A 288,358-nucleotide genomic window follows, 5' to 3' on the forward strand; every position below is an offset into this window, starting at 1 on the left:
TCCCCCCATCAGAGAGCCAGAGATATCAAGCTCATTCACCAAAGCAGCAGGAACTCTGCTTTAAATATTTTAGTTCATAGTGAATGCGTTTTAAATTAACTACTCAAACACCACTGACTGAGATCAGATATTTAAGGATGAAGATGATGGGGTCGACCAACTGAAACAGAGTCATACACCCCCATCCCCATATAGCTGCTGGGGAGGTGGGGTTGCTCAAGCTCCTGTGATGTGGGATTTCTCTCTAAGAGATATTCCTGAGAAGACAGTAAAGGAGAGGTAGGGAAACTCCTATTGCTCGAAAATTTCTCTCCCAGCCGAGTTTTCAATAGCCTTCTCTTTTATGCTGGTTTCACAAAATCACAGAATGGTAGGGGTTGGAAGGGACCTCTGGAGATCATCTAGTCTAACCCCCCTGCTAGAGCAGGATCACCTAGAGCAGGTTGCACAGGATCACATCCAGGCAGGTTTTGAATATCTCCAGAGAAGGAGATTCTACAACCTCTCTGGGCAACCTGTTCCAGTGCTCAGTCACCCTCACAGTGAAGAAGTTTTTCCTCATATGCAGATGGACCTTCCTGTGTTCCAGTTTGTGCCCATTGCCCCTTATCCTGTCACTGGGCACCACTGAAAAGAGTCTGGCCCCTTCCTCTAGACATCCACCCTTTAGATGTTTACAAGCATTGAGAAGATCCCCTCTCAGTCTTCTCTTCTCCAGACAAACAGATCCAGCTCTCTCAGCCTTTCCTCATAAGAGAGATGCTCCAGTCCCCTAATCATCCTCGTAGCCCTCTGCTGGACTCTCTCCAGTAGTTCCTTGTCTGTCTTGAACTGGGGAGCCCAGAACTGGATACAATATTCCAGATGTGGCCTCACCAGGGCAGAGTAGAGGGGGAGGATAACCTCCCTCCACCTGCTGGCCACACTCTTCTGAATGCACCCCAGGATACCACTGGCCTTCTTGGTCACGAGGGCACACTGCTGGCTCATGGAGAGCTTGTTGTCCACCAGGATTCCCAGGTCCTTCTCTGCAGAGCTGCTTCCCAGCAGGTCAACTCCTAACCTGTACCGGTGCACTGGTTTCAGGCTATAGTTCACTTGATCACTTCACACTAATTGTACTACAACTATCCAGGAGGCAGGAAGCAACCTGCAGTGAACCTGGCCCAGGAATTTACTCAGCTCTCTGCAAATTGCTGGCAAAATGGCTTTGGGAGTACAGCAAGAAGAATAACAGATATACTTGCCCTTGTTCGTGTACCCATTCAGTGGCCCACACCAGCAAAGGGAGAGATGATTGCAGCTATATGACAGGATTAGTTTGCTCCAATTTTTTCTTGTGCACATATTTTTCAGTTGTTTATTCTCAACATGGTTTTGGAATGGGATGAGAGCAATGGAATGCTTTAGTGAAGTCACTGAGCTAAGGACTACATTAAAATGTTGGTATATCTAAAGATACAGCTAAAATTGGAAAAGGAAAGTTGAAGCATTTTAATATGTGATTTCCCCTTTTTTTTGACAGTCCACATAAATTTAGGGTTTGTACAATTTATACACATTTTTTATTTAATCAAATAATTCTATAACTTGAATGACCAGGAAGGGGCTTTTGTTTTGTCAGAAATTAAGGTGTAAAGGATTGAAGCTTGTTAATAAAGTATTGTTCTAATCCTTGAATCTTCATATTGTTAGGACACCCTTTCAACAATATAATATAGGACAGCAGGAGAAGACAAGTATAGCTGCACCCTCTAAACTGTGGGAACCATTTGTAAATTTACAAATTGACTTTATTCAAATGCCTAAATGTTGTAATTCTGAATGTGTTTTAGATACGTTCTCAAGATAGGTAGAAGTTTATCCTTGTAAACATGCAGATGCAAACACAGTCGTGAAAAAGCTGTTAAAGGAATTAATTCCTCAGTTTAGTATTCCCTTAACAGTAGATAGCAGTAGGGGGACCCATTTGACTGGACAAGTAATGCAGAAAATTTGTGCAGCCCTACAAATAGAATCTATTCCATCGTGCCTATCATCCCCAATCCAGTGGGGCTGTAGAAAGAAAAAAACTCCTATTTGGAAACCAAATCGGCAAAGATTTGTGCAGAGACTGACCTGAAATGTCCGGATGTGTTACCTCTCTCGTTGGTGTGTATAAGAAGTATTGTGAATAGAAAACATTGTCTGTCACCTCATGAGATTTAATGGGCAGACCCATGTGACTGCCTTACACAGCACCCTGAACTCCCAGTACAGGCAAACGTAAAATTGACAGATGATCCTCTTCTAAAATATTGTCAGGCATTAATGAAATGTGTAAAGACTTTCCACACAGAGCTGAAAAAAGCCTTACCTGAACCCACCACTGATGTCTGTCACTCCTTGAAACCAGGAGACTGAGTCTACACTAAGGTATACCAGTGAAAACAGGCACTTCAGCCATGCTGGAAGGGACCTTTACTGTTAATTACTAATACTGCAGTAAAGTGCAAGGGCCTGTTCAACTGGATCCACACTTCCCAGTGTAAAAGGGTCACACTACCTTCAGACACAATGCAGAGTGTATCAACTGTAATAGCAGAACTAAATGATCTGAACAAACTTCCTTTGACCAAAGGTCAACAAAAATACAATCTATGGCCTTGCAAATAGGCTATGATAACCCTATAGTTATTGCCTGAACTTTTATTGTTTTATTCACTTTGGCTTTGGAAATTGTAGCTTTGATTGCTCTGGGATTTTGCATTTGAGTTTATACTACTGATCATATACTAACTTATAAGAATTATTATACAATAAGACCTTAGGGAATGAATGATACTGGCCCATGGTCAATAATAGAGAACTATTGAGACTTAGAAGTCCCTCAAGGGATTATCATATCATTATTGTTTGCATTCTTTTTTTCGTATTAGTTATTTGTTGACGCCCTAATCCTCCTCCTATCTCTCAGCTTCTTATTGCTGAGCAGACATCATATGGTATGGAATATCCCTTTGGTCAGTTTGGGTCAGCTGTCCTGGCTGTGCCCCCTCCCAAGATCTTGCCCGCCCCCAGCCTACTGGTGAGGGGAGGAGAAATGTTGGAGAGACAGCCTTGATGTGTGCCAGCACTGCTCAGCAGTAGCCAAAACACTGGTGTGTTATCAACAGTTTGCTAGCTACCAATACACAGCACAGCACTATGAGGGCTGCTATGGGGAAAATTAGCTCCATCTCAGCCAGACCCAATACAATCTCCACCCCTTATTCCATACCATTTGCATCATGCTCAAGTCCCACATACTTTAATATATATATATATCTTCTAACCATCCCATTGTATTTAATTCTCATTAACTACTATCCCCAGTCCTTTAACAGATAGATGTTACTCTCCTGTTCCATGGGCTTCCTCTGCTCCTCCAGATGTTCATGAACCGGCTATGACTTGGGCCCCATCTATCAAGATGGGTGCTCAGGACAGGAGAAGCAGTATGTTCGATTGTTGGGCATCAGCACCGGCTTGGTTTGGGTCATTGTTGCACTTGTCTGGCTCCTTGCAAAGCTCACTCTTCGTCATTTCAGTTCATTCCTGCTACTTTACTTCCTGCAACATACAACTCACAGCACAGATTATTTTACCCCAAGGTTAAATCTCCTTGAAGCACACACTGGGTCTCCCCATCCTTCCGCATTACCCACCAAGTACACCCAGGTCCTTGAGCAAAGACAATCCCATGCATGGGTTTGCCTTTTCCCATGGGAGGAACAATCCACACCGCCTTCCCCAGCCACTTCCCCATGTGCACTACAGGGACCTTCTCTCCTCCCACAGTATGTAAAGATTTTGTCTGGGCAGGACCAGGATGGTTAGCAGATCCTCTGGTGTTAATCAGCTGAGCAGCTTCTGCTAAATTTGCACCCCAGTGCTTCCATGCCCCTTTGCCCAATGCCGTCAACATAGTCTTTAACAGTCCATTATATCTCTCAGTCTTTCCAGAGGCTTGTGGGTGATAGGGGATGTGATACACTCACTCAATGCTGTGTTTCTTTGCTCAGGAGTTTATGAGATTATTTCAGAAATGAGTCCCATTGTCTGATTCAATTCTTTCCAGGGTACCATGTCACCACAAAATTTGCCTTTCAAGGCCTAGGATGGTGTTTTGGGCAGTGGCATGGTTTACAGGAAATGTTTTTAGCCAACCAGTATTTGCTTCCACCATGGTGAGTATGTAGCGGTTGCCTTGGTGTGTTCGTGGCAGTGGCCCAATATAGTCAATTTGCCAGGCCTCGCCATATCAAAAACCCAGCCATTGCCCTCTATTCCAGGGAGATTTTACTCGTGTGGCTCGCTTGATTGCAGCATATGTTTCACATCGATGAGTGACCTGTGTGATGGCCTCCATGGTCAGGTCCACCCCTCCATCATGAGCCTATCTGTATGTTGCATCTCTCCCTAGATGTCCTGATGATTCATGGGCCCATAGAGCTACAGATAGCTCACCCTTACACTCCCAGTCCAGGTCCACCTGAGCTACTTCAATTTTGGCAGCCTTGTCTACCTGTTCATTGTTTTGATGTTCTTCAGTGGCGCGGCTTTTGGGTATGTGAACATCTACATGACATATCTTTAGAGATATGTTTTCTACCCAGGCAGCGATGACCTGCCACCATCCAGGAGTCAGTATAGATAGAGTACTGGCCACTTTTCTCATTCAGCAATCTCTAGGGCTAGTTGGATGGATTTCACTTCTGCAAACTGATTTGACTCACCTTCTCCTTCAGTGGCCTCAACGACTTGTCATGTGGGACTCCACACAGCAGCTTTCCACTTCCAATGGTTTCCTACAGCACGACAGGATCCATCAGTAAACAAAACATAACACTTCTCATCTTCTGGTAACTCATTATGTGGTGGTGCCTCTTGGGCATGAGACACCTCCTCAGGCAGTGCTCCAAAATCTCTGCCTTCTGGCCAGTCCATGATCTCTTCCAGGATTCCTGGGTGGTTGGGTTTCCCCAGTCAAGTTCATTGCGTGGTCAATGATACATGCTTAATCCATGTAGCACTGGTTGCATGATGTGTAGTGATGTTTCCTTTGAACATCTAGTGAAGCATGCCAAGAGGAGAGATGCCAAGCTGTGTGGTGCACGACACCAAGCTGTGTGGTGTGGTTGACACGCTGGAGGGAAGGGATGCCATCCAGAGGGACCTTGACAGGCTTGAGGAGTGGGCCCATATGAACCCTGTGAAGTTAAACAAGGCCAAGTACAAAGTCCTGCATGTGGGTCGGTGCAATCCCAAGCACAACTACAGGCTGGGCAGAGAATGGATTGAAAGCAGTCCTGAGGAGAAGGCCTTGGGGGTGTTGATTGATGAGAAGCTCAACATGAGCCAGCAATGTGTGCTTGCAGCCCAGAAAGCCAACTGTGTCCTGGGCTCCATCAAAAGAGGCGTGACCTGCAGGTCGAGGGAGGTGATTCTGCCCCTCTACTCTGCTCTGGTGAGACCCCACCTGGAGTACTGCATCCAGTAGGACCCCAGAGGTCCCCAGTACAAGAAAGACATGGAGCTGTTGGAGCGAGTCCTGAGGAGGGCCACGAAGATGATTGGAGGGCTGGAGCACCTCTCCTATGAGGACAGGCTGAGAGAGTTGGGATTGTTCAGCCTGGAGAAAAGAAGGCTCTGGGCAGACCTAATTGCGGTCTTCCAGTACCTGAAGGGGGCCTACAGGAAAGATGGGGAGGGACTGTTGATGAGGGAATGTAGTGACAGGACAAGGGGTAATGGGTTTAAGCTGAAGGAGGGTCCATTTAGATTAGATATAAGGAAGAAATTCTTTACTGTGAGAGTGGTGAGTCACTGGAACAGGTTGCCCAGAGAGGTTGTGGGGTTCCCCTCCCTGGAAGTGTTTAAGGCCAGGTTGGATAAGCCTTTGGGCAACGTGGTCTAGTGGAGGGTGTCTCTGGTCGTGGCAGGGGGGTTGGAACTAGATGATCTTTGAGGTCCCTTCCAACCCAAACTGTTCTATGATTCTATGATTCTATGCTTCTGTACCAACAAATTCTGAAGCAGCTGACCCAAGCTGACCAAAGAGATCATCCATACTGTACAACGTCATGTTCCATTTATAACTGGAGGTGGACTGAGAGGCATGGTAGCTGAGGGCCTAGCATGGCAGCTGGGGGCCTTGCGTAGCAGCTGGTGGTCTTGCGCAGCAGCCGAGGGTCTTGCAGCCTTGACTTCGGAGTGATGGCATTTGTCTTCCCAAGTAACTGTAACATGTGATGAAGCCCTGTTTTCCTGGAGATGGTTGAATACCTGCCTGCCGATGGGAAGTGGTGAATTAATTCCTTGTCTTGTTTTGCTTGCGCGTGTGGGCTTTGGGAGGCTCAGCAGCTGGGGGTCTTGCACATCAGCTGGGGGTCTTGCGTAGCATCTACTTCGGGTGAGAGATTGTGCTGTTCATCACTTGTTTTGTATATATTATTATTATTATTTTCCTTTTTGTGTTTGTCCTATTAAACTGTCTTTATCTTAACCCACGAGTTTTCTCACTTTCACTCTTCTGATTCTCTCCCCTTTCCTGCTGGGAGGAGTGAGCAAGTGGCTGCATGGTGCTTAGTTGCTGTCTGGGGCTAAACCACGACAAGTGGGCTCACCATCCCACTTCCTCATGTCCTCCCCTTGGTCACACAGGATGAACCTGAGTGTGCCACGTGGCATGCACCTAGGGCTCCCTTTCCCTCTGACCAGATGTTGCATAAAACAGTAACAGTCTGACACGTGGCTAAGGGAGGCCCTCTCATTGTGTCACAAGGTTCAGAAAGGACCCCCTTGCTTTCTAAACTTTTTCTCAGAGAGGAGCCTAGGTGTGGCTAGGTCCAGTCTTAGTCCCAGACTTGGTCAATGGTTCATGTCTAAAGGATTATGTGCGTAGCCACATATCAGAGTCAATGTTTGCCTGTCAAAGGCCCCTAAAGGACTTTCACTGAAACAGTTTCACAAAGTTGAAAAAGAATAGATAATTTATTGAGGTGACAGATATAAAAAGTTTGGAATTGCCATTGATAAATACACTTACTGCGATAGTGCTAATATATGATGATAGTGCTAGCAAAATGTTATCCTGGGTATCCTTCACCAAAAGGTGAAGTTGCAATGCTTACCAAGAAGGCGTCCCTATCTTGGGTGGAGGAGAAGGAGCACAGCTCTTTGACTGCCTCTTCAGGGTCTTCAATCTCTTCTCTCCCCCTGGGGGTAACTTCCTCAATATCCTTTATACCCTAACCTTAGCTGTTCCCCTCTGTGGGGTGATGTTTAACATGATTTGGGTGGAGAGTCAAGTACTATAGTCATATATATTTAGCATGTACTTCTTTTAGCTCATTATCATACTTAGGGGTGTCAACTTTAATATTCATTTCACGGATAATTAAGTAAAAGGTCTCACTCTGGGCACTGTGGCCTTCAAGATTCTGTGTAGAAATTGTTTATTTGTTTATTCTGCATTCTCTAGCCAAAACAGGGCCGTCTGCTGCCATAAGACTCCTTCCTTCAGCTGCTTCTCATGCTGACCTTGTGGATCTCCATCCACAATGTTTGCACAAGAGATAATCAGACACCAGCGGTTTTAACCTCTTATGTTCAATTCTCACACCAGAACAGGAGAGAACTGATTTCTTGCGGTGCCCCTGACGGCCAAGGTGCTGGCCTGTGGGGATGAGGAGATACAGAGATTTTATTCAAAGTTTTGGAGCCAAGAAGACACTCTCTCCACAGTTGGTGTGTCCATATCTGGGAAATACATTGCTGCCAAGCTGTTAGAATATGATGCTGGGGCACTTTGAATCACCTTCCTCCATATGGCCTGTGTGCACAGGACATCCTCTGGATCTTTGGAGACCTCATCTTTATCTAGATCACTGTCGAGGACTTCCAGCACTGCTAATTCTCTCAGGTACTGGATGCCTTCATCTGCAGTAGTCCACTTTCCTGGGGAGTTTGCAAAATCTTCCTTGAATGGATATCTTGCCCTCACACTTGAGAGGAGCTGTTGCTAGCACACTTGAGAGGAGCAAATTGCTAGCTCTTTTCCAATTCCTCTATCAATTCCCCAGTTCCTAGCAAGGGATCCCAACTGTTGGGCTTCCCTACCTTCCAGTTGCTGACTGTCGGCCCCGTTATCCCAGCATTGGAGCAGCCGGGCAGCAATCTGCTCACGTGGCTGGAGGCTGTAATCTTTCTGCATATCTCGAAGTTCTGATAAGGTCAGAGACTGGGTAGTTTCTGCTTCCTGTCTGATTTCTCTCACTCCTTCCTCCCACTTCTTCGCTGAAGGACCGGCTTCCTGATCAAACCTTTCCTCCTCTTCTTCCTCCTCCCTTATTAATCAATGATATGGACCCGGTGACCTCCTTGTCCACTGTTTCTTTTTCACTACTGGGGCAATTCCTGTAGTAGTTGTTGTTTGGGTCTTACTAATTAGCATCATAGACAAAACAGACTCGACTTGGGGAAATTAATTTAATTTATTGCCAGTTAATAAGAGTAGTATAGCGAGAAATAAGACCAAATCTAAAAACACCTTCCCCCCACACCTCCCTTCTTCCCAGGCTCAACTTCACTCCCAACTCTTCTATATCTCCTTCCCCTGAGCGGCGCAGTGGGATGGGGAATAGGGGTTGCAGTCAGGTCATAATGCTTCATTTCTGCCACTCCTTCCTCCTTGTGCTCTTCCCCTGCTCCAGCGTGGGGTCTCTCCCATGGGATACAGTCCTCCACAAACTTCTCCAACATGGGTCCTTCCCACAGGCTGCAGATCTTCAAGAACTGCTCCAGCATGGGTCCTTTCCACAGGGTACAGTTCTTCAGGAATGGACTGCTTCAACATGGGTCCCCCATGGGGTCACAGGTCCTGCCAGGTGCCTGCTCCAGCATGGGCTCTCCATAGACTGCAGCTTCCTTCAGGCACATCCACCTGCTCTGGTGTGGGGTCCTCCTTGGGCTGCAGGTGGATATCTGGTCCACCATGGTCTTCCATGGGCTGCAGGGGGACAACTTGCATCGCCATGGTCTTCACCACAGACTGCAGAGGAATCTCTGCTCTGGCGCCTGGAGCACCTCCTCCCTCTCCTTCTTCACTCACCTTGGTGTGTGCATGGTTGCTTCTCTCACATTTTCTCATTCTTCTTTTCCAGCTGCTGTGCAGTGGTTTTTTACTCTTTCTTAAACATGTTATCACAGCTACCAACATTACTGATTGGCTCAGCTTTGGCCAGCAGTGGGTCTTTCTTGGAGCCAGCTGGAACTGTCTTTCTTTGTTGCAAATAGGGGCAGCTTCTGGTGTCTTCTCACTGAAGCCACCCCTGCAGCCCACCTTGCTATCAAAACCTTGCCACATAAACCCAATACAGATATACACAGAAATATATATGCATATTTCATATTTATACATACTAAATATTGAGACTACAGATTAATCACCACTTGGGGCAAAATGAAGGATCAAAGCAAGTGTAATCATCTGAATTTTATTTAATAGAGAACTTGCTGCAGAGGACTGCACATTATTTTCACACAACAGTAATTCTTTAGATCATAGCCCAGTCATTTAAGACCTTTTAAATCCGTCAGATACCTTAATCTGGGGATTTAAAACATATATCTTACTTGGGCAGAAGAGCGCCTTATCAATTTGATGTGTTTTAAGTGCAGTCTGTTTATATGGAATGTAATAAATCCATTTTATCAAGAGTATTAGCTAGTACAGACCCCCTCATTGCAGTTAGACTGAGAGTATACTTTTGAGAAACCTAATTTACATCACTTACAGAGAAAAAAAACCCACCAATATCTGCATTTCAGTTACGCTTAGAGCAATAAGCAGCCATTTGGATAAATAGGAGCCATGTCATACATTATATCTGCCTGTTCTATACATTTTATATCTTTCAGCTGGAAAAATGGGCAAAGCTTCAAAGGAAGAACACACACCCATGAACACCAGCTTTGGGGAAGACAGACACTCCAGCCTCCCCCCAGCAGCTGGCACCAGGCACATGGGCTTGTGACAGTGTTGCACAGGCAAGGGCAGGACTCAGGATGGCCTAGCCCATCAAGAAGGAACTACCTTTGGGGTGCTCTCAAAGGGTAGAATTCCTGGGTATATCACGGCTCGAGTTGCTGCACTATGTAGGTTGACCAAAGTTCCGCCATGACAGGCTTCGGCCCGGCAGTTCACCCCCTCCCCCAATTCTGTTGAGCAAGCTGACACCACAGACTCACACAAACAGAGATAAGAAGTGAAAAACACAAGTCTGTACAAGCTCAGGGATGACAATGGGTGATAACAATGAACAGAATAGCTCAAAAAGGGAAGGACCTTGAATATTCATTTGTAATTGGAACATGAGTTGAGCAGGAGCTCATCACGAGTACTAGATTCACGTCTGGTTTGAAAGGGCTGAGTATGGGGCATAAGAAAGGAATAAAGAAAAAAGCTACATGCTCTCTGTGTGGACTTGGACTCACTGTCAGCTGGCCTGCAGACCGACAACCCACCCATTCATCAGGGGGAAACTAATACCAGAGGGGTGGCTCGTAGGATATGGGTGAGTGTGATAATTCATGCACCCGTGTTATTTGAAATAAGACCTTAAAGCATTGATCAATTGTAAATACCTATCTAGCTGCAGTAGAGAAGAACTAAATAAACTTTTTACTTTTTTTTTTTTACTTTTTCACTTGACATACATTTGTTCTGAGTGATTGCTTGGTTAGTCCTGGAACTGGAAAGAAATCCCAGCTGCTCCTCTGTTGGGTTATCACAGCTTGTGACCCATGGCCCCACTCCAGCTGCTGGCACCAAGACCCTCACTTGCTTCACTCACCCTCTAGCAAAAAAGGCCTGTGTCGTGGTTTTACCCCAGCTGGCAGCTGAGCACCATGCAGCTGCTCGCTCACTCCCCCCCATCGGGATGGGGGAGAGAATCAGAAGAGTGAAAGTGAGAAAACTCATGGGTTGAGATAAAGACAGTTTAATAGGTAAAGCAAAAGCCGCGTGCACAAGCAAAGCAAAGCAAGGAATTCATTCACCACTTCCCATGGGCAGGCAGGTGTTCAGCCATCTCCAGGAAAGCAGGGCTCTGTCATGCGTAACGGTTACTTGGGAAGACAAACGCCATTGCTCTGAACGCCGCCACTCCCCCCCCTCTTCCCCCAAGCTCCTTATAAACTGAGCATGACGTCATATAGTATGGAATATCCCTTTGGTCATTTTGGGTCACCTGTCCTGTCTGTGTCTCCTCCCAACTTCTTGTCCACCCCCAGCCATCCCGCTGGCAGGGCAGTGCAAGAAGCAGAAAAGGCCTTGGCCCCGTGTAAACACTGCTCAACAATAAGTCCATAGAACAAAAACATTTCTATATTATCAATGCTGTTTCCATCACAAATCCAAAACGTATCCCCACACTAGCTACTATGAAGAAAATCAATCCTCTCAGCTGAAACCAGGACAGCCTGTAACAAAGGCCTACTTATATGTGATAAGAAACTATTCATTGTTACTTTAGGAAGAAGGCTAACGATTCTTAGAATGAGCACCTGCTACACATCATGATAAAAAGGAGGAGCTACAAGACACTTCAAGGCCCTTATGTACATACTTTTCAGAAAGGGAGGACACTAATTGCCTCCAGGAGCATCCTTATCTTCCTGAGGCATATAGCAAACAATTACCAACACTGAAGTATTGAGAAACTAGGGGAAAGGTAACTTGGGCCAGGGTCCCCACGACCACTGACCCATAAGCCCCCTACCCAAATTATACCACCTACTCAAAAGATAGAGGCGGAGAAAGGAACTGAGCATGCGTTCTAGTTTGCATACTAGGCAAAGAAATATGAACCAATTATTGTAATGGGGAGTGTACCACTTTGTAATCTTTGTAACATTTGTGTATAAATATGACAAGAGAACCAGCCTTAGGTGTGCCTGATTAGAGGAACTATCCTCCTGACACCCAGCACTGCAATAAAAGGAAATGCCTGCTTCTTAATGCTAAATTGGTGTTAAGGAGTGTTCTTTTATTCACGAATTTCGGTGACAACCCTGGCCCCCCCAGGAGCTGCACCTGGGACACACACTGGTCTCGTTCCAGTGGCCGGAGTCAAGACTCTCACCTGCTCCAGTTGCCAGAGCCATCACCCCCAGTCTGAATTCAATTGCTGGCCCTGAATGCACTCGCACCAGTCCCCCCCTCCAGTAGCTGGCACCCCAGACACACACACACCTAAGACCCATGGCTCCTCAAATTACTGATGGAGACCCACATCTGCTCCAGTTGCTGGCCCTAAGACTCCCATTCACTCCAGCTGCTGACACCACAGGCCACGGGGTGCCTATACCCCCAGTCTGACTCCAGTTGCTGGCATGAAATCCACTCACACCCATCTCACCAGTAGCTGGCACTTAGTCCTTGCAGCATACATACACATGGGGTAGACAGAGAGATAGCTAAGAAATGACTTAATAAGAAAATAACTGTGGTGATCAGGCACAGGGCTCATCACACAGGTGCACTGACCAGCCATGTGGTCTGGCCCTCCTCTCTATTTCCCCCCTTTGTTCCTCCCCTACCCCCTTCCCCTAAAAATTCCTTAATAAGTTTTGCATAGTCCCACAGGACCTCCTTGAGTATCCCATCAATCAGTGATTGAAGACTTTTGGTCTTTGGCAGTCTCTGTTATCCCTTGTCTATCAAGTTTGTGTCTCTGTGTGATCTTTATCACTTCCCTCTTTACTTATTATCTGCATTGAAAATGTCCTTGTTTGGATAACCTTAATAAAACAGATGCTCTCATGTTCCACATAGTCTTACACTCCCCTCTCCCCCTCATTTTGCAAAGCAAACGTGATCTAATGGTGGATAAGCAGGATCTTACTAAGAGAAAGTTAATGTCCTTTTTCAGATGAGAAAAAAATATCTCCTTTTAAAGGCTACTCCTTCCACATGTCAGACTATATTACTTACTAGTAAGTGAATTTTTTTGGGTGCAGTATCCTCACAAAACCACATTATTGAAGTTGGAGATTACTGGAAGTTAGATTATAGCACAGATTCCCTCCAGCAACCTGTCAGAGACCCACTAAATCAGTTCCTACTTATGCATTCAGACTGTAGGACTACAGCAAAGGAGAGATATAAGGCAAGTGAGGTCAACCTGTGGAGGACTTCTTCAGAGGACTTCAGCCCTCTTAAGGAACTTTTTAATCAACAAAAATTGCCATTGCAAACTCTATAAAGAAAAAGTAACCATAGTATCATCTTTGCTAAGGCATGCGCTCCAGTATCAGTTAAATATCACTAGTGACTTCCTAAGGTCAGTTATGCAGAATATATGCATGCAATAAGATAAGTATCTCGGCTGAAATGTGTATACAGACACAAGCAGCACACCTTTTGCACTTGTCAACACAAGGGTGCCCAGGCCATCCTGGCACAGTGTGGAGAGTGCTCTGTACTATCCACCTTTAGGGGCCTCCCTGAGGAGCCTAGAGCCCTTTCATTTCCCGGCAGAACTGAAGTCCACCAGCGCTCAGAGACTGCCTGAGGACAGGATGTTGGTGCTCCGGGACACCAGGGCCCCCTCAAAGCAATGCGAGTACTCCCACAGTAGCAGGGCTTGCCCGGAACGGCAGACAAAACTACTCCGAAACCGGAAAAAAAAAAAAAAGAAAAAGAAACAGCGCATGCCCAGGGGAGTTTCCCAATAAACGGAGAAAAAGACAGATTCACCCTCCGAACGAACAAGCGGGCAATATCGCAGCCCGAGCCACCAACTCCCCTTTCCCTAAGTACCAAAAGGAGAGCGATAAGTAACCCTCTCTCTGTGGAGTACTGCAATAACTGAATTGCTAGTTTTAGCCCCGCCCTCGTTAGCGTGACGTAGTAGCAGTGACGGAGCCGGAACCAGCGGGCACATTTTAGTAGGTCGTAGTGACGTATCTGCACTGCACCCTGGCTTGAGACGGGGTGAAAAGGCGACGAGTACCATTTTGGCTACTGATCTAGCCTATAACAGTTACCTTGGTGGCTGCAGGATCACTGTGCTTCACTATGTTCAACGTGGAAAGCCTAGAACGGGCCGAGCTTGGGGAGAGCCTCCTTACATGGGTGAGTGCCAGGGCCCAGTAGGCTGCCTCGCCTGGAGCAAGGTAGTCTGACTGGAAGCATCCGTTGCGGTGTGCGTCTGTCCGCCCTCTCCGGTCTTCCTCTCCGCGGCTCTACGGGTGGCTCCGGGGTCTCTGTCCATCTCTGCAGTCCCTGTGTCCCAGGACACACCCTCGCTCTTGGATGGGTTTGAGTCCTTCTGGGGTCGGCGGAGCCCCTGTGGACCTGCTCCGCCTGACCAAAGCCCCGAGGCGGGATGGGGAGTCGTAACCTCTGTATACAGAAGTCTCCATAGCCTTAACTCTGCTTCTGCCGGGAAAAACAAAGGAGCTTGCTCCCCGCGCGCGCCTGCACAGAAGTAAGCAGGTCTCAGTGTGTTGGAGAGTCTGGTGTGTATTTCCTTCCTGTCGCGTGCCTGGACTTGGTGGGCAAGTTGCTTTGATTGTGTGTCCCCGTTCTCTCATGTCTTGTGCCTGTCCTGTTCGTGGCTGCAAAGTTCTTGTGCTGTTTCCTAACCGTTGCATGCGTTCAACCTGGGCTGCATGCATCAGTAGCTTCATGGTGTACTTTTACACACAGAACAGCCAGAACTTACTGGACGTTGAACCTGTGTTTGCAGCTACTCTGCATTTTGAGACATGGAACATACCTGTGTAACTGTAACATAATTGTGAAACTGCCATTTCATTAGCAGTTGACTTGCTGGTTTAGCTGTCTAGAATCATTGACTTCCCAAACACACATTAAATTGCCAAGTAAATATCTACTATATGAAATTGTGGAACATTTCTGTTTATTCTCATCAATAACTCATTTGGCTTTTAGAAACTTAGCCTATAAAAGGTGGGAGCTGGAGTAAGCTGTGAAGTTCATGAAAATTATTGGGGGCATGAAAATGATGATGTAGGTTTCTCTGTGAAAATCGAAGTGGATAAGGAAGGGACATCCAATACCTGTTAAAGGGGAGTGGGTAGCTTGGAATGTACACAGGACTGAATTTTATGGGAAGAGATGTTTATATTATGCCCTAGATGCACCAGGGTCTCTCTTTCCTTTGCATTCCTGCTAATTCTTGTGCCTTAACCAAGGTTGTTATTTGTCCTCCTTTTTGCTCTCTATGATTTTTTTCTCTCTCCTCCCCCACAGATGTTGGAGAAGACATGAGAGTACTGTTGAGCTTCATGAGGAAGCATACGTGTGTATGAACCCTGGGAAAGAAAAGCCAAGTGGGAGGCTTGTTTTAAGACTGATACAAGGAGGGAAGGTTTACAAGGGGGTGATAGAAAGAGACCTGTTGATGTGTGCTGCTAGCATCCATGTGTGCCTGCTTTAGTTGTTTTAGGTATGCTTTTTCCTTACCCCCTCCCCCCCCCCAGTCCCAAATTGCTTGGGGCAATCAGTTTGTTCAGTGGTAAACTTTATTGTTACTTTTGAACTATTTTACAAATCTGAACCATTAAAAAAAAATCACCTTAGGACAGGGAACAGGAAAGAACGGGAAAGTTTGAAATGTTAATTCTGCTCTATGATGTTATTCATCTGTAGGAATTATGTACTTGGACATGTGATCATTCTTAAGCAATAGTAAGTATTTACACTCCTTGATCATGAAATTGCATCTGTGCAGATGGATCCTTGTCCATCTCTGTAGGAGTGGTCCATAGAGATGGACCAAGCAGTATCCCTGAAGTCTACCATCCCATAGACCATTTATTTAAATATTTCAACTACTCTGTCCTTTATATTTTTTCTCAATTCTTTGCATGCTGACCTAGCTTCTTCTGTTTTTGGTTAGCAGAAATATTTGTAAATAATTCTTAAGTGGTGTTAGAATTAGTTAGCACAGTTGTGTTTCTTAGGCAAATGTGGGGTTTTTTTGCTATTTTAGCCATTTCATTATTTTTGTGTGTATGTGGGTTTGGGGAAAAAAAAAAAAAAGGTGATTCAGAATTAGCTTTTGTTTTGGCCCTACCTGGATCTAAAAAATGTTTTAGCTGAGCTGGTTTTACATTTGATCTGCTGGGATGCATCTCCCCTTAAATTGCAAGACATGAAACTTGCAAAAGAGACCTTGAGGATTTTTTAGTCTCAAGTGAAATGGGTAATATAAATAAATGAAGCTTTTCTTCATCTGGCTCTTCCCTCAAGTCCCATAATGATTCTTGGGAAACTGCTCATTTAGATGGCAAAAGAGCTGTTACAACTTGGAAAAGACTGGTCATCTGAGATCTGTTGTGCTAGAAAAAACATTTGTTCTTAAGAACTGGTTTAACCTTCTGGATTACTTGTAAAAGCAGTTCACATCCATAGTGAAGTACTTCAACTGGTTTGCCCATGTTTTGAGGAGATAGGGCTTTGCAAAGAGGTCTGAGAAACTATTCAAGCTAAACTGTGTTGCTGGCATTGATGTAGGCAACCTGAAATTGCTCTTCTCTGACAACCTGTGCTTTTGATGGATGAGAATATCTCTCAAGTCTCATATATTGCATGCCTGAGATTTACTATATTTGATATCTTTAAACCAGAGCAAGCCACTTCATCTATAAATGTTTTGCTTTTATTTTTTAATACTCTCCTCACGGTTTTGGGTTATGTTAAAGTTTATTATTTGGGTTCTGTTATAGTCTCAACCATTCTGTGATTCTATTAACATCTTCATTAACGATCTGGCTTATGAATCAGAGTGTACCCTCAGAAAGTTTGCTGATGACACAAAACTGGGAGGAGTGGCTGATATGCCAGAGGGTCGTGCTGCCATCCAGAGGGACCTGGACAGGCTGGAGAAATGGGCTGACAGAAACCTCATACAGTTCAACAAGGGGAAGGGCCAAGCCCTGCACCTGAGGAGGAACAACCCTAGGCACCAGTACATGCTGGGGGCCACCCAGCTGGAAAGCAGCTTGGCAGAAAAGGACCTGGGGGTCCTAGTGGACACCAAAATGAACATGAGCCAGCAATGTGCCCTTGTCGCAAAGAGGGCAAACGGTATCCTGGGCTGCATTAGACAAAGTATTGCCAGCAGGTAGAGGGAGGTGATCCTTCCCCTCTACTCAGCACTGGTGAGGCCACACCTGGAGTCCTGTGTCTAGTTCTGGGCTCCTTAGTACAAGAGAGACATGGAGCTACTGGAGAGAGTCCAATGAAGGTCCATGAAGATGATTAAGGGACTGGAGCATCTTTCCTATGAGGAAAGACTGAGATTTGCTGGGACTGTTTATTCTAGAGAAGAGAAGGCTCAAGGGGGATCTTATTGATGTATAGAAATACCTGAAGGGAGGGTGCAAAAAGGACAGAGCCAGGATTTTTTCAGTGGTGTCCAGTGACGAGACAAGAGGCAATGGGCACAAATGGAAACACTGGAGGTTCCATTTGAACATCAGGAAACACTTTTTTACTGTGGGGATGACTGAGCACTGGAAGGGGTTGCCCAGAGAGGTTGCAAAGTCTTCTCCTTGGAGATATTCAAAAGCCATCTGGACATGATCCTCGACAGCCGGCCCTAGGTGGCTCTGCTTGAGCAAGGGCATTGGACAAGATGACCTCCAGAGGTCCCTTCCAACCTCGACCATTCTGTGATTCTGTTATGGCATTGCTCAGTTTCGTTTATCTCTTGGATTTAGAGCATTGTTGTATATGTTCCTGAATAATTTTCTTTCAGGGTTTTAAACACCTGAGAGAGCTTTTGTTTCCTGCTGTTTCAGCAGATTGCTATGATGGTTCTTGAGGCAGCCAGGGTAGCAGCAAGTGGAGTGAAACTGAGCAAGGGACTGGAGCCCAACTACTAACAGATCAGAATTGATTGTTCTAAGCCTCAGCAGTGTTTGCAGCCCACTGTCATTGCAGAATTAGTATCCTACCAAACAAAATTTTCCAAAAAACTCTTCTGAGACTACTCTAGGCAATGCAGTATAGGTACCCAAACAGCACTGTAACCAAAGCAGTCTAGAATAGTGTGGCTGTGGAGTAAACCTGCTGTGTTTTTAAAATTCTTTCAGCATATCTAATAGAGGTACACAACATCTTTTCTGTTTAAAACTTATGACTGATCAAGGTACAGACACTGAGGTTCTTTGCTGTGGATGTTGCATCAGGAGTGTTTTGAACTCAATTATATCTTCTGGCCATGTCTGAATGTTGTCCCAAAACTGGGGGTTCGTTTACCCGGTGTGGAACACGCCAATATACACACAGAGCAGAGGTATTTTATTGCATATTTGCGCAGATATGGGTGTCTGTCCCAAGACAGCACACCCCAAAGCTCCAAATCAATGGTTATTTATACATACAACATTAACATATTCATCTTTCTAATACATATGCATTGTTATTCTATTAAATGATTGGTTTAGATTTCTTCATCTAGCATGCAAACTAGAACTCATGCTCGGTTCTTTACTCTGCCTTTATCTTTTGAGTAGGTGGTATAATTGGGGTAGGTGGTCCATGGGTTGGTGGTCACAATTCCCCCTGCTGGAATTACCTTTCCCCTAGTTTCCCGGTACTTTTGGCAAGTCCAAATGGTTCTTCATGGTTCACTGACTGATCTAGTAATATATCAGTTAAACTTCAGCTTTTAACAATCCCAACCTACTTATCAGACAAAGGTACATTATTTAGATATTTCTTGCCTGGCCTTAGACCAGCAGGGGTAGGGCTACACAATGGACTTTTGCAGCAGCATGACAATTTGATTCATGGCACATTTTACATTTGGTTTTACTGTAACATGAAGACCTTGGAGAGTTTTCATACATGCATGTGGCAGTTGCACTGTAATATGCCCATATCTGAAATAAGAATGACTGCAGGCTTTTCAGTGTGTTGTTTTTAGCATGTGTTGTTTTTTAGTATTTTTATCAAGCATAGAGCTAAGGTCTAATACTGGGGAAGATTGCTCAGTGCTTGCTATTTAACCAGCAGGATTCCTCAAAGAGGTCAATGCTGGCTGGTCTTCTGTAGCAGATTGCAATGGAGATGTCAGCAACTGCCCCTCTCCTGTCATGGTAACTGTTCTATGTTATTCTGTTGTATGTTGCCTCCATTGAGTTGTACCTTACCTACTTTCCTTTTCTTCTTGTCTTTAAGGCCAAATAAAAATTATTTCTGCAGGTAGAGGAATTTAGATGCTTATTTCCTATGAAGTGGGCATTTTGTAAATACTGTTGAAGGCCTCTCTTTTGGCTACTTCCATTTTGAAAGTATTTCTAGCTCTTTACGTGATATCAATCCTTACTATTCTATTTGACTTTCTTCCTTTTGGCTGAAAAACTTCCTCAGTGTGGTGTTTGTGTCTTCTATGCAGTACCCATTCCAAACTGGAAGGATCTGCCTGCATTCCTATTAGATCTAGAGGCCATCTGAGCAACTCCTGACAGAGACTTTGATCCTTCAAGAAGGGTACTTGTGATTTTTTTTTTTTTTGTAAGATCCCTTTGTGAAGTAAGTCAAAGTTGCTGGAATTCACTAGTTTAGCTGTCTTTTTCCTTTCCTCTTCAGTTCCTTACTTTTTATGCTATAGTACTTTTGGTCTTTGTGTGTGTCCTGTGTAGCCTATACTTTAAGTGCCTGTTTTAGTTTCTTGTGAATGACAGGATTGCAGGAGACTAGCTAAGCTTCTTTGTTCTAGTCATTGATCACCAACCACAAAGTTGTAGGCTTTAATTTTTTCTTGAGGGTGATATCATATCTGCACCAAGGAGCTCATGGGTATTATTTGTGCCATCTAAGTTTCTGACTAGTACTGTATATTCTTTGTGGAGGTCTCATTGACTGTTGGGAGCTAAGACTGTCTAGGAACTGAACTTAGATATCTAAGTTGGACAGCAAGTGTCTATTCACACTGTTTATGTTACTGGTATATTAGAAGTCTGTATTTTGCATATTTCAAAATTGCAGAGCATTTAATGGGGCATAGCCTTTCCTCTGTGTTAGGGTTACATAAGATAAAGCTTTGAGGGATTGTTTGCACAGGCAAGAAGGTATTCTTAGCTTTATTATGGGGAAAAGTGTGAGAGAGAAGGAGTGGCAGAGAGAAACTGTTATGTACTGTGCTGCTTGGGAGGAGAGGAGGAGTCTGGAGTGAAGAAGTAAAGCTGGGCATGAGAAAGGGGAGAGGAAAAGTGTTGCTTTAATTTTTGTCTTTGTTTCTCAAGACCTGAACCTATTTTAATTGGCAATAAATGAAATTAAATTAATTTTCCCCAATATGAGTCTGTTTTGCCTGTGACCATAACTGGTAAGCAATCTCCCTGTATTTATTTCAACCCATGAGGTTTCTCATCCTAGTTTCTACCCCTGTCCTGCTGAGGGGGAAAAGTGAGTGAGTGGCCAGATGGACATTTGGCCCTTAGCCAAGGTTAACCCACCACAATACCTTTGGGGGAAGAGTTCTTTATTCCATCTGTCAATAAAGATGGTGTTTTTCATCTAAGCTATACCTGCAAGAAGGTGGAGTTCTGGGCTTCAAATGACTTCTTTATTCTGCAGGGGAACAACTGTTATCTGTGTTCATCTATACTTTTTAACATAATGTTTGAAATGTATTTAAATCATAGAATCATAGTATGGTTTGGGTTGGAAGGGACTTCAAAGATCATCTAGTTCCAACCCCCCTGCCATGGGCAGGGACACTTTCCACTAGACCAGGTTGCCCAAAGCCTCATCCAACCTGGCCTTGAACACTTCCAGGGAGGGGGCCTCCACAACCTCTCTGGGCAACCTGTTCCAGTGCCTCACCACCCTCACAGTAAAGAATTTCTTCCTTATATCTAATCTAAATCTACCTTCTTTCAGCTTAAAGCCATTACCCCTTGTCCTGTCACTACACTCCCCAATAAACAGTCCCTCCCCATCTTTCCTGGAGGCCCCCTCCAGGTACTGGTAAGCCACAATTAGGTCTGCCCAGAGCCTTCTTTTCTCCAGGCTGAACAATCCCAACTCTCTCAGCCTGTCCTCATAGGAGAGGTGCTCCAGCCCTCTCATCATCTTCGTGGCCCTCCTCTGGACTCGCTCCAACAGCTCCATGTCTCTTCTGTACTGGGGCCCCCAGAGCTGGATGCGGTACTCCAGGTGGGGTCTCACTAGAGTGGAGTAGAGGGGCAGGATCACCTCCCTCGACCTGCAGGTCACGCCTCTTTTGATGGAGCCCAGGACATGGTTGGCTTTCTGGGCTGCAAGCGCACACTACTGGCTCATGTTGAGCTTTTCATCAATCAACACCCCCAAGTCCTTCTCCTCAGGGCTGCTCTGAACTACTAGTCTTCTAGGCTTTCTTCTCCAAACCCTATCCGAGAAGTTAAAGGACTTTGTTTTGCCTTATGCCGTTAAATAAAAACTATAAACCTTTGTATGTCAAACATTGTTTAAATAGGGGCTAAATGGGGTGTACTTTTCTGGTGCTGTTCAGTTTTCCAGTAATCTGGCAGTCTTCATCTGTGAAGACAATGAAGAACAATGGTGTTCTTAATGGGTTTAAATGCTATTCTGCCACATAAACCAATATCTGCTTTTAGATAATAATTGCATTATTTTTGATAGATTAAACTTTGTGGATTGTTGCAGGGAAGAACTTTTCAACTCACATGATTTAAATCAAATTAGTATCAAAGTGTTTTATTGATTTATTAACAATATATGATTAAACAACAATAATTGAAATATACATTCAGAATCCATGTCAATAATACAACAGATAAACCACAATACTAAACACCTACAGAATGTTAATAAATACCTACATATTTCTAAATATGCTTCTGTTGCTACTCCTAAACTAATCACACATGTACATGCACACACAGTTAACACTGCCCCCTCCCCCCCTCAAGGCGGTGTAGGATAACAAGCACACCTTCCCTTCTAGTAGTATGGGTTACCCTACTTGAATACCCCTCATGTGGAACATGAGCGTGCTGCAGCTTTAGGTGTGCCCATGCTGCTTCCTACAATCTGCTAATGCACATGCCAGTGAGAAAGCCCTCCAAGAGGTCACCTTTGCACCCTGAGAGATGGACCCCTACTTGGTGCATCCTGTATTGCCAGCTCAATAGCTGGATGCAGGCTACTCATGAGGGAGGAAGCTGCTTTGCTAGGCCTAGGTGGAGGTTGTGATGCCAGCAGGGCCATTTCTGGCAGTATCAAACCAGTTTCACTGTTTCTCTGTTGCCATTTCTTTTTTCCACATTTGCAAAATTTTACTGCTTCTTTTCTACTTCTTTTTTTAAGCTGACACAACCCCACTCTGCCCCCACTTCCTGCCAGGTCTCTTTTGTAATTCCCTAGTTACTGTTTCATCCAACTGATGGTCATCATTCTCTTCATTGTTATCAGTTTGGGGCAAACGCCCTCTCATACAGTTGTGGGTGTCCCATTCACACCCACTGTTACACTCACATCCCTATCTTATCAGTGGTTGTTATCCAGGCTTTGTTGCCAGGAAGAGGCCTTACAGACTGCCCCACAGTGGTATTATTTTAAGGGTTATGTTATCTAGATTTCCTCAAGAGCCTTTGTCCTGGTTTCTTCTGGAATAAAGTTAATTTTCTTTCTAGTAGCTGGTATGGTGCTGTGTTTTGGATTTAGTATGAGAATAATATTGATAACACACTGATGTTTTTAGCTGTTGCTAGGTAGTTGTAGTGTTTATACTAAGTCAAGGACTTTTCAGCTTCCCATGCCCTGCCAGGTGCACAAGAAGCTAGGACAGCACAGCCAGGACAGCTGACCCAGACTGGCCAAAGGGATATTCCCTACCATATAGCATCATGCTCCATATATAACTGGGGAAGCTAGCCAGGAGGTGGGATCACTGCTCGGAAACAGACTGGACATTGGGGTTTTTCTTCTGTGGGTGGTGAGCAATTGCATTTGTGCATCACTTGGTTTTTTAATATATATTTTTATCATTATTCTCTTCCTTTATTATCCTGTTAAACTGTCTTCATCTCAACCCATGAGTTTTTCCATTCTCCTCCCCATCCCCTCAGGTGGGGAAGGGTGAGCGAGCGGCTGAGTGGTGCTTAGTTACCAGCTGAGGTTAAACCACGACAGTCCTTTTTGATGTCCAACTTGGGACTCGAAGGGTTGAGATTGTCACCGAAACCCGGGAATAAACCTCGTAACACCAATGTAGTGTTAAAAGGCAGGCATTCTTTATTGCAGCGCTGGATGCACGGGGGATAGCTCCACCCAATGTGCATGCCAGGTGCACACAGGTTATATAGGATCAAAATATACATATTCATTGTTTTTCTCAGAAAAGGCAGTCCTATGATAATCATTTCTTGGAATCCATTTCCATATTCTCCTCCCCGTCACGCATGCTCAGTGATTTGAGTCGGTGGTCTTCAAGGGGTCTCTGGTGGTCGTCGGTGATTGTGCACCCGTGTCTGCTGAATGACCCTCTTCTTGCGGGCATGCGCAGTATCCTTGCTGTGGGTGCACCTGTCCATAATGACTTACTTCATAAGATTAATATCTCCGAACCTATTGTCCGGTTGGGTAGGGACTGTACATGGAACATAGCAGCCTTGTACATTGCCATGGTCAGTTAGCTTCATTACCTATTACCTTGGTTACAAACCAATTATTCCAAACTAATCATTCTATAGTTTCTGTCTCATGGTCTCTATCCCACAGTTTTTATCCCATGGTTACATTTTCCCCCCTTTGGAAGTTTTGAAATAATCATCTTTTCAATACTTCCACTCATTATATTTTCCTAGCCTACACAAAGATATGCACTGAATTAGACAACCGGTAATGATAATCATACTTATAAACAATAAACCAAATACAAATAACTGCTTCAACCAACTTAAATTAGGAAGCCATGAAGTCAACCAAGATAAGTCCAATCCTTGTCGTTCTGTAACTGAGGAAGCCAACTCTCTTAGCTGCCGAATTTTCTTTTCTATTAATAGCGAATTATCCGAAAGGTTAAAACAGCACATTCCCTTAAATTCTTCACACCCATGATTATGCCTCAATAATAGATAATCTATAGCAGCTCGATTTTCCAGAGTAGCCTCTCTTACTTGAATCATTTCAGTTCCCAAAGCCGTTAAAGCTTGTGAGGTATAATTTATATCTTTTACCAAGGCACAAGCAATCCTTTTTAACATATGATAATTCATGGCTACTCCTACTCCTGGAGTCAATACTGCAGCAGCCGCCATTTCACTGCTACTATATAGAGTGACTTGAGAATCACAATCTTCAGGCAACTGATGAACATCTCTCTCTGATCTATTTTTGTGTTCCAAATCTTCCTTGTTCAGTAATAAAGGAGCTAATCTACCTATTGAACAAGGGCCTCCTGTTGTATTAGCTGGTACATAGGTATAAGCAATTCTTCCACAAAGTAAAAACCACCCTAAAGGCAATTTAGTATGACTCCAGGCATAACTTATATCCTGTGTTTTATTACAGGTTAAAGGGGGCCGGAGTTGTGTTAAGTTTTTGCATTTTGAGGTACAATTCACAAAGGTGCCACAATATATAGCTGGGAGAGTACCTCATATTTTAACTTTTAGCATCCCTTTTTCTTTAATTTTAGTTGTTTTTCCCATATTGTATAGTTGAAAGTAAGTTAGGCTAATATCAAAGCCTTTAAACATAGTATAATTCTTCAATAACTCCAGAGGAGTCGGGACTCCTATTAGACAAGAACTATACATTTCTCCCACCGAATTTCCTGCATCTAAACAGAAGGAGGACATGTTGGTTACTTCTCTGGCTAACAGCTCCCAGATATTTCTGTTCTGATCCCATTTTGGTAGTAAAATTTGAGAATTACCATTTCAGCATCCCTCTGGGCCCCGGCTGATTAGGGTCCCACTCAGGGTTTGTGGATGGAAAATTCTGGTCCACTGTCCCTTGTATAATCCCATTAGCATGAGCTCCTTCTACTTGTTTTCTGGCTGTATTTAATACCATTTTCTTTTCAGTATCTTCCAACAAAGTATCCAATATTACTTGCAAATCCTCCCAATCGGGGTTTTGGGTTCTGATTATTGTTTCTACTACTTTGGCAACCCTTTTGGGATCATCCCGATAAGTGCCTGCAGTTTCTTTCCATGCTCTTAAATCAGTTATTGAGAAGGGAACTTTTCCCATTACCGGACCCACATTGCCAACTGCCTGTCGAAGAGGGGCCTGGAGGGGAGTTAATCCGTCTCCTCCCCCTCTTCCCCTTGTCCTCCCAGCAATCGGGCTGAATCCTTCCCTCTTAAAAAATAACATTAATTGCGAAATTGTGTTATAATGCAGTGTTCCATATTCTGGCCACTTTTCCCCACTCTCTAAATTATACAGTGGCCACCATGGCATTAGACATGTGGGAGTTGGTTTATTGTGACCTGGACAACACGCAGTTACCCACAGATCCTAATTCCCTCAGGTACTGGATAGCTCTCTCCATGGTGGTCCACTTGCCTGGATGACATACGACATCTTCACTGAAGGGATACCTTTCCCTTACGCTTGAAAGAAGTTGCCTCCTGAGGCTGGTGGCTTATGTCTTCTTCCCAATCACCTTGTCAATGCCCCATTCTCTAGACAGGGATCCCAGCTGCTTGGCCTCCCTGCCCTCCAGTTCCAGGCTACTGGCCCTGTTATCCCAGCATTGAATCAGCCATGTAATGATGTGCTCACCTGGATGGCAGCTGAAATCTTTCTGCATATCTCGCAGCTCACTCAGGGACAGGGATCGGGTGATTACCTCTGCTTCTGGCTCTTCTTCCTGTTCTCATGATGGTTCTGGTTCATCATCATCCTTCTCTAAGCAAAATGATTTCTTTGTGTGTTTCTTCTTGTGTATGGGGGCAACTGATATCCGTATGGGTTGGTCTTTTGGCTCAACCACAGTGTCCGTCACCAAGGTTTTGAGTAGCCACAGTACCTGCTGCGGGGGTTTGAGTAGCTGCAGTGCCTGTTGCAGGGGTTGGGATATCCACAGTGCAGGTCGGTCTCTTCTCCCTCTCTTCCCCCTGATGGCGCTGCCTACTATCAAGCAGTGTTTGGTAAATAGTGGCCAGGGCCCAGCACAGTGCGGTAAGTTGTGCCTCCTTGGAATAGCCATAGCATTTTCCTTTCAAATATTCTACCACTTTATCAGGGTCCTGTAGTTGTTCAGGAGTGAAGCTCCAAACCAAAATTATCTCTATCCTAGCCAAAACCAGGACACTTTGTTATCCTATTAAACTGTCTTTATCTCAACCCACAAGTTGGTTTTTTTTTCCCATTCTCCTCCCTATCCCCTTGAGTGGGGAGGGGTAAGCGAGTAGCTGCGTGGTACTTAGTTACCTGCTGGGCTTAAACCACAACAACCTTGTAGAGGTCTAACACTGGTCGTGTGTTTTTTTTAGAATGTGTTTATATTATTATATTATTTGATGTATATATTATATTATTTTTACACTGGGCAAGTACAGATAGAGGTTTTTAGAATTTTATGCTCCAAAGGGTAAACTAGTGGTTCACCTCTGTTCTCAATATTTTGTTTCTGGTTTTAAAAGACAGGGTTTTTTCTGTGGTGTTTCTGAAATTCATCACTGCTTTGTGATGTGTGTATATATGTTTCTTAAAAAAACGTGAATGTGCATGAAGAAAGTTGTAGTATATTTGCAATTGACAATATTGCCAGTGACCTTTTTTTTAAAGAGAATAAGAAAAGTAATTTGAACAAATTATTTCAATGTATGGTTAAGTAGATGAAAGCTCAGAAAGAATTGTTGAATTAGGGTCAGGCTATTAAAAAATTACCTATTGTATACTGTATTTTCATTTTATCATCACAATTGCGCTCTTGATTTTTTGCTATATAAATACCCTGAAGCCATGCTTACTACTCTTGATTTTTGTCTTTAACATGCCTGGAAATGCTTTCCAGGATTAGCATATCCATCACCTTCCCAGGTATGGAGGTACGGCTGACCAGCCCATAGTTTCCTGGGTTCTCCTTCCTGCCCTTCTGGAAGATAGGAGTGACATTTGCTTTCCTACAGTCCTCAGGCACCTCTCCCAGTCAGCATGATCAATCAAAGATTTTTGAGAGTGGCCTTGCAATATCTGCCAGCTCCCTCAGCACTCGTGGGTGCATCCCATCAGGCCCCAGGTCATCACATATGATCCTTGACATTCCCTTTCCATGCTTCTGAATTAGCAGTGCTTGCGTCTTGTATCTTAACCTCCATCTACAGACCAGGAACTCTTCTGTATACAGCCCTTAATGTCTGTTACTGTAATAACTGAGTGCTTCAAAATATTTGGAAAACTAGCAGCATAAAGACCTGCTACTACTCAAAGAATTATGCTCTTTTGCATCTCATATTATAGAGGAGTTAGGTTTGGAGTACATTTCTCTGGAACATGTAGGAGCTCTGAGTGATCAGTGTTGTGTTGTTTTGTTTTTTTCTTTTTTAGTTTTTTTGTTTTTAACTAGTTCTCTTATGTACATTACGTTGAGAAAGTGGGATTTTCAGAATGCTTAAACGGGAGAACACAAGTCTCATTGACTTCCAACTCTTTTCAGTGTGTTAAAAAATGCTTTCAGAAATTCCTTTGTTAGAAATATGCTATAGTTGATTGTAGTTGAGTTTGCAGTGTTTTTGGTTGCAAAAATAAAGGTATTAAGCAATGTCTCCAGTTTGTTTTACTGATTGCCATTCAATCTAAAACTTTCTACCTCTCTACTCATACAATAAATGTGTACTTTTTTTTTGTAAGTAGCAACAGCAAATAAAATAAGCACAAAAAGGTTTTCAAAAGTAAAAGAAGAAAATAACTTCTTTTTTTCCCCTTCCTCTTCAGATCCAGACATTTAACATTGAAACACCATGCCAGACTGTGGAAGACTTAACGAATGGAGTTGTGATGGCTCAGGTGCTCCAAAAGATGTAAGAACAAATTTGTTTCATGATTTTTGGTGTACAAGTTTATCACTTGTACATTTGTCTGAATTTGAGTATATTTTCTTATTTCAAATTTGGCCAGTATTCAGGAAGTACTCAACTAAACTATTTTTAGCCAGTGCTTTTAATCTGGAATATGAGTACTACTTTTTTTCTCCAGCTTTCAGATAGTTATCTTAACAGCAGTTAATATAAGCCTAAAAAAATAGTACTTGGACAAGGTTTTTATCTAGTGCTAATTTTATTGAAAAGTAAGTTGGCTTAAAACTGAGCTTATATGTTCACAAAACTTAAATTTAATCTTAGACATTTGAAGCCAGTGCAAGGTAAGTTATTAGCTTGGAGCAGTGTTTGAAGTTATAGTATACTGTATCACGTTAGAATTGCAGTAGATAGATAGAATATATGAAGATGTTAAAATTGTCTGTGTTACTGCTTACACTTTTGCTATCATTTTTATGAGCGTTAGAGGGGAGTGCAAATACTGAACAGGCATCAAAAATAACTCAGAAACTGGAGTTAGTCTTTCCAGGTCATGTCTTAGTTGTATTAGCAGGGCAGCATTGGGGAATCTGGATCAAACAATAAAACTTATGTGAGAAGGGGGCAAGGCAAATAGCAGGATCACAGCCCTGGGCTTTGGGAGAGCAGATTTTGACTTCTTCAGGGATCTGCTTGGAAGAATCCCATGGAATAAGACCCTGGAGAGAAGAGGGGTCTAGGAGAGCTTGTTGATTGTTTTTTTTTTCAAGAATCACCTCCTCCAAGCTCAAGAATGGTCCATCCCAAATAGCAGGAAATCAAGGAAAGGTAGCAGGAGGCCTGCATGGATGAACAAGGAACTCCTGACTAAATTCAAGCATAAGAAGTGGTAGCAGGGAAAGGAGACCCAGGAGGAATACAGAGTTACTGTTTGAGTGTTCAGGGATGGGGTTAGGAAAGCTAAAGCCCACCTGGAGTTGAATTTGTCAAGGGCCGTGAAGGGTTACAAGAAAGGATTCTACAAGTATATGAATAGCAAAAGAGAGTCTAGGGAAAACATGGGCCCACTGCTGAATGAGGCAGGGGACTTGATGACAAATGGCGTGGAAAAGGCCAAAGTACTCAATGCCACCTTCACCTCAGTCTGTCCTGGCAAGACCAGCCTTGAGGAATCACGGCTACTGAAATCAGAGGGAAAGTCTGGAGCAAAGAAGACTTGTCCTCAGTGGAGAACATTTAAACAAGGTGAACGCACACAAGTCCATGGGACCTGATGGGATGCACCCATGAGTGCTAATGGAGCTGGTCAATGTCATTGTGAGGCCACTCTCAATTGGTCTTTGAAAGGTCGTAGTGATTGGGAGAGGTTCCTGAGGACTGGAGAAAAGCAAATGGCACTCCTGCCTTCAAGAAGGGAGACCCAGGGAACTACAGGCCAATCAACCTCACCTTGATCCCTAGGTAGGTGCTGGAGCAGCTAATCCTGGAAATCATTTCCAGACACAGACAAGAAGGAGTGAAGAAGAGGGAGCCAGACTCTTCTCGGTGATGGTCACTGTCAGGAGAGGAGGCAATGGGCACAAACTGAAATACAGAAATTGGAATACAGGAAATTCCATTTAAAGATTAGAAAATACTTTTTTACTGTGAGGGTGATTTGAACATTGGAACTGGTTGCCTATAGAGCTTCCCTTGCTGTAGCTGCCCCTGCTTTGAGCATGATTTTGAAGGACCTCTTCCAACCTTAACTATTTGTGGTGGGTTGACCCTGGCTGGGGGCCAGGTGCCCACCAGAGCCGCTCTATCACTCCCCCTCCTTCACTAGACAGGGGAGAAAAGGTTTAACGAAAGGCTTGTGGGTCGAGATAAGGACAGGGAGAGATCACTCACTAATTATTGTCACGAGCAAAACAGACTGAACTTAGAGAGAAAATTCATCTAATTTATTACTAAGCAAAACAGAGTAGAGGAATGAGAAATAAAATCAAATCTTAAAACACCTCCCCCCACCCCTCCCATCTTCCTGGGCTCAACTTCACTCCCAGCTTCAACCTCTGCCCCCCCTCAGCGGCACAGGGGGAGAGGGAATGGGGGTTGCGGTCAGTTCATCACACATTGTCTCTGCTGCTTCTTCATTCTCAGGGGGAGGACTCCTCTCATCATTCCCCTGCTCCAGCATGGAGTCCCTCCCACGGGAGACAGTCCTTCACGAACTTCTCCAATGTGAGTCCTTCCCACGGGCTACAGTCCTTCACGAACTGCTCAGGCGTGGGTCTCTCCCACGGGGTGCAGACCTTCAGGAGCAGACTGCTCCAGTGTGGGTCCCCCACGAGAGTCACAAGTCCTGCCAGCAAACCTGCTCTGGCATGGGCTCCTCTCTCCACAGGTCCACAGGTCCTGCCAGGAGCTTGCTCCAGCGTGGGCTTCCCATGGGGTCACAGCCTCCTTCAGGTGCCTCCACCTGCTCTGGTGTGGGGTCCTCCATGGGCTGCAGGTGGAATCTCTACACCCCCTCATCCTTCCTCCATGGGCTGCAGGGGGACAGCCTGCTTCACCATGGTCTTCACCACGGGCTGCAGAGGGGGGGTCTCTGCTCTGGCACCTGGAGCACCTCCTCCCCCTCCTTCTGCACTGACCTTGGTGTCTGCAGAGTTTCTTACATCTTCTCACTCCTCTCTCTGGCTGCAAAAGCTCCCCCTAACTTGTTTTTCCCCTTCTTAAACGTGTTATCACAGAGGCGCTGATTGGCTTGGCCTTGGCCAGTGGCAGGTCCGTCTTGGAGTCGGCTGGCATTGGCTCTATCAGACACAGGGGAAGCTTCTAGCAGCTTCTCACAGAAGCCACCCCTGTAGCTGCCCCCCCACTACCAAAACCTTGCCACTCAAACCCAATACACTATTCTATGATTCTATAAGCTGAATAGCTTTGTTTTAATAATGTAATTTTAGTGGTTTACAAGGACATTACATTCTTAGATTAAAGGAAAGGGAAAATCACTATTATGCTGGATAATAATAAATTTTGATTAAAAAAGTTGAAGTTAATTAGGATTAAAATAGTATATACATTAGTTAAGCACGCCAGTATATAGTCTATGATGTTTCTGTATACTGTCTGAATTTGAAAATGAAATGTTTTGAAATGTTTATGTTCAAGTGTATTAGCTGTCTAACCTTGACACCTTGCACAGTGTTTTGGCTTCTGGGAGACTATAGATAAGCACAGTAGTTAATATATTGTAGTTAATAAGTAGTTAATATATATCCAGAACTACCTCTTTTCAGAGAGAGTTTTTTTTAACCTTTCATTAGAAGAGGTTTCAGGTAAGAGAGAAACATATCTGTTGTGGGAAACCCAAATAAGTCCAATAGCGTAGTAGTGGAAAAAACATGGAATTTTTAGTGGAAGTTATGAAGAAACAGTTATTTTACTGAAAGAACAAATACAGTCATCTGGAGATTTCTCACATAACTTCTGTGCAGAAAGTGAAACATCAATTATTTATAAAATTAATAAATGCTGTCCTCTGTATACTTTAAGGGAATCTTTGCAATTGCAAATAATGTCAGCAGTCCTGGCTGCTGTAGAATAAGTGAAACATCTTTAAGCATTTTGTGTTGACATAAAAGAAGAAAAAAGATAGAAATGGAAGTTATAATCCAACATTTAAAATAGCATATTCTTAAGTTTTCTCAAACGTGACTATCAGTGTTACAAGTCTAATAAGAAATTGGATGCTTGCTTTCTTCAAGACTGTAAAATTCTTCCTCTCTTACCTGCTAAAGTAGAAAAGAAGTTTATCATACAGATGGTAAGCAAGCTTAGTAAATTCTGCAAGAAGTCAAGATTTTTATCAAAATTGTCTGTAAATTCTTTGTTGGAGCACTTGGTAGAGAAAAACATGATTGTGGCATATTGAGTTTGGATGTTCGTCAGTCGTCAACTTGTGCGGTTTTCCTCATAGAGTGCAATTCCCATTTAGTTCATGACATGATAGCAATTGATAAGTGGCATTATTCTTTTGTTAGCTTTTTTAAACTGATTACTTCAAGGACTGGTCAGAATTGGAAAAAAAAATACTATGCCTTGATTGTATAACAAAATAAACCTTGAATAACAGACCTCAATAATCTTACTGATAGTATTTTTAAATTTTAACCTATATACTAGTCATTTTGGATGCTGTGCCACCCCCTCAAGTAAGCAAGGAAATCTACTCTGAGATACTGTTTCCAACTGTGATTTCAAGTGATCTCTTCAAAAGAAAAGTATGTACCATGTGAATATTGTGTTTCTGTAGCAGCACTTGAATTTTTTTTTCCCCTTACAATTGTCACAATGATACTGAATGTTAGCTGGACTTTGTCAGTGTATCCAGAGAAGTTTAAGTAAAGACCAGCTAAGCAATTGCAAGTCTTCTACTGTCTCATGCAATAATTTGAGCCTAACAAAATTACTCTTTGGCTAGCTTAACTCATAGATTCACAGATTCACAGAATGGTAGGGGTTGGAAGGGACCTCTGGAGATCATCTAGTCCAACCCCCCTGCTAGAGCAGGATCACCTAGAGCAGGTTGCACAGGATTGCGTCCAGGTGGGTTTTGAATATCTCCAGAGAAGGAGATTCTACAACCTCTCTGGGCAACCTGTTCCAGTGCTCAGTCACCCTCAAAGTGAAGAAGTTTTTCCTCATATGCAGATGGACCTTCCTGTGTTCCAGTTTGTGCCCATTGCCCCTTATCCTGTCACTGGGCACCACTGAAAAGAGCCTGGCCCCTTCCTCTAGACATCCACCCTTTAGATGTTTACAAGCATTGAGAAGATCCCCTCTCAGTCTTCTCTTCTCCAGGCTAAACAGATCCAGCTCTCTCAGCCTTTCCTCATAAGAGAGATGCTCCAGTCCCCTAATCATCCTTGTAGCCCTCCACTGGACTCTCTCCAGTAGTTCCTTGTCTGTCTTGAACTGGGGAGCTCAGAACTGGACACAATATTCCAGATGTGGCCTCCCCAGGGCAGAGTAGAGGGGGAGGATAACCTCCCTCCACCTGCTGGCCACACTCTTCTGAATGCACCCCAGGATACCACTGGCCTTCTTGGCCACAAGGGCACACTGCTGGCTCATGGAGAGCTTGTTGTCCACCAGGACTCCCAGGTCCTTCTCTGCAGTGCTGCTTCCCAGCAGGTCAACCCCTAACCTGTACTGGTGCCTGGGGTTATTCCTCCCTAGGTGTAGGACCCTGCACTTGCCCTTATTGAATTTCATATGGTTCCTTTCAGCCCAACTCTCTAGCCTGTCCAGATCTTGCTGAATGGCAGTACAGCCTTCTGGTATGTCGGTCACTCCTCCCAGTTTAGTATCATCAGCGAATTTGCTGAGAGTACACTCTATCCCCTCATCCAGGTCATTGATGAATATGTTGAATAGGACCGGACCAAGCACTGACCCTTGGGGCACACCACTAGATACAGGCCTCCAACTAGACTCTGTGCTGCTTATCACAACCCTCTGGGCTCTGCCATTCCGCCAGTTCTCAACCCACCTCACTGTCCACTCATCTAGCCCACACTTCCTAAGCTTGCTAAGGAGTATGTTATGAGAGACAGTGTCAAAAGCCTTGCTGAAGTCAAGGTAGGCAACATCCACTGCTCTCCCTTCATCCATCCATTCAGTCATGCCATCATAGAAGTCTGTCAGATTGGTCAGGCATGATTTCCCCTTGGTGAATCCATGTTGACCACCCCCAATAACCTTCTTCTCCCCCATGTGCTTATTGATAACCCCCAGAATAAGTTATTCCATCACCTTTCCAGGGATGGAGGTGAGGCTGACTGTCCTGTAGTTTCCTGGGTCCTCCTTCCTGCCCTTTTTGATGATCAGAGTGACACTGGCTTTCCTCCAGTCATCAAGCACCTCTCCTGTTCTCCATGACCTTTCAAAGATGATTGAAAGCGGCTTAGCAATAACATCTGCCAGCTCCCTGAGCACTTTTGGGTGCATCCCATCAGGGCCCATGGATGGCAAGTTTGCTTAAGTCTTCTCTAACCCTGTGATCCTCGACCAAGGGAAGGTCTTCCTTTCTCCAGACTTTCTCTCCTACCTCCAGGGTCTGGGTTTCCTGAGGGCCGACCTTAGCAGTAAAGGCTGAAGCAAAGAAGACATTCAATAACTCTGCCTTCTCTCTGTCTTCCATCACCAAGGCATCCACCTCATTCAGCAGCGGGCCCACACTTTCTCTTTTGCTGCTGATGTATTTGAAAAACCCCTTCTTGTTGTCCTTGACATCCCTTGCCAGATTTAATTCCAAGTGGGCCTTAGCCTTCCTTGTTGCATCCCTACATATTCTGACTTGATTCCTATATTCCTCCCAAGCGGCCATTCCGTTTTTCCACTTACTGTAAACTTCCTTCTTCCCTTTAAGTTTTTCCATCAGCTCCTTGCTCATCCATGCAGGTCTCCTGCCTCCTTTGCTGGATTTCCTACTCTTTAGGATGCACTGATCTTGAGCTCGGAGGAAGTGGTGCTTGAATACTGACCAGCTCTCTTGGGCCCCTCTACCTTCTAGAGCCCTAACCCATGGGATTCTCCCAAGCAGGTCTTTGCAGAGGCCAAAGTTAGCTCTCCTGAAGTCCAGGGTTGTAATCCTACTTACTGCCCTGCTCCTTCCATGCAGGATCCTGAATTCCACCATCCCATGGTCACTGCAGCCAAGACTGCCCCCAACCTTCAGATCATGTCAACTCTAATTCAGATTTACCACTTTGCATGCTTGTGTAATGAAGATATTGATTCTCATACATGGATTTAACAATAACCTGAACTGTATTTCTATTGAGAAAAGCTTTGGAACAAAGGAATTGCAGCAACGAGTTGATCTTAGAATTCTAAACCAGTGATAAGGTATGCATGATTTCTAAGGAAAAATATGATTGCCTCTCTTTTTGCAGTGGTAGTGGATACTTCCAGTGGATCCTTGATGTAGCTATCAAGGGTAGCAAACACAATGGACAGCTGTGTCTCTGAATGTGAAAGGTGGGCACATAGATGTGGTCACTATGTTTGATCTAAATAGTTGGTTTAAAAAACTGATAGGGAGCAAATAGAGAAAGCCATTATAGAGAATACAAGGAGAAAGCATTCATTGCTGTTAATAATTTAAAAAACAAATCTGAAACTAGTCAAGTTCTCCATTTTGCTACTTAAATTGAAACAGGTACTACAGAAAGGATACTTATTTAAGGATAGTATTTAAGTAAGCTGGGAGTGTTCAGACAAATAAAAGGAGTTAGAATAGAACAGAGGAGTCAGTCTTTTGTTCTGTATCAGCAGCACTGGTTCCCTCTCTGTCCCAAGAAGGAGCACTAAGTAGAAGTAAGTTGACACATATGTAGAAATGCATAACAGCAAGGCAGGTGGGTGCTAGAAGTTATTCAGAAAGTAATGAATTAAAGTTTAATAGTGAAGAATAAATTAGGCCTAAAAGCAATAGATTACTGTAAATAAGGGAATGGACCCTGGATCATAGACATGTAGTCTGTGACTTACAGGTGTCATCTTCAATGAAGAACTGAGAGTTTTTTCACCTCACTCTTCCAACCCTTCAGGAAGTGCATCTTAAAGACAAATTTAGAATGGACATTGGAGTCAAAATCCACTTAAAAATTGTTTCTTTTATTCCATTGAGAAAGGCAAACCACTACTTCTGTAAATGATGTTTCCTGAAGTTTCGGGGAGGGGGAGTGGTGTTGTCACTCAGTATAGCTGCCTCCAATTTAAGGTCCTCCACCAATGTGTCTTCATTGGGGCTGATAACATTAATTGCATTGGGGAGGGGAAGAGATTTCTGATGACTTTTCAGTGCATCAGGAATTTCATCATAATTGTACTGGGTCTAGCTGGGAGGGAGTTAAATTCTTCATAGCGGCCCATATGGTGCTGTGCTTTGGATTTGTGACTAAAACAGTATTGATAACACATCAATGTTTTGGATGTTGCTGCACAGTGTCAAGGCTTTCCCTTTTTCCCACCCTGCCCCAGTGGGTGGGCAAGAGATGTGGAGGGGATGCAGCTGGGACAGCTGACATGAATTGACCAAAGAGATATTCCATGCCATATAACGTTATGCTCAGCAATAAAAAATGGGGGTTTGGTCTTTCCAAAGTAGCTGTTGCTCAGAGACTAACTGGGCATTGGTCTGTTTGTGGGAGCTGTGGTCCTAAGAGTAATGGTCTTACAAGACGTTATAAAACAAAGCTTTATTGAGGCAGTAAGAAAGAGGAGCAACAATGTGCCCATATGGCAACTCACCCAATCACTGATAGCAAACATAGGATCATAAGCGATGCCATGGCTCTGGTGGACTGCCAGGGACACTTGCTGTCTGGGTCATCTGGCAGCAACAGCCAATCATGCAAATACCTTTTGAATGTGCATAAGAATCATGCTGCCCCTTGGCTCTACCAATGGCAATGTGATTTGAGGGAATCATAACTTACATGGAATGTGGGCAGCATCCTGCCTTACACTGCCAATATTGGTCAGGGTGGCAGGAGGTGGCAGGTGAATCCTTTTGCATTGTTACTTCTTTTCTTTTTTATTTCTTATTTTCTCTTTCCTTCTTCTATTAAACTGTCATTATCTTGACCCATGAGTTTTCTCATTTTTATTCTTCCTTTACTCTCCTTTGTCCTGCTGGGAGAGGGGAGAGTGAGCAAGTGGCTGTGTGGGTGCTTGGCTGGCTGGGGTCACCCTACTACAATAATAAATCCATTTTTATAAAAATCAGAAAAGCGGATTAATCTCTCCAGTGAGAATTCAAAAAAAGGGATGAGTTTAGTTATTAACAAACATGAATCAGGCAAAGCATTGGATAGAAGTCTGAGGATGTTGGGCTTGTTAATTTCTTGCACTGATCCAGTGATCTGGGCATATAACAAAGCTAGTATTACAAGAAAATTCATAGAATCATAGAATGGTTTGGGTTGGAAGGGACCTTAAAGATCATGTAGTTCCAACCCCCCTGCCATGGGCAGGGACACCTTCCACTAGACCACGTTGCTCAAAGCCCCATCCAACCTGGCCTTAAACACTTCCAGGGAGGGGGCCTCCACAACCTCTCTGGGCAGCCTGTTCCAGTGCCTCACCACCCTCACAGAGAAGAATTTCTTCCTTATATCTAATCTAAATCTACCCTCTTTCAGTTTAAAACCATTACCCCTTGTCCTGTCACTACACTCCCTGATCAACAATCCCTCTCCATCTTTCCTGTAGGCCCCCTTTAGGTACTGGAAGGCTGCAATAAGGTCTCCCTGAAGCCTGTTCTTCTCCAGGCTGAACAATCCCAACTCTCTCAGCCTGTCCTCATAGCAGAGGTGCTCCAGCCCTCTGATCAGCTTCGTGGCCCTTCTCTGGACTCGCTCCAACAGCTCCATGTCTCTTCTGTACTGGGGCCCCCAGAGCTGGATGCAGTACTCCAGGTGGGGTCTCACAAGAGCAGAGTAAAGGGGGAGAATCACCTTGCTCAACCTGCTTGTCACGTTTCTTTTGATGCAGCCCAGGACATGGTTGGCTTTCTGGGCTGCAAGCGCACACTGCCGGCTCATGTTGAGCTTCTCATCAATCAACACCCCCAAGTCCTTCTCCTCGGGGCTGCCCTCAATCCATTCTCCGCTCAGCTTGTAGTTCTGCTTGGGATTGCGCCAACCCACGTGCAGGACTTTGCACTTGGCCTTGTTGAACTTCATGCAGTTTGCACAGGCCCACCTCTCCAGCCTGTCAAGGTCCCTCTGGATGGCATCCCTTCCCTCCAGCGTGTCGACCACACCACACAGCTTGGTGTCGTCGGTAAACTTGCTGAGGGTGCACTCAATCCCACTGTCCATGTCACTGACAAAGATGTTGAACAGTGCCCTTGTTCCAGTACCGACCCCTGAGGAATGCCACTCGTCACCGTTCTCCACTTGGACATTGAGCCGTTGACCACAATTCTTTGAGTGCGACCATCCAGCCAATGCCTTATCCACCGAGTGGTCCATCCATCGAATCCATGTCTCTCCAATTTAGAGACAAGGATGTCGTGCAGGACAGTGTCAAATGCCTTGCACAAGTCCAGGTAGATGACATCAGTTGCCCTTCCCTTATCCACCAACACTGTAACCCCATCATAGAAGGCCACCAAGTTTGTCAGGCACAATTTGTCCTTGGTGAAGCCGTGTTGGCTGTCACCAGTCACCTCCTTGTTTTCCATGTGCCTGAGCATAGTCTCCAGGAGGATCTGCTCCATAATCTTGCCAGGCACGGAGGTGAGACTGACAGGTCTGTAGTTCCCTGGGTCTTCCTTTTTTCCCTTCTTAAAAATGGGGGTTATGTTTCCCCTCTTCCAGTCGGCGGGAACTTCGCCGGACTGCCAGGACTTCTCAAATATGATGGCGAGTGGCCTGGCCACTTCATCTGCCAGTTCCCTCAAGACCCGCGGATGCAACTCATCAGGTCCCATGGACTTGTGCACCTTCAGGTTCCTTAGATATTCTCGAACCTGATCTTCTCCTACAGTGGGCGGTTCTTCATTCTCCCAGTCCCTGCCTTCTGTGACGTGGGTAGTGTGGCTCAAGCACTTGCCAGTGAAGACTGAGGCAAAGAAGTCGTGGAGTACCTCAGCCTTCTCCATATCCTGGGTAACCAGGTTGCCCGTTTCATTCTGGAGGGGACCCACATTTTCCCTCGTCCTCCTTTTCTCACTAACATACCTATAGAAGCTTTTTGTGTTGTTCTTAACATCCCTGGCCAGATTTATTTCTATCAGGGCTTTGGCTTTCCTAACCTGCTCCCTGGCTGCTCGGACAGTTTCTCTGTATTCCTCCCAGGCTACCTGCCCTTGCTTCCACCCTCTGTAGGCTTCCTAGTTTTATTTGACTTTGTCCAGGAGCTCCTTGTTCACCCATGGGGGGCCTCTTGGTGTTTTTGCCTGACTTCCTCTTTGTTGGGATGCATCACTCCTGAGCTTGCAGGAGGTGATCCTTGAATATTAGCCAGCTGTCTTGGGCCTCTCTTTCCCTCCAGGGCTTTGTCCCATGGCATTCTACCAAGCAGATCCCTGAAGAGGCCAAAGTCTGCTCTCCTGAAGTCCAGGGTAGTCAGCTTGCTGCGTGCCCTCCTCACTGCCCTAAGGATCCTGAATTCCACCATTTCGTGGTCCCTGCAGCCAAGGCTGCCCTCGAGCTTCACATCCCCCACCAGCCCCTCCTTGTTGGTGAGAAGAAGGTCCAGCGTGGCACCTCTCCTCATTGGCTCCTCTATCACTTGGAGGAGGAAGTTATCATCAATGCATTCCAGGAACCTCCTGGATTGCTTGTGCCCTACTGTGTTGTCCCTCCAACAGATATCAGGTTCTTCCCGGTCAAGTGGCCAGTAGCAGACCCCCGCTATGATGTCCCCTGTCCCTGCCCTCCCTTTAATCCTGACCCATAGGCTCTTGGTCGGCTCCTCATCCATCCCCAGGAGGAGCTCCATGCACTCCAGCTGGTCATTGACATAGAGAGCCACTCCTCCCCCTCATCTCCCCTGCCTTTCCTTCCTAAAGAGCCTGTATCCTTGCGTTCCCAACACTGCAGTCATAGGAGCCATCTCACCACGTCTCTGTGATGCCAATCAGATCATAGCTCTGCAAGCATGCGCCTGTCTCCAACTCCTTGTTTTTTCCCCATGCTACATGCATTTGCATAGATGCATTTCAGTTGTGCCCCCGATGAAGCTGACTTACTGGCTGGAATTCCTTTGAGGTACTTTACTGGTGTTTCCCTGTTGATTCCTATTACTCGGGAGCCCCTGGCTCATCTCCTCTAGACTTCAAGCATGCTGCAGTGTATCATCTGGCATGTCTCTGAGCAACAGGGTGAGGGCCCTTGCTAGCACCCTGTCCCTCTAACCTTGGCGTGTCATCCCACAGCTCATCGTAGGGAAGCCTGATATTATCTGCCTCCTCCTTCAAGGCTAGTTTAAAGCTCTCAATGAACCCCACTAGCTCCTGGGCAAAGACCCTTTTTCCCCTTTGAGAAAGGTGAATCCCATCTGAATTCATCAAGCCTGGTGCCATGTAGGCCATCCCATTATTGAAAAACCCAAAATTGTGGCAGTGACACCAGACATGGAGCCATGTCTTGATAGACTGGGTCCGCCTCTTTTTCCCAGTGTTGCTGTCCGCAACTGGATGGAGAGAGGAATAAATAACCTGATGTGGCAGATGCACCTGCCCCAACAAAGCCCACAGGAAAACCTTCCTGCCGCAGTTTGAATTATGCACACATGGCAGTGGCCATTTCAGTTGACAGGAGACAAAGCTGAGGTCTTCGGCCAATAGGAGGTCTACGTGACCATATATGACCACAGGTCAGATTCGAATTGGGTATAAATGGAGTCCCACGAGAGCACCATTTTTAGTCGGTCTCCCTCAGAGCAGCGGGTCTGTGGTTGGAGGCTCTCCTTGTGAGTTGGGATGCCACCTATGGTTCCTCTTCTGTACAGATTGAGAGACCTCATCTTACATGGGTGAGTGATTATGCACATTTTGGGTCATCAACCATAAACCTTAGGAGCTCTTAAGTCAGCGGTGTAGTATTAATATCCCGACTGACATCCTGAACCTGTGGATTGTTAATGTCTGTTGGAGCCAGAGTGGTTTCAGTTAGAACAAAACTTAGGTTTTTTTTCCCCTTCCATCTTGTAAAATAAATCTCATTTTTTTAGTTTGTTAACTGGACTGGCCTAGTTTGTGAGGTTCCGTGACACCTGTGCACCAGATACCCTCAGCAACCATCCCAAGGCCCTGAAATCTCTTTTCATTGCTCTTGGACTACGCATTGAGGCTTCATTGCCACCCACACAGAGGAGCAGTAATGGGTAATAGTCTGAGGGCTGTACCAGGCTAGGAAGTTTCCTAGTCATGTCCTTAACCCAGGCCCCAGGGAGGCAGCAGATTTCCCTAAGAGGAGGGTCTGTCCAGCATATTGGACCCTCTGTTCCCCTCAGAAGGGAGTCGCCTACAACTATAACCTGCCTTTTCTTCCTTGTGGAGGTGGTCGTGATACGGGGCATACGCCTTTCTGACCTTGGCAACACCTCTGGTGTAGATGGACCATCATCCATGTCATCCATTGACTGGCCTACATCCAGAGCCTCATACCTGTTGTACAGAGGCACCTGGGAGGGCAAGGTGGGCAAGGAGGAGGTTCGCTTGCCACTCCGAACATGGACTTGCCTCCATTCACTCCTTTCTTTTAAGGTACTGTCGCGTGAAAGGGTACAGGTCTGATATGTGGCTGAGGGAGGCCCTCCCGTTGAGTCACGAGGTTCAGAAAGGACCCCCTTGCTTTCTAAACTCCTTCTCAGAGAGGAGCCTAGGTGCGGCTAGGTCCAGTCTTAGTCCCAGACTTGGTCAACAGTTTATGTCTAAAGGGTTATGTGTGTAGCCACTTATCAGAGTCAACGTTTGCCTGTCAGAGCCCCACTAAGGACTTTCACTGAGACAGTTTTGCAAAGTTGAAAAGAAAAATAGGTAATTTATTGAAGCGACAGATATAAAAGTTCGGAATTGCCGTTAATAAATGCACTAACTGCAACAATTTTGAGCTCAAGTTAATAGTTCAGCGCTTTTGTTAATGATAGTTTTCCCGGGGTAACATCCGACATAATCGGAGGTGCAAGTCTTACCAAAGAGGTGTCCCTGCTTGGGGAGGAGAGAGGTCCAGGCCCGTCGACCCGTCCGGATAGTTGGAGTTCTCGTCCTCAGAAAAGAGGATTCTAAATGCCAGATTTATACTTTTGGCGAGGTGGGACTAAGTCAGGTATTGTGTGTCGATTGGCCCTTAACAAGGCTTGTTGTGCAGTTGATCGGGGCTGGGGGGGGGAAGTGGCGGAGAACAAAGGCGTTCAGTACAGAGGAGCGGTGGTCTGTTTAGTTTTACCAAAGTAACGTCAAGCTGTGAAGGCTCCCCCTCACCCCAGGTGTCAGTTGATTAAGGAGCAGACCCGTCAGGCGCTGCATCTTGTTAAGATGAACAAATTGCTCATCTCCTGCCCCTGTTCAGGTCCAGTGCTTATCAGTGCAAGATAAGCAAGTTGCTCAATCCCTGCTCTCGCCCAAGCTGGACTCCCCCAGGGCCCCTTCTGCTGGCTCATAATGGCCCTGTATTCGGCACCAACAAGCCTGGATAAGTCCGGCACCCCACAGGTACTGCCTTCATCCTGGAAGGGAGAGGATACAGGGTCCCCTTGATCTTGTTTTTTTTCTGGTGGCTGTTTCTGTCTCAGGGAGGGCAGAGCATGGCTCTACCAGTCTCTCTCTTTCTCAGCCTACCTGATGCTCCTTAACCTTTCTACTTCCTCTCATAGCTCTGCCAGCAGGCTGAGCAGATCATCCACCTGGTAACACCTCACACATCCATTCTCACTACTGCTATCCATTCCCAGTGACAGGCTCTGGTACTCTCTGCAGCCTGAGACCTGGATGGCTTCATGTTTTCTTGGGATTTGTCAGTTGAGAAGTCTAAACTTCCTATTCTTTCCATTTCTTTACTTCCACCATCATGGAAAGGGTCTACTAGGTGCTCATTAAGACAGGTTACTGTAGAAACAAAGAGAAAACTAGGACAGTAGTTTATGGTGAGGGGCAGTTTCAGAGGGATTCTTAGTTCAGAGAAAGAACCATAAGATCTGTTGGCAATGAAAGAAGTGGAAGAAAATCATTTGCTCATCAGATGATAGAACAGTCATCCCTCGTGTTAACTGGCTAGGAAGGATCAGGAGCTCCTTTGATCTTGAAAATATGTGGGTTTTGCTATTTTTTTTTCTAGGATAAGATGTTATCCCAAGTGTATGAGGACCATCTGTGTGAAACCATGTAGCAGAACTTCTCTGTAATAAAGCTACTGTGGAAAAGGGTACTTAGAGGGAGCTATTGACACCTTCAGAAGCTTTTCACCAATGTAGAACATGATAAAATATGGTATAAACATGATGCAAGCAAGAGCATTTTTACCTATAGATATAGATGTCACTAAATAAAAATCCTGAGGGACACTTTTTTATTTTTATCTTAAAACTGTCATCTTTGAAATTTAGGTTAAAGTACTGATGAATTGGATTCACCAGTGCTAAGTTTGTTTATCTGAAAATATCAGCCTTCATTTTGGAGCTGAAACATTTTTTTATTCCTAATGATGTAGACTTCACTTGAACCTTCAAATGTGAAGGCTACCATTCCCTCTGATTAAAACAGGGAAGAAATGCAGTAGAAATAATATGCCTCTACACCATCAAAACTGTTGATTCTTCTAGGGAATGCAATACTTTAAAAGTAAAGAGTAAAGATTGGAGACAAAGCAAAATGCTTATGGATTGGATACCAGTGGGCTGTCTGGCTAAAAATGTGCAGCTTGTGATGTTTCTAGCAGAAGTACCATAGATTATTGCCTGGATAAGTTATCTTTTTCTTCATGATGTGGTGGTGGTTTTTTTTTTTTAGTTTGCTGTAATGTTATGGCCTTTAAGGATGATAAGATGAGGCTGCTAAGAAAGTCCTCTTGGTCATCTTTGCCAGTGAAGCACAAATAATTATATCTACTTGGTGTCTCTCTGGAGAATACAGCAGTAAATTTAATAGTGTTTGGCAGCAACATGTAATAGTTTAAGTCCAGAAATTAGGATTACATTTTGTGAAAGTGAAGTCTGGAGATTGACTACTACATTGACTCTCAAGAGCCTTACCCTTTCAAAAAATGCCATTCTGTTTTGGACTGTAGTGACTATTTTTCATCTGAAATATGAGTCTCTCCTTATGTTGGCATATTGCTTTAATACCACTTATTTTTAATGCCTTATCTCTCTTTAGTTCTGATCATAACATTGTCCTAAATCTGTGCTGTAGAATGGAAAATATGACTTCAGTGAGCATTAGGAAATGCTACCCTTTTAGATAATCTTGTCTTTGAATCGGGAGGCAAGAGGGAGGGAGCGTTAGTTGTCATGAATAAGTAGCTCATGGAAGACGAGCAAGAGAGGAAGGAGGTTTATAGAAATATTAGCATGCTATACAAGCAATAGGTGTTCTCTTTTTCCATGTCTATCTTGATTGTTTCATCAGAGTGCAGAAGATGGAAAATCCTTTAAAGAAAGGTAATGAATGAATAAATATTTGGAAAAACTATGACGTTTGACAGAAAGTATAACAGATAAGTATGTTCTCAGTAGTAAATACTTAATTCCAGTGCTGCTTTTAACATTTTTGAGTATATAAAGGCAGAATATTTTGTTCACTCTCAAGCTTTCCTATTTGAATGTTGCAGCCAGCATCTAGCAATGGTAATTCTTGATGTGTGGAAAAAAAACCCATTAATTTTACTAATGTTTTCAAGTGTTGCAAACATGGTATTTTCCCCTGAGAGTTTAAGCCCCAGCATTAGCCGATAATCTGTAACATTAAGAAAGGAACACTTTCAACTTGGGGACATGGAAGAAATTTGCAAGATGCTTTCCAAGTGTTGCGGTTTCCTCAAAAGTATTAACTACTCATAGCATGCAGATAAAACTGGGATATGAGCAGGGTGTAAATACTTGGATAAATGCATAATAGCAGGATTCTGAACTTTTGTATACTGACCATATCTATATAGGTAGACACTTAAATCTGCCTAAAATAGATGTTGAGTCACTAAGGTATCAGTGCTTAAAATTTGTGTTCTTAAAAAATGTTTTAACTTTTTATGTATTTTCAGAGATCCAAGTTACTTTGATGAAAACTGGTTAAACAGAATCAAAACAGAAGCAGGAGATAATTGGAGGCTAAAGGTATTTGGTTTGTTTTGCTTGCCTACAAATCAGTTTATCAGTTCTTAGTACAGTATTGTTTGTGCTTAAATAGTAATGTATTTTTAAACTATCACTTTGCTTTATAATAGAGTATATTGAATGTAAGATGATTTTAGTTGTTTGTTACATTATTACTATTATCTTGTATTTTAATGAAGAAAAAAAACCAAACAAAATTGAGTTTGTAAATAAGTTTCAATAACTTAAGATGAAAAATAAATCTTGAAATAAATTAGAATCATAGAATCATTTAGGTTGGAAAAGACCTTTAAGATCATCAAGTCCAACAGTTAACCTAGCACTGCCAAGTCCACCACTAAACCATGTCCCTAAGCACCACATCTACACATCTTTTAAATACCTCCAGGGATGGTGACTCAACCACTTCCCTGGGAAGCCTGTTCCAATGCTTGACAACTCTTTCGGTCAAGAAATTTTTCCTAATATCCAATCTAAACCTCCCCTTGATGCAACTTGAGACCATTTCCTCTTGTCCTTTCACTTGTTACTTGGGAGAAGAGACTGACACCCACCTCGCTACAACCTCCTTTCAGGTCTCCCCTGTGCCTCCTCTTCTCCAGGCTAAACAACCCCAGTTCCCTCAGATGCTCCTCATAAGACTTGTGCTCTAGACCCTTCACCAGCTTCTTTGCCCTTCTTTGGACATGCTCCAGCACCTCAATGTCTTTCTTGTTAGTGAGGGGCCCAAAACTGAACACAGTATTCAAGATGTGGTCTCACCAGTGCTGAGTACAGGGAGACAATCACTTCTCTAGTCCTGCTGGCTACACCAGTTGCATGGGGTTGTTGTGACCCAAGTGCAGGACCTGGCACTTAGCCTTGTTGAACCTCATACAGCTGGCCTCGGCCCATCGATCCAGCCTGTCCAGATCCCTCTGCAGTGCCTTTCTACCCTCAAGCAGATCAATACTCCTGCCCAACTTGGTGTCATCTGCAAACTTACTGAGGGTGCACTCGATCCCCTCATCCAGATCATTGATAAAGATATTAAGCAGAACTGGCCCCAATACTGAGCCCTGGGGAACATCACTTGTGACCAGCTGCCAACTGGATTTAACTCCCATCACCACAACTCTTTGGGCCCAGCCATCTAGCCAGTGTTTTACCCAGCAAAGCATACACCCAACCAAGCCATTGCACTGTATTTCCATCAGACGTCTGGTAAGTTGAAGTCCCCCTGTGGCGTATGATAGGCACGGACTCTGTAGGGTGCAAGTACAGAATCAACTTTATTACAGAATTTTCTGATTATATAGTATTTCTTGTTAAAAGGGGAGGCTCTTTTATTCCCCAATCATCACCCGATTCGTGTTCCCCACAAGATCTACTATTCTGTTTTTCTCTTGCACCTGGCAGGCGCCTGGCTGTCTCTTCTCAGCTCCTTATCTCCTGGATTCGGCCAGTCACATGTTATTTACGAGCTACTGAAGAATGCAAGGCCTGTTTTGTGCATATCTTTTCTTTGAATCGCTGTTTTTTGCTGCTTTAGCTCACAGGTCGAAATCGCACATTTCCCACGCCGTCTTTATTCGCTAAAGCGTTGTTCTCCACATCTCCCCCTTTTTTGTTTATGACAACCCCGTTGAGCAACAGTGTGTCCATAACACGTGCCTCTATCTTCTGCACTCGTCAGATAGCCAACCATAGAATCTGTAAAAAAACACCAAGAACAAGAAAAACAACGCAGTGCTTATGCCAATAAAACCCACATTCGAAGATTTAAACCACTAAACCAAGTTTTTGGATTTAGCCATGATAGGTCATTTTTTAATGTGTCGAATACACTTAGACTCGTTAGTTCCTGTAATTTTTTAATTTGGTCCCTCAATTGATCATGTAAAGACTGCATATTATGTTGAAGAGATAAATCAAATGCCCCCTGTAAATGTTGTTTCACAAAATTCCAATCATGCTGAGTGTCATTCCATAGAAGAGGCGTGACACACAAGGCCTTATATTTATGTTAGTCGAGATAAGACTTATTTTATAAATCGCTAAAAGTTATACAACTCCTAAAGTCTGGTGAAGACAGGGTAATACAAAAAGATCCATTACATGATAGAATAGTAGCATTGGAGGTTAGAGCAAAAGATAAGGATGGGTTGGGCAGACCATGATTTCTGCTTCAGACAAAAACGTTACATTAGCCTTAGTTGTGTTGTCCGTCATTAGTACTTGATATAATTGTCGCTTAAAAAAGGAAAGGCCCATCTGTCAAATATTTGAATGAGCCGGGAAAAAAAAATAAATCTGATGTGTTAAAACTATCATTAAAATACATCTGCAATTCTATAGGCCACCATATCTTAATTTTGAGGTTGATCAATCCCAGATGCAACATCATCTTGGTGTTTCTTATCATCCTGTTCATCTTCAGTATGCGTTTTCACTTGCGCTGGCTTTACATACCTTGCAGGGATCCAATAGGGACCTGAGGGAAGAGAAACACAAGCATATCCCCGTCCCCAGGTAAGCAAGGGGACTGGTCCTTCCCATTGACCAGATTCCAAATTTTTATAAAACACCTGAGGCTTCACGGTAGAGGATTCCTCAGTTCTAAAATGTCTACCTACTGCGGAACTATATTGCTTAGATCCAGATGGATTAAGAAAATTTAGAACATAAGTAGCTTTGTCTAATATTTCCTGTGGTGTTGTCCCTACTGGATTCCCCCTTTTTTGTTTATCAATAATAGATTTCAAAGAACGGTGGGCACGTTCTATTATTGCTTGACCAGTAGGGGAACGCGGAATTCCAGTAATATGTTCAACTCCCCAATCCTGTAAGAATAACAGAAAACGTCGAGAAACATAAGCTGGGCCATTGTCTGTTTTAACTTTCCGTGGGACCCCCATGGTCGCAAAACATCTTAAAAAATGCTTCACAACGTCTCTGGCACATTCTCTGGAATGGGCAGTGGCTACCAGAAAACCAGAGAAGGTGTCAATAGAAACATGAACGTACTTAAGGCATCCAAAAGAAGAAATATGTGTGACATCTGACTGCCACAAATCATTAGCATTTAAACCTCTGGGATTAGTCCCTGGTAAAACTGGCAAAGGGGACAGGCGCTGACAATCCGAGCATGCTCGAATTATATCTTGAGCTTGTGCGGTAGTTAAAGAGAAGTGCTTTCATAATGAGCGTGCGTTTTGGTGGAAAAATTCATGAGCTAATTTTGCCTGATCAAAACATCGAGGAAAAACCGCAGCCATTGTAAAATGGTCTGCTATTGTATTACCTTCGGCAAGGGGTCCCGGTAAGTTAGTGTGAGAACGAATATGGACAATGAAATAAGAATGCCGTCTGATTTTTAAAAGTTGGGCCAGCTTTAACAATAAATCAAACAACTGTTTGTTGTCTACCTCTCGTATAAAAGCGGATTCTAAGCGCTGAACAATACCTGTAACATATGCAGAATCTGCAAGGATATTAAGAGGTTCCTTCGAAAATAACTCAAAGGCACGGACCGCTGCAGCTAACTCTACAATCTGCATCGATCCAGATAAGTGAGAAACATCTGAGGCCCGCTCCTCGCAGTTTGCGTGACGCCATACAACTGCAGCCTTACCTGTTTTGCCAGAACCATCGATAAACACAGTACGAGCATTTTGTAGAGGAACAGAACTCAACAAAGACCGTGGTTGAAGAGGTAAACAGTGCAGAGAACCTAATAAATGATGGCGTGGCAAAGAATACAAAACAACATTAGTATAATCAGCCAGTGCAGCCTGAAAAGTCAAACTATTACACAATACAACATGAAATTCTTCTTTGGTTAATGGTAGATGAAGGAAGGTAGGATCTTGTCCTGTCAATTGTTGACATCTCAAACGACCCTGCGAAAGAAGTCTAGCAATCATTTCTAGGGCAGTGGTCAATGTTTTCGCAAAAGAACGTGGCAAAAATAACCATTCCAAAATGCGTAAAGCATGCTCTTCCTTCCACACCTTCTCGTCCCACTGACCTAGGAGAGCATACGGTTGAAAGGAATGATAAATGATAAACAATCGAACTGGCAATTGCAGAGAAATTCGATGAGCAAACGTAAAATTAATTTTATCTATCACTGTCTGCAGCGCCGACTGGGCTGCTTCTGTCAATTGTCTAGGAGAAGTTAGTTCAGGATTCCCCTTCAACAACGAAAACAAGGGCAACAGTTCGTGTGTTGTTATTCCCAACAGAGGTCGAAGCCAGTTAATTGTCCCCAACAACTTCTGTAAGTCATTTAGAGTACTCACTGTAGTAGCAAGTCGTATAGACTGTGGATATACATGCGAATCAAGAAGTTTCCAGCCAAGATACTTCCATGGAGGGAGTGATTGTACCTTTTCCGTCACAATTTGGAGACCGTATCGCCGAAGCTCAGCTACTAAACTGTCGAAAACTTAGGAAAGAGATGATTCGGTTTCCACAGCCAACAAAATATCGTCCATGTAATGATATAACATGATTGCATCATATGTTTTGCAAATACTTGACAAGGCCTCACTAACAACAATTTGACATATAGTCGGGCTATTTTTCATTCCTTGCGGTAAAACCACCCAATGAAACCGTTGCATGGGTCTATCATTATTAATCACAGGAACTGAAAAGGCAAAACGAACACGATCTTCAGGATGTAAATGAATGGTAAAAAAGCAATCTTTTAAATCAATAACCTTCAAATGCCAACTGTCTGGAATCATAGTGGGATTAGGAGTTCCTAGTTGCAAGGCCCCCTTAGGTGCCATCACTGCATTAATAGCTCGGAGGTCCTGCAACAATCTCCATTTGCCAGACTTTTTAGGAATAACAAATATAGGAGTATTCCAAGGGCTCGTGGAGGGAACAATATGGCCCAATTGTAGCTGCTCTTGCACCAATTATTGAGCCCTTTCTAGCCGCTCACCTTTCAAAGGCCACTGATCTAGCCATACTGGCTTATCTGTTAACCAAGTCAGTTTGAGTCACGGCTGAACGTCAGTGGCCCGTGTTAAAAATGTTTCGTTATTGTCATGTTCCATTGTTGCAAGAGATCACGACCCCATAAAGTACATGGCACAGTTAAAACATATGGTTTTAAAACCGCTTGTTTGTTGTCAGGACCTTCCACAATCAAGGAATGCATACTCTGCCAAGGTATCTGTGTCCCTCCAATTCCAGTAACAGCAGCAAATGCCTGTACTAATGGCCATTCCTGTGGCCAGTCTGATCGTTGGATAATAGAAACGTCCGCTCCGGTGTCCACTAGGCCAGTGAACACCCGACCGTTTATTCTACAAGTCAACATCGGTTGTCCCGTGGTAATCTTCTGTGTCCAAAAAATGCGAGGCAGACCTGTACTACCAAACCCAGAGGACTCCCTTTCGCCAACATGGGCAGAACTTTTAGTTTGAATTTGAGTGTTGGGCAGCAAAAGCAATTGTGCAATTCGCTCTCCAATAGGTATAGTACAAGGTGGCATAGGGGTCCAAACCATAATTCTTATTTCCCCAGTATAATCGGAATCTATGACCCCAGGCAAAACAAATAAACCTGCTCTGGAAGTGGAGGAACAACTGAGCAATAAGGCACATAAACCCTTAGGCAAAGGTCCATACACTCCTGTCGGCACTAGATGTACTGACTGATCTCGAATTACTGTGGATTGACTGGTGGCCAGGTCCAACCTGGCGCTGCCTTCTGTGGCTGGTCTGAGAGACTCGACTGTAGTGAGTTGCCAGTGTTCATCTCGCTTATTTGTGCCGGCCATGTCAAGGACTGTGCCGGTGGGGGCTGGGGCTGGGTCCTGTTGTGTAGTCTCGGGGCGCCGGACCTCGCGCCCCTCCTCCCGTTTCCCGAGGTATTCTCAGGGAGTGGATTGCCTTGTTTGTCAAACTTAGAACAACATCGATTACCCCAATGGTATCCCTTTTGACAACAAGGGCATAATTGAGCAAGTTGTCTTCCCTGCCCTCCTTGTCCTCGTCCTCCTCTTCTCGCTTTCGGACAATCTTTCTTCACATGCCCTTCCTGACCACAGGAGAAACATTTAGTAGCAGCTCATGCAACTGCCAACTGTTGAGCTAAGGCAGCAGCTAGCATATCTGCCTCATGTTGCTCAGAGCCCACGTTTTGGCATGCTCTAATAAGATCATTCAAAGTTTTTGCGTGATTACGAGTAGGATCAATGGCTCGCCTGCAGTCCGTGTTTGCATTCTCAATAGCGAGCTGAAACAATAACAATTCTGCTGCTTCAGAAGACTCTTATCTGTCCTTGTATAGCAGTTTGTAAACAATCCAAAAATTGTATGTACGGCTCCTGAGGTCCCTGACAAATGGAAGCAAAGGATGACTCTCGCTTGCCGAAATCCGGCACCCGTCGGAGTGCCCTCAAGGCTAACCCTGTGTCTTGGGTAAGAACATTCCGCGATAATCCAGCCTGTGCTATCCCGGTAGCATAATGTCCTTCTCCCATTAATTTGTCAAGACCAATAGCAGTTCCTGCTGTTAAATTGTTCATCACCTGAACTTGCACCAGCTCACGGTATTCCGAAAACCACACAGAGTACTGTGCTGCAGACAACACAAGACGTAGGATGGATTTCCAATCTAAGGGTGTCAGTACGTAAGATTCTCCTATAACCTGTAACAAGTTCATTGTGAACAATGCCTGCAAACCATACTCCTTTATCGATTTGCAGACCTCCTTTATTACATCATATGGTAAATGAGCGTATTCGGGGGGGTCTATTCAGTTGATACAACACAGGCATGGCTTGAAGAAGCGATATGTCCCCTCTTTTTAGTGCCTCTGTCCGGCACTCATCAAGTAGTCCACCCGATATTTTAGACTGAACAGTTCCTTGTAATGGGTAACTTGGGGGCGGGGGTGCACTGAGTGTGTGGGGGTGGTGGTGTGGGCGTCAGGGATAGCCGTGAGAGAGTCTTTTGTCTCTGTTGCAAAATCTCTTCTGCCGTGGGGGCAGAAGCAGCCATCGCTTTTACAGGAGTAAGCGGAGGATATAAATCCGACTCTCGTTCGGGGTCAATGGGACCTGGATCAAAAGGATCCCCAGGGTCTGCTCTGCCCTCCAACAGGGGAGGTTCAGTCACCACCTCAGCATAGTCTGACTCCAACTCAGGATCTATTAATTCAAACGAACGACATTCTTTTCTCGTATTTGTCTCAGCGGGTGGTGATACGGAGTCATTCACTTTCTGCAATACCTGTTCAGCAGGTAGCAGAGTCCTGAGAGCAGTATAAACCACACGCCAGGTAATCAATATACCATTGGGGAGCTCCAACTGCAAAAGCTGCTTAGCTTGCAGCTCCTCTCCAACCTTCTGCCATTGAGAGAGATCATATGAGCCTTTAACAGGGAACCACGGACAATAGTCCCGAATCCATACAAGCAACCTCACCGACTGCAGCAGAGTGACCTTAAAACCTTGCTCTCGTAAAATACGTTGTAAATTCTCTGTATGCAACTTCTGTTCTCGAGTCACTGACTGTTCCATAATGTAAAAACGACGGTCTAAAAAACTTCCCCGCGGCTGCTCACCTGTGTCGTCCAGCGACCAGTGATGAATATGAGCGCTCGATGCAGTGCAGTTTCCTCCGTCCAGCTACGCAGGGGTACACCACCGGTTATTATCCGCACTGCTTTTCCTTCTTCTGTTTTTCAAGTCCTTCTTCTATTTTTCAAGTCCCTGTTCAGGTGCCATTTGTGGTGTACGATAGGCATGGACTCTGTAGGGTGCAAGTACAGAATCAACTTTATTACAGAATTTTCTGATTATATAGTATTTCTTGTTAAAAGGGGAGGCTCTTTTATTCCCCAATCATCACCCGATTCGTGTTCCCCACAAGGTCTGCTATTCTGTTTTTCTCTTGCACCTGGCGGGCACCTGGCTGTCTCTTCTCAGCTCCTTATCTCCTGGATTCGGCCAGTCACATGTTATTTACGAGCTACTGAAGAATGCAAGGCCTGTTTTGTGCATATCTTTTCTTTGAACCGCTGCTTTTTGCTGCTTTAGCGCACAGGTGGAAATCGCACATTTCCCACGCCGTCTTTATTAGCTAAAGCGTTGTTCTCCACAGTCCCCCCACAAGAACAAGGGCTAGCGATTGTGAGACTTCTCCCAGCTGCTTATATTTCATATGCCTCTTCATCCTGGTTGGGTGGTCTATAACAGACTCCCACCACGATATCTGCCTTGTTGGCCTTCCCCTTGATTCTTACCCATAAACACTCAAACCTATCATCAGCACAGTTAAGCTCTAGACAATCAAAACACTCTCTAACATACAGAGCCACCCCGCCACCTCTCCTTCCTGAAGAGTTTATAGCCATCCATTGCTGCACTCCAGTTGTGCAAGTCTTCCTATCGTGTTTCCATGATGGCAACTATATCATAGTTTTCCTGCTGCACAATGTCTTCCAGCTCCTCCTGTTTGTTGCCCATGCTGTGTGCATTGGTGTAGATGCACTTCAGTTAGGCTACTGATCCCATCACCTTTTTGGGGGGGGGAAGCTCTAATTCCTATGTGACCATTCTCAGGTTCTTCCATGGTTTTTAACACATCAATAACCCTTGTGTCTTTGCTGCCACATGGATCTCCATCCCCTACCTCCACTGAGACGGCAGACTGAAGGACCTCGCTAGCACACTGTCCCTCACACATTGGCATGCCACCCCCAGGCTTATCTCTAGTGAGCCTGGTTTTATCCCTTCCCCCCTTCAAATCTAGTTTAAAGCCCTCTCCATGAGCCCTGCTAACTGCTGTGCAAGGATCCTTTTCCCCCTTTGAGACAGGTGTACCCCGTCTGTCACCAGGAAGCCTGGTGTCATGTAGACCAACCCATGATCAAAAACCCCAAAATCTTGCCGGTGGCATCAGGCTCAGAGTCAGGTATTGATTTGCTGGCTCTTTTGGTTTCTCCCTTCATCATTCTCTGCAACTAGAGGGATAGAGGAGAATACTACTCGTGCTCCTGATCCCTTAACCAGTTGTCCCAAGGCCCTAAAGTCTCTCTCGATTGCCCTCAGACTTCTTGTCGCAACTTCATTACCACCTACCTGAAAAAATCAGTAATGGATAGTAATCTGAGGGCCGTACCAGGGTTGGAAGCTTTCTCTTCACATCTTTAACCCAGGCCCCAGGGAGGCAGCAAACTTCCCTAAGAAGTGGGCCCGGTCTGCATATTGGGCCTTCTGTTGCCTTCAGAAGGGAGTCTCCTATGACAATGACCCATCTTTTTTTCTTTATGGAAGTAGCTTTGACACAGGGCATAGGCCAACTTAACCTCAGTGACACCTCCAAGGTAGATGAACCATCATCCTCATTAATATTTGGTTCCACATGTAGAGCCTCATACGTGTTATGCAAGGGCACCTGGGAAGGCAGGGAAGTCACAGGGCAGACATGCCCATTGCATCGGCCAGGAACTTGTTGCCATTGCCCCCTATCCCTTAAGTCAATGTGTTCAGCCAGGCAGAGAGAGAGGATAGGGAATCCTCCATATCATGCATCCTGCCTGCCTGCCTGCCTGTTGGGCCTGTTTCAGGGAAGGTAGGGTGCAATTCCAGTAGTCTATCTCTCGCTTGCACTTCTTAATACTCCTCAACCTACTCACCTCCTCCCAGAGCTCTGCCACTAAGTTGAGGAGTTCTTCCACCTGGGCACACCTCCCACAGGTGTGCTCACTGCTGCCATCAAGTACTGGCATAAGAGTAGGGCATACCCTGCAGCCTGACACCTGGGTAGCAGTGTGTTCCCACCGGAGCTCTGTCTGGGAAAGCTGCATCAGTTGTGGTGGGTGCAGAGCTTAGAGAGGCCATGGCTCTCTGCCAAGGGGATACCATTGCTCCCTGGTCGAGCCAGCAGAGCTACAGCGCCCTTCCTGCACTAATTGCCATACCACACCCTTGCTGACACTCCATACCCCGATCACTCGTGTTCCCTAAGGGCTTCTTTTATACGTGGCGGGGGGGGGGGGGGGGGGCGCGGCGCGGGCGGGCTTGGCCGCTGTTGCTTCTGGCCCCGCCCAGGTCTCGTTAGCCACTGTTAGCTCCTGACGGCTCCCCCGGTTTAGGAAACCCTTCTGTGCACCGCGCTAAAGTGCTTCCCCGCAGACCACGCCGACACTGGAGCTGCTCGCCTCAGCAACTGACTACTAGTTTCAGTTACGCCGCATTTAAATCTCCCGCCGTTGCTCCTGGCCCCGCCCAGGTCTCGTCAGCCGCTGTTGCGCGAGCTGCGGGCTCCTGACGGTTCTTTCAGCTCCTCCTGAGGTTCCTTCAGTTCTGGAAACCCCTCTGAGAGTGCTCGGTTGCAGATCGTGCCAGCACCAGAGCTGCTGACCAAACTGTATGTTTAAATTAACATTTGAGCAACTGAGCAGTGTGAATAAAGGGACTTACTCTTTTTATTGCAAAGTGTGAAAATAATTACTCTTTAAAAAATAGTTTGTGCTCTGAGAAATGACTGCATAAAAATAGCAAAAAAGTAATTTATTTGCATAAAAAAGCAAAATGTTTTTTGCTTTGACAGCTCTGTAAAATTATTGAGCTGTAGAAGAGAAAGTGGCGCTCTTCTGTTTTGTGTGTGTTAACACTTGTCCCGATCCATTGTCAGGGAGGTTTCGATACGATCCCGAGAGCGAGACTAAGGCACAAACGAGGTCAAATGCCGTATACCGGAAACGGTTTTTATTATGGAAAAAAGTAAAGGTAAACGATAAGAACGATAGGATAGAGCAGAAAAGAAAGGCAGAAAACCAAGCAAGACTCCGGGACAGAATCACAAGAATAGTCACCGCCACGGATTCACAGTGCCTCGGGGGCCCAAATCCCTCATTCTGCGGGAATGAACAAAAGCGCGCGCCCACCTATCTTAGCAGTTCCTTTTTATATCGGAGGCGGCTTTCATGATGACGGCACATACGACACGGCTCCGCGTTCCTGCACATGCGCACACGCGCACACGACTGTCATCTGACTCAGCGGTGCATGACCCTGCAGGGCGTTTTTCGCAAGTGGAAAGTCTCTATGACCCTGTAATCGTCCTTATCGCACTCAGTAGCCGGAGGGGTTTTCCGCTTGAGCAAGCGATCTTTGAGACAAATGTTCTTACAGTCCAGTCTTTCACAACACTGTGTTTGCTAGATCATTTCTGCCACCTAGTATTTTAGTACTTTTTCTTGATTCTTTCTTATGCAAACCTTCAAGGCAGTAGAAGTTTCACTGGTGCAATTAAGGAGCGTTTGGGCTTAAAACCTGAAAGAACAGTTAGCCATTTATATGTCAGTGTAGCTTTAGATAAAAAATAAATTCAAATGTACACTGAGCACATTCGATGGGAAAATCAGGATATATGTGACTTCCTAAAATGCCATTTCCAGCCTAGTTTCCTAGGGAAACAATACTGTCATGGTTTTTCTGCCAGTTCATGTGTCCCATAAATTCACCTTGTTCTGGTGTGCAAAAGCCTTTTCTGAACCTGTTTCAGCCATGTTTAGCAAAAGGCTTAAAATTCTGAGATGTTTTAGTTCTTACAGGCTTATGAACTGAATCAAAGAAAATTCACTCAATAGCCAATGTGACTATTAAGCAGGTATCCTTTATTGCAGCGCTGGGAGTCGCACCGGGATATTTCCACGAACGTGCGTCTCGAGGAGAAACAAATTGTTCGTGATTTATATTACAAAAGAGTTTACATATTCATTAGGTTTCTGATACATTTAATACATATTCATTATTATTCCGGGAACTCCTGAATATATGCTAATGTCCTGATACGCCTGCGCAGTTTCTTTCTCAGGTGGTCGTCAGGGGTCGTCCTCCTCAAATCTTCCTCTTTCTCCTCTTCTTCAGTGTACAGAGTTGGGTGACCTCTTCTTCATTATCCCCGTTTTGCAAGCTCAGCAACCTTGTTATCCATCCCGCCCAGATGGTCCCAGGCTTGTTGGCATGTTGGGCCTCCCTTTATCAGGTTGCCTCAAACTTTGTGTCTTTTCTAGTTCATACCCAAGGACTATTCCCTAATTTACGGCTTCTCTTATCCTGCTTCTGCATTCCAACTATTTTATTAATTGTTTTCTTTTGTACTGGAGCATGAGACAGGCGAAGCCTGAGTTTGTGGGGCCTGACTCAAGTATTGCCAAGTTATATTTTTTTTTTTTTTAAATTGTTATACGCTAATTAGATTCCCCTATTCAGAACATCAGCTGATTAATAGAGAAAATGCACAAACAAGTGCCTTATGACAAAAAGGTAGGGAAGACTGCTGTTGTACATGTTTTGGTTTGGCCAACAGACCTGTCAGCATTGTGTGCATTGCCTGGCCAGTCACATGTAACTCTGAACTTATCTATAGCATGTACTGTCTCTTCACTAATGGTGTCACCGAAATCCGGGAATAAACCTCGTAACACCAATGTAGTGTTAAAAGGCAGGCATTCTTTATTGCAGCGCTGGATGCACGGGGGATAGCTCCACCCAACGTGCATGCCAGGTGATCACCAACACACAGGTTATGTAGGATCAAAACATACATATTCATCGTTTTTCTCAGAAAAGGCAGTCCTATGATAATCATTTCTTAGAATCCATTTCCATATTCTCCTCCCCGTCACGCATGCTCAGTGATTTGAGTCGGTGGTCCTCAAGGGTCTCTGGTGGTCGTCAGTGGTCGCACACTCGTGTTCGCTGGGTGACCCTCTTCTTGCGGGCATGCGCAGTATCCTTGCTGTGGATGCACCTGTCCATAACGACTTACTTCATAAGATGAATATCTCCAAACCTATTGTTCAGTTTGGTAGGGACTGTACATGGAACATAGCCGCATTGTACCTTGCCATGGTCAGTTAGCTTCATTACGTATTACCTTGGTTACAAACTAATTATCTCAACCTGATTCTATAGTTTCTGTTTCACGGTCCCTATCCCGCGGTTACATTTCCCCCCTTTGGAAGTTTTGAAATAATCATCTTTTCAATACTTCCACTCATTATATTTTCCTAGCCTACACAAAGATATGCACTGAATTAGACAACAGGTAATGATAATTATACTTATAAACAATAAAGCGAATACAAATAACTGCTTCAACCAACTTAAATTAGGAAGCCATGAAGTCAACCAAGATAAGTCCAATCCTTCTCGTTCTGTAACCGAGGAAGCTAATTCTTTTAACTGCCGAATTTTCTTTTCTATTAATAGCGAATTATCCGAAAGATTAAAACAACACATTCCTTTAAATTCTTCACACCCATGATTATGCCTCAATAATAGATAATCTATAGCAGCTCGATTTTCCAGGGTAGCCTCTCTGACTTGAACCATCTCAGTTCCCAAAGCCGTTAAAGCTTGTGAGGTATAATTTATATCTTTTACCAAGGCACAAGCAATCCTTTTTAACATATGATAATTCATGGCTACTCCTACTCCTGGAGTCAATACTGCAGCAGCCGCCATTTCACTGCTACTATATAGAGTGACTTGAGAATCACAATCTTCAGGCAACTGATGAACATCTCTCTCTGATCTATTTTTGTGTTCCAAATCTTCCTTGTTCAGTAATAAAGGAGCTAATCTACCTATTGAACAAGGGCCTCCTGTTGTATTAGCTGGTACATAGGTATAAGCGATTCTTCCACAAAGTAAAAACCACCCTAAAGGCAATTTAGTATGACTCCAGGCATAACTTATATCCTGTGTTTTATTACAGGTTAAAGGGGGCCGGAGTTGTGTTGAGTTTTTGCATTTTGAGGTACAATTCACAAAGGTGCCACAATATATAGCTGGGAGAGTACCTCATATTTTAACTTTTAGCATCCCTTTTTCTTTAATTTTAGTTGTTTTTCCCATATTGTATAGTTGAAAGTAAGTTAGGCTAATATCAAAGCCTTTAAACATAGTATAATTCTTCAATAACTCCAGAGGAGTCGGGACTCCTATTAGACAAGAACTATACATTTCTCCCACCGAATTTCCTGCATCTAAACAGAAGGAGGACATGTTGGTTACTTCTCTGGCTAACAGCTCCCAGATATTTCTGTTCTGATCCCATTTTGGTAGTAAAATTTGAGAATTACCATTTCTTATCCAAAATGCTAAAATACCCAGAGCGATTAACCATCTCATTACTGATTAAGTTTGCTGTATCAATAGCACAGTTAATATTATTCACAACAAAGCCACAGAACTTATACAATCCCTTGATTAAATAATTCACTGAACGCGACTTAGTTTCAATTTCAAAGGTCCCTCTTGTTTGGATGTCCACTGATCTGATGGTGCCTTCTTCACTTGAGTGGAGTGAATCCACGGCTCCACTCCTTCTACCTTAATTGCGGTATAAGTTGTCAACAGTACCTGGAAAGGTCCTTTCCACTTCTCCTGGAGTGGTTCAGAATTCCATGTTCTTATGTACACAAAGTCACCCAGCTGGTATTGGTATACAGCCGTATCCAGGGCAAGCGGTCTAGTTAGCACAATATATCTTCTGAGCGCTTCGAGGGTCTTTCCTAAAGAAATCAAATACGTTTTCAAATCTGTTTCTCCTGTTACCCTCATATCCCCTGGGATTAGGGGAGTTTGGTAAGGTTTGCCATACAGTATTTCATATGGACTTACACCATCTTTAGACCTTGGTTGGATCCTTGTTCTTAAAAGAGCTAGCGGCAAGGCCTGTGGCCATTTCAAAGATACTTCTTGGCAAATTTTACTCATTTGTCTTTTCAAGGTCTGAATATTCTCTCAATTTTCCCGCTTGATTGCGGTCTCCAGGGAGTATGTAAATCCCAATTTATCCCTAAGATTTTACTTACTTGTTGGACTATTTCTGCTACAAAATGTGGTCCTCTATCAGAGGGCATGCCTAATGGTACCCCAAACCTTGGTATTATTTCTTTTAACAATATTTTAACCACTTCTCTTGCTTTGTTGGTGCGACAGGGAAAAAGCTTCTGGCCATCCAGAAAACATATCAATCAATACCAACAAGTATCTATACCCATTTTGTCTAAGTAACTCAGAGAAATCAACTTGCCAATAATCTCCTGGGGAATTACCCTGCTTTGTTACTCCTAAAGGTGCTTTCCTCTGGTTTAAAGGATTATTTTTAAGACAGATCGGGCACTTAGTTATTATTGATTTAATTATTCCTGTCATTCCTACACACATTACAGATGTTCTCAAACTTGTAACCATAGCATCCACACCCCAATGTGTCTGCTCATGTTTTTCTTTTGCAAGTTCTATCATAACTTGTGGGGTCACTATTACCTGATTTTCTGGTGTTACCCACCATCCTTCCGTATTCTGAGATGCTTTTAAGTGCTCTGCCAATTGTTCATCTAGTTTGCTGCATCTTGCTTTTAAATTTGGAATTTTCACCTGTTTTACTGGTACTAGTGCAAGGATACCTTGTTCTGCAGCCTCCTTTGCAGTTTTATCTGTCAATCGATTACCTATATTGACAGCCGTCTGACCAAACTGATGAGCCTTGCAATGCATTACGGCCACTTCCTTCGGTTTTTGTACATCTTGTAGGAGTTGAAGAACTTCCTCCTTATGTCTTATAGGTGATCCTTGGGCTGATAACAGTCCTCTTTCTTTCCAGATAGCTGCATGAGCGTGGATCACACCAAATGCATATTTGGAATCCATCCATATGTTTACCCTTTTCCCTTCTGCCATCCGTAAAGCCTGCTTTAACGCCACCAATTCTGTTTTCTGCGCTGATGTATTTGCAGGTAGTGTCCCTGACTCCAATATCTTGTCGGTGGTGACAACAGCATACCCGGCTATTCGCCTTCCTTCTTGCACGAAACTGCTTCCATTCATAAACAGTTCCAGATCAGGATCCTTCAAAGGTTCGTCCTTCAGGTCCGGTCTGCTGGAATAAACTTGTTCAATGGTTAGCAGGCAATCATGTTCCAATTTCTCAGTAGGATTTTCTGTTGACAGGAACATTGCCGGATTTACAATTCCTGTGGTTTTTAATTCCACATCATCTTGTTCCAATAGGACAACCTGGTATTTCAACATTCTGCTAGGGGATAGCCAGTGACCCTCCTTTTGTTCTAAGACAGTTATTACCATATGCGGTACATATACCACTATCTTTTGGCCCATAGTCAATTTTCGGGCTTCCTGAATCAGCAGCACCGTTGCTGCCACGGCACGCAAACATCCCGGCCATCCTTTACTCATGATGTCAAGTTGTTTGGAGAAGTACCCCACCGGTCGCTTCCAGGATCCCAGCCATTGCGCCAGCACTCCAAGGGCCAGATGTTGCCTTTTGTGCACAAACAGCTCAAAAGGTTTGGTTAGATCAGGCAGACCCAATGCAGGGGCCATCATTAATGCCTTTTTAAGTTCTTTAAATGATTTATGGCATTCAGGTGTCCAAATCAAGTATTGGTCTTTAGATTCCTTCAGGGCTTCATATAGGGGTTTCACATACAATCCATAATTTAGAATCCAGAGTCGACACCACCCAATCATTCCCAGAAAGGCTCTCAGTTCCTTTGGACTGTTAGGTTCGGGGATCTGACAAAAGGCTTCTTTTCTTTCATTTCCCAATTGTCTCTGTCCTTGAGATATCTCAAATCCCAAATAAATCACTGCTTCTTTCCCTATCTGGGCCTTGTTTCTGGAGACTCTGTATCCTCCCTGGCCCAGGAAATTCAATAAACTGATGGTCATTTCAAAACATGTTTCTTTGCTTTCTGCTGCTATCAGGATGTCATCTACATACTGTAATAATATACCTTCTCCTTGATTCTGTTTCTTCCACATTTCTAACTCTTTTGCCAATTGATTTCCAAATAGTGTGGGGCTATTCTTAAATCCTTGTGGAAGTACAGTCCACGTTAGTTGCATTTTTCGTCCTGTAGCAGGACTTTCCCATTCAAAAGCAAATATGCTTTGACTTTCTGTATCCAGAGGTATGCAGAAGAAGGCATCCTTTAGATCCAGTACAGTGAACCATTTATGTTCCTCCTTCAAAGAGGTCAGTAAAGTGTATGGATTGGCCACTACTGGGTGTATATCTTGAACGATCTGATTTACTCAGGTCCTGAACTAATTGATATTCCTTGCCTCCTGATTTCCTTACTGGCAATGTAGGGGTATTGTATTCTGATTCACATTCTACTAACAGCCCATATTCTAAAAATTTTGTGATTAATTCCTCTAATCCCTTTCGAGCCTCCCACTTAATAGGATACTGTTTTTGTCTTACCGGCTTGGCTCCAGGTTTTAAAGTCACTTTTACTGGTTCTGCCAGTTTGGATCGTCCCGGAACTTCACTTGCCCATACCAAAGGAGTAACTGCATTGTCCACTTCTTCTGGAATCTGTTCCTCCTTGGAGGAATCCTGTAACATAAATACTCTCGCCTCTATGGCTTTTGATTCTGGTATTAGTAATCTGATTTCTCCATCTTTAAAAATTATTTGTGCACCTAATTTGCTTAATAAATCTCATCCCAATAAAGGCAACGGACATTCAAGCATATACAAAAATTGATGTGTTACCCACTGTTTTCCCAGCTTAAATTTTAACAGTTTCAAGAAAGGCCGGTTCTCTTTTCGCCCCGTCGCACCAACACCCTCTGCTGATTTATGACTGAGTTTCGCTTTACATGTATTCAGTACCGAATATGTAACCCCCGTATCTACTAAAAACTTTATTTCTTCATTCCCTAGCCTTAATGTAACCAGGGGCTCAGCTAGGGTTGACTCCCCCGGTCCCCTTCATGATTCATCATCTAGAGTCATCAATTTAACAGCCTGGAGTGTTGGATCTAATCCCCCAGCTTTGGGGCAATCCTTTTTCCAATGCCCAGGCTCCTTACAAACCATACATTGATCACCTGCCAATCTAGAAATCACCCTTCTCCTTCCAAGTCCCCGATCACCAATATTTATTCCTCATCCCCTTCCCATGCCTCCTTTATTATTCTCAGTCAAGATTGCCAGAATTTTCCATCCCTTTGCATTTGTCTGACCTCTTTTTCTTTTTCTCTGTTGTTATACACAGTCCAGGCTATTTCAAGCATTTTACCTAAGTCTCTGGACTCAGCCCCTTCCAATTTCTAAAGCTTTTTTCTGATGTCTGGGGCTGATTGTTCCATAAATATAGAGGCCAATTGTATAGCTGCTTCTGTTTTTTCTGGGTCCAAATTAGTGTATTTTCTAGCAGTCACCTTCAGTCTTTCCATAAAGGCTGAAGGGGACTCATTTAATTCTTGTCTCACTTCATAAAGTTTAGACCAATTAATTGCTTTTAGCATTGCATGTCTAACACCAAACAAAATCCACTTCTGATATCTAGTCAGCATCCCTCTGGGCCCCGGCTGATTAGGGTCCCACTCAGGGTTTGTGGATGGAAAATTCTGGTCCACTGTCCCTTGTATAATCCCATTAGCATGAGCTCCTTCTACTTGTTTTCTGGCTGTATTTAATACCATTTTCTTTTCAGTATCTTCCAACAAAGTATCCAATATTACTTGCAAATCCTCCCAATCGGGGTTTTGGGTTCTGATTATTGTTTCTACTACTTTGGCAACCCTTTTGGGATCATCCCGATAAGTGCCTGCAGTTTCTTTCCATGCTCTTAAATCAGTTATTGAGAAGGGAACTTTTCCCATTACCGGACCCACATTGCCAACTGCCTGTCGAAGAGGGGCCTGGAGGGGAGTTAATCCATCTCCTCCCCCTCTTCCCCTTGTCCTCCCCGCAATCGGGCTGAATCCTTCCATCTCCCCTTCCTCAGGAGGGGCGGAAGCATTATTGGCCCCCAGATTTTGATCCCCTTGATCATTTCCTAGCCTTCTGCGAGGTGCAACCAATAATTCAACATCATCATCTTCAAATTCACATTTAAAACACCGTTTACCAATATCACAAGCTGAGCAGCCTTTTTTCAAATTTTTATCAGGTTCCTGCCCTTTTAATGCCATTACCACAGAACTAGGTGAAACCAATTCACATTGCCTTTGCCATTCCGGATGATTTTGCAGTGTGAAAAACAAATCTACATATGCCATTTCATTCCATTTACCTTCCGATTTACAAAATAGCATCAATTGCAAAATTGTGTTATACTGCAATGTCCCATTCTCCGGCCACTTTTCCCCACTCTCTAAAGTATACAGTGGCCACCAGTGATTACAATATTCAACCAATTGTTTCCGAGTCAAAGGATCATTTTTTCCCAGATCTTTCCAATGTTCCAAAACACATCCCAGTGGTGTTTTTCATGGGATTGGTTTCTTACTCGGAAAAGTACCCATCTCCCAGGGACTTAGTGGTTGTGATTGTGCACTATCATCACAAGCACTTAGTCAGAGGGACCCCAACCCGTGTTAGAGCTCCCTCAGGGATTTCCCCTGCCACTGGAAATCCCAGGGATTTCTCCTGCCACCAGAAATCCCAATCTTGGAGGCTTCCCCTCCCCGGTGGGCCCTGCTCCACAGGCTTTCGCCTAGCAGAGACTTTTACCTGAGACGTCTCCCTAGCCCAACTCTGCGCAGCTTTCACCGTGCCTTACGAGCAGGCCTCCCGTGCTCTTGGTGCGGGCCTGTCCCCGTGCAGGCCTGTCCCATCGCGGTGGTGAGAGCCACGGGGCTCCTTGAATAAGGCCTTCAACTCATGCAAATATTCAGATCAAATAAGAATGCCTTTACCTCTCCCAGGGGTCTTGCTCAGAGCTCTTCGGTCCGGGGATCGGAGGTTCTCCCCGAGAAGTCCCCGGTGCCGGCTGGAGGTCCTGCAATCCCACGGATCCGTCGAGGTTCAAAAGCAGTGTCCCATCTGCGTCGCCAAAAACTGTCACCGAAACCCGGGAATAAACCTCTTAACACCAATGTAGTGTTAAAAGGCAGGCATTCGTTATTGCAGCGCTGGATGCACGGGGGATAGCTCCACCCAACGTGCATCCAGCACTGCAATAAAGAATGCCTGCCGGGTTTCGGTGACAATGGGGATGCCAGCAGAAGTTAGGGAGACTGATGAGGCAGTATGAGTGGGCTGGGGGACAAGGGACATTCCTCCCAAAACCAGCTCTCTTGGTTCTGCTGCTCATAGAGCAGTTTATTTCAAGTAACTGATAGCTTGTTGAGGCATATTCTTGTTGCTAGACAGAGTCGCTCTCTGTATCCACCATCATATGGTGCAAGAGTCAACCACTTGTATGAACTGTCAGTATTACAAACCAAATAAAGGATCCAGCAATCCAGCCTAGAATGGAAAATGGGTGACAAGACAGAATGTGCAGGGGTGGTTGTCTCACTTCTCTGATACCTTCCCTTTGACCAGTAATCTCAGCACCTTTGACACAGCTATTTAGAAAAATACCCAATTGTTACCGGAAAGCGGCAAAATAATTCACTCTCTAAGACTTATTTTGAATTTTTAGAAAGCAGGCATTCTTTATTGCAGCGCTGGGTGCACGGGGGATAACTCCACCTAACATGCACGCCCAAAAGACAAAGCTAGCAAGTATTTATACTATGTTAATATACATATTCAGTATATTTCCAAGTAGTGCTTATCACATTCATGGATTTTCCAGGAACTCGTTAGCATGTTGGTTGGCACCTCTGGGTGGTCAATCAGTCTCCAGATTCAATCCTGGTATCACGTATACCTTATCCCTCAAGGCTGGTTTTGTGATCATCTTGTAACTTTCTTATCTTTGCACATCTGTTCTTCCAGGGCCGAGCTGTTTACAATGAGATTGTCCTAGGGCTTCTTATCTTACAACTAATTATTTTCTAAGTTACAATGGCTTCCCTTTTGTTTGGTCACATCTATTGAACAATGGCTCTAGTTGCTTGAATTGATCTTATAGGTATCACAATTGTAAACTTTGATTGAATGTTCTTGCCTATGGAGAATTATGGAAGAATACATGGATACATGACTCACTCCTCCCCCTTCCCCCACATTGTAAGTAAGTTATCTTTTTATTCAGTTAGTTAGTTACTTGTTTTACTTGCTGATAGCTGCAAGGACACTGTCTTATTAAAAGTATTGTTCAGTTACTATACTGTACTGGGTTTATATGGCAAGGTTTTGGTAGTGGGGGGGCTACAGGAGTGGCTTCTGTGAGAAGACACCAGAAGCTGTCCCCACGTCAGACAGAGACATTTCCAGACATCTCCAAGACGGACTCACCGCTGGCCAAAGCTGAACCAATCAGTGATGGTGGCAGCACCTCTGCGATAACATATTTAAGGAAGGGTAAAAAATGCTGCACAGGAGCAGCTGAGGGAGAGGAATGAGAATATGTGAGAGAATCAACCCTGCAGACACCACGGTCAATGAAGACGGAGGGGGAGGAGGTGCTTCAGGTGCCAGAGCAGAGATTTCCCCTGCATCCCATGGAGGACCATGCCAGAGCAGGTAGATGTGCCCTGAAGGAAAATGCAGCCTGTGGAGAACCCACGCAGGAGCAGGCTCCTGGCAGGACCTGTGGCCCACGGGAGACCCATGCTGGAGCAGTCCATTCCTGAAGAACTGCATCCTGTGGGAAGGACCCATGTTGGAGAAGTTCACGAAGGATTGTCTCCTATGGATGGGACCCCACAATGGAGCAGGGGAAGAGTGTGAGGAGGAAGGAGCGGCAGAGATGAAGTGTTATGACCTGACTGCAACCCCACTATTCCCATCCCCCTGTGCTGCTCAGGCAGAGGAGGAGGTAGAGAACTGGGGAGTGAAGTTGAGCTTGGGAAGAAGGGAGGGGTGGGGGGAAGGTGTGTTTAGATTCATTCTTATTTCTTTCTCATTATCCTACTCTGTTACAATTAATTGGCAATAAACTAAATTAATTTCCCCAAGCAAGTCTGTTTTGCCCGTGATGGTAATTGGTGAGTGATCTCCCTGTCCTTATCTTGATGCATGAGCTTTTCCATTGTATTTTCTCCCCCTGTCCTGTTGAGGATAGGGAGTGACAGAGCATCTTGGTGGGTACCTGGCAGCCAGATAGTTTCAAATAAATCTGTATATTCAGAGATCTGAGTAATGGAGAGGAGAGGAGAGGAGAGGAGAGGAGAGGAGAGGAGAGGAGAGGAGAGGAGAGGAGAGGAGAGGAGGGGAGAGGAGAGGAGAGGAGAGGAGGGGAGAGGAGAGGAGAGGAGAGGAGAGGAGAGGAGAGGAGAGGAGAGGAGAGGAGAAGAGAAGAGAAGAGAAGAGAAGAGAAGAGAAGAGAAGAGAAGAGAAGAGAAGAGAAGAGAAGAGAAGAGAAGAGAAGAGAAGAGAAGAGAAGAGAAGAGGAAAATTTTAGAACTCTAGGGACTGGCAGAGTAGAAAGCATCCAGCCAGTTAGTATACTGTATATTAAACCCGACCCATTCTATTTAAATATTGTCTTCTAATACAGATATAGTTTGCTTCCTGGAAGATAGAATTTCAGGGGCAAAACTTATGTAATCACTAAGCTTAGCAGTTCTTTTTTTTTTTCCCCCATTTGAGAATGAAAACCCTACTTTTAATTAGTGGCTTAAATATAATTTTATGTTGTGGCTAACAAAAAGAAATCTATGAACATGTAGAGTACTCTTTCCTGATTAAGAACTAAATACTTCCTATAATCACTTTTTAACTGTATGCAAACCAATATTTGACAGCATTTGACACTGTCCTGCATGACATCCTTGTCTCTAAATTGGAGAGACATGGATTCGATGGATGGATGACTCGGTGGATAAAGAATTGGCTGGATGGTCACACTGAAAGAGTTGTAGTCAACAACTCAATGTCCAAGTGGAGAGCAGTGACGAGTGGCGTTCCTCAGGGATCGGTATTGGGACCGGCACTGTTTAACATCTTTGTTGGTGACATGGACAGTGGGACTGTTTACAAGGACAAGTAGTGACAGGACAAGGCATAATGGCTTAGCTGAAAGAGGGTCGATTTAGATTAGATGTTAGATAGAAATTCCTTACTGTGAGGGTGGTGAGGCACTGGAACAGGTTGCCCAGAGAGGTTGTGGATGCCCCCTCCCTGGAAGTGTTCAAGGCCAGGTTGGATGGGGCTTTGAGCAACGTGGTCTAGTGGAGGGTGTCCCTGCCCGCAGCAGGGGTGTTGGAACTAGATGATCTTTAAGGTCCCTTCCAACCCAAACCATTCTATGATTCAGTGATGTGTTACTGACACATTTTGAAAACAAAAGAAAACAAAACTGCCTTCACTGAAACTAGGAAATAGCACCAAAATGTAATTTAATTGTCTTGCTAAAATTTCACAAGAATGAAATTCCTTAAACAAAAATAGTTCAGTGGTCAAGGGATGCTGATATGTTAGAACAGAAATTTTAAACATTTAATGACTTGTGATTGAGATTTGTGCCTATCTGTGCTTAATTTTATCATGCTATGTTAGAGAGCAGCAGAAGCGGGTGCTCTGCAAGGGCAGGTTAGCTTGGAACCAAGGGTGACAGCAAGACAGGCAGGAGCAGTGACTTCACCGACAAGGCACAGTCCCACAGCAAGGAGAGCAGGGCAGGTCTGGTGACAGCAGCCAGGTTCAGCCAATAGTCCAGTGATGGCCAGGCAAGTCCATAGTGACAAGGCAGGTCTGAGGTCAAGCCAGGAAGTCAAGTCAGAGCGTCAAGTCCTGATTTCTGAGGGACATGGCTGGCTACAGCATATCTACAGCATAGCTCAAGTCCAAGGGCTAGGCATCTGCTGCACCTGAGCAAAGTGAGGAGGCCTCTGATGAGTCTTCTCCCAGCTCTTTCTCACCTGACTCTTTCCCAGCAGTGTGATCCCAGGTTGCATAGTTGCACCATATCAGAGCTGGCCTTGAACACGGGCAGCCAATCCCCTAGGAAGGGAAGGGAGGAGAGGTTGCAGAGATTGTGTGCTGCAACAGCGTGGGTCGTCCATGGGCTGCAGTGAATATCTGCTCTGGCACCATGGAGCACCTCCTCCATTTCTGACATTCAGGTTCCCTCTGTTGCTTATCACTCTTTTTGTTCCCTCCTTCTCTCTCTACCTGGAGTTTTCTACCCTTTCTTAAATATGTTTTTACAAAGGTGCCACCATCTTCGTTGATCTGGGGTCTGTTACGGAGCCAGCTGTCTCCAGCACAGGGCAGCCTCTGTTGTCCTTTCACAGAGACCACCCCAGCAGCTTCCCCTGCTACCAAAACCTTGCCACATATACCCAATACAGACACCCTGTCTGGACCCCTCTCAGGACTGTCCCAGGAGAATGTCAGCCCTGTGCTCCAAGCACGGAATCCATCAAGATAAGTCAATGCTGGAGTACTTTTTGGACTGAGGGGAGGTTGCTGTCTAGGGGTATAGGACACGTTATGGGATTAAGGGGAAGATCATTTTGGGATTGCACAGGGCTTATTATGAGATGTTTAGAGGAGGAACCAAAGGCAGGAAAAGAGAGGAGTTTAAGTCATTTGGGGAGGAAAAAGTGTGGAGAAAAAAGAGGGGTAAGGGGATAAAAAGGGCCAGTCACATGTAAACGAGTACCTGGTCAGTAAACTTGTCTGGCCATGCCCTGTACCTGATCAGTGCAGTCTGTCCTATCTTCTTATTAAATTCACAGAATCATAGAATGCTTTGGGTTGGAAGGGACCTTAAAGATCATCTAGTTCCAACCCCCCTGCTATGGGCAGGGACACCCTCCACTAGACCACGTTGCCCAAAGCCTCATCCAACCTGGCCTTAAACACTTCCAGGGATGGGGCCTCCACAACCCCTCTGGGCAACCTGTTCCAGTGCCTCACCACTCTCACAGTAAAGAATTTCTTTCTAACATCTAATCTAAATCGACCCTCCTTCAGCTTAAACCCGTTACCCCTTGACCTGTCACTACACTCCCTCATCAACAGACCCTCTCCAGCTTTCCTGGAGGCCCCCTTCAGATACTGGAAAGCCGCAATTAGATCTCCCCGGAGCCTTCTTTTCTCCAGGCTGAACAATCCCAAGTCTCTCAGCCTGTCCTCATAGGAGAGGTGCTCCAGCCCTCTGATCAGCTTCGTGGCCCTCCTCTGGACTCGCTCCAACAGCTCCATGTCTCTCCTGTACTGGGGCCCCCAGAGCTGGATGCAGTACTCCAGGTGGGGTCTCACAAGAGCGGAGTAGAGGGGCAGGATCACCTCCCTTGACCTGCTGGTGACGCCTCTTTTGATGCAGCCCAGGACACAGTTGGCTTTCTGGGCTGCAAGCACGCATTGCCGGCTCATGTTGAGCTTCTCATCAATCAATACCCCCAAGTCCTTCTCCTCGGGGCTGCTTTCAATCCATTCCTTACCCAGCTGATATAGTCGTGCTTGGGATTGTCCTGACCCACGTGCAGGACCTTGCCCTTGGCCTTGTTGAACTTCATGCGGTTCGCACGGGCCCACCTCTCCAGCCTGTCAAGGTCCCTCTGGATGGCATCCCTTCCCTCCAGCGTGTCGACCACACCACACAGCTTGGTGTCATCGGCAAATTTGCTGAGGGTGCACTCGATCCTGCTGTCCATGTCACTGACAAAGATGTTGAACAGTGCCCTTGTCCCAGTACCGACCCCTGAGGAACGCCACTCGTCACCGTTCTCCACTTGGACATTGAGCCGTTGACCACAACTCTTTGAGTGTGACCATCCAGCCAATTCCTTATCCACCGAGTGGTCCATCCATCGAATCCATGTCTCTCCAATTTAGAGACAAGGATGTCATGTGGGACAGTGTCAAATGCCTTGCACAAGTCCAGGTAGATGACATCAGTGGCCCTTCCCTTATCCACCAATGCTGTAACCCCATCATAGAAGGCCACCAAGTTTGTCAGGCACAATTTGCCCTTAGTGAAGCCGTGTTGGCTGTCACCAGTCACCTCCTTGTTTTCCATGTGCCTGAGTATAGTCTCCAGGAGGGTCTGCTCCATAATCTTGCCAGGCACAGAGGTGAGACTGACAGGTCTGTAGTTCCCTGGGTCTTCCTTTTTACCCTTCTTAAAAATGGGGGTTATGTTTCCCCTCTTCCAGTCGGCGGGAACTTCGCCAGACTGCCAGGAGTTCTGAAATATGATGGAGAGTGGCTTAGCCACTTCATCCGCCAGTTCCCTCAAGACCTGCGGATGCATCTCATCAGGTCCCATGGACTTGTGCACCTTCAGGTTCCTTAGATATTCTCGAACCTGATCTTCTCCTACAGTGGGTGGTTCTGCATTCTCCCAGTCCCTGCCTTCTGTGACGTGGGCAGTGTGGCTCAAGCATTTGCCAGTGAACACTGAGGCAAAGAAGTCGTCGAGTACCTCAGCCTTCTCCATATCCTGGCTAACCAGGTCACCCGTTTCATTCCGGAGGGGACCCACATTTTCCCTCATCCTCCTTTTCTCACTGACATACCTATAGAAGCCTTTCTTGTTGTCCTTGACATCCCTGGCCAGACTAATCTCTATCAGGGCTTTGGCTTTCCTAAACTTTCTAACTCTCCCTAGGTCCCACTAATGGACCTCTATCCTGCTCAGCCAGAGGGCAACAGCACGAGGCCATTGGTGCTCTTTGCATTTGTGTGAGTGCTGAATGTGTCTGTGTGTGTATATATGTATATATACATATATATGTGGTGTATATGTGTGCTTTGTGTGTGCGTGCCTACAGGGAATACATCTTCAGCCTCATTAGTGATTGGACCTGGGGGCATGGAGCTGGGGCAGCCTCACATCTCTTGGGCTGTCAAATCTAGCCCAATATTCAGCTAACATCAAGAAGATAATTAGTAACTAACATAGTTATTTCTGTTTCTATGTCTTTAACTTCTGAGGCACTCTATGTCCCAACATAAGTATAATCTGGAAATGTATTCAGAGCTGTCTCATTTAAAAATATATTTTGGTTTCCAGTTAAACTCAGGTGCCCATACCTGCCCATGCCAAGCAAAGATACAGGCATGTTCTTAGGATTTTTTTTTCATGGAAGAGAGTTGTCTCTGTGGTCAGGGTGGGGTGGGCCCCAAAGCTAATAGGTTGGTGTCTTTCTTGGCTCCCTGTATTTTAAGTAGAGAGACAAAGATTCCTGAGAATACAGTTCAGAGCAGAAACCCTAATGTAGGCCATTGGAATTGTGGAGACAGATGACTTGGGACCAGTCAGTAGCCATTTGGGAGCTTATGGGTCAGGATTAGAGGGCAGAACAACATGGGTGATGTTGTAGTGGGTGTCTGCTACAGACTGCCTAATCAGGAAGAAGAAATAGGTGAGGCCTTCTTCAGACAACTGGAAGAAGCCTCATATTCACAAGCCCTGGTCCTCATGGGGGACTTGAAACACCCTGATATCTGCTGGAGGGACAACATAGCAGGGCACAAGAAATCCAGGAGATTTCTGGAGTGCATTGATGACAACTTCCTGACACAGGTGATTGAGGAGCCAACAAGGAAAAGTGCTCGGCTCGACTTCATACAAGCAATGTAGAATTGGTTGGGGTTGTAGAAGTTGGAGGTATCCTTGACTGCAGTGACCATGAGATGTTGGAGTGAACTCCTAAGAAAAAACAGTTACAGGCACATGAAGGACAAGAAGCTGATTGGGAATAGTCAGCATGGATTTATGAAGGAGAAATCATGCCTGACCAGCCTGATAGCCTTCTACAGTGAGGTGACTAGCTTGGTAGATGAGGGAAGAGTAGTAAGTGTTGTTTTCCTTGACTTTGGTAAAGCCTTTGACATTGTCTCTCTTAATATCCTCATGAGAAGTTGACAAGGTACAGGTTAGATAAATGGACAGTGAGGTGGACTAAGAATTGACTGAACAACCAGGCTCAGAGGGTTGTGATAAGTGGCACAAAGTGCAGTTGAAGGCAAGTCACTAGACATGTACCCCAGGGGTCGATACTGGGACTAATAGTGTTTAACCTCTTCATTAATGATCTGGATGATGGGCAGAGTGTACCCTCAGAAAGTTTGCTGATGACACAAAACTGGGAGGAGTGGCTGATATGCCAGAGGGTCATGCTGTCATCTAGAGGGACCTGGACAGACTGGAAAAATGGGCTGATGGGAACCTCATGCAGTTCAACAAAGGGAAGGGCCAAGCCCTGCACCTGAGGAGGAACAACCCCAGGCACCAGTACATGCTGGGGGCCACCCAGCTGGAAAGCAGCTTTGCAGAAAAGGACTTGGGGGTCCTAGTGGACACCAGGTTAAACATGAGCCAGCAATGTGCCCTTGCAGGAAAGGTGGCCAACAGCATCCTGGGCTTCATTAGGAGGAGTGTTGCCAGCAGGTCGAGGGAGGTGAACCTTCCTCTCAGAAGTGGTGAGGCTACATCTGGATTATTGCTTCTAGTTTGGGGCTCCCCAGTATGAGAAGGATATGGAGCTACTGGAGTGAGTCCAGCAAAGGGCCACAAAGATGATCAAGGGACTGGAGTAATCTCTCCTATGAGGAGAGACTGAGAGAGTTGCAACTGTTCAGCCTGGAGAAGAGAAGGTTTTGGGGGGGGAGGGGGAAACATGACTTATAAATTGTGTGTTTTTAGCTGGGATAGAGTTAATTTTCTTCATAGTAGCTAGTATGGGGCTATGTTTTGGATTTGTGCTGGAAACAGTGTTGATAATATAGAGATGTTTTTGTTATATAGAGATGTGTTTGTTATTGTTGAGCAGTGTTTACACGGGGCCAAGGCCTTTTCTGCTTCTCACACTGCCCTGCCAGCGAGTAGGCTGGGGGTGCACAGGAAGTTGGGAGGGGACACAGCCAGGACAGCTGACCCAAACTGACCAAAGGGATATTCCATAGCATATGATGTCATGGTCAGCATATAAGGGGCTGGGGGAAGAAGAAGGAGGGGGGAGGGTGTTTGGAGTGATGGCGTTTGTCTTCCCAAGTAACCGTTACACATGATGGAGCCTTTCCTGGAGATGGCTGAACACCTGCCTGCCGATGGGAAGTGGTGAATGAATTCCTTGTTTTGCTTTGCTTGCGCGCATGGCTTTTGCTTTACCTGTTAAGCTGTCTTTATCTCAACCCATGAGTATTTTCACTTTCACTCTTCCAATTCTCTCCCCCATCCTGCTGGGGGGAGTGCGCGAATGGCTGTGTGGTGTTTAGCTGCCAGCTGAGGCAAAGCCATGACATAAATGTATATAAATACCTGATTGGAGGGAGTGAAGAAGAGGGAGCCAGACTCTTCTTGTGATGCTCACTGACAGGACAGGAGGCAATGGGCACAAATTAAAACATAGGGATAGAGAGGGAGAGAAAGCAAGTGAAAACTCCCCCCAGCGACCAGCCAGGAAGAGAAGTGGCAGAGGTCCACATGATAACATCCTTTAGAGTGCAGTAGGTGGGTCACAGCTGCAATGTGGAGGAGGGGGGATGGGACAACAACCTCCAACCATTTCCCCTCAGTACAATTATATATATTTCATTGATGCCCATTCAAGTTTCCCATTGGTGGTCTTTGTTTGACACTATTGGCATTGATTGGAATATGCTTAATTAGGTACAAATTTTACACACAAATTGGGTACTAAGCCTTGTACACTTCTGTTACTGGGTAATATTTATCAGATATTAAAATGACTGTTATTTGCTTATTATCTATCATGTTTGTTCTAATGTGGAGTCAACAGTCTAGAAGCTACCAGGTGGATGTGGGGGAGGGAATGACAAACTAAAAAGAGCAGGAAACTAAAACTGAAAAGTAGTGCAGTGAGAAGATAGAGAAACATGGCCCATTGTTTTCTGTGGTACTTTCTGCGGTGCTTTCTGCAGCAGCCTGAGGCAAATTACAAACAACTGGAAGGTTTTTAATGAATCAAGTTTGAAACTGATATTCCAAATTCTTTGCAATGGTATGAAAATCAATTGATATAATTCTTAAATAACTTTGGTTATGACAGTGCATGATCACTGAGAGAGGTCATGGGGCCTGGACCATTTGGAAATCATCTAAGAAATTTTTTAAGTTCTTAGACCAAAACCAGTGTGTTTAATGGCAGGAGAGGGAGGTTAAACCTGGAGATAAACTAATGATTTGTGTACATCAAATTAAAAGAGATACAGGAACAGCTGTTGTCTGCAGATTGTCATGTAGCATCTCTATTTCTTACCTTAGGTTGCCAGAGTGTTTGGTATGTCTTTTTAGATATTTAGGTGAATGTTTCAGTATTGTCATGATTTAGCCCCAGCTGGCAACTAAGTACCACACTGTCACTCGCTCATTCCTCTCCTCCCTGGTGGGATGGGGAGGAGAATTGGAAGGAAAAGGTAAAACTCATGGGTTGGGATAAGGACAGTTTCATAGGACAGCAAAGGAAGAAAAAACAATATTAATAAAGGACGATACAAAGCGGGTGATAAACAATGCAGTTTGCTCACTGCCTGGAACCTGATGCCCAACCCATCCCCGAGCAGTGATCCATCCTCCCCAGTCAGTATTCCCCCTCATATACTGATCATGAGGTCATATGGTATGGAGTACCCCTTTGGATAGTTTGGATCAGCTATCCTGGCTGTGTCCCCTCCCAGCTTCTTGTGAAAATTAACCATATCCCAGACGAAAACCAGGACAAGTATAACTTTAGGTTCAATGATTAAGACAATGATGAACATTTCCCAGGGATGTTTTATATATGCTTGTCGTTGGTCAGGTTTTGACTCCTGCTTCTGTAAGGGGTGGGATTACTAGGAATGAAATGGTCAGACCATCACCATTTTTAAGTTCATGACTCTCCTTTATCTATTGGGATGAACAGTCTGTTCAATTCTTGAACTTTTCTTCAGAGAGTAACTGAGTTTAGCTTTCAGCAACTCTCATTTCGGCTATGCTGGAGTTCATAATTTGTCCTTGAATATCAGTATAGTGCTTCCTAATTTATTTTCTGCTGTGTGTTCTCATATCTGGTGGCTGGTCACAAGAGGTGTTCCCCAGGGCTCAGTACTGGGGCCAGTTCTGCTTAATATCTTTATCAATGATCTGGATGAGGGGATCGAATGCACCCTCAGTAAGGTTGCAGATGACACCAAGTTGGGCAGGAGCGTTGATCTGCTTGAGGGTAGGAAGGCTCTGCAGAGGCATCTGGACAGACTGGATCGATGAGCCAAGGCCAACTGTATGAGGTTCAAGAAGGCTAAGTGCCAGGTCCTGCACTTGGGTCACAACAACCCCATGCAACGCTACAGGCTTGGGGAAGAGTGGCTGGAAAGCTGCCTGGTGGAAAAGGACCTGGGGGTGCTGGTTGACAGCTGGCTGAACATGAGCCAGCAGTGTGCCCAGGTGGCCAAGAAGGCCAACAGCATCCTGGCTTCTGTCAGGAATAGTGTGGCCAGCAGGACTAGGGATGTGATTGTGGCCCTGTACTCAGCTCTGGTGAGGCTGCACCTCGAATGCTGTGTTCAGTTTTTGGGCCCCTCAGTACAAGAAGGACACTGAGGTGCTGGACCGTGTCCAGAGAAGGGCAACGAAGCTGGTGAAGGGTCTGGAGAACAAGTCTTATGAGGAGCGGCTGAGGGAACTGGGGTTGATTAGCCTGGAGAAGAGGAGGCTGAGGGGAGACCTTATCGCTCTCTACAACTACCTCAAAGGAGGTTGTAGTGAGGTGGGTGCTGGTCTCTTCTCCCAAGTAACTAGCAAAAGGACAAGAGGAAACAGCCTCAAGTTGCATCAGGGGAGGTTTAGCTTATATATTAGGAGAAATTTCTTCATTGAAAGAGTGGTCAGGCATTGGAACAGGCTGCCCAGAGAGGTGGTGGAGTCACCATCCCTGGAGGTGTTCAAAAAACATGTAGACGTGGCACTTCGGGACATGATCTAGTAGACATGGTGGTGTTGGGTTGATGGTTGGACTTGATGATCTTAGAGGTCCTTTCCAACATTATGGATTCTACAGTTCTATGATCTTTTTGGAAGATAGATAAAGAGGCTGTCCAATGTCAGAAGTTTATTGTGTATATGAATATTAATACCTCTTGTTTTAAAGAAAGTAAAAATTTGGGGGTTCCCTTTCATTTCCACTCCCTCCTCCCTCCGTTACAGTTTTGCATTTCATGTCACAACTTGTATGATGTTGTCAGTAGTACATATCTTGTGGAGTGTAATCACCTGTAGTGCAAAACTTTGTCATAGGACAGTATGCTATTTAGGTCTGAGATAAGATGAATTGAACTGGAGAAGATTCAGTGACGAGTGGCATTCCTCAGGGGTCGGTATTGGGAACAGCACTATTTAACATCTTTGTTGGTGACATGGACAGTGGGATCGAGTGCAGCCTCAGCAAGTTTGCTGATGACACCAAGCTGTATGGTGTGGATGACACACTGGAGGGAAGGGATGCCATCCAGAGGGACCTTGACAGGCTGGAGAGGTGGGCCCGTGCGAACTGGATGAAGTTCAACAAGGCCAAGGGCAAAGTCCTGCACGTGGGTCGCTGCAATCCCAAGCACAACTACAGGCTGGGTGGAGAATGGATTGAAAGCAGCCCTGAGGAGAAGGACTTGGGGGTATTGATTGATGAGAAGCTCAACATGAGCCGGCAGTGTGCGCTTGCATCCCAGAAAGCCAACCGTGTCCTGGGCTGCATCAAAAGAAGGGTGGCCAGCAGGTCGAGGGAGGTGATCCTGTCCCTCTACTCTGCTCTGGTGAGACCCCACCTGGAGTACTGCATCCAGCTCTGGGGCCCCAGCATAAGAAGGACATGGAGCTGTTGGAGTGAGTCCCGAGGAGGGCCACGAAGATGATCAGAGGGCTTGGAGCACCTCTCCTATGAGGACAGGCTGAGAGAGTTGGGGTTGTTCAGCCTGGAGAAAAGAAGGCTCCGGGGAGACCTAATTGCAGCCTTCCAGTACCTGAAGGGAGCCTACAGGAAAGATGGGGAGGGACTGTTTATGAGGGAGTGTAGTGATAGGACAAGGGGTAATGGGTTTAAGCTGAAAGAGGGTAGATTTAGATTAGATGTTAGAAAGAAATTCTTTACTGTGAGAGTGGTGAGGCACTGGAACAGGTTGCCCAGAGAGGTTGTGGAGGCCCCCTCCCTGGAAGTGTTTAAGGCCAGGTTGGATGAGACTTTGGGCAACGTGGTCTAGTGGAGGGTGTCCCTGCCCATGGCAGGGGGGTTGGAACTAGATGATCTTTAAGGTCCCTTCCAACCCAAAGCATTCTATGATTCTGTGATTACCCAGGAAAATTCAACTTTAACCACTCTCTCTTCAGGAAGTGTTTACAGAAGTTATTTAAACGTCCTGTCAAGTGAGATAACACATTGCTTCCATTGTTTAAATTCTTTGCTAAGTATTAACAGGCTGAGAATCTGTAGAAGTTATTTTCAACCAGAAGATTTCTTTATTCTAAATATAACCTATGAGATCCATACAGTATTTTCATAATTTTTAACACATGCTCTATTTGATACTTGTTCTAAATGAATTTTCAGCAGAAAGTGAACTGAAACCCTTTAGTACTAGAGAAATCTGGCATAAATAGAAGCATCCTGCTTATATGGAATTTAATTTTGGAATTGGTTTTGCAAGTGTTGCAGCAGTCATCTTTGCCAAGAAATGTAGAATTTTGTCTCGATTATTGTAAGGAAGACATTTAATTGTCAAGAAGTGATAGACTGGTAATGAAAAAAATGTAGGAAGCAGGAGAAATAATGAATGAGAACATTATAAATTTCTGTAGCTTAGAGAGGAAGGAGTATGACTGAGCAGTGAAATATGAGCTGATTAGGGAGTTTGGCTTGGATGTGTATGTTTCTAGAGTGTAAGAAGATTCACTAGGGTATTTCAAGAAAAACAGAAAGGTAATTTTATTTTTTTGTCATGGTTTAGCCCCAGCCAGCAGCTGAGCACCACATGGCTGTTCGCTCACCACTCCTCCCCCAGTGGGATGGGGAGGAGAACGGGAAGACAAAGGCAAAACCTAGTGGGTTGGGATAAGGACAGTTTACTGGGACAGCAAAGGGAGAGGGAAATGACAACAACAGTACTTAACAGAATATACAAAATGGGTGATAACACAAGGCAATTTAACAACCCGGGATACTCAGCCTCCCGAGCCAGCGACCTCATATGGTATGGAATATCCCTTTGACTAGTTTGGGTCACCTGTCCTGGCTGTGTTCCATCCTAACTCCTTGTGAAAATTTACTCTATCCTAGCCAAAAATCAGGACATTATCCACCCATTATTCTATACCATATATGTCATGCCCAGATCCTATACTTCCAATTAATCACCATGACCTTCCCTGTCTTTGAGATATATATATATGTATATATATACACACACACATACACAGATATTATTCCCTTAGTCTATGGGCCATCCCTCTAAAATGTCCATTGAGTTCATTTAGTCCATGGCTTTGGACTCTATCTGTCATAACAGTCTCTCAGAGCAGGAGAGATAGTATGTGATGTTAGATTGTTGCATGCTGCATCTGGAGCTCACAGCTGGTGTATCTGGCATGGTACATGTGCACAGTCTGCGGGTTGAAGATGTTGATTTCAAGGAAGTTGCTGGGCACCAGTTGCTGAAGCCAGTTCTAGTTCGATCATCACAGCATTCATTCTTCATTAATTTGGGTGATTCTTACTGTAATACCATTGATACAGCATATAGCAATTGTGGCAATGATAACGTACAATGTCAGGGTTTTTTTTTTTGTCTGAAGCAGAGCTAACCTAGACTGTCTTCCTCAACATATTCTTCATATGTACTATGGGGACTTTATCTTCCTTCTACAGTGCAAGAAAGTTTTCATTGGGCTTGGCCAGCTCGAGTGGTAGATCCCCTAGTGTTAACTAACCAGGTGGCCTTTGATAAATGTGTATCCCAATGTTTGAGGGTCCCAGCACCCACTGCTCTCAGGGTAGTCTTTAACAGTCCATTGTATTGCTCAATTATCTCAGAGGCTGGTGCATGGTAGGGGATGTGATACACCCACTCGATGCCATGCTCTTTGGCCCAGGTGTCTATGAGGTTGTTCTGAAAATGAGTCCCGTTGTCTGACTCAATTCTTTCTGGGGTGCCATGTCACAACAAGATTTGCTTTTCAAGACCCAGAATAGTGTTCTGGGCAGTGGCATGGGGCACAGGATATGTTTCCAGCCATCCAGTGGTTGCTTAGACCATCGTAAGTACATAGCGCTTGCCCTGGTGGGTTTGTGGGAGTGTGGTATAGTCAATCTGCCAGGCCTCCCCATATTTATATTTCAGCCATCGTCCTCCATACCAGACAGGCTTTACCCGCTTGGCTGCTTGATTGCGGCGCATGTTTCACATTGATGGATGACCTGTGAGAGAGCATCCATGGTGAAGTCCAACCCTCGATCATGAGCCCATCTATATGTTCCATCCCTTGATGGCCTGAGGTGTCATGGGCCCACCAAGCTATAAATAATTCACCCTTATGCTGCCAGTCCAAATCCACCTGAGCCACTTCAATCTTGGCAGCCTGCTCCACCTGCTGGTTGTTCTGATGTTCCTCAGTGGCCTGACTCTTGGGTATGTGGGCATCTACATGACGTACCTTTGCAACTAGCTTCTCTAGCCGGGCAGCAATATCTTGCCACAATGGGGCAGCCCAGATGGGTTTGCCTCTGCGCTGCCACTTGCTCTGCTTCCACTGCTGTAACCACCCCCACAGGGCATTGGCCACCATCCATGAAGCAGTATAGAGGTACAGTGCCGGCCACTTTTCTCTTTCAGCAATATCTAAAGCCAGCTGGATGGCTTTCACCTCTGCAAGCTGGCTCGATTCACCTTCTCCTTCAGCAGCTTCTGCAACTTGCCGTGTAGGACTCCATACAGCCGCCTTCCACCTCCGACACTTTCCCACGATGCGACGGGACCCATCAGTGAACAGGGTGTATGGTTTCTCATCCTCTGGTAGTTTATTATACAGTGGGGCTTCTTCAGCACATGTCACCTCCTCCTCTGGCGACATTCCAAAATCTTTCCCTTCTGGCCAGTCTGTGATCACTTCCAGAATTCCTGGACGATTGGGGCTTCCTATTCTAGCCCGCTGTGTGATCAGCGCAACCCACTTACTCCACGTAGCATCGGTTGCATGATGTGTAGAAGGAGCCCTCCCTTTGAACATCCAGCCCAGCACCGGCAGTCGGGGTGCCAGGAGGAGCTGTGCTTCAGTGCCAATCACCTCTGAAGCAGATCAAACCCCTTCGTAGGCTGCCAATATCTCCTTTTCCGTTGGAGTGTATCGGGCCTTGGATCCTCTGTATGCCCGACTCCAAAACCCCAGGGGTCGGCCTCGAGTCTCCCCTGGTGCTTTCTGCCAGAGACTCCATGTAGGGCCATTCCCCCTCCGGCTGCAGTGTAGAGCACATTCTTTACATCTGGTCCTGCCCAGACTGGCCCAAGGGCTACTGCATGAACATTTTCCTGTTTAATTTGTTCAAAGGCTTGTCATTGCTCAGGGCCCCATTTGAAATCGTTCTTCTTCCAGATTACATGATAGAGAGGGCTTACTATCAGACTGTAATTTGGAATGTACATTCGCCAGAAACCCACAACACCTGAGAAAGCCTGTGTTTCCTTTTTGTTGGTTGGTGGAGACATAGCTGTTATTTTGTTGATAATATCCATTGGGATCTGATGACGCCCGTCTTGCCATTTTATTCCTTAATAGTGGATCTCCTGTGCAGGCCCCTTGACCTTACTTTGTTTTATGGCAAAACAGGCTTTCAGAGGCATGTGAACTATTGTCCTGAGTTTGGCTAGGACAGAGTTAATTTTCACCAGAAGCTGGGATGGGACACAGCCAGGACAGGCGACCCAAACTAGCCAAAGGGGGTATCCCATACCATGTGAGGTCATGCTCAGCTTACAAGAGGGCTAGTCGGGGAGGGGGCGCGCAGCTCCAGGACGCGTGGCTTGTGGACGGTCCAGCTTCAGGATGGGTCTCAGCGTGTGCTCTGAGTTGTACAGTCTTTGACTGAGGAACTGCATTGTGCATCACCAGTTTTGTATATTGTTATAAGTACTGTTATTGTTATTTCCCTCTCCTTTTGCTTTCCCAGTAAACTGCCCTTATCCCAGCCCACAGGGTTTGCCTTTGTCTTCCCATTGTCCTCCTCATCCTACCGGGGGGCAGGGGTGAGCGAGCGGCCGGCCGTGTGGTGCTCAGCTGCCAGCTGGAGCTAAGCCACGACAACTATTTTCTTCCTTTTCTCACAAACTCCTTCTGCTGTGTTCCCCCATATGATGATGTCATCAATGTATTGCAGGTTCTCCAGAGTTTCACCCTTTTCCAGTGCAGTCTGGATCAGTCCATGGCAAATGGTGGGGCTGTGTTTCCACCTCTGCGGCACTTGATTCCAGGTGTACTGGACGCCCCTCCAAGTGAAAGCAAACTGTGGCCTGCACTCTGCCGCCAAATTGATCAAGAAAAATGCATTAGCTATATCAATTGTGGTGTACCACTTGGTTGCCTTTCACTCCAGTTTATATTGAAGTTCCAGTGAAAATTAACTCTATCCTAGCTGAAACCAGGACATTTGTAAATACAAAACCATCTGAAGATAAAGAAGTACTCTAGAGAAGACTTCTTTTAGAAAATCATAGTGTCTGATATAAAATCCATCCAAGTGTGGTGGTGGTCTTTTAATACTTAATTGTGTTCCATTGCTTCGTGTGGACTTGTGATAACATCTAGAAATTTGATCACAAGGGACCACTGTATAACTTACTTTATGGTAATTTAAACTGTTCATACAGAAATTCTCATGGGAACTTAAATAGATGTATATTGTGTCATTCTTGATGGTGGGGTGTGGGAGGGTTTTTTTTGTGTTTGTCTACTCTTCGACCATATAGTATTTGTGTAACTTACTGTCTATTTAGGTGTTCCCTGCATTTTTAATGTATCTCCTTCCTCTTCCTGTCACAGGTAAGCAACTTGAAGAAAATTTTAAAAGGGATACTGGCTTATAACCATGAGGTAAGAGCAGTCTTAAGTAATGTACATTCACTTTTCTTATTCTCTTCAATGTACGATATAGTCTGCTATTTATTAGGTCTGGACTTTTCAGTATTGGGCACTCAAAGAGTCTTGTAGCCTGTTCTCATGTGTTAGCCCTCTCAAAATTGATTGCCCACATTACCATACAATCATGTATGTTGGAAGGTACCTCCAGAGGTCATATAATCCAACCTTCTGCTCAAAGCAGGGCAAACAAGAGCTGGTTGCTCAGGATCTTGCCCAGTTGAGGTTTGAATACCTCCAAGGATGGAGATCCCACAGCTTCTCTGGGCTGGAGTTCCAGCATTTAACCACCCTCATGGGGAAAAAGGTTTTTCCTTATATCAAATCAGAATTTCCTCTGTTGCAGCTTGTGTCTGTTGCCTCTCGTCCTATCACTGTGCATCCTTGAGAAGAGGCTGGCTCCATCTTCTCTACACACTCCCATTAGGTAGTTTTAGAGAGCAATAAAAATCTCACCTGAGCCTTCTCTTCTCAAGGCTGAACAAAGCCAGATCTCTCAGCTTTTCCTTGTACATCACATACTTCAGCCCCCCATATCATCTTAGTGACCCCCACTGGACTCATTACAGTATGTCCGTGTCTCTCTGATTGCATGTTGTACCACTAGGTCAGGTCCTTTTCTCATGGATGAGAAATTAGTAGTTTTGGCTCTGGACATACTAAGTATCCTTAGACCTACAAAACTGTTAGACCAAGTCTTTTACAAACTGAGATTTATTATCCATTGATGCTAGATGTTTTTTATTGAAGTAAAACATTTAATTTCAGACTTTGCAATGGTATGATTTAGAAAATCAGACTTCCTTTATTCCATATGGAAAGCTTTTAGGCATTAGATTTTTTTAAATGAAAAAATAATAAAAAGAATTAATTCATCTAGTGCCATTGATCAGCTTTTTTAGGCCTACCTATGTTACCTTACCTTACCTGGAAGAAAAAATCTTGTTCTTGATAAGTTTGAAACTAACACTTTATTATTAGTTGAGATAGATAGCTTTCCAAAATGTCACTTGTGTCAAGTGATATGGATGGGTTTATATTTTGAAATATGCATATGAGCTGATGCAATTTTTTTAGTTTGTTTTAAAGATGGATTTGAAAACTATGCCAAATTAGAGTAAGCACTTCCTATTGCCTCTGAATCATCTTTGTATTTTGTAATTTATGTATATGTATATAGAGAGATGTACATATGTATGCAGATTCTAGGGCAGCAGATCGACGACTTCATTCTTCCTGATGTTAACCTGATTGGAGAGCACTCTGATGCTGCAGAGCTTGGGAGAATGCTTCAGCTTATTTTGGGATGTGCTGTGAACTGTGAACAGAAGCAAGGTATTAAATTTTTAAAGTATATTTTCCTTCCAGGGCAGTTAATGAAAATCTAACTTGCTTTTTAAATAACTGAGGGAAAATTATAGGTTGCTATGAGAGACAAATTTACTTTTTCTAAATCATAACACTATTTTACAGACAATAAGTGCTGTTATATTATAAGCTTTACTAAGTTTGCAGGCTGGAAATGTGGAATTTGTTTTCTTTCAACATGTATATTTTTAGTTTGGGTTCCCTCAGCTGAAAAGGGACTTCACAAATGAAGTCTTGTCCCCAACCTTTAACTATTCATGTGTGAGGTAGCTCTGTGAAGTGAAGAATCAACAAATGTGATTTACACATCCTTCACTGTGACCCTTAGGTTCAGGAATGTATCCCAATATCTTACTGCATGTCAGAGAGCCTTTGTTGTCACCAGATGCCATCTACTGCCAACCGAGACACTAGGGTTTCTGAGACTTCTGCACAGGGTTAGCACTGGAGTATGGGAGATTGTGCCCTTATGCACCAGTAGCTGGAGGCCAGGCAGGATATCCCAAGGACATCTGAAGTGTCACTAGGGGCCTATATTTAAGCTGCTGAATCCCACCCCAGCAGTTATTGGAAAACATTTCTATCTCCTCTGGCTTCTGTGGTGCCAGTTCTTTATCTGACCTACAAAAGTAAAATGGGGACCCATTCTGTTTCTCTCCATATATGGCAGAGGATTTGCTGGATGGTTAAAGCATTTCTTAAGGTATTCCAGGGCCCTTGTTGCATCCTTGGGTGTGTGATGTCTTATTGTTATCCAGTTCCTGTAAATTATGTTTAACTCAAGTCAGATTACAGTAAAAATGCAAACAGTTACAAATAACGTGGACACAGGAGTCTAGGCATGGCCTCACCAGTGCTGAATAAAGAGGAAGGATCACCTCCCTTGACCTGCTAGCAACACTCCTCCTAATGCAGCCCAGGATACCATTTACTCTTTTTGCTGCTGCCAGGTGCCCATCAAGCCACTCTATCACTCCCCTCCTCAGTGAGACGGGGGGGAGAAAATAAGATTAAAAACTCATGGGTAGTTTAATAAGAAAAGCAAAGGCTGTGCATGGAAGCAAAGGAAACAACAAAAAAATATTATTCTCTACTTCCCATCATCAGGCAATGTCCAGCCACTTCCTGGGAAGTAGGGCCTCAGTACATGCAGCGGTTGCTTTGGAAGATAAACGCCTTAATAACAAATGCCCCCTCCTCCTCCTCCTTTCCCTTAGCTTTTATTGCTGAACACAATGTCATAGCACAGCACTATGAGGGCTGCTATGGGGAAAGTTAACTCTATCCCAGTCAGACCCAATACAGGCACATTGCTGGCTCACGTTCAACTTGGTGTCCACCAGGACCCCCAGGTCCTTTTCTGCCAAGCTGCTTTCCAGCTGGGTGGCCCCCAGCATATATTGGTGCCTGGGGTTGTTCCTCCCCGGGTGCAGGTCTTTGCACTTCCCCTTGCTGAACTTCATGAGGTTCCTGTCAGCCCATTTCTGCAGCCTGTTGAAGTCCCTCTGGACAACAGCATGACACTCTAGCATATCAGCCACTCCTCCCAGTTTTGTTTCACCAGCAAATTTGCTGAGGGTACACTCTGCCCCATCATCTAGATCATTAATGAAGGTGTTGAACAGGACTGAAGCCAGTATTGACCCCTGGGGTACACTGCTAGTTGTTGGTGTCCAACTAGACTTTGTGCTGCTGATCACCACCCTCTGGGCCCAACCATTCAGTTAGTTTTCAGTCCACCTCACTGTCTGCTCATCCAGCCCATATAGCTTCTCTAAGAGGATCTTATGGGAGACAGTGTCAAAGGCCTTCCTGAAGTCAAGGCAGTCAATATCCACTGCTCTCCCTCATCCACCAGGCCAGTCATTTCATCTCAGAAGTTTATCAAGTTGGTCAAGCATGACTTTCCCTTGGTGAAGCCATGCTGACTAATCCTGGTGATTTTCTTGTCCTTCATGTGCCTGGAAATGGTTTTCAGGATTAGCTGCTGCATCGCCTTCACAGGGATGGAGGTGAGGCTGACCAGCCTGTAGTTCCCGGAGTCCTCCTTCTTGCCCTTCTTGAAGATAGGAGGGACGTTTGTTTTTCTCCAGTCCTCAGGCACTTCTCCCAGTTGTCATGTTTGGTCAATGATTTTCAACAGTGGTCTCATGATGACATCTGCCAGGTCACTCAGCTCTCATGGGTGCATCCCATCAGGGCCCATGGATTTATGTATGTCCAGTTTGCTTAAGTAGTCCCTGACCTGATCCTCTTCCACCAAGTTTACATCTTCCTTTCTCCAGATTTTCCCCCTGGTCTCTGGGAAATGGGATTCCTTAAGTCTGATCTTGCTGTTAAAGACTGAGGGAAAGAAGGCATTCAGTATCTCTGCCTTTGTCATGTTCTTTGTCACTAGATCCCCTCCCCCATTCAGCAGTGGGCCCACATTTTCCCTATTCTTACTTTTGTCACTTAAATTCTTTGAGAAGCCCTTCTTGTTGCCTTTGACATCCCTTGTCAGATTCAGTTCCATTTGGACTTTGACTTTCCTAACCTCATCCCTGGATGCTCAGATAAAGTATCTGTATTCCTCCCAAGGTACCTGTCTCTGCTTCCACCTTCTGTATACTTTGTTTTTGTGTTTGAGTTTTGTCAGGAGCTCCTTGTTCATCCATGCAGGCCTCCTGGATTTTTTGCCTGACTTCATATTCTTTGGGATGTAGGTCTCTTAAGCTTTTAAGAAGCGACCCTTCAGTATCAACCAACTTTCTTGGCCCCTGTTTTGTTCCAGATTCTGGGATAATGCCATGGGACTCTACTAAGCAGATCCCTGAAGAGGCCAAAGTCTGCTCTCCTGAAGTCCAGTCTTGTGATCTTGTTTTTTACCCTCCTCCCTGCCCTCAGTGTCCTGAACTCCACCATCTCATGGTCACTGCAGCTAAGGCTGCCTTTGACCTTCACATCACCCATGAGTCCCTCTTTGTTTTTGAGTATGAGTTATAGCAGACCACCTCTCCTCATTGTTTCCTCTATCATCACTGGAGTCCGGAACTTGTCATCCTTGCACTCCAGGAACCTCCTGGATTGCTTCTGCCCTGTTGTGTTGTCCCTCCAGCAGATATTGGGGTAAGTTGCAAGAGTCTTCATAAAAGATGTAGGTGGATAAGTGAAAGAAAAAGCTATGCTTACTGTATTTACGCTAAGGTTCTATCAAAAGCTATCTCTCCCTAATACACCTCATTTCTGTTTCCTTTCCGGCAAAATGGCAGCTCGGTTTTCAAGACTGTTGTTTTCCTCTTGTATTGGGTATCTTAGCTTTTAAGCTCATTTCCCCTTTCCAGGTTTCTCAGGGTTCTAAATTTCTTTAATGTCTCATCCTGAAACTACTTTTATTCTTCCCTTAAGCAGGAGAAAGTCTGGCCATCCTCTTATTTAGAATACAAGTGTTTTCCCTTCTGTAAGTACATAAATAACTATTAATTCAAGCCACCTCACTTTCACTTGACTGCTTAGTTAACATCTCTGAAGTTGTCAGAGTCAAATACTCTCTGACCAAGTTCTTTTAGATATTCCACATGAGGAGGGTTTAATGTTTAATATATAATTCACTTATTTGAAGATATTTGATGTTACATTGGATTTTGATTTAGCAGAGTGATACAGCAATATACTGAAATCACAATACAAGCATAATAAAGCAATTGCAACATACAGTCGAATCACAATACAAATATCCCATTACCGATCTCTCTATGCTCACCGTCACAACACTGGGTGTCCTTCACAGTTGCCTGGAAGGAATACATGTGTTGAAGTTAGCTTAAGCCCATTGCTCTCCTCAAAGTTAATTTTATTACTTGTCCAGTTTTTCTACTTTATATTGGACTGAGGCACATATACACACACCCCCCCATGCTAGTCTGGCTAGCTCAGGAAGCCATTACTCTCTACTAATTATCTCAGGGAAGGCTGTTTATACAACCTGATGACTCACTGGTACAGCCCTATATCAAAACCAAAGGCTACCCTCCAGTCCCCCTTGTGTTGAGATAAGTTCAGCTTTCTTTACAATAATTGGCGATCATTCCTTACATTCTTCCCTGAGCTCAGCATTCTTGCAGTGATAGATTGGACTCGATGATCTTAAAGACCTTTTCCAACCTTAATGATTCTATGATTCCTCTGATCCTTCTTCCACTGTGGGGTTGTGTTGGTCAGTCACAGAAGTGTAAATTTTTCATTCTTTATTTTAGTAGCTGCTTGGCATTTATTAGTGAGGAATGTATCTTTCCCTGAACTTTACATATTCTGTCAGTCTATTTATTAAAAACATATGAGATATAGACATCTAAACAGTCTAGTTATATGTAGTTTGATTTTTTACTCTTGTGCGTCTTCTAAATTACTTTGAGGTGGCTGATTCCCAACATCTTCCTCTTAGACAAATCAGAGCAATGATATGCATGGCATTTAAAAAAAAAAGAAAAGAAAGATCATGATAGCTGGCTGGGATGCATAGATGCATATGATATTGGACAAGTCACAAACTCAGACTCAGTCTAAACATCAGAATTTGACATTCTAACCACTCAATCCTCTTATAGCATGCTTCCAATACAGGTCATATCTATATATAGAAAAGGAAGAGAAAATGTGGAGAGGATTTACTGTATTCTTAGTTCTGTGCTTTCTCAAGACCTCATATAGAAATTCTGTGAAATGAGGGTGCTGTAGAAAGGCAGGGCAAGGAGTCAAAGTCATGGAAAAAGACAGTCCATCCTTGGATCCTGTTCTTCTATTGCCTAAATAATTCAGAAACAAAGGGAGAAAAGCAGTTAGAGAGTAGACAATGGAGGGAGGTAATGGGAAAGAAAAAAATGGCCATCATAGACAAAACCCAAACATGTTGCAGTGTTCCAGTGAGCCTTGATTTATATCTGATTATCTTTTTTTTCTATAATGTGTTCTTGAGTTTGCTGGCCTGAAACTTGAAAGGTAATTACAAATTTCAATCTCATCTGTAGCACCTGCTCAGCTTGTAGGAAAGATACGACTACTGATCTCATGCTGTGTGTGACTTTCTCAAGCTTAAATAGTAACACAACTAAATGCTCTTATTTTCAGAGTACATACAGACCATAATGATGATGGAAGAATCAGTTCAACATGTTGTCATGACAGCCATTCAGGAGGTATGTTAGAATGTCCATAGTGTGTAGAAATCAAGCCTTTCAATATTGCAAAAAAACATGCTTTTTTCCACTGTGATGAAAAAGGGGCACAGAGATTGCAATTTTAGAAGAAACATTTTCCTCTTTTGAGTTAGAAAAACAAATCAAGCAAGCCTTCTTCATGTCAAAGAACTTTGGTTGCATGCCCCACTTCTCTAGACATTTAAATCTTCTCAACTGTGGTGGGTTGACTTTGGCTAGCCTCCTGGTGCCCACCAAACCGCTCTGTCACTCCCCCTCCTCAATAGGACAGGGGGAGAAAATACAATGGAAAAGCTCATGGGTCAAGATAAGGACAGGGAGATCACTTGTGAATTACTGTCATGGGCAAAACAGACTCAACTTTATTGCCAATTAAAAACAGAATAGGATAAATAAGACCAATTCTAAAAATACCTTCCCCCCCCACCCCTCACTTCTTCCCAGGCTCAACTTCAGTCCTGACTTCTCTACCTCCTCCCCCCTGAGCAGCGCAATAGAGTCAATAGAGGGTTGCAGTCAGGTCATACTGCTTCATCTCTGCCGCTCTTCCTCACGCTCTTCCACCCACACAATACAGCCCTTCACGAACTTCTCCGACATGAGTCCTTCCCACAGGATGCAGTTCTTCAAAAGCTTCTCCAGCATGAGTCCATTCCACAGGGTGCAGTCCTTCAGGGATGGACTGCTCCAGCGTGGGCTCCTCTCCACAGACCACAGGTCCTGCCAGGAGCCATATGACTGATGCTTCTTGAACTCTGACAGGCTTGGTGCCATGACCACTTCCTTGTGGAGCCTGTTTCAGTGACCAACCACCCTCTTGGTGAAAAACCTTTTCCTAATGTCCAATCTGAACTTCCCCTGATGCAGCTTCATTCCATTTCCATGTGTCCTATTGCTAGTCACCAGAGAGAAGAGATTAGCACCTCCCACTCTGTTGCCCCTCTTGAGGAAGTTGTAGACTGTGATGAGGTCACCCTTCAGCCTTCTCCAAGCTGAACAACCAAGTGACCTCAGCCACTCCTCATAAGTTTTGCCCTCAAGATCTTTCACCATCTTGGTCACCCTCCTCTGGACACACTCTAATAGTTTGATGTCCTTCTTATATTTAGGTGCCTAAAACTGCACGTAGTACTTGAGGTGAGGCTGCATCAGTACAGTATAGAGTGGGAAAATCATCTCCCTCGACTGGCTAGCTATGCTGTGCTTGATGCACCCCAGGACATGGTTGGCCTGTTTTGGTTGCAAGGGCACACTGTTGACTCATGTTCAAATTGCCATCACCCCAGACCCCCAGATGTCTTTCCACAGGGCTTCTCTCCAGCCTGTCGTCCCCCAATTTGTATATATAACCAGGATTACCCCATCCCAGGTGCAGAATCTGGCACTTGCTCTTGTTAAATTTCATACAGTTGGTGATTGCCCAGCTCTCTAGTCTATCCAGGTCTCTCTGTAAGGCCTCTCTACCCTCGAGGGAGTCCACAGCTCCTCTTAAGCCCTAAAATTGAACCCTGGAGAACCCCACTGGTGACTGGCTACCAGCCTGATGTAACCCCATTTACTATAACTCTTTGAGCCCGACTTGTCAGCCAGTTTCCTGTACTTTCTGACAAGAAAGTGTGGCAAGCGTCCAGAAGAAAATAACAGTTTTTAAGTCTTTGTCAATATGCCTTTCCTTCCTAGGCTATGAATATGAGCAAGAAATGATGAATTCCATGTTGAACACTAGAACAATTTAACTATTTCTGTTACATCTCTAAAAGATGTCACTAAAGAGATGTCACTTGAGCCTGAGGGCTCTGCTACCTGTTATCTCTTTGACTCATGCTGCATTCTACCAGTCTTGGATCCTATTGGATGACTATGGAATCATTTCAAGGACTAAAACTGCAGATCAACAGTTATTAAAATCAGGATTTTTTAAAAAAAAATCCCCAAACTTCCTGCTAGATCAGCTTCTTTTTTCTATTTAAGTCAGCGCTATCAGGAACAGGCAAGTGCCAGATTTCCTGCCAAAGTTTTGGGATTTTTTACTATTTTACTTTTGGTTTGTGGTGTGTTTTTTTTTTCTAGGGAGCAAAAACATTTCTTTTTGAGTTATTTGCAATATATCTATAATATATATATATTTAAAATGTCTTATGGTACTGCTTTCAACCTTAACTTCACCTGAACTGGTGTCAGGGTTACTTGCCTATCCATTCCAAGGAGACAATATTTTGTAAATATTGTGTCTACAGCTGCCCTTGGTGTGTTATCAGGGGAGCTAATAAAACATGCTAGCAGTCAGAGCTTAGCATCTTTGAGCTATTGCTTGCTAGAACCTTCAAATCTTATGTCTTTGTCTCTTGTTTTGAGCCTGCCCTGACAATTTGTTTGCTGGGGGTAGGAGGTTCTTTGGTCTTAAAATATTTGTAATATGTAAGTTTATTTCTAGCCATTTATCTACTGTAATTGATCAGTGGGTGAGGTTCCTGAAAGAAAACTTTTTTCCCCAATAAGCATGCCAGTCAATCTGGGGCTTTCTTAGAAAGTAATGACTTGACAGTCATTTTTTCCTCACTAAAACCATTACAAACCATTCTTCTAGTCAGATAGATGAGTCAGATTACAAAGAATTGTAATGCTTGTTTCAAAAATACTCATTCTAGAGTATACATTTTTAATCTGCAAATTCCAGACAAATTGGGAGCAGTAAGCTTGGTTCTCTTTCATTTCTTTATAATTAGTTGATATAGATGTTTCAAAACCAAAAATAAGAATGTGGGCTCTCAAAATGGGAAAAGATGAAAACTGCCAGAGAATAATTTGAGACCTGTCTTGCCTGCCACATAATAGCTGCCACCAGTCTAATGCTGCTTCAATACAGTGCTCTGCAAAGGATAGTGTAGCATTCATGATAGATAATGAATGTGCCTTTTCAGAAGACACGATGACTATGTAAGGTAATATTTTTCATACTTTAGATATTATAAGTCCTGAATATATTTTTCTGTATTTTTTTAATATACCTCATATAAAAATGAAGTAAAAAATATTACTGTTGTCAGGAAAAAAAACTTTCTGAAAGGTTAAGATGAACCTAATTTTAAATTGAAACTTACCTTTAATATGCAAATAAATCTTATGTTTTTTCTAATCCAATGTAATCTAATTGCAGTTGATGAGTAAAGAGTCTCCAGTTTCTTTTGGAAATGATGCTTACATTGACCTTGAATGTCAGGTATCTAAGATGAGATGTTTCTTTTCCTTTAATCACAAGAAATCAGTGCCTAATCATTATGGTTCATTGTTAAGCAGTCTTTTTCTATTGTGGGAGAGTTTTGTGGAAAATTTGAATAATGTATACAAAATAAAATTTGACCTTTTTTTACAGTTATCTGTGTAGAAGTACATAAATTCTGGTAGATGGAATTAATTTTTATGTCAACTGTCCCTTGTAAACTTAAAAAAATGAAAGATTATGAACCTGTCTGTGAAAAGGAGAAGGCCCATCTAAAATTTATTATGCATAATAAAATATATACATATGCATTAACTATGTGCATATTTTATTAGACCAGTTTTCTTGTAGGTATTTCTTTATTTCCCTGACTACATTCATATAGAAACTTGGAAGATATGTCTTTTAATTATTATATTGTCCCTTAAAGAGATGTAACTGAATGTTTCCACACTGTTTATAAGATTCATTGTCTTTTTTCAGATGGGTAGGTTTCTCCATCACAATGTTGATTGTTTCCCCTGTTGTACAGTAAGAGTAGTTCCCAGTGACTAGACAGGTTTTACCTTAACTGTTTATTCCTTGTATTCTACCTCCCAATCTTTTGTGCATTTGAAAAACAGATTAAAGACTGAAATCATGTATTTGTTGCATCCATAAAGAAAAGTAGTATTGATGTTTGGTTTTTTTCCAGTGTACAGAGGCAATAGATTCTTCAGAGCTAAGCTGTTTGGTTTTGGGGGATTCTCAGTTTACAGAATAAATGTGATAACTTCAATGTTTTATTTCAAGGCCAAATATCACTTTCAGCTATATTTACCTTTGTTTGTTAGACAAATTAATGATTACAGTTGCTACTTTGTTTCATTGTAGAAGCAGAATTGCTTTTCTTTTTTCCCCAAACTTCAATATTACAGAAATATTAAAAAAGACTTTACAATCATATAATTCATAATTTTGCTATATCATTTATAGAGATATATGATTATGAAACTAAAAATGATTGTTGTTTATGATAGCTGAAGAAAACTACAGAAGAATTAAATGAAGCCCTAGCAACAAAAGAAGAAATTGCTGAGAGATGTAATGAGTTAGATATACAGGTAGGTCATCTTCAAATCAAGAAAAAAGGATCTTAATTCTTGAACAGCTGAAGAAAGGAATTATTGTGGAAATTTACCTTTATATTTAAAAAAAAATTCCTCAATTGCTGTATTTCTTACCCATGTTAGCAGAGCAAAAAGTGTGTGCCCACTTGTATTGATTCAATGATGTCAGCATTAAGGTGATTGGTACTGACAAAGCTTTTGTGCATTCAAGCAAGAAAGGATCTGCTCTGTTGTGGTTTAACCTAGCAGGCAGCTAGAACAACCGCACAGCTGTGAACTCACTCCCCCTTGCCCCAGTGGGATGGGGGAGAGACTCAAAAAGAAAAAAAGAAAACGTAAAACTTGTAAGTTGAGATAAAGACAGGTAGCCTGGGAGGAATACAGAGAAGTTGTCCGAGCAGTTAGGGATCAGGTTAGGAAAGCTAAAGCCCTGATAGAATTAAATCTGCCCAGGAACGTAAAGGGCATCCAGAAAAGATTCTATAGGTGATAAAAGGAAGACTAGGGAAAATGTGGGCTCCCTCTGGAATGAAATGGGAGACCCAGTTACCCAGGATATGGAGAAGGCTGAGGTATTCAATGATTTTTTTGCCTCAGTCTTCACCGGCAAGGGTTCTAGCCACACTGCCCAGGTCACAGAAGGCAAAGGCAAGGACTGGGAGAATGCAGAGCTGCCCACTGTAGAAGATCAGGTTCGAGAATATCTAAGGAACCTGAAGGTGCACAAGTCCATGGGACCTGATGAGATGCATCCGTGGGTCCTGAGGGAATCATAGAATCATAGAATGGTTTGGGTTGGAAGGGACCTTAAATATCATGTAGTTCCAACCCCCCTGCCACGGGCAGGGACACCATCCACTAGACCATGTTGCCCAAAGCCCCATCCAACCTGGCCTTAAACACTTCCAGGGAGGGGGCCTCCACAACCTCTCTGGGCAGCCTGTTCCAGTGCCTCACCACTCTCACAGTAAAGAATTTCTTTCTAACATCTAATCTAAATCGACTCTCTTTTAGTTTAAACCCATTACCCCTTGTCCTGTCACTACACTCCCCAATAAACAGTCCCTCCCCATCTTTCCTGTAGGCCCCCTTCAGGTACTGGAAGGCCACAATAAGGTCTCCCTGGAGCCTTCTTTTCTCCAGGCTGAACAATTCCAACTCAGCCTGTCCTCACAGGAGAGGTGCTCCATCCCTCTGATCATCTTCGTGGCCCTCCTCGGGACTCGCTCCAACAGCTCCATGTCTCTTGTACTGGGGCTCCCAGAGCTGGATGCAGAACTGGCAGATCCATCATATTCGAAAAGTTGTGACAGTCCAGTGAAGTTCCCACTGACTGGAAAAGGGGAAACATAACCCCCATTTTTAAGAAGGGAAAAAAGGAAAACCTGGGGAACTACAGGCTGTCAGGCTCACCTCTGTGCCTGGCAAGATCATGGAGCAGATCCTCCTGGAGACTATGCTCAGGCACATGGAAAACAAGGAGGTGATTGGTGACAGCCAACACGGCTTCACTAAGGGCAAATTGTGCCTGACAAATTTGGTGGCCTTCTATGACAGGGTTACAACATTGGTGGATAAGTGAAGAGTGACAGACATCATCTACCTGGACTTGTGCAAGGCATTTGACACTGTCCCACACGACATCCTTGTCTCTAAATCCGAGAGACATGGATTCGATGGATGGACCACTTGGTGGATAAGGAATTGGCTGCATGGTCGCACTCAAAGAGTTGCGGTCAACGGCTCAATGTCCAAGTGGAGAACAATGACGAGTGGCGTTCCTCAGGGGTCGGTACTGGGACCGGCACTGTTCAACATCTCTGTCGACGACATGGACAGTGGGATCGAGTGCACCCTCAGCAAGTTTGCCGATGACACCAAGCTGTGTGGTGTGGTGTGGTCGACATGCTGGAGGGAAGGGATGCCATTCAGAGGGACCTTGACAGGCTGGAGAGGTGGGCCTGTGCGAACTGGATGAAGTTCAACAAGGCCAAGGGCAAGGTCCTGCACATGGGTTGGCGCAATCCCAAGCACAGCTATAGGCTGGGCAGAGGACAGATTGAAAGCAGCCCTGAGGAGAAGGACTTGGGGGTATTGATTGATGAGAACCTCAACATGAGCTGGCAGTGTGCGCTTGCAGCCCAGAAAGCCAACCATGTCCTGGGCTGCATCAAAAGAGGTGTGACCAGCAGTTCGAGGGAGGTGATTCTGCCCCTCTGCTTTTGTGAGACCCCACCTGGAGTACTGCATCCAGCTCTGGGGGCCCCAGCATAAGAAGGACATGGAGCTGTTGGAGAGAGTCCAGAGGAGGGCCATGAAGATGATGAGAGGGCTGGAGCACCTCTCCTATGAGGACAGGCTGAGAGAGTTGGGGTTGTTCAGCCTGGAGAAGAGAAGGCTCCAGGGAGACCTTATTGCAGCCTTCCAGTACCTGAAGGGGGCCTAGAGGAAAGCTGGAGAGGGCAAGTAGTGATGTTTACAAGGACAAGAGGTAATGGTTTTAAACTGAAAGAGGGTAGATTTAGATTAGATATAAGGAAGAAATTCTTCACTGTAAGGGTGGTGAGGCACTGGAACAGGCTGCCCAGAGAGGTTGTGGAGGCCCCCTCCCTGGAAGTGTTCAAGGCCAGGTTGGATGGTGCTTTGGGCAACCTGATCTAGTGGAGGGTGTCCCTGCCCATGGCAGGGGGGGGTTGGAACTAGATGATCTTTGAGGTTCCTTCCAACCCAAACCATTCTATGATTCTAATTGGACAGAAAAGGAAGACAATAATAACAATAACAGTAACAATAACATTAAAACCAACAATAATAAAATAATAAAAGAATATACAATAATAATAAAAGAATATACAAAACAAGTGATGTACAGCACAGTTGCTCACCAATCCAAGGCGATACTCAGCTAGTTCTCAAGGTGAACTGCCTTCCAGCCCACCTCCCACTTATATACGGAGCATGACGTCATATGATATGGAATATCCCTTTGGCCAGTTTGGGACAGCTGTCCTGGCTGTGTCCCCTCTCAGCTTCTTGGACTCCCTCTGCCTTCTCGTTAGCAGGGTAGTATGAGAAGCTGAAAAGTCCTTGACTAATTGGCAATGACTAAAAATATCAGTGTGTTATTAACATTATTCTCATCCTAAATCCAAAACACAGCACTACACTAGCTGACAGAAAGAAAATTAACTCTATCTCAACCAAAATCAGGACAGCTGCATTGCTCAACTCATGAGTTACAGAAATCCTGGGAGGAGTTCTGCTGGTATAATGATTTCGGGGAAAAGTTACAACCAAATCAAAGTTACTCTAGACTAACACCTATGCATAAACTAAGTTTTATTGTAAACTTAGCATATCTGATCTGGAAGGCATCAACAGACTAAACCTGGAACCCAGAAGAGGCATTTCAATAAATTCTTATTTTGGCCTGTAATTTGGCTTTTAGCCAAGCAGTAATGACCGGAATTAATGAAGCTTTGTGCCTTATTGATTTGTGTTTGATGGTTGGTTGATTTTTTTGTGTCGGATGCAAGTTCTAATAAAACCTTTCCTGTCTCTTGGGATATTTATATTCTTTCTTTTCCCCTCCAACCCGCATTTTGATTGTATACTGTCTAATAATATGAGCTTATGCTTCAGATGTTCTTTGAGTCACAGCACTTCGGCTTCTCTGCCTCATTGCCTGTTTTCACAAAGCTGGCAGAAATTTAATCAACTCTGTTCCTGTTTCAAGTCCATTTGCAATTGGCTATTGGATTAAAATATTAATTGGAGAGGCATGGCCATGAGAGACTTGAATATTCTGTGTGATTGTATAAACATTGTTTTCTTTGGAAAACATGTTAAAAAAACTTACTATGGGGTGCTAGGGTGTGCGCGTGGGGTGGTAGTGCTTGAAAAGTAGGCAGACTTTAATACAGTGACATAATTTTCTTTGATAACTAAGATATTTTTCTTTATATATTTCTGAGAAATAAAGGTAAGAATGCTGTTTTCTTTATGGTAAATCCCATCCTTAATGCTGTAGTATATTAATTATATCACATATCAAATGAAAAAGTATTAAAGTTACAATGTGTTCCTGTGAAGTACAGTTTTGTGAACTTGATGTTTCCAGTTATGAGTTGTGTTAATGTTTTGCTTTGTGCACCAAAAAATTGCTCTTTACAGATGACAGCTCCATTATTCCATTCTGTTCTTTTATTACAACAGGTTACAGCACTTCAAGAGGAGAAGAGCATCTTACTTGCTGAGAACCAGATTCTGATGGAACGTTTGACTCAATCTGATTCTATAGAAGATCCCAACAGCCCTGCAGGTCGTAGGCACTTGCAGCTGCAGATGCAATTAGAGCACCTCCAAGAGGAAACATTCAGGTAAAAAAGCCACAAGTGGATAAACTGTAGTTGGCAGCCAGTATGACTTGTATGCTTTTGATTCTACTGGCATTTATGCTAAATTATAATCGGTGGCATAACAATCATAGTAGTGAGGTTTCTGTTATGATCTACCTGTTTATATACTTAGACTTTTAAAAATATGGATTTTTAAAAAAAAAACAAACTGAAATGCTGCATCCACTCCCCTTCCCCTCCCCTGGAAGTTATAGCAATTCCTAGCTGAAAGTTTGATATGGAGTACTACAGACAATATTTTTAATAGCAAAGTATTTCCTTTTATAAATTTGAAAATACATTATTTGCTATCTGAAAGATAAAAACAGTCCTTAATGTAAGGGTGTGTGGAAGGAATGTCTACTCCTTTAAGGTTATCTGGTCAAGACCTTTTCACTGCATAAAAGGGATAATAAGAGAAAGAGGAAGCCATAAACAAGGACATACAGGGAAACAAACCTAACCAAGAAATTATAAGGGAGGCAGTGACGAGAACCAAACCTGGTCAGTCACACCAAATGATAAGCTTATGTGAGTGTGTGAAAATGCTTATTCCGGAAAAGTTATCTCATCGAGGAACTCCTAAATTGGGATGATAAGAAAAGGAGAAGACAAAAACCCAAACATACAGATCTGACAAAATAAACATGGAGACGACAAGAATCAAAGCACACCAGTCATACTAATTGATGGGTTATCAAGAAACTACAGGTGCCACTTCCAGGAAGACCAACCAGGACTTTGAAATTGATAAGACTGTAAACCAGGGGAGATCCTGGACACTGGATTGGGAGGGGTGAAGGAATCAATAAAACTATACAAAAAAAAAGGAAGCCTACAGAGGGTGGAAGCAAGGGCGGGTAGCCTGGGAGGAATACAGAGAAACCATCTGATCAGTCAGGGATCAGGTTACGAAAGCCAAAGCCCTGATAGAATTAAATCTGGCCAGGGACATCAAGGGCAACAAGAAAAACTTCTATAGGTATGTCAGTGATAAAAGGAAGAAGAGACAAAATGTGGGCTCCCTCCAGAATGAAATAGGAGACCTGATTACCAGGATATAGAGAAGGCTGAGGTACTCAATGACTTGGATCAGTGCAATCCCAAGCACAACTACAGACTGGGCAGAGAATGGATTCAGAGCAGACCTAAGGAGAAGGACTTGGGGGTGCTGGTAAATGAAAAGCTCAACATGAGCCAGCAGTGTGCGCTTGCAGCCCAGAAAGCCAGCCATATCCTGGGCTGCATCAAAAGAAGCATGACCAGCAGGTTGAGGGAGGTGATCCTGTCCCTCTACTCCGCTCTCGTGAGACCCCACCTGGAGTACTGCATTGAACTCTGAGGTTCCCGGTACAAGAAAGACATGGACCTGTTGGAGTGAGTCCAGAGGAGGGTCACGAAGATGATTAGAGGGCTGGAACACCTCTCCTATGAAGAAAGGCTGAGAGAGTTGGGGTCGTTCAGCCTGGAGAAGAGAAGGCTCCAGGGAGACCTTATAGCAGCCTTCCAGTACCTGAAGGGGGCCTAGAGGAAAGATGGAGAGGGACTGTTTATCAGGGAGTGTAGTGACAGGACAAGGGGTAATGGTTTTAAACTGAAAGAGGGTATATTTAGATTAGATGTTAGAAAGAAATTCTTTACTGTGAGGGTGGTGAGGCACTGGAACAGGTTACCCAGAGAGGTTGTGGAGGCCCCCTCCCTGGAAGTGTTTAAGGCCAGGTTGGATGGGGCTTTGAGTAACCTGGTCTAGTGGAGGATGTCCCTGCCCAGGTCCCTTCCAACCCAAACCATTCTATGATTCTATGAATAAGGTAGGCATTCGAGAGCAAAACTCTGTTCTGTGTGGTGTTGTGCATTGGACTGTTGTCTCCTTTTCACTGCGCATCAGAAGGCTTTGTTTCTCGTGTTTCTAGAGAGGATGATGATCATGAAAAACAGAGACGAAGAAGACATTAAACGTCTCTGCTTTATCTTCATCCCTATTTGTGAGATGACCAACCTCATCAAGTAACAGACCAATATTTTCTTCAGTCCTCCTTTTGCTTTTAACATACGTAAAAAAGCCTTTTTTTGTTATCCACCACAGTACTGGCCAGCTTCAACTCCAATTGAGCTTTGGCTATACGAATTTTCTCCCTACAGTGGTGAACAGCATCTCTGTAGTCCTTTCTTCCAAAGTCCATACACTTTCTTTTTCCTCCTATGTTCCAGAAGGAGATCACTGCTCATCCAAGCCAGTCTTCTGCCCCACTTTAACTTCCAACACATTGGAATTGCCTGCTCCTGTGCTTTTAAACAATGGCTCTTAAAAATTGGCATTTATAGACCCCAATACCTTCAAAAGCAGACTCCCAGGGGGCCTTACTAACTAGTTCCTTGAGCAGCCTAAAGTCTGCTCTCCCAAAATCCAGGGTAGTAGCTCTGCTGACAGTTTTTCTCATATCACCAAAGATTTTAAACTCAACCATTTCATGATCACTGTGGCCAAGACAGCCACCAATCATCACATCACCCACGAGACCATCTCTACTTACAAACAACAGATCTAGAAGGGCACCTTTCCTAGTCAACTCTCTTAGTACCTGTATTAAAATGTTATCTATCTTCAATGTGCTTCAGGAATTTCCTGGACCTGTTCATGTCTGCTGTGTGATAGTCCCAGTTAACATCTGGGAAGTTGAAGTCACCCATAAGAACAAGGGCAACTGATCTAGAGTTTTCCCTTAATTCTTTATAGAATAATACATCGGTGTCATCAGCCTGGCTGGGTGATCTATAGTGGACTCCCACAACAACATCTGCTTTATTAGCTTTTTCCCCTAATCCTTACCCAGAGGCTCTCAGCCATGTCATCCTGTTTTACTTCAATTGTACAGGTTAGAAGCTGCCAAAGATGACTATCGCATACGTTGTGAAGAACTAGAAAAGGAAATTGCAGACCTGAGACAACAGACTGAAGAGCTTAGTACATTAGCAGAAGAGGCTCAGTCTTTGAAGGATGAAATAGATGTACTCAGGTAAACTATGTTCCATTAGCTTTAGGTTGTTTTTTCTTTCTTAGAATATATAAATAGTTTTAATCCACAGTAAAATTCATATAATTAAATTTAATCTTCATTAGCTTTTGGTGTAATAGTTTTAAGGATGGATATGTATTAAAACACTTCTTAAGCAAGTAAGTAAAAGCCACTCTGTGGCCATCAAAATGATGATTCTAACTTTTGTGTCAAGCAGTCTGACATCAGATTACCAAGTACCAAAAAGTTCAGTTCAGTGGAATTCATTCTAGTTTCACACTGTTGAGTATGCCCATGGGGATTCATTTGTTATTGTTAGCTTACAGGTTTTGGGTGTTTGAAATTTTTGTGAAAACTTTCCAATTAAAGGATATTTTCCTAATGTTGTTTGTTTTCAATCAAGCTGTGAATTAGGAGTTGATTACAATTTAAAGTAATGATGTAATATTGATAAAACTCTATTTGAATGTATTATAAACTGAGCTCTGTCTTGCATTTTTGTTAAAGAGGATTCAGACTCCAAAACTACTATGGTAAACCTGTATGACTACTTGGGAAACTGATATAATAGCTGTTAGCATAAATTTGCCATTTCCTTTTTCAGAACACATTTATACCTGATTATCTTAAAAAAAAATAAATAAAGGGCAGAAAATATTATTTTTACTCTGGTAAAGCAGTGGCTTCTGAGGATGAATTTAAAGTTGGAAGGAAATAGACTGGAATTGTAGGAGTGTTAACAATTTATTTTTTAATTAATATTGGAAGCAGATAAGGAAATTATAGGAAGAATTATGCCATTCAAAAGCACTTCTGATAACAGCACTTTGTGTCAACTAATGGGGGGAGCAGACAACTTGAAAACCAAGACATTTAGTAGCGTGTGAGGATATTTGTGTTCTTGTGCTCCCTTGATGTTTGGGAATGTTTTCTACATTGGTTTTTAGTCTTCCAAGTACAGATTTAATACAAATGTTCAATCTCTTGTCTTCCCAGGCATTCTTCTGATAAAGTGGCCAAGTTAGAAAGCCAGGTAGACTCATACAAAAAGAAACTAGAAGACCTGGGTGATTTGCGGCGGCAAGTGAAACTATTAGAAGAGAAGAATACGGTGTACATGCAAAACACTGTGACCCTGGAGGAAGAACTAAGGAAAGCCAATGCAGCACGTAGCCAGCTGGAGACATACAAGAGACAGGTGAGAACATCATCTACTGAAAGAGGGTAGATTTCCCCACTGCTGGAAATTATCAAGTGAAGAGTGGATGCTTTTTCTGAGAAAGCTCTGATTCTAGCCCCACTACTGAACTTGAATTAGGAATAACTTGATAAACCTGCTACTTTTTGAGAGATGAGATGGTTCATTGACAAAGTAACACAAACTTGACATATTGCCCCCTGAAATAAAGAAAACTGATAATGAGCCTGCAGCTGAATTTTCATGTTTGTGTATTAATAAACAATAACAAATGTCTAAGCACTAGAAAATTTACCTAATAGCATGAACTGATGCCTGACTTCTGAGTGAGGTTTGTAGAAAAAGAGATGACAAAAGGTTTCTTGACAGTTTATTCTTTTCCTTGGCTTCTCTGAAAGTAGGAGGATTATTGTCATGGTTTAACTCCAGCCAGTAAGCAAGCACCACACAGCCACTTGCTCACCCCTCCCCTGCCAAGGGGATGGGGAGGAGAATGGAAAAAAAAAAAACACGTCGGTTGAGATAAAGACAGTTTAATAAGATAACAAAGGAAAATAATAATAATGATAACACCACCACAAGTGATGCACAAATGCAATTGCTCACCACCCGTGGAATAAAAAAAACCCTGATGCCCAGTCTGTTTCTGAGCAGCGAATCTGCCTCCTGGCTAGCTTCCCCAATTATATACTGAGCATGACGTTATATGGTAGGGACTATCCCTTTGGCCAGTCTGGGTCAGCTGTCCTGGCTGTGCTGTCCCAGCTTCTTGTGCACCTGGCAGGGCGTGAGAAGCTGAAAAGTCCTTGACTTAGTGTAGACACAGCAACTACCTAGCAACAACTAAAAACATTATGTTATATCAACATTATTCTTATACTAAATCCAAAACACAGCACTATATCAGCTACTAGAAAGAAAATAAGCTCTATCTCAGCCAAAAGCAGGACAATTATTCTACTATTCCTAAACTCTTTGGTTCATAGTATTATACATATTTTCCTGTAAATCTCACTTGTATGTAAATTTTTAAAGATACTTTACCTCTTTTTGTTGTTTATTTTGTTTGTGCTAAGGTCTAGTATTTTAATTCTTTTGGTTATACTGAAACATATAACAATTGATGAAAGAGAATTTTAGACTGTCCTGTAGGTAAATATTTCACTTATTTGCCTCATGGAGCATGGTCATTACCTACTTTCTTTCATATGTTTTCTTTTAATGTTAATAATTGCAGACAAATTACTGCTTCTTGCTCTTACAGGCAGTGGAATTACAAAACAGATTATCTGAAGAATCCAAGAAAGCTAATAAACTAGATTATGAATGCAAACAGTTGAAAGAAAAAGTAGACAGCCTCCAAAAAGAAAAAGATGTAAGTTTCATTATATTATTTTTCTAGTAGTAGTGAAAGCAACCATTTTTCCTTTATTACACAGAGCTATGGTTATCAAAAAAAGCTTTTACATTGAGCTTTTTGAATTCATAAGTTTTATTTTCCACTTAAAATTTTCTAATGTTTGTGTAAAAATACATTTTTAAACTCAATGTTTATATTGCATGGGATAAAGTGACTGTATTAAAATATATGCAACAGATTTTCAAGAAGATTTGCTTGGTGGAAACCCTTTGACCTTGTATAAAGGACCTGCATTTCAAGTGATTGCAGATATGGTTTTCTGTTTTGTCACCTGGAGAGAAGTGTTCTTTTGGGATTGCTTGTTTTTAATGCATTCTTTTGAGTAAATAGGTGCCTGTAAAAACTATATCATAGCTAAAGTAGTCTCTCAGTGTTTCGGTTAGTGATTCTTAACCCATTATTCTTTCTCAATCCCATTATTCTTTCTGTTTCTTGATTATGACATCTTAATGTGGCATCAATGACATAGATACTGGGGTCGAGTGCACCCTCAGAAGATTTGCAGATGACATCAAACTGAGTGGTGCAGTCGATTCACTAGAGGGAAGGGATGCCATCCAGAGGGACCTTGACAGGCTTGAGTGGTAGGTCCACACGAACCTCATGAAGTTTAACAAGGCCAAGTACAAGTTCCTGCACCTGCATTGGAGCAAACCCAAATATCAATACAGACTGGGGGATGAATGGATTGGGAACAGCCCTGCAGAAAAGGACTTGGGGATACTGGTGGATGATAAATTGGACATGAACCAGCAATGTATGCTTGCAGCCCAGAAAGCCAACCGTCTCCTGGGCTGCATCAAAAGAAGCGTGGCCAGCAGGTCAAAGGAGGTGATTCTCCCCCTCTACTCTGCTCTTGTGAGACTCCACTTGGAGTACTGCATCCAGCTCTGGCGCCCCAGTACGAGACAGACATGAACCTGTTGGAGTGAGTCCAGAGGAGGGCCACAAAGATGATCAGAGGGCTGGAACACCTCTCCTATGAAGAAAGGCTGAGAGAGTTGGGGTTGCTTAGCCTGGAGAAGAGAAGGCTCTGGGGAGACCTTATTGTGGCTTTTGAATATATAAAGGGGGCTTCTAAGAAAGATGGAGAGAGACTTTTTACCAAAACCTATAGTGACAGGGCAAGGGGCAAGGGTTTTAGACTGAAAGAGGATAGATTTAGATGGGATATAAGGAAGAAATTTTTTTATGATGAGGATGGTGAGACACTGGAACAGGTTGCCCAGAGAAGTTGTGGCTATCCCAACATTGGAGGTCTTCAAGGTCAGGATGGAGTGGGCTTTGAGCAACCTGATTTACTGAAAGATGTCCCTGCCCATGGCAGGGAGGTTGGACTAGATGATCTTTAAAGGTCCCTTCCAATCCAAACTATTTCTATGAATAAAATTGCCCATCACAGATAACAAGTTAAGTTGTGATATCTTGTCAATTATATTTTAGAGTTAGCTATTGAACTCATTTTTGTCCTTGTGTCTGTTCTGTCAGAGTATGATAGTATGTGATTTATATCTTTAATAATAATCTTTCTTGGAATTTTCTATATATGTTGTGTTGGCTGATAGATACCCATGCAATTTGTTGAGTTAACTTTTTCTTCCACAAGCACTTCTACCACTGACTGCAGCCCTAGTGCTTTTTCTGTTCCTCAAAGTACTTCTTTTCTGTACCTGTAACTCTTCTCTTTCTGCTACCTGACATTTCAAGTTCTCAGCTGCCTGTTTCTCTTCTGATCTTTCAGGTTTAAAATATTCTTGCTTTCCAGTAATCAACTTCAAAGTATTTTCTGGCTGTCAGTATCAAACTCTGCAATATGTTCCCTGCAGAGTGTCTCTTTTTACTGCAATGGTAAAAATCAGTCCAAGCTTTATAATCTGAGGGTTTTGTGAAATAACTGTTCATACAACTAGCATACCCACTATATTCAGGTTGAACCAACAGTTAAACCAGAAATAATCATGCAAGGTTCAGACAACACAAGCCCCTGATGCACCTCACCAAAGCACTGTTTGCCAAAGCGATCACAAGTCCTGAATCCATTTGGGTTGACTTGTATCTGGTGTGAGCAGCTACCAGCCAAAACATCTCTGTACCTACACAGAGCTAAGGGCTGTCCTAGAACTCTTAGTGACATGGTGTGCTGGGTTTGCATGGCAAGGTTTTGGTAGCGGGGGGGCTACAGGGGTGGCTTCTGTGAGAAGCTGCTAGAAGCTTCCTGTCCTGGTTTAAGCTGAGAGGATTGATTTTTCTTCATAGTAGTTAGTGTGGGGATATGTTTTGGATTTGTGCTGGAGACAGCATTGATAATATAGAGATGTTTGTGTTCTATGGACTTATTGTTGAGCAGTGTTTACACGGGGCCAAGGCCTTTTCTGCTTCTTGCACTGCCCTGCCAGCGGGATGGCTGGGGGTGCACAAGAAGTTGGGAGGAGACACAGACAGGACAGGTGACCCAAACTGACCAAAGGGATATTCCATACCATATGACGTCATGCTCAGTTTATAAGGAGCTTGGGGGAAGAGAGAGGGGGGGCGGCGGCGTTCGGAGCAATGGCATTTGTCTTCCCAAGTAACCATTACGCGTGACGGAGCCCTGCTTTCCTGGAGATGGCTGAACACCTGCCTGCCCATGGGAAGTGGTGAATGAATTCCTTGCTTTGCTTTGCTTGTGCGCGCGGCTTTTGCTTTCCCTATTAAACTGTCTTTATCTCAACCCACGAGTTTTCTCACTTTAACTCTTCCAATTCTCTCCCCCATCCCGATGGGGAGGGAGTGAACGAGCGGCTGCGTGGTGCTCAGCTGCCAGCTGGGGTAAAACCACGACACTTCCCCTGTGTCTCATAGAGCCAATGCCAGCCAGCTCCAAGACGGACCTGCCGCTGGCAAAGGCTGAGCCAATCAGCGCCTCTGTGATAACATATTTAAGAAGGAGAAAAAAAAAAACCAGTTAGAGAGAGCTTTTGCAGCCAGAGAGAGGAGTGAGAAGATGTAAGAAACTCTGCAGACACCAAGGTCAGTGAAGAAGGAGGGGGAGGAGGAGCTCTAGGTGCCGGAGCAGAGATTCCCCTGCAGCCCATGGTGAAGACCATGGTGAAGCAGGCTGTCCCCCTGCAGCCCATGGAGGGAGGATGAGGGGGTGTAGAGATTCTACCTGCAGCCCGTGGAGGACCCCACACCAGAGCAGGTGGAGACACCTGAAGGAGGCTGTGACCCCATGGGAAGCCTGCGCTGGAGCAAGCTCCTGGCAGGACCTGTGGATCCGTGGAGAGGGGAGCCCACGCCAGAGCAGGTTTGCTGACAGGACTTGTGACCCCGTGGGGGACCCACGCTGGAGCAGTTTGCTCCTGAAGGTCTGCACCCCGTGGGAGAGACCCACACTGGAGCAGTTCGTGAAGGACTGTCTCCCCTGAGAGGGACTCCATGTTGGAGCAGGGGAATGATGAGAGGAATCCTCCCCCTGAGGATGAAGAAGCGGCAGAGACAATGTGTGATGATCTGACTGTAACCCCTATTCCCCATCCCCCTGTGCTGCTGAGAGGAGGCAGAGGTTGAAGCCGGGAGTGAAGTTGAGCCCGGGAAGATGGGAGGGGTGGGGGGAGGTATTTTAAGATTTGATTTTATTTCTCATTCCTCTACTCTGTTTTGCTTAGTAATAAATTAGATGAATTCCCTCTCTAAGTTCAGTCTGTTTTGCTCGTGACGATAATTAGTGAGGGATCTCTCCCTGTCCTTATCTCGACCCACAAGCTTTTTGTTATACCTTTTCTCCCCTGTCTAGTGAAGGAGGGGGAGTGATAGAGCGGCTCTGGTGGGCACCTGGCCCCCAGCCGGGGTCAACCCACCACACATGGGACACATCCTACTTCTAGAGCAGACTACTGCTTTGATTTTTACATAAATTGTAAACTCTTCTCTTATGTCAGAGTCTTGGGATCCTTTTGGGCTCCTAACCTGATGCTACCTGTAGCTTCTTTGCCTTTGCCTTACTGGCAAATGGGAGCATATAGGCCTGATACTACAAAAGAGTCAATGTATCTACACCCCAGGATGGTCCAGTAGTGTTCTTCAGTTGTCTTTGGACTGAGCCTGAAACAACTAGTTTCCTTCCATGTCTGAAATGCTCAGATGATGGCAAAGCCAGTGACAGATCAGGAGGAGCAAGTGGAACTGCTGTCTAACTTCCCACTGTTGGAAAAGCAACATTGTCAAGTTACTGTAGTTCATCCGTTGTGTTGACTTTGTATATCCCCCATCTACTTTACATTTCCCTCCTCTTGTCTACTGAATCTTGCTTTCCTTGGTAAGGGAAAAGTAGCCTATGGTATTTTAGCTCATTTGCTTTTCTCTTGGAGCCAACTATGTGTGAGGGGAAAAGACAGGTGAGTGGTCCCAATGGATGCTGTTTGCTATCTGGTACCTGAAGTTTGCATCACAAATATCTTGATTTGTGACAGGAATGGAACACAAAATCAACAAAATGGGACACCAGGGTCACCTCCAGCACTTGTATGTAAGCAAGGAAGTGCCTACAGTGGCACCATTATGGAGAAATCCCCCAAAACACTTTCTAGGACATCAACATACTGGGATGCCTCTCTGAAGTTTCTGTACACTAATGCATGCAGCATGAAGAGTTAGAGATCTGTGTGTAGTTGCATGGCTACAATCTTGTTGGGATCATGGAGACATGGTGGGATGGCTTCCATGACTGGAGTGTTGCAATGGAGGGGATACAGGCTCTTCAGGAAGGACAGGCTAGGAAGAGAGAGCAGCTGGAGTGCTTGGAGCTCTGCCTGGGGATGGATAAGGAGCCACCTGAGAGCTTACAGGTTAGGATTATAGAGAAGGTGGGTAAGGGTGACACTGTAGTGGGTGTCTGCTATAGGCCACCTGACCAGGAAGAACAAGTGGATGAGGCTTTCTACAGACTACTAGAAGTAGACCCACGTTTGCAGACCCTGGTCCTCATGGGGGATTTCAGCCACCCCAATATCTGCTGGAGAGACAACACAACAGGGCAGAAGCAATCCAGGCAGTTCCTGGAGAGCATCAACAACAACTTCCTAATCCAAGTGGTAGAGGAGCCAAGGAGGAGAGGTGCTCTGCTGGACCCCATACTCACTAACAAGGAGGGGCTTGTTGGAAATGTGAAGGTCAAAGGCAGCCTTGGCTGTAGTGACCATGAGATGGTGGAGTTCACGATCCTGAGGGCAGGGAGGAGGGTGAAAAGCAAGATCATAACCCTGGACTTCAGGAGAGCAGACTTTGGCCTCTTCAGGGATCTGCTTAGTAGAGTCCCATGGGATAAGGTCCTGGAGGGAAGAGAGGTCCAAGAAAGCTGGTTAATATTCAAGGATCACTTCCTCCAAACTCAATGAGTAGGAAATAAGGCAAAAATGCCAGGAGGCCTGCATGGATGAATAAGGAGCTCCTAGCCAAACCCAAACACAAAAAGGAAGTATATATAGGGTGGAAGCAAGGATGGGTAACCTGGGAGGAATAGACACATTGTCTGAGCATGCAGGGATGAGATTAGGAAAGCCAAAGTCCAAATGGAATTGAATGTAGCCAGGGATGTCAAAAGCAACAAGGGCTTCACTAAGTACATAGGTGAAAAATTAAAGACTAGAGAAAATGTGGGCCCACTGCTGAATGAGACAGGGGACCTGGTGACACAGGACATGAAAAAAGGCTGAGGTATTGAATGCCTTCTTCGCCTCAGTCTTTCCTGGCAAGACCAGCTTTCAGGAATCCCATTTCCCAGAGACCAGGGGGAAAATGTGGAGTGAGGAAGACATACCCTTGGTGGAAGAGGCTCAGGTCAGGGCATACTTAAACAAACCGGACATACATAAGTCCATGGGCACTGATGGAATGCACCCATGAGTGCTGAGGGAGCTGGCAGATGTCACTGTGAGGCCACTCTCAATAATCTTTGATTGATCATGGTGACTGGGAGAGGTGCCTGAGAACTAGAGGAAAACAAATGTCACTCTGTTGTGAGCTGCTAGTAGGCAGCTAAGCACCACACAGCTGCTCACTTACTTGCCCTGCAGTGGGATGGGGAAGAGAATCAGAAGAGTAAAAGTGAGAAAGCATGTGGGTTGAGATAAAGAAAGTTTAATAGGGAAAGCAAAAGCTGCCCACACAATCAAAACTAAATAAGGAATTCATTCACTCCTTCCCATCAGCAAGCAGATATTCAGCTGTTTCCAGGAAAACTGAACTTCATCATGCTTAACAGTTACTTGGGAAGGCAAACACCATAACTGACCATCTCCCCTTCCTCCTCCTTCCCCACAGTTTTTATTGCTGAGCATGATGTCATATGGTACAGAATATCCCTTTGGTCATTTGGGGTCAGTTGTCCTAGCTGTGTCCCCTCCCAAATTCTTGTGCACCCTGAGCCTACTCACTGGCAGGGCAGTGTGAGAAACAGAAAAGGTGTTGACCCTGTGTAAGCACTGTTCAGTAATAGCTAAAACATGAGGGATTTATCAAAGCTGTTTTGGTCATAAATCAAAACCACAGCACCATACAAGGTACTATGAAGACAATTATCTGTAGCCCAGCCAAAACTAGTACACACTCCTAATTCAAGAAGGGCAAGAAGGAGGACTCCGGGAACTACAGGCTGGTCAGCCTCACCTCCATCCCTGTGAAGGCGATGCAGCAGCTAATCCTGAAAACCATTTCCAGGCACATGAAGGACAAGAAAATCACCAGGATTAGTCAGCATGGCTTCACCAAGGGAAAGTCATGCTTGACCAACTTGATAAACTTCTGAGATGAAATGACTGGCCTGGTGGATGAGGGAGAGCAGTGGATATTGACTGCCTTGACTTCAGGAAGGCCTTTGACACTGTCTCCCATAAGATCCTCTTAGAGAAGCTGTATGGGCTGGATGAGCAGACAGTGAGGTGGACTGAAAACTAACTGAATGGTTGGGCCCAGAGGGTGGTGATCAGCAGCACAAAGTCTAGTTGGACACCAACAACTAGCAGTGTACCCCAGGGGTCAATACTGGGTTCAGTCCTGTTCAACACCTTCATTAATGATCTAGATGATGGGGCAGAGTGTACCCTCAGCAAATTTGCTGGTGAAACAAAACTGGGAGGAGTGGCTGATATGCTAGAGTGTCATGCTGTTGTCCAGAGGGACTTCAACAGGCTGCAGAAATGGGCTGACAGGAACCTCATGAAGTTCAGCAAGGGGAAGTGCAAAGACCTGCACCTGGGGAGGAACAACCCCAGGCACCAATATATGCTGGGGGCCACCCAGCTGGAAAGCAGCTTGGCAGAAAAGGACCTGGGGGTCCTGGTGGACACCAAGTTGAACGTGAGCCAGCAATGTGCCTGTATTGGGTCTGACTGGGATAGAGTTAACTTTCCCCATAGCAGCCCTCATAGTGCTGTGCTATGACATTGTGTTCAGCAATAAAAGCTAAGGGAAAGGAGGAGGAGGAGGGGGCATTTGTTATTAAGGCGTTTATCTTCCAAAGCAACCGCTGCATGTACTGAGGCCCTACTTCCCAGGAAGTGGCTGGACATTGCCTGATGATGGGAAGTAGAGAATAATATTTTTTTGTTGTTTCCTTTGCTTCCATGCACAGCCTTTGCTTTTCTTATTAAACTACCCATGAGTTTTTAATCTTATTTTCTCCCCCCCGTCTCACTGAGGAGGGGAGTGATAGAGTGGCTTGATGGGCACCTGGCAGCAGCAAAAAGAGTAAATGGTATCCTGGGCTGCATTAGGAGGAGTGTTGCTAGCAGGTCAAGGGAGGTGATCCTTCCTCTTTATTCAGCACTGGTGAGGCCACGCCTAGACTCCTGTGTCCACTTCTGGGGTCCTCAGTACATGAGAGATATGGAGCTACTGGAGAGTCCAGTGAAGGGCCACGAAGATGAATAAGGGACTAGTACATCTCTCCTATGAGGAAAGCCTGAGAGAGCCGGGACTCTTTATTCTAGAGAAGAGAAGGCTCGGGGGGGGAGTCCTGTGTCCAGTTCCAGGCTCCTCAGTACAAAAGATATGTAGCTACTGGACAGTGCAAAGATGATGGAGCCAGGCTCTTTTCAGTGGTGCCCAGTGACAAGACAAGAGGCAATGGGCACAAATGGAAACAAAGGAGGTTCTGTCTGAATATCAGGAACCACTTTTCCACTGTGAGGGTGACTGAGCACTGGAACAAGTTGCCCAGAGAGGTTGTGTAATCTCCATACTTGGAGATATTCAAAAGCCATCTGGATATGGTCCTGGGTAGCCGGCTCGAAGTGGCCCTGCTTGATCAGGGGCATTGGACTAGATGAACTCCAGAGGTGCCTTCCAAATTCAACCATTCTATGATTCTATGATTCTGTTATTTTGTAAGCTATTCTAATATCTTTAGCCCAACAAGTGTAATATGCAGCAGCAAACCTTCTTAAAGAATTGCTGTTTCAAGGAAGTATTTGGTCTTTATTCTATTCTGAAATAAGTTGAAATGCTTTGACATGAAATCATCTCTTTAGTTGCATATAAATCCTTTTTTTAAGTATTGACGCTCCGCCTTGTGGCAATCTGCTTAGTATTGAGGATGGATTTGTAATGCCAAGACTAATATTATTGTTGTTCCTATTATTCAGAGACTAAGAGCAGAAAGAGATTCTTTAAAAGAAACTATTGAAGAGCTCCGGTGTGTACAAGCACAGGAGGGTCAACTCGCCAATACAGGTAAGAGACAAAAAAGGACATTAAATATATATTTTCTAAAGTGCACAGAGGTCTTCCGGAGAATACTGGATATGTCTTTATTTAGCAGATAATAAACCTAAAATTCATCTAAACTCAAAACCCACTTCTGATATTACTTTGTTTTCAAATGCTTATGAACTCATGAAACTTTCAGATTGACTGAAATTTTTCATTTTAGTCTCTTCCCAAATATGGTGGGTTTAGAAAATGTTTCCCCCTACCCCAGGAATTTGATTTCTGAATAGTCATGCTTAACATCTCTCTTATCTCCAAAGAATATTATGTAACAATTTCCTGATGCCTACATGATTATTCATATGCTGCAATTTATTTCCATGTGTTACATTGCACAGCTTTTTAATTCTTATATAAACCAATCAGTACACCATCCACCATAAAATCACTTCTCCAGAATGGGTGACAATAGGAACAGTGATTGTTCTCCAAATTGTGTTGTGCTTGTCTTTCCTTCTTGCTAGAGGTCTGACATTTGTATTATTTCCCAATTACTCAAGAGCATTACTGTAAATCTATCAACTTGTAGAACAAAGTTTATTCCTGGTCTTTTAAAAGAAAGCTACTGTTCTTCCTGGTAAACTTTATATCTCTCTCTTTTCCTGACACAGCACTGATGCCCCTGGGAAGCCATGAACCTTCAGACAGTCTAGCAGTGGAAATTGTTACTCCTGAAATTAAGTAAGTTAGCTCATATTTTTATTCTGCCTAAGCCTTAGAATGTGCACATAAATGACCATTCCCATCTGGTTTTCAGAGTTTGAAAAATTCTATGATTCATGTTTGTTCTTCTCCTTCCCTTTGGATTTCCATAAAACAGCATCCTTTATGCTTATAGACAAGATTCACTTGACCTTTCTCAAGTTTATCTTCTTTCAAAAGGAGAAACAAAGAAACCCTTCATCCTCAAGTTGGGTTTCTCTTCCTGCAAAGAATTCATACAACTGCAACTTTTGTGTGCTTTAACAGACAAAAGTATTTGTAACAATGGGATATATTGGTTTTGTATGGGGAAAAAACATTAAAACTGTCAAAATGAATAGATTTTAAAATGCATTTGCATCATGGCATTAGAACAGCCATGCACTATTAGAAAGAAAGAGAAGGGACAGGACTGAAAATCACTATGGTTTAAGATAATGCAGTCTGTGTTTAGCCTTGCCAGAGTGCCTGGTATCACTGTAACTTGAAGTCATTAAGGGCCACGCACATCTCAGAAGTCTGCAAGCTCTTTAGGAGCTCATTTTTTCCTCTGCAAATGGTACAACTATTTCAACATTTGGAAAGCTGCATATAGGTTTAAGAAATTTTTTAGAGTAGTTAAAAGATATCTTGCTAGGTAAGTAGTAACAGAAACAAGTTGTTTCTCTTCCAGCTGCATTGCTGTGCATTGCTACAAGAGTAGTTCCTATCAGTTTTGTTCTCTAGCTGCAGAGAAAGAGAGTAATGTTTTGAGGCAGTATTACAAAAGTAGGGGTTATTGCATGAACATTCAAATGATTTGCATAGGAGACAACAGGATCCTAAATGCTGTAAATACCCAGGCACAGCCATGTAGAGTTCACTGCCTTTTTACCTTCAGCAGCTCCAGAAGCTGGGTTTCAGACTAACATACATCTATGCTGGCTGTCTGGAGGTGCTAAACTTGGCCTCCTTGTTTACTTCAGAAAGATGGGCAGTTGCAGTGGTTGAGCTGGGAAGACTGCTTCTTCCTTATCTACAGAGCTGGGCTGCTGCCACTGCTTCCAATGAAGTGTGAAGATTGCAGGAGGTCTCTGTTGCTGGTGGGAGGAGGCTCCCACCCATAGGAACAGCTACTGCTGCTGCTATCTTCTCCATGACAACAGAGTTTGAGTCTCTCCACCGTAAGCTAGCAAAAAGAGTATCTGGCCATTCAGATAAGATTTTCTGTTCAACCATCTTTTCCCATCCCATAGAGAAAAACTGCAGACTGGGTGAAAGTGTTTCTTTCATAAGGTGGATTCAGTCTATGGGCTGTTGGTTGGACTTTTTCTAAATAAACACGTTCAGTGATTGTTGTGGGTTGATCCCGGGCAGCAGCACCCACATAGCCGCTCACTCACTCTCCCCTGCCCTGCCCCAAAGGGACAGAGGAGAGTATAGGAAGAGCAAAAGCAAGAAAAATCATGGATCAAGATAAAGACAATTTAATAGGTGAAGTAAAGAGGGGGGAAAAAAAAACCCAGGTGGTGCAAAGGCAATCACTCACCACCTTCCACAAGCAGACTAATGCACAGCCAGTCTCTGAACAATGGCCACCTTGGAAGTCAAAAAAAAAAAACCAACCCACCCCCTTCTTCCTCTATCCCAGTTTTTATTGCTGATCATGATGTTATATGGTATGGAATATCCATTTGTCCAATTCAGGTCAACTGTCCCAGCTGTGTCCTCTCCAAACCTCTTGCCCACTCCCAGCTTACTTGCTGGGCTGGAACAGAGTGGGAAAAAAAGAAAACCTTGACTCTGTGCAAGCACTGTCCAGAAATAGCCAAAATATTAATGTGTTATCAACACTGTTTTAGCTGCAAATCCAAAACACAGCACCATATGGGCTTGTATGAAGAAAGTTAACTCCATCCTGACCAGACTCAATACAGTGACGTTCATGGGGACTGCGGGGGGGGGGAAGACCAAGAGGAGGGAAGTCACTTGCCCAGGTTCATGCAGTAGTTTATTGATAGCTAAGTTTACAACCTGTATCCTTTGATACCCTGATACCCAGCTCTGCTTACTACCCATTAGTGTGTCTGACCTTGTTCTCCGATCTAATCTGGGCCCTCAGGCAATGTTCCTCTTCTGTATTTTGTACAATTGCAGCTTCTTTAATCAAGTTTGAATTTGGAGATCAAGAGTCAATTGTAGTTTCATCTATTTCTAAAACTGGTAAAGATCTTTATGTTATCTTTACACATCCTGTGGTAAACTGTTTTATTCTTTATAGAGAATGGCAAGCTTCTTCTAGTAGCTTTTATTTGTTTAGGGAGAAACTCATTCGCCTTCAGCATGAGAACAAGATGTTAAAGCTGAACCAAGAAGATTTTGACAATGAAAAGATCACCTTGTTGCAGAGCTTGCTCGATGGAACAAATTTACGGAAGAATGAATTGGAGACAGAGAACAGGTAAGGAAGTATTGTTCTCTGTTCCAATGACTTTCCTAATGTTGTTTTTTTACCCCAGCCGGCAGCTGAGCACCATGCAGCCACTCGCTCACTCCCCCCCTCATTGGGATGGGGAAGAGAATCAGAAGAGTTAAAGTGAGAAAACTCGTGGGTTGAGATAAAGACAGTTTAATAGGTAAAGCAAAAGCCACATGCACAAGCAAAGCAAAGCAAGGAATTCATTCACCACTTCCCATCGGCAGGCAGGTGTTCAGCCATCTCCAGGAAAGCAGGGCTCCGTCACGCGTAACGGTTACTTGGGAAGACAAATGCCATCACTCCAAACGTTGCTGCCCCCCCTCTCTCTTCCCCCAAGCTCCTTATAAACTGAGCATGACGTCATATGGTATGGAATATCCCTTTGGTCAGTTTGGTTCACCTGTCCTGTCTGTGTCTCCTCCCAACTTCTTGTGCACCCCCAGCCATCCCGCTGGCAGGGCAGTGCAAGAAGCAGAAAAGGCCTTGGCTCTGTGTAAGCACTGCTCAACAATAGGTCCATAGAACAAAAACATCTCTATATTATCAACACTGTCTCCAGCACAAATCCAAAACGTATTCCTATACTAGCTACTATGAAAAAAATTAACCCTCTCAGCTGAAACCAGGACACCTAACAATGCTGTACACATCTGTCTTAGCAGACTGTTTTCAGGGCCAAGTTCCTTATGTAAAAAAAATGTGGTTAGCCCTATCAAAAAGTATCTCAATCAGCCTGTGAGTCTACTCAGTCATTCAATGCTGTTCCAGGATCTGGAGCCTGCAGTGTGGGCTGAAGAATTCTGTAATAGATTGCAATTGGAATGATGCAAAGGCTCACAAAAGGGACCATGTATTACTTCACCTTCTCCTTCTGTAAAGCAAGTGTAACAAAAAGAATCCCTTATCATCCCTACTACCCATTAATTCCCTGTACATTTTCCATCTTGCCTTCTGTTTCCTATTTTGTTCTTTAAAAGTATGTTCACAGGTGTTAGAGCTGCTGTCAAGATGATCTAGATTTTGTAAAACTGAGTATTTTATGAAAGTTTACAGTGATAAAACTTTTCCATGATTTTATGTACTGAATTTTCTCTTATTGTAATATGCAATATGTTTTAGCTGTCTTGTTTCATCCACAGAATACTGTGATCAGTGAGGATGAAGTCAGCAGAAAGAATCTTAGACTAGTCACAGCCAGTTCCAGTTGGGTCTGCAGCAGACCCACCGCAGGCCAAAGCTGAGCCAATCAGCAAAGTTGGTGGTACCTCTGCAAAAACATATTTAAGAAAGGGCAAAAACACTTGACATGCAGAGGAAAAGAGAAAAAAAAGAGTGAGAAACAGCAGTGTGAACCTCAAGGTCAGAGAAGGAGGAGGTGTTCCAGGCATCGGAGCAGAGATTCCCCTGCAGCCCATGGAGGACCTCATGCTGGAGCAGTTGGATATTTCCTGAAGGAATTGCAACCCATGGAGAACCCATGCTGGAGCAGATTTTTCCTGAAGGACTGCAGCCTGTGGAAGGACTCATGCTGGAGCAGGGAAAAAGTGTTAGGAGGAAGGAATGGCAGAGAGGAAGTTATGGACTGATTGCAACCCTGCATTCCCCATGTCTCCTGTGCCACAGGTCCTTCAGGGAATATCCACCTCCTCTGGCATGGGGTCCTCTATGGACTGCAGCATGGATATCTGCTCTGGCATTGTCCTCTCCATGGGCTGCAGGGAATACCTGGTCCACTGTGGTCTTTTCCACTAGCTGCAGGGGAATATCTGCTCTGACACCTGGAGCACCTCCTCTCCCTCCTTCTTCTCTGAACTTGGTGTCTGCAGGATTGTTTCTCACAGTTTTTTCCTCACTCCTCACTCCCAGACAATGTTTTGCCCTTTCTTAAATATGTTTTCTCAGAGATGCCACCAGCTTCTCTGATTGACTCAGCTTTGACCAGTGGTGTTGCAGAACCAGCTGGAACCAGCCGTGTCCAGCACAGGACAACCCTTGGATTCTTCTCACAGATGTCGCCCCTGCAGCCCCCCTCCCTCCACTACCAAAACCTTGTCACATAAACTCAATGCAATTTTGAATAAAGAAATAGTGTTGTATCTCTTGCATAGATGCCTTCATAATGCCGGACACTAAACATCTTGTTGTAATTCATTGCTTCTGAAAAGTAAAGTTTTATCTATTTCCTAGGCTGGTAAATCAGAGACTGCTAGAAGTACAGTCCCAGGTTGAAGAACTACAGAAGTCTTTGCAGGAGCAAGGTTCAAAAGCTGAAGATGTAAGTAGAAATGTATGTAAAATTTGTGTTCAAGTAATTGCTATTATCCTACCTTTCAGCTTTACATAATATCTTCTCCTTGTTACATCATTAAGAAATAATGCAGATGGAGATTTCTGGTAGCTTTCCATATGCGCTGTTATGGCCTTACATTTAAACTGTATTTAAAATAAAATGTTTTCTAGAATAAAAAAAAATTATAGAAAAGGAATTAAATATTTTTTCCCTTCAATGTGTCCATTCCAGTAGCAAACTCATCATTATTTAAAAATCTGTAATTAGAATAGAGACATTTATAGGAAATTAAGGATACATAGATTTTCCATTACTTAGTAAAATATCCCAAGGTATTTTTGTTTAACTATTCTTCATGGTAGTAAATACCTTTCTTGCCAGTGGAAACCCAGTAATTGCTGATATAAAGGTGTATATCTAATGCAAGATGTCATGCAAGCCAAAACCAAAAAAGTCAAATGAGCAGTCCTTTGACACAGTGCAATATTTTCTATTTCTGTATACCTAGATACATTTTAATATCTAGGTACATTTTAATATTTACAATAAAGACGTTGTCACAGGGTTAGTATGGGAACACAAATTCTAATCTTCCACTGAAAAATGTATTTGCCACCTCCCTTATTTGAGAGCAAAAGGTATAGAACTGTCCTGAAAACAGTGATTTCCTATTTAGAAAAATGCTCTTAAGAAATAACTTATAATTAATTTTAAAATGGGACTATACTATTGTCGTGGTTTTGCCCCAGCCAGCAGCTAAGCACCACACAGTCGCTTGCTCACTCCTCCCCCACCAAGGGAATGGGGAGGAGAATGGAAAAACAAAGTTGTGGATTGAGGTAAAGACAGTTTAATAGGATAACAAAGGAAGAGAATAACAACAACAACAGCAACAAGAATAGTAATAATAATAAAAGTGATGCACAAATGCAATTGATCACCATATGCAAAAGGAAAAGAAAACAATCCGACACCCAGTCTGTTTCTGAGCAGTGAATCTGCCTCCTGACTAGCTTCCCCAGTTATATACAGAGCATGATGTTATATGGTAGGGAATATCCCTTTGGCTAGTCTAGGTCAGCTGTCCTGGCTGTGCTCTCCCAGCTTCTTGTGCACCTGGCACAGCATGAGAAGCTGAAAAGCCCTTCACTTAATGTAGACACAGCAACTACCCAGCAACAACTAAAAGCATCAGTGTGTTATCAATATTATTCTCATATTAAATGCAAAACTCAGCACTATACTGGCTACTAGAAAGAAAAATTATCTCAGCTGAGACCAGGACAACTATTATGTCATTCCATGATATTCTTTGCTGTCTTGGTTACAGGTCAAAACCAAATTTTTCAGAGTGATTAGAATCTGGATATACTCCTTGCATGCTTTGTGGTAAACAGACTCAACAGAATCATTGATCTTTGGCATGCTTAACAGAAGCACTGTTTAATAGTGTCCAGTTGAGTGGAACCCTTATTACTATTACTATCATTGATGTAGGAAGTCTCAAAAAGCCCAACCCAATTGATATTGATTCTGTTATGTGTATATGAAAGGCTGAGAAATCTTAGGGCTTCCTCAGCAGTGCAACAGCCTAAGTAATTCAGTCATCTAAGTCTCCACCTTTCTCATGCTCTCATAAACATTCCTGCCTTATTAGCCCAGTGAGATCAAAGCACTGATATTTTGTATTGGCATGAATAATAACACAACTTTACTGACATGCTGTTAGTGTCTCTGAAAAAGGATCTTTGTTGCTCTCAGCTCCACTCTGGCAAGAAGAGTTGTGGGAACTGAAGGCAAATCATGTTCCCACTGAAAATCAAGAGGAAAATCTTTGTTTACTTCAGCGGAGTCAGGATTTCATCCTGTCTTGTCAAGGAATGCATTTAAATATGCTTGAAATTAAGGATTAGTGAACACAGACAGAGGAGTTTTTAGCAGTTCCATTTGACAAGTTTGATTGTAATATTACTAAATTTAACATTCTCCTGAAAACTTCTGATGATATTTCTTAAAACCCACCTAGCCTATTATATTTATGTACCAGAAAATGAAACTTCACTTTTATAGTTTAGGAACCCAGAGAAAGCATTTATTGATAAGACAGTTCTTTTTTTTTTTCCTCATGAGTTTTGTTATTTTCAGCAGTTGACATATAAAGTTTTGTTTTGTGATTTACTTTTTGAGCAATGTGTTTATGAAAGCTATTCTCAGATGTGGAGAGTATTGTAAATAATCTCAGTCTAATCAAGTATACCTTTATTTATTGTAACTTTAAATCTGGCCCTGTTGGAGGCTTTGGTTTAGACAGTGATTTAAGATTTGTCTACAGTGCACTTAAAGGACTGCCTACAGCCCATATAGGTATAAATTGAGCTGATTTGGGTTCTGCTAGTAGCAAAACCATGCCAGCACAGGTTTTCACGTGGAACTGTACAGCCTGCTGTGGGTACCAGGCAGAGCTGAAGCTCATGGTGCACCAACTGCATTCCTAGCTTCAGTATAAATTTGACCACACCATCAGTGATATATAGGCACTACCCTCAAGGGCCTATCTTGTTGGATTCTGAATATTTGTCTGAATGTACTCTTAAACGAGCAGAAAAGGAAATGTAGAATCATAAAATACTTTAAGTTGGAAGGTACCTTTAAGGGTCTGGATGTCTGGTCCATCTTGCCACTCAAAGTAGGGGTCAACCTGTTAAATTTGTTAGGGGAAATCAGGCTGAGCAGGATAAAGGTCCACTAGTGCAAATACATGTATATATGTATAATGTGGATGCCTTCAGCAGCAGGGCTCAGATACTCAGTCTGACCAGTAGCTGGCCCCTGGATCCCAGTCTCTCCAGTTGCTGGCACCCAGACATAAGAGCCCTTGATGCTGCAGGCCTACTCCAGTTGCTGGTGCAGTGGTCAGGGCTCCTCTGGTCCCCCAATAGCCAGTCTCGCCCTTAGAGATGCACACACATTCCTGGCTCCCAGGTCACTTCACATACACGTTGGCTAGTCCAGCTTGATGTTCGCTAGCAATCACACACTCACTTGTACAACCAGCATACTTGCTCCAGTTGCTGACACTATGGGCACACAGGTGCTCTGGCCCTTGGTCCCACTCCAGTGGCTAGCACTTGATTTCACTCACTCTCTAGTTGCTGGCACTGTCCTGGTTTCCTGCTAGGACAGAGTTAACTTTCACAACAAGCTGGGAGGGGACACAGCCAGGACAGGTGACCCAAACTAGCCAAAGGGGTATTCCATACGATATGATATCATGCTCAGCATATAAAGGAGACTAGCCAGGGAGGAGCGGTCTGAGTGTACCATGAGAAATTGCATTGTTTATCACCCATTTTGTATATTCTAAGTACTGTTGTTATTTTCCTCTTCCTTTGCTGTCCTAGGAAACTGTCCTTATCCCAACCCACAAGTTTTACCTTTTTCTTCTGATTATCCTCCCCATCCCACTGGGGGGGGGAGGGGTGAGCAAGCAGCCTGGTACTTAGCTGCTGGCTGGTGCTAAACCACAACAGGCACCCAGGCACATGAGCCCCTGTGACCTGTGGTCTGATTACAGTCAGATCCCCATACACACACATGCACACAGAATAGAGTTCCTCACCCAGGGAAACAGTTAGAAATGGAATTTAATAAGATAACACAAACTGCACTGATCAGGTACAGGGCATGGCCAGACAAGTGTACTGACCAGCCACTGTTTACATGTGACTGGCCCATTTTATCTCTGTACCCTCTATTTTCCCACACATGTTCCTCCCCAAATCACCTAAACCCCTTCCTTTTCCTGCCTTTGGTTCCTCCCCTAAACATCCCATAATATGTCCTGTGCAATCCCAAAATGTTTTTCCCCATAATGTGTCCCATATCCCTAGGCAGCAACTCCCCATCAGTCCGAAAGGTGCTCCAGCACTGACTCATCTGGATAGATTCCACACCTGGACCATGGGGCTGATGCTCTCCTTGGAGAGAGTTGGCCCTGGGAGAGGCCAACAGGGTGTCCCTTCCTCTGAGTGTGTAATTTGTTATTATATTTCTTAGAAAAACTGGAAAAGGAAAAAAGCAAACAGCCAAAACCCACAAGTCCATACTGTAAAGTTCTGTAGCTCTGTTTGAATTCAGTGGAGTCACTGAGTTATGATGCCTCCTTGGTCACTTGGGTTATTTTCATAGAATCACAGATGGTTTGGGTTGGAAGGGACCTTAAAGATAATCTAGTTCCAACACCCCTGCCATGGGCAGGGACACCCTTCACTGCACCAGGTTGTCCAAAGCCCCATTTTACCTGCTACCATCTTTATTCATAGTTTGGCCAATCTGAGTCAGCTGTCCTGGCTGTGCTCTCCCAGCTTCTTGTGCACCTGGCAGGGCATGAGAAGCTAAAAAGTCCTTGACTTAGTGTAGACACAACAACTACCTAGCAACAACTAAAAACATCAGTGTGTTATCAATATTATTCTAATACTAAATCCAAAACACAGCACTATACCAGCTACTAGGAAGAAAATTAGCTCTATCTCAGCTGAAACCAGGAGAGTATTCACCCTTTAATCCATATCATCTACATCATGTCCAGGTCCTATACTTCCCAACATGTTCCAATTAATCACCATCACTTTTCCTGTCTTTTGATATGTACACACAGATATCATTCCCTGAGTCTATGGGCCATCCCTCTAAAATGTCTGTTAAGTTCATTTGGTCCATGACTTCTGGGCTCCATCTGTCATAACAGTCTCTCAAGGCAGGGGAGATGGTGTGTGATGCTGAATTCTTGCATGCTGCATCTGGAGCTTGTAGCTGATGTATCTGACATGGTTCATGCTCATGGTTGAAGAAGTCTCTCGAGGAAGTTGCTGGGCAATCATGGCTGAAGCCAGTTCTGGTTTCATCACCTCTACCTGGGCACTTTGGCCCAGGTGTCTGTGAGGTTGCTTTGGAAATGAGTCCCATTGTCTGACTCAATTCTTTCTGGGGTGCCATGTCACCATAGGACTTGCTTTTCAAGGCCTAGGATAGTATTCTGGGTGGTGGCATGCGGCACAGAATATGTTTCCAGCCATCCAGTGGTTGCATCCACCATTGTAAGTACATAGTGTTTACCTTGGCAGGTTTGTGGGAGTGTGATGTAATCAATCTGCCAGGCCTCCCCATATTTATATTTCAGCCATCGTTGTTCACACCACAGAGGCTTTAACTGCTTGGCTTGTTTCATCGCAGCTCATCTTTCACATTCATGGATGACTTGTGCAATAGCATCCGTGGTTACGAGCCCATGTATATGTTTCATCCCTTCCTTGATGACCTGAGGTGTCATGGGCCCAATGAGCTATAAATAATTGGAACCTTGTAAATAATTGGCACCTTGGACCCTGGTGACCCACAGAAGTAGGGCTCCACTTCAGTCTTCGCCCTCCAGCTTCACAACCACAAATAGATATGAAGCCTTAACAGCTGTAGACACCCACGAGCAAGATGTGCAAGGAGAAATTGTACCAGCAGCACACAGTGGATACTGTAAAAAGAGACGAGGAGTGCTTGTAGTGGGTGACTCCCTGTTAAGGGGCACCAAGGTGCCCATCTGCTGACCTGACAGGGAGTCATGAGAGGTATGCTGCCTTCTGGGAGCCAAGATCCGAGGGGAATCTCCATCCTTTATTGGGTGCAGGGGGAACATTGCCACCAAGGATGAAGAAAAGGCTGAGGTACTTAATGCCGCCTTTGCCTGAGTCTTTAATAGTCAGACCAGCTGCCCCCAGGGCATTCAGCCCCCTGAGCTGGAAGACAGGGATGGAGGGCAGAATAAACCTCCCATGATCCAGGAGGAAGCAGTTAATGACCTGCTATGCCACCTGGACACTCACAAGTCTATGGGGCCGGATGGGATCCACCCGAGAGTACTGAGGGAGCTGGCAGAGGAGCTTGCCAAGCCACTCTCCATCATTTATCAGCAGTCCTGGTTAACAGGGGAGGTCCCAGATGACTGGAGGCTTGCCAGTGTGACGCCCATCTACAAGAAGGGCCAGAAGGAGGATCCGGGGAACTACAGGCCTGTCAGCCTGACCTCAGTGCCAGGGAAGGTTATGGAACAGTTCATCTTGGGTACGCTCACCATGCAGGTGCAGGACAACCAGGGGATCAGGCCCAGCCAGCACGGGTTCATGAAAGGCAGGTCCTGCCTGACCAACCTGATCTCCTTCTATGACAAGGTGACCCACCTAGTGGATGAGGGAAAGGCTGTGGATGTTATCTACCTGGACTTCAGTAAAGCCTTCAACATGGTCTCCCACAGCATTCTCCTAGAGAAACTGGCAGCTCATGGCTTAGACAGGTGCACTCTTCGCTGGGTAAAAAAACTGGCTGGAAGGCTGAGCCCAGAGAGTTGTGGTGAACAGAGTTAAATCCAGTTGGCGGCCGGTTACAAGCAGTGTTGCCCAGGGCTCAGTCTTGGGGCCAGTCTTGTTTAATATCTTTATCAATGATCTGGATGAGGGGATTGAATGTGCCCTCAGTAAGGTTGCAGACGACACCAAGTTGGGCAGGAGTGTCAATCTGCTTGAGGGTAGGAAGGCTCTGCAGAGGGATCTGGACAGACTGGATCGATGGGCCGAGGCCAACTGTATGAGGTTCAAGAAGGCTAAGTGCCAGGTCCTGCACTTGGGTCACAACAACCCCATGCAACGCTACAGGCTTGGGGAAGAGTGGCTGGAAAGCTGCCTGGCGGAAAAGGACCTGGGGGTGCTGGTTGACAGCCGGCTGAACATGAGCCAGCAGTGTGCCCAGGTGGCCAAGAAGGCCAACAGCATCCTGGCTTCTGTCAGGAATAGTGTGGCCAGCAGGACTAGGGATGTGATTGTGGCCCTGTACTCAGCTCTGGTGAGGCTGCACCTCGAATGCTGTATTCAGTTTTTGGGCCCCTCAGTACAAGAAGGACACTGAGGTGCTGGACCGTGTCCAGAGAAGGGCAACAAAGCTGGTCAAGGGACTGGAGCACAAGTCTTATGAGGAGCAGCTGAGGGAACTGGGGTTGTTTAGCCTGGAGAAGAGGAGGCTGAGGGGAGACCTTATCGCTCTCTACAACTAATTGAAAGGAGGTTGTAGTGAGGTGGGTGTTGGTCTCTTCTCCCAAGTAACTAGCAAAAGGACAAGAGGAAATGGCCTCAAATTGCTCTAGGGGAGGTTTAGGTTGGATATTAGGAAAAATTTCTTCATTGAAAGAGTGGTCAGGGATTGGAACAGGCTCCCCAGCAAGGTGGTGGAGTCACCATCCCTGGAGGTGTTCAAAAAGTGTGTAGACGTGGCACTTCGGGACACGATCTAGTAGACATGGTGGTGTTGGGTTGATGGTTGGACTTGATGATCCTAGAGGTCTTTTCCAACCTTAAAGATTCTATGATTCTATGTTGCCAAGAGGGTGCCACAACTTGTCAAGAGCACAGACTACTGTCCACTGCTCCTCTTTCATGCGGGCATGAATGACATTGCAAGCCAGAACCTGGGCAGAATCAAGGAAGACTATAAAGCCCTGGGGGTGCAAGTGAAAAACATTGGTGCCCAAGTTATCTTTTCCTCCATTCTACCAGTCGGAGGGAAGGGGGCAGCCAGAAATGGACATATAATGCATATCAACTCCTGGCTACGTAGCTGGTGCCATGACAAGGGTTTAGGCTTTTATGACAATGGGACATTCTTTGACTATAACCTGTTAGAGAGGGATGGGATCCATCTGTCTAGAAGAGGCAAGGGAATCTTTGACAGCAGGCTGGCCAACTGGATGAGGCGGGCTTTAAAGGATTCAGGAGGTGGGGGTCCAAAATGGCAAAGCCCAAGCCAATGCATACAACTGAGGCATAAGCCAGGCTAACCAGAGCAGTGACAAATGTTCCATAACTGTCTCCCAAGATGAGAACCAGAAAGCCAACCACCCCAAGGGTGTGTGTGGCTGTGGTGGACCCTCCTGTATCACTCCAGGGAAACCTCCATGCTCGATTACCTCTTGGAAATGCTTGTACACCAACGCATGCAGCATGGGGAATAAACAGGAAGAACTAGAGGTCTGTGTGCAGTCGCAGGGCCATGATCTCATTGCAATTACAGAGACATGGTGGGATAGCTCGCATGACTGGAATGCTGTCATGGATGGCTACATACTTTTTAGGAAAGACAGGCCAGCAAGGTGAGGTGGTGGAGTTGCTCTTTATGTGAGAGAGCAACTGGAATGTATTGAGCTCCATCTAGGGGTGGATGAAGAAAGAGTCAAGAGCTACTGGGTAAGGATTAAGGGGCAGGCTAATAGGGGTGACACTGTTGTGGGTGTTTACTACAGGCCACCTGATCAGCAAGAGGAAGTCGATGAGGCCTTCTACAGACAGCTGGAAGTAGCCTCACGATCACAGGCCCTGGTCCTCATGGGGGACTTCAACCACCCTGATATTTGCTGGAAAGTCAACACATCCAGGCATAAACAGTTTGGGAGGTTCCTGCAGAGCATTAATGATAATTTTTGACACAGGTGGTAGAGGATCCCACGAGGAGAGGGGTGCTGCTGGATCTTGTACTAACAAACAAAGAAGGACTGGTTGGGGATGTGAAGGTTGGGGGGCAGCCTTGGCTGCAGTGACCATGGGATGGTGGAGTTCAGGATCCTGCATGGAAGGAGCAGGACAGTAAGTGGGATTACAACCCTGGACTTCAGGAGAGCTAACTCTGGCCTCTGCAAAGACCTGCTTGGGAGAATCCCATGGGTTAGGGCTCTAGAAGGTAGAGGGGCCCAAGAGAGCTGGTCAATATTCAAGCACCACTTCCTCCGAGCTCAAGATCAGTGCATCCTAAAGAGTAGGAAATCCAGCAAAGGAGGCAGGAGACCTGCATGGATGAGCAAGGAGCTTCTGGGAAAACTCAAAGGGAAGAAGGAAGTTTACAGTAAGTGGAAAAATGGAATGGCCACTTGGGAGGAATATAGGAATCAAGTCAGAATATGTAGGGATGCAACGAGGAAGGCTAAGGCCCACTTGGAATTAAATCTGGCAAGGGATGTCAAGGACAACAAGCGGGGGGGGGTTTCAAATACATCAGCAATAAAAGGAAGACTGGGGAAAATGTGGGCCTGCTACTGAATGAGATGGGTGCCCTGGTGATGGAGCATACAGAGAAGGCAGAGTTACTGAATGCCACCTTTGCTTTGCTCTTTACTGCTAAGGCTGGCCCTCAGGAAACCCAGACCCTGGAGGTAGGAGAGAAAGTCCGGAGAAAGGAAGACCTTCCCTTGGTCAGGGAGAATTGGGTTAGAGAACATCTAGGCAATCTCGACATCCACAAATCCATGGGCCCTGATGGGATGCACCCACGAGTGCTCAGGGAGCTGGCAGATGTTATTGCTAAGCTGCTCTCCATCATCTTTGAAAGGACATGGAGAACAGGAGAGGTGCTTGAGGACTGGAGGAAAGCCAATGTCACTCTGGTCTTCAAAAAGGAGGACCCAGGAAACCACAGGCCAGTCAGCCTCACCTCCATCCCTGGAAAGGTGATGGAATAACTTATTCTGGGGGTCATCAATAAGCACGTGGAGGAGAAGTTGTTTATCGGGAGTGGTCAACACGGATTCACCAAGGGGAAATCATGCCTGACCAATCTCATAGCCTTCTATGATTGCAGGACCAGCTGTGTGGATGAAGGGAAAGCAGTGGATGTTGCCTACCTTGACTTCAGCAAGGCTTTTGACGCTGTCTCTCATAATGTCCTCATAGGCAAACTTAGGAAGTGTGGGTTGGATGAGTGGAGAGTGAGGTAGGTTAACTGGCGGAATGGCAAAGCCCAGAGGGTTGTGATAAGCAGCGCAGAGTCTAGTTGGAGGCCTGTATCTAGTGATGTGCCCCAAGGGTCAGTGCTTGGTCCGGTCCTATTCAACATATTCATCAATGACCTGGATGAGGGGACAGAGTGTACCCTCAGCAAGTTTGCTGACGATACTAAGCTGGGCAGAGTGGCCGACACACTGGAAGGCTGTGCTGCCATTCAGCGAAACCTGGACAGGCTAGAGAGCTGGGCAAAGAGGAACCATATGAAATTCAATAAGGGCAAGTGCAGGGTCCTGCACCTAGGGAGGAATAACCCCAGGCACCAGTACAGGTTAGGGGTTGACCTGCTGGGAAGCAGCACTGCAGAGAAGGACCTGGGAGTCCTGGTGGACAACAAGCTCTCCATGAGCCAGCAGTGCGCCCTTGTGGCCAAGAAGGCCAATGGTATCCTGGGGTATATTAAGAAGAGTGTGGCCAGCAGGTCAAGGGAGGTTATCCTCCCCCTCTACTCTGCCCTGGGGAGGCCACATCTGGAATATTGTGTCCAGTTCTGAGCTCCCCAGTTCAAGAAAGACAAGGAACTACTGGAGAGAGTCCAGTGGAGGGCTACAAGGATGATTAGGGGACTGGAGCATCTCTCTTATGAGGAAAGGCTGAGAGAGCTGGATCTGTTTAGCCTGGAGAAGAGAAGACTGAGAGGGGATCTTCTCAATGCTTGTAAACATCTAAAGGGTGGATGTCTAGAGGAAGGGGCCAGGCTCTTTTCAGTGGTGCCCAGTGACAGGACAAAGGGGCAATGGGCACAAGCTGGAACACAGGAAGGTCCATCTCAACAATGAGGAAAAACTTCTTCACTGTGAGGGTGACTGAGCACTGGAACAGGCTGCCCAGAGAGGTTGTGGAGTCTCCTTCTCTGGAGATATTCAAAACCTGCCTGGACGCAATCCTGTGCAACCTGCTCTAGGTGATCCTGCTCTAGCAGGGGGGTTGGACTAGATGATCTCCAGAGGTCCCTTCCAACCCCTATCAACCTGCGAATCTGTGAACAGGGCATACGGCTTCTTATTTTCTGGTAGTTTATTATACGGTGAGGCCTCTTCAGCATGCGTCACCTCCTCTTCTAGGGATACTCCAATATCTTTGCCTTCTGGCCAGTCCATGATCACTTCCAGAATTCCTGGACGATTGGGGCTTCCTATCCTTGTCTGCTGTGTCATCAGTGCAACCCACTTACTCCACGTAGCATCAGCTGCATGGTGTGTAGAGGGGACCCTCCCTTTAAAAATCTAGCCCAGCACCGGCAGTCGGGGTGCCAGGAGGAGCTGTGCTTCAGTACCAACCACCTCTGAAACAGATCGAACCCCTTCATAGGCTGTCAATGTCTCTTTTTCAGTTGGAGTGTAGTGGGCCTCGAATCTTCTATATCCCCCACTCCAAAACCCTAGGGGTTGACCTCGAATTTCCCCTGGTGTTTTCTGTCAGAGACTCCAGGTAGGTCCATTCTCCCCAGCTTCAGTGTAGAGCACATTCTTTACATCTGGTCCTGCCCAGACTGGCCCAAGGGCTACTACATGGACAATTTCCTGTTAAATTTGTTCAAAGGCTTGTTGTTGCTCAGGGCCCTGTTTGAAATCATTCTTCTTCTGGATCACCTGATAAAGAGGGCTTACAATGAGACTCTCATTTGGAATATGCATCCTCCAGAAACTCACAATGGCTAAGAAAGCTTGTGTTTCCTTTTTGCTAGTTGGTGGAGATATAGCTGTTATTTCATTGATCACATCCATTGGGATCTGACGATGCCCATCTTGCCATTTTATTCCTATAAAGTGGATCTCCTGTGCAGGTCCCTTGACCTTACTTTGTTTTATGGAAAACCCAGATTTCAGCAGCATTTGGACTATGTTCTTCCCTTTCTCAAAACCTTCTTCTGCTGAGTTGCCCCATACAATGATGTCATCAATGTATTCCAGGTGCTCTGGGGCTTCACCCCATTCCAGTGCAGTCTGGATCAGGCCATGGCAAATGGTGGGGCTGTGTTTCCACCCCTGGGGCAGTCAATTCCAGGTGTACTGGACGCCCCTCCAAGTGAAAGCAAACTGTGGCCTGCACTCTGCCGCCAAAGAGACTGAGAAAAATGCATTGGCTATATCACTTGTGGCATATGACTTGGCTGCCTTTGACTCCAGTTCATATTGAAGTTCTAGCATGTCTGGCACGGCAGCACTCAGTGGCGACATGAGGTCATTCAGGCCAGGATAGTCTGCTGTTAGTCTCAACTCTACATTAGACTTTCACACTGGCCATATGGGACTGTTAAAGGGTGAGCGGGTTCTGTTGATCACTCCTTGGTCCTCCAGTTGACGAATCAGTTTATGAATGGGAACCAGGGAGTCTCGGTTGGTGTGGTATTGCTGCCAGTGCACCGCTGTGGTAGCAATTGGCTCCTGTTGTTCTTTGACCCTCAGCAACCCCACAACAGAAGGGTCCAAGGAGAGACCAGGCAAGGGAGACAACTCTTCAATATTCTTCATCTCCAATGCAGCTATACCCAAAGCCCACCGGTACCCTTTTGGGTCCTTGAAGTACCCTCTCTGTAGGTAGTCTATGCCCAGGATGGATGGAGCCTCTGGGCCAGTCACAATGGGGTGCTTTTCCCAGTCATTCCCAGTTAGACTGACTTCAGCCTCCAATACAGTTAGCTGTTGGGATCCCCCTGTCACTCCAGAAACACAGATGGGTTCTGCCCCTTTATAGTTTGATGGCATTAGGGTACACTGTGCACCAGTGTCCACTAGAGCCTTATACTCCTGGGGGTCTGATGTGCCAGGCCATCAAATTCACACAGTCCTGTAAACCCAGTTGCCCCTTCCTTCCACCTGGCTGGAGGCAAGGCCCCTCTAATCCTGGTCATCATATTCATTACTGAGGAATGGATTCATGCGGTGCACATAAGGTCGAATTTCATCCTTGTTCCTCACTTCTTGTAAATGTGAATCAGAAGCTCCTTCCATAAGACCAGAAGTAAAATCAGTCCTCCTGCTCTGTCTGGGGAACTGCCCACTGGAGACTGGAGCAACGGTTTTCCTCGGAGAATGCTCTTTTGAAATTGTTTTTCCTTGCAATTCACGTACTCATGCCTCTAAGATCGAGACAGATTTTCCATCCCACTTCCTCATGTCCTCTCTGTGATCACGCAGGTAAAACCACAGAGTACCTCATGATGTGTACCCTCTATATCCTCTCTCTAGAATGGAATAACGCTTAGTCCTATTAGCTGAGATACTGGTCCATACAAACGGGGAATTGGACGTATCCTCTTTCTGTTGACAGACCTCCTGGGACAGTTTGTCAAGCAAGTTTTTGGATTTTTCAGACCGTCTTTCCATGGCTACGACACAGGCCCATAGGGAGGAATAAAGATTTCCTCCATATTGCTGGAGTTGGCCAGCCACTTCATTCATTGTTGGTGCGTCTTTGTCTTTCCAGGCCAGTACTGCCAATGATTTGGCATACACCAGTGGTGTGCTCTGTACAAACCTCCGCCACATGAGTCAGGTACAGTGGACTTAGAATCATAGAATCATAGAATGGTTTGGGTTGGAAGGGACCTTAAAGATCATCTAGTTCCAACCCCCCTCTGGCTCTGTGGGTAACTGCGCATTGTCTGGGTCATACTAAACCATCTCCCGCATGTCTAATTCCCTCAGGTAGTGGATACCTCTCTGCATGGCGGTCAACTTGCCTGGGTGACATACCAACATCTTCTTTGAAGGGATACCTTTCTCTCATGCCTGACAAGATTCGCCTCCACAGGCTGAGGGCTTGTGTCCCTTTTCCAATCGCCTTGTCAATGACCCCTTCCCTGGACAGGGATCCCAGCTGCTTGGCTTCCTTCCCTCTAATTCCAGGCTACTGGCCCTGTTATCCCAGCATCAGAGCAGCCAGGTGGCAAGTTGCTTGCCTAATCTATGACTGAAATCTTTTCACATATCTCGCAGCTCCCTCAGGGATAGGAATCGGGTGGTTTTCTCTTGTTCTGTCTCTTCCTCCTGTTCTTGTGAAGGCCTTGTTTCATCATCCTTTACTAAACAAGTTGACTTTCATGTTCATTTCTTCTTGTGTATAGGGGTGACTGATACCAGTATGGGTTCTTTGGTTCAGCTGCAGTGCTTCTCGCCAGGGTCTGAGTAGCTGCAGTGCCTGTTGCAGGGGTGGGAGTAGCCACAGTGCCTGTCATGGGGGTTGATCTCCAGATGGCATTCTTAAATAGTCATTTAACTCTAAACAAGACCTGAACCAGATTCAGGAGACCTAGCAATAGAAACATGCTGGTCTGAACATCCCAAGGATATTCAACATTCTCAAGAGCTATTGTAATTAGCCTGGAGAAGAAGGGGAAGGTGAAGATAGGTGTCCCCCCTCACATATGGGCTCTCCGAGGAGAAAAAGTAAAAAGTATAATTATTAATAGCTTCTGCCAGATGGCTCCCGAAGCACGGAGATGAAGCCATCGCTGTTGCTCCGCTGCCACCAAATACAGATTCAGCCGCCATTGAGTAGAAATACAAAACTGGTCTGACTATCAATGATTTTATCATTCCATAAGCCAGTAGTACACCGAACGGCAGAGCGATAACCTTAATTGAATGCCCAGAGGGGACAAACCACACAGAAACGCTCATAGCCAGCATATATGTATTGGGTCTGGCTGAGATGGAGTTAATTCTCCCCATAGCAGCCCTCATAGTGCTGTGCTGTGTATTGGTAGCTAGCAAGGTGTTGATAACACACCAGTGTTTTGACTACTACTGAGCAGTGCCAGCACACATCAAGACAACGTTTGTCTTCCGGAGTAACCAGTACGCGTACTGAAGCCCTGCTTCCCAGGAAGTGGCCGGACATCACGTGCTGATGGGAAGTAGAGAATAATCTTTTGCTTTTTGCTTTGCTTCCATGTGCAGCCATTTGCTACATTAAACTGCCTTTATCTTCACCCATGAGTCTGGGGTTGTTTTTTTCCCATCTTAATTTTCTCCCCTCCCTGCCTTGCTTAGGAGAGGAGTGATAGAGTGGCTTGGTGGACATCTGGTGTCCAGCCGAGGTTAAACCGCCACAATATATGGCAAGTAAGGTGTTACATAACTCTGAGAACAACTCTGTGAAAAAATAAAACATTGTGACCAGTGGACCAGTGATGATTAAACTAATATAATAAATGCTTATAACAAATTTGTTTTAACATGCTCTGGTCGGATCTGTTGTTATCTCAACCCTTTGTGCCCCACGTTGGGCTCTGAAAAAGGACTGTTGTGGTTTAACTCCAGCCGGCAGCTAAACGCCACGCAGCCTCTCACTCACCCCTTCCCTCCCCTGAAGGGGATGGGGAGGAGAATGGAAAAAAGAACCTCATGGGTTGAGATAAAGACAGTTTAATAGGATAACAAAGTAAAATAATAATAATAATAATAATAGTAGTAGTAATAGCAATAACAACAATAATACCAGTGATGCACAAATACAATTGCTCACTACACGCAAAAGGAAAAAAAAAATAAATCCAATGCCCAGTCTGTTTCTGAGCAGCGAATCTGCCTTTGGGTAGCTTCCCTAGTTATATAGGGAGCATTACTTTATCTGGTAGGGAATATCCCTTTGGCCAGAGTCAGCTGTCCTGGCTGTGCTCTCCCAGTTTCTTGCGCACCTGGCAGGGTGTGAGAAGCTGAAAAGCCCTTCACTTAGTGTAGACACTACAACTGCCTAGCAACAACTAAAAACATCAGTGTGTTATCAACATTATTCTCACACTAAATCCAAAACACAGCACTATACCAGCTACTAGAAAGAAAATCTCAGCCGAAACCAGGACACCCAGCCAAAACTAGTACAGCTACTAGTGGGACTTCAATGTTAAAATTACTTTCCATAGCAGTAACTGCTTTCCTTTGAAATTCTGGTTTGAGTATGACGTTTCCATGTGTGTGAAAGTGGAAAAGCATTCATATACTTGAATACAGTATGGATAATTTTTACTAGCTTTCCTAAACTCTCCAGAAAATGTGACAGGATGAAACTATTAATGAGAACAGAGAAGTAAGAAAAATGTGCATGTCTGGAAAAAATGCATAGCTTTAATCTTTTCTGTTCTTGAGTTACTAAATAGTTTCTTCTGTTGGTTGCTGGTTTTGCTTTATGATAATACGTCATCTCTGTTTCCTGGCATGGGTTTCTGCTCAAGGATATTGTGAATATGGCTTTCTGTTTACTTAATGCTACTTTTACTTTATAGACATTTATGGTTTTGATTTTAAAAGATGCTCACTGTATACAAAGTGAGTTTATGATTAAACTAAAATTTACACCACCACCCACCCTGCCAAGAGCTTATTCAAATGTGACTTAGCCAGAAATCAAAACGTCATAAGGTGTATTATATTTACATATTTGTAGGCAAAGATAGATGTGAAAACAGAGCAAACCAGAGAAATATAGGATAAAATTCCTGCTGTTCTCTGGTCAGTGGCACTCCATCTAATTTTTGTGGGGACAAAATTTTACCTTGAGTCTTTATGTGAATTTGCTTTGATGCATTGGACAGCTCTTCAAGCAAATTTTCCACTATCTAATTTTTAAATAAATTTGTTGAGTCTAATCTATAAAAGTACTGAATCACAAAGCAATGAAAACAACTGAAATAATACAATTTTTTTATTAATGGGTCTCTCCTATATTGATCCAATTCCAAGAAAATATTTGTGAAGTTATAAGGCATTCTGATTTTGGGAAAGTCCACAGCTATCAAGGAAAGGACAACTACTACACAAAACTGCTATACAATTATGACCTAATAATATGTGAAATTAAATGGCTGCGTTCTGGTTATAACTGTGAAATTATGTATTTTAATATAACTGAAATGATACTAAGCACCATAACGTATTAAAATAACGGACACATTTAACTTTCTATTTTAGTCGCTGCTTCTAGAAAAGAAACTTGAAGAGCATCTGTAAGTAATAACGCTTTTCATATTTTGCTTGCGATATGGAATGATCTGCTTTCCATATGCTTAGCAGGTTCTTAGCCATTAACAGCAGTGGGAAGGCAGTAGTGCATTTGGAAGATATGTAAAGAAGAGTGTAGTGGGTTGACCCTGGCTGGAGGCCAGCTGCCCACCAAAGCCACTCTATCCCTCCCCCTCCTCAACTGGACGGGGAGAGAAAATATAATGAAAGGCTCATGGGTCGAGATAAGGACAGGGAGAGATCATTCCCCAATTACCGTCACAGGCAAAACGGACTCAACGTAGAAAATTTCATCTAATTTATTACCAAACGAATCAGAGTAGAGTAATGAGAAATGAAATAAAACCAAATCTTAAAACACCTTCCCCCACCCCTCCCTTCTTCACAGGCTTAACTTTATTCCCAGTTTTCTCTACTTCCTCCCCCCAGTGGCACAGGGGGATGGGGAATAGGGGTTGCGGTCAGTTCATCACATGTTGTCTCTGCCACTCCTTCTTCCTCAGGGGGAGGACTCCTCACACTCTTCCCCTGCTCCAGCATGGGGTCCCTCTCACGGGAGACAGTCCTCCACGAACTTCTCCAACATGAGCCCTTCCCACAGGCTACAGTTCTTCACAAACTGCTCCAGTGTGGGTCCCCCACGGTTTTGCCAGCAAACCTGCTCCAGTATGGGCTCCTCTCTCCATGGGTCCACAGGTCCTGCCAGGAACTTGCTCCAGCATGGGCTTCCCATGGGGTCACAGCCTCCTTCAGGTGTCTCCACCTGCTCCAGCGTGGGGTCCTCCATGGGCTGCAGGTGGATATCTGCTCCACCATCAACCTTCATGGGCTGCAGGGGGACAGCTTGCCTCACCATGGTCTTCACCACAGGCTGCAGGGGAATCTCTGCTCCGGCACCTGGAGCACCTCCTCCCCCTCCTTCTTCACTGACCTTGGTGTCTGCAAAGTTGTTCCTCTCACATCTTCTCACTCCTCTCTCTGGCTGCAAAAACTGCTCCTGGGTTTGTTTTTTTCCCTTCTTAAATATGTTATCACAGAGGCACTACCACTGTCGCTGATTGGTTCGTCCTTCGCCAGTGGCGGGTCTGTCTTGGAGCCGGCTGGCATTGGCTCTATTGGATTTTGGGGAAGCTTCAAGCAGCTTCTCACAGAAGTCACCCCTTTAGCCCATCCGATACCAAAACCTTATCATGCAAACTCAATACAAAGAGAAATGCAAATAGCTCAGGAATGTGTAGAGAATCTGTTACTGAGACATTATTTTCATTTCTTATGGAAAGCCTTTGCTAAATTAGAAGGAGTTATGAAAGAGCCATCTTTTTCTGATGGTTTAAAAACTTTATTTAAAAATGTGTTAAGTTTAATTTAAGAGGAATAATTAAATTTGTTCTGAGGAAAACATTTTAATGTAAACAATACTTACATTTTTACATTTTAGTATACATTAAGGACTGAAAGAGAATATTTTAGTGAGTGTGATCTTTCTGTTCTACTATGTCTGCATTGCTCTTAATTTTACACTTTTTTAAAACAGCAAGTTTTACTTAAAGAATTGTTTGCTTGTTAACTGGCTTAGTAGAAATTATAGTCTCTCTATAACTTGGCTGGGGGTGGGGGGCTAAGCCATTCTTTCCAAATCTTATCACAGCTATTGATGTTATACACTTCAAACATGCTTTGTACAATTTATTGCAAATTCTAAAGTAAGTATATAATTCTGGGCTGAGAATGGAGCTGTCTGGTTTTATAACTCTGCATATATGGTAATGCTTTTTAGTATATTTTATAAACATTCCCATAGATATTGACCCACTTGTCATTTGTCCTCATGCCTCACAGCCAAGGCAACTATACTCCCAGAAATATACCATACTCTGAGGGTTTGGGGGTTTTTTTATCACTTAATGGTCATTCAAGAGGCTAAGAGTATTGGAAAAATAATATGTGTTTTTATGGATTGTAACAGTGAGAAGCTCCATGAAGCTAACAATGAGCTACAGAAGAAACGAGCTATTATTGAGGATTTGGAACCAAGATGTAATAACAGTTGTGAGTTTTCTGATATGCACTCCATTTCTTTCAACTGTAAAATGTTTTGCATGCAGGGAATGATCTTTAATTAATATTTCATTTAATATCTATAAAAGCTGTAAGAAAAACAAAACTTATGTTTCAAGTGGTAGTGATATGTGTGGTGTTAATTACTCTGAAAGCTATAATGACCAAAAACATGCTACTAATTCTTGAGATGTAGCAGATCACATTTTAGAGCCCACTGTGGCAAAGAATGATCATCTGCCTTTTAAACCCAGTTGTTCACAACTGTTGTATTCTGAAAATAGTATTATGTCTTCTAACAGCTTATGTTTAAAAGTCCTTGTTGCCATCTACATGTTATTTCAACTCCCAATATATGTTACATCAGTATGTTTTCAGATTACAGAGTGGAATTGTGCTATAACTTAAGAAAGTTTTTGGACACTGGTCAATGAGAATGTAGCTTTTGGGCCATTTTGGTCATATCGCAGCAAGACCTCAGCACCCAGTTGTAAATGACTGAAGGGTATATTACTGATGGCTACCAGCATTTGCCTTTTTTATACTGACTAGTCTTGGTAAATAATACATTGTCTCTTACTTTTGTCAAGTAGCGATGTCAGCTTCTCTTGGAAGCACCAAAGCAATTTTATTCATGAAATGGTCTGAGAAGATTGAAATACCATTTTGGTACTCATTAGAAGAATCATACAATCATAGAATCATTCAGGTTGGAAAAGACCTCTAAGATCATCAAGTCCTAACACTACCAAATCCAACCATTAAATCATGTCCCTAAGTGTCACATCTACACATCTTTTAAATACCTCCAGGGATGGTGACTCAACCACTTCCCTGGACAGCCTGTTCCAATGCTTGGCAACCTTTTTGGTGAAGAAATATTTCCTAATATCCAATCTAAACCTCCCCTAGAGCAATTTGAGGCTATTTCCTCTTGTCCTTTCACTAGTTACTTGGGAGAAGAGACCAGCACCCACCTGGCTACAGCCTCCTTTCAGGTAGTTGTAGAGAGTGATGTCTCCCCTCAGCCTCCTTTTCTCCAGACTAAACAACCCCAGTTCCCTCAGCCGCTCCTCATAAGACTTGTGCTCTAGACCCTTTACCAGCTTTGTTGCCCTTCTCTGGACACAGTCCAGCACCTCAATGTCCTTCTTGTACTGAGGGGCCCAAAAACTGAACACAGGTCTCACCAGAGCTGAGTACAGGAAGACAATCACATCCCTACTCCTGTTGGCCACACTATTCCTGATAGAAGCCAGGATGCTGTTGGCCTTCTTGGCCACCTGGGCACATTGCTGGCTCATATTCAGCCGGCTATTGACCAACACCCCCAGGTCATTTTCAGCTGGGCAGCTTTCCATCTACCTAATGATTATGTAGTCATTAGGTAAATTTTAGATCAAATAAATTTTTATTAGTTTCCTGCTAAAAACAGAACAATATTGCATGTTACAGAATTCCACATTTTAGAAAATGATAAGACAACTGGGGATGAAGTTCAGGAGCTGAGCAGTTGATGAGTATGTAATCCTTCCATACTTAACATGCTTCACTTGTGAGGGACAGGGCAGAAAGGGGCCTGGTTTTCTGAGTCCCTAACCTCTAAAATTTAGAACATATTCAGACTTCTCTGATTGGATTACTTGAACTGTAAAAGTTGTTTGTAAAAAACCTTGGGCTGAGCTTCTATCTTGATATGACAAAAACAGTTAAAGTAGTTCTACTTCTTTCTTTCTTTCCATGAATATGATAAATGATGTATAGGTTGTTTCTTTGGAATTTTTTTAACTGGATTGAATTATGGCCAAGACGTTTGTGCCAGAATTATACCTAATTTTGAAAAACAGATTCTATAGTCTTGATGACTATCTACAATTGGTTCTATAACAGATCGGTGGAAGAAATCTTACCCAGTCATCATCTTAGTGTTTTCCTTATGCTTAGAGAGAAAATTGTAAGACAAACAGTCCTTCATTCCTTATGTAAGCTTTTCTTAACTGAAATAAAGTCCTAGCTGTGGGTTTAATGTCTGTTTAAATGCATTTAAATAAATTTAATGTAATTATTTTATCCTCTAATCCTGACATAAAGCACTCAAAATTGAAGAATTACAAGAAGCTGTGAGGAAAAAAGATGAAGAAATGAAGCAAATGGAAGAACGATACAAAAAGTATTTGGAAAAGGCCAAAAGTGTAAGTATTTGGGTTTCAAGTTAACAGTCCTTCCCTAACAGGCTGTACCACATTTTCACTCTGTAGGAATAAAACTAAATTATCTGTACTTGTGACTACTATCTAACCAAAACCCTTTGTACTACTGTACACATATGTACCCCACTGATACAGATTTATATTGGAGTTACCCAGACAAAGCTCCTTAAGAGTCACAAGTGCCAGTGGATAACACAGAGATGGTGTTAACCCCTTCCTGATGTTATGATAACCTGTTTCTTGGTGGAAGTTCTTCCAGGCTCATCAGTGAGTGATGCAGTTTGGCTGAAGTCATGTCCATGCTTGGGCTCACATGTTTTTAAAAAATTTTTCAGCTATTTTCTAGGACAAGCTTAAAAACTTCAGCCTTTACTGCGATCATTCTTGAATATTTGTTAGCACTCAATGGGTGCCTCTGATGGGTGCTACATAAGAATGTAGCTTGTTGTTCCCTTCATCTTAGTGGCAGAAACGTCATCAAACATGCACTGCCATAGATTCTTCTTGGCTGTAGCAGAACTTTCTAAAATTTGCATTACTGGTACTCCACATCCCTGAATCACAGCCTCTTTCCAGACAGTAGTCCTTGAGTTCACAGTGAGGAGTGAGTTGAGGGGTAACAGATAGGTAATCTTTAGCTATAAAGAGAAAAAGGCTTCAAGGAAAGGTTTCACATACTCTGGCCCCATGGCAGTGCAGAATGGGAGTAGGAACTGCTTCCTTCTGTCCAAGATGCTGAACCTCCAAGGTCTTGCTTCCTCTTTTTGGTTGACAGTTCTGTTAGAGCACATCAGATGATGTGTGACACTTCATGACTGCTGTTTAGAGATAGTCTCCATCATCCTGGTTGACAATTTAGACCTCTGTCTTATTAGGGGGGGAGATGTATTTGTATTATATGTGAGCCTTTTAAAATTAAGCATATTTTTTTTGACATTTTAAAATGCCATTTTATTATATTGACATGTTTTAAGCCATTTCTATGTCTCTTAATTTGCCTTATGTGGTTATAATGCTTTGATGCCTTTTCCAACATTGAATTAAAAACAAACTGTGGTTTTCCTCTTACAGGTTATCCGCACCTTAGATCCTAAACAAAACCAGGGTACAGCTCCTGAGATTCAGGCACTGAAAAATCAGTTGCAGGAACGTGACAGAATGTTCCATTCATTAGCGGTAATAAACTCCATGTTTCCCAGTAGATCTTTTGTGTTTCCTCATTTTTGAGTATAGACTGTGCTTCTCTAATATTTACTGATCTCTGCATTTAAACAATTTTAAATATGTGGGGTTTGTTTTGTTTTAGAAAGAATATGAAAAAACAAAGAGTCAAAGAGAAATGGAGGAGAAGATTATTGTTAGTGCCTGGTATAATATGGTAAGAATCTTCAAACTTAAAAACGATAGAAAGGTTAAGCTTAGTTGTTTCTGTGGTGTTTATTTATAATATTTTTGTGTGTAAAGTATTTTCAAATATATATGCAGATGAAAGCATTCTCTTTTAGTTATCACTATATAACAGTTAATCCCTAGTGGAAAACAAACTTGTAAAAGGCTTGACAGAGTTCATGCTGAAAAACAGCAAAATAAGCCTCAGTTCAGAATATAGAATCAAGGTAGTTGTTCTTTCAAGTTTCAAAACCTGAAGCATCACTTTGTGGGAGGAAAAGAAGCCTCAGTTTTTTTTTTGTAATTTCAGACCTTTAGTTATACTGTCTGCTAATATTCAAATTAATTCTCCTCTTTGCCCCCTTTCCAATCTTCTTGTTTTTATTTCATTAGAATGTTGATGCAAGTAGTGTTGTGCACACCTGATACTCTTCGTGTGGCATTTACCAAGCTATACATATTTGATTCTTTCATTCTGTTTACTACATATGAAAAAGGATGAGTGCAAGGTCAAGTCTCACTTACACTATTCAAAGCATAAGGGAATTGTATATCAATCACACAGTGTTGGATCTTTTTGCAGGGAATTGTTCACCTTCAGTAAATGTGTTCAAGATTTGCCTTTGATAGGATGTGACTGCTTTGAAGCTGCTCTCCTGATAGGAGTCCCTGACCCCTCTGTAATATGCATCTGTTTCATCATAGAAGTTAAATCATTTCACTCTGTCTTCCCTTGGAAGAGTTTCCTTCTTGCTGTTTTATGTTCCTGCTATGTTCATGAGTAGGAGAGTAAAATGATGTTTAAACAGAGCATTTGAATCTTTTTGGTATTGAAGGCACATTCAGGTGACCTGGTGCCCTTGTCCAACTACATAATGTTGGTCCCACTGGTAAGCAGAAGACAAGGATGAGCTGAGAGATATAGCTCAGTAGCCTGACTCTCATGTGAATGAAGATGATTAGTGATAGCTTCACCTGCTTCTTCCTTTTAGTTAGTCTCTGATTTTATCCACAGCCCACCATAGCTTCTATCATCTCATACTGGTCAGGGTCTTCCAGTCAGTATGCAATGTTCTTCTTTTCCCTGTCATTCAACAGTGGGAATATTTCTTATGTTCAGAGGAAACCTCCTGTTTTTCCATTTGTGCCCATTTCCCCTTGTCCTGTCACTGGGCACCACTGAAAAGAGCCTGGCTCTCTCTTCTATGGACCCTCCCTTCAGGTATTTGTATACATTGATGAGATCCCCCCCTGAGCCTTCTCTTCTCCAGGCTAAACAATCCCAGCTCTCTCAGCCTCTCCTTGTATGAAAGATGCTCCAGTCACTTAATCATCTTTGTGGCCCCTTTCTGGACTGTCTCCAGCATGTTCATGTCTCTCTTGTACTGGGGAGCCCATAACTGGACACAGGACTCCAGGCGTGGCCTCACCAGTGTTGAGTAAAGGGAAAGGATCACCTCCCTTGACTTGCTGGCAACACTCTTCCTCATGCAACCCTAGATGCTGTTGGCATTCTTTAGCACAAGGATGCATTGCTGGCTCATGTTCAACTTGGTATCCACCAGCCCTATATATGCTCCCATCACTTTTATTAAGTTAGTATTTTCACAGAGGGTGAATATAATTGAGAAGTACTCTTCTAGGTCAACTTCCAGTGGGGGTGGGGGGTTGGCTTTCCAAAAGATTTGTCATAGCACCATGTGTTTATGTGTGGAAATACATGTTCAAGACCTGGCACATTGGGAGCGCTTTTCCTCAAGTATTACTGAAAACTTGCATGACGATAAAAAGTGAACTCATTGAAAAGGCTCAGGAAGAATGTCTTAACCCCATTCTTGAAAACATAATGCTTGAAATTCAAACCAGGTTAGCTCATATTTGTGAAGAAGAAATAATAATTTGTAAATGAGTTGTTCATCATTATTTATTGGTATTCACTGATAAGTTTCTCTTTATAGGGCATGACTCTGCATAAAAAAGCAGCAGAAGACAGACTGGCTAGTACAGGCTCAGGACAGTCCTTCCTGGCTAGACAAAGGCAAGCCACAAGCACAAGGAGATGTTACCCTGGTTATGTCCAGCCAGCAACAGCAAGGTAAAGAAGCCTTGCCTTTAGAAAGAAAATTGCTCTGTGATCCAGCCCACTTCTGTTGCACATGACATTTCTGGAAATTCAAACAGTATCCTATCTCTTTGTCCCTTCTAACTACTGTTATTTCTCAGTTAAAAAAGGGGTTTTATAATTGTTTCTCATTGTTCTAATGTATTTCGTTCATGTTTTTTTGAGTCTCTGTCACTTACTCCCCCTGCCTTTTTGATTGTGCAAAAGCTTTGAAAAAAATCTAGAAAAATGTTGTATAATAATGGAGTCTTTAAAATTTCTATGAAGCCTTATCTCATATGAAAAGCCTGACATGAAAAAAGTCATGAAAACTTTTTTTTTCATGACATATGAAAAGTCACAGTTGATAAATTTGTGCCTACATGTATTATTATCCTATAATGTTATTGTGAAATATATTTGAAGCCAAAAAACTTAATATTGCCAATGAGAGTAGCCTAGCCGCATCCTTTGCTATCTCATTTAGGATGTTTATGAGTTAAAAAAAGCAGAAAGCAAACAACATCCCCCAAACAAAACCCTAAAACAAATTTAAAAAAAAAAACACCTAACCCCCCCCACCCATCTTCTCCTAGATACAGAGGTTACTCCTATTCTTGATGCTTGGCATTTAGTAAGGAAGTGGAATTTTTACAGGCTTTCTTTTATTCTTCTCTAAAAATGGTTCCTATCTGCTTTTGTTTATCAGCTGCTGTTACGTTTGCTGACAGGTGAATGTTTTTCAAATGGTTTGTTCCACTCGTGTTGAAGTTTGTGTGCGTGTATGCACATATAAATAAATAAATATTAAAGAAAGTTTTAAAATATTCAAAATGCTTTAATATGCTACAGCATCATTCATTTAAAAGAAGGCATTTATTTTAAACCTTTGTAATTATGGACTAACAGTACATAATGGATCAATCCATGAGGTCCAAATGTGTAGTGTGGAGGTTAATGTAGTCAAATTGTTATCCCCTACTAAAAGATCTGTTTTTAACATATTAATTCAGAGGATGATTATATCCGTTGCCTGATATAATGGTACTGGTTTCTTGAGGCAAGTTTCATTGTTGGTAACTGTTGAAAATTGACTGTTGTTTATTGTACTAACTTTTAAACATGTAACTGTCTAATAATGTCTCATCCTTGTAGCACCTTTTTGTTGGTCAGTGGAATAGATGAGGGTGCCTATTATTAATTTAGACCCTGGTCCTACAAAGTTCTGAGTATCCCCTGAGTAATTCTTAACACCTCCTATCATTTATTTCAAGTAATTGATGGTGCTGGACACAAAGCACATCTGATCATCGGTTGTAATACATTTGCTCAGGGGAGAATTTTCATACACATGCATTTTGTGGCAATTTCATCTTAAAAAACTTTTTATCTATCTATCTAATCTGTTTTGCTCCTAAAATGCATAGTCTAGTTTATAAATTTATCTTTTTTACATTATTTTAATACTTTCTCCAGTGAAAGCTTTTACTTTTGATATATCCCTTCAGATAAAACACACAATAGCTTTTACTTTAACCATCCCAAGATATATTTTAATCTACACACACCATGGAAAAAGCAAAGGATAATTTAAAATCAGCATGCATGAAGTAAAGGATAGGTATAGAAGAGTGGCATTTATAGAAACTGTTTTAAAGCATCAACTGTTCATATCAAATGCAGGCTACAAATCTGTATTCAATATATGTTTGAAGAACTTTTACCCTTTTTCATTTGCATTTTTTTCCCAGCAATGCAAACAATGTCTTCTGAAGTCTTATCACTGATGTATATGTTTGTCTACCACAATTGTTCTTTGTGCAAAGGAGCAAATATAATAATTTTTCTGAATGAATTTAACATTCTTGATAACACAGCATTTATATATCATCCAAAGGAAAAAAAAAAACAAGAATATTTAAAATTATCTTTTTACTTTTGACTGGCTCTTCTTATCTGTTACCAAACTGCCAAAATCAATTTGTAAAAGAAAGGGATACCAAGACTTTAATAGGAGGCTTTATCTCCTTGATTTGTCTACTAATTCAGTTTACTATTGCCATTAATTTGACGTGTGTCTAAAAGAAACTCAGATACAGTCTCCACACTAGAATAAAACCACTTGTTCTTATTATTTTATCATTTGTGTTACCATTTTGATAAGGCTTCAATCACAAAGGCTCTTACAGGTTATACACTGAACAAACATTCATTAGAAACCTTCCTTATGGCTTTTACTTTGCTGTCTCTTGGGTCTCTGTTCTTTTGTCTTGTTTTGAGTTTTCCCCTCCTCCTTTTCCCACAAATTAGATACTATAGTGTTTTCCTGGGTTCTCTCTAAGAAAAAAAACATATTCAGCTTTGCGATACTGTATATGTAGGAGCAAAAAAGAATAATATTGAATCTATGTTTCACTGCTGCTCATAATAATTGTCAGGTAAGACCAAATAAGTATTTTGTTCTCTGAGAACTTCCAAATTTGTAGAAAATCTGTATTCCCCAGAATTTGTGTTACATTTAAACCTCTAACAGTATGCTAGGACCTTGTAGAAAATTCTTTAAATACATTCTGGTTAGTTCCAGGAGGTCATTTATTCTATGTTTTAATGGTAACCTATGGGATTTCATTCTTTGTTCTTAAGCATTCACTCTTAATATTTGTTGCACACATTAGTTACTGTGTGTGGACTTTCAGTGCAGGTGGTGAGCATCAGTGAACCTTCCCTGTAACATTTCTTTACTGGAAGGATTCAACTTCCTTACTTTTCTGTTAAGGAAGCTTGCTAGTTATGTTGCTTTGGAAATAATTTTGGTATTAGAAACAGAGTTCAGAGTGTGACTTCAAGGAGTAAGCAGCTGTATGGATGAACTACCAGTGAGTACTCTCTCTGTTTCATATCTTCAGTAATAAAAGAATATAAGCAAAAAAGCTGAAAAACAGATTTTCCCAAGACGATACTTATAAATTTTTGGGAGGGTTTCTTATGAGGCACCAAAGACTAATTACATCAAAACTGTAATGATTAGTTATTAAATCAACATTATGTGCTGTCCTGAGAAACTTAGAAAAAGAAGAGAGAAAAAAAAAAAAGAAAGAAAAAAAAAAGAAAAAAAAAAATCCCTGCAGGGAGATATTAGAGAGAAATGGTGAATAGTTCATAAGAGCACATACTGCCATTCCTAAGTACTGTTCCTGGGATCTGGCTGATCTTTCCCAGAGACTGGAATTAAATACCAATTAAGGCTAACAGTTAAACACACAAATGTGTTTACTGTCCAGCAGCTGGAGCTTGGTTTCTGATCTTCAAGAATGTATGCAGTCCAGTTTGTATATTTCCATGAGGAGTTGAGGTACTATTGTATATATAATTAGGCATCATAAAAAAAGAATATTAATGATCCCTGTTTTGCTGATAGCAACACTTACCACTTGTATCATGCCATATATTTTCCAAGTGCTCTATAAACAATAGTAATCTAATGTAAAGGTAATATGTATCCCACTTATAGTGCAAAGGAAAATATTAGAGCACACAGCTATAAATATTTTAAAATTAAATAAGTACATATCAGCTCTCAGGTACTTTTATCTCCTTGGAGTTAAGCAATTGGGAATCCTTTGCAATTCTGTTGTCAACTGGAGATGGTAATAATACATGTTCTGAAAGTATCTGAAGCTTTCTATTCAAGTAAGGAACACTAGCAATTTTATATTCATTAGAGTATGAAAGAATTTATGTTGACTTTTTCTGTTGCTGTTTTATGAACATCTTAGCTTGCATACAGCATTGTCAAGACAATTCAAGATGGTTTTGGCAATTTTAATGGTCCCTGTATTTTGATGTGTGCCAATAGCTTTTGCATTTTCTCAGTCCTCTTGTATATGATACTGTCCACTTAGCAACTTCCTGGAAGATTTTTGACGGGTTTAACTCGATGTTTTCTTTGTAGATATGGTAATTAGAAAATATTATCTTACCACTTGATTTTCCTTTAGTTAGTCATTCTGAAGACGAATATCCTGAATGTGTCTTTCAAAATTTTTCCTACAAAGCAAACAATATCTGGATTTCGCTCCTCTTATGGAGATTTTTTTTTCTCCAAAACTTAACTTTCCTCTCCTCTCCTCTCCTCTCCTCTCCTCTCCTCTCCTCTCCTCTCCTCTCCCTTCCCTTCCCTTCCCTTCCCTTCCCTTCCCCACAGATTGAGGGGGAAGGTTTTTTGCACTCAGTCAGATATTTAATGCAGACATCTAAGGTTTGTGCACATGTGTCTTAGGTAGCATGTGGACCCTGTATTTAGCAATAATTTTATATCGACAAACTTTGACACCTCCAAACCAAACTTAGGCAATTCTGCAAGCTTTTCCCTCACCTGTACTGTGTAATAAAGAATGGAAAGAGCTTCCTTCATCATGACATACTTATATAACCATGTATTTTTCTGCAAGTCATACTGCAGGGATGTCACCGGCAAAGTTTTGAGAAGAATTCTGACTGAAGTGTGATGTCAGGAAATCAAGCGCTTAAGAAGAAACTTTTTCAGAAACCATTCCTTAGAATGATTGTATTAGCTAAAGCTGGAAATGTGACACACGCATTTTTTTCTGTTAAAAAGAAAAGTTAAAACATAACATAAACAAAATGATCAGGTAAGCAAGGAATTTGAGTCAGGCAGATTTCACACAGCTCCCTTCTGGACTAGAAATGATAGTGCTTTCCAACTTCATGGCTTTTGTGAGAAGGCAGAAGTGAAATTTTGCTTGTTCTTATAAGGTGGAGGTAGGAGCCCTTCTTATAGCAAGGGACAAATCTCCCTTGCACTCAGAACATCTCCATGAGCTGCATTCATGTCACTTGGGGGGAGGCAGGGTGAAGAGAGAGATGTCAGATTATACACAGGATCCAGCAATATCTGGTTGCCACTCTCAAGGTATTTGAGAGCTTTCTAGCATATTTGATTGCGAGTCCAGAAAAACAGCAGGAGCTTGTGAGTGATCTCTGCATGCAGTAAGTAAAAATAAGAGATGATTTCCTCAGTTTGGAGGGAAAGGAGGCAGAAGATGAAAGAACCTGTTCCAGGAAGCTTGTTGCGTCTACTTTTTCACTGTAGTTTTAAAAAGAATCATGAGCTATTCTTACGGGTCTCTTTTTTTCCTTTTTTTTTTTTTTTTAATTAACTTCGAGTTGCAGTTGACTATTTGAGGTTTCACCCTATATGTCTAAGACTGAAGTTGTTTTATCAGTCATGTCAACCTCAGACTTCCTGCATCTGGTACAGTGCATTCATAGAATCATAGACTCATAGAATGGTTTGGGTTGGAAGGGACCACAAAGATCATCTAGTTCCAACACACCCCCGCCCCCCGCTGCAGGCAGGGACACCCTCCACTAGACCACGTTGCCCAAAGCCTCATCCAACCTGGCCTTAAACACTTCCAGGGAGGGCCTCCACAACCTCTCTGGGCAACCTGTTCCAGTACCTCACCACTCTCACAGTAAAGAATTTCTTTCTAACATCTAATCTAAATCGACCCTCCTTTAGCTTAAACCCATTACCCCTTGTCCTGTCACTACACACCCTGATAAACAGTCCCTCACCATCTTTCTTATAAGCCCCCTTCAGGTACTGGAAGGCCGCAATTAGATCTCCCCGGAGACTTCTCTTCTCCAGGCTGAACAATCCCAACTCTCTCAACCTGTCAGTTCCTGGAGATCTTGTCTTTGCTGTTAGCTTCACTGCAGAGTGTGGAGAATTTGTGGGCTTGTTTTGTTCTTTTTTCTTTTCTTTGTTTTTTTTTTTTTGTCCCCTTTACTTTCATGGGTTCACTGAAAAAAATGAGACACAAAGATCCTTTTAAAAATGTGTCAACTGATTAAATTAGTGAATGAATGAATGAATAAATACATATTGAGAAGATTGTTGACCCTGAGCAAGTTTGTAGATGACACAAACTCTGCCGGAGCAGAGATTCCCCTGCAGCCTGTGGTGAAGACCATGGTGAGGCAAGCTGTCCCCCTGCAGCCCATGAAGGTTGATGGTGGAGCAGATATCCACCTGCAGCCCATGGAGGACCCCACACTGGAGCAGGTGGAGACACCTGAAGGAGGCTGTGACCCCATGGGAAGCCCATGCTGGAGCAAGTTCCTGGCAGGACCTGTGGACCCATGGAGAGAGGAGCCCATACTGGAGCAGGTTTGCTGGCAAAACCGTGGGGGACCCACACTGGAGCAGTTTGTGAAGAACTGTAGCCTGTGGGAAGGGCTCATGTTGGAGAAGTTCGTGGAGGACTGTCTCCCGTGAGAGGGACCCCATGCTGGAGCAGGGGAAGAGTGTGAGGAGTCCTCCCCCTGAGGAAGAAGGAGTGGCAGAGACAACATGTGATGAACTGACCGCAACCCCTATTCCCCATCCCCCTGTGCCACTGGGGGGAGGAAGTAGAGAAAACTGGGAATAAAGTTAAGCCTGTGAAGAAGGGAGGGGTGGGGGAAGGTGTTTTAAGATTTGGTTTTATTTCATTTCTCATTACTCTACTCTGATTCGTTTGGTAATAAATTAGATGAAATTTTCTACGTTGAGTCCGTTTTGCCTGTGACGGTAATTGGGGAATGATCTCTCCCTGTCCTTATCTCGACCCATGAGCCTTTCATTATATTTTCTCTCCCCGTCCAGTTGAGGAGGGGGAGGGATAGAGTGGCTTTGGTGGGCAGCTGGCCTCCAGCCAGGGTCAACCCACTACACTCTTCTTTACATATCTTCCAAATGCACTACTGCCTTCCCACTGCTGTTAATGGCTAAGAACCTGCTAAGCATATGGAAAGCAGATCATTCCATATCGCAAGCAAAATATGAAAAGCGTTATTACTTACAGATGCTCTTCAAGTTTCTTTTCTAGAAGCAGCGACTAAAATAGAAAGTTAAATGTGTCCGTTATTTTAATACGTTATGGTGCTTAGTATCATTTCAGTTATATTAAAATACATAATTTCACAGTTATAACCAGAACGCAGCCATTTAATTTCACATATTATTAGGTCATAATTGTATAGCAGTTTTGTGTAGTAGTTGTCCTTTCCTTGATAGCTGTGGACTTTCCCAAAATCAGAATGCCTTATAACTTCACAAATATTTTCTTGGAATTGGATCAATATAGGAGAGACCCATTAATAAAAAAATTGTATTATTTCAGTTGTTTTCATTGCTTTGTGATTCAGTACTTTTATAGATTAGACTCAACAAATTTATTTAAAAATTAGATAGTGGAAAATTTGCTTGAAGAGCTGTCCAATGCATCAAAGCAAATTCACATAAAGACTCAAGGTAAAATTTTGTCCCCACAAAAATTAGATGGAGTGCCACTGACCAGAGAACAGCAGGAATTTTATCCTATATTTCTCTGGTTTGCTCTGTTTTCACATCTATCTTTGCCTACAAATATGTAAATATAATACACCTTATGACGTTTTGATTTCTGGCTAAGTCACATTTGAATAAGCTCTTGGCAGGGTGGGTGGTGGTGTAAATTTTAGTTTAATCATAAACTCACTTTGTATACAGTGAGCATCTTTTAAAATCAAAACCATAAATGTCTATAAAGTAAAAGTAGCATTAAGTAAACAGAAAGCCATATTCACAATATCCTTGAGCAGAAACCCATGCCAGGAAACAGAGATGACGTATTATCATAAAGCAAAACCAGCAACCAACAGAAGAAACTATTTAGTAACTCAAGAACAGAAAAGATTAAAGCTATGCATTTTTTCCAGACATGCACATTTTTCTTACTTCTCTGTTCTCATTAATAGTTTCATCCTGTCACATTTTCTGGAGAGTTTAGGAAAGCTAGTAAAAATTATCCATACTGTATTCAAGTATATGAATGCTTTTCCACTTTCACACACATGGAAACGTCATACTCAAACCAGAATTTCAAAGGAAAGCAGTTACTGCTATGGAAAGTAATTTTAACATTGAAGTCCCATTAGTAGCTGTACTAGTTTTGGCTGGGTGTCCTGGTTTCGGCTGAGATTTTCTTTCTAGTAGCTGGTATAGTGCTGTGTTTTGGATTTAGTGTGAGAATAATGTTGATAACACACTGATGTTTTTAGTTGTTGCTAGGCAGTTGTAGTGTCTACACTAAGTGAAGGGCTTTTCAGCTTCTCACACCCTGCCAGGTGCGCAAGAAACTGGGAGAGCACAGCCAGGACAGCTGACTCTGGCCAAAGGGATATTCCCTACCAGATAAAGTAATGCTCCCTATATAACTAGGGAAGCTACCCAAAGGCAGATTCGCTGCTCAGAAACAGACTGGGCATTGGATTTATTTTTTTTTTCCTTTTGCGTGTAGTGAGCAATTGTATTTGTGCATCACTGGTATTATTGTTGTTATTGCTATTACTACTACTATTATTATTATTATTATTATTTTACTTTGTTATCCTATTAAACTGTCTTTATCTCAACCCATGAGGTTCTTTTTTCCATTCTCCTCCCCATCCCCTTCAGGGGAGGGAAGGGGTGAGTGAGAGGCTGCGTGGCGTTTAGCTGCCGGCTGGAGTTAAACCACAACAGTCCTTTTTCAGAGCCCAACGTGGGGCACAAAGGGTTGAGATAACAACAGATCCGACCAGAGCATGTTAAAACAAATTTGTTATAAGCATTTATTATATTAGTTTAATCATCACTGGTCCACTGGTCACAATGTTTTATTTTTCACAGAGTTGTTCTCAGAGTTATGTAACACCTTACTTGCCATATATTGTGGCGGTTTAACCTCGGCTGGACACCAGATGTCCACCAAGCCACTCTATCACTCCTCTCCTAAGCAAGGCAGGGAGGGGAGAAAATTAAGATGGGAAAAAACAACCCCAGACTCATGGGTGAAGATAAAGGCAGTTTAATGTAGCAAATGGCTGCACATGGAAGCAAAGCAAAAAGCAAAAGATTATTCTCTACTTCCCATCAGCACGTGATGTCCGGCCACTTCCTGGGAAGCAGGGCTTCAGTACGCGTACTGGTTACTCCGGAAGACAAACGTTGTCTTGATGTGTGCTGGCACTGCTCAGTAGTAGTCAAAACACTGGTGTGTTATCAACACCTTGCTAGCTACCAATACACAGCACAGCACTATGAGGGCTGCTATGGGGAGAATTAACTCCATCTCAGCCAGACCCAATACATATATGCTGGCTATGAGCGTTTCTGTGTGGTTTGTCCCCTCTGGGCATTCAATTAAGGTTATCGCTCTGCCGTTCGGTGTACTACTGGCTTATGGAATGATAAAATCATTGATAGTCAGACCAGTTTTGTATTTCTACTCAATGGCGGCTGAATCTGTATTTGGTGGCAGCGGAGCAACAGCGATGGCTTCATCTCCGTGCTTCGGGAGCCATCTGGCAGAAGCTATTAATAATTATACTTTTTACTTTTTCTCCTCGGAGAGCCCATATGTGAGGGGGGACACCTATCTTCACCTTCCCCTTCTTCTCCAGGCTAATTACAATAGCTCTTGAGAATGTTGAATATCCTTGGGATGTTCAGACCAGCATGTTTCTATTGCTAGGTCTCCTGAATCTGGTTCAGGTCTTGTTTAGAGTTAAATGACTATTTAAGAATGCCATCTGGAGATCAACCCCCATGACAGGCACTGTGGCTACTCCCACCCCTGCAACAGGCACTGCAGCTACTCAGACCCTGGCGAGAAGCACTGCAGCTGAACCAAAGAACCCATACTGGTATCAGTCACCCCTATACACAAGAAGAAATGAACATGAAAGTCAACTTGTTTAGTAAAGGATGATGAAACAAGGCCTTCACAAGAACAGGAGGAAGAGACAGAACAAGAGAAAACCACCCGATTCCTATCCCTGAGGGAGCTGCGAGATATGTGAAAAGATTTCAGTCATAGATTAGGCAAGCAACTTGCCACCTGGCTGCTCTGATGCTGGGATAACAGGGCCAGTAGCCTGGAATTAGAGGGAAGGAAGCCAAGCAGCTGGGATCCCTGTCCAGGGAAGGGGTCATTGACAAGGCGATTGGAAAAGGGACACAAGCCCTCAGCCTGTGGAGGCGAATCTTGTCAGGCATGAGAGAAAGGTATCCCTTCAAAGAAGATGTTGGTATGTCACCCAGGCAAGTTGACCGCCATGCAGAGAGGTATCCACTACCTGAGGGAATTAGACATGCGGGAGATGGTTTAGTATGACCCAGACAATGCGCAGTTACCCACAGAGCCAGAGGGGGGTTGGAACTAGATGATCTTTAAGGTCCCTTCCAACCCAAACCATTCTATGATTCTATGATTCTAAGTCCACTGTACCTGACTCATGTGGCGGAGGTTTGTACAGAGCACACCACTGGTGTATGCCAAATCATTGGCAGTACTGGCCTGGAAAGACAAAGACGCACCAACAATGAATGAAGTGGCTGGCCAACTCCAGCAATATGGAGGAAATCTTTATTCCTCCCTATGGGCCTGTGTCGTAGCCATGGAAAGACGGTCTGAAAAATCCAAAAACTTGCTTGACAAACTGTCCCAGGAGGTCTGTCAACAGAAAGAGGATACGTCCAATTCCCCGTTTGTATGGACCAGTATCTCAGCTAATAGGACTAAGCGTTATTCCATTCTAGAGAGAGGATATAGAGGGTACACATCATGAGGTACTCTGTGGTTTTACCTGCGTGATCACAGAGAGGACATGAGGAAGTGGGATGGAAAATCTGTCTCGATCTTAGAGGCATGAGTACGTGAATTGCAAGGAAAAACAATTTCAAAAGAGCATTCTCCGAGGAAAACCGTTGCTCCAGTCTCCAGTGGGCAGTTCCCCAGACAGAGCAGGAGGACTGATTTTACTTCTGGTCTTATGGAAGGAGCTTCTGATTCACATTTACAAGAAGTGAGGAACAAGGATGAAATTCGACCTTATGTGCACCGCATGAATCCATTCCTCAGTAATGAATATGATGACCAGGATTAGAGGGGCCTTGCCTCCAGCCAGGTGGAAGGAAGGGGCAACTGGGTTTACAGGACTGTGTGAATTTGATGGCCTGGCACATCAGACCCCCAGGAGTATAAGGCTCTAGTGGACACTGGTGCACAGTGTACCCTAATGCCATCAAACTATAAAGGGGCAGAACCCATCTGTGTTTCTGGAGTGACAGGGGGATCCCAACAGCTAACTGTATTGGAGGCTGAAGTCAGTCTAACTGGGAATGACTGGGAAAAGCACCCCATTGTGACTGGCCCAGAGGCTCCATCCATCCTGGGCATAGACTACCTACAGAGAGGGTACTTCAAGGACCCAAAAGGGTACCGGTGGGCTTTGGGTATAGCTGCATTGGAGATGAAGAATATTGAAGAGTTGTCTCCCTTGCCTGGTCTCTCCTTGGACCCTTCTGTTGTGGGGTTGCTGAGGGTCAAAGAACAACAGGAGCCAATTGCTACCACAGCGGTGCACTGGCAGCAATACCACACCAACCGAGACTCCCTGGTTCCCATTCATAAACTGATTCGTCAACTGGAGGACCAAGGAGTGATCAACAGAACCCGCTCACCCTTTAACAGTCCCATATGGCCAGTGTGAAAGTCTAATGTAGAGTTGAGACTAACAGCAGACTATCCTGGCCTGAATGACCTCATGTCGCCACTGAGTGCTGCCGTGCCAGACATGCTAGAACTTCAATATGAACTGGAGTCAAAGGCAGCCAAGTCATATGCCACAAGTGATATAGCCAATGCATTTTTCTCAGTCTCTTTGGCGGCAGAGTGCAGGCCACAGTTTGCTTTCACTTGGAGGGGCGTCCAGTACACCTGGAATCGACTGCCCCAGGGGTGGAAACACAGCCCCACCATTTGCCATGGCCTGATCCAGACTGCACTGGAATGGGGTGAAGCCCCAGAGCACCTGGAATACATTGATGACATCATTGTATGGGGCAACTCAGCAGAAGAAGGTTTTGAGAAAGGGAAGAACATAGTCCAAATGCTGCTGAAATCTGGGTTTTCCATAAAACAAAGTAAGGTCAAGGGACCTGCACAGGAGATCCACTTTATAGGAATAAAATGGCAAGATGGGCATCGTCAGATCCCAATGGATGTGATCAATGAAATAACAGCTATATCTCCACCAACTAGCAAAAAGGAAACACAAGCTTTCTTAGCCATTGTGAGTTTCTGGAGGATGCATATTCCAAATGAGAGTCTCATTGTAAGCCCTCTCTGTCAGGTGACCCGGAAAAAGAATGATTTCAAACAGGGCCCTGAGCAACAACAAGCCTTTGAACAAATTTAACAGGAAATTGTCCATGTAGTAGCCCTTGGGACAGTCCAGACAGGACCAGTGTCCTGGTTTCAGCTGAGAGGGTTGATTTTCTTCATAGTAGCTAGTGTGGGGATATGTTTTGGATTTGTGCTGTTTCACTTTAACTTTTCCAATTCTCTCCTCCATCCCGCTGTGGGGGGAGTGAGTGAGCGGCTGCGTGGTGCTCAGCTGCCGGCTGGGGTAAAATCACGACAGTCCTTTTTGGCGCCCAAGGTGGGGCACGAAGGGTTTGAGATAACGACAGATTTGATTGGAATGTGCTAGGTTGAATTTATAGTTGTTATTAGCTACTTAGTATTAGCTGTTTAGCTATTAATTGTCAGGCTCCTGTGCTTGCCATGGGGCTTGCTTGCCTTACTGTATAGTAGAGTCTAGTGCTCGTTAGTGGCTGCTTTTTGCTTTTGCTGCTTGCTGTACTGCTGTACTGCTTATCATCTCACTGTGCTGTGCCTGGGAACATTCTGATAACAGCAATGGCGATGCGCCTGGGCTGGCAGATGGCCAGGGCATCGCTGCTGGTTTTGTGCTGCCGTCCTGGACAGGCTGGAACTCCTGTGTGCACTCGAGTCGAAGGGACTGTGACCTGTGGATGAGTCCATGTGGGAGCAGGACACCCCAAAGCGTCTGTGGCCGTGGTTGTGTCTGTGACGCAGCAGGTACATCTTGAAGTGTCTGTGGCCGTGGTTGTGTCTGTGCCGCAGCAGGTATACCTCTGGAAGGATTGTGAGCCAAGGATAAGTCCATGCTGCAGCAGGTACACCTTGAAGCATCAGTGGCTGTGCATGGGTCATGCTGGCACATTTCAAAGTGTGTGGCCATGGACGAGCCCATGACAGGGCAGGTTTATTTCTGAGAGGACTGAAGTGACTGTGACTGTGGGCAAGGCCACGCTGGAGCAAGTGTATCTCTGAAGGCATTGTGGCCCATGACGAAGGCCATGCTGGAATAGGTGCACCTCGAAGTGACTGTGGCTATGCCACAGCAGGTGTACCCCTGGAGAGACTGTGGCTCATGGATAAGGTTCCACTTGGAGCAGGTAGACCCCTAAGGGACTGCAGTCTGTGGATAAGTCCAAGCCGGAGCAGGAGCAAGGGGAGGTGTTCATTGCAATGGTAAACTTGATGGTCTGACTCGAAAGGACCAGGGGTGGAGATTGTAATGGAAATACCTTTAAATTGTTGTAACCCATGATTTGAGTTGCATGTTACAGGAATTACTGTAGCAGAAATCACCTGAACCAATGGAGAACAAGCCTTACAGGAAGCAGTGCAAGTGCAGCAGTGGACCTGACCTGAGCTGGTTTTGGTGCCCAGTAACTCCACATGTCAACCACCTCTCCTGTCCTGAGTGACCACCATGGTGGATGGAGCCCAAGGTTGTGGACCGAGTGAACCCAATGGACATTTTGTGGACATTTATGGACATTTTAAAAGGGTGGTCCACAGACTAAGGGAATGATATCAGCATATTATATCAAGGGATGAGAAGGGTGGTGGTGCTTAATGAGGATGTATTGAATTGTGTGGGACCTGAGCATAACGTAAATAGTATGGAATAAGGGGTGGATAATGTCCTGGTTTCAGCTGAGAGGATTGATTTTCTTCATAGTAGCTAGTGTGGGGATATGTTTTGGATTTGTGCTGGAGACAGCATTGATAATATAGAGATGTTTTTGTTCTATGGACCTACTGTTGAGCAGTGCTTACACCGAGCCAAGGCCTTTTCTGCTTCTTGCACTGCCCTGCCAGCGGGATGGCTGGGGGTGCACAAGAAGTTGTGAGGAGACACAGACAGGACAGGTGACCCAAACTGACCAAAGGGATATTCCATACCATATGACGTCATGCTCAGTTTATAAGGAGCTTGGGAGAAGGGGGGGGGCAACGACGTTCAGAGTGATGGCATTTGTCTTCCCAAGTAACCGTTATGCATGACAGAGCCCTGCTTCCCTGGAGATGGCTGAACACCTGCCTGCCGATGGGAAGTGGTGAATGAATTCCTTGCTTTGCTTTGCTTGTGCGTGTGGTTTTTTGCTTTCCCTATTAAACTGTCTTTATCTCAACCCACGAGTTTTCTCACTTTAATTTTTCCAATTCTCTCCTCCATCCTGCTGTGGGGGGGAGTGAGCGAGTGTCTGCGTGGTGCTCAGCTACTGGCTGGGGTAAAATCACGACAGCCAGATGTAAAGAATGTGCTCTACGTTGCAGCCAGGGAGAATGGCCTTACCTGGAGTCTCTGTCAGAAAGCACCAGGGGAGACTCGAGGTCGACCCCTGGGGTTTTGCAGTCAGGGATACAGAGGATCCAAGGCCCTCTACATTCCAACTGAAAAAGAGATATTGGCAGTGTATGAAGGGGTTCGATCTGCTTCAGAGGTGATTGGTACTGAAGCACAGCTCCTCCTGGCACCCTGACTGCCAGTGCTGGGTTGGATGTTCAAAGGGAGTGTCCCCTCTACACACCATGCAACTGATGCTATGTGGAATAAGTGGGTTGCACTGATCACACAGCAGGCTCAAATAGGAAACCCCAGTTACCCAGGAATACTGGATGTGATCATGGACTGGCCGGAAGGCAAAAGATTTCGGAATGTCACCAGAGGAGGAGGTGACACGTGCTGAAGAAGCCCCACCGTATAATAAACTACCAGAGGATGAGAAGCAATATGCCCTCTTCACTGATGGGTCCTGTCGCATTGTGGGAAAGCATTGGAGGTGTAAGGCCACTGTATGGAGTCCTACACGGCGAGTTGCAGAAGCTGCTGAAGGAGAAGGTGAATCGAGCCAGTTTGCAGAGGTGAAAGCCATCCAGCTGGCTTTAGATATTGCTGAGAGAGAAAAGTGGCCAACGCTGTACCTCTCTACTGACTCATGGATGGTGGCCAATGCCCTGTGGGGGTGGTTACAGCAGTGGAAGCGGAGCAACTGGCAGCGCAGAGGCAAACCCATCTGGGCTTACCCCATTTTGGCAAGATATTGCTGCCTGGCTAGAGAAGCTGGTTCTAAAAGTATACCACTGCGCTGTGATCTTTCCCACAGCAGGGCAAGAATCTCAAGCATGTTTGGTCGGGTGTCTCTAAGTCTATCACAGGCCGATGTTATCTAAACACATATGTTGTTCTTGTCAAACACACAAGACTAAATAACAATTAGTATGATATGTGTTTTTCTACAGCCCAGCTGCAAGCCACTTGATTGTGTTTATAATCCTCCTCACCAATCTTTGTAATTTCCCCACAGAAGGGCTTTTCTAAGTACAGAGGTGACTAACGAAGGCTAGGGGAAATGTGGTCCTGCTGCTGAATGAGGCAAGGGACCTGGTGACACAGGACATGGAAAAGGCTGAGGTACCGAATGTCGTCTTTTCCTCAGTCTTTCCGGGCAAGACCAGCCTTCAGGAATCCCAGGTCCCAGAGACCAGGGTGAAAATCTGGAGCAAGGAAGATGTACCTATGGTGGAAGAGGATCAGGTTAGGGAATACTTAAGCAACCTAGACACACATAAGTCTACGAGCCCTGATGGTATGCACCTATGAGTGGTGAGGGAGCTGGCAGATGTCATTGCAAGGTCACTCTTGATAATCTTTGCTTGATCATGATGATTGGGAGAGGTGCCTGAGGACTGGACGAAAGCAAATGTCCCTCCTATCTTCAAAAAGGTCAGGAAGGAGGATCCAGGGAACTACAGGCCAGTCAGCCTCACCTCCATTCCTGGGAAGGTGATGGAGCAACTATTCCTGGTAACCATTTCCAGGCACACGAAGGACCAGAAGGTGATTGGGAGTAGCCAGCATGGATTCACCAAGGGGAAGTCATGCCTGACCAAAAGCAATAAACTGTGATGAAATGACTGGCCTGGTGGTTGAGGGGAGAGCAGTGGATATTGTCTATCTAGACTTGAGCAAGGTTTTTGACACTGTCTCCCATAAGATCCTCATAGAGAAGCTGTTGAAGTACGAGATGGATGAGCAGACAGTGAGGTAGATTGAAAACTGGCTGAATGGCCAGGCCCAGACTGTAGCAATCACTGGCTTGAAGTCTAGATGGATACCAGCGACTAGCAGTGTACCCCAGGGGTCAATACTGGGTCCAGTCCTTTTCAGCCTCTTCATTAATGATCTGGCTGATGAATTGGAGTGTGCCCTCAGCAAGTTTGCAGATGACACAAAACTAGGAGGAGTGGCCAAAATGCTGCCATGCAGAGGGACCCGGACAGGCTGGAGAAATGGGCTGACAGGTACCTCATACAGTTCAACAAGGGGAAGTGCAAGGTCCTGCACCTGGGGAGGAACAACCCCAGGCACCAGTACATACTGGGAAAGCAGCTTTTCAGAAAAGGACCTGGGGGTCCTGGTGGACACAAAGTGGAACATGAGCCAGCAACATGCCCTTGCTGCAATGAGGGCAAGCAGTATTCTGAGCCACATTAGGAGTATTGCCAGCAGGTTGAGGGAGATGATCTTTTTGCCTCTGCTCAGCACTGGTGAGTCCACACCTGGAGTATCGTGTCCAGTTCCGGGCTCCTCAGTAGAAGAGAGACACGGACATACTGGAGAGAGTCCAGTGAAGGGCCACGAAGATGAATAAGGGACTAGTGCATCTCTCCTATGAGGAAAGGCTGAGAGAGCTGGGACTGTTTAGGCTAGAGAAGAGAAGCCTCAGGGGGATCTCATCAATGTATACAAATACCTGAAGGGAGGGTGCAAAGAGGACAGAGCCAGGATCTTTTTCAGTGGTGCCCAGTGACAAGACAAGAGGCAATGGGTACAAGCTACAACACAGGAGGTTCCATCTGAGAATCAGGAAACACTTTTTCACTGTGAGGGTGACCGAGAGTTGTGGTTTAGCCCCGGCTGGCAACTAAGCACCACACAGCTGCTCATTCCTCCCCGGCAGGACGGGGGAGAGAATTGGAAGAGTGAAAGTGAGAAAACTTGTGCATTGAGATAAAACCAGTTTAATAGGAAAAATACAAAAAGGAAAATAATAATAATAATATACAAAACAAGTGATGAACGGCACAGTTTCTTATCACCCAAAGTCGATGCTACACACGATCCCCAGCTGCCCAGCCTCCCAGCCCACATGTGCAAGTAAAAACAAGACAAGGAATTCATTCACCACTTCCCATAGACAGGCAGGTCTTCAGCCATCTCCAGGAAAACAGGGCTCCATCACACGTAACAGTTACTTGGGAAGACAAATGCCATCACTCTGAAGTTGATACAAGACCCCCGGCTGCCACACAAGACACCCAGCTGCCGTGCCAGGCCCCCAGCTGCTGCACCTCTCAGCCCACCCCAGTTATAAATGGAACATGATGTTGTATGGTACGGAATACTTCTTTGGTCAGTTTGGGACAGCTGTCCTGGCTGTGTCCCCTCCCAGCTTCTTGGGTACCCCCTGCCTTCTCATTAGCAAGGCAGTACGAGAAGCTGAAAAGTCCTTGACTACTTGGCAACAACTAAAAACATCAGTGTGTTATCAACATTATTCTCATCCTAAATCCAAAACACAGCAATATACCAGCTGTCAGAAAGAAAATTAACTCTATCCTTGCCGAAACCAGGACACTGAGCACTGGAACAGGTTGCCCAGTGGGGTTGTGGAGTATCCCTCCTTGGAGATATTCAAAAGCCATCTGGACATGATTCTGGGTAACCAGCTCTAGGAGGACCTGCTTGAGCAGGGGGGTTGGACCAGCTGACCTCCAGAGGACCCTTCCAAACTCAACCATTCAACAATTCCATGAACAGACAGGGGCCCCAAGACAGAAATGCAAGCACATGTAGACACTTGGCTTTTGAGGCAAGCTACAGTATCCTTAAATAATCTGTGAATAAGAGTCCACACCCTTAAATAACACACCCAAGATAGGTTATAAAAAGACACTCATTTCTTTCAAAGACAGAGGGAGATGTACAAGTTAGAGCTACTGCCAATGCTTACAGTTCCACTTCCAGCGTCACTGCATGTCAGATGAGCAATCATGCTGGTCCCTTCTGTATAGAATCACTATGAAAAGATTACCTTTGTGTGCTGAGCCCAGACTGCTGAGCATATCCCTTGCTTAGTTTGCAACCCATCACGTTTCCATCCAAGATCCAAATCCCATCCAGACCAAACATCATGTTTCTTCCCCTACTCATTTCCCAGACAGTATTTGCTAAGGGACAGAATGTCCTTTCCCTGCTACAGCAGTACTAACTTTATCCCTCTCAATAAACAGGAACAATGACCAATACTCTTAACTCCCACAAAACAGAAGTTTCCAGTAGGTGAAGCTGGCAAAGGCTAACAATAACATTATATAAGTGATATGGTTTAGCCCCAACTGGCAGCTGAGACCACACAGCTGCTCACTCACCCCTCCCCCGGCGGGATGGGGAGGAGAATGGAAAAACAAAGGCAAAGCCTCGAGGGTTGGGATAAGGGCAGTTTACTGGGACAGCAAGGGAGAGGGAAACAATCAACAACAGTACTGATAACAGATAGTAACAATGGGTGATAAGAGAAAGCAATTTACCGATCTGACCTGACACTCAGCCTATCCCGAGCCCGCCCCTGCCCGACTAGCCCCCTTTTATGGTGAGCATGATGTCACATGGTATGGAATAGCCCCCTGGCCAGCTTGGCTCACCTGTCCTGGCTCCTTGGGAAAATTAACTCTATCCTAGCCAGAACCAGGACAATAAGTGAGAGAACCAAGAAGCTCCTATGGGAAGATCAAAGCCTCATTTCCAAAAGAAACTACCCAGTGGAAGTAGTGACAGCCATAAAGGCTTTCTACTGAGAGGTTTAGTAGGTCTGACAGTCTCCAGAACCAGTTATAATACTAGTAAGATGTAGTTAATCACTTACCTCCTGGCCATCTCATTTGACTGATTACCTCCAAGTCTCCAGAGATGTTTAAGTTAAAATGCAGTTTAATTCTGTTCCATGTTCCATCCACCTCATGCCAATGTCTGCTTCTGGTACAGTACCAAATGGATGAAAAATCTGGTTAAATCAGTTTAGAAGAGCTGCAAATAGTCTGAATTGCACCATACATACTAAAGTACCCACAGGCACCTAAAGCAGGACTTATTCCCCAACAGCTTAAAAAAGTTCACATCTCTTCCCATTTCTACATATGAATATGCCCTTATCTCCCCCAAAGGGATCCTTTTTGCAGCACTTGTAAGCTCAATATCAGCATCACACTAAGGACAGCTACAGTGCTTTCAGTCAGCACAGAATGCAGGTAAAAGACAAAGCTGACCTAACAGTCTCACTGGTCTCCAGAGATAACATATGCACACAAAGGTTAACATCCTCATACAGGTAGAGTCTCATTTGCCATCTTGCAAGACTCAGTCTAAGGGCACATGAGCACTCTGTCCTCTCCTGCAAAATTCAACACAACTCCCTGTGCTGGTTTTGACTGGGATAGAGTTAATTTTCTTCATAGTACAGGGCTATGTTTTGGATTTCTGCTGAAAACAGTGTTGATAATATAGAGATGTTTTGTTATTGTTGAGCAGTGCTTATACAGAGTCAAGGCCTTTTCTGATTCTCATGCCACCCCACCAGTGAGTAGGCTGAGGGTGCACAAGAAGTTGGGAGGGGACACAGCTGGGACAGCTGACCCAAACTGACCAAAGGGATATTCCATACCATATGATGTGATGCTCAGTTTAAGGGGCTAGGGAAAGAGGAAGGGAGGGGACATTTGGAGTGATAGCATTCTGTCTTCCCAAGTAACCATTACACGTGATGGAGCCCTGCTTTCCTGGAGATGGCTGAACATCTACCTGCCGATGGGAAGTGGTGAACGAATTCCTTGTTTTGCTTTGCTTGTGCACAGCTTTTGCTTTAAACTGTCTTTATCTCAACCCACGAGTTTTCTCACTTTCACTCTTTCGATTCTCTTCCCTGTCCCACCGTGAGGGGAGTGAATGGCTGTGTGGTGCTCGGTTGTCGGCTAGGGTTAAACCATGACACTTCCATACTCCATAAGGCAACATACAGATTCTTGGCTAATTAAACAGGGGAAGCAGAAACAAGCCATGTCTGAGCTCCGAGGTGCAAATTCATAGAATCATCATAGAGTCATAGAATGGTCTGGGTTGGAAGAGGCCTCAAAGATCATCTAGTTCCAGCATCCTTGCCATGGGCAGGGACACCCTCCACTAGATCAGGTTGCCCAAAGCCTCATCCAACCTGGCCTTAAACACTTCCAGGGAGGGGGCCTCCACAACCTCTCTGGGCAACCTGTTCCAGTGCCTCACCACTCTCACAGTAAAGAATTTCTTCCTTATATCTAATCTAAATTGACCCTCCTTCAGCTTAAACCCATTACCCCTTGTCCTATCACTACATGCCCTTGTAAACAGTCCCTCTCCAGATTTATTGTAGGCCCCCTTCAGGTACTGGTGGGCTGCAATAAGGCCTCCCCGGAGCCTTCTCTTCTCCAGGCTGAACAATCCCAACTCTCTCAGCCTGTCCTCATAGGAGAGGTGCTCCAGCCCTCTGATCAACTTGGTGGCCCTCCTCTGGACTCGCTGCAACAGCTCCATGTCTCTCCTGTACTGGGGCCCCCAGAGCTGGACACAATACTCCAGGTGGGGTCTCATGAGAGCAGAGTAGAGAGGCAGAATCACCTCCCTCGACCTGCATGTCATGCCTCTTTTGATATAGCCCAGGATACGGTTGGCTTTCTGGGCTGCAAGCGTGCATTGCCAGCTCATGTTGACCTTTTCATCAACCAACACCTCCAAGTCCTTCTCCTCAGGGCTGCTCTCAATCCATTCTCCGTCCAGCCTGTATTTGTGCTTGGGTCATAGAAGAGCACATCAAATTCCAAGATGTGCTCTCTATTCATAGATGTAGCCTCTCTGCAAAGACTGTCACAGGCTGTGCCACATTTTTGGGAAAACAAACTTCTCTCACATAAATGCACAGTATTCAAAAGACTTTTTGTGAATGTCAGGTATGTTGAATGCTAGGGCCCTCTTTTCTGAAGCGGTGGTCTTAAGGTAGGAAATTATGTGATATCCCCTCCAAGCTCCCCTTGAAAAGTTCTCAAAGGCTATTTTCACTGTACCCCACAGCTTTATGAAAATAAACATGAGTATTTTGAAAGTAACAAAAATATAATTCTGGGAAACATTCTTTCAATGAATAACACTTCCCTGCAAATACTCATCAGCAGAGTGCTAGAACAACACTCTCGCAGTCGCTGTTTGGCATTATTTCTAAGCTAACAAAATCTACCACACTTGTGATTCTTAGAGGATTTAATGCAGTAACTAAATTTAATTTTAAATGTAAGCCAGCAGATACTCAGATTCTAATAATAAACATGGACAGTAAGAGTTCCCAGGCTTTCCAATTGCTTTATGTAAAAGCAGAATGGAGTTTGCAAACCCTGCAATGTAAACATCCTCAATAGACCAGCTATATATAATTAAAAAAAATAATCATTAAGATACTGTTTTTAAACAAGTCTTTTCTAGAAATTCATTGCACATACCTATGAAGCTATAAGATTACATGCTTAATCACTGCTACATGTACTGCACAGAATATGCACTTTTAAAAAAGTGTTTATGTAAATCACCCAGGGTTTCACCATGAAATGCCTTTGGATACAGTTGTGAAGGACAGTTTAATTCCAGAATTTCTTCTACAGCTATCTGGATAATACATCATCACCAAAGAATCAACTGAACAACAGCCCTTAAAACGCTTTATTGAACTGAGTCTTTTTGTAATGTGCAGAAGATGTGTCCGAAAAGACTGCAGTTTGATTTAATTTTTTTAACATCCTGAACAATCAATTAAAAATGAATCTTTATTGAGGGTAGCTCCTGAGATAATCAGAAGACTACCGTAAAAAGTTCCCTTAAAACATTTTCTGTTGCAGAGACTAAAAGAAAAACAACACTAATACAGTACTAAATGGAAACAATCAGAATTTGAGAATTGAGAAAATGAGAATGGAACTCATGTCAACCTATGGGGTAGCTTCTTTTGTTGCTGTTATCTTGGATTAACATACATATCACAGTTCTCTTCGGAACATCATCAGGTTTTTAAGTGTAATTTTCAGAAGTTGTGTGCATTTTTATCTTTATAAGGTAACTTTACATTCCAAATAACTAAAGCCTTGCTGTCCCTTGCTTTGGGACTATTATAATAATCCATACAAAAAACCCCTTATAAAATCAACATTATAGGCAAATAGGTAGCATGACTCAATTAAAAAGGCTTTATTTTTTATGTCAGAAATATAACCCAAAAACCCAATAAATAAAGGTTGATAGGAAGTTAGCATCAAGAATTCAATTGTAACATATGGAGATATCTGGGAAGTCAAATCCTTAAGCTCTCCTGATACTAAGGAGTCTCTGAAAACTATGAAGCAAATACGTAAATAACTCAAAATGATAAGGACTGTGAAGGCTTAGAACTAAGACAACATAATCCAGGTTAACTCCCCCCCGCCCCGACAGTGAATATATGAATCATTTACACCTAAATAAAGTATATTTAAAACAAAAAGGAAAACTTTAAAGAAAGGTGAACAAAATTTGGTTTTAGGGCACGCAGAAGCCCTTTGTGGTAGATTCTAGTAGTGGCCCTTGTTTTTTGTCTCCTACAGATGAATACAAAGTTCAATTCCACATGGATATGATGTCTAACAGGGCAACATAGTGGTCACGATATAGAAAAACATCACACTCTGGAAGCAAAAATATAGCCCACTGCAGAGTTTGCATTAATATGCAGGGAGAGCACATAAAAAGGTCATTGGTCATGTGTTACTCAAAGGCTACTTCACGGCCACAAACTGCTAGTGAGCATTAATCTTTTTTTTTTGTCACATTACATGTGAATAATGGGAAAGCTTTGGGGTTTTATAGTTTTAGTCCTTGTACTTACATTTTTTAAATTACAAGGTCACTAAAACTCATGCACGCTGCAAAAAAAATCATGCAGTAGTTAAGGTAAACCATCCAAGCAATTTTTATTCATTAATATTCATAAATACACACAGCAGCTTCATTAGAGATTTTTCATTTTTTCCTCTTCAGTTTGAATGTGGAGTATTAGGAGAGCTTTTTGCACGTCAAGCTACAGGATGCAGAGTGCTTTTCTCTGCACTGCAACCTATATTTACCTGCTAAAAGTAAAAATTGGTTAAGTGGAAATGATTATCGTATATATCTTTTCTCTCTTCCTTTGAATGTACACAATGTAACAAGAGTGACAGACCTGAAATTACAATCACCAAAACAAACCCAAGATAGTTGTTGTCCACTTTCATTGGCAAATACAGCACAGAGGACATTGTCTGCAAAGGGGGATGCCATCAAAGAGGAGGCTCATTTCCTTTATTATTCTCTTTTAAATTTAGGTTTTCTAAAGCAACATCTAGAGGCATAATATCTACACAGCCCATAGCACCAAAATCAGCAATCTCTCCCCGTTCATCCTCATCTGAGGAGGAACTTTCTTCCCGCATCAAAGTGGACAGTAGAAGCTCTTGAACAAACAAGCTGCGGTCTGCCTGTTCTCTTTCCTTTGACTGACGCTCTGCTTCTGACATCTTAGGATCATTCAACCTGCATAGCGTCACAGAAAGAGAGAAGACAGGCTTAGTAGTATCATCAACAAAATGGGCTTTCACTAATTGCCTAAACAGCTGGACTGATGCATGCTGAACAACATCTGAAAGCCATTCCTTTGAAAAACAACCTAGGTACTGCTGCACTTCTTTTGACATGTACAGATCTGACAACACCTGGCACTCCTGATGCAAGAATACAGACATTTAACAAACTTGTTCCTAGATGCTTCAAAAAACTTCATAGAATTGGATTCTAAGGCTGAAGGGGAAAAAAAAAACTATTTATGAAGTTTCTTTTCCTTCAGAGGGGTTTTGTTTTAAGGGGTGTTAAAATTCTCTAGTCATCCCTTAAGTGTTCATTTTCTCCCCAGGATAACTTCTAAATGCAAGCATGACACAAAATACATTACTACACACATAATGCCCAGAGATTCCCAAAGAACAGTATATCATTCACTTCACTTATGTGTGCATGCACCATCACCTAATAGAAGCAAGGAAATTGCTTGCAGTTCCATCCTAGCTCACAAGATCAGTGACTGACATTTGCAGATACTTTCATTAAAGTTATTATTTTCAAAAAGTTTTAGATTGAGATATTATCACAAGTTTTGATAAAAATCAGCATGACAGAAATAACTTGTCCCAACCCAGGTTTCTAGACACAGAAACTGTTTCTCAACATCTAATTGAAAAATACCCCCCCCCTTGAATCCAGAAAATCAATATTCTAAACCTCCTAAAAGAGCTGCAATGAGTGGGCAACTCTTCTATAGCAGAATGGACTAGATGATCGTAGGTCCCTTCCAACTCAACTATTCTATTATGTAGAACACTAGGATCTAACTATACTTTCTGAAACAGATATGTATATTGCTTATTAACAGCACATTCCTTATTTGCTTTTTTCATCCAAAATACTTTATATATAAACCTCTATTCAACCTTCAACCTTCATTAAACATTCATTTCCTATTAAATAAAACTACGTTTTTAAGTTCTCTCCCCTCACATTATCAGCATAAAAGTTTGAAACATTATTGTAAAGGCTCTTGTTTTATCAGAAGTAGTAGGGTAAACAAGCACAGTTTACCAAAGTAATATCCCTTATTTTTCTCTTCAAATTGAGAAACAGCAAGTAATATCTATTCATTGCCTAGGAACAAACACATAGCAGGGTTGAAAAGGAGATGTTACAAATGCAAACAAAAGCAAGTATCAGGGATCTGGTAGTAGTTTCACTGAACTCTATGTCCATAACAGGACCAAGGAAAACAGAAATGGCAGAAGAGTTAAACCCACAGAAGAAGTTACCTCATAAGAAGAAACTGGGAATTCTGTATAGTCTGCTGATTGTTTTCTGTGTTAGATGTATTGGTTGCTGCTATAGATTGTGAGAGAGTGGTGGGGATGCTGCTTGTGTTAGTGCGTCTAGTTGCATTGCGTGCAGTCTCCAGTTGTTGTCTTGCTGCCTGTGCATGCTGTCGCTCCAACTGCAGTTGCATCTGCAGCTGCTGTAACTGAGAAGCAGAAGGGCCAGAAGAATTGAGCTGCCCTGCAGAACGTCTCACGCCTGATAACTGAGATAAAAGCTCTGCCAGAAAAGAGAGAAGTTTCTACAGTGAAATCTGCTTAAATACATATCACACAACAGCATAAATATGTCCTGAATACCAGTATATCAATTCCTTTGTTTTCTAAAACCTTTCATCAATGAAATTAATGAACAAATCATATTGATTTGAAAAGCTTCATGGACTATCCATTACAAGCATCCCATGTCTCAAAGCCCATAGGGTAAGGAAGATTAAGAATCATCTAAAGAACTGTGCATAAATAGTTAAGTCAAAGCTTGAAGCTTTTTAAACCAATAAGAGTGAACCTATGGGGAATACCACATAAGCAAAATCCTGTGCAACAATTCTCCAAAATTTTATCTTCAAGTCATAATAGTTATTGACTAAGAAACCACTTCAATTATGACTTCAGTTGGTGGCTTTATATCCCCCCATACACCTTCAATGCATATTCCAGAGGGAAGTTGTGCTACAGAAAAGACAACTATTACAGAATCATTTCAGATATTTTTAGAAAATATTCCGTTCAGAAAGGTTTTTCAAATGTTGTATTATATGAAAAATATTTGATCACAGCAGGGCTTTTTTGTGAGACTTCTGACCTCTGCTGGAAAAAGAAAAATTCTAATGATGAAAAAAAAAAAAAGTCTAGCCTGGATTCCTTTCCTCCAAAGTTCAAGACTGTGACAAATTCTGTCCATGCTAAACACTTCCCAAAATAAATGTTAATAATAAGTTATTGCTCAGTGATTTACTACAGATTATATTCTACACAAAGCTGCAAGTACTACTTTGTTGTGTTTGATGCAAGGAGGGCAGTAGTAGTAGATTATTTTGTTCCCCTTTCCATTCAACCCTCAATAAAGCTACAAGTTGCTATTACAGGTCATAAAAATTTTCCATCTTACTTTCAAGATATAATTCTTTGAAACTAGGTTTTCTTAGGGGAATAAAGTACAATGCAGTAGCTCTTTACATCAGGAACACTTGGAATGCCAAGAGTAAATGCTCAAGTCACTTTTAATCAGCACAGCTAATCATATCAAGATTAACTACCAATAATATTTTATTTTACTAATTACTGATAAGCACCACAAGGAGAAAAATAAATAAATAAATAAAGTTTACAGGTCTGTTACAAGCACAAGTTCTAACTTCTGGTAGTATGTACTAATTATTACCCTAATACAAAGGAAGACTTATAACACTGCCAGGTAAGACAGATGTATTTATCCTCACTGCTTGTAAGATCACTTTGAGTACAGCTTAACAGAACCCTGGTAGCAGATGTGAATTTGAGACACAGGCTTGGCATGACACAGATACCCAGCCAGGCTGCACTACATTCTCTGAATGCAAAAAACATAGTACTTCCACCAAAGAAAAAAAACAAAACAAAAAACCCAAAACATTTTATTACACATGCTCCTAAATGGGAAGGCCTTGCAAGGTTGAAACAAACCAAGGCAGCCACTTCACATTTAACTCAGCTAAAGTAACACCCACTGTAACGGTAAGAGGAAGTCTTGCACTCCAGGACACACAAACATCCTCCCTTCTTGCACCAACTTTAGTGCTTTACAGAACCATGACCTAATTTAACTCACTAAGATGACAGAAAATTTTTCATCCTCTTTTGCTGGGATATTTTTAGTAGTAGAAGTACAGCCAGCAGGTCTTGGGAAGTGATTCTTCCCTTCTATTTGGCACTGGCAAGGCCACATCCAGAGTGCTGTGTCCAGTTTTAGGCTCCCCAGGACAAGAGACACATGAACATAATGGAGCAAGTCCAGTGGAGGGCCACCAAGATGATCAGGAGGCTGGAACACAGTACGTGAGGAAAGAGTGGGAGAACTGGGTTTGTTCAGCCTGGAAAAGAATACTTCGGAGGATATCTTATTGCTGTCTGAATCTACCTGATTGGAAGATACAGAAAAGACTAAGCTAGACTTTTCTCAGAGGCATACAGCAATAGGACAAGAGTCAGACAAAGGAACATGGGAAATTCCAATTACATCCAAAGGGTTTTATTTTTTGTATCCCCCCCACTCCCCCCTTTTAAAACATGAAGGTTTTTAAATACTAGAACAGGTTGCCCAGAGAGGTTGTATGATCTCTGTCCTTGGAGGCATTAAAAACTCAATTGAATGAGGCCTTGAGCAACCTGATCAACCTGATCTAAATAGATCTCCTTTGAGAAAGGGGGTGGAAATAGACAACCTGCAGAGGTCAATTCCAAACTAAATTTTTCTATTATTTTTCTGCCATTTCAATGAGTTACTGTCTCTCAAGGAATCACAGCCTAACAATAAGAAGCTCCAGTTTAAACATTCATGCCCTTCCAGGATCTGAAGCAAAGGCAGACAATAGTAGGAACTTAGAGAAGTGCAGCAAGTTCTGAATTTTCCCTGACACTTATCATCTTTCACTATATGAGTGATTGATGTCTCAAGGTTTTACATTAGGACAAATTATAGCTCTTTTAAAAATCAACTTCTTGGTCAATTTTTATTTTTACCTCTTCATAGAGAACTTATTCTTGAAAATCACAAAGTTGAAAAAATACTTACAGATTATATCTGTAAATCCTAAAAACATGCCTGCATGATTGTTGGAAGTTAAAAATGAGACATCTTCCCCTTGAAAATTCTCCTAAACCTGACCAAAATATGACACAGACATCAAAGAATGGTTTGGGTTGGAAGGGACCTTAAAGATCATCTAGTTCCAACCTCCCTGCCGTGGGCAGGGACATCTTCCACTAGACCAGGTTGCTCAAAGCCTTATCCAACCTGACTTTGAACACTTCCAATGATGGGGCATCCACAACTTCTCTGGGCAACCACCCTCATCGTAAAAAAATTCTTCCTTATGTCAAATCTAACCCACCCTCTTTCAGTTTGTAACCATTGCCCCTTGTCCTGTCACTACAGGCCCTGATAAAACGTCTTTCTCCATCTTTCTTATAAGCCCCCTTTATATATTCAAAGGCCACAATAAGGTCTCCCCAGAGCCTTCTCTTCTCCAGGCTGAACAACCCCAACTCCCTCAGCCTTTCTTCATAAGGAGAGGTGTTCCAGCCCTCTGATCATTTTTGTGGCCCTCCTCTAGACCCACTCTAACAGGTCTATGTATTTCTTGTACTAGTGACCCAAGAGCTGGATGCACGCTGGATGCAGGATCTTGCACTTGGCCTTGTTGAACTTCATGAGGTTCACATGGGTCCAGTCCTCAAGCCTGTCAAGGTCCCTCTGGATGGCATTCCTTCTCTCTAGCGAATCAACTGCCCCACTCATCTTCATGTCATCTGCAAACTTGCTGAGGGGTGCACTCAATCCCACTATGCCATTGATGAATATATTAAAGGGTCCCAGTATAGACCCTTGAGGGACACCACTCGTTGCTGGTTTCCACTTGGACACTGAGTTGTTGACTGTAACTCTTTGGACATGGCCATCCAGCCAATTCCTTATCCATCTAACAGTACTTCCGTCAAACCCATATCTCTCCAATTTAGAGGCAAGAATGTTGTGGGGGACTGTATCAAAGGCCTTACAGAAGTCCAGGTAGATGACATCCATAGCTCTTCCCTTGTCCACTGATGCAATCATTCCATTGTAGAAGGCCACTAGATTAGTCAGGCATGATTTGCCCTTGGTGAAGCCATGTTGGCTGTCTCTAATCACCTCCCTGTCTTCCATATGCCTTGACATAGCTTCCAGGAAGATCTGTTCCATGATCTTACCAGGCACAGAGGTGAGGATGACTGGTTGGGAGTTCCCAGGGTCTTCCTTTTTAAAAATGGGTGTGGTGTTTCCCTTTTTCCAGTCACCAGGGACGTAGTCTGACTGGCAACTACATCAGCCAATTCCCTCAGGACCCTGGGATGTGTCTTGTTGGGTCCCATGGCCAGTGTATGTTCAGGTTCCTCAGGTAGTCTCGAACCTGATCTTCTCCTACAAAGGGAGGGACTTCTTTCCCCCAGTCCATGCCTTGAGGTTCAGGGACTTGAAAGATGTGGGAAGAGAGATTACCATTGAAAACTGAGGCAAAAAATTTTTGAGCATCTCAGCCTTCTCCACATAGACTGCCACTAGTTTGCATGTCTTATTTATCAGTGGTGGATACATTTTCTTTAATCTTCCTGTTCTGGCCAACGTACCTGTAGAAGTCCTTCTTATTATTCTTTGCATCCTTTGCCAAATTCAGCTCTAACTGCACCTTAGCTTTCCTGGTCCCATGCCTACACATCCAGTCAGCGTCCCTATATTCTTCCCAGGATACATGTCCCTGGTTCCACTGCCTATGCATTTCCTTCTTACACTTCAGTTTGATGAGGAGGTCCTTACTCAGGCATGATGGTCTCCTGCCTTCCTTGACCCATTTCTTGCACATAGGAATTGAGAACACTTGCACTCTAAGAAAAATGTCCTTCAAGAGCTGCCAGCTCTCTTCTGCTCCTTTGTCCCAGAGGGCAGTTTTCCAAGGGGTCTCATCTACAAGTTCCTTAAACAACTGAATGTTTGCTCTCCTAAAATTCAGGGTCCTGACTCTAATCTTCACCTAGCCCATATCCCTCAAGACTGTGAATTCCACCAGGGCATGATCACTGCAGCCCAGGCTGCCACCAATCTTGACCTCTCTAATTAGTTCATCTGTGTTGGTAAACAACAGGTCTAGTAATGCTTCTCCTCTGGTCAGGCTGTCTATCATCCAGATTAAAAAATTATGCACATTTTCCAGTAGATGTCAGGGTGATTGAAGTCCCCCAGCAGGATCAGAGCCTGCAAGCATGATACTTCCTGTAGTTGAAGTAGGAATGTTTCATCAACAGGCTCCCCTTGATTGGGTGGCCTATAGTAAACACTAACCACGAGGTTTCCTTTGTTGGCTTGGCCCCTAATTTTTACTCATAAGCTCTTAACCTGTTCATCGCTGTTTTTCAAAGACAGCTCTGTGCAGTCAATCTTTTTTTTTTTTTTTTTAGATAGAGGACAACTTCCCTGCCACTCCTTCCTTCTGAACAGTTTACAGCCATCAATTGCAGTGCTCCAGTTGTGCGATTCATCTCACCATGTTTCAGCAATAGCGTTTACATCATACCTTTCTAGCTACACAGTGGCTTCCAGCTGCTCCTCTTTGTTACCCATGCTGCATGCATTGGTATAGAGGCACTCACTTCAGCTGGGCTATCAGCCTTGTCACCTTTTTAGAGGAACATGCCCTAATTCCTTTAAGGCTTTTCACAGGTGTTTCCCTGTTGGTTCCTAATACATCAGCAACCCCTGGCTCCTGTCTGGTGCTCAAAACTCCATCTCCTTCCCCCACACTAAATCTAGTTTAAAGCCCTCCTTGTAAGTCTGGCCAGCTTGTTGGTGAAGACCCTCTTGCCCCACTTGGTCAGGTGAATCTCATCAGCTCCCAACAGACCCAGCTTCTCAAAGGTAGATCCATGATCATAGAAGCCAAAACCTTGAGTATGGCACCAGCCACACATCCAGGCATTCAGGCATTCACTTGTTCAATTCATTTCCTCCTTCCTGAACCCCTTCCTCTGACTGGGAGGATAGAGAACACCATCAGTGCTCCAGATCCTTTTAACATTGCTCTGAGGGACACATAATCTCTTTTGATGGTTCTAAGTTGCCTTGTTGCAGTATCATTGGACCCTATGTGGAATAGTAGGAATGGATGATAATCTGTAGGGTTCACCAGGCTCAGTACCCTCTCAGTGATGTCACGAATGTGAGCTCCTGGTAGGCAGCAAACTTCTCTAGAGAAATTGTCTGGATGGCAAATGGGTGCTTTGGTGCCTCTCAGTAAGGAACCTCCATTTACTAATACTTTATGTGCTTTTCTGGTGGCACTGGTTCTAATGCAGGTGGATGGTTGGATCAACTTTGCATGGTCAGCTTTTCCTGGATCCTATCTGTTACTGATGTGCTCTTCGTTCTCCAACCCCAGAACATCGTATCTGTTACATAGGGGCACTTCAGGGGAAAGGGGAAGGTTCTTCCTTCTGCCCTGATCAAAGACAAGAGTCCAGTCTCCTTCCATCTCGTCAGTTACTTGTGTCAGTCAGCCTGAGGTTGAATTCAGTCTTACCTTCCCCTTGCACAACCTTAAGGCAGGGCTGTTGTTCAGCTCTATATAAAATGCTTATTAAAATACAGTTATTTAAGAATTTTAAAAGAGAGTTAAAAGACCTCCTAAAAATCAGCAAGCCTGTCATCCAAACTGTAATCTGAAAGTAAACTGAGCATATTTTAAATGTCTATCAGTAATATTCCAATTGAACCAATTTCATCTTGATGAACTCAAGTACAGCACTTGGTTTGTGCTAAAAAAATTAAGATTCATCTCTAACACCTCTATGCACACAGCAAATTAAAGCTAGATGCATTGAAGTAGGTAACAGTGGTTAGAAACAATTACATTTAAAAATACATACATATATATCATATGAGGAGAGGCTAAGAGACCTGGGACTCTTCAGCATGGAAAAGAGAAGGCTCAAGGGGAGGAATCTTATCAGTGTATATAAATACCTGATGGGAGGGAATGAAGGAAAGGGAGCCTGACTGTTCTCTGTACTGCCCACTGACAGGACAAGAGGCAATGGGCACAAATTAAAACAAATGAAATCCATCTGAACACAAGAAAACAGTTTTTACTGTGAGGGTGGTGAAACACTGTAAGAGGTTGCCCAGAGAGGTTGTGGAGTCCATCCATGGAGATATTCAAAACCTGACTGGACATGGTCCTGGGCAACCTCCTCTAGGTGGCCCTGCTTAAGGGAAGGGGGTGGAGTCTTGGACTAGATGATCTTGAAAGGTCCCTTCCAACCTCAACCATTCTTTGATACCACCTGTGGACAGGTCAGTCATGGGAATGAGCCTGGAAGTCTCTAAATTTAAAAGCACAAGCTAAAGGGGTAGTGTTTTTCATTTCAGAAGTTTCAGGTTCAATCCCTGTAGACAATCCAATTAAGGATACTTTTAATCAGTAAACACCCATCAATTATGACATTGAGAAGCATATATTTTTTCTTCAAAACACAGAAAAACAAGGCAACTGTTATCATCTTGGATGGATTTTGTTTCAAAGTCTATTTAAGGATTCTGAGCTAAATTCAGTGGTTACAGCTCTTACCAGCTATAGGATCCATGGTTTCTCTATTGCTTGGAGAATATGAACTCTGAGAAGATGAAAGCCCACCAGTGGAACTGCTAGTAAAGTGCATGTTTGATCTACGTGCACGGGGGCCTCCCAAACCCCGGCCTGGGTGAAACATTCTACGTACGTGCCGAACGCCACTAGATTCATCGTAACCAAGCAGTTAAGAAAAGTCTTTTGCTATAAAATATTAAACAGCAAGAACATTTACTAGGTGGAATAATCAGGCAATACGCTATTCCTCATTCATAAAACAATGATTCAACTTTATAAGCATAATGTAATCATAGCTATGGTGCCAGTCAAACCTAAAGATCTGAATCCAAGGCACAAAATTCATCTTTCCCAGGCTTTTTATCATGTCTAAAAAATGTCAGGATGGATTTCCTGCCTTCTGGATCAAAGTTTTCTACTAGGTAATTTAAACATTTTATACTTTTATCCAAGGAATTTAACCCATGCATCTTCAAGGAATTGCAGGTCAACAGAGGATTCAGCACTTCTGTTATACCCCTTTGCTTCATCTTCCCTCTCTCTCCACACAAATTCCATTTGCTCCAATTATGAAAACAAGCCCTTTCACTTTATTTCCCACATTTCTTAGGAGATGTCTATAAAAGCTATGACTTGAAATATAAGCTTTTTCATACATACTGAGAGACTATCAGCAAATCATTTAAAGTTGATCTTTCCCAGAACAGTGTTAACATATGAGGTCTCCCAAGACAGTCTAGCTAAAGCTTCCTTTTATCTTAAGAAGCACTAGTGCAATTAACTACTAAGCTAGGAAATAGTGTACTTGGACATCTTATTTTTCAAATTTCTAAATTAGTAGCTTTAGCTCACCTTATCTCCACTTTTCTTATTTTCAAAAATAGCATGTTTATCACTTGTATAAAATCTATTATTTGTATCAGACTGGTGCCCAATGTACTTATCACACAATGTACAATTATGGTGTAGAATTAATTTCCTCATGATATCACTGAGTTGAGAAATTTAAGACTGAAAAATTATTAGACTTCTTTTGGCAAGTAAGAATATCCAGTTACTATAATAAATATTTCAGGAAGAATTGACTCTTTCAAATCTATTATGCTATAGAGCATAAAACATTTCACTTGCAAGGTTTAGGAGGGGGGGAAAAAATCTCCCTTGGGACAGAATATAGTTGTCTAGCACAGACTGGTTTGTTCCTCCTTTGAATCTGTTGATATTGGATACTGGTAGTGATAGAACATTGTCACTAATATTTTACTGATTGACTACTGCTCTCATGCAGTCTGGGAAGCTTTCCATAGCTACATCTGATAGAAAAATGGCCCCATTCTGGGATATTTTAAAGTAAACTTGGGAAATAAGATAACTAGAACATCCATAATATAAATCCTTTGAAAAATTCCACTTTGGTCTCATTTAGAAAAAGATCTTAGTAGCTTGCTAACTGCACCTTTCAAAGTGTTTTTAAGATAAACAACATTATTTAAATACTAGTTAAGAGTATATTGATGTCTCACCTAACTATGCTGGAGTTAGAAAAGCATTTGGAATTCTTAAGAGTTGTCCAGAGTTTCCAAGGATAAAGGTGATATCTTGCAGTGGCTGCACAGGATTCTTCACAAGAAATATGTGCAGCAATTTAAAACAGCTTAAAACCCCCTTCTAACTACTACACAGAAGACAATATCCTTTCCTAAACTGCTAGCAACTGATCAGGGGGAAATCTCTCCCCCTTTTTCTTCCTTTTAGTCTTAGCTGTCAGAAGACATGAAATAGCACGCAACATGGAACAGTTAGTCCAGAAAAAATTTCACCTATCAAGTTTTGTGGACTTGGCAACACTGATTGCTAAAGCAACGCTGTACAGAAACTTCCACATGCATTTTCTATAATTATTTATAACATGGTCCAATTTATAAAGCTCCCTCCCATCAGTTTTGTGATGACTGACACTGTGGCCTTACTCAGTAACTGAAAAGATTATTCTGATTTCTCTAGCTCTTATGTAGCTAGTAATAAACATGCATTTCCCAATTAAAAGTTATCTAATGTCACTGATGTGGGAGGGGGAGAAAAAGTTCCAGGAGTGTGAATTCTAATCCAACACCTCATCTACTTCAACAGGAAGTTAATTTCACTGTGTGATTGGGACTGACAATTTAAATGCTAACAAATTTAAATGTAAATACAGATCACAACCAAAGTGAAACCATTTCCTCTAATGTTGCTAGCAGTAGATATAATGACCTTGAGTTGTTAGGCCTTTTTTTTTCTTTTAAGAAGCCCTGGACAAAAAAGGCACTATCAAATTACACTAGGAGTGGGGTTTTTTAAATGAGATACAGAAAGATAAATAATTTATAGAGATCACTTAACAAGAGTTTTTCATGATGGCTTGTACTGACGTGAAGTAAGGGTATCTTCTGAAATTATATTGTAGGCATTTGTACAACAAAAAACAAGCTACATCATTACTATTCCTAAGACCAAGTAACGCAAAAGAAAACTGTATTTAAAGTGCAAAGAAACTGACAGTTTGAGCTCTTCAGTCATCGAGAGCAGTTATATCACTACAATCTGCAGATAACTGAAAGACAGCCCTAATCCCTAGGAAGTCTCTGTCCTAATAGCTCTTCTAGTTATACGTTTTTAAAAAGTCAATAAATAACAGGCTGCAACTACCCTATTGAAATATGGTGATAAAACTAATCAAACACTTAAAATCACTCAATTTCAAAGTTCAAAGCATTCTCTAACACATTTGCTTTTAGTGAAATTTACTGATTTCAGTCTTGTAATTATCTATAATACACTATTCTATCTGGATTGCTGCTTTCCCATACACAAAATGGCATCAGAACTAATGACCAAGAAGGGTAAAAACTGCAGTGCAGATAGAAGCAGCTGGGTGTCAAAAACATCTTTAAAAAGTTTTGCTATCAGGAATAAAACAAAAACACACACCCACATTGTCAAGCTATACCTAAAGCTCATTCACAGTCTGATTAGATAGAAATATATATACATATAAAAAATTCAGACATACAGATCCCCTATAATTCCCCTATAATTAAACACCAATTCTAAAAAATAAGCAAAAGTGATGTAGCCACTTGGCTACAGAAGTCAAAACAAGTAGTTACAGCTATCATAAGGAATAGTCTATCCCTTTTCCCTCGACTTAAGAAAGGATATTAAATCTCTAGGAGCTCTGTGTTCCAGTGTAAGATGAGCTGCAAAGTCATCTGTGACATGATTAGGATCCCCTCCAGGTAATGCTGCACATATTGGACAAATCTGAAACAACAAAGTGAGAAAAAAAAACCAAACACAACCAACTTTACACAAATCACAAAACACATAATTCAGAGTTGATCACTTAACATGGATTCTTATATTTTAAATATCACATTCTTATCCTATATATAAACAGCCACAGGTTTAAAACACTAAATGTGTTCAAATGCAGCTGTTAATTTTAGTATCTTTTTAAGACCCACTTTTCCTTGTAATTATGCTTTTAATAATACCATGGAAACTGAAAAGTAAAATTTTCAAATCCTATCTGCAATGTTTCAGCTTTCAAACTTATCTTTATATGTCAATTCCAGCACAGACAGTAGGTCTGGTTACACAGGATTACTGCTTGTATGTACCTGCATATGAATACCCAAGCAAATTCTCATTCATGTCACCAGAGAAGTGTGGGAAGGAGAATGAAACCAGATGTGAATATTCATTAAAGTATCATCACTGAGACTACCCACTGAGGTAACATGCAAGTAGAGATTTAGCAGAGAATAGAAACTCCTTATTCCTACCAAGTATTTTGGGAGATGGCATTATACTTTTGTTTTTTCCTTAAGCCTAAACACACATTTAAAAAAAAGTCTAAGGATACTTACTGCCATAGCAACCTTCATTTATTATTTTTATTTTTCTTCCCAATGACTTTGCATCCACCTGAGAGAAGTGTGCCTTAAAAGTCCTTTGTAACAGTTTTGCAGGCCAGCCTTAAAGTTTGACAGATCACAGGTTTATAATAAGCCAGAAACGAGAAACTTCCACACAGTATGTTAGGTCTTAACTACTCTTTCAGGGAGATCAACCTGGACTTTGCAACTTATAAGACTGTAAACTAGGGGGGAGACCCAGGACACCAGACTGGGAGGGGTGAGGGAATCAATAGAACCATACAAACCAATGAAGAGACATGCAGGGAGAAGGGGCTGAGCCCTGAGCCTGACCACCATAGTCTGTCCTATTAAATCTTAACAATCTCTCTGCATAATCTCACTCTCTACCCTAAGCATATGTATGCTGCAAGGACTAAGTGCCAGCTGCTGGTGAGACCTGTGTATGTGTGAATGAAATTTGGTGCCAGCTACTGGAGTCAGACTGGGGTTGTAGGTGCCCCTGTGATGTCAGCTACTGGAACAAGTGAGGGTCCTAGCATCAGTAGTTGGAGGGGCCATAGCTCTTTAGACCTAGGGCAAGTACTACAAACTTTGTGCCTAGAGTGCTAGCTACTAGGAGAAGCTGTCATGAGTGGATTTAGTGCCAGCTACTCCAGTCAGACCAGGGGTGCAGGCACCCTGGCCTGTGGTGTCAGCTACTGGACTGAATGGGGTCTTAACATCAGCTACTGGAGCGAGTCGTGGTCTCTGCCTCCAGCCACTGGGGCGGGAATGGTGTGTGTCCCAGAAAACAGCTAATGAGGAGGGACCAGCACTGGTGGCTGGAGCAGGACCACCAGTCACAGCCCATGTGGTACCTGGTGCCAGTTGCTGGGGGAAGGGGTGGGTGGGTGGATGTCTGCATCTTCCCTAAACCTGGTGTGCATGTGTATTGGCTAGCAAACTTCAAGTTAGACTAGCTAATGAGTAGGGAGGAGCCTCAAGTCTAGGCAGGAGTATGAAGCAGGCAATGGTCTGTGCTGGTATGCCCAGGGGGACTTGAAAATGTGGAGTGTCTGTGGGATGACTGTGTGAGTACATGTGTGTTTGCTAACAAGCATCAAGCTGGACTAGGGGGCAAGTAGGAGACCTGTGAAACAGGTAAGAGTGCCTGGAATCCAGGCAGGGGTACTGGACAGACAAAGGGGGCCATGCCAGTACTCAAGGGATCAAAGTGAATATGTGTGTGCTTGTGAATCCAGAGAGTATCATGTGTGTACCTTCACTAGTGACCTTCTATCTCTATCAGCTGAAGAGGAAGAAGAGGACTTGGCTGCCCATACTTATGTTTTATGCAAGTCCTACATATAGGTGCTGCTGAAGGAAGCACTGTGTCTGTGGCCGTCTGTGTGACGGGCCATGTCAGCATCCTCTGTGTGTGTACAGGTCTCTGGAATATGTGCTCAGCTTGTGGATCAAGATAAAGGCAGTTTAATAAAACAAAAGCCATGCATGGAAGCAATGCAAAGCAAAAGATTTATTCTCTGCCATGTCCAGCCACATCCCGGGAAGTAGGGCTTCAGTACATATAGCAGTTACTCTGGAAAACAAATGTCATAACAACGAATGCCCCCCTCCGCTTTCTCTTAGCTTTTATTACTGAGCAAACATCATATGGTATGGAATATCCCTTTGGCCAGTTTAGGTCAGCTGTCCTGGCTATGTCCCCTCCCAAGATCTTGCCCACCTCCAGTCTACTGGTGAGGAGGGAATGTTGGAGAGACAGCCTTGATGCTGTGCAAGTAGCCAAAACACTGGTATGTTATCAACACCTTTCTAGCTACCAATACAAAGCACAGCACTATGAGGACTGCTATGGGGAAAATTAACTCCATCTCAGCCAGACTCAATACAATGGAACATCCCTTTGGTAAGTTGGGATCAGCTGTCCCAGCTGCATCCCCTCATAACTTCTTGTACCATATGACATCTGCTCAGCAATAAAAGCTTTGCTTCCGCACATGGCCTTTGCTTTTACTTTATTAAACTGCCTTTATCTTGACTCATGAGGTTTTTTTCCATCTTATTTTCTCCCCCACCCCGTCCTGCTGAGAAGGGGAGTGGCTTGGTAGACACCTGGCATCTAGCCAAGGTCAACCCACTACATCCATACCATATGCCATCATGTTCAGCAATAAAAACCACGGGGAATAAAGAAGGAGGGATGTTTAGAGTTATGGCGTTTGTCTTCCTAAGTAACCATTACATGTGATGGAGCCATGCTTTCCTGGAGATGGCTAAAGATATGCCTGCCAATGGGAAGGAGTGAATGAATTCATTATTTTGCTTTGCTTGCGTAGGCAGCTTTTGCTTTCCCTAATAAACTGTCTTTATCTCAACCCACAAGTTTTTGCACTTTTACACTTCTTATTCTCCCCCCCCCATCCCATTAGGGGCAGGGAGGAAGTGAGCAAGCAGCTGTGTGGTGCTTACCTGCCAGCCGGGGCTAAACCACAACCAGCATTTTTGGCACCAAACATGAGTGTCCTGGTTTCAGCTAGGATAGAGTTAATTTTCACCAGAAGCTGGAATAGGACACAGCCAGGACAGATGACTACCCAAAGGGGTATTCCATACCATATTGAAAGAGAGCTAGTCGTGGAGGGGCAGACTGTCTGAGAGTGGGCCGAGTGCCTGGTCGGTGAGAAAACTGCATTGTGTATCAATCACCCACTTTGTATATACTAAGTACTGTTTGTTGCTATTTTCCTCTTCCTTTGCTGTCCCAGGAAACTGTCCTTATCCCAACCCACAAGTTTTCCTTTTTCTTCTGATTCTCCTCACCATCCTACCAGGTGTGGGGGGGGTGGGGGTGGTGGTGTGAGCAAGCAGCTGCCGGCTAGGGCTAAACCAAAACAGTACTTTTTGGCACCCAACATGGGGCTCAAAGGGTTGAGATAATGACAAACCTGACCAGAGCATGTTAAAACAAAGTTGTTATTTGCATTTATTATATTAGGTAAATAGTCACTGGTCACAATGGTGTTTGGTTTGTTCACATGGCTGTGGTATATGAACCCTTACTTGCTGTATGTATTCCCTGCGGCGCTATTTATCACCTCTGGGAGAGGGATCAGTATTCTCATTTTGCTGTACTGTGTAATATCGACTTATGCTATGATAACATCAATGGTCATGAGGTTAAACTGCTATTTCATAGAATCACAGAATGGTTTGGGTTTGAAGGGACTTCAAAGATCATCTAGTTCCAACCCCCCCTACAATGGGCAGGGATACCCTCCACTAGACCACGTTGCCCAAACTCCCATCCAACCTGGCCTTAAACACTTCCAGGGAGGGGGCAGCCACAACATCTCTGGGCAACCTGTTCCAGTGCCTCACCACTCTCACAGTAAAGAATTTCTTTCTAACGTCGAATCTAAATCGACCCTCCTTCAGCTTAAGCCCATTACCCCTTGTCCTATCACTGCACTCCCTGATAAACAGTCCCTCTCCAGCTTTCCTGAAGGCCCCCTTCAGGTACTGGGAGGCCGCAATTAGGTCTCCCCGGAGCCTGCTATTCTCCAGGCTGAACAACCCCAACTCTCTCAGCCTGTCCAATTGTATCTGGTATTGCTGTAATGCCCATACCTTGGACGACATCTCTTGGAATTGATTAATAATCACACCCAATCTATGAGGAAGATGGGGGGATATTTTCTTCCACTCTTTAACCTCCCCTTTTTCCTTCAGGCTAGTCACAGCAGTTTTTGAGAATTCTGAATACCCTTGAAATATTCAAGACAACACGTTCCTATTGCTATGTCTCCTGAATGTATTTCAAGTCTTGTTTAGGGATACAAAAGATTGTTTTAAGAATACCACCCAGGGATCTTCCCCAAGGCTGGAGAGCCATGAGTTGCATGCCACATGGGAGAATATGGGCAGGTATCTAGAGAACTTCTCACTCCCAACGGTTTGGAACTTCACTCACAAACAACTACAGGACCCTGATGAAGTGCTAGAATATTTGAAAGGAAAATGCTGTGGATATTCCAAGGAGGCACAACTTACCACCCTGTGCTGGGCCCCGGCCAGCATCTACCAAACACTGCTCAAAAGTAGGCAGTGCCCTCAGGGGCAAGAGAGGGAAAACAGAGCACCAAGCACTGTGGCTACGCTACTCCAACGCCAGCAAGAGTCACCGCAGCCACTACAACCCCGGTGACAGGCACTGCAGCTGAACCAAAAAACCAACCTGTGCCGGTATCAGTCGCCCCTATACACAAGAAGAAATACACAAAAAAATCAGTGCACTTAGTAAGGGATGATGATGAACCAGGGTCATCACAAGAACAGGAGGAAGAGGCAGAAGCAGAGGTAATCACCCAATCCCTATCCCTGAGGGAGCTGCAAGATATGCAAAAAGATTTCAGCCATCATCCAGGCGAGCACATTATCACATGGCTGCTTCTATGCTGGGATAACAGGTCCAGTAGCCTGGAATTAGAGGGTAGGGAACCCAAGCAGCTGGGATCCCTGTCTAGGGTCTAGGGAACGGAGCATTGAAAAGGTGATTGAAAAAGGGACACGAGCCCTCAGTCTCTGGAAGCGACTTCTGTCAAGCATGAAGGAAACGTATCCCTTCAAGGAAGATGGTGTATGTTGTTCAGGAAAGTGGACCACCATAGAGAGATGTATCCAGTACCTGAGGGAATTAGCCATGCAGAAGATGATTTATTATGACCCAGACAACGCGCAGTTACCCACAGATACAGATGAAGTCCAATGCACACCACCCATGTGGCGGAAGCTTGAAGGGAGCACACCATCATCGTACGCCAGCTCATTAGCAGTAATGGACTGGGAAGATGAAGAGGGGCCAACAGTGGATAAATCGGCTAGCCGACTCCAGCAATACAAAGAAAATCTCTCTTCCTCCCTCGTCTCGGCTGTGGAGAAACTGGCCCAGCAGCTCAAAGAAGATAGGTCCTACTCCCTACCTGTACGGACCAGTATCTCAGCTGTTCTGAGTAAGAGAGAAGGTATAGAGAGTACACACTACTTCTCTCTACTCAAGAGAGAAGGTATAGAGAGTACACACTACAAGGCACCCTGTGGTTTTACCTGCGTGAACCGCGGAGAGGATGTGAGGAAGTGGGATGGAAAACCTACCTCGATCCTAGAGGCATGGGTACATGAGTTGCAAAGAAAAACAAACACAAAAGGGGATTCTTCCAAGAAAAATGCCACTCCAGTTTCCAGTGGGCAGCCCCCCAGATCGAGTGAAAGGCCTGACCATACTTATGATCCTCTTGAAGGGACTTCTAAGTCCTTTTTGCAAGAAATGAGTAGCAAATATGATGAGCAGGATTAGAGGGGCCCTGCCTCCAGCCAGGTGGAGGAGAGGGACAACCGGGTTTATTGGACTGTGTGGATTTGATGGCCTGACATATCAGACCCCCAGGAGTATAAGGCTCTAGTGGACACTGGTGCACCGTGTACCCTAATGCAATAAAGATATAAAGGGGCAGAACCCATCTGTGTTTCTGGAGTGACAGGGGGATCCCAACAACTAACTGTATTGGAGGCTGAAGTGAGTCTAACTGGGAATGAGTGACAAAAGCACCCCATTGTGACTGGCCCAGAGGCTCCATCCATCCTGGGCATAGACTACCTACAGAGAGGGTACTTCAAGGACCCAAAAGGGTACCAAGTGGGCTTTGGGTATAGCTGCTTTGGAGATGAAGAATATTGAAGAGTTGTCTCCTGTGTTGGTTTTGTGTGGCAAGGTTTTCGTAGCAGGGGGGGCTACAGGGGTGGCTTCTGTGAGAAGCTGCTAGAAGCTTCCCCTGTGTCTGATAGAGCCAATGCCAGCCGACTCCAAGACGGACCCGCCGCTGGCCAAGGCCAAGCCAATCAGCGCCTCTGTGATAACATATTTAAGAAGGAGAAAAACAGTTAGAGAGCGCTTTTGCAGCCAGAGAGAGGAGTGAGAAGATGTAAGAACATCTGCAGACACCAAGGTCAGTGCAGAAGGAGGGGGAGGAGGTGCTCCAGGTGCCGGAGCAAGATTCCCCTGCAGCCTGTGGTGAAGACCATGGTGAAGCAGGCTGTCCCCCTGCAGCCCATGGAGGGAGGATGAGGGGGTGTAGCGATTCCACCTGCAGCCCATGGAGGACCCCACGCCGGAGCAGGTGGAGACACCTGAAGGAGGCTGTGACCCCGTGGGAAGCCTGCGCTGGAGCAAGCTCCTGGCAGGACCTGTGGATCCGTGGAGAGGGGAGCCCACGCCAGAGCAGGTTTGCTGACAGGACTTGTGACCCCGTGGGGGACCCACGCTGGAGCAGTTTGCTCCTGAAGGTCTGCACCCCGTGGAGGAGACTCACGTTGGAGAAGGTCGTGAAGGACTGTCTCCTGTGAGAGGGACCCCACGCTGGAGCGGGGGAACGATGAGTACTCCCCCTGAGGATGAAGAAGCAGCAGAAACACCGTGTGATGAACTGACCGTAACCCCCACTCCCCGTCCCCCTGTGCCGCTGAGGGGGGCGGAGGTTGAAGCCGGGAGTGAAGTTGAGCCCGGGAAGATGGGAGGGGTGGGGGGAGGTGTTTTTAAGATTTGGTTTTATTTCTCATTCCTCTACTCTGTTTTGCTTAGTAATAAATAAGATGAATTCCCTCTCTAAGTTCGGTCTGTTTTGCTCGTGATGATAATTAGAGAATGATCTCTCCCTGTCCTTATTTCGACCCATAAGTTTTCTTTCATTGTACCTTTTCTCCCCTGTCTAATGAAAGAGGGGATTGATAGAGCGGCTCTGGTGGACACCTGGCCCTTAGCCAGGGTCAACCCACCACATCTCCCTTGCCCGGTCTCTCCTTGGACCCTTCTGTTGTGGGGTTGCTGAGGGTCAAAGAACAACAGGTGCCAATCACTACAACAACAGTGCAGCAGTGGCAATATCATACCATTCAAGACTTCCTGGTTCCCATCCATAAGCTGATTCATCGACTGAAGAGGCAAGGAGTGATCAACAGAACCCGCTCACCCTTTAACAGTCCCATATGGCCAGTGCAGAAGTCCAGTGGAGAGTGGAGGCTGACAGTAGACTATCATGGCCTGAATGAAGTCACACCGCCGATGAGTGCTGCCGTGCCAGACATGCTGGAACTTCAATATGAACTGGAGTCAAAGGCAGCCAAGTCATATGCCACAAGTGATATTGCGAATGTGTTTTTCTCAATCCCTTTGGCAGCAGAGTGCAGGCCACAGTTTCCTTTCACTTGGAGGGGCGTCCAGTACACCTGGAATCGACTGCCCCAGGGGTGGAAACACAGCCCCACCATCTGCCATGGCCTGATCCAGACTGCACTGGAAAAGGGTGAAGCCCCAGAGCACCTGCAATACATTGATGACATCATTGTATGGGGCAACTCAGCAGAAGAAGTTTCTGAGAAAGGGAAGAACATAGTTCAAATCCTGCTGAAAGCTGGCTTTGCCATAAAACAAAGTAAGGTCAAGGGGCCTGCACAGGAGATCCAGTTTTTAGAATAAAATGGCAAGATGGATGCTGTCAGATCCCAATGGATGTGATGAACAAAAGAGCAGCTATGTCTCCACTGACCAACAAAAAGGAAACACAGGCTTTCTTAGGCACTGTGGGTTTCTGGAGGATACATATTCCAAATGAGAGTCTCATTGTAAGCCCTCTTTTTCAAGTGACCCAGAAGAAGAATGATTTCAAATGGGGCCCTGAGCAACGACAAGCCTTTGAACAAATTCAACAGGAAATTGTCCATGTAGTAGCCCTTGGGCCAGTCCAGACATGACCAGATGTGAAAAATGTGCTCTACACCACAGTCGGGGTGAATGGTCCTTCCTGGAGTCTCTGGCAGAAAGCACCAGGGGAGACTCAAGGTTGACCCCCAGGGTTTTGGATTCGGGGATACAGAGGATCTGAGGCCTGCTACACTCCAGCTGGAGTAATGGGTTGCTCAAATAGAAAACCCCAATCACCCAGGAATTCTGGAGGTCATCATGGAGTGGGCAAAAGGGAAAGATTTCGGAATATCACCAGAAGAGGAGGTGACACATGTTGAAGAAGACCCACCATGTAATAAAGTAACAGAAGATGACAAGCTATATGCCCTGTTCACTGATGGGTCCTGTCGCATTGTGGGAAAGCATCGGAGGTGGAACGCTGCTGTATGGGGTCTTACAAGATGAGTCACAGAAGCTGCTGAAGGAGAAGGTGAATCAAGCCAGTTTGCAGAGGTGAAAGTCATCCAGTTGACTTTAAACGTTGCTAAACAAGGAAAGTGGCCAATGCTCTATCTCTACACTGACTCGTGGTGGTGAGAAATGCCCTGTTGGGGTGGTTACAGCAATAGAAGCAGAGCAACTAGCAACGCAGAGGCAAAGCCATCTAGGCTGCCCCATTGTGGCAAGATATTGCTGCCCGGCTAGAGAAGCTGGTTGTAAAGGTACATAATGTAGATGCCCACGTACCCAAGAATCGGGCCACTGAGACACATCAGAACAACCAGCAGGTGGATCAGGCTGCCAAGATTGCAGTGGCTCAGGTGGATCTGGACTGGCAACATAAAGGTGAATTATTTATAGCTCGGTGGCCCCATGACACCTCAGGCCATCAAGGAAGAGATGCGACATATAGATGGGCCCGTGATCGAGGGGTGGACTTGACCATGGACACCATCTCACAGGTTACCCATCAATGTGAAACATGCACTGCAATCAAGCAAGACAAGCAGCTAAAGCCTCTGTGATGTGGAGGACGATGGCTGAAATATAAATATGGGGAAGCATGGCAAATCGACTATACCACACTCCCACAAACCCACCAAGGCAAGTGCCTTGTGCTTACAACGGTGGAAGCAACCACTGCATGGCTGGAAACATACCCTGTGCCCCATGACACTGCCCGGAACACTATCCTGGGCCTTGAAAAGCAAGTCCTGTGGCAACATGGCACCCCAGAGAGAATTGAGTCAGACAACGGGACTCGTTTCCTTAACAACCTCATAGACACCTGGGCCAAAGAGCATGGTATTGAGTGGGTGTATCACATCCCCTACCATGCACCAGCCTCTGGGAAAATCGAACGATGCAATGGCCTGCTAAAGACTACCCTGAGAGCAATGGGTGGTGGGACCCTCAAACACTGGGACACACAGTTAGCAAAGGCCACCTGGTTAGTCAACACTAGGGGATCTGCCAATTGAGCTGGCCCTGCCCAATCAAAGCTTCCACGTACTGTAGAAGGAGATAAAGTTCCTGTAGTGCACATAAAGAATATGTTGAGGAAGACAGTCTGGGTTAGCCCTGTCTCAGGCAAAGACAAAACCATTCATGGGATTGCTTTCGCTCAAGGACCTAGGTGCACTTGGTGGGTGATGCGGAAGTATGGGGAAGTCCGATGTGTACCCCAAGGGGATTTGATTTTGGGTGATAATAGCCAATAAAGTAAATTGTATGATGTTAATTGCTAAATAACCCTGTCATTGTACGTTATCATTGCCACAATTGCTATATGCTGTATCAACAGTATTACAGTAAGAATCACCCAAATTAATGAAGGATGAACTTTGATGAAACCAAGCGAAGTGCAGAGGTGATGGATCTAGAAGTGACTTCAGCCCAGCAACTTCCTTGAAATTGACATCTTCAACCGAAGATTGCGAGCATGAGCACCCACCAGCCATGAGCTCTGGAGGCAGCATGCAACAATCCAACAGCACACACCATCTCTCCTGCCCTGAAAGACTGTTATGACAGATGGAGCCCAAAGTCATGGACCAAATGAACTCAACGGATATTTTAGAGGGATGGCTCATAGACTAAAGAAATGATATCTGTGTATGTATATATAGATATATATCTCAAAGACAGGGAAAGTGGTGGTGATTAATTGGGAAGTGTAGGATCTGGGCATGACATAGATGGTATGGAACAAGGGGTGGATAATATGGTGGTTTTGGCTAGGATAGAGTTAATTTTCACCAGAAGCTAGGATGGGACACAGCCAGGACAGGTGACCCAAACTAGCCAAAGAGGTATTCCATACCATATGACATCATGCTCACCATAAAAGGGGGCTAGTCAAGGAGGGGTGGTGCAGCTCCAGGACGGTGTGAGTGTGGGCTAAGTGTCCAGTTGGTCGTCAGGTGAGAAAACTTCATTGTGTATCACCCGCTTTGTATATTCTAAGTACTGTTGTTATTATTTTCCTCTTCCTTTGCTGTCCCAGGAAACTGTCCTTATCGCGACCCATGAGTTTTACCTTTTTCTTCCAATTCTCCTCCCCATCCCACCGGGGGTGGGTGGGCGTGATTGGGAGGGGTGAGCGAGCGGCCACGTAGTACTTAGCGGCTGGCTAGGACTAAACCACGACAGTGGGACTCAAAGGGTTGAGATAATGACAAATTTGACCAGAGCATATTAGAGGGAACATGTAATTATTATAGCTGTTTAATCATTGCTGACTACAGTATTATCTCTTCTTGATATTAGTTTATCTGATCTGTGCCATGCTCCCTTTTTTACTATAGATGTTAAAGACTCTTTTTGGGTTGATAAGACACCAGAAGCTGCCCCCAAGGCCGACAGAGCCAGTTCCAATCAGCTTCAAGAGAAACCTGCCCCCAGCCAAAGTTGAGCCAATCAGAGATGGTGGTAGTGCCTCTGCAATAACATATTTAAGAAAGGGGAAAAAAGCTGCACAGCAGCAGCTGTGAGAGAGGAGTGAGGAAATGTGACAAACAACCCTGCAGATACCAAGGTCAGTGAAGAAGGAAGGGGAGGAGGTACTCCAGGCAGCAGAGCAGAGATTCCCCTGCAGCCTGTGGAGAAGACCATAGTGACACAGGTTGTCCCCCTACAGCCCATGGAGGACCACATCAGAGCACATATCCACACTGCAGCCTGTGGAAGACCCTACGCCAGAGGAGGTGGATGTGCCCTCAAGGAAGCTACAGCCCATGGAGAGAGGCCCACACAGGAGCAGATTTTCTGGCAGGAACTGTGACCCCATGGGGGACCCATGCAGGAGCAGTCTATTCCTGAAGAACTGCAGCCTGTGGGAAGGACCCATGTTGGAGCAGTTCATGAAGGACTGTATCCTGTGGGAGGGACCCCACGTTGGAGCAGGGGAAGAGTGTGAGGAGGAAGGAGTGGCAGAAACAAAGTGTGTCCTGGTTTCAGCTGAGAGGATTGATTTTTCTTCATAGTAGCTAGTGTGGGGATATGTTTCGGATTTGTGCTGGAGACAGCATTGATAATATAGAGATGTTTTTGTTCTATGGACCTATTGTTGAGCAGTGTTTACACAGGGCCAAGGCCTTTTCTGCTCCTCGCACCGCCCTGCCAGCGGGACGGCTGGGGGTGCACAAGAAGTTGGGAGGAGACACAGACAGGACAGGTGACCCAAACTGACCAAAGGGGTATTCCATACTATATGACGTCATGCTCAGTTTATAAGGAGCTTGGGGGAAGAGGATGGGGGGGCGGCGGCATTCGGAGCAATGGCGTTTGTCTTCCCAAGTAACCGTTACGCGTGACAGAGCCCTGCTTTCCTGGAGATGGCTGAACACCTGCCTGCCCATGGGAAGTGGTGAATGAATTCCTTGCTTTGCTTTGCTTGTGCACGCGGCTTTTGCTTTACCTATTAAACTGTTTTTATCTCAACCCACGAGTTTTCTCACTTTAACTCTTCCAATTCTCTTTCCCATCCCGATGGGGGGGAGTGAACGAGCGGCTGCGTGATACTCAGCTGCCGGCTGGGGTAAAACCACGACAAAGTGTTATGAACTGATTGCAATCCCCATTCCCCGTCCCCCTGTGCTGCTCAGGGAGGGAAAAGAAAGTAGAAGAGTTGGAAGTGAAGTTGAGTCTTGGAAGAAGGGAGGGGTGGGGGGAAGGTGTTTTAAGATTTGTTCTTATTTCTCATTGTCCTACTCTGTTTAACTGGCAAGAAATTAAACTAATTTCCCCAAGTTGAGTCTGTTTTGCCTGTGACCGTAATTGGTGAGTAATGTCCCTGTCCTTATCTTGACCCATGAGCTTTTCACCATATTTTCTACCCATCCTGTTGCTGGGGAGGGAGGTGAGATAAAGCAGCTTGGCAGGTGCCTGGCAGCCAGCCAAGGTTGACCCACCTCACCTGGTCCTTTCAGTTCAGTCTAGTTGCTGTCTTACTAAATACAGAATGAATCTACCAAGTGTGACTGAGTAGCAGAAAACTGATGTCTTCATTCTGAAACTTGATTGAAGATGATATCTGATGGCATTTCTTACAATTTTCAGAGCCGCAATCCTAAAAAACTTCTATCTGAATGCTGTGATTTGTTTGCTAATCACTCCACTCTACTGAAATCCAATAGGAACAGTAACAGTCATCATAATGCCAGTCATGTCAATCTGCACTTGCCCTGTATTGCTGACCATTATCCTTTATTATTTAATAGAGAAATAATAATTACTGAGGTTTTGGTTCTAAAAATAAAGAAATATATGCTAATAGTTCATATGTCCTTAGGAAAGAGCAGGACACCTTTGAGTCTCAGAACAGGTTGACCAATTTTACCTCTTCTACTACTCCTTCACATAAGGCCCTTAGCAGGCTCTAAGGAGAGATTCTCCTTCCCCCACATAATTTCTCAAGAAGTGAAGAGAGCTTAGAGGTCAGAACAAACAAGTTCAAAATCACGAGTCATTTCTCCACAACTTATTAAAATCTTAATAATTTTCCTCAAGCACACACATTTTTATAGGAATCTACAGCAAAAATAACTAGACAACAGTTCCCTGAATGTCCTTATAAAAGGACATTCATACATTCCTCAGGCATAAATAGTATTCACACACAAACATGAATATATCCCCCACTGCCGGAAAGATACCCAAACTTCTTGGTCAAGAATTTAACCGAGGATTGCTAACACATGTAACTGTTGAATTAGTGAAGTGAGCTTTAAAAATAAATACAAAATATACCCCTGCACCATAAAGGGAAATCTAAAAACAGGGCTACCAACTTTTCTAAAAAGAAAGTAGCTTGAACACTAAGCAGTGCAAGCACGTAGTTTCTCAACACTGTAATGAAGACTGAGAACAAACCATTTCTAATAGTATCAAAATCCAAGTTATTTTTGATTTTATTGTTTACATAGCAAAGAAGTCACCTCACATTTTGGAAAAAATTTCACACCTTCTGGCACAAGCAACAATAACATCTAGATATAAAAACTTGAGGAGATCAGAACACTTACTAACTGTGTTGGTTTTGCGTGGCAAGGTTTTGGTAGCGGGGGGGGCTACAGGGGTGGCTTCTGTGAGAAGCTGCTAGAAGCTTCCCCTGTGTCTGATAGAGCCAATGCCAGCTGGCTCCAAGACAGACCCGCCGCTGGCCAAGGCCAAGCCAATCAGTGCCTCTGTGATAACATATTTAAGAAAGAGAAAAAAACAGTTAGAGAGCGCTTTTGCAGCCAGAGAGAGGAGTGAGAAGATGTAAGAACATCTGCAGACACCAAGGTCAGTGCAGAAGGAGGGGGAGGAGGTGCTCCAGGCGCCAGAGCAAGATTCCCCCTGCAGCCCGTGGTGAAGACCATGGTGAAGCAGGCTGTCCCCCTGCAGCCCATGGAGGAAGGATGAGGGGGTGTAGAGATTCCACCTGCAGCCTGTGGAGGACCCTATGCCAGAGCAGGTGGAGACACCTGAAGGAGGCTGTGGCCCCGTGGGAAGCCCACGCTGGAGCAAGCTCCTGGCAGGACCTGTGGATCCGTGGAGAGGGGAGCCCACGCCAGAGCAGGTTTGCTGACAGGACTTGTGACCCCGTGGGGGACCCACGCTGGAGCAGTTTGCTCCTGAAGGTCTGCACCCCGTGGAGGAGACTCACGTTGGAGAAGGCCGTGAAGGACTGTCTCCCGTGAGAGGGACCCCACGCTGGAGCGGGGGAACGATGAGAGGAGTCCTCCCCCTGAGGATGAAGAAGCAGCAGAAACACCGCGTGATGAACTGACCGTAACCCCCACTCCCCGTCCCCCTGTGCCGCTGGGGGGGGCGGAGGTTGAAGCCGGGAGTGAAGTTGAGCCCGGGAAGATGGGAGCGGTGGGGGGAGGTGTTTTAAGATTTGGTTTTATTTCTCATTCCTCTACTCTGTTTTGCTTAGTAATAAATAAGATGAATTCCCTCTCTAAGTTCGGTCTGTTTTGCTCGTGATGATAATTAGAGAATGACCTCTCCCTGTCCTTATCTCGACCCATAAGGCTGTTTTTAGTTATACCTTTTCTCCCCTGTCTAGAGAAGGAGGGGAGTGATAGAGCGGCTCTGGTGGGCACCTGGCCCCCAGCCAGGGTCGACCCACTACACTAACAAAAACAAAAACAGAAACAAAACAATTGTTCCAGTAGTCTAGTATATAGTGTCTATTATATTGGCTGCACCAATTACTAATGTTGAAATAATCAGAAAAATCAAGTTGTATGGGGTAAAGGAAAACAGCAAGGGCCACTTTATAAGAAGTCAATATATTTAAATGTTATTTATTTTTACAAGGGTTTAACCCTCTCTGTAACACCAGGATTTAGTGGCCTCAGATGCATAACCTTGACTCGGACTGCTGAGAGTGAGCTGTGAGAAAGTCTGTAGGGAGGTAAAGGTGATGTAGGTAGATGTAGGATCATTGAGTTGGTGACTGTTAGTAGCTCAAGGAGTCAAGAGGAAAAACACCAGCATGGTATGTATGTATGTATGTATGTATGGTACATACCTTCCTAGTCAGCATTTAAATGAACACATACTTCAAGAAAAAAAAACCAAAAAACTTATTTTCTGGAAGTTTTCATATACTTTCATTGCAATTGTAAAACAATGCTGAAGCAGCTTACCACCTCTGTTGATGTTTCTGCGTGTTCAGAAGCAACATGTTCTTGAAGAGATGTTTCCATATAACCCATCTTTCCACAATAAGGACAAGTAAAAGACTGCGGCTGCTCTACAGAGAAAGCTTCTCCACCATAATACAAATCTGGAAAAAGATGATGTTTTAGGAGGGGTTATTTTCAAGCAGCATAGCTCGTTATTTTATTTATATAGCCTCTTTATATATACATCTATGTGTATATAATCACTGTCAAATTCATTCATCATTTAATCAAAATAAAATTTTAATTCTATAATATTGGCATATGTACTTCGTGCAAAGTTGTTCAATGACTCAACTTCCAAAAGAATAGACAAACTACACAGTTTTCACTAGCAAACAACATAACTTTCTAATATTCAGGAAGAGCAAAGTCTGATGGTGCTGCTGAACCATCACTTTTCCCCCATCTTTGTTTTTACCATAGGTGAGCTTGTACTACAGATAAGTTCACTGCAGATGCACTGTGCTCTCACAGCCTTACTTGCAGCAAATCTACATTAAATATCATAATTTAAAATGCCTCAGTGACATCAGCACTCCATATGTTGATATTGGTGCCATAGCTGAACCAGTGTTTAATGATAAGGGGAAATTTTAGTGAAGCAAAAGGAGTGAGATGTTACATACCAGTTTCAATAATTCAGCACTTCTTGACTACTGAATTAGCAGCCTCCCTTAAGCTGCTAATTTAGCAATTAACGTGAGCCAAACCAATCATGAAAATTTAACAAACCATGCTAAATTCATACTAAATTGCATCACTCCAGGAAAAGTTTCCTTCACTGCTTATAGAGGAAGAGCACTAAGATGATGCTTAGGCTCAGAACACTCTCTAAAGGGGGCTTCTCTAAAGGGGACTTAAAGGCATACTAAATTAGATTTCAAGCCTAAGGGTATTTGGAAACTACAGTGTTTCCTAAAGGAAATGCCTTTAGGACATTTAGCAATCTCAATGGGGAAGAAAAAGAACAATTTTGTTTCATCAACCACAGAGCTAGCACATTCTTCTCTCTGGTTGCAAACCTCCTGGCACTCATTCAGAAATACACTAGCATTCCTCAGACAAAACCAGTATTTCAAGGAGCCGATTCAGAACTATATCATAGAATCATAGAATTGTTTTGGTTAGAAAAGACCTTTAAGATCATCAAGTCCAACCACTAAACCACATCCCTAAAGCACCACATCTATGCCTGTTTTAAATACCTCCAGGGATGGTGACTCAACCACTTCCCTGGGCAGCCTATTCCAAAGATTGACAACCCTTTCAGTGAAGAAATTTTTCCTAATATCCACTCTAAATGTAACACTTTGTCCTTATAGACGGAGGAGACATATTACTTTAAGGTGGTAATGTATTGGGTTTGCGTGGCAAGGTTTTGGTAGCGGAGGGGCTACAGGGGTCAACCCACCACAGGTACAAAGACGACAGAGCAATTTTAATAACACTTATTTTCATACAAATAAAACTTCATTTCAATTTAATATACATAAACTAAAAATGTTGACATCATACAAGTAATATGCTAATTTCACACTAATATTTGAACTAAAAAGTTGAAGAAACTGAATGTTGACAAGCTTTTTGCCCCCCCTCCTTTTTCTTTTTTTTTTTCTTTGAGGTGGTACTTTAATACTGATTAATAAGCTTCATTAATCAGAACAGTATTACCCTCAAAGCTAATGCATCTTGTTTTGCTTCACATTCTCTAGCTAAAAAGCTTCCCAAGCCCTCTGGGTAGATACCCTGCCAAAACCATAAAGAAACAATGCATACCTCTTTATATCTCCCCCCCTTGGTAAATACTCAGATAAAAACATATAACAATATATCTACATTTTTCATATACACTCTAACATTTTGTCAATTACCATTTTCTTTCCTGCTTTACAGAATGGAGTGATCTAATCCCAAGTAGAATATCTATTCATCTTATTTAGAACTCTCTAACAGAAACCTCCCTTTTCAATAAAAATGCAACACAAGAGGCACATTTGCTAGAGTAAAATGTAAGTTTGGCAGAGTCTGGAAAAAGTTGCCAATTGCTTCCATATAGCACATCAATATTTCAAACTTTTTGAAATATCTCAGAGTATAGCCATGTCCAGTAGCAAGAAACAGCAAGTTCTCCATTTTTCTTCACACAAATTCATCAGTTTCTCAGTGTTCAGTGTCCTGGTTTCAGCTGCGATAGAGTTAATTTTCTTTCTAGTAGCCAATATAGTGGCAATAAGCACTGCAGCTGAACCAGAGAAAAAACACGTACCGGTATCAGTCGGCCCTATACACAAGAAGAAATGGAAACAAAACTCAACTTAGTTAGCAAAGGATGATGAAACAGGGCCATCACAAGAACAGGAGGAAGAGACAGAACAAGAGAAAACCACCAGATCCCTATCCCTGAGGGAGCTGTGAGATATGTGAAAAGATTTAAGTTGTCTGTCCAGGCGAGCAATTTGTGAACTGGCAGCTCCAATGCTGGGATAATGGGGCCAGTAGCCTGGAATTAGAGGGAAGGAAGCCAAGCAGCTGGGATCCCTGTCCAGGGAAGGGGTCATCGACAAGGCGATTGGAAAAGGGACACAAGCCTGTGGAGGCGAATCTTGTCAGGCATGAGAGAAAGGTATCCCTTCAAAGAAGATGTTGGTATGTCACCCAGGCAAGTGGACCACCATGCAGAGAGGTATCCACTACCTGAGGGAATTAGACATGCGGGAGATGGTTTAGTATGACCCAGACAATGCGCAGTTACCCACAGAGCCAGATGAAGTCCACTGTACCTGACTCATGTGGCAGAGGTTTGTACAGAGCACACCACCGGCGTATGCCAAATCATTGGCAGTACTGGCCTGGAAAGACAAAGACGCACCAACAATGAATGAAGTGGCTGGCAAACTCCGGCAATATGGAGGAAATCTTTATTCCTCCCTATGGGCCTGTGTTGTAGCCTTGGAAAGACTGTGAAAAATCCAAAAACTTGCTTGACAAACTGTCCCAGGAGGTCTGTCAACAGAAAGAGGATACGTCCAATTCCCCGTTTGTATGGACCAGTATCTCAGTTATTAGGACTAAGCGTTATTCCATTCTAGAGAGAGGATATAGAAGGTACACACCATGAGGCACCCTGCGGTTTTACCTACGTGACCAAAGAGAGGACATGAGGAAGAGGGATGGAAAACCTACTTCAGTCTTAAGAGGCATGGGTATGCGAATTGCAAGGAAAAACAATTTCAAAAGGGGGTTCTTTGAGGAAAACCGTTGCTCCAGTCTCCAGTGGGCAGTTCCCCAGACAGAGCAGGAGGACTGATTTTAATTCTGGTCTTATGGAAGGAGCTTCTGATTCATATTTACAAGAAGTGAGGAACAAGGATGAAATTTGAAGCAACATGCACCACATCAATCCATTCCTTGGTAACATATATGATGAGCAGGATTAGAGGGGCCCTGCCTCCAGCCAGGTGGAGGAGAGGGACAACCGGGTTTATTGGACTGTGTGGATTTGATGGCCTGACATATCAGACCCCCAGGAGTATAAGGCTCTAGTGGACACTGGTGCACCGTGTACCCTAATGCAATAAAGATATAAAGGGGCAGAACCCATCTGTGTTTCTGGAGTGACAGGGGGATCCCAACAACTAACTGTATTGGAGGCTGAAGTGAGTCTAACTGGGAATGAGTGACAAAAGCACCCCATTGTGACTGGCCCAGAGGCTCCATCCATCCTGGGCATAGACTACCTACAGAGAGGGTACTTCAAGGACCCAAAAGGGTACCGGTGGGCTTTGGGTATAGCTGCTTTGGAGATGAAGAATATTGAAGAGTTGTCTCCTGTGTTGGTTTTGTGTGGCAAGGTTTTCGTAGCAGGGGGGGCTACAGGGGTGGCTTCTGTGAGAAGCTGCTAGAAGCTTCCCCTGTGTCTGATAGAGCCAATGCCAGCCGACTCCAAGACGGACCCGCCGCTGGCCAAGGCCAAGCCAATCAGCGCCTCTGTGATAACATATTTAAGAAGGAGAAAAACAGTTAGAGAGCGCTTTTGCAGCCAGAGAGAGGAGTGAGAAGATGTAAGAACATCTGCAGACACCAAGGTCAGTGCAGAAGGAGGGGGAGGAGGTGCTCCAGGTGCCGGAGCAAGATTCCCCTGCAGCCTGTGGTGAAGACCATGGTGAAGCAGGCTGTCCCCCTGCAGCCCATGGAGGGAGGATGAGGGGGTGTAGAGATTCCACCTGCAGCCCGTGGAGGACCCCACGCCGGAGCAGGTGGAGACACCTGAAGGAGGCTGTGACCCCGTGGGAAGCCTGCGCTGGAGCAAGCTCCTGGCAGGACCTGTGGATCCGTGGAGAGGGGAGCCCACGCCAGAGCAGGTTTGCTGACAGGACTTGTGACCCCGTGGGGGACCCACGCTGGAGCAGTTTGCTCCTGAAGGTCTGCACCCCGTGGAGGAGACTCACGTTGGAGAAGGTCGTGAAGGACTGTCTCCCGTGAGAGGGACCCCACACCAGAGCAGGGGAACGATGAGTACTCCCCCTGAGGATGAAGAAGCAGCAGAAACACCGTGTGATGAACTGACCGTAACCCCCACTCCCCGTCCCCCTGTGCCGCTGAGGGGGGCGGAGGTTGAAGCCGGGAGTGAAGTTGAGCCCGGGAAGATGGGAGGGGTGGGGGGAGGTGTTTTTAAGATTTGGTTTTATTTCTCATTCCTCTACTCTGTTTTGCTTAGTAATAAATAAGATGAATTCCCTCTCTAAGTTCGGTCTGTTTTGCTCGTGATGATAATTAGAGAATGATCTCTCCCTGTCCTTATTTCGACCCATAAGTTTTCTTTCATTGTACCTTTTCTCCCCTGTCTAATGAAAGAGGGGATTGATAGAGCGGCTCTGGTGGACACCTGGCCCTTAGCCAGGGTCAACCCACCACATCTCCCTTGCCCGGTCTCTCCTTGGACCCTTCTGTTGTGGGGTTGCTCTCTCCTTGGACCCTTCTGTTGTGGGGCTTTGGGCAACGTGGTCTAGTGGAGGGTGTCCCTGCCCATGGCAGGGGGGTTGGAACTAGATGATCTTTAAGGTCCCTTCCAACCCAAACCATTCTATGATTTTATGAGTAAGTTGTAGAAATGATGAAACCAGAACTGGCTTCAGTAACAAGAGCCCAGCAACTTCTTCGAGATTGACATCTTCGACCTGCAGATTGTGAGCATGGACTGCACCAAATACATCATCTACAGGCTCTGGATGCAGCATGCAAGAATTCAGCATCACACACCCTCTTGCCCTGAGAGCCTGTTAGTACAGTCATGGACTAAATGAACACAATAGACATGTTAGAGGTATGGCCCATAGGCTAAAAGAATGATATATGCGTGCATACATATCAAAAGACAGGAAAAGTGATGGTGATTAATTGGAATGCATTGGGAAGCAAAGGACCTGAGCATGACATAGATGGTGTAGAATAAGGGGTTGGATACTGTCCTGGTTCAACTGAGGTAAGAGTTACTTTTCTTCCTAGTAGCTGGTATAGTGCTGTGTTTTGCATTTAGTATGAAAATAATGTTGATAACACACTGCTGGTTTTAGTTGTTGGTAGGTAGTTGTAGCATCTACACTAAGTCAAGGACTTTTCAGCTTCTCAGACCCTGCCAGGTGCACAAGAAGCAAGAGCAGCATAGCCAGGACACCTGACCCAGACTAGCCAAAAGGATAATCCCTACTATATAACATCATGCTCCATATGTAACTAGGGAAGCTATCCAGGAGGTAGAGTTGCTGCTCAGAAACAGACTGTGCTTCAGATTGTTGTGATGTTTTGTTTTTTTTCCTTTCACATGCGGTGAGCAATTGCATTTGTGCATCACTTGTATTATTGTTATTACAGTATTCCTCCGTTAACCTATTAAACTGTCTTTATCTCAATCCAGGAGGTTGTTGTGGTTTTTTTTTTTTTCCTTTCTCCTGCCCATCCCCTTGCGGGGAGAGGGATGAGCAAATAGCTGCGTGGTGCTTAGTTACCAGCTGGGGTTAAACCACAACCCCCTCAAAAGCAAATTCCCAGGAAACTCTGCTAAATAGCTCCCTGAATAGCTTAAAGTTTACTCTTCTGAAATCCAGAGTAACAACACTGCTGTCCTTTTTTCTCATTACACTGAAAATTTTACACTCAGCCATTTCATGATCACTGTTGCCAAGTGACACCGTTTAGCCCCAGTCGGCAGCTGAGCACCACACAGCCGCTCTCACTCACCGGGCAGGATGGGGAGGAGAATGGGAAAGGCAAAGCCTCATGGGTTGGGGTAAGGACAGTTTACTGGGACAGCAAGGGAGAGGGAAACCACCCCAACAGTATTGATAACAGATATTCACAATGGGTGATAACAGAAAGCAATTTACCCATCCAACAACCAAACAAACGCTCAGCCCACACTCAGACTATCCAGGAGCCACCCCACACCCACCCCTCCCCAACTAGCCCCCTTTTATAGTGAGCATGACATCACATGGTATGGAATACCCCCCTGGCCAGCTTGGCTCACCTGTCCTGGCTCCTTGGGAAAATTAACTCTATCGTAGCCAGAACCAGGACACCAGGACAACCACCTACCATAACATTCCCCATAAGTACTCCCCTATTGACAAATAGCAAGTCCAGAAGGGCATCTTTCCTAGTTGACTTATCACAAGAAGTTCTCTCTTACAAACTTCAGGAATCTCCAAGACTTGCTTATCACAGCAGTATAGTATTCCCAGTTGATATGGGAGAAGGTGGAATCTCCCATAAGGGCTAGGGCTAGTGTACTGGGTTTGAGCAGCAAGGTTTTGGTTGGTAGCAGTGGCTTCTCTGAGAAGCTGCTAGAAGCTTCCCCTATGTCCAATAGAACCAATGCCAGTTGGCTCCAAGAGGGACCCACCCATGGACCAAGGCTGAGTGTCCTAGTTTCAGCTAGGATAGAGTTAATTTTCTTCATAGTAGCTAGTATGGGACTATGTTTTGGATTTCTGCTGAAAACAGTGTTGATAATATAGAGATGTTTTTGTTATTGGTGAGCAGTGCTTATACAGAGTCAAGGCCTTTTCTGCTTCTCATGCCACCCCACCAGTGAGTAGGCTGGGGGTACACAAGAAGTTGGGAGGGGACACAGCTGGGACAGCTGACCCAAACTGACCAAAGGGATATTCCATACCATATGACGTCATGCTCAGTTTATAAGGGGCTTGGGGAAGAGGAAAGAAGGGAGGGGACATTTGGAGTGATAGCATTCTGTCTTCCTAGGTAACCATTACACATGATGGAGCCTTGCTTTCCAAGAGCTAGCTGAGCACCTGCCTGGCAAGGGGAAGTAGTAAATTAATCCCATTTTGCTTTACTTATTAAACTGTCCTTATCTTAACCCAGAAGTTCTCACTTTTCTCATTCTCTCCCCTATCCCGCATGAGGCAAGGAGTGAACGAGCAGCTGCATGGTGCTTATTGGCCTGCTGGGGCAAAACCACAACACTGAGCCAATCAGCAACAGTGGTAGTGCCTCTGTGATAACATATATAAGGAGGGGAAAAAGCTGTTGTAAAAACAACAGTGGAAAAAGGAGATAGATATGAAAAAAACAACTCTGCAGACACCAATATCAGTAAAGGAGAGGGAGGAAGCGCTCCAGGCACTGGAGCTGATATTCCCCCATAGCCCGTGGTAAAGACCATGACGAAGCAGGCTGTCCCCCCTGCAGCCCATGGAGGTCAATGGTAGAGCAGATATCCATCTACAGATCGTGGAGGACCCCACATGGGAGCAGGTGGATGCACCTCAAGGAGGCTGTGACCCTGTGGGAAGCCCACATGAGAACAGTTTGTGAAGAACTGCAGCCCGTGGGAAGGACCCATACTGGAGAAGTTCGTGGAAGACTATCTCCCATGGGAGGGACCCCACACTGAAGCAGGGGAAGAGTGTGAGGAGTCCTCTCCCTGAGGAGGAAGGAACAGCAGAGACAGTGTGTGATCAACTGACTGCAACCCTCATTCCTCGTCCCCCCATGCCGCTGGGGGGAAGACATAGAGAAATCAAGAGTGAAGTTAAGCCTGGGAAGAAGGAAGGGGGGGGAGGGGAAGGTGTTTTAAGACTTGGTTTTATTTCTCATTGCTCTGATTTGATTAGTAATAAATTAAATTAATATTTTCCCCAAATTGAGTCTGTTTTGCCCAGGATGGTAAGTGGTGAATGCTCTCTCCCTGTCCTTATCTTGACACACGAGCCTTTTGTTATATTTTTCTCTCCCCTGTCCAGTTGAAGAGGGGAGTGATAGAGCAGCTTTGGTGGGCACCAGGCATCTAGCCAGGGTCAACCCACTACAACTACCCATCATTAAATTTCTCCTAATTACCTATAGAGTAACTCATCAGTGCTTACATCCTGGCTGGGCTATCAGTAGTAGACATCCACTACAACATCTCCTTTGTTTTCCATCCCCCTAATCCTTACCCAGAGACTCTCAACCACATCATCACTAACTGTAAGGGCTGTACAATCAAATCTCTTCCTTACACACAGTGCAACTCCTCTGCCTCACCTGCCCTGCCTATCCTTCCTGAACAGCCTACAGCCCTCCATCCCAGCACTCCAGTCATGGGACTCATTCCACCAAGTCTCATTAATACCAATGACATCATAGCTCTGGGAACTGACCAATACTTTCCAGTTCATCCTGCTTGTTTCTCATACTGTGTGTGTTGGTGTACAAGCATTTCAGATGTGCTCCTAAGCCCTCAAAACTCCCTGGAGCAGTATAAATGCTCCCATTAGCACTGCTGCTCTCAGGCAATGCCATACCAACCCTTGGCTTACCTTCAGCTCTCCTGTTGGTATCCCCTTCCCCCATCGATCCTAGTTTAAAGCCCTCTCAATCAGTCCCACCAGCTTAGGAGCAAAGAAGCTTTTCCCCCATCAGAACAGGTGGATCCCATCAGGCCCCAGCATACCTTGTGCCTCAAAGACTCACTCTTCCATGGTTATAAAACCCAAAGTTCTGGCAGAGGAACCAGTCCTGGAGCCAGCTATTGATGTCTTGGGCATGCTTGCTTCTTCCAAAGTCTCTCCCCATTACTGGGAGGATTGAGGAAAACACTACCTGTGCTCCCAAATCTTTTGGCATTCTTCCCAGAGCTCTGAAATCTCTTTTGATCCACCTCAGACTTTTTGTTGTGACATCATTAGTACCCACGTGAAAGAGCAGGAATAGATAGTAGTCTGAAGGTTGAACTAGGCTCTTCAGTCTTGTGGTGACATCCCTAATTCAGGCCCCAGGGAGGCAGCAAACTTCCCTGAAAAGAGGGTCTGGTCTGCAAATGGGTGCTTCCGTTCCTCACAGGAGGGAATCGCCAATGACCATAACTCATCCTTGTTTCTTCTTGGCACTGGTCTTAATGCAGTTGTGTTGGGTTTGCGTGGCAAGGTTTTGGTAGCGGGGGGCTACAGGGGTAGCTTCTGCGAGAAGCTCCTAGAAGCTTCCCCTGTGTTTGATAGAGCCAATGCCAGCTGGCTCCAAGACAGACCTGCCACTGGCCAAGGCCAAGCCAATCAGCACCTCTGTGATAACATATTTAAGAAGGAGAAAAAAAACAACTTAGAGCTTTTGCAGCTGGAGAGAGGAGTGAGAAGATGTAAGAACATCTGCAGACACCAAGGTCAGTGCAGAAGGAGGGGGAGGAGGTGCTCCAGGTGCCGGAGCAGAGATCCCCCTGCAGCCCATGGTGAAGACCATGGTGAGGCAGGCTGTCCCCCTGCAGCCCATGGAGGAAGGATGAGGGGGTGTAGAGATTCCACCTGCAGCCCATGGAGGACCCCACACCAGAGCAGGTGGAGACACCTGAAGGAGGCTGTGACCCTGTGGGAAGCCCACACTGGAGCAAGCTCCTGGCAGGACCTGTGGACCCGTGGAGAGAGGAGCCCACGCCAGAGCAGGTTTGCTGGCAGGACTTGTGACCCCATGGGGGACCCACGCTGGAGCAGTTTGCTCCTGAAGGTCTGCACCCCATGGAAGAGACCCACGCTGGAACAGTTTGTGAAGGACTGTAGCCCGTGGGAGAGAATCACCTTGGAGCAGTTCATGAAGGACTGTCTCCTGTGAGAGGGACTCCATGCTGGAGCAGGGGAATGATGAGAGGAATCCTCCCCCTGAAGATGAAGTGGCAGAGACAATGTGTGATCATCTGACCTTAACCCCCATTCCCCATCCCCCTGTGCTGCTGAGGGGGGGCGGAGGTTGAAGCCGGGAGTGAAGTTGAGCCCGGGAAGATGGGTGGGGGGAGGTGTTTTTAAGATTTGGTTTTATTTCTCATTCCTCTACTCTGTTTTGCTTAGTAATAAATTAGATTAATTCCCTCTGTAAATTCAGTCTGTTTTGCTCGTGATGACAATTAGTGAGGGATCTCTCCCTGTCCTTATCTCGACCCACAAGCTTTTTGTTATACTTTTTCTCCCCTGTCTAGTGAAGGAGGGGGAGTGATAGAGCAGCTCTGGTGGGCACCTGGCCTCCAGCCAGGGTCAACCCACCACAGTGGGTCTTGTTGGGAAGGGTTGGTCTCTGATCTTGGCAAGACTGCTTGCACAGGTTCCTCCTCTTTCTCATTATGTGCTTTGTCTACTGTACCCAGGGCCTCGTACCTGTTCTTTATGGGTATCTTATAAGGTAAGGAGGGGTTCCTCTTACAGCTCCATGCTGTAACCTGCTTCCACTCCACACTATCCCTCATAACACTGCCTTCCTCCTGGCACAAAACAGATCCTGGACCTGCCTCCATAGTGGCCACACTGAGTTGGCTTCTATGCATCATAGTTGACAGATTACAGCTCCATTGATCAATCTCCCATCAGACTCTTGACTACTCCTTAGTCTGCTCACCTCCTCCTGCAGCTCAGCCATCAAGAAGAGCTGTTCAATCTGGTCACATCTCCCACAGTCTTGCTTGCAATCACTTTTCACCTCTAGGAATATCCTTTCACATATCCCACAGCCAGAAATCTGGGTGGTCACATGCTCTGACAGGAGCTCTGTCTGTGTGGCTGCACTGGTTCTACCAGGTGCTAGAAGCTCAGGAGAAGCAGAGGACACTGCTTTTTGCTGGGTGGTCACCATGCTGTCACACACCATGCTCCTGCTACTGGGAATATATATGCTTGTCTGTTGCATTCAGCTGGGCTGTTTGTTTTCACCTGTTTAAGTCTCCCACTATATCAGGTGCAGGCTCCTCCCCTTACTGTCTCTTCCAATCAGCAGATCCAGGGTCAGTTGCTTGGGGAACACTCCCTGTTCAGACAAACCTCTACTTGTCCATATGTATCCCTTGTGGAGTTTTTAAAATTATGAGTAACACAGCCCTTAGAGGCTTTCAAAGAAGAGTATTGAGGTTTCCAAGAAACAAAATGTTTTCTAGATGCACAGAACATTCACAAGATCAGTTGGAAGGACTTTTTAAAAGTTAAATGACTTGCAATAAGTTTTCCTATTGTATTACATTCAAACTTTTAGCACTGAATGTTAATTTATGCCTCCACAGCAAGCATACAGTCCTCTTTTCCCTATGAATCATGTACACTTAATGTTTATGATAATGCTGCCATTTAACCCTATATGTAGTATACAAGAATAACTCACCAGGGGACAAATAAGTTTGAATCATATATCTCAAATAGCAACCAGAACATTGAATTAATATATATTGTTACACAAATATTCTTACCTCATGAACAAGGAAAGTGAAGCCCAAGGAGAAATATCTAGAAACTTAATGATATATGCATTTTCAAAAATATATTTGTATATTTAAATTTGTCTTTCCAAACTCTGGATTCTCAGAGCATAGATTTCAAAGTCATTAAAAGGCAGGGGCAAGCAGCTAGTTGAGAATTACACGTGAATGAGATCTGCTCAGAGAGTTCTGAGAAAGCAGCTGTATATTGGTATATTCAGTTTTTCTGAGCTTTAAATGCATATAGGAAGTAGCATAACATGTATATTCAATACTTTTTTAAAAATCAAAACAGTAAAAAGAGAGCTGAAAGACTTCAAAAACAATATAGTTTGAATCACTACAAACATTTTTTACTAAAACATTAGCATTGTGGGCTTGAAACGGGTATAAAAAGAAATAAGCATCCAATGTCAACAACATCTTAATGCAAAGATTTGCTATGGAATTATCTCCTGAATTACACCACTGGTGTCATAAATACAGTGTCATAGAAATGACTCAGGGAAGATAAACACAACAACTAAAAGGACTATTTCCTAATTCTTGCCACTAGTCTTCCACATTCAGTACAGCCTACTCACCCCTGCTGCATTAACATCCCTGATGTAAGTAGAAAACAACATTTTCCCCAAACTCTCATCACTATCTCTCTTCTTTACCATGGTACTTTCTGGTACAACATATTGGGGGAAGGGGTGGGTGGGTGCATGTAGTTTTGTTGCACCTTTTGAATTGGAAGTTAAATTAAGAGTAATCCTTTTAATCAGATATATATCTAATAGTCTGATAATTTGCTGTGTGCCAAAACACTTAAGAGTAAAGCAGATTTCATATGCTAGAATGAAAGAGAAAACAAGCTTTTTATCACAGACATAGGAACTTGCTATGATTTTCAACATGCTATTTGGGGAAAAAGTTCCTAAGTAGTGAAATGAAAATACAAGTTTAACTACTGCAAACAGCTCTAACATGAATTACATTATTACTTACCAAAATCTACTCTTGTTAGTATGCACTGCATTGGATGGTCAGTTGTATGCCTTGTTGTTGTTGCCCCACTTTCATAACAAGTTGCACACAAATCGTAATCGTAGCAAATTAAACACTTGTATCTGCGACCTCGGAAATTTCCTTTTAAACATGCATCACAGCTGACACCTGTAAACAAAGAAAATTGCTTGAAAACAACAATAATTTTACATTGTTTTAATGATACAGATTTGTTGCTATCGTCTCCAAAACAAAAGGAACTCAGCCAAGAAGTTTTTATGCAGCTGATGCACAATAAGACTGAATTTTAAGCATATTTATAAAGAGGCAATAATCATCCAAAGTGAAAGTCAAACTCAAAGTAAAATAAAACCAGTCAAGCACTCAAAACAGTATTTGGTTAGGCTATAAGTTCTTTTTAATCACTCCCCCCCCCCATTCAGAACCTCGGTTCAAAACACTCTTGAGGTTTAGTAGTACAACGGTTAATCTAGAAGTTTTGTGAAAACAAGCTAACAAAGAAAAAAGGTTTTTACAATTTTCTCTGTGTCATTTCAGCTCTCTGCTATTAATTTAGATAAAGGCAAAGGAAACATCATCTTTTCATCTGTCAAGGCTCACGAAAACTTCTTTCGCTTGCAGCAGTAAATTAAGGGCCTTCATAAAAGTAACTAGTGTGTACAACATACACAATATTTTGATTGAAGTTCTCTTTCAGGATCAATTTAAACAAGCTTTTCATACTTGAGTGCAAATGCAGAAAACATTATAGAAACAATGTTATTGGAAGAAAGCACTGACATTGACTCCAAGAGGATTAGCAGAGGAAAATCAACAAGGTATCAAAACTGCAAATATCCCAATGATCATTTCTTAACTATAAATTCTGTGATCAGATAAAATTAAATTAAAATTTTAGAAGTTTGCCCCTCTGCCCCTTAAAAAAAAATCCACACTGAAAGATAACAGAATGCCAAATTGAACTGAATGTAACCATATTAGTCTCGGGTTTTGAGGGAAAAAACCACACTCAGGAAGGGTTCAATTATAAGCAAGGAACAAAAAGAACAAACAAGTTGTGAAAAGAATTCAGATTCTTCACGAAGTTCTGATTTACATGGCACATTAGTGACTTTTAAAAAGCTTTTAAAATTAATTCCTATCCAATGGAAACTGTTCTCCTGCATCTTCTCCAGAATGACCTTATGGAAATGACCACAGAAGAGAAATAATCTGGTTTATTTTTAAAAAGTTTTTGATGCATTTTACTTTAGAGAATAGCAAGGAAACTTTTTCAGTTTTTCCACTGTCAATTATCAATACACAAATACACATGTAGACTAATAAACAGATCCAAATAATGACATTTATACCAATGTACCCTCTCCTCACAATCAGAATAACTAGAGCTACCAGGTCTACTTAAAAAAAACTTGTTGCCCATGAACAAGCATTAAGCTAAAAAGCCTAAAGATTTTTTTTTACTCATTATACCTTTTAATGATCAAACCTCACTCCTTCTCAGTAATATCAATCAATTTCCAAAGATAAGCATTTTGAATTTATGAATGAATCAAGAGATGCGTAACAGTCATGTGAACAAAAAAAAGAAAAAGTTGTTTTCCTTTAACACATTGGACTCACTATTCTGGTATGTCAAGTTAACCACATTTTTCACCTCTGTCCATGGCTGAAAATTTCAGAGAAGTTATCATACAAATTTTATATGCAACATGCTTAATACTAACATATTAAAAATATATGTAGTTCCATATTTATTCTCATCTTCCCAAATATATTCTTATACTATAAAAATTTGTTAATTTTCAATAAAAAACAAACACAAGAGGAAGTAAGTATTTATCAGATGAACATCTGATCTAACATCAAGAAAAAGGATGAGAATAGTGCTGAATAATATTAGTAAGATAATACCACTTCACACTGGGATTAATTTTTAAAACTACAAACAAAACTCAAGTGTGAAATCTAATAAAATAACCTGAACATCCAAAATGAAAAAATGAGTAGCCTTGAATAAGCAGAAATAATGACCTGTTTTCTCTCTGAACAATAAAATACTTTTCAATTTGACTTGCCCAAATGCTATGAACAATCAAGATAACATTAGGAGCAGGTAAAAATAACATTGGAAATTTCACATTTAGCTCACACTGGATATGCAAGACTTCAGGCTTATCAAAAGACCTCAGGAATAGCATTTAAAGGACATAAGTGTCAGATAAAATTTTTAAATAACTTGCTTCCTTTGTCAGTTTTATCCAAGACTGGCTTCAGTATTGCACAGGAGAAACAGAAATATTGAATTTCACTTAACTACTAGACAAAGGAGGAACAACACTTCAATGTAAATATAAAACAGTTAAACAGAACACATCCATTGTAAACAAAGCAGCACTCAAAGAGATTAAGCCACAATTACTTCCTACTCAGAACATATACCCAAGAAAGATAACAGATTTTAATTATAATAAGTAACAGCTGCAAAGTAGAGCACAATAACTCATCCCATCACAATCAAACTAAAAGACATGGTCTATGCTTGCTGAGACAAGCAGCTCTGGTGGCAGCACGATCTGCAGCAGAGCACTCTAGTGTGGTGTACAAGGGGATTTCCTGAACCAGGGAAACTCCAGGAGCAGCCAAGAGACTCACCAGAAGCCTACAGCTCGACAGCAGCTAACAAAACCTGGGCGGGGCCAGAAGAAACATCACCAAGCCCACCCACACATATAAAAGAAGCCCCTAGGGAATGAATGGTGGTGACCAGGGCAGTTTGCATGGAAGGGTGCTGTAACTGTGCTGGCCCAACCATGGTGCAATAGTATCTATCTGGCAGAAGGCCACAGCCTCTCTAAACTCTGCACCCATCATGACTGACGCAGCTTCCCAGACAGCTCCAGTGGGAACATGCTGCTACCCAGGTGTCAGGCTGCCAGGTTTGCATTACTCTTATGTCAGTATTGGATGGCAGTAGTGAGCACACCTGTGGAAGGTGCACCCAGGTAAAGGAACTGCTCTGCTTAGTGGCAGAGCTCTGGGAGGAGGTAAGTTAAGGAGTATCAAGGAATCCGAGAAGACTGACTACTGGAACACCACCACACCCTACCTTCCCTGGGACAGAGCAGAGCACAGTGACTTAAGGGATACGGAGCAATGGCAACAAGTTCCTGCCCAGCCCAGCAGGTGCATCTCCTCTGTGACTACCTCACATTCCCAGGTGCCCCTGCATGATAGGTACGAGGCTCTGCAAGTAGAACCAAACAATGGTGAGGATGATGGTTCATCTAGCTTGGAGGTCTCACCACGGTTAAGTCAGCCTATGCACTGTGTCAAAGTCACCTCCATAAAGGGGAAAAAAAAAAAAAAAGGTTATTATCATAGGACACTCTGAGGGAAACAGAAGGTTCAATTTCTTAGGGAAGTCTGCTGCCTGCCTGGGGCCCAGGTTAAAGATGTGACAAGGAGAGTTCCTACCCTAGTAGAGCCTTCAGATTATTACCCATTATTGCTTTTTCATGTAGGCAGCAATGAAGAAGTAGTCCAAGGGCAATCAAGAGACTTCAGAGCCTTGGGACAACTGGTTAAGGGATCAGGACCATAAGTAGTGTGCCCCCAAAAAAGGTAGCAGGATCAATAGCCCAACTGAAGTGCATCTACAGCAATGCATGCAGCATGGGCAAAAAACAGGAAGAGTTGGAAGCCATTGTGCAGTGGGAAAACCACGATATAGTTGCCATCATGGAAACATGGTGGTGTGACTTGCACAACTGGGCTGCTGCAATGGATGGCTACAAACTCTTCAGAAGGGATAGGCAAGGAAGGAGAGGCAGTGGGGTGGCCCTGTATGTTAGGGACCATTTTGACTGTCTAGAGCTTGACAATGGTGATGAAAGGGTTGAGTGTTTATGGGTAAGACTCAGGGGCAAGGCCAACAAGGCAGATATCCTGCTGGGAGTCTGTTATAGACCACCCAACCAGGATGAAGAGGCAGACAAAATATTCTATAAGCAGCTGGGAGAAGTCTCACAATCCCTAGCCCTTGTTCTCATGGGGGACTTCAATTTACCTGACATCTGCTGGAAATACAATACAGCAGAGAGGAAACAGTCTAGGAGGTTCCTGGAGTGTGTGGAAGATAACTTCCTGACACACCTGGTGAGTGAGCCCACTAGGGAAGGCACCCTGCTGGACCTGTTGCTTGCGAACAGAGAAGGACTCGTGGGTGATGTGACAATTGGAGGCCATCTTGGACATAGCGATCATGAAATGATAGTTTTCGATTCTCAGAGAAAGTAAGGAGGGGGGGTTAGCAGAACTGCTACCCTGGACTTCTGGAGAGCAGACTTCAGCCTGTTTAAGGGCCTGGTTGACAGACTCCCTTGGGAGGCAGTCCTGAAGGGCAAAGGAGTCCAGGAAGGCTGGGCATTCTTCAAGAAGGAAATCTTAAAGGCACAGGAGCAGGCTGTCTCTATATACCAAAAAACAAGCCGGCAGGGAAGAAGACTGGCCTGGCTGAACAGAGAGCTTTGGCTGGAACTCGGGGGGGGGGGGGGGAGAAATGTTTATGACCTTTGGAAGAAGAGGCAGGCAACTCAAGAGGACTGCAAGGATGTTGCGAGGTTACGGAGGGAAAAAATTAGAAGTGCCAAAGCCCAACTAGAACTTAATCTGGCTACTGCCATAAAAGACCATTAAAAAAAAGGTTTCTATAAATACATTAAGCAACAAAAGGAGGGCTAAGGAGAATCTCCATCCTTTATTGGATGCGAGGGAAAAATTAGCAACAAGAGATGAGGAAAAGGCTGAGGTACTTAATGCCTTCTTTGCCTCAGACTTTAGCAGTAAGACCAGTTGTCCCCTGGGTACCCAGCCCCCTGAGCTGGAAGACAGGGACGAGGAACAGAATGAAGCCCCCATAATCCAAAGGGAAATGGTTACCAACATGCTACATGACTTAAACACACACAAGTCTATAGGGCTGGATGGGATCCGCCCAAGGGTACTGAAGGAGCTGGCAGAAGTGCCCACCAAGCCACTTTCCATCATTTATCAGCAGTCCTGGCTAACCAAGGTCTCAGTTGACTGGAGGTTAAGCAAATGTAACGCCCATTCACAAGAAGGGCTGGAAGGAAGATCCAGGAAACTACAGGCCTGTCAGCCTGACCTTGGTGCCAGGGAATGTTATGGAGCAGCTCACCTTGAGTGTGCTCACGTGGCAGGTGCAGGACAACCAGGGGATCAGGCCCAGTAAGCATGGGTTCATAAATCATGAGTTTTAGAATTATAGAATGGCTTGGGTTGGAAAGGACTTCAAAGATCATCTAGTTCCAACCCCCCTGCTGCGGGCAGGGACACCCTCCACTAGACCACGTTGCCCAAAGTCTCATCCATCCTGGCCTTGAAGACTTCCAGGGAGGGGGCCTCCACAACCTCTCTGGGCAACCTGTTCCAGTGCCTCACCACTCTCACAGTAAAGAATTTCTTCCTTATATCTAATCTAAATTGACCCTCCTTCAGCTTAAACCCATTACCCCTTGTCCTGTCACTACATTCCCTCATAAACAGTCCCTCACCATCTTTCCTCTAGGCCCCCTTCAGGTACCAGGAGGCCGCAAATAGGTCTCCCCAGAGCCTTCTCTTCTCCAGGCTGAACAATCCCAACTCTCTCAGCCTGTCCTCATAGGAGAGGTGCCCCAGCCCTCTGATCATCTTCGTGGCCCTCCTCTGGACTCGCTCCAACAGCTCCATGTCTCTCCTGTACTGGGGCCCCCAGAGCTGGATGCAGTACTCCAGGTGGAGTCTCACCAGAGGAGAGGGGCAGAATCACCTCCCTCAAACTGCTGGTCACACTTCTTTTGATGCAGCCCAGGACACGGTTGGCTTTCTGGGCTGCAAGCGCACACTGCCGGCTCATGTTGAGCTTTTCATCAATCAACACCCCCAAGTCCTTCTCCTCAGGGCTGCCCTCAATCCATTCCCCACCCAGCCTGTAGTTGTGCTTGGGATTGCGCCGACCCACGTGCAGGACCTTGCACTTGGCCTTGTGGAACTTCATGCAGTTCGCACGGGCCCGCCTGTCAAGGTCCCTCTGGATGGCATCCCTTCCCTCCAGCGCATCAACCACACCACACAGCTTGGTGTCGTCGGCAACCTTGCTGAGGGTGCACTCAATCCCACTGTCCATGTCGCCGACAAAGATGTTGAACAGTGCCCTTGTCCCAGTACCGACCCCTGAGGAACACCACTCGTCACTGTTCTCCACTTGGACATTGAGCCGGTGACCGCAACTCTTTGAGTGTGACCGTCCAGCCAATTCCTTATCCACCGAGTGGTCCACCCATCAAATCCATGTCTCTCCGATTTAGAGACAAGGATGTCATGTGAGACAGTGTCAAATGCCTTGCACAACTCCAGGTAGATGATGTCAGTTGCCCTTCCCTTAGCCACCAATGCTGTAACCCCATCATAGAAGGCCACCAAATTTTTTAGACACTGTACATGGTCTTAAGACTTCTGTTAGTTTGGACATTGGTAAACAGCACATGAATTCTATGAACAGAGAATACTCGAACTGATGAGATTTCTAAATAGTAACAAGTGCAAGAAAATATTAATAGCAGCACCCTAACCCTGCACTCATTAAAATCAATGGTGAAGTTTCTCATTTAATAGCATAGGATCAAGGTCCTGAGGTTTTTGTAGTTGTGGAAAGTACAATAAAGATTCAGCTTGGGAGAATACAGGCTGAAAGGGGGGGGGGGGCAGGGAAATCACCTGAAAATTAGTTTTATAGTTAGAATAAGCATGAAAAGAAGGAACACAGAAAATCCTAAGGGTAGACAAAACAAAAATTAAAGAACTGATGTTTCTCTGTTGAGTTCTGCAAGGCTTAGGGGTTGTCTTCTTGAAGAAAAGCTTTGAAGGTTTAAGAACTTGCCTTAACACACAATAAAACACGCAGAGTGACAAAAAAGGAGAAAGCAAACAAGTGATATACCTGATTGTGCTTCAGAGACCCAAGTAGTACAGCTCAGTTGAGCAAACTGCCTTCACCTTAACTCTGTTATAAACTTAACCAAGCTTTTTCTTTCAGCCACTGATTACTTAACATATCTGGCAATAGTACAACTCATTATTCCTTGTAGAAATCTTACCTTTACACAAGGCTAGGTGGAAAATGGCTACTCTATTTAAAAGGTACACTCTGTTAGGAGGTGCTGAAACTAGTAGCTCATTAAAGGCAAGGCTACCACAGTGCCATACCCCCAGGTCCAAAGAGTGAGCACATATTTCCAATAGGCACACATGCACACAATACATATGCACAAAACCAGCCGCATAGATCAACACTGACAGAAAAATACAGCAGCACTCTCACAAACAGCACCAATGGCCTGTTCCCCTCTCTGGCTGATCAGCATGAAAGCCAGTTAATGGAAAATACATACATATGTACAATACGAATCCCACCAGTAGCTGGCTCCTAGATCCCTAATCTCCCCCATTCCTAGCAACTGGGCATGTGAACTCCCAAGGCCTGTAGATTCACTCCAGCTGCTGGCACTCAGACCTCATGCATGTGCACGTACACACACACACAGTGGATTCCTCCAGTAACTGGCCTTAGACACTCAGTCTATCCAGTAGCTGGCTCCTGGATCCCCTGGTCTTTCAGTTGCTTCACACAAAGACACACACACACAAACAGGTGTCTCTGGTAACTTGTCTGGACTTATAGCCTTTCCAGTAGCTGTGTCTCAGACCCTCTGGTCTCTCCAGTAACTGACCCAGACTTACGACCTCCCCAGTACTTGGAGAGTCTCTCATCCTACTTTCCAGCTAGCCCAGCTTGACATTTACTAGCTATTACACGCACCCACACAACTGGAAGGCACTCATGAACCACTATAATCCCACGGCCCCTTCTCTGGTTGTGGCATCTATACCTCCATACACACACATGCATACAAAATATAGAACCTCCTCACCTAGGAAAAATAATTAGGGAGTTTAATAAGACAGGACAGACTGTGTTGATCAGGCACAGGGCATGGCCAGATAAGCATACTGATCAGCAACCTGTTTGCATGTGACTGGGCCTTTTATCCCCTTATCCCTCTATTTTCCCATGCTTATTCCTCTCCAATCCACCTTGATACCTCCCTTCCCTTGCCTTTGGGCCTTCCTCTAAATACCCCATACTAAGTCTTGCACAATCCCAAAATGCTCTTCCCCTGCATCCTATGAGTCCTAGATCCCTGAAGGCAGAACACACACACCCTCCCCCAGAGTCTGCACAGCAATATAAGGAGAGCCTCTCTTGTTGACTCCTCTCAGCAGGTCTCACACCCAGACAACAGACTGACTTGCAAAAATAAGGGTTTCTTTGAACGCGAAATACAAGTGTACTGAAAAAAATATAGTAGAACATAAAAAACCCTACGCTGGATCATTTAAATATTATCTGTGTTGTGCAGGGCCTTGTCCAGTTGAATTTTGAAGGATCAAACTCCTCCAAGGATGAGGATATCGTAACCTCTCTGGGACTCTGTTTCAGCATTTAACCACCCTCATGGAGGGAAAAAGGTTTTTCCTTGTATCTAATCAGGATTCCCCATGTTCCAACTCATTGCCCATTTCCTCTTGTCCTATCCTTGCACACCTCTAAGGCACTGGCTCCATCTTCTCTACTCCCTCCCATTAGGGAGTTTTAGACAGCAATGAGATCTCCTTGAGCCTTCTCTTGAAGAGATCTGGGTTCGTTCAGCCTCTCTTCACATATCTCATGCTCCAATCCCCAACTATCTTGATGGCTCCTGCTAGATTCGCTCCAAGAATTTCTTCCTTATATCTAGTCTGAATCAACCCTCTCTCAGTTTAAAACCATTACCCCTTGCTACAGGCCTTGATAAAAAGTCTCTGTCTTTCTTATAAGCCCCCTTTAAGTATTAAAAAGCTGCAATAAGGTCTCCCCGGAGCCTTCTCTTCTCCAGGCTGAACAACCCCAACTCTCTCAGCCTTTCCTCATAGGAAAGGCATTCCATCCCTCTGATCTCCCAAAGGAAAAGAGTGCTGGGAAGCTTATCTAAAGTCTTTAGGAGTCAACTGATACCACCCAGATTCCAATTCATCTGCAATTGATTTAATGAATTTACAATTACAAGTCTATAAGATGAAAGATGGTCATGGTTTACAGCAGGAGTAAGAGTCTGGGGATGAGCTTTCTATCTGTACAGCAATCAAATCAACTTACATTTGTTGATATTTTCATCTTACATGGGCAATACATACAATAGCAGTGGATAGGGACAGAATTATGATGTATATAAGGTAGTTCACATGATCTTAAGAGTTTGGGGGTGCGTGTGGTGTTTTAAAAGTTTAAACTGCAGAGTTGCGTTCTCTATGGCTTACTTTGGCACAGTTTTGGTGCCCTTCTTAAAGGGCATCTTGAATTTTTCTTTCCGACACCTACCTTTCCATAGTCAAATTTAGAATGAAGTCTGCTGTAAATTAATCTGTTGTCTGGCTACATGAACTTTCTAATAATCATTAGAATTAGTCCAGCTGACAAAGGCTTATCTCTATTGAGACTCCCAACAATCTCAAGATCCACCCAAGCAAAAAGTTTTCTAAAATACAGCCAGCGTACACAGAATTATACAAATTATGCAATAAGTGTGTAGCAAATAAATTTGAACATTATTAATATTTTTTTCTCCCAAAGATTGAAATTACTGACAGGTACACAATGAACCCTTCTACTAATATCTCCTAATACATTTCAAACCTTGAGAAACTCCTATGGATCCACTGCTTCTGAGGCTGGGATACCTAATACCTGATGTTGATCCAGACAACATCACTAATAAAGCAGTTTAGAGCATGACTATCCAGTTGGATACCTTCAAGACACTTATGTCCAGACCCCAAATAATACTGAAAGCTTTCTAGCACACTTGCACATACCCATATATTTATTCGCAGAGGCTACCACGAATTTTCTGCCACACTACCATGAACCTGTAGAGCAACTCAGATGTTTTACAGAGGTAGAAGAGACAGGTTCAGTTTGCAAAGTGACTAGGTTTGTTGTTTAAAGTACCTTAAAGGTTTTATTCATGTTCAAAAAGGGCTCCAACCTTGAACCAAAGACTGCAAAAGGTACGAGTCAAGCAACTGCTTGTACTCACTTCTGAGATTCAGTTCTGAACTCTATGAATGGAGAGAACTTATGCAAGTGATAAAAAATTTGCAGGCACTTCTATGAGAGGGGAAAAAAACCCCAATGTTTTAATTTTGCAGAGACTTCCTCACTCACTTTTAGGCTCTAGACAGTTGTCGAGCTTATGCAAAATAAAGCTTCATGAAATAGCTCAAAACCAAAAAAAATTCATTTACACATACTGGAAATCAGTGAAACTACTAAGCATGTCACTATACTCTGCACTAAAAGAAATTAAAAATGGCCTTATTTCAGTGATACTTTATCACAGTGTTATCACAATTAACTTTGAAACAAACATGTGGTGGTGGGTTAACCTCAGCTGGCTACCAGAGAGCCACCCAGACACACTCACTCCTCCTCCTCAAGAGGACGGGGATGGGGGGTGGAATAGGATAGAAAAGCTCATGGGTAGAGATAGGGAGATCACTTACCAATTATTGTCACAGGCAAAACAGACTTGACTTAAGGAAAATTAATTTAATTTATTGCCAATTAAAAATAAAGTAGGATGGCAAGAAACAAACCCAAAAAAACAAAAACACCTTCCTTTCCCCTCCCTTCCCTCCCCCCCCCTTTCTTCCCAGGTTCAACTTCACTCCTTCATTCCCAACTCTTCTACTTCTTCCCCCCCAAACCAAGAGGCAGAAGAGGGATGTGGAACTGGGGGTTACAGTCAGTTCATAACAGTTTCTCTCTGCTGCTCCTTCTCCTCATGCTTTTCCCCTGATCCAGTACAGGTATTCTCCATGGACTACAGTCCTTCAGGAAAAGGCTACTCCAGCACAAGGTCCTCTCCACGGGCCACAGTTTCCACCACTAGCCTGCTCCATTGTGGTCCTCTCCACAGGCTGCAGGTCCCATCACTGGCCTGCTCCCACCCCTCTCCATAGGCTGCAGGGAAATATACCTGATATAGCAGCATCCAGAACACCACCTCCCCCTTCTTTTTTTCTGACCTTGCTGTCTGCAAGATTGTTTCTTACACTTCTACTCCCCTCCCCCCTCCCTTCCTTACACACACTGCTGCACAGCACATTTACCCTTTCTTAAATTTGTTTTCACAGAGGTGCCATCAGCTTCAATGACTGGCTCAGCTTTAGCCAGTAATGGGTTCTTTGCAGAGTCAAATAAAACAAGCTTTGTCCAGCACATGGGCAGCCCCATGTCTCTTCTCACCAAGGCCACCCCTGCAGCCCCCCACCACCAAAACCTTGCCATGTAAACCCAATACATGTGGATGACATTAAGGATGATATTTAGATACGAACATAGGAATTAGCATGAGTTCAGAGATTCAGCTGACTATTCCTGGAAAGTTGTAGGAACATCACAGAATATCAGACATTAGATTCTCTACACAACCTTTTAGTCTCAAATAGTTAAGAGACATAAAATACAAAGTTTGAGATAGAATCCAAAGTTTTAATCCTTCAAACCGGAAACCAGGTGGTATAACTTTTTCTGTGAAAAAGTATTGCACAGTCTAGTTATACACTGTGTGAAAAAGCACTTCTGTTAAACAGTTTTGAATCTTCAGCCTCTTAAACTGTATAACCTCTTGTTCTTATATTGTGGGGGGAAAAAAAAAACACCAAACAAAACAAAACCCAAAACACAGTTATAGGCACTCTTCATCTATATTACTTAAGCTATTCATTCTTTTTAGATTCTCTTGGTCAACCTTGAAGATATTTTTTTCAGTCTCTATTTCTGCAATAGTCCTTTGTCTCTCCCCATCCAGCCCAGCCTAGAGTCATATCAATTCTTAGATTTCTTTGAAGGGGATTCAAAAGGCATACAAGTTTCCAACACTGTTATACTAAAATCCAACAGTGGTGTTGGAATTAAACTGTTTGTTGGTCTTCTCCTTATGACTCATTTTCATAGCCTTTAACTACCACATCTGTCCACCTAGTTAAAGTTCCCTAGGCCAATGTCCTAGTTTTCAAGCCAGGACAGAGTTAATTTTCACAAGAAGCCAGGAAGGGACACAGCCAGGATAGCTGACCCAAACAAGCCAAAAGGATATTCGATACCATATGACCTCATGCTCAGTATATAAGGGGGCAAGTTGACCGGGAAGGAGAAATCGCTGCTCGGGGACAGGCTGGGCATCGGTTTCCAGGCAATGAACAAATTGCACTGTGTATCACCCACTTTATATATACTGTTATAAGTATTATCATCATCCTCTTCCTTTGCTGTCCTAATAGAGCATCCTTATCCCAACCCACAAGTTTTACCTTTTTCTTCTGATTCTCCTCCCCATCCCACCAAGGAGAGCAGTGAGCAAGTGGTCTCATGGTGTTTAGTTGCCAGCTAGGGCTAAACCAACAGTCCTTTTTGGCACCCAATGTGGGACACAAAGGGTTGAAATAACAGATGTGACCAGAGTGTGTTAAAACAAAGTTGTTATAAGTATTTATTGTATTATTTAAACAGTCACTGGTCACAATAGTGTTTTGTTTGTTCACATGGCTGTGGTATGTGAACCCTTACTTGCTGTACATACTCCTTGTGATACTGTATATCACCTCTGAGAGGTGGGTCAGGATTCTCATTTTGCTGTACCGTGTAATGTCATCTTATAAGAATATCAATGGTCATGAGGTTACTCTGGTATTTGTATGTCACATTACTGTCATGTTCATAAGTCAGATGACATCTCTCAGAATTGATTAATAATCACACCTAATCTATGAGGAAGACAGAGGGGGGTACTTTCTCCCACTCTTTCACCTCAGCTTTTGAGAATTTTGAATACCCTTGGAATATTCAAGGCAGCATGCTCTTATTACTATGGCTCCTGAATGTATTTCAAGTCTTGTTTAGGGATAAAACAATCTTTTGTAAGAACACCACCCAGGGATCTTCCCCAAGGCTGCAGAGCCATGGGTGGCATGGCATGTGGGAGAATACGGGCAGCTATCTAGAGAACTTCTCACTCCCAATGGTTTAGAACTTGACTCACAAACAACTACAGGACCCTGATGAAGTGATAGAATATTTGAAAGGAAAATGCTGTGGCTATTCCAAGGAGGTACAACCTACCACACTGTGCTGGGCCCTGGCCAGTACCTATCAAACACTGCTCAATATCAGGCAGTGCCCTCAGGGGCAAGAGAGGGAAAACAGAGCAACAGGCACTGTGGCTACCCCAACCCCCACAACAGGCACTGAGGCTGAACCAAAAGAAAAAAAAAAAATGTTTGGACCCAAAAGGGTACCAGTGGGCTTTTCAAATAGCTACCATGGAGATGCAGGAAATGAAACAGCTGTCTACCTTGCCCAGTCTCTCCATCAATCCTTCTGTTTTGGAGATCCTCAAAGAACAACAAGTGCCAATCACTACAACAACGTTGCAATGGTGGCAATATCACATCAACCGAGACTCCCTGGTTCCCATCCATAAGACAAGTGGAGAGTCAGGGAGTGATCAGCAGAACTCGCTCACCCTTTAACAGTCCCATATGGCCAGTGCAGAAGTCCAATGGAGAGTGGAGGCTGACAGTAGACTATCATGGCCTGAATGAAGTCACACCACCCATGAGTGCTGCCATGCCAGACATGCTGGAACTTCAATATGAACTGGAGTCAAAGGCAGCCAAGTCATATGCCACAAGTGATATAGCTAATGCATTTTTCTCGATCCCTTTGGCAGCAGTGTGCAGGCCACAGTTTGCCTTCACTTGGAGGGGCGTCCAGTACACCTGGAATCGACTGCCCCAGGGGTGGAAACACAGCCCCACCATTTGCCATGGCCTGATCCAGACTGCACTGGAAAAGGGTGAAGCCCCAGAGCACCTGCAATACATTGATGACATCATTGTATGGGGCAACTCAGCAGAAGAAGTTTCTGAGAAAGGGAAGAACATAGTTCAAATCCTGCTGAAAGCTGGCTTTGCCATAAAACGAAGTAAGGTCAAGGGGCCTGCACAGGAGATCCAGTTTTTAGAATAAAATGGCAAGATGGATGCTGTCAGATCCCAATGGATGTGATCAATGAAATAACAGCCATGTCCCCACCAACCAACAAAAAGGAAACACAAGCTTTCTTAGCCATTGTGAGTTTCTGGAGGATGCATATTCCAAATAAGAGTCTCATTGTAAGCCCTCTCTGTCAGGTGACCCGGAAAAAGAATGATTTCAAACAGGGCCCTGAGCAACAACAAACTTTTGAACAAATTCAACAGGAAATTGTCCATGTAGTAGCCCTTGGGCCAGGCCAGACAGGGCCAGATGTAAAGAATGTGCTCTATGTTGCAGCCAGGGAGAATGGCCTTACCTGGAGTCTCTGGCAGAAAGCACCAGGGTAGACTCGAGATCGACCCCTGGGGTTTTGGATTCAGGGATACAGAGGATCCGAGGCCCACTACACTCCAGCTGAAAAGGAGATATTGGCAGTGTATGAAGGGGTTCGATCTGCTTCAGAAGTGATTGGTACTGGAGCACAGCTCCTCCTGGCACCCCGACTGCCGGTGCTGGTCTGGATGTTCAAAGAGAGGGCCCCCTCTACACACCATGCAATCGATGCTACGTGGAGTAAGTGGGTTGCACTGGTCACACGACAGGCTCAAATAGGAAACCCCAATCGTCCAGGAATTCTGGAAGTGATCACAGACCGGCCAGAAGGGAAAGACTTTGGAATGTCACCAGAAAAAGGAGGTGACACGCACTGAAGAGGCCCCACTATATAAGGAACTACTAGAAAGAGAAAAGCAATATGCCCTGTTCACTGATGGGTCCTGTCGCATCGTGGGAAAGCATCGGAGGTGGAAGGCCGCTGTATGGAGTCCTACACAGTGAGTTGCAGAAGCTGCTGAAGGAGAAGGTGAATCAAGCCAGTTTGCAGAGGTGAAAGCCATCCAGCTGGCTTTAGATATTGCTGAGAGAGAAAAGTGGCCAACGCTGTACCTCTCTACTGACTCATGGATGGTGGCCAATGCCCTGTGGGGGTGGTTGCAGCTATGGAAGCAGAGCAACTGGCAGCGCAGAGGCAAAGCCATCTGGGCTGCCCCATTGTGGCAAGATATTGCTGCCCAGCTAGAGAACCTAACTAGAAAAGTACATCACATAGATGCCCACGTACCCAAGAGTCCGGCCACTGAGGAACATCAGAACAACCAGCAGGTGGATCAGGCTGCCAAGATTGAAGTGGCTCAGGTGGATTTGGACTGGCAACATAAGGGTGAATTATTTATAGCTAGGTGGGCCCATGACACCTCAGGCCATCAAGAAAGAGATGTGACATATAGATGGGCCCGTGATCGAGGGGTGGACTTGAGCATGGACGCCATCTCACAGGTCATCCATCAATGTGAAACATGCGCTGCAATCAAGCAAGCCAAGCAGGTAAAGCCTGTCTGGTATGGAGGACGATGGCTGAAATATAATTATGGGGAGGCCTGGCCGAGTGACTACATCACACCCCCACAAACCTGCCAAGGCAAGTGTTATGTTCTTACAGTGGTGGAAGCAACCACTGGATGGCTGGAAACATATCCCATGCCACCACCCAGAACACTATTCTGGGTCTTGAAAAGCAACTCCTGTGGCTACATGGCACCCCAGAGACGATTGAGTCAGACAATGGGACTCATTTTCAGAGCAACCTCATAGACACCTGGGCCAAAGAACATGGCATTGAATGGGTGTATCACATCCCCTTTCATGTACCAGACTCCAGGAAAATCAAACAATACAATGAACTGTTAAAGACTGCACTGAGAGCAATGGCGGTGGGACCTTCAAACATTAGGATACACATTTAGCAAAGGCCACCTGGTTAGTTAACACTAGGGGGTCTACCAATCGAGCTGGCCCTGCACAATCAAAATTTCCATGCCCAGTAGAAGGAGATACAGTTCCCATAGTGCGCATGAAGAATATGTTGGGGAAGACAGTCTTTGTTATTCCTGCTTCAGGCAAAGGCAAACCCATTCATGGGATGGCTTTTGCTCAATGACCTGGGTGCACTTGGTGGGCAAGACAGAAGAATGGGACAGTCCAATGCATACCTCAAGGGGATTGATTTTGGGTGAGAATAGCCAATAAATTAAATTGTATTATGTTAACTGCTAAATAACCCTGCCATTTTATGTCATCACTACTACATTTGCTATAGGCTGTATCAGTGGTATTACATTAACACACACCCAAATTAATGAAGAATGAACGTTGATGAAACCGAGCAGAGTGCAACGATGATGGAACTAAAATTTACTTCAGTAACCAGTGCCCAGCAACTTCTTTGAAATCGACATCATCAACCCACAGACTGTGGGCATGGGACACGCCAGATACACCAGCCACAAGCTCCAGATGCAGCACCCAACAATCTAACACCACACACCATCTCTCCTGCCCTGAAAGACTTATGACAGATGGAGCCCAAAGTCATGAACTAAATGAACTCAATGGACACCACAGAGGGATGGCCTATAGACTAAATGAATGATAGCTGCATGAGGTATCTAAGACAGGAAAAGTGGTGGTGCACCCTCAGCAAGTTTGCTGATGACACCAAACTGTGTGGTACCATTGACACGCTGGAGGGAAGGGATGCCATCCAGAGGGACCTTGACAGGCTGGAGAGGTGGGCCCATGTGAACCACATGAAGTTCAACAAGGCCAAGGGCAAGGTCCTGCACGTGGGTCGGCACAATCCCAAGCACAACTACAGGCTGGGTGGGGAATGGATTGAAAGCAGCCCCAAGGAGAAGGACTTGGGGGTGTGGATTGATGAGAAGCTCAACATGAGCCGGCAGTGTGCGCTTGCAGCCCAGGAAGCCAACCGTGTCCTGGGCTGCATCAAAAGAAGTGTGACCAGCAGGTCGAGGGAGGTGATCCTGCCCCTCTACTCCGCTTTTGTGAGACCCCCACCTGGAGTACTGCATCCAGCTCTGGGGGCCCCAGTACAGGAGAGACATGGAGCTGTTGGAGAGAGTCCAGAGGAGGGCCACGAAGCTGATCAGAGGGCTGGAGCACCTCTCCTATGAGGACAGGTTGAGAGAGTTGGGGTTGTTCAGCCTGGAGAAAAGGCGGCTCCAGGGAGATCTAATTGCGGCCTTCCAATATATTAAGGGGGAGAAGCGAGCGAGGTATTTAGTTGCCTGCTGGTACTCAACCACAACAGCCAAGAATGCATTTTGTTTGGAAGTTTCAGCCCAAATATCTCTAAGAGCTAAGATAGGAGAAAAGCCACTAATTTTCAGGTATCGAGTTGCAGCTGTGAGTGCCCAAAATTTTCAGTTGGGACTTCATGAAATAAGATAGACACAGATAGCAGCCACCTGTAAACTCTTGTCCAAGTGATTTGCCAGGCATTTCCCCAAGAACTCCATAGAAGAGGCAGGAATGAATCCAGCTTTCCACAACAAAATTCAACCATCAACATCACAAAAATACTTAGCCACATATTATCTTCTCTATTCTACCCTGCCTTGTAAAGGGTATATAGGGAAGGAGGCTGTTGTAGCTAGGGGAGGACCCTTGTGCCGTTTTTGAAGGTGAACAGTAAACAAGGAGATGAGGCATTACAGAAAGAAAGTAATTTCACAGTGCATGTACTCAAAGAAGGCTGAATTAGGTTTATCTGCACAAGCTAGTTCTGGCACATCCCAAATCAAGTGCTCAACTTGACAACCTTGCTGTTCTGAGCAGCTTCCTGAATGCAGTAACATTTTTCACATCTTGCCAACAAACACAGTAGCAGTAAAAACAGAAGCATGATTATCTTCAGTGATACCCCGCAACCTTTCCCAAGTTGATACCACTGAAGTAGACACTTTAAGGTACCTGAAGAGTTTATTTCTCCCTATTGCTTTTTTTTAAACACAAATTAGTTTCACTCATCTTGTGCTGCTCATGCATTGAGCTCATTTAGCTCTTTCTAAAGTTCCTTGGAAGACCTTCTAGTCACTCCTAGCTCAAATAACTGTCTTATTTGCAAGTGTTTTTATCCCACTGTTTCCCATCCTCCACTCTCTGGATAATTTTTAGAAGTTCTATACTAGTTCCATTTCTGAAGGTATTAAACAATCAGTGGTTGAATTCTACTCTCTCTTTTCCTGTCTCCCAACCAATTTCTGATCCACAATGCAAAGAAAATTGCCAAGAGACCCTGATGAAGAGTAAGCTTATAGCTCCATCAAATACTTATTTAGAGCTCTGAGACATTGGAATTTCGAGTTCTCCAGCATTTATCTTCTCCAGTATATTCTTCCCCATCACAAAACTGATTCTGGCAAGAACAGGCCATTTTGACCAAAAAAAACCCAAAACAACCCCACACAAAACCCACACACACCAGAGGTACAATTTATTAACATGATTGAAACTCACTTTTCTCCTATACCTTATCCTTGAAAAAAAAACCACAAAAAAACAAAAAACCCCACACACAAAAAACAAACCACCACACAAAAAACACTTCCATCAACTTACAGATTGAGAACTCTCAGCCAACCACAGACCCTACATCAAGGCAACTTATTCTAACCTTTTAACTAATATAAAATTAACACCTAAAACATGTGAAATGAAGAAAAACCATTAAGAAAACTCAAGACAAACCAAGTTCCTATAGAAATCTATCACAAAAGTATAGTTGTTGCTGCAGCTTTTATCTTTTCAGTTTTGATGAGGTTTTTCCTTTTTATATAAAAAAGATATTTATGTCAACAATGTAACGTTACCATCAGTTTAAGATAACTATTTTCATTTTTAAAAACATGCAACTTCAAAGAACATCGATATACCTGTTTGCAATTTTTAACAAAACCACACTTAATGTTATTTCCATACTTCAATTTCTGCTGATGAATAGAAAGACCAAGAAAAACATTATTCCCCACACTACAAACAAAACCTAACATCCACTAGAAAAACCTCAAACTGTCAATCAGAAACACATTTTAAATTGTTTTGATAGTTCTCCTTTATCAAAACATCGCAACACATCATACCACTTTTGTAGCTTTAACCAGTGCAATCTAATGAGTCCTCATCCTGCTACCATGCTTTAAATTGCATACAATTGCATACCATGGATATCTATCACAGCAGCAGTTTACAGAGTACTTTCTCCAACAAAGCCACAAACAAAAACTTTTTATTAACCCTTATTTTACTCAGTGTTGTTAGCATTTGCCTCATTATCTGCATCCTATGCAGATAATCCAAACAACCCCACTCACCCTCTAAAAAAATAAATAAAATTAAAAACCCACCACATACCACCAAAAAAAGCCCCCACCAAATACCAACCCACATCTTAATCAGAAAAGAACCAGGAGTATTTGGTACCTTTACTAGGAAAAAAAAAAAAAGAGTGTTAGTAGATTCAGGCAAGACTAGTCTTAGATAGACAAGCACACACACTAACAAAATGCTGTAGCTATACACTGAATAGCCACCATATTTACTCTAGCTCAGCATCAAGCTACCAACCCATCTAGAAGTCAGCATTATTACTCCCAAACATTGAAGTCTTCTAGCACATTGCTTTCAAAACATTAAGATTAAATAAAGATATCTCCATTTCTTTTGAAAAGATTATTCTCACAACTTGAGGAGAATCAAAATTATGTATGTAGACAGGTGCTAAATTTAGTTCCTAACAGACCAAAAAATTAGCCTGTCAAGATACAAGGCAGAACTTCTACAGAATATTTTATACTAGTGCAACTACCGGTAAGAAGAGGTAGCAAACCAAGCAAGCTTCATTACAAATATCACACACAACTTCTCTCCACGTAAATTCCCTTCTTTCATTTTTCTCTCCATTCTCACTTTTTTTTTAATTAATCCTTAACTATCCACTTCACTTACCAATAGGAAAAAAAAAAGATACACAGGAACAAGGACAAACACACAAAATAATTGTATGATGATCTCTCTACAAAAGCTGCTACATCAGCATGTTTCCTCTTTTAAAATACAGAACTAAAAAGAATACATTACTTCTCAAGCTGCCAAACCTACCAAAATACAAACTACACCCAAACAAGGCCATGAAGACTGCATAAACTGTCTCCCAATCCCAACACCACAACCAATTACATGCATGAGTACTACACCTGACATGCAACCCACCACCTCCACTATACCAAAGCAAACCACACCCCAATCCACTTCCCCTGGATGCAAGGCCACCCTCCTTGCATCGCCTCCCCTCAAGCACTACTTTCCCCATGCCTCATACCCCACAGTCCCTTCTCCCTACCCTAAGAAACCTGAGGGTACTTCCCTTCACAGGGAGCAAATCACCCCAAGCCTGCCTCCTCTTCCCCTCCTGCACCCTTTCTCCCTTCATATCATGCCATTCACAACTCTCAGGACACATCAGCAAACCATTCCCACCACACACCTCTCATCCCCCCTTACACCTTCTTCCTTTACCCCAAAACAGATTCCTCCAGGCCCATCCTTCAAACAGTTAAGTTAGAGAAGTGAAAATAAACAGCTCTCCTGTCTCCTCCTCTTCTCCCCCTAGTCAGTCCGGGACAAGGCTAAGCCCAAGTCACAGGCTAGTGAGGGATGACAAGAGACCAGACCCACTTCAAGCTGCAGCAGACCCTTCAACCTCTGCGAGCATGGGCCTAGCGTGCGTGCTTAGTGGCGGCAGAAAAGGGACTCGGGGCCTACCCGTAACGGACACGGCCGCCACCACCCCTCCCGCGACACTGCAAAGCGAGGCCTGGCCGCCGCCTTCCGCCTCCCACCATGGCCACTTTCCGCGACTGACTCCACAGGCCCCGCTCTCAGCGACGGCGGCGCCGCCATGTTGACCCACCTCACAAGGCGGCATGCGAGGCCTTAACACTGTACAGGGCTCAAGGACATCTCTTCGCCGCCGCCGCCGCCGCCCCGCCCCCCCCCCCCCCCCCCCCCGCGCGGCCTTGGGTCTCTCACCTTCATGTCGGGACATCCTAATATTGAGGCTGCAGCCCAGGCCTGTCCCTAGGCTACCGCTGGGCTACTCGAGCAGCGCTTTAGCCTAGGTCCCTCCCGCCTTACGCGCTGACCCCCAAGCACAAAGCGAACAAGCAACAAAAAGGGGAAAGAAATGGGGGGTGAAGCAAAGAGATATCTCTTCCAACGGCGCCGGCCGGTCGGTCGGTCGGTCGACCGGCCGGCCTGCTGCTGCTGCTGCTTCACTCTCTCTCTCTCTCCCTCCCTCTCTCGGGGGGGGGGCGGATCCACCAGCAGTGACTTCCCAGGCGCCGCGATACAGGGAATCTTAGGCCCCTCTTCCTCTTCCGCTGCTTTAATCTACACCCCTCTTCCTGAGTCCCCACTTCTGTTCCGTCTTCTATTGTTACTGTAAGAACACTGACTCCTTCTCGCACCCCTCAGCTTTTTCCTATCCTAGACTCAAAGTCTCCCCGTTTCTTTCCTTCTCCACCTGTTTTGTTTGTTTGGGTTTTTTTATTTTTTTTTTTTTCTTCATTCCTTCTCTGTCCAATAGCAGCTGCTACTGCACACAGGAAGGAAGAGGAAATACACAGCCAATGGAAAGGAGGATTGGCACCACCCAACGCAGGGAAAGCCGCGGAGTTGAGCGTAGCTTGTATGTACTGAATGGGGCTCTCTCTTTCTTCCTCCAAACTAGGAAAGACTCCTATCTCTAGGCATTCACCAGAGACACAGCCTCCTCCACCATTTCGGCCTCTGACAGTTAACTGGCTGTGTGCCGCGGGAGGCAGGGAGAAGAGTCCCTCCGCTCACCCCTCTTGTAGAACACGCCGCTGTAGCGGTGGGGCTGCGCCTTTACGGGTGCACGAAGATCTCCCCCCTAGCCCCCTAGTAAGGATGCTAGGGAGGAATAGCAGCAACCCGACAGCAGCCTTGAGGGGGACAAGTTCAGCGAGGTGATTCATGGTACCTTCCATTCCCTCTCCTTTCCAGTGTGGCTTGCAAAACCCTCTCTAATTCGAGGAGGTGTAGCGAGCAGCGATGAATCTGACACATACCCTGATGCTTCCTGCTCTGGCTGCCTGACTCCTGCAATGCTGAGGGTACTCGGGTGACTTCTTAATAAGCCGAGAAAGGTAAATGCCAGCCTGTCTGCAACAGGTGCCATATTGCACACACGTGGGTTTTACCTAGTCTTGATAATTCTCAGTGTTTCTGCTTAGGCTGTGAAGTGCTGAGAGGCGAAGAGAGGGCGACCTTGTGGCTGCAGTAACATACTGATTTGTCATAGATGAACTAAGCCATTGTAGTGGGATGTTCCCATACTTTTCTGTGATGCCTCCTACTAGTGTTCGGCTCCAAAGGATAGGGATGTGGGTTTCAGAATGGGGAGGAGGAGCTCCAAACCTTGCACAGCTCCTGACTGCTGCAGGAGCTTTCCCATAAGAGGTTTAAGATAGCAGCAGCATGCTTGATCACTGTCACAGACATGTCCCGAGAAGTGATGTCACCGAAATTCAGGAATAAAAGAAAACTCCTTAACACCAATTTAGCATTAAGAAGCAGGCATTTCCTTTTATTGCAGTGCTGGGTGTCAGGAGGATAGTTCCTCTAATCAGGCACACCTAAGGCTGGTTCTCTTGTCATATTTATACACAAATGTTACAAAGATTACAAAGTGGTACACTCCCCATTACAATAATTGGTTCATATTTCTTTGCCTAGTATGCAAACTAGAACGCATGCTCAGTTCCTTTCTCCGCCTCTATCTTTTGAGTAGGTGGTACAATTTGGGTAGGGGGCTTATGGGTTGGTGGTCGTGGGGACCCTGGCCCAAGTTACCTTTCCCCTAGTTTCTCAATACTTCAGTGTTGGTAATTGTTTGCTATATGCCTCAGGAAGATAAGGATGCTCCTGGAGGCAATTAGTGTCCTCCCTTTCTGAAAAGTATGTACATAAGGGCCTTGAAGTGTCTTGTAGCTCCTCCTTTTTCTCATGATGTGTGGCAGGTGCTCATTCTAAGAATCATTAGCCTTCTTCCTAAAGTAACAATGAATAGTTTCTTATCACATATAATACAAGTAGGCCTTCATCACAGGCCTATCTTTTTGGCTACAGTGAGAGCCACGTAGTTGGGAAGTGGGGAGGCAGAACCTTATAAAAAATGATGAAAAAGCAAAAAGTTTGTGACTTGCAGAATTTTATTGGCTTTCCCTGCAACTTTTTGTCTTTTGCGAAAAGACATTAGTCTAGAGAAGAAATTGTAAAGGTAAAACACCTATCATGGGATGGGAGAGGAAGATGGGAGGGGGGAAGAATGGATCGGAATCGGATGGGGGAGGGGCGGCAGGGGGAAGGAAGGAGGGGGTAGGGAGAGGAGGAGGAAAGGGGGAGGGGTAAGAGAGGGAGATGGAGAGAATGGGGAGGGGGACAGGAAGTGAGAGGGAGGTATGGGGAGGGGGGAAGAAGGGAGAATAGGGAGGAGAGTAGGGAAAGGGGAAGAGGCACAGGGCCGTGGGGTTGAAGGGAAGGGAAGGGGTAGAGGGGAAAGTAGGGAGAGGGGATTGTGGGGAAGGAGGGAGGAGGAAAGGAGAAGGGGGTTGGGGGTAAGGGGGAGGGAGTGTGGTGAGGTGGAAAGAGAGACGGGTGGGGGATAGGGATTCGGGAGTAGAGAGGGAGGAGAGTGTTTTGCATCAGGAGGTGCTGGTTCATGATGATCCCGGTAAGAAAGGCACTTAGATTCTGTAATGTTTCATTTAAAATGGTATTTATCAGTGCTAACACTAAAGGAGAGGATAGTATAGATAATGTTATGTCCCTTCGGATGCTGGGAACCCTGAGTTGCGCAGCACTGAACGGGCCTCTGATGAGGGTGCAGCACACCATGCAAACCCTGCCTGTAGAAAGGGTTACCCCATTTTGGTCATTTGAGCTCTTATAGGGTTTTCTTACAAGGAAACAACTCTGTTCATTTCTACTGTCAAACAGAAAGGATGTTTACATGAGAACTCACTGCTTTACTTTTAGATCAAGGCAAGGAAATGCAGGGGTTTTAATCACTGATACCAGGTGGGAGCTACCTGCAGGCTCCTCTGTTACAATGAGCTGGTTAGGTTTATCCTGTGGCCAAGGGATATGTGCATCACAATGCAGGCCTGGGCTTACTTAGGTTAATTGTTGTGTGGATCGCTAACTCCTCCATGTATAATTGTCTTCTAGTTAGGATCACTACATCACCATGCACAGGTTATTTTGAAGTTGGCATTTTGTTCTGGGATTCCATTTTAGTGGACAGTGTTGCCTGTGTCTTGTAGCACGAAGCCCAAAGGCTGCCCCAGTAATACTGCATGGCTGTCATGGTTTAACCCCAGCCAGTAACTAAGCACCACACAGCTGCTTGCTCACACCCCCAGTGGGATGAGGGAGAGAAACGGAAGGATAAAATTGAGAAAACTTGTGGGTTGAGATAAAAACAGTTTAATAATTGAAATAAAATAATAATAAAATTGTAATGAAAAGGAAAATAACAGAGAGAAATAAAACACAAGTGATGCAAATGAAAACAATTACTCACCACCAACTGACCGATGCCCAACCAGTCCCCGAGCAGCGCCCCCCCTGCCAACCTCACCCTTAGTTTTATTGCTGAGCATGACGTCATGTGGTATGGAATATCCCTTTGGTCAGTTGGGGTCAGCTGTCCCAGCTGCATCCCCTCCCAACTTCTTGTGCACCCTCAGCCTACTCGCTGGTGTGGTGGTATGAGGAGCAGAAAAGGCCTTGACTCTGTGTAAGCACTGCTCAACAATAACAAAACTTCTCTATTATCAACACTGTTTTCAGCAGAAATCCAAAATGTAGCCTCATACTAGCTACTGTGAAGAAAATTAACTCTCTCCCAGACAAAACCAGCACATTCTCCGCCCCTTATAGAATCATAGAATGGTTTTGGTTGGAAAGAACCTTTAAAGGTCATCTAGTCCAACCCCCCTGCAATGAGCAGGGACATCTTCAACTAGATCAGGTTGCTCAGAGCCCCATCCGACCTGACCTTGAATATTTCCAGGGATGGGGCATCTACCATATCTCTGGGTAACCTGTTCCAGTGTTTCACCACCCTCATCGTCAAGACACAGCACACGGCTTCAGGAATTTGTTTGAGTACCTGTCCAGTGCAGGAAGATAGGGGTCAGAAACCAGGCTTTTCTACTGAACTTCCATACTGTTTATGTCATGCTCAGGTCCCACACCATCCAATACATACTCATTAACCACCACTCCCCCCTTTCCTATCCTTTGATACATACACACATATCATTCCCTTAGTCTATGGACCACCCCTGTAAAATGTCCACAAAATTACCATTGAGTTCATTTAGTCCATGACTTTGGGTTTCATCTGTTATGATAGTCACACAGGAAAGGAGAGGTGGTGTGTTGCATGGAGTTAATGGGCACCAAAACCAGCTCAGGTGGGGTCACTGCTGCACTTGCACTGCTTCTTGTAAGGCTTGTCATCCATTGGTTCAGGTGGTTCCTGGTATAGCAATTCCTATAACATGCAACTCAAATCCTGGGTTACAACAATTTAAAGATATATCCATTACAATCTCCACTCCTGGTCTCTTTAGACTAGGCCTTAAGTTTTAACATTGTAATGAATTCCTCCTCTTGCCTCTAGCTTGGCTAGTGGCAAGAGGTTCCTCCTATAATACCTTTGATATATGGCAGTCACAGCAGTGGTGACATACGCCATCATGTAATACTGCCACCATACAACTCAAATCATGGATTATTTTCACCCATGTGGTGGTTTAACCTTGGCTGGACGCCAGGTGTCCACCAAGCCACTCTATCACTCCCGTCCTCAGCAGGACAGGGAGGGGAGAAAAATAAGATGGGAAAAAATCCCAACCCCAAACTCGTGGGTCAAGATAAAGGCAGTTTAATAAAGCAAAAGCAAAAGCAAAAGATTATTCTCTACTTCCCATCAGCAGGCGATGTCCAGCCACTTCCTGGGAAGCAGGGCTTCAGTACGTGCAGTGGTTGCTCTGGAAGACAAATGTTGTAAAAAAACCAAAACCAAACAACAACAAAAAACCCCTGAATGCTCCCTCTTGTTCCTCCTCCTATCTCTCAGCTTCTTATTGCTGAGCAGACGTCATATGGTATGGAATATCCCTTTGGTCACTTTGGGTCAGCTGTCCTGGCTGTGTCCCCTCCCAAGATCTTGCCCACCCCCAGCTTACTGGTGAGGGGGGAGAGATGTTGCAGAGACAACCTTGATGTGTGCCAGTACTGCTCAGTAGCAGCCAAAACACTGGTGTGTTATCAACACCTTGCTAGTTACCAATACACAGCACAGCACTATGAGGGCTGCTATGGGGAAAATTAACTCCATCTCAGCCAGACCCAATACAACCCAGGATTAAATCACCTTGAGGTACACATTGGATTCCCCCATACTTCTGCATTACCCACCAAGTGTACCCAGGTCCTTGAGCAAAAACAATAGCACAAATAGGTTTGCCCTTTCCTGAGAAAGGAATAACCCAGACTGTTTTTCTCAACCAGTTCCTTATATGTACTACAGGGACCTTATCTCCTTCCACAGTGCACAGGGGTTTTGATTGGGCAGGGCCAGGTCAACTGGCAGATCCTCTAGTGTTAACTAGCCAAGTGGCTTCTGCTAAATGTGTATCATCCCAGTGTTTGAGGGTCCCACCACCCATTGCTCTCAGTGTACTTTTAAACACTTCATTGTATTGTTCAGTTTTCCCAGAGGCTGGTGCATGATAGGGGATGTGATACACCCAGTCAATGTCATGCTCTTTGGCCCAGATGTTTATGAGGTTGTTTCAGAAATCATAGAATCATAGAATTGTTTTAGTCAGAAAAGACCTTTAAGATCCTCAAGTCCAATCATTAACCTAGCACTGCCAAGTCCAACCACTAAACCACATTCCTAAGCACCACATCTACATGTGTTTTAAATACCTCCAGGGATGGTGACTCAACCACTTCCCTGGGTAGTCTGTTCCAATGATTGACAACACTTTCGGTGAAGAAATTTTTCTAATATCCAATCGAAACCTCCCCTAGCACAAATTGAGGCCATTTCCTCTTGTTCTATTGCTTGTAACATGGAAGAAGAGACCAACACCCACCTTGCTACAACCTCCTTTCAGGTAGCTGTAGACAGCAATAAGGTCTCCCCTGGCTGCCAAGTGGATTTAACTCCATTCACCACAACTCTTTGGGGACAAATCATAGAATCATAGAATCATAGAATGGTTTGGGTTGGAAGGGACCTTAAAGATCATCCAGATCATCATGCCATCCAGAGGGACCTTGACAGGCTAGAGAGGTGGGCCCGTGCAAACCGCATGAAGTTCAACAAGGCCAAGTGCAAGGTCCTGCATGTGGGTCAGCGCAATCCCAAGCACAACTACAGGCTGGGTGGGGAATGGATTGAAAGCAGCCCTGAGGAGAAGGACTTGGGGGTGTTGATTGATGAAAAGCTCAACATGAGCCGGCAGTGTGCGCTTGCAGTCCAGAAAGCCAACCGTGTCCTGGGCTGCATCAAAAGAAGTGTGACCAGCAGGTCGAGGGAGGTGATCCTGCCCCTCTATTCTGCTCTGGTGAGACCCCCACCTGGAGTACTGCATCCAGCTCTGGGGGCCCCAGTACAGGAGAGACATGGAGCTGTTGGAGCGAGTCCAGAGGAGGGCCACGAAGCTGATCAGAGGGCTGGAGCACCTCTCCTATGAGGACAGGCTGAGAGACTTGGGATTGTTCAGCCTGGAGAAGAGAAGGCTCCGGGGAGACCTAATTGCGGCCTCCTGGTACCTGAAGGGGGCCTAGAGGAAAGATGGTGAGGGACTGTTTATGAGGGAATGTAGTGACAGGACAAGGGGTAATGGGTTTAAGCTGAAGGAGGGTCAATTTAGATTAGATGTTAGAAAGAAATTCTTTACTGTGAGAGTGGTGAAGCACTGGAACAGGTTGCCCAGAGAGATTGTGGCTGCCCCCTCCCTGGAAGTGTTTAAGACTAGGTTGGATGGGGCTTTGGGCAACGTGGTCTAGTGGAGGGTATCCCTGCCCATGGTAGGGGGGCTGGAACTAGATGATCTTTAAGGTCCCTTCAAACCCAAACCATTCTATGATTCTATGAAGTCTCTGGGACAAAACTCTGACAGACCTCTTGGAGTTAAGTCCTCTGGAAGAGTTCATACTTGGGAAAAGCACAGTCACTTGGCCACTTGCTTTAAGCAAAATAAGCATCTCCCAGGGACAGTGGACGGTACATAAATGTAGGATTTCAGGCAAGTGATTGGATCTCTTACTAGGCTTTGGCCTGATGTTCAGCTAACTGAACAAAATGTGGAAAACTACTGACTGTGACATGAGAAATTGCTGGACATAGATAACAGAGTGAGAAGCTGCCAAAAGTTAAAGGCAGCACTGTGAGGAATGGCTGGATTGCACAGATGGTTAAGGGGGAGCTATGGTAGAGATGGACAGACTTCACAGACATCTGACAGGGCATGTTGGGGGCCTTTTGGGGAGTCAAACCTTGCAAGGCCAGCAGTGCATGGGTAACTATAGCAGTAATAGCATATAAGGTTGAGAGTACCTAGAGACTGGTATCAGAAATACAAAATTTGGGTACAGATGTAGCAAAATGGATCAGTGGGGGAAAAGTAATTTGTGATGGGTTGTTTATTTGAGAAGAGACTAGGGTAGAGAAAAGGAGGTATAAGAGCTGCAAAGGGAGGATTGAGGCAATTTTGCAGCTGCTTAATGGGTAACATAGTCTGACCTGTTTGTCAGTCAAGCTGTTTAGCTAAGGAAAACAAGGATCCTACAGTGCCTTGTTGTATCATTTTTTTCCCTTTCCTGTCACTGAGTATGCACTGAACATCAGGAAACAATTGCAGCTAATTGGGAGACTATGTATGTGTGTGCATATGTACACAAAGAGAACACACTACCCAGTGGCCTGCAGCAATGTGCAAGATAAGTTAAAATTCCTCCCACACAATGTTTGGCTTCTAAAGCTTGGTTCCAAATTGGCCATTACCAGGGTAATGATTCAATCCATTTTTAACAGCCGTTGTACTCCCTATCAGTGGATGAGCATGCAACCTTGCAATGACACCCTTGTTACCTCTTCTGTAGCTATCATCAATACCAGGGTAATGATTCAATCCATTTTTAACAGCCGTTGTACTCCCTATCAGTGGATGAGCATGCAACCTTGCAATGACACCCTTGTTACCTCTTCTGTAGCTATCATCAGAAGAGCTGGTCTTAGGGCAGTTATTATACAGCGTTCCACTCTCTTGAATTTCCAAGGCATCATATCCAGTGGAGGGAAATCACTTGCAACTCCAAAGGGAAAAAATAAAATGGAAACCTCAGCAGCAGCTGCCATTAATGTTAAAAGTCCAACTTCAAACTAAAACTAGTGCTAAGTTACCTCCTGGACTTAAGGGCTTGGAGAATCAGGTCTAATTTTCAAGGTGAAGAGTGCACCCTCTGTTCATTTTGATGGCTATATCTCAGGCTTGGAGAACCCATGCTATGTTTAGAAAAAGAAGAGCTCAAAATATCCCCTGGTGGAGATATAAAGGACATTCAAGACACGTCTTGAGTGCATTCTGCTCTCTATTGCTCACTCTTATCTTTCCTCCTGTTATTGAATACTTGTCAATGGAAAATGTCTTTGAATATGATTATGAATATAAACATTAATGTTAATATTAATACCACATAAGGAAAGCCAGATCAGCTGTTCACCTTGACCATTCTCCAAAAGTGGCAGATACGTGTAGTAGAGTAAGAGCAAGGCAAACATGCATGCTACTTCCCCCTAATATTCTCCCAATCTCCATCTATTTTCAGCTCAGACATTTCCTGACCCATGTATGATTGCTATGGCTTTAGTAATCATCAGTAGATTTCTTTTCTATGGACTTGTCTGAGCTCCCCTTGAACCCATGAAAACATTTAGAATCCACAACTACTTCTGTCAGAGAGTTCCTCCAGTCCACTATCTATTGCATAACAAACCTTTTGTTTCTTTTCAACACAGCTCCACTAGCTTCATTTTTTGTATTGGAGAGATAATGAACAGTCCTTATTTACAAGCCACTCATGATTTTATCAAACTTTGCCATATCTACCTTCCATTGTCTTTTTTTTCAGATTGACAAATCCCTGCTAACTCAGTAATTCCTTGTGTTGGTTTTGCGTGGCAAGGTTTTGGTAGCGGGGGGGCTACAGGGGTGACTTCTGTGAGAAGCTGCTAGAAGCTTCCCCTGTGTCTGATAGAGCCAATGCCAGCCGGCTCCAAGACAGACCTGCCGCTGGCCAAGGCCAAGCCAATCAGCGCCTCTGTGATAACATATTTAAGAAAGAGAAAAAAACAGTTAGAGAGAGCTTTTGCAGCCAGAGAGAGGAGTGAGAAGATGTAAGAACATCTGCAGACACCAAGGTCAGTGCAGAAGGAGGGGGAGGAGGTGCTCCAGGCGCCGGAGCAAGATTCCCCTGCAGCCCGTGGTGAAGACCGTGGTGAAGACCATGGTGAAGCAGGCTGTCCCCCTGCAGCCCATGGAGGAAGGATGAGGGGGTGTAGAGATTCCACCTGCAGCCCGTGGAGGACCCCACGCCGGAGCAGGTGGAGACACCTGAAGGAGGCTGTGACCCCATGGGAAGCCTGCGCTGGAGCAAGCTCCTGGCAGGACCTGTGGATCCGTGGAGAGAGGAGCCCACGCCAGAGCAGGTTTGCTGGCAGGACTTGTGACCCCGTGGGGGGACCCACGCTGGAGCAGTTTGCTCCCGAAGGTCTGCACCCCGTGGAGGAGACTCACGTTGGAGAAGGTCGTGAAGGACTGTCTCCCGTGAGAGGGACCCCACGCTGGAGCGGGGGAACGATGAGTCCTCCCCCTGAGGATGAAGAAGCGGCAGAAAAACCGCGTGAGGAACTGACCGTAACCCCCACTCCCCGTCCCCCTGTGCCGCTGGGGGGGGCAGAGGTTGAAGCCGGGAGTGAAGTTGAGCCCGGGAAGATGGGAGGGGTGGGGGGAGGTGTTTTAAGATTTGGTTTTATTTCTCATTCCTCTACTCTGTTTTGCTTAGTAATAAATAAGATGAATTCCCTTTCTAATTTTAGTCTGTTTTGCTCGTGATGATAATTAGAGAATGATCTCTCCCTGTCCTTATCTCGACCCGTAAGTTTTTTTTCATTGTACCTTTTCTCCCCTGTCTAGAGAAGGAGGGGAGTGATAGAGTGGCTCTGGTGGGCACCTGGCCCTCAGCCAGGGTCAACCCACCACATTCCTATACAGAAGCAGTTCCACTGTATTTGGTTTACATGGCAAGGTTTTGATAGTGTTGGGGACTGTAGGAGTAGCTTCTGTGAGAAGAGATCAGGAGCTGCCCCCATGTGGTGTATGATAGGCATGGACAAAGGATAAATCTGATGTGTTAAAACTATCATTATAATACATCTGCAATTCTATAAGCCACCATATCTTAATTTTGAGGTTGATCAATCCCAGATGCAACATCATCTTGGTGTTTCTTATCATCCTGTTCATCTTCAGTATGCGTTTTCACTTGCGCTGGCTTTACATACCTTGCAGGGATCCAATAGGGACCTGAGGGAAGAGAAACACAAGCATATCCCCGTCCCCAGGTAAGCAAGGGGACCGGTCCTTCCCATTGACCAGATTCCAAATTTTTATAAAACACCTGAGGCTTCACGGTAGAGGATTCCTCAGTTCTAAAATGTCTACCTACTGCGGAACTATATTGCTTAGATCCAGATGGATTAAGAAAATTTAGAACATAAGTAGCTTTGTCTAATATTTCCTGTGGTGTTGTCCCTACTGGATTCCCCCTTTTTTGTTTATCAATAATAGATTTCAAAGAACGGTGGGCACGTTCTATTATTGCTTGACCAGTAGGGGAACGCGGAATTCCAGTAATATGTTCAACTCCCCAATCCTGTAAGAATAACAGAAAACGTCGAGAAACATAAGCTGGGCCATTGTCTGTTTTAACTTTCCGTGGGACCCCCATGGTCGCAAAACATCTTAAAAAATGCTTCACAACGTCTCTGGCACGTTCTCCGGAATGGGCAGTGGCTACCAGAAAACCAGAGAAGGTGTCAATAGAAACATGAACGTACTTAAGGCATCCAAAAGAAGAAATATGTGTGACATCTGACTGCCACAAATCATTAGCATTTAAACCTCTGGGATTAGTCCCTGGTAAAACTGGCAAAGGGGACAGGTGCTGACAATCCGAGCATGCTCGAATTATATCTTGAGCTTGTGCGGTAGTTAAAGAGAAGTGCTTTCATAATGAGCGTGCATTTTGGTGGAAAAATTCATGAGCTAATTTTGCCTGATCAAAACATCGAGGAAAAACCGCAGCCATTGTAAAATGGTCTGCTATTGTATTACCTTCGGCAAGGGGTCCCGGTAAGTTAGTGTGAGAACGAATATGGACAATGAAATAAGAATGCCGTCTGATTTTTAAAAGTTGGGCCAGCTTTAACAATAAATCAAACAACTGTTTGTTGTCTACCTCTCGTATAAAAGCGGATTCTAAGCGCTGAACAATACCTGTAACATATGCAGAATCTGCAAGGATATTAAGAGGTTCCTTCGAAAATAACTCAAAGGCACGGACCGCTGCAGCTAACTCTACAATCTGCATCGATCCAGATAAGTGAGAAACATCTGAGGCCCGCTCCTCGCAGTTTGCGTGACGCCATACAACTGCAGCCTTACCTGTTTTGCCAGAACCATCGATAAACACAGTACGAGCATTTTGTAGAGGAACAGAACTCAACAAAGACCGTGGTTGAAGAGGTAAACAGTGCAGAGAACCCAATAAACGATGGCGTGGCAAAGAATACAAAACAACATTAGTATAATCAGCCAGTGCAGCCTGAAAAGTCAAACTATTACACAATACAACATGAAATTCTTCTTTGGTTAATGGTAGATGAAGGAAGGTAGGATCTTGTCCTGTCAATTGTTGACATCTCAAACGACCCTGCGAAAGAAGTCTAGCAATCATTTCTAGGGCAGTGGTCAATGTTTTCGCAAAAGAACGTGGCAAAAATAACCATTCCAAAATGCGTAAAGCATGCTCTTCCTTCCGCACCTTCTCGTCCCACTGACCTAGGAGAGCATATGGTTGAAAGGAATGATAAACGATGAACAATCGAACTGGCAATTGCAGAGAAATTCGATGAGCAAACGTAAAATTAATTTTATCTATCACTGTCTGCAGCGCCGACTGGGCTGCTTCTGTCAATTGTCTAGGAGAAGTTAGTTCAGGATTCCCCTTCAACAACGAAAACAAGGGCAACAGTTCGTGTGTTGTTATTCCCAACAGAGGTCGAAGCCAGTTAATTGTCCCCAACAACTTCTGTAAGTCATTTAGAGTACTCACTGTAGTAGCAAGTCGTATAGACTGTGGATATACATGCGAATCAAGAAGTTTCCAGCCAAGATACTTCCATGGAGGGAGTGATTGTACCTTTTCCGTCACAATTTGGAGACCGTATCACCGAAGCTCAGCTACTAAACTGTCGAAAACTTAGGAAAGAGATGATTCGGTTTCCACAGCCAACAAAATATTGTCCATGTAATGATATAACATGATTGCATCATATGTTTTGCAAATATTTGACAAGGCCTCACTAACAACAATTTGACATATAGTCGGGCTATTTTTCATTCCTTGCGGTAAAACCACCCAATGAAACCGTTGCATGGGTCTATCATTATTAATCACAGGAACCGAAAAGGCAAAACGAACACGATCTTCAGGATGTAAATGAATGGTAAAAAAGCAATCTTTTAAATCAATAACCTTCAAATGCCAACTGTCTGGAATCATAGTGGGATTAGGAGTTCCTAGTTGCAAGGCCCCCTTAGGTGCCATCACTGCATTAATAGCTCGGAGGTCCTGCAACAATCTCCATTTGCCAGACTTTTTAGGAATAACAAATATAGGAGTATTCCAAGGGCTCGTGGAGGGAACAATATGGCCCAATTGTAGCTGCTCTTGCACCAATTATTGAGCCCTTTCTAGCCGCTCACCTTTCAAAGGCCACTGATCTAGCCATACTGGCTTATCTGTTAACCAAGTCAGTTTGAGTCACGGCTGAACGTCAGTGGCCCGTGTTAAAAATGTGTCGTTATTGTCATGTTCCATTGTTGCAAGAGATCACGACCCCATAAAGTACATGGCACAGTTAAAACATATGGTTTTAAAACTGCTTGTTTGTTGTCAGGACCTTCCACAATCAAGGAATGCATACTCTGCCAAGGTATCTGTGTCCCTCCAATTCCAGTAACAGCAGCAAATGCCTGTACTAATGGCCATTCCTGTGGCCAGTCTGATCGTTGGATAATAGAAACGTCCGCTCCAGTGTCCACTAGGCCAGTGAACACCCGACCGTTTATACTACAAGTCAACATCGGTTGTCCCGTGGTAATCTTCTGTGTCCAAAAAATGCGAGGCAGACCTGTACTACCAAACCCAGAGGACCCCCTTTCGCCAACATGGGCAGAACTTTTAGTTTGAATTTGAGTGTTGGGCAGCAAAAGCAATTGTGCAATTCGCTCTCCAATAGGTATAGTACAAGGTGGCATAGGGGTCCAAACCATAATTCTTATTTCCCCAGTATAATCGGAATCTATGACCCCAGGCAAAACAAATAAACCTGCTCTGGAAGTGGAGGAACAACTGAGCAATAAGGCACATAGACCCTTAGGCAAAGGTCCATACACTCCTGTCGGCACTAGATGTACTGACTGATCTCGAATTACTGTGGATTGACTGGTGGCCAGGTCCAACCCGGCGCTGCCTGCTGTGGCTGGTCTGAGAGACTCGACTGTAGTGAGTTGCCAGTGTTCATCTCGCTTATTTGTGCCAGCCATGTCAAGGACTGTGCCGGCGGGGGCTGGGGCTGGGTCCTGTTGTGTAGTCTCGGGGCGCCGGACCTCGCGCCCCTCCTCCCGTTTCCCGAGGTATTCTCAGGGAGTGGATTGCCTTGTTTGTCAAACTTAGAACAACATCGATTACCCCAATGGTATCCCTTTTGACAATGAGGGCATAATTGAGCAAGTTGTCTTCCCTGCCCTCCTTGTCCTCATCCTCCTCTTCTCGCTTTCGGACAATCTTTCTTCACATGCCCTTCCTGACCACAGGAGAAACATTTAGTAGCAGCTCATGCAACTGCCAACTGTTGAGCTAAGGCAGCAGCTAGCATATCTGCCTCATGTTGCTCAGAGCCCACGTTTTGGCATGCTCTAATAAGATCATTCAAAGTTTTTGCGTGATTACGAGTAGGATCAATGGCTCGCCTGCAGTCCGTGTTTGCATTCTCAATAGCGAGCTGAAACAATAACAATTCTGCTGCTTCAGAAGACTCTTATCTGTCCTTGTATAGCAGTTTGTAAACAATCCAAAAATTGTATGTACGGCTCCTGAGGTCCCTGATGAATGGAAGCAAATGACGACTCTCGCTTGCCGAAATCCGGCACCCGTCGGAGTGCCCTCAAGGCTAACCCTGTGTCTTGGGTAAGAACATTCCGCGATAATCCAGCCTGTGCTATCCCGGTAGCATAATGCCCTTCTCCCATTAATTCGTCAAGACCAATAGCAGTTCCTGCTGTTAAATTGTTCATCACCTGAACTTGCACCAGCTCACGGTATTCCGAAAACCACACAGAGTACTGTGCTGCAGACAACACAAGACGTAGGATGGATTTCCAATCTAAGGGTGTCAGTACGTAAGATTCTCCTATAACCTGTAACAAGTTCATTGTGAACAATGCCTGCAAACCATACTCCTTTATCGATTTGCAGACCTCCTTTATTACATCATATGGTAAATGAGCGTATTCGGGGGGGTCTATTCGGTTAATACAACACAGGCATGGCTTGAAGAAGCGATATGTCCCCTCTTTTTAGTGCCTCTGTCCGGCACTCATCAAGTAGTCCACCCGATATTTTAGACTGAACAGTTCCTTGTAATGGGTAACTCGGGGGGGGGGGGGGGGGGGGTGCAGAAGGGGGCGGGCACACGCCGAGTGGGGGGTGTGGGAGGGTGGGCGTCAGGGATAGCCGTGAGAGAGTCTTTTGTCTCTGTTGTTGCAAAATCTCTTCTGCCGTGGGGGCAGAAGCAGCCATTGCTTTTACAGGAGTAAGCGGAGGATATAAATCCGACTCTCGTTCGGGGTCAATGGGACCTGGATCAAAAGGATCCCCAGGGTCTGCTCTGCCCTCCGACAGGGGAGGTTCAGTTACCACCTCAGCATAGTCTGACTCCAACTCAGGATCTATTAATTCAAACGAACAAGATTCTTTTCTCGTATTTGTCTCAGCGGGTGGTGATACGGAGTCATTCACTTTCTGCAATACCTGTTCAGCAGGTAGCAGAGTCCTGAGAGCAGTATAAACCACACGCCAAGTAATCAATATACCATTGGGGAGCTCCAACTGCAAAAGCTGCTTAGCTTGCAGCTCCTCTCCAACCTTCTGCCATTGAGAGAGATCATATGAGCCTTTAACAGGGAACCACAGACAATAGTCCCGAATCCATACAAGCAACCTCACCAATTGCAGCGGAGTGACCTTAAAGCCTAGTTCTCATAAAATACGTTGTAAATTCTCTGTATGCAACTTCTGTTCTCGAGTCGCTGACTGTCCCATAATAAAAAAACCACAGTCTAAAAAACTTCCCCACGGCTGCTCACCTGTGTCATCCAGCGACCAGTGATGAATGTGAGTGCTTGATGCAGTTTCCTCTGTCCAGCTACGCAGGGGTACACCACCGGTAATTTTCCGCACTGCTTTTCCTTCTTCTCTTTTCCAAGTCCTTCTTCTATTTTTCAAGTCCTGATTCGGGCACCATTTGTGGTGTATGATAGGCACAGACTCCGTAGGGTGCAAGTACAGAATCAACTTTATTACAGAATTTTCTGATTATATAGTATTTCTTGTTAAAAGGGGAGGCTCTTTTATTCCCCAATCATCACCCGATTCGTGTTCCCCACAAGGTCTGCTATTCTGTTTTTCTCTTGCACCTTGCGGGCGCCTGGCTGTCTCTTCTCAGCTCCTTATCTCCTGGATTCGGCCAGTCACATGTTATTTACGAGCTACTGAAGAATGCAAGGCCTGTTTTGTGCATATCTTTTCTTTGAACCGCTGCTTTTTGCTGCTTTAGCGCACAGGTGGAAATCGCACGTTTCCCACGCCGTCTTTATTCGCTAAAGTGTTGTTCTCCACACCCCCATGCTGGTCAGAGCCAAAATGGACCCACTGCTGGCCAAAACTGAGCCCATCAGTAGTGCTGGTGGTGTCTCTGTGATAACATATTTAAGAAAGGGTAAAAAAAATGCTGCACAGCAGCTGTGAAAGAGAGGAGTGAGAATATGTGAGAGAAACAACCCTGCAGACACCAAGGTCAGTGAAGAAGGAGGAGGAGGAGGTGATCCAGAGCAAATATTCCCCTGCAGCCCCTGAAGAAGACTACGGTGAAAGCAGGTATTCCCTGCAGCCCATGGAGGGCCACATCAGAGCCGATATCCACACTGTGGCCCTTGGAGGACCCTACGCTGGAGCAGGTGGATATGCCCATGTAGCCTGTGGAAAGCCCATGCTGGAGCTGGCTCCTGGCAGGAACTGTGACCCATAGGGGACACACACTGAAGCAATCTGTTCCTGATAGACTATACCCTGTGTAAAGTACCCATGCTGGAGCAGTTTCTGAAGGACTGTATCCCATGGGAGGGACCCCACACTGGAGCAGGGGAAGAGTGTGAGGAGGAAGGAGTGGCAGAGACAAAATGTTATGAACTGACCACAAACCCCATTCCCCATCCCCCTGTGCTGCTTGGGGCAGGGGAGGAGATAGAAGAGTTGGGAGTGAAGTTGAGCCTGGGAAGAAGGGAGGGGTGGGGGGAAGGTGTTTTAAGTTTTGTTTTTATTTCTCACTATCCTACTCTGGTTTTTAATTGTCGATAAATTAATTTTCCCAGTTTGAGTCTGTTTTGCCCATGATGGTAACTGGTGAGCGATTTTCCTGTCCTTATCTCGACCCATGAGCTTATTTTCCCCCCTCGTCTTGCTGAGGAGGGAGAGTGATAGAGTGGCTTGGTGGGCACCTGGCAGCCAGCCAAGGTTAAACCACCATATCCAGATATTTGTTCATCCTTGCTGAGCTCTGAATCTTTCCCAGTTCTATATGTATTCTGAGAGGACCAGAACTACTCAAAGTGCATGAGATTTGCACAAAACATGGATTTGTTTGATTTGTTTCTATTCTTTCCTAAAAAATTCCTAACATATGATTTGATTTTTTGACTGCTACTGAGCACTGGGATATTTTCATAAAACAATCTCTTATAGCCCCAATACCTTTCTGCTGAGCAATAATGTTTGGTGCAAAGTTGATCATCCAAATTTAAACAATTAGAAATGTCATATCTAGGAAAAAGAGTCAGAGACCTCCATTAAGGCAAGTTAGACAACTCAGGGAAGAGTGGCACACAAAGAAGGTAACCTCCAGAACAAATTTGGAAGTAAACAAAAAAGGCCTTTACAACCATATTTAGAACAAGAAAGGTGATAGCTAGTGGCCTGACACAGTCTGCTGGGCAGTTGGGCCAATACAACACAGAAGCAATTTATTCCAGCACCTCTTTTACTGAAAATTAACACCAAAACCTTAAATAAATCAACAATTGCACATTTCTCTGTATTTGGCATAATAAATTCTTTAGCTTATCAGTAGCTTCTAGCATCCATGGTGTGTTATTTGATCAATTTTCCTTATGGATGCATTCTTTCTCTTCTGAACAATAAATTAGTGTTCTTTTTTAAAGGAAAAAAGGGGAAAAAAGAGGACACTGCATTTTTTTAAAAGCAAAATAAAAAAAGCACAAATATGTTAAACATATGTTAAAATGCTATAAGAGCTCTGTGTGTTAGATGTACAAATAAGTGTACAAATAAGTGATAGAGGACATTATGTTATTTATAGTGTTATACAAAAACTGAGACCCTCATTTGACACATAACTCATAAAGACAGTAAATGATGCAGAAAACATCCAAATATGTACAACATGCATTTACAATAGAATAGACAATTAAAAACAATGATATGTGGCAATTTTCTTTGACTGCTTTTCTCTGCAGCATTTCATGGGTGCTTTTTGTTTCTTACTGGAAGCAAGTCCTGGTTGATGTAATGTAGCCACACTGCAGGACCAAGAAGAGGCCTTTCTTATGTTCACCAGGCTGAGATGTGTTCATTGAGGGCACAAAAGTTTGGTATCCTGGATGTACAAGTAACTGCTTGGAATGTGTGTGAAGATACAGTAGCTGGAGAGAAGCAAGGAGATGTAGCTTTGAAGGACTGGAAAGAAAAGGAGCTTTCCTGTTTACCTGATAACCTTAGTGACTTCTCTCAAACCTGGGAGTGTTGAGGTGGCTCAAATAGGGAAGGGAATAACTGGGTCAAGAGAAGGGACAAGGTTTTTGTCTGGTGTAAATGGGCTTTCCAGTTGTGCTGATTTGCACCAGTTGAATAAGCAGGCTACACGAGGTTGTACACAACATCTTTCAACTATATGCCCCTGAAAGGAACCTTTTAGTACAGAGAATATCCACATATATATGCACATACACACAAAAAACAGCCTAAGTTAAATAACATGAAACTAGGAAAATCAGAACAACTTCACAGCCATTGCAGTACTTTACTCCTCTTCAAAGCATGTTTCTGCTTGCCAGGCTTCATCCAAAAGTTAGCAAGGATTACACAGTGGTGGCCTAAGGGTAACGGGACAGCCTAGATTAGAGGTCTGGGTAATGGAGCAAACAGAGGACCTGGCCTTTCCCTCATGTATTTGCTGACTGTGCTCTATACTACTACAGGAGCTACCATCTAGCCAAGCAAGGGCTAGCTACAGCCTGGAAGCAGAACCTGGGTCCAAGTAGATTTACTAACTTTGGAGTGTGAATTTGACTGAATCAGAGGCCTATCATTCTCACAGCGTACTAAAAATAAGTCCAGAGGTGAGGGGCCAATTTCTGTTCCTAGTTCTGTGAGTGTCAAGCCAAGGTCTTGTGCTGTAAGGTTGGGATTACCCCAAAGACCTAACGGCTCAGGCAGCCAAATCCTGAATTGACTTGCCTTAGTCTTAGGTCCCTTTAAAGGATGCAGCCTAATGCTTTCAAGCTCATACTCTATAATGCATTACCTCATCTGTATCTGAAGGATGTGGAGGAGGGACTGGACACTGCTTTGACTTTACTCCAATGCAAGTTCCCTCTCCCCTCTGGTTAATGTCATAGGTCATTACAGTCACCTCAATGTCTCAATGTGAGCTGGCCCAGTGGGTATTCTATACTGGAGGAGGTTCCAGAGGCCTTGGGTTATAATGCTTATTCTGCCACTAAGATGTGTGATTTTGGGGAAATCTTTTCTTCCCCTGCCATCCTTTTTCTGTCTTGTCTCTTATACAAGCTCTTTGGGACACCAAATACCATACTAAAAGGATGGGTTTTCAAGCACCTCTGGTAACTCAACAACATAAGTCCACTGGAAACTTGTGGTCTGTGATTTGTTAGGCATCAGAAAAGTCCACCTGGCCGCCTTTACTACAGGCTTGCAGGGTTTCTCAGGGGGTAGCTATACTGCTGCATGGGACTGAATATAAATAGGCCTGACTAAAGGAAGGAAAATGAACACATGGAATCCAGAATTTGTACATAGCTCTTGTTTTTTATAGAGGGAATACAAAGACATGATGTGTTCAAGTACTTATCAACTAAGGGAAAAAGAGTTTGTGTATGACAAACACCGAAGTTCATGGGCTTTTCAAATGCACAATGCTGTTTAGTGTGATGGAGCCCAATACTGAACTCTTTAACTGGCCATCATTTGGCTACTCTGGCTTCCATCACCAACATCTTAGCTTGCAACTTTTGTACCATTTTCTTTCCATCCTAATGTTTTTTGTTCATTTTCTGATGGATCAGGAGGTCAAATAGACTTCTCTGCACTCTAACTAGCACTATGTGGTTGGTCTTTACAGTGAGAAACTCACTGATTTTCATCATCCTACTAAATAGCTTCATTTACTAGTCTGCTCTTAGGTCTCAAATAAGTATGCAAAACCCTTAAGCATGTGCTTAACTTTACACATACCTCAGATGTGTCAGTGGGAGTCTAGCACTAAGATAAGTTAGAGTCTTTTCTTAAGTGAGAATCTAAAGAGAAGTTTTGCTGAGATGAAAATAAGCATATACTTAAATAATGTACTGAGTTGGGACCCTAGTTCCCCTGGTTTACATCTGACATAACTTCCTTATTTCCCTCAATCTAACTGGGACCAGAATGTGGCACAAAGGGTGAGTTGAGTGTAGTTTGGCTGAAATTTTTGTTCTCTTGGTTTTTTGCAGAGTACTGAGTTCAAAGCCTCAGCTATCCTGAACCCATTTTCTAAGGGATAATTAGAATAATCAATATCTGTAAAATAATGAAATGACAGTGCCTAGTGAGTACAAGCTGACCTCTGATTAATAATATATTTCATTTAAAATCACAACATTTCTTTCTTTATATAAGTAACATTATTCAATGCATGTTTTATGTTATCCTGCTGTAATTAATAATAGTAGCATACTGTTGGATCTACTATTATCCTAGTGCCCAATGAAGCAAACCTTTCGGAAGGCAAACAGATAAAATTCATTTCCTATATTCAAAACAAATAAAACTTATTGTAGAAGAAAACAGAGGAGCTTTTTGTTGGTTTTTCAATTTGAGGGGGTTTTGTGTGTTTTTGTGTGGACATTTCTGAGGTGGGTGGAGTGGCAAGGACATTACAGGGCTTTTTGATTTGGGGAGTCTACTACAAGCAAACAGGAACTTCTCAAATTCTTGCAAATTATCTATTCAGGCATCATAATGCAGTGCACAAAAAGCCAGGGCAATGGAAGATTAGAGGGTTTTTTCAAAATTTTACAGGACAAAAATCTTTGTAACTATACAAAACTTGCTCTCAATGAAACATAACATAAAGGCGCCACTGATATCTTTCTCCATTTTTAAATATTGCAAAAAATGCTATGTATTGCACTTAACACAACTGTTTATACATATTTTAATTTATAAAAGTTTTATTTCCTTTCCTGTTTTCTGTTAGTGGAATTGCTAAAATAAAATAAACTGTTTAATTTAAAGGTGGAATACTTCATTATAGAAAATAAAGTTTTACATGTGACTATGTATTTTGTTTACGCTTTATACAGTGATAGGGTCTTGGCTAGCTATTACACTGGACAACCTTGTTTGCAATTCTTCCGGTGTGAAGTGAATTGCTACTCTCAACCAGTTGATATGAAGTGGCTAGTTCTTGATTGGTTGCCATGGGGTACTGTATACTCAGGAAAGGTATATCTTTGCCTATTCTTTCATCTTCTATTTCACTCTCAGAGCTACTGCTTTCAGAGCTTGAGTCAGAGTCTATTTCCACTCTGTTGGAAATATGGCTGTTGTCCCAAAAGTGGGATCATTTACCTGGTGTGCAGTACACCAATATACACACAGAGCAGAGCAATTTTATTTATTTCATGTCTACACAGAGATGGGTGCTAGGTGGTAATTCCACAAAGCTAGCATGCTACACACAGAAACTACTGCATATTTATCTTGTTACAGGATTAGGAAAACCTGCCTAAATTCATGCTAATTGGTTATTAATTACCACATCATCTGCTATTGGTCAAGCATCTTTAAATTAGCATGCATGCTCCTTGGGGGGGGGGGGGGGTAATTTGCATAGTCCTTTAACTGGGTGGGTGGTTGCAAACTTCCCCCAGCCACCTTTACCTTTCCCTTAGCTGCTGCCGATTCTTGTTGACTTCAGGCCTCTCTGGCCATCACCCAGCTCTGGGTGCCTTCTGGGGCAGGATGTTTCCTTTTTATCAGTCTTTCAGCTCTTCTTCAAAGATATTGTTGTCAGTAAAGCAAGGTAGTGCATTTAACCCTAAATTAAACAGTGTCTAAGCACTAACCCAAACACATTTATGTCCCTGTAAAGTGGAAAATTGTACTTTATAGATATCATGGACATTGGACTTTGTTCTTTTTACCCTCTGGCTGTTGGTGAGTTTCATTGGAGACTCCTGTGCTGGCTCATACTCTTGCATTGCCCCATATTCCTCATCCTCAAATATTCTCAGAGGACTAGTTGGCAGACTGTTGTTCTCATAGGCAGAACTGTGGCAGAAGGAGTTGAACTGCTGAAGATGGTGGTCATACTTCTCCCATAGTTGCAGTGGGATCACCAGAAACAGCAGTCTCTCCTCTTTCATGAAGGGACTCATGGCCACAGAGGGACAGACGTGGTTAAACTGGGCACATTTCGGAAGACAACGACTTTGGAGAAGTCAGAATGTGAAAATGTACAGGTGACATGATCAGGTGTGATCATAGCTGAGACATACCTGAAGAAGGACACACATACAAAATTTTCAAGCATGTAGGCAGGGACACATAAAAACTGATGATCCTGTTGGCTATGAGGGAAAAAGGCAGAAGTTTCTCTTAATATCCCCAATATCCTCACACTAGACTATAAATACAAGGTAAACATTCTTTCTGCTATTGGTCCTATGATATATGAGCCTATGTGGTGGGTTGACCTGAGCCACCCACACAGCCACTTGCTTATTCCCCCTGCCCAGAAGGACGGAGGAGAGAATAGGAAAAGCAAAAGTGAGAAAACTCATGGGTTGAGATAAAGACAGCTTAATAAGTGAAGGAAATTGGGAAAAACAAAAACCTAAGCAATGCAAAGGCAATCATTCACCACCTCCCACAAGCAGATCAATGCCTAGCCAGTCTCTGAGCAATGGATATCCTGGAAGGCCCCCATCCCTTCTTCCACTACACCATTTTTACTGCTGAATATGACATTATATGGCATGGAATATCTCTTTGGTCAGTTTGGGTCAGCTGTCCTGGTTGTGTCGCCTCCCAATTTCTTGCCTACCCCCAGTCTACTTGCTGGAGAGGGACAGAATGAGAAAAGGAGAAAGACTTGACGCCGTGCAAGCATGGTTCAGCAACAGTCAAAACATTTGGGTCACAAATCCAAAACACAGCACCATACGGACTGCTATGAAGAAAGTTAACTGCATCCCAGCTAGACCCAGTACAGCCTATAAAGCCACTAACTTCTCAGACCCTTGGGAAAAAGGTCTGAGAACAAGAGGAATACAGTAGAACTACAAGGTCTTCTTTGTATCAGAAGAACCAGAGAGATAACCATAAATTCTTTGCTGACTCCAGGAATGGGGTTCAGAAACCTGAGGATGGACAGAAGCAAAATTAAGGTGCAAGTATTTTCTCAAAAGGAGAATGGCTGGTGCACTTCACACAGTATTTGCACAGGACTTGGAGCTTAAGCAAATGAGGATCGTAAAAAAAAAAAAATGAACTGAGGTCAGTTCTCTAAGGCTTCACTCATTTCTATCAAACCAGGTTTATTGGGTTTGCGTGGCAAGGCAAGGGGGGGTTACAGGAGTGGCTTCTGTGAGAAGCTGCTAGAAACTTCCCCTGTGTTTGATAGACCCAATGCCAGCCAGCTCCAAGATGGACCCACCGCTGGCCAAGGCCGAGCCAATCAGTGACAGTGGTAGGCCTCTGTGATAACATATATAAGAAGGAAAAAAATCTAAAAGGAGCAGCAGTTTTTGCAGTCAGAGAGAGGAGTGAGAAGATGTTAGAAACAACTCTGCAGACACCAAGGTCAGTGAAGAAGGAGGGGGAGGAGTTGCTCCAGGCACCAGAGCAGAGATTCCCCTGCAGCCCATGGAGGATGATGGTGGAGCAGATATCCACCTGCAGCCCATGGAGGACCCCACAGCAGAACAGATGGATGCACCTGAAGGAGGCTGTGACCCCATGGGAAGCCTGCACTGGAGCAAGCTCCTGGCAGGAGAGAGGAGCCCACACGGGAGCAGGTTTTCTGGCAGGTCTTGTGACCCCGTGGGGGACCCACACTGGAGCAGTCTGTTTGTGAAGGTCTGCACCCCATGGAAGAGATCCACGCTGGAGCAGTTTGTGAAGGACTGTAGCCAGTGGGAAGGACTCATGTAGGAGAAGTTCATGGAGGACTGTCTCCTGTGAGAGGGACCCCACGCTGGAGCAGGGGAAGAGTGCGAGGAGTCCTCTCCCTGAGGAGGAAGGAGAGGCAGAGACTGGCCACTTCTCTTGTTTGGCAATGTCTAAAGCTGTTTGGACAGCTTTCACCTCTGCCAACTGGCTTGATTCAACTTGTCCTCAGCAGCTTCTGTGACTCATCGTGTAGGACTCAGTACAGCAGCCTACCACCTTTGATGCTTTCCCACAATGCGACAGGACCCATCAGTGAACAGGGCATATGGCTTCTCATTTTCTGGTAGTTCATTATACAGTGGGGCTTCTTTAGCATGCGTCACCTCCTCTTCTGGCAATATTCCAAAATCTTTGCCTTCTGGCCAGTCCGTGATCACTTCCAAGATTCCTGGGAGATTGGGGTTTCCTATTCGAGCCTGCTGTGTGATCAGTGCAACCTACTTACTCTACGTAGCATCAGTTGCCTGATGTGTGGAGGGGAACCCTCACTTTGAACATCCAGCCCAGCACCTACAGTCGGGGTGCCAGGAGGAGCTGTGCTTCTGTGCCAATCACTTCAGAATAAGCTCAAAGCCCTTCATATGCTGCCAATATCTCTTTTTCAGTTGTATAGTGGGCCTCGGATCCTCTGTACCCTCGACTCCAAAACCCCAGAGGTGGACCTCGAGTCTCCCCTGGTGCTTTCTGCCAGAGACTCCAGGTAGGACCATTCTCCCCGACTGTGGTGTAGAGCACCTTTCTTTCATCTGGTCCTGCCCGGACTGGCCCAAGGGCTACTGCATGGACAATTTCCTGTTTAATTTGTTCAAAGGCTTGTCGTTGCCCAGGGCCCCATTTGAAATCATTCTTCTTCTGGGTCACTTGATAAAGAGGGCTTCCAATGAGACTGTCATTTGGAATATGCATCCTCCAGAAATCCACAACACCTAAGAAAGCTTGTGTTTCCTTTTCACTAGTTGGTGGAGACATAGCTGCTATTTTGTTCATCACATCCATTGGGATGTGATTGGCCCTGGGTACAGTAGACAAAGCACATAATGAGAAAGAGGAGGAACCTGTGCAAGCAGTCTTGCCAAGATCAGAGACCAACCCTTCCCAACAAGACCCACTGTGGTGGGTTGACCCTGGCTAGAGGCCAGGTGCCCACCAGAGCCACTCTATCACTCCCCCTCCTTCACTAGACAGGGGAGAAAAGGTATAACGACAGGCTTGTGGGTCGAGATAAGGACAGGGACTAATTATCGTCACAGGCAAACCAGACTGAACTTAGAGAGGAAATTCATCTAATTTATTATCAAGCAAAACAGAGTAGAGCAATGAGAAATAAAATAAAAACTTAAAACACCTCCCCCCCACCCCTCCCATCTTCCCGGGCTTAACTTTGCTCCCAGTTTCAACCTACTCCCCCCTCAGCAGCACAGGGGGATGAGGAATGGGGGTTACGGTCAGTTGATCACACATTGTCTCTGCCACTCCTTCCTCCTCAGGGGGAGGACTCCTCACACTCTTCCCCTGCTCCAACATGGGGTCTCTCCCATGGGAGACAGTCCTTCATGAACTTCTCCAAGATGAGTCCTTCCCACGGGCTACAGTCCTTCACAAACTGCTCCAGCATGGGTCTCTCCCACAAGGTGCAGACCTTCAGGAGCAGACTGCTCCAGTGTGGGTCCCCCCACGGGGTCACAAGTCCTGCCAGCAAATCTGCTCCAGCATGGGCTCCTCTCTCTCCACAGGTCCACAAGTCCTGCCAGGAGCTTGCTCCAGTGCAGGATTCCCACAGGGTCACGGCCTTCTTCAGGTGCCTCCACCTGCTCTGGTGTGGGGTCCTCCACGGGCTGCAGGTGGAATCTCTACACCCCCTCATCCTTCCTCCATGGGCTGCAGGGGGACAACCTGCTTCACCATGGTCTTCACCATGGGCTTCAGGGGGATCTCTGCTCCGGTGCCTGGAGCACCTCCTCCCCCTCCTTCTGCACTGACCTTGGTGTCTGTAACGTTTCTCACATCTTCTGACTCCTCTCTCTGGCTGCAAAAGCTCTCTTTAAATTGTTTTTTCCCTTCTTAAATATGTTATCACAGAGGTGCTGATTGGCTTGGCCTTGGCCAGTGGCAGGTCTGTCTTGGAGCCGGCTGGCATTGCCTCTATCAGACACAGGGGAAGCTTCTAGCAGCTTCTCCCAGAAGCCACCCCTGTAGCTCCCCCCGCTACCAAAACCTTGCCACGCAAACCCAGTACATTTGATTGTATCCATTGGGATCTGACAGCATCCATCTTGCCATTTTATTCTAAAAACTGGATCTCCTGTGCAGGCCCCTTCACCTTACTTTGTTTTATGGCAAAGCCAGCTTTCAGCAGGATTTGAACTATGTTCTTCCCTTTCTCAGAAACTTCTTCTGCTGAGTTGCCCCATACAATGATGTCATCAATGTATTGCAGGTGCTCTGGGGCTTCACCCTTTTCCAGTGCAGTCTGGATCAGGCCATGGCAAATGGTGGGGCTGTGTTTCCACCCCTGGGGCAGTCGATTACAGGTGTACTGAACACCCCTCCAAGTGAAAGGAAACTGTGGCCTGCACTCTGCTGCCAAAGGGATTGAGAAAAACACATTCGCAATATCAGTTGTGGCATATGACTTGGCTGCCTTTGACTCCAGTTCATATTGAAGTTCCAGCATGTCTGGCATGGCAGCACTCATCGGCGGCGTGACTTCATTCAGGCCATGATAGTCTACTGTCAGCCTCCACTCTCCATTGGACTTCTGCACTGGCCATATGGGACTGTTAAAGGGTGAGCAGGTTCTGTTGATCACTCCTTGCCTCTTCAGTCGATGAATCAGCTTATGGATGGGAACCAGGAAGTCTTGAATGGTATGATATTGCCACTGCTGCACTGTTGTTGTAGTGATTGGCACCTGTTGTTCTTTGACCCTCAGCAACCCCACAACAGAAGGGTCCAAGGAGAGACCGGGCAAGGGAGACAACTCTTCAATATTCTTCATCTCCAAGGCAGCTATACCCAAAGCCCACCGGTACCCTTTTGGGTCCTTGAAGTACCCTCTCTGTAGGTAGTCTATGCCCAGGATGGATGGAGCCTCTGGGCCAGTCACAATGGGGTGCTTTTGTCACTCATTCCCAGTTAGACTCACTTCAGCCTCCAATACAGTTAGCTGTTGGGATCCCCCTGTCACTCCAGAAACACAGATGGGTTCTGCCCCTTTATATCTTTATTGCATTAGGGTACACGGTGCACCAGTGTCCACTAGAGCCTTATACTCCTGGGGGTCTGATATGTCAGGCCATCAAATCCACACAGTCCAATAAACCCGGTTGTCCCTCTCCTCCACCTGGCTGGAGGCAGGGCCCCTCTAATCCTGCTCATCATATTTGCTACTCACTTCTTGCAAAAAGGACTTAGAAGTCCCTTCAAGAGGATCATAAGTATGGTCAGGCCTTTCACTCGATCTGGGGGGCTGCCCACTGGAAACTGGAGTGGCATTTTTCTTGGAAGAATCCCCTTTTGTGTTTGTTTTTCTTTGCAACTCATGTACCCATGCCTCTAGGATCGAGGTAGGTTTTCCATCCCACTTCCTCACATCCTCTCCGTGGTTCACGCAGGTAAAACCACAGGGTGCCTTGTAGTGTGTACTCTCTATACCTTCTCTCTTGAGTAGAGAGAAGTAGTGTGTACTCTCTATACCTTCTCTCTTACTCAGAACAGCTGAGATACTGGTCCGTACAGGTAGGGAGTAGGACCTATCTTCTTTGAGCTGCTGGGCCAGTTTCTCCACAGCCGAGACGAGGGAGGAAGAGAGATTTTCTTTGTATTGCTGGAGTCGGCTAGCCGATTTATCCACTGTTGGCCCCTCTTCATCTTCCCAGTCCATTACTGCTAATGAGCTGGCGTACGATGATGGTGTGCTCCCTTCAAGCTTCCGCCACATGGGTGGTGTGCATTGGACTTCATCTGTATCTGTGGGTAACTGCGCGTTGTCTGGGTCATAATAAATCATCTTCTGCATGGCTAATTCCCTCAGGTACTGGATACATCTCTCTATGGTGGTCCACTTTCCTGAACAACATACACCATCTTCCTTGAAGGGATACGTTTCCTTCATGCTTGACAGAAGTCACTTCCAGAGACTGAGGGCTCGTGTCCCTTTTTCAATCACCTTTTCAATGCTCCGTTCCCTAGACCCTAGACAGGGATCCCAGCTGCTTGGGTTCCCTACCCTCTAATTCCAGGCTACTGGACCTGTTATCCCAGCATAGAAGCAGCCATGTGATAATGTGCTCGCCTGGATGATGGCTGAAATCTTTTTGCATATCTTGCAGCTCCCTCAGGGATAGGGATTGGGTGATTACCTCTGCTTCTGCCTCTTCCTCCTGTTCTTGTGATGACCCTGGTTCATCATCATCCCTTACTAAGTGCACTGATTTTTTTGTGTATTTCTTCTTGTGTATAGGGGCGACTGATACCGGCACAGGTTGGTTTTTTGGTTCAGCTGCAGTGCCTGTCACCGGGGTTGTAGTGGCTGCAGTGCCTGTCACCGGGGTTGTAGTGGCTGCGGTGACTCTTGCTGGCGTTGGAGTAGCCACAGTCCCTGTCACAGGGGTTGGAGTAACCACTAGTGCTTGTTTCAGGGTTTGGAATAGCTGCATTGCCTGTTGTTTTGTTGTCAGATACAGAGACCTTCTCTTCCCCTTGAGGGTACTGAATAGTGTTGAACAGAGCTCAGTAGGCATGGGCCGCGCCCCAGCACACTGCAGTGATTTCTGTTTCCCCGGAATTGCCAGGGTGACAGCATACTTTTTCCAAATATTCTACTAGCTTTTCAGGATTCTGCACTTGTTCAGGGGTGAAGTTCCAAAGCACTGGAGGTGCCCACTGTCCTAGGCATTTTCCCATGCTATCCCACACACTCTGCCACTTAGTCATGACTATCCAGCTTTGGGGCAGATCTCTGGGCAATATATTTAAATAGTTGTTTAACCCTGAACAAGACCTGAAACACATTCAGGAGGCATAGCAATAGAAGCATTCTGGTCTGAACATCCCAAGGATATTAAAAATTCTCAAGATCTGTTGTAAGAGCTGTTGCAACTAGCCTGAAGGAGAAAGGGAAGGTGAAGATGTTCCCCTCTGTGTCCCCCATAGATTGCTCCTCTGCAGAAAAAAAGTAGAGAAAGTGATTCCTAATACTTCCCAGGAGATAGCACCTGAGGTACAGAAGCGACAGCAATGCTTAATACACAGACCTAAATATTCTCATGGCCAATAATGTTATCATAAGTGAGTAGAACACTGTGCAGCAAAAGGAACATTCTCATCCAGCTCCCAGAAAAGATAAACAGCACCATAGAAAATACATAATACCAGTAAGGACTTGCATGACTACATGACACAACCATGTGAACAAATAATACAACGCTGTGACCAGCAACTATTAAACTAATGTAATGAATGCTTACAACAAATTTGTTTTAACACGCTCTGGTCAGATCTATCGTTATCTCAACCCTTTGAACCCCACATTGGGTGCCAAAAGGACTGTCGTGGTTTAACCCACCTGGCAGCTAAAACAACCACATAGCCATTTGCTCATTCCTCCCCCACAAGTGGGATGACGGAGAGAATTGAAAAGGAAAAAGTAAACCTCATGGGTTGAGATAAAGACAGTTTAATATGACAGAAATGGAAGATAATAATAGTAATAATGATAAAAGAATATACAAAACAAGTGATGCATGGCACAATTGCTCACCACCCGAAGCCAATGCTCAGCTAGTACCCAAGCCACCCCACCTCCTGGACAACCCCCAGTTATATACGAAGCATGACATCATATGGTACAGAATATCCCTTTGGTCACTTTGGGTCAGCTGTCCTGGCTGTGTTCCCTCCCAGCTGCTTGGGTGCCTCCCATCTTCTCATTGGCAGGCCAGTATGAGAAGCTGAAAAGTCCTTGACTGCTTGGCAACAACTAAAAACATCAGTGTGTTATCAACTTTATTCTCATTTGTAATCCAAAACATAGCACTATACCAGCTGCTAGGAAGAAAATTAACTCTATCCCCACCAAAACCAGGACAAGTTGATACATTTCAAGACACACTTTAGGTGTCGATGAAACGGTCTTTTCTGAGAATACATTATTGGAAAATTCCTGGCTAGCTTTGTTTGTAACTATTGTTGATTTAATAAGAGCCTGGGATCTTCTGACTTGAAATTTGTGTTCCTTGCTTTTATTTACTAAATTCCAAGGATGATTTTCAAAGTACATAGTGGATTTAGGAGCTGTAATACCACAGAAAGTAGGTGGTGGTTGCATCTTTATATTTGCTAGAAGTCCTTTGTAACCTCCCTCCTATGGATCAATATATTGCTTTCTCCTCATCTTTTGTTTCTGACAAAATCCATAAGTAAACTTGCTTGTTGCAAGTAACTGACAGTGTTGTCCCAAAAGTGGGATCATTTACCTGGTGTGCAGTACACCAATATACACACAGAGCAGAGCAATTTTATTTATTTCATGCCTACACAGAGATGGGTGCTAGGTGGTAATTCCACAAAGCTAGCACACACCACACAGAAACTACTGCATATTTATCTTGTTACAGGATTAGAAAAACCTGCCTAAATTCATGCTAATTGGTTATTAATTACCACATCATCTGCTATTGGTCAAGCATCTTTAAATTAGCTGGCATACTCATTGAGGGGGTATGTGTGGGTAATTTGCATAGTCCTTTAACTGGGTGGGTGGTTGGTTGCAAACTTCCCCCAGCCACCTTTACCTTTCCCTTAGCTGCTGCCGATTCTTGTTGACTTCAGGCCTCTCTGGCCATCACCCAGCTCTGGGTGCCTTCTGGGGCAGGATGTTTCCTTTTTATCAATCTTTCAGCTCTCCTTCAAGGATACTCTTTAGCAAAGGATGGGTTTTATCAGTCTTTCGGCTCTTCTTCAAAGATATAGTCGTCAGCAAAGCAAGGTAGTGCATTTAACCCTAAATTAAACAGTGTCTAAGCACTAACCCAAACACACTTCTGTCCCTGTAAAGTGGAAAACTCTACTTTATAGATATCAAGGGGACAACCTGCTTCAGCATGGGCTGCAGGGGAATCTCTGCTCTGGCGCCTGGAGCACCTCCTCTTCCTTCGCTGACCTTGGTGTCTGCAAAGTTGTTTCTCACTCTTCTCTCTGACTGCAAAAACTGCTGCTCCTTTTTGTTTTTTTTCCTTCTTATATATGTTATCACAGAGGCACTGTCACTGATTGGCTTGGCCTTAGGCCAGCGGTGGGCATTTCTTGGAGCCGGCTGTTGTTGGCTCTGTTGGACCTGGGGGAAGTTTCTAGCAACTTCTCACAGAAGCCACCCCTGTAGCTCCCCCCACTACCAAAACCTTGCCACATAAACCCAAAACAGAAGAACTTGTGGGTGATGTGACAATTGGAGGCCATCTTGGGCATAGTGATCATGAAATGATAGAGTTTTTGATTCTCAGAGAAGTAAGGAGGGGGGGTTAGCAGAACTGCTACCTTGGACTTCTGGAGGGCAGACTTTGGCCTGTTCAGGAGCCTGGTTGACAGAGTCCCTTGGGAGGCAGTCCTGAAGGGCAAAGGAGTCCAGGAAGGCTGGACATTCTTCAAGAAGGAAATCTTAAAGGCGCAGGAGCAGGCCATACCCATGTGCCACAAGATGAGTTGGTGGGGAAGAAGACTGGCCTGGCTGAACAACGAGCTTTGGCTGGAACTCAGGAGAAAAAAAGAGAGTTTATGACCTTTGGAAGAAGGACCAGGCAACTCAGGAAGACTACAATGATATTTTTAGGCTATGCAGGGAGAAAATTAGAAGGGCCAAAGCCCAACTAGAACTTAATCTGGCTACTGCTGTAAAAGACAATAAAAAATGTTTGTAGAAATACATTAGCAACAAAAGAAGGGCTAAGGAGACTCTCCATCATTTATTGGATGCAGGGGGAAACATAGTGATGAAGAAAAGGCTGAGGTACTTAATGCCTTCTTTGCCTCAGACTTTAGCAGTAAGACCAGTTGTCCCCTGGGTGCCCAGCCCCCTGAGCTGGAAGACAGGGACAGGGAGCAGAATGAAGCCCCCATAATCCAAGGGGAAATGGTTAGTGACCTGCTACACCACTTAGATACACACAAGTCTATGGAGCTGTATGGGAACCACCCAAGAGTATTGAGGGAGCTGGAGGAAGTGCTCACCAAGCCATCATTTATCAGCAATCCTGTCTAACCAGGGAGGTCCCAGTTGACTGGAGGTTAGCCAATGTGACGCCCATCCACAAGAAGGGCCGGAAGGAGGATCCGTGGAACTACAGGCCTGTCAGCCTGACCTTGGTGCTGGGGAAGGTTATGGAGCAGATCATCTTGGGTGTCATCACTCGACATGTACAGGATAACCAGGTGATCAGGCTCAGTCAGCATGGATTCGTGAAAGGCAGGTCCTGCTTGACTCACCTGATCTCCTCCTATGACAAGGTGACCGGCTTAGTGGATGAGGGAAAGGCTGTGGATGTTGTCTACCTGGACTTTAGTAAAGCCTTTGACAATGTTTCCCACAGCATTCTCCTAGAGAAACTGGCTGCTCATGGCTTGGACAGGTGCACTCTTTGCTGGGTAAAAAACTGGCTGGATGACCAGACCCAACGAGTTGTGGTGAATGGAGTTAAATCCAGTTGGTGGTCATTCACAAGTGGTGTTCCCCAGGGCTCAGTACTGGGGCCAGTTCTGCTTAATATCTTTATCAATGATCTGGATGAGGGGATCGAGTGCACCCTCAGTAAGTTTGTGGATGACACCAAGTTGGGCGGGAGTGTTGATCTGCTTGAGGGTAGGAAGGGTCTGCAGAGGCATCTGGACAGGCTGGATCGATGGGCCAAGGCCAACTGTATGAGGTTCAAGAAGGCTAAGTGCCAGGTCCTGCACTTGGGTCACAACAACCCCATGCAATGCTATAGGCTTGGGGAAGAGTGGCTGGAAAGCTGCCTGGCGGAAAAGGACCTGGGGGTGCTGGTTGACAGCTGGCTGAACATGAGCCAGCAGTGTGCCCAGGTGGCCAAGAAGGCCAACAGCATCCTGGCTTGTATCAGGAATAGTGTGGCCAGCAGGAGTAGGGATGTGATCATGCCCCTGTACTCGGCTCTGGTGATGCCACACCTTGAATACTGTGTTCAGTTTTTGGGCCCCTCAGTACAAGAAGGATATTGAGGTGCTGGAGCATATCCAAAGTAGGGCAATGAAGCTGGTGAAGGGTCTAGAGCACAGGTCTTATGAGGAGGGGCTGAGGGAGCTGGGGTTGTTTAGCCTGGAGAAGAGGAGGCTAAGGGGAGACCTTATTGCTCTCTACAACTACCTGAGAGGAGGTTGTAGTGAGGTGGGTGTTGGTCTCCTAAGTAACAAGTGAAAGGACAAGAGGAAATGGTCTCAAGTTGCATCAAGGGGAGGTTTAGATTGGATATTATGAAAAATTTCTTCACTGAAAGCATTGTCAAGTACTGAAATGGCCTGCCCAGGGAAATGATTGAGTCACCATCTCTGGAGGTATTTATAACACGCATAGATGTGGTGCTTAGGGACATGGTTTGGTGGTGGACTTGGCAGTGCTAGGTTAACTGTTGGACTTGATGATCTTAAAGGTCTTTTCCAACCAAAACACTTCTATGATTCTATGAAAAACTGCTTGAGTGCAGTTAAAAAGTGAAGTATGATTAGAACTCATTGGGAATGTTTACACAAAACAATTTCACCAAAAAGTGCCAGATTTGTTGAAACTAAGGTATCTTATGGGAAGTCTTTTAGGTTCACTGACTGCCTTGGTGAATCAAAAGTGTTCTCATTGTATTCTAATTGGATGCACAATAGACTGCTTGGGACATAGTTGATTTTCAGGGAAGCCCTATAAAATGGCTTGCCTCAACTCTATGTTGTCTTTACAATGACTTGATGCAATCAGCTTACAGGCTCCCATGTCATTTGAGATACACTGGTGTCTAGGGTCTAGTTTCCTGGTGGGGAATCTGGAATCCTTACTTAGAGCAACAATATGGCCCCTGGGACTGCTGGAACAGACTCTCCAAGACTCCTGGGCAGAGTCTTCATGTACTGTGCTCAAGAACTTTTAGACACTCAAGAATTCTGGGTGGCTAGTCTAAAGCATTAGATAGCCAGGTAGTCTGGGAACATCATGCTCCCCAGCTGGAAACAAGTGGAACAGTGGGGTTGTGTAGAAGACTTAGCACCTAACATAGGGAATGACCCATTCTTATCAACTTCACTCAGCAACAGAGAGTTCCAGGGAGACAGATTTCATTTCAGAAATATCAAGCTGTAGTGTTTCTTGAATTATTTTTTTAATTTTATTTTTAATTTCATTATCTAAATTTGTTCTCTAGGTCACAAGAAATTTTAAAAGTTTAGCTTTAGTCTGATTATTTGGATTAAAAACAAACTAAAAACCTCAGAACTGTTACAAACCAGAAATCCTATGTTCTGTCTAGTTCTACTTGAGGGCCCAGGATCCCCTTTCTCACATGTGGCTTAGGTACTTTGAATCCAAAGTCCTATTTAATTTCCATGGCATTCAGGTTCGCAAACCCCTTTTGAATAATGAATGTACAGTCCCTATGTCTCTTGTGAAAATGTTACCCTATGACTAATTCAAATTTGAAAAGACATTAAATGTCCTTTCTTAATGAGATGCCCCTATTATATGTTTTCCCCTTTAATTTCTCAGCCAAACACATTTCAGGAATACAAGGAAGAGCCTATCATCATTTTAACAGAATTTTCCTTCTGCCCCACTTGAGATTATTGCTCGTCAAGGATGGCAGAGCTGAAATGGAGCATAATTTAAATTGGCATATCATAATGAAATACTTGCCTTCAGGAATGCAGGGACCTTTCCCACATTCAATCTATACATGAGAGTACGTATAGATGTGTATGCCCACAAAATGTTTTAAATGTCCAGTACAGATATAATTACTAACTAGTGAAGTGAGCAAGTCAGTTTTAGTTCTCTGGAATGGAGTCCTTGGCACATCCAGGACAGGTTGAAAGGACAAAGAGTTTACCTGTGATTATGTTCTAGAGAAGTGTTCTTCAAATCTCTTTTAAAACCAAGATCCCTCCAGTCTTTCTGAATACAAAGACCATCCTGAACAGTGATGCCACAATGTCATGGATAACTACAAAGAAATTAGGCTAAACTTTTAAAGTTACTTCATGACTCTTATCTTCCTCAATTTGCTTTGCTTCCTTGTTTGCAAGTATGGGAATATGTGAAAGTTTAAATATAAATATACAGAAAAGTATGTATGTGAAATAGATGTATTTTTGCAACTCTTTTGTGGACCACTTTCTTATGTCTTATGGACCACCAGCAGACCATAAGCTCCAAGATCAAAACCACTGTAGCAGAAAGCCAACTGGTACATTTCTAGCCTGAATTCTATGGATGTAGCATGAACACCGGAAGGCTGCGCTGCCACTCAGCGAGACCTGGACAGACTAAAGAACTGGGCAAAGAGGAACCATATGAAATTCAATAAGGGCAAGTGCAGGGTCCTGCACCTAGGGAGGAATAACCTCATGCACCAGTACAGGTTAGGGGTTGACCTGCTGGGAAGCAGCACTGCAGAGAAGGACCTGGGAGTCCTGGTGGACAACAAGCTCTCCATGAGCCAGCAGTGTGCCCTTGTGGCCAAGAAGGCCAATGGTATCCTGGGGTGTATTAAGAAGAGTGTGGCCAGCAGGTCGAGGGAGGTTATCCTCCCCCTCTACTCTGCCCTGGTGAGGCCACACCTGGAGTACTGTGTCCAGTTCTGGGCTCCCCAGTTCAAGACAGACAGGGAACTACTGGAGAGAGTCCAGTGGAGGGCTGCAAAGATGATTAGGGGACTGGAGCATCTCTCTTATGAGGAAAGGCTGAGAGAGCTGGGTCTGTTTAGCCTGGAGAAGAGCAGACTGAGAGGGGATCTTATCAATGCTTATAAATATCTGAAGGGTGGATGTCTAGAGGAAGGGGCCAGACTCTTCTCAATGGTGCCCAGTGACAGGACAAGGGGCAACAGGCACAAACTGGAACACAGGAAGTTCCAGCTGAATATGTGGAAAAACTTCTTCACTGTGAGGGTGACTGAGCACTGGAACAGGTTGCCCAGAGGGGTTGTGGAGTCTCCTTCTCTGGAGATATTCAAAACCTGCCTGGACGCAATCCTGTGCAACATGCTTTAGGTGATCCTGCCCTAGTGGGGGGGGGGTTGGACTAGATGATCTCCAGAGGTCCCTTTCAACCCCTACCAGTCTCTGAATCTGTGAATCTATGAGAGGGTCCAGAGGAGAGCCACCAGGATGATCAAAGGACTGGGAAGCCTGCCATATGAGGAAAGGCTGAGAGAATTAGATTTGTTCAGCCTTGAGAAAAGAAGGCTTAGGGGACACCTCATCACCATGTTCCAGTACTTATAGGATGGCTACAAAGAAGATGGAGACTCCCTTTTTACAAGGAGTCACATGGAAAAGACAAGGGCTAATGGGTGTAAGTTACTCCTGGTGAGATTCCGATCGATTGGACACAAGAGGAAAATTTTCACAATGAGAACAATCAGCCATTGGAAAAATCTCCCCAGGGAAGTGGTGGATTCCCCAACACTGAACACTTATAAGATTTGGCTCGACGGTGTGCTGGGCCATCTTGTCTAGATCGTGCTTTTGTCTAGATGGAGCTTTTGCCAAGAAAGGTTGGACCAGATGATCCTTGAGGTCCCTTCCAACCTGATATTCTATGATTCTATGATTCTATTTCTTAGAGCTAATGGTATAAGAAGAGAATAGCATAGCTAATCTAAGATGGTGGAAGCCCTGAGTGGTGTGGCATCGAACAAACCTCCCATCCATGAGCAGCACACTGGGCAGACCCCATCTATAGAAGAGATTCTTCCCTTTCAGTCATTCAAGCTATTACAAGGAAACAACTCTATTCATCATTTCTACTGTCAAACAGAAATGATTTTCTCATGAGAACTGCTTTCTGCAGTTAGATAAAGGCAAGGCCATGCAGTTGGTATAGTCACAGGTAGCAAGTGGGAGCTTCCTGCAGGATCCTGTGTTACAGTGAGCTGTCTGATTTTATCCTCTGTGTGCCATGGGGTTTGCTTGCCTTACTGTATATTAGAGTCTAGTGCTTGTTAGTGGCTGCTTCTTGCTTTTGCTCCTTGCTGTATTGCTTATCATCTTATTCTGCTGTGCCTGGGAACATTTTGATAACAACAATGGCCATATGCCTGGGCTGTCACATGTCCAGGGCACTACTGCTGTTCTTGTGCTGCTGTATTGGACAGGCTAGAACTCCAGTGTGAATCTGAGTTGAAGGGACTGTGACCTGTGGATAAGGCCACATGGGAGGACATACACCCTGAAGCATCTGTGGCCATGGCCAACTCCACACCGAAGCAGGTACTCCCCTGAAGGGACTGTGGCTCATGGATAAGTCCATGACAGAGCAGATACTCCCCAAAAGGATGAGGGCCCATGGATAAGGCCATGCCACAACAGGTACATGCCTAAGGGACTGTGGCCTGTAGATAAGCCCACACCAGGTGCAAGGGATGGAGTTCATTGCAATGTTAAACCCTATGGTCTGGTCCAAAGGGACAAGGGGTAGAGATTGTAATGGATATACCTTTAATTTCTGGTAACACATGATTTGAGCTGCATGTTATAGGAAATACTATAGTAGGAACCACCTGAATGAATGGAGGATGAACCTCACAAGAAGCAGTGCAAGAGCAGCAGTGACCCGACCTGAGCTGGCTTTGGCACCCAATGACTCCGGGCAACAAAGCACATTTCCTTTCCTGAGTGACCACCATAATAGATGGAGCCCAAAGTCATGGACTAAATAAACTCAGTGGACGTTTTATGGACATTTCACAGGAGTGGCCCACAGACTAAGAAAATGATATCTGTGTATATATCAAAGGATGGGGACGGGGGTGGTAGTTAATGAGGAAGTATTGGATAGCATGGGACCTGAGCATGAAATGAATGAATTCCTTATTTTGCTTTGCTTGTGCATGCAGCTTTTGCTTTCCCTAATAAACTGTCTTTATCTCAATCCATGAGTTTTCACACTTTTATCCTTCTGATTCTCTCCCTCATCCCACTGGAGGGGGAATGAGTGAGCAGTTTTGTGGTACTTAGTTGCCTACTGGGGTTAACCCACAACACAGACCAACTGATAATCCAGAGCAACAGTTGCTACTCCTCCCGTGCCTTCATCGAGTTGCTTCTCAGTTACAGCCATGCTGTGACATGCTGCCCACACACTCTTCCACTGGGCTGTTCTACAAAGACACAGCCAGGTTGCATGAAACAGTCATGCTGAATGGCATTGGTAATCAGGTGTTTAGGCAACACTCAACTCTGACAGCCCAGAACAGGAGGACTGAACTGTAGAGACCCTTCCACAGTGATCTGTTCTTTCAAGACAAGCTTTTGTTGAACAACGTGGATGTAAAAATTAACCTGATGTGCAGGTTTTGTTTGATGAGCTCCCTAGCAGCAGGAGCCTGCAAGCTGACTACCTATGCCTCAGAGAAGAAGGTGTGGGTGGCATCTGGGTTGAGTTTGGGACATGCTGAGGCATTACTTATGGAAAATTTGTTCCTGGGACAACTGCCCAAGGTTGTTGTTATTGGGTTCATAGATAATGAAGCTTTTAGTGGCAATTATGCTAAGAACCCTTTCAATTTTAAACATTATTATATCCATTTTGTGGCCATCTATGTGGATGGTGAACAAATCCTGGCAAAACCACTGTAGCTTGTTCGGGTTATTGGCAGCCATATGAAAGACCATTCCCTGCTGGTTGACGGGGAGGAGTTCACCATGCCTATACCCTGTTCACCTTCAACCTGTCTCCAGACCAAGAATGTGCTGACCACTATTCCCTGATTAAAACAGGGAACCCGAGAGCAGAAGTACACCTTGCAGGGATCTTGACAACCACCATTAATATGATTGTGTATGGCATATTTGACAACATGACAGAAATAAATGGGAAGAGACCTGCACTCTTTGACCACATGTGAGGATGGACACCAAACAGCTTTCCTGGTTTCTTGCAGCAGATTCCTGATGCCAGAGAAACATTTGTAGGCATGTACCTGAGCTACTAGCTCCCTAAGGCCCATGTTTCTCCAAGACCAGCGAGTATGGTTGTGAATATGTATCTACAAAACCAACCTGGAGATCACTGGCTAGCAATTTTCTTGGCAAATCAGAACCCCCACACAGGTTTTTTGACTCATAAGGTTATCCCCCAAACTGTGTTTTCTTTCCTGAAAGCATTGTGTCCTTTTTAAAATTCAACATGATGGATATCACTTTCCTGAGGAAGCAACTGCACCATCCCCTCTCTATGGCCTGTGGATACTACCGCATCTTTTTCTTACGTCATCATACCAAGGGGACTACCTTTTGAACAGCTTCTAAAATTATATTCTACTAACTACAAAATGACCAGATGATGATACGCTTTGTAAAATATGAATATGGAGCTTTCCCTATGGCCAAATGTATTATGTATATCTGGTAAAGTTTTGGCTGCAGGGGTGACCTCTGTGGGAAGAGGTCAGGGCTGCCCTGTGCTTGACACAGCTGGCTGCAGCTGGCTTGGCAATGGACCCACTGCAGGCCAAACCTGAGCCAATCGGCAAAGTTTGTGGCACCTCTGTGAAAACATCTTTAAGAATGGGCAGAAAATATGGGACAGGAAGATTTGCATCCATCCTGATGTCTTCCCCAGATAGTAGCGACACCCTTAGCTACTCCAACTAGTTTGCAGGTACATCGGGTTTTTTCACATTCCATCACTGCTTTACCAAAAGAGTTGTGATGAGCAGAAGAGCAAAATTTAGAAGAGGCCAAATAAACCCACCAGCTTGATTCACCAGCAGCTTCTTTCTTTTGATGGACATGCTTTTGCTACTCAGACTTTTAATGAGTTTGTGCCCCCTTTTTCAGCATACATATCTGGTGGGATATTAATGGAATGTTCCTCTTTAAGGTATTTGAGGCAATTTCATAATGGCCTTTATGAGATCATCTGAAGCAGTGAAGACTATTGCTTTTCTCTGCTGGGGGAGGACTGGATCAGCAGCTCCAGGAGGGACAGGTTGTGAGAAACCGGACTGAAAGAACTTTTGTCTCAAAGATCGCTTTGCTCAAGCGGAAAACCCCTTCAACTACTGAGTGCATAAGGGCAATTGCCGGGTCGTAAGGACGATTGCCGGGTCGTCGAGACTTTCAATCTTCGAAAAACGCCTTGCAAGATCACCGCCACGGCGTCAGATAACAGTCGTGTGAAGAATGGGGCTGGAACTGTGTGTACGCATGTGCAGGAATGTGGAAGCCGTGTTGTACGTGCCATCGTGAAGACCACCACGAGTATAAAAGGGGACCGCCAAGATGAGGATGGCGCGCCTTCGCCCACCGCCACAGAGCAAGAGATTTGGACTCTCCCGAGATGGACCTCCGAGACACTGTGGACCCGCCTCTTCGTCCGCCGTCGCAGAACGAGAGATTTGGACCCCTTTCCCCCCCACCGAAGCACCGTGGACTCGTGGCGGTGACTATTCTTGCGACTCTATCCCGGAGTCTTGCTTGGTTTTCTGCCTTTCTTTTCTGCCCTGTCCTATCGCTCTTATCGGTTACCATTACCTTTTCTTTTTTTTTTTTTTTTTATTTTACTCTTTTCATAATAAAACTGTTTCTGGTGTACGGCATTTGACCTCGTTTGTGTCTTAATCTCGCTCTTGGGATCGTATTGAAACCTCCCCGATATTGGATTGGGACATTTAAATTGGCGTCACGGACAGGATCCCTCGAAGCGAGAGTGCCGCATTTTACCCTGTTTTGCATAACGCGTGTACCTCTCAGGAACGTAAGGGGGGCGGGCTTGTTTTGTTTGAAACTTACGTGCTGCCTTCCTGAGAGGACCGCTTCCCTGCTTTGAGTAATAGCCTCTCTGGAACGTAAGGGGGGCGGGCTTGTGTGCTGTTGAAGACTTGTGTGCTGAATTCGTGAGACCTGTCAGGAACGTAAGGGGAGCGGGCTTGTTGTTTTGTTTGAAACTTGCGTGCTGCCTTCCTGAGACGACCGCTTCCCCGCTTTAAACAAAATGAGTGGTGATAGAACCGTTCCTTCGGGAAGGGAAGTTTTGTTTGATTTTCTGGAGAAACACAGAGCGCGACCCTCTGTGCCCGGGGTGGACTGGGCTCAGGGAAATTGGCATCATTTGCAGAGCGTGGTTGACCGAATGGGCGCCTTGCACAAAGATGCGAGACTAAGAGCAGGAAAAGGAAAAGCGATTATTTGTGCCATTCTTGGTGCTAGTTTGGCTGCCGCGGTAGAGGCTAGAGATCGTTGCTGTACTGTGGAGTCCCTAACTATCGAATCCCTTCAAAGCCTTACCCGGTCCCTTCAGGGGCAAGTGGCAGAATTAAAAGAACAACTTAAGGCAGAAAAGGATCAAGTGAAATATTTGCAAACTGCCCTTAAGGAGCAGCTCCTTGCGGATACTACCTGCGAGGAAATTCCCCCAAGATCTGAAATTGGCTACCCCTTTAAAGACCTGCAGGCAGCAAAAGAGAAAGTAGAGAAATTAGAACCACTTTCGCTGTGACCCTTGGTCAAGACCGAGTACATTTATGATGATGAGCAGGACCAGTCCCCCCAAGTTACAACCAAGGAAGTCCCTTATACTGCTGTCGAGTTGATGAAACTAAAGAAGGAATTTGGCCGAACCCCTAAGGAATCAGAAACGGAGTATGTGTGGAGAGTGTCACTGTCTGGGGGGGACCAGATTCTGTTAAGTGAAAGAGAGGCGGAAGGGTATTGGGGACCAGGAGTGTTTTTAACTACTGGGAACCACCATGCCCCCTGGTCTCTGACCCAGCGGGCAGCCTATTGGGCAGGTGGCTTGAACCCCCTGGAGAGGGGGGACCCTCTGGCAATTACGGGGACTGTGGATCAATTAGTAGAGAGTGTGCAGAAGGCAGCTTGTCTGCAGATGATGTATGACCGAAAGTTGGAACCTAGACAAGAGTCCCCAATGATGATGCCAGTAGATCCCGAACGGATGACCCCCCTTATAAGGGGACTCCCCGATTCCTTGAAACCAATTGGTATACAATTACAGGGAAAAATACATGCAATGCCCCAAGGCGACAGAGTTGCGGCTGCTTTAGAAGGACTTACACAGCACCGCTGACCCTTGGACAGGAAAATGTGGACCTGGGGGGAGGTGGCCCAAGAACTGATCAATTATGGGCGCAAGTATGGCCCTGTTAACCTTCCAACTGCCAAAACAGACCCCAGGGGCTTGAGGCGAGCGGAAGTAAAAATAGTTCCACGCCCCGAGAATGATAGGAGAGTACCTCTCTCCAAACCACCGGGAGGGAGAGACGTCCCGAACAAACGCAATAGACTGTGGGCGGAGGGACAACAGAAAGGGATCCCGCGTGACTTAATGGACAGACTGCCAACAGACAAATTAGAAAAGTTGGTAACAGGATGGCCCACTAAATCAGCAAATGGAGAAGTGTATTTTGAGGATACTGCTCCCAGTGCACTCTCCTTGATTGATTTATCAGAAATAAATGCCTCCCAAAACCCAGCGGGAAACTAGATCCTTCGCCCTTCAGTGGTGAGCGGAGGGGCGAAGGTTGGATACATATCAGACAGCTCACTGAGAATGACCGGGGTGATTTGCTAATTACTGGCCTTGTACGACCAAAACAAGTTCTGGTCACGTTTTTGATAGATACTGGTGCTCAAGTTTCAGCTATTAAAACAAAAGATGCTGCTAATTGTGGAGTTACATCCTCCAAGCAAACACTGTTTGTGGCAGATGCATTTGGCAATGTTCAACTACAGGCATTGGCAATGGTCAGCCTGCGTCTGCCGGGAGAAGATAGTGCCACTACAGTGGCTATGGTAGTGGGAGAGCTTCCATTCAACCTCTTGGGACTTGATGTTCTGAAAGGGAAGACCTGGATTGATAATAAAGGGAGACAATGGTCATTTGGCTCCCCCACTGTAGATATTCAGCTGCTACAAGCTGCGCCACTACTTCCCCCTTCGAAGCTTACAAATGTTAAGTCTTATCCGATACCTTTGGGGGCCAGAGAGGGAATAACACGTGTATTAGAAGACTTAAAAGGACAAGGTATTGTGATTCCGACCCACTCTCCTTTTAACTCTCCAGTGTGGCCAGTACGAAAACCTAATGGCACATGGAGATTAACGGTAGATTATCGCAGGCTCAATGCAAATACTGGTCCGTTGACAGCAGTGGTACCGAACATTGCTGAGCTTATAGCTACAATCCAGGAATGAGCCCAACCAGTCATGGCGACAGTGGATGTTAAAGACATGTTTTTTATGGTTCCCCTGCAGCCTGAGGACCAAGATCTCTTTGCTTTTACGTGGGAAGACCAACAATTCACTTTCACCCGACTCCCACAGGAATATAAGCATTCTCCCATTCTAGCCCACCATGCATTAGTGCAGGAGCTAGAGGTAGTCCAAGCAGAGAAGGAAGTCGGTGTTTACCAATATATCGATGACATTCTTGTGGGAGGGGATGAAATAGAGAAAGTTCGGATAACTCAGGATAATATAATTTCCCACTTAGAAAGTTTGGGGTTGAAAATTCCACCAGAAAAGATACAAACACCCTCGAGTGAAGTAAAGTTTTTAGGAATCTGGTGGAAAGGAGGAATGACATGCATTCCATCGGACACCCTTTCCTCATTAGATCGGATTAAAATGCCAGAGTCAAAAAAGGATTTGCAGCATGTATTAGGATTACTTGTGTTTTGGAGAAAACATATCCCTGATTTTTCGATTATTGCAAGACCTTTGTATGACTTGTCGCGAAAAGGGGCCCAGTGGGAATGGACTGAACCCCACGAAGAAGCATTGCAGTTGCTAGTGTTTGAAGCAACTGCCCATCAAGCTCTTGGTCCCATTCACCCCACCGACCCTGTCCATATTGAATGGGGATTTGCCAAGACCGGACTGTCAATACATCTATGGCAAAAGGGTCCTGAGGGACCCACTCGGCCTATCGGGTTCTACTCCCGTAGTTTTAAAGATGCCGAAAAAAGAAACACAACCTGGGAAAAGGGCTTGTTTGCAGTCAGCTTAGCCTTGAGAGAGGCTGAACGAACTATTCGGCAACAGCCATTGGTACTTAGAGGCCCCTTTAAGGTAATCAAAATGATTTTAGCAGGAACTCCACCTCCTGACAGGGTGGCTCAGAGAGCCTCTGTGCGGAAATGGTATGCCCAGATAGAACACTATTGTGACATTTTTACAGTGTCTGAGGGAGCCACAAAGAGGTTAACCATCCAAGAAGAGGTGGGCCCAGATAGAGAAACAGCTGAACTTCCTCCTGTAATACAAGTGGCCCCTCCATTTTCCGAGCAATTGCAGAATGCTTGGTTTACTCATGCCTCCTCTAAGCGAGAAGGAAAAACGTGGAAATATCGAGCTGTAGCACTCCGCGTAGACGCGGATAAACAAATAATCACTGAAGGGGAAGGCAGTGCTCAAGTAGGGGAATTAGTTGCAGTGTGGAGTGTTTTCCAACACGAAGCCCAATCTACCTCTCCTGTCTATATCTATACTGACTCTTATGCTGTATTTAAAGGATGTACTGAATGGCTTCCATTCTGGGAGCAAAACGAGTGGGAAGTCAACAGGATACCTATATGGCAGAAAGAGAAGTGGCAGGATATCTTGACCATTGCTAGACAGGGAAAGTTTGCGGTAGCCTGGGTGGCTTCCCATCAACAGGATAATACCCCTGTTAGCCAATGGAATGGCAAAGCTGATGAGTTAGCCCGGTTAGCTCCCCTCCAGAATGCCCAAATAGCAGAAGACTGGGAGCGATTGTTGGAATGGTTACATGTAAAAAAGAAGCATTCAGGGATCAAAGACCTCTACTGTGAGGCCCAAGCTCGAGGTTGGCCCGTTACTAGGGAGGAATGTAAGACTTGTGTGTCCGCTTGCGAACAATGTCGTACTTGTTTAGAAAGACACCCCCTGGAAGACGATCCCTTACCCTTGAGGGAGGGGAAAAGGCTGTGGGAAACCTGGCAAGTGGACTATATTGGTCCTTTCCGGAAGTCGGAAGGAAAGCATTATGTGTTGGTTGGAGTGGAGGTAGTGTCAGGGTTGGCCCAAGCTGAAGCATTTGCCAGAGCTACTGGAGAGAACACGGTAAAGGCATTGAAAGAGTGGTTTGGCACCTTCCCCAAACCACGGTCGATTCAGTCGGATAATGGTTCTCACTTTACTGCTAAAATAGTCCAGGAGTGGGCAACTGGGGAAGGAATCTCGTGGGTACACCATACTCCATATTATCCACAGGCGAATGGAATTGTAGAAAGAACTAATGGTTTGCTGAAGCGCTTTCTTAAGCCGCATAAGCCTGGATGGACTGAACGACTATGGGATGCAGTTACTGGTGTCAACAGTCGTTGGGGAATAAATGGATGCCCAAAAATCACAGCATTTTGTCCAAAGGCTCCAACCATTATGCCAGCCCCATGTGGCTCTGATTATCCCAAGAATCTGTCGCACTTCCCAGGCCAGCCCGTTTTGGTTGAACTCCCCACTGTGGGGGCCGTACCCCTGGTACTGGAAACCCCAATGAATAAGTATGCCTGGAAAGCAAAAGATGCCCATGGGAAGGAACACAAGAGTAACACAAGGTGGATTATTCCATCCTTCTAACCACCACACTCTTCTGGTTCCTGGAAGGGAACCGAGTTTATTTTCTTTTCTCTTTCAGGTGAAAGTTCCAGAGCCTGTCTGAAGGAATTCACAAACACTTGAAGTTGCTGATCACCTGTGGAGTTTTTGTTAATCTTTATAGGATGCGTAGTGTACTATCGCAAATGGTGTTCTGGCTGGCCATTATTGCCATCTTTACTATCGGGGGAAACTTCTGCACTCCCCCCTCCCCAAAATTGTTATGGCAAAATGAATTTGTTATTTTAGGCCAACAAGTAGCTAATGCTTTTAATCTTACTAAGTGTTGGGTTTGTGGTGGACCGTTAGGTTTAGAAAGTTGGCCATGGACTGCTATCCCCATTTCCCCTGAATGGTTGGTGAGCAACTACAGTGAAATTAAAAATGGTACCTATTGGGAAGACAGCACATCACTGCCCTGGCCAGTACGATACCCAGCTCGTGGAGAATACTGTATAGCCTCCAACAACATCAATACTGAAAACTATCTAGGATGGTCTAACTGTAAATTGACTTACAGCTATGGTAGTACTTCCACAGGGAGGATGGACTGGAGATGGCGAAATGAAACAGGTGGTATTTGGTATCCGGAGGGATTCTGGTCCCCAGATGGGAGCTTAAGGTCCCACTGGGGAGGGTTAATGAATTGTTCCTGTTCATATAATAGTTCGGTAGGAGCCTATTACTGTACTAATTGTACTTCAAATAACTCCCCCATAACCCCCCCGAGTCCGTGGGCACAAGGCAATTATTGGGACAATCCAAAAGGGTCAAACTCATGGAGCCCCTTTGCCAACGGGCATCATGCTCTGAAGGGACATTATTGGGTATGTGGTCATTCTGCTTATAAACTGTTACCGGCAAATTGGACTGGGGTGTGTTATGTGGGAGCAATTCGCCCCTGGTTTTTCCTACTCCCAGAAAATGAGGGTGACAGGTTGGGTGTTAAGGTATATGATGATCTCAATCGACATCGGCGGTCCATTGATACTTCTATAGCAAGTAGAAGTAGTCAAACCTGGGGCAAAGACGAGTGGAGCCCTCGACGTATCGTAGAACATTATGGACCTGCCACCTGGAACCCCAATGAGTGGGTTAGTGGTGCTCGAGAACCTATCTACAATTTAAACCGCATTATTCGATTGCAAGCTGTCCTAGAGATTATTACCAATGAGACAGCCCATGCTCTTGACCTATTAGCGGACCAAGCCACGCAAATGCGAGCAGCAATATTTCAACATCGTATGGTTCTCGATTACCTGTTAGCCGAAGAAGGGGGCGTCTGTGATAAATTAAATGATTCTAACTGTTGCTTAAAGATTGATGACAATGGGAAAGTTGTCAAACAAATTGCCACAGGAATACGGAAGCTGGCCCATGTCCCTGTTCAGACATGGAAAGGCTGGGACATTTACTTATTCTCCTGGCTCCCAGGTGGCCCCTGTGTCACCGAAACCCAGGAATAAACCTCTTAACACCAATGTAGTGTTAAAAGGCAGGCATTCGTTATTGCAGCGCTGGATGCACGGGGGATAGCTCCACCCAACATGCATGCCAGGTGATCACCAACACACAGGTTATGTAGGATCAAAACATACATATTCATCATCTTTCTCAGAAAAGGCAGTCCTATGATAATCATTTCTTAGAATCCATTTCCATATTCTCCCCATCACGCATGCTCAGTGATTTGAGTTGGTGGTCCTCAAGGGTCTCTGGCGGTTGTCAGTGGTCTTGCACCCGTGTCCGCTGGATGACCCTCTTCTTGTGGGCATGCGCGGTACCCTTGCTGTGGATGCACCTGTCCATAACGACTTCATAAGATTAATATCTCCAAACCTATTGTTCAGTTTGGTAGGGACTGTACATGGAACACAGCAGCATTGTACCTTGCCATGGTCAGTTAGCTTCATTACCTATTACCTTGGTTACAAACTAATTATCTCAACCTGATTCTATAGTTTGTTTCACAGCCCCTATCCTACGGTTACATTTCCCCCCTTTGGAAGTTTTGAAATAATAACTTTTCAATACTTCCACTCATATTTTCCTATCCTAGACACATTACAGATGTTCTTAAACTTGTAACCATAGAATTTACACCCCAATGTGTCTGCTCATGTTTCTCTTTTGCAAGTTCTATCATAACTTGTGGGGTCACTATTACCTGATTTTCTGGTGTTACCTACCATCCTTCCGCATTTTGGGATGCCTTTAAGTGCTCTGCCAATTGTTCACCTAGTTTACTGTATCTTGCTTTTAAATTTGGAATTTTCATCTGTTTTACTGGTACTAGTGCAAGGATACCTTGTTCTGCAGCCTCCTTTGCAGTTTTATCCGCCAATCGATTACCTATATTGACAGCCGTCTGACCAAATTGATGAGCCTTGCAATGCATTACAGCCACTTCCTTTGGTTTTTGCACATCTTGTAGGAGTTGAAGAACTTCCTTCTTATGCCTTATCGGTGATCCTTGGGCTGATAACAGTCCTCTCTCTTTCCAGATAGCTGCATGAGCGTGGATCACACCAAATGCATATTTGGAATCCGTCCATATGTTTACTCTTTTCCCTGCTGGCATCTGTAAAGCCTGCTTTAGCGCCACCGGTTCTGCTTTCTGTGCTGATGTATTTGCAGGTAGCATCCCTGACTCCAATATCTTGGTGGTGGTAACAACAGCATACCTAGCCATTCGCCTTCCTTCTTGCATGAAACTGCTTCCATTCATAAACAGCTCCAGATCAGGATCCTTCAAAGGTTCGTCCTTCAGGTCCGGTCTGCTGGAATAAACTTGTTCAATGGTTAGCAGACAATCATGTTCCAATTTCTCGGTAGGATTCTCAGTTGACAGGAACATTGCTGGATTTACAATTGCTGTGGTTTTTAATTCCACATCATCTTGTTCCAATAGGACAACCTGGTATTTCAACATTCTGCTAGGGGATAACCAGCGACCCCCCTTTTGTTCTAAGAAGACAGTTATTACCATATGCAGTACATATACCACTATTCTTTGGCCCATAGTCAATTTTCGAGCTTCCTGAATCAGCAGCACCGTTGCTGCCATGGCACGCAAACATCCCGGCCATCCTTTACTCACGGTGTCAAGCTGTTTGGAGAAGTACCCCACCGGTCACTTCCAAGATCCCAGCCGTTGCGCCAGCACTCCAAGGGCCAGATGTTGCCTTTCGTGCACAAACAGCTCAAAAGGTTTGATTAGATCAGGTAAACCCAATGCAGGGGCCATCATTAATGCCTTTTTGAGGTTTTTTTAAATGATTTGTGACATTCAGGTGTCCAAGTCAAGTATTGGTCTTTAGATTCCTTCAGGGCTTCATATAGGGGTTTCACATACAATCCATAATTTAGAATCCAGAGTCGACACCACCCAATTATTCCCAGAAAGGCTCTCAGCTCCTTTGGACTGTTAGGTTCGGGGATCTGACAAATGGCTTCTTTTCTTTCATTTCCCAATTGTCTCTGTCCTTGAGATATCTCAAATCCCAAATAAATCACTGCTTCTTTCCCTATCTGGGCCTTGTTTCTGGAGACTCTGTATCCTCCTTGGCCCAGGAAATTCAATAAACTGATGGTCATTTCAAAACATGTTTCTTTACTTTCTGCTGCTATCAGGATGTTATCCACATACTGTAATAATATACCTTCTCCTTGATTCTGTTTCTTCCACATTTCTAACTCTTTTGCCAATTGATTTCCAAATATTGTGGGGCTATTTTTAAATCCTTGTGGAAGTACAGTTCATGTTAGTTGCGTTTTTCGTCCTGTAGCAGGACTTTCCCATTCAAAAGCAAATATGCTTTGACTTTTTGTATCCAGAGGTATGCAAAAGAAGGCATCCTTTAAATCCAGTACAGTAAACCATTTATGTTCCTCTTTCAAAGATGTCAGTAAAGTGTATGGATTGGCCACTACTGGGTGTATATCTTGAACTATCTGATTTACGGCCCTTAGATCCTGAACTAATCTGTATTCCTTGCTTCCTGATTTCCTTACTGGTAATATAGGGGTATTATACTCTGATTCACATTCTACTAACAATCCATACTCTAAAAGTTTTGTAATTAATTCCTCTAATCCCTTTCGGGCTTCCCACTTAATAGGATACTGGTTTTGTCTTACCAGCTTGGCCCCAGGTTTTAAAGTCACCTTTACCGGTTCTGCCAGTTTGGATCACCCCGGAACTTCACTTGCCCATACCAAAGGGGTTACTGCATTGTGCACTACTTCTGGAATCCGTTCCTCCTTGGAGGAATCCTGTAACATAAACACTCTTGCCTCTATAGCTTTTGATTCTGGTATTAGTAACCTAATTTCTCCATTTTTAAAAATAATTTGTGCATCTAATTTGCTTAATAAATCCCACCCCAATAAAGGCAATGGACATTCAGGCATGTATAAAAATTGATGTGTTATCCACTGTTTTCCCAGCTTAAATTTTAATGGTTTCAGAAAGGCCAGTTTTCTTTTCAGCCCTTCGCACCACCAACCTCTGCTGATTTATAGCTGAGTTTTGCTTTACATGTTTATTATTCTCGGTCAAGATTGCCAGAATTTTTCCATCCCTTTGCATTTGTCTGACTTCTTTTTCTTTTTCTCTGTTGTTATACACAGTCCAGGCTACTTCAAGCGTTTTACCTAAGTCTCTGGACTTAGCTCCTTCCAATTTCTGGAGGTTTTTTTTTCTAGGGCTGATTGTCCCATAAATATATAGGCCAATTGTATAGCTTCTTCTGTGGTGTTTTTTGTTTGTTTGCTTGTGGTTTTGTTTGTGTTTTTTTCTTCTCTGGGTCCAAATTAGTATATTTTCTAGCAGTCACCTTCAGTCTTTCCATAAAGGCTGAAGGGGACTCATTTAATTCTTGTCTCACTTCATAAAGTTTAGACCGATTACTTGCTTTTGGCATTGCATGTCTAACACCAAACAATCCACCTGATACCTAAACATCCCTCTGGGTCCCAGTTGATTAGGGTCCCACTCAGGATTTGTGGATGGAAAATTCTGGTCCACTGTCCCTTGTATAATCCCATTAGCATGAGCTCCTTCCACTTGTTTTCTGGCCGTATTTAATACCATTTTCTTTTCAGTGTCTTCCAACAAAGTATCCAATATTACTTTGAAATCCTCCCAATCAGGGTTCTGGATTGTGATTATTGTTTCAACTACTTTGGCAACTCTTTCAAGATCATCTCGATAAGTGCCTGCAGTTTCTTTCCCTGGTCTTAAATCAGTTATTGAGAAGGGAACTTTTCCCATTACCGGACCCTCATTACCAACTGCCTGTCGAAGAGGGGCCTGGAGGGGAGTTAATCCGTTTCCTCCCCCTCTTCCCCTTGTCCTCCCAGCAATCGGGCTGAATCCTTCCGTCTCCCCTTCCTCAGGAGGGGCGGAAGCATTATTGGCCCCCAGATTTTGATCCCCTTGATCGTTTCCTAACCTTCTGCAAGGTGCAACCAATAATTCAACATCATCATCTTCAAATTCACATTTAAAACACCGTTTACCAATGTCACAAGCTGAGCAACCTTTTTTTCAAATTTTTATCAGGTTCCTGCCCCTTTAATGCCATTATCGCAGAACTAGATGAAACCAATTGACATTGCCTTTGCCATTCCGGATGATTTCGCAGTGTGAAAAACAAATCTACATATGCCATTTCATTCCATTTACCTTCCGATTTACAAAATAGCATCAATTGCAAAATTGTGTTATACTGCAATGTCCCATTCTCCGGCCACTTTTCCCCACTCTCTAAAGTACGCAGTGGCCACCAATGATTACAATATTCAACCAATTGTTTCCGAGTCAAAGGATCAATTTTTCCCAGATCTTTCCAATGTTCCAAAATACATCCCAGTGGTATTTTTCGTGGGATTGGTTTCTTACTCGGAAAAGTACCCACCTCCCAGGGACTTAGTGGTTGTGATTGTGCACTGTCACAAGCACTTAGTCAGAGGGACCCCAACCCGTGTTAGAGCTCCCTCAGGGATTTCTCTCGGTGCGGGCCTGTCCCACCACGGTGGTAAGAGAAATCTCAACCTTGGAGGCTTCCCCTCCCCGGTGGGCCCTGCTCCACAGGCTTTCGCCTAGCAGAGACTTTTACCTGAGACGTCTCCCTAGCCCAACTCTGCGCAGCTTTCACCGCGCCTTACGAGCAGGCCTCCCGTGCGCCCCTGGTGCGGGCCTGTCCCACCACGGTGATGAGAGCCACGGGGCTCCTTGAATGAGGCCTTCAACTTGTGCTCTTGGTGCGGGCCTGTCCCACCACGATAGTAAGAGCAAATATTCAAAAAAACAAATATTCAAATCAAATAAGAATGCCTTTACCTCTCCCAGGGGTCTTGCTCAGAGCTCTTCGGTCCGGGGACCAGAGGTTCTCCCCGAGAATTCCCCGGTGCCGGCTGGAGGTCCTGCGATCCCACGGATCCGTCGAGGTTCAAAAGCAGGGTCCCATCTGGGTTGCCAAAAACTGTCACCGAAACCCGGGAATAAACCTCATAACACCAATGTAGTGTTAAAAGGCAGGCATTCGTTATTGCAGCGCTGGATGCACGGGGAATAGCTCCACCCAACATGCATGCCAGGTGGTCACCAACACACAGGTTATGTAGGATCAAAACATACATATTCATCATCTTTCTCAGAAAAGGCAGTCCTATGATAATCATTTCTTAGAATCCATTTCCATATTCTCCTCCCCATCATGCATGCTCAGTGATTTGAGTTGGTGGTCCTCAAGGGTCTCTGGTGGTCGTCAGTGGTCTCGCACCCGTGTCCGCTGGATGACCCTCTTCTTGTGGGCATGTGCAGTACCCTTGCTGTGGATGCACCTGTCCATAACGACTTCATAAGATTAATATCTCCAAACCTATTGTTCAGTTTGGTAGGGACTGTACATGGAACATAGCAGCCTTGTACCTTGCCATGGTCAATTAGCTTCATTACCTATTACCTTGGTTACAAACTAATTATCTCAACCTGATTCTATAGTTTCTGTTTCACAGCCCCTATCCTACGGTTACACCTGGGTTAAGCGAATCTTATTCTACTTGTTATGTGGTTTTGCCATGCTGATGTTTTTACCATGTATTATTCCATGTTTTGTACAATTGATTCAACGTGTTGTAACCAACATGCAATTTGTAACTACTGTTTCACCCGACGGTGTTAAGCAAATTCGTGCCGTATGTCGATCCACACTGTCAGTAGTGCGAATTGTATGAGGTGCTCTTTTCCAACCTTTTTCTATATAACTATCTTTTCTCAAAACCGCCATGGGTCCTGAGGCAATCTTTGAGCCACAGGGTGGTGTGAGAAACCGGACTGAAAGAACTTTTGTCTCAAAGATCGCTTTGCTCAAGCGGGAAACCCCTTCAACTACTGAGTGCATAAGGGCAATTGCCGGGTCGTAAGGACGATTGCCGGGTCGTCGAGACTTTCAATCTTCGAAAAACGCCTTGCAAGATCACCGCCACGGCCTCAGATAACAGTCGTGTGAAGAATGGGGCTGGAACTGTGTGTACGCATGTGCAGGAATGTGGAAGCCGTGTTGTACGTGCCATCGTGAAGACCACCACGAGTATAAAAGGGGACCGCCAAGATGAGGATGGCGCGCCTTCGCCCACCGCTATAGAGCAAGAAATTAGGACTCTCCCGAGACGGACCGCCGAGACGCTGTGGACCCGCCTCTTCGTCCGCCGTCGCAGAACGAGAGATTTGGACCCCTTTCCCCCCCACCGAAGCACCGTGGACTCGTGGCGGTGACTATTCTTGCGACTCTATCCCGGAGTCTTGCTTGGTTTTCTGCCTTTCTTTTCTGCCCTGTCCTATCGCTCTTATCGGTTACCATTACCTTTTTTTTTTTTTATTTTACTCTTTTCATAATAAAACTGTTTCTGGTGTACGGCATTTGACCTCGTTTGTGTCTTAATCTCGCTCTTGGGATCGTATTGAAACCTCCCCGATATTGGATCGGGACACAGGTTAGTCTTCAGACACTGGGACATCATGCTCACAAGTCCCGTTACCAATGCAGTGGGCTGGGCTGGGTCCTCTGTATTTATTGGAGAGCATCAGTCTTTTTTTTTTCCCCTTGATATGTAAACAGCTGGTCACTCTGGCAGGAAAAGACCAGTTCTTAGGCTAAAATATTCCAGTGTAGAAGCATTTAAATTGACAGTCAGGTGCATTCAAATATTTCTAAAAAGAACATTTTATTTATCCTGGGCCTTGCCAGGATACATCCCCCTAGCTAGGGACACAACCTGGAGCTTATCTTGGGGGTTTCTTCAGCAATGAAGAAAGAGCCCTTGTGGTCACCTGGTGTACCCTGGAACTGAACAAGGTTCTGCAGAAGGGCTACAGGGTCTGTGAAATCTGCCATTTGGCATTTTCAACAGAGGGGTAGCAGTCTTTTATCAGATTATAAAAAAACTACAACTCTGCCACAAGCAGGAAGCTTCAGACATCCAACCTGGTACACAGATTATGACAAAAAAGATAATATGTTGAATATTACAGGCAGAAAGAAGACATTGTTTACAGTCTTCTCTATACCACCATTGTGAGAGAGCCAAACAAGCTTTACAGCTACCTCTTTTCTCAAGCTTATGATGTGTCTCCATATGATTTTTCTCAGTCAGGGTTTAGCCACTATCTTGCGAAAGCATGCCAAAGGATGTATAAATTTGGAGTGCAACAATGACATTGTAATAGCCCTCTTAAAACACATTTTTTGTACATAAAGTGATTTACAGCCTCCTGGTTGTGTAACCGATGTGTTTAACTTTTTAACCATGGTGATGGGATCAAGATGAGATTATTAGCAGTAATAAGGAATGAGAAAAACATTTTAGGAATGAGAACCTGAGAGGTTGGAATGTACCATGGAACTGATAAACTGCATGGTTGGTACATGAGCCAAGTAATATTTCATTTTCTGTCAAAATCATGTCCTTTGAGTGAACTTTGTTCATTATAATCTCATTATAATACCAAAACACACCTCCATGCTAAAAGTTACCCACCTCCAAGGTACGACCACCCCTCACTGGGCATGCTCTCTGAATTTCTTTAAGTCTATAGCTTTAAAAGCAAAGCGAGAAAGTTTTACACCAATCATAACGAAGTAACTATGTAACTATGTGATGTAATTGTAACCATGTGTGCATTGAGAATATAAATATGTGCATGTTCGTAGGCTAGGTATGCACGTTGGGTGGAATTATCCCCCGTGCATCCAGCGCTGCAATAAAGAATGCCTGCCTTTTAACACTACATTGGTGTTACGAGGTTTATTCCCGGATTTCGGTGACAGTTTCTGGCGACCCAGATGGGACCCTGCTTTTGAACCTCGACGGATCCGTGGGATCGCAGGATCTCCAGCCGGCACCGGGGACTTCTCGGGGAGAACCTCCGATCCCCGGACCGAAGAGCTCTGAGCAAGACCCCTGGGAGAGGTAAAGGCATTCTTACTTGATTTGAATATTTGTTTTTTGAATATTTGCTCTTACAAGTTGAAGGCCTTATTCAAGGAGCCCCGTGGCTCACCGGGACAGGCCCGCATTGGGACAGGCCCACACTAGGTTCAAGGAGCCCCGTGGCTCACCGGGACAGGCCCACATTGGGACAGGCCCGCACTGGGACAGGCCCGCATTGGGACAGGCCCACACTAGGTTCAAGGAGCCCCGTGGCTCTCCGGGACAGGCCCACATTGGGACAGGCCCGCACCGGGACAGGCCCGCATTGGGACAGGCCCACATTAGGAGCACGGGAGGCCTGCTCGTAAGTCGCGGTGAAAGCTGCGCAGAGTTGGGCTGAGGAGACGTCTCAGGTAAAAGTCTCTGCTAGGCGAAAGCCTGTGGAGCAGGGCCCACTGGGGAGGGGAAGCCTCCAAGGTTGGGATTTCTGGTGGCAGCAGAAATCCCTGGGATTTCCAGTGGCAGGGGAAATCCCTGAGGGAGCTCTAACATGGGTTGGAGTCCCTCTGACTAGTGTTTGTGATGATAGTGCACAATCACAACCACTGAGTCCTTGAGAGATGGGTACTTTTCCGAGTAAGAAATCAATCCCACGAAAAACACCACTGGGATGTATTTTGGAACATTGGAAAGATCTGGGAAACATTGATCCTTTGACTCGGAAACAGTTGATTGAATATTGTAATCACTGGTGGCCACTGTATATTTTAGAGAGTGGGGAAAAGTGGCTGGAAAACGGGAAGTTGCAGTATAACACAATTTTGCAACTAATGTTATTTTGTAAAGGGAAGGTAAATGGAATGAAATGGCATATGTGGATTTGTTTTTCACACTGCAAAATCATCCGGAATGGCAAAGGCAATGTGAATTGGTTCCATCTAGTTCTGCGATAATGGCATTAAAGGGGCAGGAACCCGGTAAAGATTTGAAAACAGGTTGCTCATCTTGTGATATTGGTAAACAATGTTTTAAATGTGAATTTGAAGATGATGATGTTGAATTATTGGTTGCACCTCGCAGGAGGTTAGGAAACGATCAAGGGGATCAAAATCTGGGGGCCAATAATGCTTCCGCCCCTCCTGTGGAAGAGGAGGCGGAAGGATTTATCCCAATTGCTGGGAGAACAAGAGGAAGAGGGGGAGGAAACGGATTAACTCCCCTCCAGGCCCCTCTTCGACAGGCTTTTGGCAACGAGGGTCCGGTAATGGTGAAAGTCCCCTTCTCCATAACCGATTTAAGAGCTTGGAAAGAAACTGCAGGCACCTATCAGGATGACCCAGAAAGAGTTGCCAAAGTAATGGAAACAATAATTAGAACCCAAAACCCTGATTGGGAAGATTTGCAAGTAATATTGGATACATTATTGGAAGACACTGAAAAGAAAATGGTATTAAATACAGCCCGAAAACAAGTAGAAAGTGCCCATGCTAATGGAAATATACAAGGATCGGTGGACCAGAATTTTCCATCCACAAACCCTAAATGGGACCCTAATCAGCTGGGGCCCAGAAGAATGTTGACTAGGTACCAGAAGTGGATTTTGTTTGGCGTTAGACATGCAATGCCAAAAGCAATTAATTGGTCTAAATTATATGAAGTAAGACAAGAATTAAACGAATCCCCTTCGGCCTTTATGGAAAGACTGAAGGTGACTGCTAGAAAATATACTAATTTGGACCCAGAGAAAAACAAAACCAAAAAAAAAACCCCAAAAAACAAACCCTCCAGAAACTGGAAGGGGCTGAGTCCAGAGACTTAGGTAAAATGCTTGAAGTCGCCTGGGCTGTGTATAACAACAGAGAAAAAGAAAAATGTCAGACAAATGCAAAGGGATGGAGAATTCTGGCAATCTTGACCGAGAATAATAAACATGTAAAGCAAAACTCAGCTATAAATCAGCAGAGGGTGTTGGTGCGACAGGGCAAAAAAAGAACTGGCCTTTCTTGAAACTGTTAAAATTTAAGCTGGGAAAACAGTGGGTAACACATCAATTTTTATATATGCCCGAATGTCCATTGCCTTTATTGGGGTGGGATTTATTAAGTAAATTAGAGGCACAAATTATTTTTAAAGATGGAGAAATTAGATTATTGATACCAAAATCAAAAGCCATAGAGGCGAGAGTGTTTATGTTACAGGATTCCCCCAAGGAGGAACAGATTCCAGAAGTAGTGGACAATGCAGTTATCCCCCTGGTATGGGCAAGTGGAGTTCCGGGACGATGCAAACTGGCAGAACCGGTAAAGGTGACTTTAAAACCTGGAGCCAAGCCGGTAAGACAAAAACAGTACCCTCTCAAATGGGAAGCCCGAAAGGGGCTAGAGGAATTAATCACAAAATTCTTAGAATATGGGCTGTTAGTAGAATGTGAATCAGAATATAATACCCCTATATTACCAGTAAGGAAATCAGGAGGTAAGGAATACTGATTAGTTCAGGATCTAAGGGCCATAAATCAGATAGTTCAAGATATACACCCAGTAGTGGCCAATCCATATACCTTGCTGACATCTCTGAGGGAGGAACATAAATGGTTTACTGTGCTGGATTTAAAGGATGCCTTCTTTTGCATACCTCTGGATATGAAAAGTCAAGGCATATTTGCCTTTGAATGGGAGAGTCCCACTACAGGAAGGAAAACACAATTAACATGGACTGTACTTCCACAAGGATTTAAAAATAGCCCTACAATATTTGGAAACTAATTGGCAAAGGAATTAGAAATGTGGAAGAAACAGAATCAAGGAGGAGGCATATTACTACAATATGTGGATGACATCCTAATAGCAGCAGAAAGTAAAAAAACATGTTTTGAAATGACTATCAGTTTATTGAATTTCCTGGGCCAGGGAGGATATAGAGTCTCCAGAAACAAGGCTCAGATAGGGAAAGAAGCAGTGATTTATTTGGGATTTGAGATATCTCAAGGACAAAGACAATTGGGAAACGAAAGGAAAGAAGCCATTTGTCAGATTCCCGAACCTAACAGTCCAAAGGAACTGAGAACCTTTTTGGGAATGATTGGATGGTGCCGACTCTGGATTCTAAATTATGGACTGTATGTGAAATCCCTATATGAAGCCCTGAAAGAATCTAAAGATCAATACCTGACTTGGACACCTGAATGCCATAAATCATTTAAAGAACTCAAAAAGGCATTGATGACGGCCCCTGCACTGGGTCTACCTGATCTAACCAAACCTTTTGAGCTGTTTGTACACGAAAGGCAACATCTGGCCCTTGGAGTGTTGGCGCAACGGCTGGGATCTTGGAAGCGACCGGTGGGGTACTTCTCCAAACAACTTGACACTGTGAGTAAATGATGGCCGGGATGTTTGCGTGCCGTGGCAGCAACGGTGCTGCTGATTCAGGAAGCCCGAAAATTGACTATGGGCCAAAGAATAGTGGTATATGTACCGCATATGGTAATAACTGTCTTCTTAGAACAAAAGGGGAGTCATTGGTTATCCCCTAGCAGAATGTTGAAATATCAGGTTGTCCTATTGGAACAAGATGATGTGGAATTAAAAACCACAGCAATCGTAAATCCAGCAATGTTCCTGTCAACAGAAAATCCTACTGAGAAATTGGAACATGACTGTCTGTTAACCATTGAACAAGTTTATTCCAGCAGACCGGACCTGAAGGACTAACCCTTGGAGAATCCTGATCTGGAACTGTTCACGGATGGAAGCAGTTTTGTGCAAGAAGGAAGGCGAATGGCCGGGTATGCTGTTGTCACCATCGACAAAATATTGGAGTCAGGGACACTACCTGCAAATACATCAGCACAGAAAGCAGAATTGGTGGCGCTGAAGCAGGCCTTACGAATGGCTGAAGGGAAAAGAGTAAACATATGGACTGACTCCAAATATGCATTTGGTGTGATCCATGCTCATGGAGCCATCTGGAAAGAAAGAGGGCTGTTATCAGCCCAAGGATCACCTATAAGACATAAAGAGGAAATTCTTCAACTCCTGCAAGATGTGCAAAAACCAAAGGAAGTGGCCGTAATGCATTGCAAAGCTCATCAATTTGGTCAGACGGCTGTCAATATAGGTAATCGGTTGGCGGATAAAGCTGCAAAAGAGGCTGCAGAACGAGGTATCCTTGCACTGGTACCAGTAAAACAGGTAAAAATTCCAAATGTAAAAGTAAGATATGGTAAATTAGACGAACAATTGGCAGAGCATTTAAAGGCATCCCAAAATGCAGAAGGATGGTGGGTAACACCAGAAAATCAGGTAATAGTGACCCCACAAATTATGTTGAAACTTACAAAAGAGCAACATGAGCAGACGCATTGGGGTGTAGATGCTATGGTTACAAATTTGAAAACATTTATAGTGTGCGTAGGAATGACAGGAATAATTAAGTCAATAATAGCTAAGTGCCCGATCTGTCTTAAAAATAATCCTTTAAACCAGAGGAAAGCACCTTTAGGAGTAACAAAGCAGGGTAATTCCCCAGGAGATTATTGGCAAATCGATTTTTCTGAATTACCCAGACAAAATGGGTATAGATATCTGCTGGTACTGATTGATACGTTTTCTGGATGGCCAGAGGCTTTTCCTTGTCGCACCAACAAAGCGAGAGAAGTGGTTAAAATATTGTTAAAAGATATAGTACCAAGGTTTGGGGTACCATTGGGCATGTCTTCTGATAGAGGACCACATTTTGTAGCAGAAATAGTCCAACAAGTAAGTAAAATTCTGGGGATAAAATGGGACTTACACACTCCCTGGAGACCGCAATCAAGCGGGAAGATTGAAAGAATGAATCAGACCTT

General features: G+C 44.3%; 2 protein-coding genes, 1 long non-coding RNA gene and 2 pseudogenes across 11 annotated transcripts; 2 read left to right on the forward strand and 3 right to left on the reverse strand.

The window, feature by feature from the left end:
* Positions 1-13,859: 13,859 nt before the first annotated feature.
* LOC142599168 (protein Hook homolog 3-like) lies at positions 13,860-146,998 on the forward strand. Of its 8 annotated transcripts, none has more exons than XM_075738946.1 (22): positions 13,872-14,161; positions 27,968-28,053; positions 44,814-44,886; positions 82,767-82,817; positions 84,065-84,197; positions 89,337-89,404; positions 92,583-92,645; positions 93,665-93,748; positions 97,970-98,133; positions 101,028-101,168; positions 102,165-102,366; positions 103,631-103,741; positions 112,411-112,498; positions 113,146-113,215; positions 115,497-115,676; positions 117,882-117,981; positions 134,771-134,805; positions 136,788-136,870; positions 138,971-139,071; positions 140,161-140,265; positions 140,396-140,467; positions 142,437-142,888. In XM_075738946.1, exons 1-22 carry the CDS (start codon positions 14,105-14,107, stop codon positions 142,575-142,577), a joined length of 2,208 nt encoding a protein of 735 aa, XP_075595061.1. In that variant the 5' UTR covers positions 13,872-14,104; the 3' UTR covers positions 142,578-142,888. The 8 variants fall into 8 exon arrangements, with proteins under 8 accessions (XP_075595065.1, XP_075595061.1, XP_075595063.1 ...); XM_075738948.1 differs by having other exon boundaries at positions 13,873-14,161; positions 115,536-115,676; XM_075738947.1 differs by having other exon boundaries at positions 13,874-14,161; positions 117,882-117,969.
* Positions 47,944-52,966, reverse strand: LOC142599240 (uncharacterized). The gene is made up of 3 exons (XR_012832869.1): positions 52,458-52,966; positions 49,170-49,315; positions 47,944-48,598 (listed from the first exon to the last, which is right to left on the reverse strand). It is a non-coding gene; the product is annotated as an uncharacterized LOC142599240 (long non-coding RNA).
* A 17,608-nt stretch (positions 146,999-164,606) lies between the features above and the next one.
* LOC142599181 (E3 ubiquitin-protein ligase KCMF1-like) lies at positions 164,607-228,251 on the reverse strand. 2 transcript variants are annotated; one of them, XM_075739052.1, is made up of 7 exons: positions 227,989-228,251; positions 206,823-206,990; positions 194,063-194,202; positions 178,461-178,562; positions 175,242-175,416; positions 167,827-168,106; positions 164,607-166,507 (listed from the first exon to the last, which is right to left on the reverse strand). In XM_075739052.1, exons 1-7 carry the CDS (start codon positions 228,002-228,004, stop codon positions 166,255-166,257), a joined length of 1,134 nt encoding a protein of 377 aa, XP_075595167.1. In that variant the 5' UTR covers positions 228,005-228,251; the 3' UTR covers positions 164,607-166,254. The 2 variants fall into 2 exon arrangements, with proteins under 2 accessions (XP_075595167.1, XP_075595168.1); XM_075739053.1 differs by having other exon boundaries at positions 194,066-194,202; positions 227,989-228,250.
* A 21,091-nt stretch (positions 228,252-249,342) lies between these two features.
* LOC142599325 (pro-neuregulin-1, membrane-bound isoform pseudogene) lies at positions 249,343-250,582 on the reverse strand (annotated as a pseudogene).
* An 18,846-nt stretch (positions 250,583-269,428) lies between these two features.
* LOC142599326 (uncharacterized) lies at positions 269,429-281,854 on the forward strand (annotated as a pseudogene).
* The last annotated feature ends 6,504 nt before the right edge of the window (positions 281,855-288,358 follow it).

The sequence above is a fragment of the Balearica regulorum genome, chromosome W, assembly GCF_011004875.1.
Source record: "Balearica regulorum gibbericeps isolate bBalReg1 chromosome W, bBalReg1.pri, whole genome shotgun sequence".
NCBI lineage: Eukaryota > Metazoa > Chordata > Aves > Gruiformes > Gruidae > Balearica > Balearica regulorum.

Coding starts and splice junctions, on each gene's coding strand:
- LOC142599168 (XM_075738946.1), top strand. CDS start 14,105: ATGTTCAACGTGGAAAGCCTAGAACGGGCCGAGCTTGGGGAGAGCCTC. Junction 113,216..115,496: donor ATTGTTACTCCTGAAATTAA/GTAAGTTAGCTC, acceptor TATTCTTTATAG/AGAATGGCAAGCTTCTTCTA. Junction 140,266..140,395: donor GAATGTTCCATTCATTAGCG/GTAATAAACTCC, acceptor GTTTTGTTTTAG/AAAGAATATGAAAAAACAAA.
- LOC142599181 (XM_075739052.1), bottom strand. Junction 178,563..194,062: donor CAGAAACATCAACAGAGGTG/GTAAGCTGCTTC, acceptor TTGTTGTTTCAG/ATTTGTCCAATATGTGCAGC. Junction 175,417..178,460: donor ACAGAGCTCCTAGAGATTTA/ATATCCTTTCTT, acceptor CTGCTTGGTTAC/GATGAATCTAGTGGCGTTCG.